Here is a 288,358-nt window from a genome sequence, read left to right on the forward strand (position 1 = left end):
ACCTTGTAATAGAGGCTCTCAAAAAGGCTTTGTTTTTTTACATCATTTCACACCATCTGACATAAGAGACATTCCTGGTGCTATTTTTAGTAAACTAATCTGTGTTTGGAGGCAGTTTTTCTCCTCAAATATTTCTGGGTGTTTGATAACCAACACAGTCCCCACAAGCCAATCATTTGTCATCCTTCACCAGAGAAGGTCATTTATGACCATTTTAGCACCTCCCAGTACTTACTGTCATGAAGAAGCGATGGTCCTTATTGAAGTTCGGCAAAGAAGTTGGCATTAAATTTCCAAGACAAATTATTCCAGGCTATTAGTTTCATAGTAGATCACAGGAAAGCTCCTGCTTGGATTTAGGAGCATGCTGATGTGCCAAGGTGGAGGATAAGCCTGTGGGAAACCAGTTTCTCCTGGATCCATGGCAGATAGAGCCATATATTCATCTGCTACAGTCTTTGTCAGACCACTAGGAATCATGCCTCAGAATAGTCTCTATTTTCTGTAAGTACTACAGATAACAAAAATGGGAATGTAGGAATTCAGCAGTACCTGGTTTACATCAGGGAAGCAGGGCATGGCTGGGTTGAGTCCATGTTTGTCCTCTCATCCAAAGTGTCACACTTTTAGAGGAGAAATTCTTGCTTCACATCACTCGCATTCTAAAGAGTGCTAGAAAAGTTCCCAAAAACATTGGCTGTGGCCTCTACAAAAATCTCTCCCTCAGGAGCAGAGTTCCTTCGTTAGGTCATTACATGGCACTAACTCCCAGGAATGTAAGGGTTTCTCTAAATGCCAAGCCTTGCAGTGACCAGAAGGAGCTCCTCTTGGGGGAGATTCAGTACTCCGCGAGTTCAGGAGGTTTCCAGTGTTATGGGTTAAATGTGTGAGAAGGGCAAAGGCTTCCTGGAGTACAGAAGCAGCTGGTCACCAGAGGCCAATGTGTCCCCAAGAGGACTCTGGTAGAGAGCCTATTCTCTTCCACAGAAATCAGAGCCTATCACAATCCTGACTCTGGAGGTTTGTGTGAAAGCAAACATGATCAGGCAACATAGTGGAGGAAAATGCACCGATGTAGTTGGAGAGCAAGGGCAGCTCGCTCGGGGTGAGATGTCTCTAGAGCTGGACAAATTTCACATTGCTACTGAGAGTCTTAGAGCTACTTTGAGACATATCTAGTCCTGGAAAGACATAATGTAGATGGAGGATCCAGAAGTATCTGTAACAGAAGTGTTTGACAGAAAAGGCACAGCTGCTGAGGCGGATACCAATGGGTGTGGATCCACCTCCTGCCCGGATGGACATTGCATACAGTGGGTAGCACATTCCTGCCCACTGCATCAGCACAGCTCTGCAGTCAGAGCTCTGGCATCTGATTTTAAAAAGCAATAATTTAAACCTCTCTAAAGCTCATACCATTGTACTCCAGCCTGTCATGGTAACTGGAAAAAACTCCTAAATTATAGCTCGGGCTTCCTCAAAGTGATGGCATAGCCCACCTTGATTTACAGCCCTGGAGTGAACCTGAAAGGTTTGATATTCTTGTAGTCCTTCAAACACTCACCATTAGAGCCTCCATCTCATTTATCCTCTGAGTTTGTCTAGCAACTGGAAGAAATACTTGGACTATTTCTGAGCATTATTTCATGTGGTGCTAGAGATATTGGTCCTGTAGCTATAATAAAATTACTTCTTCCCAAGCACTCTGTGTAAAACCCCTACGACACTTATTATTCCAAAAGTATTCCTAAGAGATGGCCATTTTACTTTTTATGCAGCATCCAAAAACACTGATCATTTTAAATCTCCACATTTAATTTTATACATATTTTTTTTCAGGATTTTAATAGGATTTCTCATCATCTGTAAAGCACCGTGAAATATAGCATTTCCCCCAGAATGGGGTGTGAAATTTGTCTACCTTATCATCAATTTCTGTAGAACTTGCTTCTTGGTTTAAGTGTTTGCCTCATTGAATGCTTCCTTCCCACACTCAACTGTATCAAATTGGCATGTTAGAAAGTACATGGTTCATCTTCTTTTTTCTTTTTCTACTGGTAGTTGTAGCCCCAGAAGTGATACATGGCATTTCATTGTACATGTAGATGTCTATGCTTAATTGCTGGAGCTTAAGGAAGACCATTATGCCTAATTCCATGCCTGAGTGGATTTATGGCACTTTAGGCACAGGCACACGGCTACAATACCGAGGAGTCTGGACACCCTGCTTATTGCTCAAGATCCCGAAGATATACAAACCCAGGGAAGAAATGGCCCCTGCTCAAGGATTTCACGAACAAAACAAAAAATAAAGCCAGTGACTGGCACAGAGTAGAAGTTCCTAAAAGAATAGTGTTGGTATTTGTGACCAGCAGCAACGTCAGAGCACCACTGACCTATAAATATTTTCCCCACCCAGAAGACCCCCAAATGCAAAATACTAAGTTATTGCTAGATTTGGGGCTTATTCTTCTTCTGAAACCTCTAGGGAAAAAAAAAAGTGTTCTGATGATTGCCCCAGACTATAATTTAGTCTTGTACCTGCAAGTTTCAGGTTTTGTTCAAGTACATAATGGTGCAGTGGAATGCTTCCCAGCAGTCCTTCAATACACGCTCCTTAATAACAGAGAGATCATTTATTGGAGAGAATGAGCAGATTCTTGCATAAGCCTCTTTTGTATGAGGAGTTTCAAGGATATGAAAGCAGCAATTATCCTCACCTTTGCTAATACAATTAAGAAATTCTGAAGTACTGAGAAAACTCTCGAGCAATTAGACTTTGAAAATCACCTAACTATGAATTGTCATTTGCCAGGGAGCTATAGTTAGATCAAATTAAATCGTAGATGAGGGGAATGATCTGAAAGCAATCAGAGGCATTAGGGTAGGATTTCCACTGCAGTTTGTTATGGAGCTGGATCTGAACCCTCTGTCTGCCATGACCATGAGTTATAGGCACTTGGGAGTTTTTAGGAGACTAATCAGGCATTTTTTCCTAACATAGGCAGAAAAATTACATTCTTTTTGTGATAAATGCAGAACTAATTCTACTCCTAGTCCAAAGCAAAAATATCTTACATAATAGGAAAAATGCTGCTTAACTTCAATCTCTCATGCTGACTCCAGCTTTGGTGAAAGAGGTAGGCTGGTCCTAACACGTGGATAAAAATTTGAAAAATTTGTCCTTGATATGAGGCAGAAGAAGCTCTTGCAAGATTATTGCAGGTTAAATATCATCATTAAGAAGCAAAGCAGTCCTTGGATAAGCACTGCATTGACTTTAAGACAAAGACACGGACTGCAGAAGAGCACAGGCAGGAGCATATGTCCAGAAAACACAATCCAGGAGAAAATAGTGGAAGATCAGGTCTGAAGAAGAGGAGACAATATAATAATCACTGCTGTTGACAGGAAGGAAATGATTTCTTCAAGATGCTCATGAATGGTGGAAGTATCGAGAGGTTTAAACATACGATAAGGAGATGGATGATGATGAGAGTGAGAAACACCAGGTGGCTACAGAGGGTGAGGAGCCATCATCACATCCATTCCTGGTAGATGCTTTATTGGACTCATTTTGCCTCTGCAGAGAGGGAGTGGGTGACCCAGAAAAGGCTGTGATTTCAGCATCCCGTTTCTTCTCAGTGGGCATTTTAGCTGTGGATGAGGCTGTTACAGCAGCATTCATGCCACCAAAGAGGAGAAATGTTAATATCAGCATCAAGCTCCAACTCTGACTAAGGTTTGCTTCAGCTTTATTCTTCTAAACTAGACTACGAGTCCCAAATTATTGCTTCTCCATGGTATTTAACCTTTTTGCTTCCAAAAAAGTAAAGGTAATGGAAAGGCATAGGAAAAACTAATGCCACATTTCAATTTGATGCGTCCATGAAGCTGATGCTTTCTGATACTATGTTAGTGCTTCTGAAAACAGGTTTAAGCAAGAGACACACTCCCTATTTGTCTGAACAGCTGGCTGACAATAGCTTCGTAAATAATTTTCTAAGCTGTGTCCATCAATATTATCTCTCAGAAGCAGGACATGCTGCTAAAACTGAAGAGCATTGCATGGGTTTAGACTCAGTCCCTGAATCCTGCAGTCCTTTTGTGACCCTTGTCCCTTTTGCTTTCCCATGAAGCGGGGCAGTATTTTTATCTCCCCACCTTTGAAAGTTTTTGGAAAAGGAAAAATGTACCTGACTTGTGTATCAACAGAAAGGAGGGCTCAGAGCTTGGAGTGCAGAATGGCTTTGCTCACCATGCAGGAAAGCCTGGGAGTCTGGTTTAGTCGTACGAATCTAAGGCTGGATGTAATGTGTGGGGCAGCGGCGTTCAGCAGGATGCACCGTGGGGGTTCACAGTGCCACGAACCCACATGTTCACCCACAACAATGGTGAACAAACCCTGTCTGTTAAATCAACCAGAAGATAAGAAACCCACTGAAATCCAGAGCTAAACTTCCAACAGCTCTTCAGCACCAGGTAACTAAAGATCTCTCACAACTGAGCCCTGAGACATGTACAAAGAGACAAGATTATATGGGATGTCAGGGCTTTCCTCACTTTTGTAAATCCTGAGGGGTTGTTGCCAAACACCAGATCAGCACCTGAATGAACTTCTCTTCCCATAGGAAGGATAAGCTGCCTCCATAACCAACACGAGGGCAACAACTTTTATATTTCCAACCTTGTTCACAGTCTTGATAACCTAAGAGCCACTCAATGCCTTTGGAAACATTTTAGTCCAAATATCTGCCTGGAGACAACCTTACACACCCATCAAGACATGAGACAAGCAGTTTATAAGCCAGATTGAAAGGAAAACACCAATTCTACTGACACTGCCCAAGAACTGGAAAAAATATAATCTTAAATTATCTTTAATTATTACTTATTACTAATTATTATACTTACTATAACTATATATATACACTTACATATAACTAATTTATATATAGATATATATATATATGAATACTTAATTATCTTTAATTATACTTGAAGTATCTTTAATTAACAATAAGACCCTCAGGTTACATGGCTTTAAGAGAACGTATAACATCAACTTTAAGTCTAGTTTTTAGAGATTAAGGTTCTGTTTCATTGTGGTGGGAAGTGCTCCCCTCAGAAATGTTTCTGCATCCCTGGTCTAGTTGAAGGTGTTTCTGCCATGGCTGGGGGGTTGGAACTAGATGGTCTTCAAGGTCCCCTTCCAACCCACCATCTGTGACAGCCAATTCGAATAATGGCAGGCCAGGAGAGCTGTGGCTGGAGGAATAAAACAAGAACCTCTTTCCTCCATGAACCCTGCTAGTTGCAGTCATCTTCTGTTACCTTTGTTAGGACCCTGTTAATACCCGACCAGTCAGAATCATAGAATAAAAGAATGATTTGGGTTGGAAGGGACATTAAAAATTATCTAGTTTCAAGCCCCTGCCTTAGGCAGGGACACCTTCCACTAGACCAGGTTGCTCAAAGCCTCATCCAACCTTCAGTGACTCCTGCAGCTGGCACTGGACAATCCTGCACTCAGCAGTCTGAGGAGCTCAACTCTTTCTCTTCTCAATAATAAGTTTGCCATCTCTTACTCCTCCTGTCTTACAGCCAAGCCCTTTCAGATGATAAACCACAGGGACAAACTCTCACCATGCTTCAATCACTTTGAAAGAGAATTTATACCCACTGTGTAAAACAAACAGTATTTCAAACTCATTTTGAAAGACAACTCAGTGAAAAACAGGATGAGTCCTGTGTTTCTGTTGGCTTTGTTATAATTGATTACATTTGCTATAGCGTGCAAGTAATTTCAGATTTCACCCGGGAGGTTAACAAACAAAAAGCTCACCTCGCAGGGTCACTTAGTGCAGTCCATCAAAGGACACCCTGTCCTGAGCTCCAGCTCTGCTGCTGGCAGAGCCCAGCCAGGGGATGCTCCTACCGGCTCAGGATAGCTGTCTGTCCACCTCCTCCAAGGTTTGCCTGCACTGACAACTTGATCCTTTGCTAATCTCAAGTTTCTTTTGAATGGAACCTCCCTTTTGTTCATGGAGAACTCATACTGGGGGATATCAATGGGGATATCACTCCATCCAGACCCCTCACACTGAGAGCAGCTGACGCTGTGCTCCTTTCCCAGCTTCCCTGGGGTCTCCATGGTAAAATCTTGTGAAGAACATTGCTTCATCATTAGTAAGAGAGACCCAAGAGGTCTGCATGTTTGTCCTGGATAATCTTCCTCATTATTAACAGCAGACTTAAGCAGGTATCGGTGATTCACGTGTAGTTAAAAGGGTAAACTGCTTAATTTACAACAAGGAATTTACCTGGGAGAGAAGGAAAATAATTTCATGCCTCTTTGTTTTTCTGTGATCCCATTACACCAATGGATGTAACATCCTTTATAACAGTCAAATGAAATAGGAACTGAGGATCAGAGAAGGGATTGCTTTGAACTCCTGTCCAGGGAAGGATGGAGGATCTGTCCCAAGCTTAGTTTCAGTGTTAAATATCTTCTTCCTTTCCCCAGAAATCTGATGATCTACAGATTATAGTCACTGCACCTGACAAGCCTGTAGTGCCCAAGCAAAATAAGGGCCTCTCAAGCACCTCCTCACTCCTGTATCACTGGAAGTGAGGGCTCCAGAAGCATCCAGGGGGTCCACCTCCACCGTGGGAGAGACGTGCGTGGGTGGGTGGGCAGGACCTGAGCAGCACCGAAGACAAGGGAAAGGCACTTCAGTAGCCTGAGGACTACCCACTTGCTAAAGCATGAAAGGCGCGCTGCAGAGTGGAGGTGTGAGAGCTTTTCACAGGAGAGGTTGTCAAGATCTTTTTATAGGCAGCAGTCAGCACAGAGAGGGTTTGGGCGGGCTTTTCCTCCCGCTCAGTTATACAAATAGTTCGCTAGTCAAGAGGAAGAGTCAGTTCCATGAGCAGCAAAATGACTGAAGCCTCCTCTGTTTTGAATTTGTCGGAAACTAATAAAAGGTGAATGTGCACCAGGAGCCAGTCCCTCCCTGTGGACCCTCTGTGGGGAGAGCTGCTTCACACAACTTGCCATAAGGCCTGGAGAAGCCACATGATGGGGCAGAAATCAGACAGAGAGTTCAGGTCTGCCGAAGGAATGACCAAGTGGTTTCATACGGGCACAAGACTTCTTTTTGTTTTCAGAATTCACAGAATCAGATGTTGCCCAAGCATGGTAGTTTAAGGGACGATCTCTCCTTGATGGTGGCTGACGTATTTTATATTAATACAACACCATTTGTCCAGTGATCAGCAGCACGCAAGTATCTATTTTAACAGATAAAAAATCCACAAGGGGTTTCACACTTCAGTTATCTTTGTAAGACGAACAATGCCACAACCTTAAAATACTTCACAAGCACTTCACCTGGCAAGCTTTTCTCACTGCCCCCAGATAGGCATCTCCTCAACAGTGTGCCAGGGTCAGCTAAGCCCTGTTTTGTTCCACAATGCCTTGTGCACTTATTCACCATTTTCTTGTTGCTCTCCTGTTTTTATTCATTTATTTCTGCTGCCCTCACAGTCTCAAGGGCAAGCCTGAGCACCTGTGGACCTCTGAGCACTGTTCTGAGGTGGCCCTTTGTGCGAGCAACAACACCGCAGACACTTCAATCTGCAGGTCTAAGGGAAAAAGAAAAATCATTAAAATATAGAATCACAACTGTCAACCATCCTCAAACCCATCCACACAGGCACTGGAGACGACTAAGAACAATCCAAGTGTCCTTCTCAATTTCAGTGAAAAGGTTTTAGTCTTCAGTGTGGGCACTGTTAAGACACAGTACCAGCAAAGCTAAACTGAGTGCAAAGCTAAACTCCACTAGGAATCACTGTTTCTTGATTTATCAGCAGCTGTATGCAGAGATTAAAAAGAGAAGCTGACACAGCTAACCTTTGACATGCTGCATCCCCAGTATGATTTTACCTAGGCCACTTTCTGGAGTGAGCAAAGAATCACTGAATGGTTTGGGTTGGAAGGGACATGAAAGACCATTGAGTTCCACCCTTCTGCCATAGGCAGGGACAACTTTCACCAGGTTGTTTAAAGCCCCATCCAACCTGGCCTTGAACAATTTCAGGGATGGGGCATCCACAACTTCTCAAACATCCTCACTGAAAACAAAGACAGAAGGGAGCAGCCATGGCCATTGCTCTTCCCATGCTTTGGTCAAGGCAGTGGGTCAGGCACCCTAACCCTCACCTCACCCTAATCCTAATCCTAAAATAGTTTCCCAACCAGGGTCTGATGCTGACTTACAGCTCCATTACTCAGTGTCACATCCAGGGGTGGGACAACCATGCTGGGAAAGTCCCACAGAACCCAACAATCATCGCAAAGAGTTTATCTACGACCTGGGACACAGACAAGAGCTCCTTGTCTTCTGCTCAGCATCATTTACTGTGAGCTCCCCCCAAGATACTACAAATTAAATTATACCGACGTTTTCCACTCCAGCAGAGGAAGATTTAGAGCAGCAAACCACCTGGATATATTTTGGAATATGTATTTTACTGCAGCACACAAAGAGAGGACAACCCTTCATTTCAAACCTGCCTGTGGAGCTATCTAGGCAGCTAAGGTTTTTGTTGAGGTTTTTCTGTGAAATTTCAGTAGAATGGAGAGATGTTGTCACAATACTGCAAAGGCCCTGTGAGTGCTCAGCATTCCCATCAGGCCCACAGGACAGGAACAACTGTGCCTCCTTTCTGGTGGGAGTCCAGCACTGAAGTCCAACACCAGAACAAAACTGAGGAATCTGATAGCCCCACTGGCAAGGTGCTGCACAAGCATCCAGATGAAAACACCAACCCCTGCCTATGATTTTTTGAGCTGTTTTTCAGACAAAACTAGTGACTTTTCTGCAAAATAAATTTATCACCCCTCACCTAGTACCTTCAGTCCTCTATTGTTGCCTGCAGACCATGTTTTACCTGATTGACCTACAAGCCAAGATCATTTAATCTGCCCTGGAAGCAAAAGCCTTGGCCAAGGCAGGCAATGAGCTGCTTCTGAGCAGAGGAGTTTGGAAAACCCAATGATGAAGATAAAACCTTGTAGCTGTTTCACTACCTGCAACTAATTTCAGAAGTTGCTCCCAAGTGAATAATAGGTCAGATATGAACTTGTCAGGTTTTTAACTCATTTATGGGGGGTACGTCTTCCTGATTATCTGTGAAGAACATGGGAAGGACTGATATTCCCTAAAAAAACCACAAACTAAAGTCAGTGAGAAAACCCTCACGGGCACATAGTGGCATGATGGCTCTGTAGGCAGGTGGCCTTGTTACAATCCCTGCTGGCATTCTTTTTTCTCATCAGTCTGAGTGCAACAGGCACCTCAATTTCCATAGGAAAGAGAGGAGTGGGCATCACAAACCACACAAAACCACAGCTGGTCTTGTTTTCCCTGCAGAGGTGCCTTGCCAGTATCACAGTTTCTCAGCTGGAGGTGACCTGGATTATGATGACCACAGCTCAATCAACTTTATTTTTTTCCCCAACAGTTTATTTTGGGTGAATTGCAGTTCTTGTGGTGGAGGAACACTGTCCCAGCTGTAGCAGGCAGACCTGTCCCTCCAGGATGGGGAATGGGACGTTGAAGTTTAAGGCAGGAGCTGCTACTCCTGAGCCCTGCCAACCTTTCAATCCAGGCTGCATAGGCAGGATCCCAAAGAGGACACGAATGTAATCCTGGGTTCTATCAACTAATACACCTAAGCCGTAGGAATTAACTATAATTTACAAGTCTTTAAATAAACCCACAAGAGAACAAGCCTTTCAAAAGCACCTGAGGCTGTTCTGAACAAAGTCTCATTGACTTTCAGCAGCACTTCTGCTGGTACGTGCTGCAGGAGTCTCTAAAAATCCTACCCTGAGATGCAATGCAGCACAGGTCAGACAGGAGCTGCCTTCTGCTCGTGATGGCCTAAAGCACAGCAGCCAAATGCTGCAGGACTTCATGCAAAGGCTTTCCTTGAATTCTGACACATCTCACAGCATGACCTCCATCTGGCAAGCTCTTCAAGGAAGCACTGGTGGGAACAAAGACTGAGCCTCGAAAAGAAACTCATCCACCAGCAAGTTCCAAAACGTGCTGATTTGGCATTAGTTCAGTATAAAAGTGATCATAATTCAACTAAGGGTCTCAAGAAGAACTGTGAGTGGGGCTGGCACTTTACAGAGGCTGCTCTTCAGCAGCTGGGCAGCAGTGAGGCACCAACTCAACCTGCTTTCAGACTTTGCTGCTGCCTTTCCACTAGAAATTTTGAATTTTGAGTCCCAGAGTGCAAGTCTGGAGTAATTTTGGTCCGATCGAAGTGGGAAGGAATGAGTACTACTGCACTTGTTTTGGATACAATGCAGCTCTGCATCTTCAAAGTGGATCCTCGGCCACAGTGATCCCCAGACGTAAACCAGAATATTTCCACTATCATACTTCTTGCAAAAACAAAAAAGAAATGTTCCTTGTGTACCTGATATCTGTAGATATCTGCAATGGGTTAAGCACAGGCTTCAACAGAGCACTTGGGAGATTCCACTGCTTTGCAGCAATGACATACTGAAAGAAAAATGGAAAAAGAGATTGCAGGACTCTCCTTTGTAGCCTTTTCACTCCCACCCCTGCTCTGCTGTTGCTAAAATCCTACTTTGGCTCTGGCTGGGGACAACGTTCCTCCCTGTCTATCAGCTCCACCCTCCCTGCCCTTCCAGCAAGAAGACCCTTGAGTGCTCCAGCTGGGCAGCCGGACAAGGGGCTTCCCAGCAGCAGGCACATGCAGCCATCGCTCTGCATCACAAGATGTCGTTGCTGTGCTGCTTTTGTCCCTCCTGCCTACTGCTTCCCTCACAGGGAAACGCACTGCCTTTCCCACCCAAACCCCAGCTCATGTGCTCCAGGCATTCCCTCGGGAGCACCCCACACCTCTACTGGCAGTTTGGGACAGGTTTCCCACAGTACCCGCTTGTCTCTTGCTAAAACACCAGCCTGAGGGAGAGGTACCCACACTTTGCTCCAGCCACTCATCCCAGTGTGTGAGCAGGTGTACATGGGGCCTCCCATGCCATGGCCACAGCGTGGACACGCAGGACTTGCAGCAGCACCTGAAGACACAAGCTGGGCTGTGTGAGGACTTTGTCCTGCCTGGACCTTGAGAGCAGGGCTGCCCCACAGAAAGACTCCTTGGATGTGACTGTTGAGATGCTGTTTTATATGGAAAGATGGGTTTAGGTATGAAAAAGTACCTCTCTCATTGCTGTAGCTGGAAGCCCATGCTCATGCAGCACCCACGGAGAGGGGAACATGAATGCTCTTCCCAACACCACACTGGGAATGGGGATTTTTAGAGCTGTGGCTAATTCTTTCCCTTTATCAGCCAGGAGGAAAAGCAGAAGAGGTGTCTGCAAAGGTCAGCAGCTGACCCGAGCCCACAGAAGAGAAAACAGGATTGCTACATGGGCTCCAGCCTGTACCTGCCACAAGACCTTTTGCATCCTACCTCTGGATAAAATGTCCAGTCTTTTTCCACACTGTAAATTTAAGACATGGAAGTTGTATTTGGCAATTCCTAGTTTACTGCAAGATCTTTGGAGATGTAGTGCTGTGGTGTAAATCAACACAGGTTCAGGCACCCTCAGTAACCAGACACAGTTTTCCTGCTTGTTTGGCAGTGACCATCCTTTCAAAATCCACTTGACTCTTGGAGCATTTTGCACACTCCAGAACAAAAACTGCCCTGCTAACACCACTGCAGATCTGACAATATTTGGGATATCTATTGCTCAGACTGATGTAATATCCATAACATTCAATGTTCAACTTCTTTGCAAGAAGCACCTGACCAATGGCATTATTTACTTTTAAAAGAACTTCTGCAGCAGGTACAGTAAAGCCCCAAAAGAATTTCCCCCCAAAATGGATTTTGTTACAGAAACCTCATTTCTTTGTGAGGTCAGGGAAGTTTTCCTGGTAATCCACAGCCCTTTGACTCCAGCCCAAGGAGCTTATGTTGGACCTGCACTAAATTTACACCAAGAACTTTAAAGAGTTTTTTAAAAACTAAATGCTACTCCTAGGATGGGATGTACAGAGCCTTCCCTGAAGGCTTCCATGGTGGACAAGCCCAAAGGGCCAATACAGGATTTGGTTTGTCTTTACATGCTACCTTGAAAAATAAATTCAGCTATATTGGAGTTAGGCTAGTCCTTTGACTATATCAACTATTGTTTAGTGAACTCCCTTACCAACTTTTAGTGGTGCCACAGACCACTTATTGGTAAATCTTGTTTACGCCTGGTGAACTAAAGAGTGAAACTTTAGCACATTCACTTCTGAAAACCCAGAAATCCTTTACACAGCAGGAGGAAGATCCGTACCTTCCTCATTCCTCTAAATCCCCACTCAAAGGAAATAAGCAGCAATTCATCATCCACTTTAACAACCCACCAGAATCCCAGAGGCACTTTACACCCTTGGTCCAAACCCTTGGGCAAACGGCACAAAATAAAACAGCTCGTAATCCCAGCCATGGCCCCGTGTGACAAGAAAGCCAGAGTCCCTCGCAGGTTCAGTGCTGCACTGCTGGCAGCAGAACCATCTCTGAAAGCTTTTTTGGAAAGAAATGAGATTCCCTCACTTGCTTTGCCAGAAGCAAGAGGTTTGAGGCATCGAACAGCAGAAGCACCTCTGCAAAGCCACCTGAGCCTGCCCAGTGACACTCAGAGGATCCCGTGGCTGTCCTCAAGGGGTTTTTTCATAAAAATCTCACATAGAAATATGAAATCACCCAGTGCATGTGTTACCACCTCCAGACCAGAGGAAAGCATGTAACAAATACTGCCAGTGCCTATTAAGGGGTTTCACTTTACTGGATCTGGCAAACACAAATAAGCATTTGAGAGTTGAACTAGCTCGCAGAGGTTTAGCCTTTGGATTACTTACTAATGAACTCCCCACAGTCCAGACATTTAATTTCATTAAATTGCCAAGATGGTTCCAGTTAAAGGCCTGGGTCAAGTGACACACTGCTGCTTTGCAGAGACCTCATCGGGAAAAAGCACATTCCTCTGTTTAAACAGATACCATTTTATAAATATCTGCATTGTGCAATTAACCTAAATTAACTGTTTTTCCCCAGTGTACCACTGGAAAACCCAGCAGGACTCACAAGCAAGGATCATGCTTTTGGCTTTTGGAATTTTCTGCTTCTGAGGCCAGAAGGTCCCCTCAGGGCCTGCTGACACAGCAGTACTCTCCCAGCCTCAGTTAACTGCTCACATTTTGCTCTCCCTTTCCCAGATTCTGAGAGACCTCAGCTCACAGATGTAGGCTATTATAACTGGGATTTCCACCCCGGTTCAAGGAGGGATGCTTCACCCTACAGCTGATTGCAGTCCCCTCCCCCTGCTTTCAACAAGATTCTTTGATATCTTCAGTCCATTAGTTCGGTCCTTGTTGAGAGGTCTCATGCTGGGGTGGAGAAGAAGGGAAGCCAGGCAGGCTCCAGGGAAACACTGCCTGTCCTGTCCTGCTCAAGTAGAGGGACAGCAGGATCGGCTCCTGCATCCCAAAACATCCAGTGGTTTACAGGCTAACCTGCAGCCCTCCAGCAGCAGAGGAAGGCCCCCAGTTCCACCCCACCCCTTCTGCCCACAGCTGGAGATGTGTGAGCTGAAACCCATCCCTGGAGCACCCAGCTCCCTCCCTGGGCTGCTGGAGCCTCTCTCGCTGATCTCACAGGTTTTGGACTCAGCCCACAATAATCTGCGAGATCAGAAATCCTTTGGCAAGTGAGCAGGGCCGTGAGCCGAGAACAACCGAGGGAGTGAAATTTAATTTCCAGAATGGATGGCTGTCAGTGCCTCGTCCCCCCGGCTGCATCCGTGTGGGACCGCAGAATGCTGCGCTCCAGGCGAGAGGCTGCCACAGCACCGGGAGGCCCCAGTCGGGCACACAGCCCCAAATCCACTTACTCTTAATAGTGCTGATTTGTCTCTTCTCACCTCCAGCTTTAGGACTTTTCCTTCAAAAGGATTAATTTCTTCCTGACCTACTTTGTCGACCACCATTTGGCGCCGCCATTCAGAGAGGTGAGGAGGTAACAATTTGGCACAGCCAGTTTGTCCCTCAAATTCCCCCTTGGCCAGCAGGGACCTTTGCACCACGCTGCCTAGAAGGTGCAAGCTCATCATGCTTGGATGCTATTTTCCACTGGCAGCTCTCACTGCAGCAGCCAGCATGACTCCTAGAGCCTGAATCCAGCAGGAATTGCCCTGATAAATGGAGCATGGTTGGATTGATGTTGCCATTCTCACTCTCATAGGGTTGAGACACTGTGGGGTATCACTACACATGGATAATACACAGCAGAGAAGCATTCATCCCCACACAGTAAGGAAACTGCTAAAAGACATGATTTAATAAAAGAAAAAGCACAGGTGTGCTTCCCCAAGAGATTATTTTCACGCTGGGACTTGTAGATCTCATATCAGTCCCACCAGAAAGTCAAAGAGAGCAAAGCCAACAACAGCCAGACCTAACTACTGATCCACTGAGTTAGACACCCGAGTTCTCTTGCTTCATTGGACTGGATTTTCATTCAGAACCAGGACATCACTCTCAGAGAGTTCTTTGCTAATCATTCTTAGTGCAGTTATTCCTGTGTAGATTGCCCTGAATTGTGGAAATGCTGAGAAAATAAGGGGTGGTCAAGAACAGATTACAGTGAGATCCAGAGTGTCTTTCTCAAAGATATGCCCTAGTTCAGCCACAAGTTATTTGGGTCTGTGCAGCCTTTATGCTCTGTGTTATGCAGGGAGTGAAAGGACCTGGGCACGGGGTTTCCTTCTGCCCTGACAAGGTAGAGTCTCTGTACCAGCACGAGGCTGCTGCCAGCAGTGGGAGAAGCCCTGTACATCCACTGTCAGGTGTCCCAGATGGAGATCTGTCCCTTTCAATTACAAATTTACTGAAAAAGGGGAAATAAAATTTAAAAAAGAAAAATCACAGCTGTTGGAGATACCCTCTGAAAGCGAAAAATCAGCATCTGGCTTTAAAAAACAAATAGAGGTGAGATAGAGAAGCTGCTGCTGTTGCATCCAGCTTCCAACCCCAGCTCCATTGTAGGGATACTCACTGCTGTGGAGAGTTGCCAGTGATTTCAGCAAAACGTCTTGAAAAGTATGGTTTTGGGCAAAGAGGACCAGACAAGTCCCAGCACAGGGAATAGCCTGGACTGATCATTCGTTCAATATTTATCGTAAAAGGGTGTTTGGGATGCAAGTATTTTTCAATCACACTGAGGTGTGTGTCTGCATTACCTTCTTATTTACACCTTTCAAATATTCATCAGAAAAGTGCAAGTATTTGATGTCTGAAGATGACCATTCTATATGCATGCCATGTTTGCATAAAAAAAATTATTGAAGCTCTTGTGTAAATCACATCAACACTCCATATAATAAGTTTCGGTCAGCAAAACTTGGAAGGAGAACAGTAGGAAAAGAAGTTTGGAGATTGCAGACAATAATTATTTGGGCAAGCAGAGACTTCCATACAGAGACATAGTAAGGATGTCTTTTAGTGCAGTTAGAGATTAATAGCCTGAGAAGGATATAATAAATGATCAATACACTGGAACTTGGCTACTTGGACCAAAGGAAAAAATACCTACTGTGCTTTTCTTCTCCTTCTTTCTCTCCATTTTCTCCCTTCAAACAAGGCAGCATTTTAAGGAGGTGCATCCTGCATTCTGTGCAGCATCCTGGGGTGCCTGTAGCCTAAGGATGAAGGAAAAAGCCTGTCTTTGCTATCCCAGATTAAAAGAGCTGTTTAACCAAGGACTAAAGAGATTTTCCTCTGACACATTCCTATACAGCAGGCAACTCTTGTCTGGAGCTACAAAAGGTCCCTCGTCTATGGTTCACAAATCTGGGGCTGGATTTACTTCATTAAAAATAGTTCATGGAATGTTAATGGCACTTAATTGTATTCATTGCACTAATTTTGCCAAGATTTTTTTTTTCTCCCTTGATTCCCAAAGATGGAACGAAGTGCTAATGTATTGCAGGCTGCCGAAACTTATAACCTGTGGTCATGATTTTAAACACATGTAGAGGTGCTAATTGCATTCAGTTTACACAGCTGTAGATGGGAAGATCATTTTTCACACCTTATCAGTGCTGGGGAGGCGATAACTGCATTTAGAAGACACCACTGCTGTTTAAAAGGTAATTTCTTGCACTTCATGGGAGCTTAACACATGCTCAGCAATGCAGCCAGCCAAAAATACCGCACCATTGGAGTTAATGAGGTGCTTGCACGTTTTTTAACAAATGGGAATTGTAAAAAAATTTCCCCTTTACTTTTTAATAAAGAGTAACAAATTCCTGCAGGTGCTATGTCGTTGGAGTTGGTGGCTGCCTACCTCAATGGAATTTCTGAGCATGGTGCCTGTTCTCTCTGCTGGATGGATGCCAACCCTGACTGTGTGAGCTGTGTGCCTGCGAACAGCAAAGTCCCCCCCCAGAGCAGAGCAGGCAGCAGAGTCCCTCTCTGGCTTCAGAGCCTGCGAGGGCAGAGACCCCGAGGCATCAGAAAGTACCTCAGGGCTTCATTGAAAGCAGAGATTCAGCAAAACTACTTTGCTTACCTTGTGTAGTTCTCTGGATAATCCCTGATGTCTGGGCTATCCAGGCAGCACATTTTGGCTAATGCTCTCCTGCAGCTCTCCTGCTTCCCTGCCACCACATCCATCAGGGTGCCAGGCAGCCAGCCTGGTGTTAAGACCAAGCAGAGCAGCCTGAGGAAGGGCAACGCGGTACCCTCTTGGCTTCACCTCAGCGTACCAAGAAAATGTGTGTGGCGTTCAGAATCACCTCTATGACAGTAGTCTACTATGGCCTACTGTATGGCAATAGCCCACTCCTTCTCATCTCTTCTTCTGCTGCTTTACTAGCTCTAGTCCACCTCCAGGAAGTGTTGCCTGAGAAAAAACTGAAGCCTTTTGCCATGTAGCCAAAGATAGTTTTGCAATCAGATGTCACAATTTTGTGCAATTTCAGTGTGTTTGACTACACTATAAATGGTTCTCTTTCCCTCCTCCTGTGCTTTGAGGACCCTTTGACTCTTCCCTAAATCTGCTTGTGATCTTTGACAGAAAGTCCCCTTTACAAGGTGCAACATGCTAAGGATGTTAGTCTGTCCCAGGTACTTTGGACATGCAGCATAAGTGAGACAGGGCTGGTCTGAGGTGAACATTCCTACTGAAAGGAGTTTCCCTTTTCTTTAAATAAAGAAATCTATGACAAACCATTTTTCTGGGAATAAAACTAGCTGGTAGGGGACCATTACAAGGCTCCTCTGGCAAAGACAAGCAACTAAATAGCTAAGTAACTTTAAGAGAAACTATTTCAAAGCAAAGAAAAAACCCTGCGTTTCTAATCCCCAATATAACCACTCTGGATGCTTGTCCTGAATGACATGCTGGTATGATGTTAACAAGAAGCAGAGACTTTTAACTAATAGAAGCATGAATATTCCTCCACATTACCTCCAAAATCCTTGAGCAAATAAAGCTAATCCAAAGACACAAAGGCAGATTTGCAAAGCAAATTTGCCCCGGTAATACCCACATGCCACTCCTGGGGAGATGTGGGCAATCACCCCAAGCAGATGAGGCCCTGAGACTCTGCAGCTCAACAGCATTGAACTGGGAGAACAATCACAGCCTCCAACCTCTGCCTTTTTTTTTTCCTTATATGTCTTTTAATTAATTATTAAAGTAAGACTTTCTCTCTCTGCAGATTTGATCAGCATGTGATCTCTCATTGCTTTCTATTTTCTTTCTTTTTTTCCCCCCATTTTTAAAAGCTCTTTTCTTTGCAGGAAGAATCACAGCTTTTTGTTAACATAATAATATGAACATCACTGATTGCCCATTAAATACGTGTTAAATGGCTGCCCAACAGGTTTTTATAGCTGCCCTACTGCAGCTACCCTAACTAGAGGGTTGAGCCCCAACTCACACTGACAGCAGTGGGAAATGAGATGACTTTCTTGCTCACAGTGGCAACTTCACGCCAGTTCCTTTCCCCAGCAAAGTTCCCATTTGTCCTGGGTCCTCCCAAAAGACATCTTTGTGAAGCGCTGGTCCATTTCTCCAGCCAACAGCAGTAAGTTTTCCTCCAAACAGCAAAATAAGAAAGAATCTAACAAAAAGCCCCTACTGTTCAAGCAGATTCCTTTTATCTTTCTCTATGATGAGTTCCCAGAAGAGCAGGAGTGGGTAGATGACCCCAGCAATTTTGGTGTTTAGCAGAAGCTCATCCCCATACACCTTTTTTGCTGTCCCAAGAGTCCCTGGACACCCTGGAACGTTGCAGCTTGCAGTAGCCAGAACATCTCTGCCATGCATCCCTCTTTGCTTTTCCATCTCCAGCATATTATTTGAATTGTATGTACTATACAGCAAACAGTACAAAGACACAGATATTTGAATGTGGCCATGTTTTGCTTTTGTGGTGCATGAAGCAGATAGAAGTGATTTGCTCTGTAGCATAAATTAACATGATCTTAAGGCAGCATTTGTTTGCATTCAATGAAACACCTTCTTAGGGAAATGCTTTTCATATTAAGCATGTTTTGGGTGGCAAAGCTTGACTAGCACTGCATTCATGACTCTCCAATTCAGATGCAGATGGAAAGATGCCATCATCCCAGGAACCAGCCGGGGAAACTCGTCGCTGAGCCTACCCACAGTGAGACACGTCTTGCGGCTGCTCATTTATCAGCACGGTAGGAGAGATCACACTTATGTGGAACCTGTGAGCAAGTGGCTTTGACGGCTGGAGGGGTTTCCTCATCTTCCAAAATGAAAGGTCTTTTTTGTTGGATAGCTTTCACCCCTGTCAGCCCAGAGCCAGGGAGGATCCCTCGCCTCCTCCCTTTGCTACGCTCATGTGTGACACTGCGTTGGTCACCCAAGTGCAAAGAGCTTCCCTTCCCTGCCTGAGGGCTCTCTGCAGGTCACTGCCTTCCCCTCTATTAACCTTGGGAGAAAAGGTGTCTTCTGTGCTGGAGTTTGGGAATTACAAATTTAACTCCCTCCTCTAACAGGACCTGGGCTCTGGTTTTGGGGCAGTTACACCATTTGAACTATGATTCTTTCCTCAGCTGTAAAATGAGATCTACTTCTTTCCTCTCTTATCTTTAACCACAGCCACATCTTTATATCTATTCCTTATCTATTTACAGTTCAAACCAGAAAGCAGGATTGTTTCTAAAGCACCTGCAGGCTGTCTGGACAGTCCAACCTCTTTAGGATAATTAACAAGGCCACTGCAGAGATGTCCATGTCGATGGCTTTACTCAGGGTCTGCCAGAATTTCCTTGGCACCAGTAGGAACTAATAATGTGGGGAGAGCTGAGGACTCTTCCTCCAGGGGAAGAAGCATAACCCAGCTGACTGCAAGATGAAAATTTACTACAATATGAAGGGATCACCATGGAAACCTCTTTATTTTATTTCAGCCAATCTTTCTGCGCTGTCACTAGCAATATCACCTTCTCACTAGCCACAAAGAAAAGGTTCCTAGAGAGGTTTGTAATCCTTGCTGGCTGGTCAAGCCATCTGCCAGGAAGACATGTTTTCTCCAGGAAAACTATTTTCTTGATGGTTCTTCTCCTCACCACATGTGACTCTACTGGTAAAGAATAAGGCACTGCTCTGGTCCTGCATTACTCCTCCTGTAAGGATGCTAGATTTTGAGAATAAGAACAGGTACAAGCAGGAAAGCCTGCTATGTCACTGCCACCATTTTTGGCTGTTCCCATACCTCCAGGCAAAGGAAACTGATGTTTTGCCACGTGTCTGCCCCTGAGCACCAGCCCTCGAGGAACTCCATCGATCAGCCACACCCTAGTGCTGAACCAATGACCTTTGTGCAAGCAGGGAAGCAGGATAAAAACAGCAGCTTCTCTATGGAAAACCTTAAATGAGACCATTTGAAGAAGTCCTACCAAATGAAGCTCCACTTGAGTCTTCTTTGCAGGAACCTAATACTTGAAAAACCCAAAATATTCCATTTTGGCTTCCAGCTGTGGTGATAAAGGTGAGGAAGGGTACTGCTGTCTCTTCGAACAAACTATATCTCCCTACAAATACTTCATAGAAAACAAGGTCTTTGCGTGGCAGACCTATCCTAGCCCTGTGGCTGAGACAAGCAGTAGTTTCAAACTCCACATGTCAAGAGTGAGAAGAGCTTCAGTTTTGGAAGATCACCGTGATCTGAACTGCGGAGGGAGCTAAATAAGTCAGGCTTTTCAGACATTTAGTGCATCACATCTGAGCTTCACCTATATCCCATACAAAGAAAATCTCCATTCATGTTTTCACTCCTGAGTAAAAAGACTCAAAGCCACCACCCTATTTATTCAGGTGTTTCTAAAATGATCAGTGGTTTGAGGAACGTTGGTGTTGTCCGTGGGATATGCGACAGCCTCACGTAGTTCGGCTTCCCCTCTGCAGGAGCTGTTGTGAAAGTTCACCTCCCTTCAAGTGGAGCACAAACTCTGCTGGCAAAACCTCTCATTCTGGAGAAGATATCGCCCATTCCCTCTTCATGCCTGGATGAGCACAAGCATCTATTTGCAAATGAACACCCTGCCAGAGCAACTCCCATCCCCAAAATCTGCCAGGTGGGCAGGTAATGACCGCCTGCCCCTCTCAGGGTGCCACCATTCACCCACAGTGAGCACCGTCCTGACGAGCTGTCTCCTGTGGCTCCAGCTGATTGCATTAGCCACGAGGAAGCGTGGGGGTCTTGGTGACCTGATTTGCCCCAGAAAACACAATTACCTCCAGCAAGGAGGGGTTTGTCAGCGAGCACAGCACTGGGCAGGGAGAAGGCTGTGATTAGTGAGCACCCCCATGCCTTCCACAGTAAAACTGCTTTGCCTCTAATTATGTCATGCCAAGAAATAGCCTCTGATATATACCAGGAAGCAGAATCCCAAAGAGAGTTTGATGGATGACAAAGCCCTCAGATCAGTTCAAAGAACAGCAGCTGCTAAAGAAGCATCACCTTGTCTTTGAGGCAAGAAAATATTATTTGCAAACTCTACATAACCTCCAGTAAATAAATGTCAGGGACTCTACAGCTGTGATATCACCCAGGGCAAAAGAAACTGAAGCCCAGAGCTGTTGCATGGAGTGGCACATGCAGCTTGCAAAGAGCACTAACAAGGAAATTAGAAACTTATGCCAATGCTTTGGAAAATCTGCACATTTTCAGTTAATTGTTTTGGTTTTCTTTCTACCCTGAATAAATAAATTACAATAGACACATTTAAATAAAATGAACCTGCAAGCCAGCTTCCTCTCTGAGCTTCGGGGTAGATGACCTCCTAAAGGACCAGCCTCACTAGCAATGCCTATGAAGAGGTAACTAAAGCAATCACACAAGGTGGGCCAGCTAGACCCTCACGCCTTGCAGAAAGGCATCATTTCAGAGCTACAAGAGGTGTTTCAGCTGGTATTTGCTATATAGCAATTTGATAGCCCAACTCTTTATGATAGATCAGTCATCATGGTTTGCAAGACAGGAATGTCCACCCACTGACTGAATAAATTTAGTCATCCTCATTCCCTATCAGCTCATATTCAGCTGAGTTACAAGGCACAACCCAGGACATTTCTAGGGCTTCTTCCTTAATGAGCTCATTTCTCAGTACAACCACTGAAGCAAAGTAGGAATTTTCTGCCTCTTGTCACCAGGAGAATATCCCAGGCCCATCCTGGCTGCCAGAGAGGAAGGATGGAGAGGAGAGATGAATGAGCAGAAAATGGTGGGATTCTCTGTAAAATGGCTCAGGTTTGCCTCTTGTATTCCATCCCTTCCATGCGGCAGTTTTAGGCTGCTCCATTTGTTGCCTTCTCTTTGCCTGTCTCGTTTCCCTCAAGTGTTAGTTCTTCAGAGCAAAGACCGTCTCCCACCATAACTTGGTACTCTCTGAGGCTTGAACAGTCTGTTCTCAGGCAAGGCCATTCAGTACTTCAGTAATATAAATAACAAGATCTCATGTCTATTTTTGATGTGATGTTTTTGTGAAGGAAGACGAAGAATCATTTTCCCCCATGAACTGTAGTTAAATTCTTTCGAGAAAACATTATAATATCACTCACAGCAAACATCTGGTGGAAGAGTTCCTGCCTTAAGAATTTGGCAGGCATAGGCTTGCTGTACGATCAGGTGAATGACCTCCCCCAAAATCAATTTTTTCCAATAAAATAAACCTTTTGGGGATAAAAAAACCTAACAAATCATTTTTTAACAAAGAAGCACAAACAAGCCTTTACAAATCTGACATTTTGCAGAAACTGCAAATTTCCCTTTTTGTTTTGTTTCAGAAATTTGTGGAATTTTGCATTTTGGCACCCATGTATAAGTTAGACTTTACTGCCATGTCATGTAGGAACCTTTACAGTGAAAAACGAATATTGAAAAACACGGACCAATGTAACCTTTCACGAGATTCTGACATAAATTTGGATCAATGTATCTTGGAAAACTTTAAAATAATATTTTGACTTCCCACTTTAATACGTGCTAAATAGTTTCCATATACATCAATCACTGTGCTACAGAGACTTCAGAAAGAGAAATCAGTAGAAAGAAATAGAACCATATTATTCATTTACTTACTACTGTGCTTACACCGTGGATTTATAGTGCTGTTACCATAAGCTTATTTTGCCATAGGTTTCTTTCTGCATTAGAGAGTGTATAAGTTCATTTGGAAACAACCTGAGGACAAACTCTGCAATAAAGCAATCCATAATAATAATAAAATATTCAAAAGCATGCTTTAAAATCAGAAAAGATTGCATATATGCATGAGGCCTTCACACTTCTTTTTCTTAAGATGGAAAAATGGTGGAAATGTTATTTGTTAAATGTTTTATTTTAAAAATATTTGCTAAATTATGCCATCACAGTTAAACTATCATTAGCAATCTGGATGCTATAAATATTAATAATTATCCTTCAATAAGTGAATTAGTAATTCAATAATTAATGGGAACCTGAATATGTATTAATATTTTCATCATTTTTGCCCATTTTTCCATCTGTCTCGATGTCTTGCACAAAGCTAGTGAAAAGCAGCTGAAGAAGAGCCTGAAGTGAATCATTTTGTGAGGGCAGGTGCAGAGCACACAGTCTCAAATCTACTCCTGGGTCCCAACACACCGAAGCATTCAACTGTGCTCTTGACTTTAAGAACAGCAGAGCTGCCCATGTGCTTTTGGAAGGACTCCTTCTGCTTTCTTAACAGGAAAAATTTGTCTGAAAAACCCTTTCTTTGAGTACAAGGGTCACAACCTTGTACAAGAGCTTGTTCAGAATTGTTGAGGGCAGCCACAATTTTAGTCCTGTCTTTGCTGTCTTCATCTGCCCATTCCAGGGCCACTCCTGAGACAATGCAGCTGAAAGCTCTCCGAAGGGCTCTTGGGTGAAGTGCTTGCTAAAGGGAGCTGTCACAGAAGGTGTTCCAATATTTGCCCACTTCTCCTTTTTCTGTCTCCTTGCACGTTCCAAACACCATAGCGAAGATCGAAGCCTGCAGATGGGTTGCTTTCCCCCAAAAAGCAACCCAACCGATTTGGTTTCCCGGCTCAACTTATCTCAGGTAGTTATGAGGGGAGATGTGAACTATGAGGGGGAAATTTGGCAGCCTTCTAGTGCTCTCAGAAAAGAAAAAAAAAATAGACAAGGAAGATCACCAAGCAGCAGGAAGAATGTAAGAAAAGTAAACTCATTCTCACCATTTTTCCATCGCCGCCCCTTCCCAGCCTCCAAACAGCTAAGCTTCATGAGGAGCAGGTGAAACAGTCCAACACCTGCCAAGTGCACCTAGACATTGTCTGGGAAACACTTGTAACATCTACTAATGGCAAAAAAAGGTACAAAGTTGTCCCCATTACAGGTTGCTGGTACCTCTCGGGAAACAGCCACCTCTCCCGCATTACCAGTAAACCCTCTCCTGTACTTGTGGCCATCTCATTTTCTCTCAGCTAATCTAACTAGACATGGGGGAACAGCGCTCAACTTGCATTTAAACATTGAAATGTGCAGGTTTAATAACAAGATGTTTCTGCTCTGTGCTTACGCGACCTGAGGTATCTCTTTTTCCTCCTGAAAACAGGAGGTAACCTGTTCAACACTGTATTTGGTCCTTGTAGACCTTGTTTCACCCGTATCTTTAAACCAACACAGTCACAGTACTATCATGAAGACTCCTGCCTTGAAGTTAGAGAGGTGCCTCACCTCTAAAGCATCACCCCTCAGGCATCTCCATATACCCAGGGGTATCCTAAATACCAGAATGGCCAAGTTACTGCTGAGACCTACCTTTGAAGGGCTTTGGAGGCACCTTGCACCGTGGTTCAACCTGTCTACAGCTCCCACATATTCTTGCAGTATGTCATGTCTTCTCTGGGAAGGGCCAAGAACACATTTCCTGCCAAAGTCAGTCTTTTTTCCACAGAGACATGTGGACCAGAGAAAGGTAGCCAGACACAGAGCACTGGGGAAAGATAGACAGAAAAAAAAAAAAAAAGAAGAGAAAAATTATCAATGTGCAACTAGGCAGGAGACACTCGAAGGATATTAAAACACTAGAGACGAGAGATGTCATCTCTTCATATTTAGCCACACAAAAGCTCTCTGCCTGGTGAACACTGATCAGTCACAGACCACTGCAGAGTGCTGTCTACAGCCAACAACAAGCAAGAAGCCTCCATAGGAGGAGAATCACAACATCCTATGACAAGGTAGAGTAAATCATCCTTACTAGATGTCTCTCCCTGTCTCTGCATTGCCCACAGGAGCTGGAGGACTGTGCTTAACAATTTTGTGTATCTGCCATTCCTAATGCAAGAGGAAGCCCATCCATCAGGGGTTTGGGTTAGATAAGAGTCCTCCAGTTCACATGTGAAGGCAATATTGAGTTATTTGTAACTATAATCTCCCTCCTTATCCAAGGTTGATGTGCCAGACAGACAATCCAGGAGATCTCCTTTTCTGGAAAGAGCTTACTGGCTCCTGCCACGGGTCAGCTGGAGTCACCAGAAGATGAGACAGACAACCAAATTTATTACCAGGTGCTTGCTTGGCACCAAGAGTGACTCATTTTTAAGTAGCATAAACCATTCCGCTTTCACCAGGCCAGGCTGAATCAACCCAACACAGATGTCAGCACAGCATTTCCCTCTGTGTCACCAGGTAAGATATTTCTCTTTGAAACTCATCCCAAGCATTTAATTGCAAGATGAAAACTTGAAACAAAGCTATGCCTTGCCCTACAAGAGACACACAGGTTAAAGGTGCTCCAGTATTGCCCCAAGCAGTGAGGAGAGTGCAGCCACGCTGGGTGCAGCGAACACGGCAGGGGAAGGAGTAGAACGACCTGCAATGATCAGAACTTGGTTTCTTGCAAATCAGTAGGAGGTGGCTACTAAGCTCAGTGTAGAGCAAAGTTTCTCCTGGTTTTAACCCTCTATTGCCAAAGACCATGTGAAGCCTGCACAGCTGAAGCTAGAGGACTGGAAATGCAAGAATTATGAGTCATCTGATAAATTCATTAAAGTGTACCCACCTCAGTCACAATTTAATGAACAGATTATGCATTGGTTGGACATATAAATGGTAGCTGTGGAGAAACAGTCCCATCTCTCTCCAGAATAAACAACATTTCACAGTTTTAATTGTGCCCTGATGTTATAATGATCACAACTAAACTAGGTAATCATTCATTAAACATGAGCTAATTCCATGTCCTGCTATAATTATTATAGTTTCCTGAAAATACAACGTGTAGTAAAGTACAATAAGTGCAAACTGAAATATTGCTTTTGGAAGTTTATTTATTACTACCTTCAGCTGTAAACATTTATAACTGAAATTTATTGGTCCGTGGTCTCTTCATATAAATATTTTATGATAAGCCTCAGGGATCTGCATCTTCTCGTTTAAATGTCTCAGTCCTGGTGTCTGCACCAGCAAAATAATCTCAGGAGAGAAAGTTTGCTGTCCTGTATTATTTGGACATCCTGCTGTTAACATAAGGCAGCATCATGAGTGCTACCTGTTACCTGTCCAAAGGTGCACACAGAGCTGAGGCAGCAGCACACTTCTTGCATTACTCTGGCTTATAAATTTGTTCGTGTAGCACATGTAGTGTTCCTACATGCAACAGGCCAGCACAGTGTCAATGCTTCTTTTATCGTAATAGTTCTGCTAAGATTCTTCTACTGAGCTGAAGAAAATGTCTGAGGCAACTGGAAAAAAGTCTGTGAACATCAGTGGGGAGGGAGGGTTCACTGAAAACTCCGTTCTTGTTTCTATTTCCATCCCAATACACAGCAAGAAGTGCCCAAAAGGCAAAGAAGGAAGAGTTGTTTAGAAAATGGGTAACAAGTTTAAGACCTGGTTTTATATGTCAGACCCTACCATCCCTACTGCCTGAGTGTCAGGGCTGGCCTGCTCTGTGCCATTCCCAGAGCTGATGGAGGTGTACAGATAGCAATAAAGAGATGCTTGTTCAATCCCAACCACTAAATTATAAAAAATCATTTAGGTTTCCATGGCATCCATCCAGAAAAGTTGAAGGAACTGAGAGTGAAGGAGCTGAACTGCTAACAAAAATAATGTGTGCTTTTCAATGATAAATTACAATTTCTACAGTGGAGAGACTGGAAGAAGGCCAGGTCCATATCAATCCTTTCAAAATGAACTGATGGTTCTCCCAGGACTCCCAGTCCCTCCTCGCACTACCAGGAAAAATAGCAGCAAAGATCCTTAGGGAAAGCAGTAGAGCCTCTCGATGAATATAATATGCAAAGGGTGAGCCAGCATGAGTTTGCCAGGGAAAAAAACAACACTCTGTCCTAAATAATAAGGATTTACTGAAAGGAGAAACAAAGTAATGGCTGAGGGATAGGCTGGAGATATCATATGGATCTCAAAGGAACTTTTTCTTGTGTGCCCCAGAAGACTATTAACCCTTGGAGCATGAAAGAGGAGTGTGCACTTCCAGCGCTCACTTTCAATTACCTGCACCAAGGGACTGCTGAGCCTGTTTGCCTCTGGATTCCCCATTTTCATAAATGGATAAACACTCACGCGGGTGCCTCTCTCCCCGGCGCCTCTTCTCATCTCTGCCCGCTCACAAAGCTTTCTATCTCATATTGTTTTCCCTGCAACCCAAATAAATCAGGAATAAAACTTGAGGAAAACCTGTCTGGAAGATTATCATCAACCCCCAACTTTGCAGGTAAATCCCCCACGCAACGAAATGGGACTAAATCCCTAAAACCACTGTGTTTGATTTCTGAGCAGTCCTTTATGACAGAATTTTTAACAACCCTGCAGTACTTGGTGCTACATCACTTACAGTATGTAAGGGGTATTGATCTCTTCAAGTTTATTCTTTTAAATGGTTCCCATCAAGTGCCGGGAAGTCAACCAGTTTGAGCTGTGTAGCTCATCTGCAAAACACAGGATGAGATGATTGAGTCTACTCAGAAAACGGGTGTTTATTTGTTTTCTTTCCCAGAGGGACCTCGAGTGTGTGTAATGCCGTTAACACACCATGTTTGCCCTTAAAAATAATTTTATAGCCATGCTGAGTATCTGCAAACATAAAATATGCTTTATAAGTAGTTGGCTAACTACCTGGGTGTGCTGTAAATGCAGTAGTAAATAAAATAGTAAGACACTAAATATCAGCTGTATTTCATAGTCAGGGGTACTTTTTCAGCCACAAAACAGTTCCCAGTGTTAAAACCCTTGATTTTTGCTTACATGCTATACTGTGACTAGAATTCCACCTAATCTCGTAAAGTCATGCTAAATACCTCTCACCTGGTAATCTGATTATCCTCCCACAAAGAGCGAACATGATTTATATTGAGCAGGTAGAAACAATTTCTGAGGCTGGAAATTTGCTTCCCAGGCTTCTACACGCAGTAATATTGTTAAAGCTGATGCTACTTGGTTTATGTCCAGCTATCACCAAACTTTTTCTGCATGGAGACAATTTTCCTGGTAAACTCACCTCACCTGGCTGGAGAAATCTGTGCTTTGTAATCAGTATAAAGGGCATCTGCAAGAAGAAGGGAAACTGGTGAAGTGTTAAGTGCAGCTGCTCAGATTAACCCTTCCTAAAAATTTCTGTCTGTGACACAGAGGCTGAAAACAGAGCCATGTCCTTCACTCCAAATCCACACCTCTGACATCTCTTGGCTTAAAACAAGTGCCCACAAGGAGTGGGAAGAAAAGAGGCAATACAGAAAAGAGAATGAAAGAGAAAATCACCTATGAGATAGTGTTCTTTTTTTTTTTTCAATTTTCTGTAAGTGTTTCAGTATTTTCCTTTTTATTACCAAGGATGGCATGGGAGGGATAGGATAGGATATTGGAAGAGAAAAGGCACACTTTTCAGGAGTGAAGGCTCTACTTCTGCCCAGCCTTGCAGTGCCCACGCTGTGGAGCAGGACACTCAAATGGACAAAACTCATTAGCAGTAGGTACCAGGAGGAGCCTTTCTGCCTCTCCACACCCACACCTACCCTGAGTACCTCTTCTTCAGCCATCACAGATACCTGGTAGTGACAGAACCCAGCCCTGCTCTGAAGGAATCCCAACCCAACTGAGCAAAACAACTCAAAATCCCAAAGCGACCTTAGCAATCCTTCTACAGACAATTTTCCTTTAAAATGTAGAATTGTTAAGGTTGAAAAGGACCTCTAAGATCATCAAGTCCAACTGTTAACCCAGCACTGTCCACTAAACCCACATCCCCAAGTGCCACATCCACACCACACATCTTCCAAATCCCTCCATGGATGGTGACTCCACCACTTCCCTGGGCAGCCTGTTACAATGCTCAGTAACCCTCTGGGCGAAGAAATATTTCCTAATATCCAATATAAACCTCCCCTGGTGCAACTTGGGGCCATTTCCTCTTGTCTTGTTGCTTGTTACTGAGGAGAAGAGACCAAACCCCATCTCACTACAATCTCCTTTCAGGGAGCTGTAGAGGGTTGTAGATCCCCCCTGAGCATCCTTTTCTCCTTGATGAACAATTGCAGCTGCTTCTCATTAGACTTGTCCTCCAGACCCCTCCCCATCTGTCAACTGGCTGTCAACTATTTCTGCATCTTCCAATATCAAATGCATTCTTGCCTTCCCAGCAATCCAGAATTTAGTTCATTTTACATTGCTGTACAGACAAAAACGTTGCTCAGATGAACATTTACTGGAAGCCCGGAGGGTGAGCTAGGGCAGGACAGCAGTAGATGACACCTGGCCATCAAAGCACTCGCTGAACATGACACAGGGACGGCTCACTCCATTAAAATATTCCAGCTCTGCTGTATGGATGAGCTCTGTGCTCTCGGGATGGGCACTCGCACGGTGCTGCTGAGCTGCCCTGCCATGGAGCTCTGCTGTTGCTAAACCTAATCCATAAATCAAGATGGGAGGATATAAACCAGGATGGAGACATGACTGCAGAGTGCCTGAGATTTGAGATCAATATTCATCTTACAAACCTCTCCAGAAAAGTTGCTTAATTAATTGTTGGAATTAAAGTCAAAATTGACCCCTCAATTTGCTCCTGTGGCCTTTAGATCAATTTTCTTTTCTTTACAAATCATCATTTTTGGACTGGAGAATGCAATAACACTTTTTTTTTATTTTATTTTTATTAAATATAAAAAACAAGTACCCACACTGAATATATTCTAAACAGGACTCACGGGGCATGAAGCCAGCGCCTCCCACTTCAAACTAAAAGAGGGGAAATATTTTCCCAATTAAGCCAATACAAAGACTTTACCCAGCTCAGCCTGCATCCCCACATGCACACACCACTCCCCTTTCCTCCCCACCAGAAGAAAGCTGGTCCCCAAGGCCCCATTTCTCAGTCCACTTATTAAGTTGTGTCACCAGCACAGCAGGGAGCTCCGAGTGCAAGGAGCAGAAATGCCTGTCCACCACCACATCCACAGTTGTCTTTATTTTTCCTTTCTTTACCAAATCTTCAATGGCAGCAGAACCACATCACAGGTTACCAAGTGGAAAGAGTCCCTTGTTTTATGCAGCTGTGTACCTGCCATACCTTCACACTTTCACAGAATTTATCCTCACACTGCGATCCGCAGGGTAAGGAAGAGAGAAAATAGGATTACAGAGATGAGAGGGTTTGCTCAATGTCACTGACCTCCCACTTTGTGCAGGCTACAATTTCCCAGGCTCTCAGTGCAAGCATCGTAATCCATCTGCTACCTTCTGCATATTGTCCTGGATTCCCTTACGTCCATTATTTTGCTTTCAAAGAATTGATAAAAATCCCAAATTAGATAAAGCTGGGTTGTTGTCCTTATAGCTGGCACACTGAGTGAACCTACCAGTATTTTACAGCTTAGTCCTTACTTAACATGTTTCCCTGGGAGTGCAGGCAGCTCCCACCAACCAGCTGGGAATGCTTTCTCATTGACAATGCTCTATCTTGCAGACCCAAGACTGGATTAAACCATGTTATTTCCTACCCACTGTACCCCAGCCATGGGAATTACCTGATGAGCCCGACTCAGAGTGACCAGGATGGGTCTGTAGAGTGGTCCTGACAGCAAAAGGATCCTCCATTGGATCACAGATTGATGGATCACACATTGATGGCAACATGAGACTTCATTCTTGACCTTCAGAACCACATGTAGGTGGATCGCAGGCTGTCTCCTCATCCACAGAGCCAACACACAGCCAAAAGCCCTCTAAAAGCTAGGATGAAAGGTATATGAGCTCGACACAAAGCATTTTTCTCTGCAGGAGTGTCACAGCAGAAAGATCATTGTAAATCAGTGTCTCTTGGATTTTAAAAATGTTATTCAGAATATGCTTACTTAGTTGCACTTTCTCGCTGTAGTTAAGAAAATTAGTAAATAGATGTATAACCCACGAGTCAAGTTTCCAAGGCTGCAGTGGACATACTAAGTGGGCTCTGAGGCCTCTTGAAATGTTGGCAGGTGGAACCAAGTCACCTCGTACCTGCCCAGGCACCACAAAGATGGGCAGTGAAACTGGGCAGATATTTTGTCTGCATTTTAATGGCACACTCCTGTGCAATTTTTTTAAATTGATAGCTCTGCACAGCATTCACAGATGAATACCATCTGGTGTGGTGATTTATTGCCCCTGAATTTCTCAAGTTACTTTTTTTCTTTTTTCCCTTTTCTCATCTTACCTTTTCCTTATATTTTCTCTCTACAAAAACATTTTCCATAGAAATGCAGTTGAGAGAGGCATTTCCCTAACATGCTATTTTATCATAAGATAAACAGCGGCCTGTCACTAGACAGACCAACAAACAACTGATGTATGGGGTCTATTTAATATCTCTGCAACTCCAGAGCCCTCCTGGTCATATATGCTGCTCTTTTCCAATATTGTAAGAGATGCTTATAATAGGTCATATAGAAAAATATGATATATATGATATAATGATATTTGCATTAAAGAAAATGCAAATTCGTGTTTTAATGCACATATACAAGGAGAAAGAAAATCGGTTATACACACATGGTCCCTCCTAACTGTTAAATGACTGTCCTGGAAGAACACAGTAAACTTATTTTGTAACTTTGTTCATTGTGGCTTTTACTGTAATTTTAGCGTAACCTTCCTAACTTTGCTTTACACTTGATTTCCAGCTCACATCTTGCAGTGCACATGATGTCCATTCCTACAGCTGCCAAGTTCTCTGTAATCCTTAATACATCCAGCTTTTTAGCACTGGCTTTGCTCTTGGACCAGGGCTGAGCAGTAGGAACACGGGCCGTGGGGGCCAAGATGCTGCCAAGCATCGGCGAGACCGGGAAGACAAGCCTGTATTTTGGAAAGGAAAAGGATCTTCCAGGTGAGGTAGTGAAGCTTGCAGTCCTCACAGAAAGGTACATCACAAAGGCTTTGGGAACTCAGGCATGTGGGGATCAAATGATTTCTTAATTTTTAAATTTTGAATTAAAATACCTTTTTTTTGTTTGTTTTTCCGCTCTGAAATCATACAAAGAGCAAACTCTGAACTATCTGTGGGGTTTTCTTAAACATCTCTTTAAGCATATATTTAAACCCCATTAGACATCCAAATCACTCGCTAGGAGGAAAAGTTTCCCTTGTTGTTTAAATAAGTTTGATTGAATGGAAACCAGACTGCAGATTGTCTGTCCTTTTACTCCTATGAAAGTATAATTAAAAGTCATGTTAAAGTTAGGAGATCAAGAGGGTTTGTGATAGATAACAAGCTAGAAGCTGTCAAAGCTGTCAGGCCATTAAGAAACGAAATAATTCACACCCCAGTAATTGCTTTTATGTGCATTTTCCTATAAAATCCAGGAGACATGAGTCATGGGGCCTTGTTTATCAGCCTCCAATACACTACACTGCGATCTTACTTTCAGGGAGTGTTTGACACAGGTATCACCCTCTGGAGATTTAAAGAAAGTGAATGCAGTGCTCGGTGTCACCACAGTGTCCCCATCCTCTCCCCGTCCCCCTCACATCCCTGAGGCTGGGGATGGCCACAGGCACTGCTGTGCCAGGCTCTCCATGGGCATCTCACTGCCAGCAACAGCAGAGTTGGTCCCAGTCACCTGTATCATAGTTTTTCTTCCTCCCTATCACCATTCTGTGATTTCTTTGGTCTTTTTAAGCTGAGATATGGCTGAGCTAAATAAATCACTTAACCAAAAATTTTGGAGCAGTAGCAGGCTTCCTCCAAGTGATGTTTGTGTCCAGGCTTCCTGACGGTAGCTCCTTGGAGCACGTGGAGGAGCCACAGCAATGTGTGCAGGGATGTCACTGCCATGAAGCCTTAGTGCCACACCTTCAGCTGAAGGAGGATTAAAGCCACCTGCAAAATTGTACTTCTTACCCAAAACAGGTATTTTGGGAAGACCTGGTGGGGGGTGGCAAGAGGGATATCTTTTATATCAGATAACTGGCAGCATTAATGACCTCCAGGTGCTGATTGTAGGTCAGTAAGCTGTGTAAGGTGCAGAGGGCTGGTATCAGAGGAGGGTAAGGGAATCACTGTATGGCCCCGATCACTCCTGCAGCATTCAGCCACTAGATGCCCCTGCAAGCCACACAGTCTGCCGGGCACTGCCGCTGCCGCAGGCAGGAGACACAAAGCTGAGGCAAAAGCCAGGGAAAAAACCAGCAAAAGCTGCTACCTCTGTAACCAGCCTTGTTATAACAAGGGACATGGGCTGGCCCAGAGAGGGACAGGTTACTCAGAGAGGTGGTGGATGCCTCATCCCTGAAAACATTCATGGTCAGGTTGGACGGGGCCCTGAGCAACCTGATCTAGTTGAAGACGGAGTTGGACTTAAAAGGTCCCTTCCAACCCAAACTATTCCAAGATTCTATGTGTGTGCAAAGGGACTTCAGAACCAACCCAAAACCTTAATGGCCCCTGTGCTGTTGAACAAGGGAAGGTACATCTCCTTTTCTAAAGCCTGTCAGCCTGACCTCAGTGCCTGGCAAGGTTATGGAGCAGATCATCCTAAGTGCAATCACACAACACCTACAGGATGGACAAGGGATCAGACCCAGCCAGCACGGGTTTAGGAGGGGCAGGTCCTGTCTGACCAACCTGATCTCCTTTTATGATCAGATGACCCGCCTGGTGGATGAGGGGAAGGCTGTGGATGTGTCTACCTGGACTTCAGCAAAGCCTTAGACACCATCTCCCACAGCACACTCCTGAAAAAGCTGGCAGCCCACGGCTTGGACAGGGGCATTCTGTGCTGGGTTAGGAACTGGCTGGGCCCAGAGAGTGGTGGGGAATGATTCTGCATCCAGCTGGTGTCTGGTCACCAGTGGTGTCCCCCAGGGATCAGTGTTGGGCCCAGTCCCGTTTAACATCTCTTTTGATGATCTGGATGAGGGAATCGAGTGTACCATTAGCAAATTTGCAGATGATGCCAAGCTAGGTAGGAGTGTTGATCTGCTGGAAGGCAGGAGGGCTCTTCAGAAGGACCTGGACAGGCTGGAGAGATGGTCTGATTCCAATGGGATGAGGTTCAACAAGGCCAAGTGCCGGGTCCTGCACTTTGGCCACAACAACCCCCTGCAGCACTACAGGCTGGGGACAGAGTGGCTGGAGAGCAGCCAGGCAGGAAGGGACCTGGGAGTGTGGATTGACAGGAAGCTGAACATGAGCCAGCAGTGTGCTCAGGTGGCCAAGAAGGCTGATGGCATCCTGGCCTGGATCAGGAACAGTGTGGCCAGCAGGACCAGGAAAGTGATTCTTCCCCTGTACTCAGCTCTGGTGAGGCCACACCTTGAGTGCTGTGTCCAGCTCTGGGCCCCTCAGTTCAGGAAGGATATTGAGGTCCTGGAGCAGGTCCAGAGAAGAGCAACCAGGCTGGGGAAGGGACTGGAGCACAAGTCCTATGAGGAGAGGCTGAGGGAGCTGGGGTTGTTCAGCCTGGAGAAGAGGAGGCTCAGGGGAGACCTCATCACTCTCTACAACTGCCTGACAGGAGGTTGTAGCCAGGTGGGGGTTGGTCTCTTCTCTCAGGCAACCTGCAGTAGGACAAGAGGGCACGGCCTTAAGCTTTAACTGGGAGAGGTTTAAGTTGGATACGAGGAAAAAATTTTTTACAGAAAGAGTAATCAGGCATTGGAATGGGCTGCCCAGGGAGGTGGTGGATTCACCATCCCTGGAGGTTTTTAAGATGAGACTGGATGTGGCATCAGTGCCATGGTCTGGTAACCACTGCGGTGTTGGATCAAGGGTTGGACTTGATGATCCCGGAGGTCTTTTCCAACCCAGTTGATTCTATGATTCCATGATTCCACTGGCCAGCTTGCACAATGAGGAAGAGCAACAGAGGGAGATGTAAAAAGCCAACAAATGCTGCAAAAGGCTCCAGCTATAATTTACTTACTGTAATGGACTATATAACATCAACTCATTTTCACAGATGCTCTTGATGCTGCCTGTCCAGGGAGTGGGATGTTATCACAGAGGCTGATTATTGCTTCCAGCTCAATGCTTCTCAGGTCCCCATTTATTTTACACACTGGCAGGGTAACAAAGCTTCTTGAGCTTTCACATTCACCTTTCCTTCATAAGGAATGACTGGTTGCATGGCTGCAGAGGGAAAAGAAAGAAAAAGTAAGCTTACAGCTGTATGCACAGGCATTCATGGTCCTAGGTGCTGTCATCTTTAGAAGTGAGGCACTGGAGTTTGGTGCATCTGTGGCAGTGACCAAGGTCAAATCAAAAGCAGGGACAGGACTCATTACTTGCCCAAATCCTGGTTTTGGGGCTTTGGGGTGGGGGTTTTATTAGTGGTGGTGTGTTCCTTTTCAATTCCTTTGAAGATCTCTGTTCTTTGCAGAGATTGCCCAAACCTCGTGTGTGCTGTGGGTGGGGTGAGCACAGGTTTCAATATGAATTTCAGCTCCAAACCTGGCTACACAGATTTGAGCCCTCAGAAAAATGGAGCTCTGGGGGCTGGACTTGCAGCCCGATCTGTACCAACATGCACCTCCCATAGATGGAGGGGCTGGGCAGGAAGCGCCTCGTGATTCACTTTGGCTCCTGCTGGTCTGTCCAAGACACTGCTGGCAGGATCATCTCTCACTGGTTGCTCAAGCTTTTCTCACAGTCCCATGCTTGGAGTTGCTCTGTCCAAACTTGGTGGCACCGTGTGTGCATTGTGCCCTTGTCCCTAGCACCTAGGCCTCCTCCTCTGCTTCCCTCTGGAACCTGTGGAAGCACAGCCAGGTCACCCCAACACAGGAGGGTGACAGGAGACATACCACAGGGACCCCATGGCCACACTATAACCCCTGTCCTGTCCCTGCCAGGACTTTCTCCTCAGCGTGGGCCCCTGCCACCCGCCCTGGCTCACTGCTTCTTCTGCAAAGCAGCCTCATAAATATTTGCCAAAAAAAGATCCTTGCTGATAAGAGAGCTGGAGGCTTCTCAGGGTGACCGCAGAGGGAGGATTAGGGCTGTCTGGGCAGGGATGGGCGCTACGGGAGGCTGTTTCCATGGGGAGCAGGAATCCAGCTCCGCTGGTGGCCGTCCTGCCTCACAGAGCCTGAGGGATCCTGCTCAAAGAGACACGTATTCACCTCTGTGATTCATCCCATCCCCGCTCCGAGGGTTTGGCCAGACCTGTAAGCAGACCCCGGGATGCCACCTCCAGACACAGTCCTTCACGCTAAGTCAGTGCTTTCAGGACAAGGATGACCTCTGCCCATGCTCTTGCCCAGCACGTTCCACTACATCCCCTGAAAGAAGATTGCCAGAGTGTGTTTGGAAGGGATATTTCCCTTCCTGCTGCCCTGCACCAAGGATGGACACAGAAAACACCTTTGGAAGAAGAAAACATAGCTATCATTCCTTCCCCCACCCTTTTTCCTTTGTTTTTTTATTTATTCTTTCTTTAATCCCACTCCCTGGCAGAACCTACCCTTTCCCATCTTCACGACCCGCCTTGTCCCCGGGCTGGCGTTGACGGCTACAGGGAACAATGTGGCTTTGAGGCTCCTGGTGTGTGCAGGGGAGGGGACGGGATGCCGAGCTCTGAGGCGGCTGTAATCCCCCTTTAATTGCTGGATAAACACAACCAGTGATTTCCATGGATTGGCATAGCTGAACGTGTTGTTTTCTGACTCCAAGAAGAACTTTGTAATTGAAAAAAGCCCATTTTTTTCTCAGATGGGACTAGCATACACCCAGTTCTCAGTATGTCAGCAGAGTTGCTATAATTCACAAAATCAGTTAATACCAGAAAATCACTACTGTGGAGACAGCTAAATTTAAAAAAAAAATAAATTAAAAAAGTTAAACTTAAAAAAAAAAAAGGTGCACAAAAAAAAAATTAAAGTACTATCTCTTCGGGGAAAACAAATATACCTCTGTAAAAAGTTTCAGCCACATCACACTGCTTTCCCTGCATTGATAAAAGAAAGCAGCAGAAGCTGGGGTGCATCAAGGAGCCCCCAGTTTTGATGACTGTACACGGGGCAAACTGTGAGCTCCAACCACCGCGCGACACTGGCCCGACGCTGTAAATCACTGCAGCACCCGAGTCAGTGGAGTTGCATTGATTCCAGCCAGCTACACATCTGACACAGCGATTCTGCAGATAAACTTTTCAGGTATCAAAATACTTCCCCAGCTTTCAGGACGCTGGACAAACGTTATGAAACTCAATACAACTTTTCTATGAAACACTTCGAAGGTTTCTGATACATTCCTCTGGGTTGTTAAAATCCCACATAAGCCAACTGCAGTGGAAACCTCTTTCTTTTTATAGGAATAGACTAGATGAAAATAGGAGGAAAAGGTATTTTCCTCCAGAAAGTGCTGATATGCAATTCTGGTTTTATCACAATTTTACACAGGAGAAAAATACTTTTCAGTGAAATGTCGTGACTCAAATATGTGTGACTGGGCTTCAGTTTTTGTCCCTGAGGGTTTTTATTTTTTCCAATTTTAATTTTGCAGCCTAAGTTTTTTCACCTAAATTCATAATACCTCAAAAGTTAACGACTTTCCTAGCTTAGCACACCCACTCTTTCTGTCTGGGAAAGCTGGGAGCACATCCCGGGAGCTGCAGGTTGCAACAAAATTTGGTCCAGAAAGGAGAATGGAAGCAGAAGGTAGAGAAAACCACAGTTCCCATGGGACAAACTAATGTTATTTTGCACAAAAATTCTTTGGTTTTCAGCCAGAGCAGCTTGGTTGTCAGTAGTGTGATATATAAATACCAAGATTTGGGGTGGAAAGTAGATGTGCACATGAAAAGGTAATTTTTAGTGGAAAACCCCCACAACTTTGCACCAAAGGAAAAGAGGAAGCTGCACCATAAATCTAACAAGCTGTATTTCAGTTGCTTTCAAAGTTACTAAGATTTTCTGACTGATTACTGTGAGGGTTGGTAGTGGTCCAGGCTATGTACCTGCTGTAGCAGCTCAAGGATTTTCTCCAAGAGAACTTCATCTTGGTTACAAAATTAAGGCATTATAGGAAATGGCATAGAAAAGCTGAGTAAAACTCTCATCAGGTTTGCACAGGTAAAAAAATCAAAGGATAAAGATTTGAAGCCCAGGGATACACATCCCTCACAATCCATTTCAAAACACAAAATGACCAAACACTGCTTCCCATAAAACTTAACCCAGTTTGAACAACTCCCCACGCAACTTTGTGCCCAGAATCTCTCTATGGTAGGACTAAAACTCTGGGTCTCCACCAGTGCTGTGGCAAGACCAGTACAAGCACACAAGGCAAGGTATAAGGCGTTCCCATTCCATTTGAGTTATTCCAGTTAAGTGCTCCAAAAGAAATTGAGGGCACACCTATTTTCATGAGTCACTATGAGGAAAAGCCATTGCATGTATGGTCTGTATGGTACTGGCGTGAGCTGATCCAAGGTTTGGCCCTCAGACTGGGCAGCAGCATTGGCCTCTGAACAATCAGGAAGGTGGATACAACGTACCAGAGATGGGATATTAGTTACCAAGAGGAAGTCTTACAGGATCTCTGATTGATAAGGATGCAGCAGGCATGTTATCAAAGGACAGATTTTGGCTACCTTGTAGAAAGTTCAAAAAAAAAATTGTCCTAGTTTTCCTGTTGTTGCACTGAAATTTCACTGAAACACTTATTCTGAAAGGCTTAAAGGCATTGCTGGTAAAACCCTGATGATTTCCTATTTGTGTTTATGCATTTCATATGCACACAAAATCTGTCAAAATCTCCAATACCTTTGGAGAAGCCGGTAATGACCTACTGGGGATTCACACCTTGGCCTTGCCATGCCTTGGGAGACAGCTCTGGGATCAGGCTTTGCCCTACAGGCTACAAACATACAGCTGCTGTACTGTAAAACTTACTGTGCTAAAGCTGAAAGCTTTGACTTACTGTCATCCCTGCCTTTCATGGAAAACTGTTAAAAGTGAGAAATATTAAATCATTATGCATCATTAAACAATAACCAAACCAAAACCATTAAGCCATCAAATTTGGAGGGGTAAAGGCCTCTCTCTGAAATACTTGGAGCACTGCACATGTAGGCACAGCCCTCGAGCACTGTGGGAAGTGCTGTGGGAAGAACAGCATCAATCCCCATCATGTGCTCCATGGAGCCAAGAGTGGGCAGAGGGAATCTGTGTAGGGAATAGCAGTGTACCTTTTCCTATCCTCCAGGAGATGGGCTGTCTTGAAACATGGGGCACGCGCTGCTCCCAAGGAACCAGACATGATGGGATCTGGACTGTCTGCATGTTCCACAGCCATTGAGGACTGTTCTGGTGGGCTTGCTCCCTTCCCTTTTCTCTGGAGATCAGGCTTTCAGGGATCAGCTGGAGGCTGCACTGATACAGGCTTCCTCTGTACATTTCCATTCGTAAACCACTAAGCTGGTAATTTCATAAGCCATAATTAGACACTTTCTGACACCTAATCCTCTCCTGTGTCTGTTTTAGTTTTGCCCATCAAACGTGCCGAGGTAGACAACAGCCCAACAATGCCCTCCTCATCCGCTGCTCGCCGGCCTCGGCAGAGACGGCTCTGGAGGCCGTGATGGCAGGTGTCTGAGCTCAGGCAAGGGACACACCAGAGCTCTGGGAAAAGAGATGAGCAATGGGTGTCACAAGCCCAGGGCTTGAGCCTTCCCTGTGCTCCCTGCACAGGCACATAGCCAGCCACCCTCAGCTTACTGCGGGGAGCCCAGTTTCCAGTCTAAGCAGGAACTGGAGAGGAGAACTCTGCTGTACAGTGCAAATTGCTGGCCATGAGTAAGAAGCAAATGCTGGGGAAAACCAAACAAAGTGAGCACTTCTGGTCTGCACTGCTCTCATGGCACAGGAATGCAGGAACTCTGGAAACTCCTCCTTTCCAGCAGGTTCCTTCTTTTTTTTCCTTTCCTTATTTTTTTTTCCAGCAAGCCCAGGCTTACAGTATGTGCTTTACTGAACTCCATCAGATTTTGTGGCATTTGCGTGTTGGAGACTTTGCTCCTCAGCATTCCCACAGCCTCATTAAGCCCATGGACGCCCCTCTGTGTGCTGTGCTCCCGGTCCATCCCAGCAACCAGGGCACATCCTTAACCACAGAGGCATTGCCCCAGACACTGACAGCACATGTCCCGGCCTTGGGATGGTTCAGGACTGTGCAAGGTAAATAAATCTGACAGTGTAATTGATGTGGGTTTTCTCCAAGCAAGTCGAGAGAGTTTTGTTTGTCTGGATTTGAGTGTCAGATCGCTGCAGGTCATTTCATCGCTGCATTATCAAATTCCTTGCTTTCAGGTGACAGAGTGCAACCAAATCAGGGCTAAGAGGATTAATGAAGATGTGTGGCACTGAGCCTGAACTAAGTTCAGGTGGGAGCAAACAAAAATTCATCATCTAAGGACCAGATATTCACAAAGGACTCACTCTTTCCAGAAGAGCAGCCAAAATGCAGTGTCAGATGCCACCAGCAGTCCATATGAATCGTCCCTGTGGTGAAGATGTGGAACAAGATGTTGGTTTGTATGTTCTTCCTTGATAAATCACAACCTCACAAGTCCAGGGAAAACATCAAGATTTCTTAACACAAGGCTTGGAGTCTGCCGTATGGAACATGTCTTTCTTGAAGACCCAAGTGGAAAGGATGGGTTTGTGAGTCCAGTCTCACCTGCAAACTATCACCTAACATGGAAAATTGACTTCTTTTAGCCTGTTCCTGTGAAAATGGAGGCAAATTCTCCAACATTTCAATGATTAATGCCTAATACTGACCACACGGAGCCTCGGTACCATGGTGATGTGTCTGTACAAAATACAGGATGGAAGAAAGATGCTAAATAAAGAGATGAAGGATTTAGTCCAAAGAGAAACGGAGTTACGGAAAACACTGAGTGAGGTCATTGAAGAAGCAGCAAAACTGTCAACTAATCTAAGCCAGTGGCAATGAGGGTACTCTTGCTGGCTGCTAGGCAGGCACCTCGACCCATGGATTAGATAGCCATATGTGGAACTAGGAAAAGAGGAAACATCTGGGATTTTAAGAGGGTAAGACCCTTGTTCCCATGAAGCACTACCTTTGCAAACAAGGAGGCAGATGGGCCAAAGGCACCTGGGATTGGCACTTGCATTTAGTGTGATCAGAAAGGCAGAGAGCTGTGGATGAGGAAGGAGATGTTAATTTACTCTGAGACTAGCTGGGACCCACCCACGAAGTATCAGGTTGGTTTTCTGAAGGGATTAAGGAGTCCTCACCCTTTTGGGAATTCTCTGCACTGTTTTTGTTGCTGTCATCCAACAAAGGTGTGGCGTTGGAGTGGTCACAGGAGAGGTGAGCAATGTGTTGAGTGCTCTGCTTCCCCCAGAATGGAGCAAGACATAGCAACCAGACCAGGTGAGTCAGAAGAAGGGTAAAATAATAGGAAAGACTGGGAATGTGCATCAGAGCTTCCCAATCAGAGATCAGTCCCTTATAGTCCTTTATACTGATAAGTGATGTTAATAACTTCTGAATTCTCTCTCTTCAATTTTGGTAGAATAAGCCACAGAAGAAAGGAAGTAAACTTTTCTTCCAAGAAACAGTTTTCCCTATGGACTTGGAATGGGTTGGACATTCCCACCCTTCCACAGGGCTTGGATCTGGTACAGCTCTTCCACAGCTGGGGAGGTCATGGCCACAGAAAACCCCTTTCTCCTCCAGCAGCAATGCCAAGGAGTACAAAGAATCATTCCTGAACACAAAACCAATAGAAAAGAGAAATTGGAATCACCTTCTATAGGCTCCTGCCGCCAGGGTTTGAAGAGGAGTTGTGAGTCCTGAGGTCTGTTCCCACCATCAGTTCTATGAGACCCTGGGGTAATTGAGGAAAAAAAGGAATAAAGCAGAAGTGGCATAAAAAGAATAATCCTTCCAATTTTGAAGTCTCTTGTTATTTTTGCAAGTCACCAAATAGGTATTTTCATGCAAATGAGGACACTGCCACACACTGGTGGGTAAGCACAGCATGGGCTGCCAGTTCTCTTGCATCCCCCCATCCCCTATTAGGAAGCAATGGGGGGCAACTCTTCCCCAGACCGTCCCAGTAGGCAGAGGGCTCTCCTTTGCCAAGTAGGTTGTGTCTTCTGGAGAACTGCTGGAAGGGACTGAGGGCTGAGCTGTACAGGTAGCCTATTTTAACTACTGATGGGTCAGAGAATTGGGTGTTGTGATTCTCAGGTGGTATCCTCTTTTTGACAACCTACAGGGAGTCTTTTTATGTGGCACTCACTGACAGAGGGCTCACCAGAAAACTGGGAACAAGTTGTTTAGAAGCACAAGATGACAACCCGGTTTCCACCGCCCTGCTGCTCCCATGGTAATCCTCCAGATAACACCACTTTGTAATTTCTAAAGATGCTCTTGTGTTGATGCCACCAAAAAGCCACACTGGAAGCCTCCACATGACAGGAGAAGAATGGTTTCGATATGAGAAAACTAATACATGCAGCAACTAGTGACTGGGCACACGCTCAGCTGTTAGCAGCTCTGCGGATGCCACTGGAAATGACTGTGGGATTTTTTAAGGACACATCAAATTGACTTGGATCTGTTAAAACCTAACGCCTTGATCTCCATCTGTGTTTCGAGTGTCCCTGCTGGAGGAGCAGAGGGAAGAACAAACACAAGCAGAGAACAGGATTTTCCTTGCCTCATCCCCACCAAGTATGTTTGTTTAAACAAGATGGGTGGAACCGAAGCCATGCATGGGTGAAACTAAAAGGAGTCAATCTCTGTGCCTGAATACTTCATACCAGCCCTTTTGCTCAAGTACATTTCCTTGCAATGCAAAAGCCAGTGGAGTCCTCACACCTCACCCAAGGCAACACCTTCTTCCCTCTGAAAAATTTTGCTTACCACCCAGGCCTTTAAATTTACCCTTTTTTCCCCTTGCTGCTGGTTTACTTCTCTTTGCCTCTGGTATTCCAGGGAGCAGGTTTACCTTCCTCACATCACACACCACCTTTAAAAACAGACGGGATGGGGTGGGGATCATACTCTGTGCCAGCACTCACAGGTAACACCCCAACCCCAGCCTGATTTCCTAGCCCTTCCTTAACGCTCTCTCCACAAAAGAGGACAAACAGGTCTGCAGCTCATCCCCTTCCAATCCATTATTCCACCACTTTCACAAATTCAGTCCAGTAAATGGGTTGGATGGGTAGAAACCTTTACATATCATTAGTGTACCTATTTTCAGCAGTAAAGTAATTCTACAGGAATTCAGCCATGTACAAAAAATCCTTTCCATCCCTTTGCTGTCCATGAGCAGATCTCTGGACCACATTAGGCACCTGCTTTGCTCAGTCTGGACTGAAGGCTGGAAAACACGCCCAGTGCCCTTGCAAAGAGCATCACAGACATGTTATTTACAATAACGGAGAATGTCTTCAGTGTTGCTGGATTGCAGCACTGTTAGACACAAGTTATTTAGGATCTTTGAGGTCACTAAACCCAAGCCATGCCCATCAGACTTCAGGTAAAGGAGCTGCTACACTAAACCAAGGCAGACACAGATGTACCTAGCCTGGAGCAATTCCCCCGGAATAGTTTGCTAGTAAATGGGTGACACATGGCCATCAGGAGTCTGATAGCACTGCTCCAACATGACTCAAAAACACTCCAGCACTTGCATGTGCCTCCACAGTATGTCCTACCCCACTTCTGAGGAGCCTTGCTCCCACCAACAGCACCATGCAGAGCTTCACAGTGATACACAGTGACATATCAGAAAAACCAGGACTAGCGTGGATGAAGAGTTTGGAAACATGTCCTTGGTGAGTAAACACTCTTTGCCTTAAAACAAAACCAAACCCAAAACAACAATAAAACAATTTATTCACACTCTTCAGAAGATGCTAATTAAAGTTTACTTTAAAATACTAGCAGACATGAGTGTGGGCTGTAACAGGAACATACTGTGAAGTGACAGGTCTGCAATAATCCCATCCCTCAGCCAAGTCTAATTCATTCTGATCACACACAGGTCCGAAATCCAGGGAGCTCTTGGAGCACAAGCATGTGCACTTGTGGGAGGTGCAAGAAGTGGCTCCGGAGCGCCGGAGGTGCGAGAACAAGAACAGGTGTGAGAGCAAGGGTTAATAAATGGGGGGTGCCAAAGAGCCCAGCTCTGCAGCAGGCACAAGCAAAGCTCTCCCTGCTTTACTACAGCAGTTTTGCAGAGCTATCCCTCACTTGCTGTCTCCTCCTTCCAAAGTTTCCTTTAGTCTAGAGCAAATTGGCCACAGAGAACTGGAAAAAGAGATGGAAAAGGCTGAATGTGGCTTGGTAAAGGAGGATGAGATGCCATGACTGCTTTGCCTCTAAGAAGATGGGCACAGACCATCATTGCACCAATCGGAATAAGTCCCTTAGCCTTTAAGAGCTGACAAACCACTTGCTTATCAGTGAATCCCAACACTGCCTTGAAACTTATGAACCAGGGAACAGAGTTTACTTGTCTCCTGCTTTATCAATGTCTTTACTCATGTCAAGTGATGATGCAGCCACCTGAGCAAGCCCATGTTTTCCAACAGCAGTGGAAGTCCTCCGTGCTCCATCAGTTATCTGAAGTGAGGTGTTAGGGGAAACATCAGGCACTGACAGAGCAGGAAAAAAACCTGTGAGGGCAACACTGAAATAAAAATTGGTTTGTTCTAATGATGCATGCTACAACCAACACCCTATTGCAACACCTCAGCACATAGGACCAGATAGGTAAAGGGTGTTGAGGAAAAGACTGATGGAGACAACTTCCATGTCCCCAAGTATGGCTCCACACCATGTGCTTCACTGCTCCTTTAAACTCATATGATGTCTTCCAGTTTAAGTAGGAAAAGCAACAGATTGGGATGCATACAATTTTCTTTTCAAGTTGCTACTTCCTAACATACCTAAATCTATTTCTAAAGGACTAAGGTATTGCATTAAATTTCAAGGTTCTTCAGTAAAAGAGGTCAAGAAGACGAATACTGCAGCTCCTTGAGCAGACAGGTGACCTTGCCCCAAGCACAGGCAGTGATGTCAGCACAGCCTCCAGCAACAGATTTCAGTGGACATGACCTGATGCTACTCTGTGCCTGACAGCTGACCCAGGTTGCACAGACAGTGTGCACCACAACTGCTGTCAGGTTTAAAGCTGGTCCTAATGGCATCTAGAGCTGCCTTCCCTCCTAAGGAAGGCACCTGGCTTTGCAATTCCCACACATGCCCCAAATGTGCACAGAGTGATGTGCCCTCCCCATCCCTGCACAGGGAAGGATCAGCATCAACACACCTGACATCAAGGTGTGTTTTAACCTGCCGAACACCGACGTCAGGGTAAAGTGCCACAGAGATCTCCTCCATTGGCACAGGACTGACCAAGCTTACTGAGGTCACAAGGATATACCTGAAAGGCTATCAATGGCAGGGCAAGAGGCAAACAGCTACATGGGGCCTCTATGGGGTAGAAGGATGGTAAAAACTCATTATGTGTTTGCCAGTTCTGAGTGAGGCTTGGGTATCACCTCATGAGCGCAGCACTGCCCCACTCTGTTCACTGTAAAGGCAATGTGCAGAATTAAGCTTGGTGTAATAGGAAATCATTTCACCCATTTCCTGCAGCCAGTGTTATTTATTTTTATTCCATCTTTCTTTCCCCTGGTCTGCACATGCCCTGGGAAGGCATTTCAGGTGTAGGATTTCACTGGGATCCCACCTGGACTTGCCGCAGCACTTTTCTCCCAGGCAGACTTTAATTAGAGGGAGCCAATAAACCATATGTCAGTTGGGTGATTTCACTTTTAATTACATTTTCCAAAAGGTATTAAATAGTTCCATTAAAGCACACATGAACCACCAGGCACTTGGTCATCAAGCCTGGTGTCACCTCACCTCTCACAAGAAGCTGCACTTAGTGCCACACTGAATTTGGGAGCCCAGGTTGCTCCTCACAGCCTTGTGCCCAGCTGATCCCATCAGGGCCTGGCTCACACCCCCCAGGTGGCTGTTGGCATGTGGCAATGATGTGGTGGGTGCTCCTGCTTTAACCCACTGGAAGCTTTACTGGGCACTGAAAAGGAGAAGTGGGAAACATATCCCTTTAAGTTATCATAGGATTTAAAGTTGAAATGATGAGTCTCTCAAATGCTTGGGAAAACCATACTCTTTATCCAGGCTTAGGGCTTACTCTCACTGGTTCCACCATCAGATTCCTTACTGCCTGTCATCCTCTCAACTGCTCTGGATGGTCACAACCATATAGGATGCCTTTAGGAAACTATCCTCACAGACACCGAGGGGAGAGCTCACCTCACCTCTCTTTCCTCATGCAGCCCAAAGGCTTTGATTTCTTTGCATGTGAACCTGAGGCCTCACCTCACACCCCCCTATCCATCCATGCTCTGGACACGGCAGTGACAGGTTACGTGGTACAGCACCAAACCAGCATGAGCTGGCTCACTTCCCAGCAACCCCCTGACCTGTCACTGAGTCCGTGTCCCTGTGATACATGGAGGTGCTCTCAGACACTTTACTGACAAAGTTTCATTCACGTGTTTCCTCGCCTGTGAAATCCCCAGTGCTCCCTGAGAGATGAATACATATAGATCCTAAAAACTAACCCGACAGATGGGAAGCAATATAATGAAGGCGCCTTACTTCTTACAGAACCTCCAGCTTTCTCCTTGGGCCTCTGAAGAGTTGGAAAACAAGGTCAGTATAAATACTTCTGCATCCCAAAGCTGTTTAATAAAAACATCCCTATGTTTACCAGACTGCTGCTTAGCCGTGTGCTCACTGACATCTCCCTAATTGGAGAGCAGGAACTTCAGGGTAGCTACTTCACTCTGATCAGAGTTTCTAGCCAGAAATCTGGGTCAGATCCAGTGTTGTATGCACTTTTTCCGTATTAAGAGTCTCCTCTTTGAGCTGATACGTTGCATTTGAAAATAAATATTAGTAAGCAACATCAAGTGTGAACTGCAAGCCTCCAGGGGATTCTCCTTAAAAGTGTGGCTAGATCTGCATTGAAGAAACACTCCTGCACATGCCTTGTGGTCTTTGGGTAACAGGGACTGTCACAAACAAAACCCAAAAGAGCCTAATTCATCTCTGCCATGAAATAGTGACACTCAGGGACAAACACTGTGGCCACTCAGTCCAGAGCACAGCCAGACCATACGGCCTGATTGTACTGATCTTGCAAAAAAGAAACAGCATTTGCACCATGATCCCTGAGCAATGTGAGTCAGACCTAAAAAGCTTGAGAAAAACTCAATCTTTAAGTTTAACAAACAGATGTAACGTCTAGAAACTGAACAAGAATGTCTGCATCCTATGAGCAGATAGCAGAGAGAGCTGCGATCAGCATCCATGGATGCTTCCCACTAAAATACCTTTAAATAGCTTCTATTCAGTATCCTAGAGAAAAAAACAGAGCTAAAATATCTTAATATAAGGGGATTTTGTTTTGATGGAAACATCTTAATTTCAGATATAGCAGGCGACAAGCTGTGTGTCAGATACCGCCCAGACAAAACCTGTCTTAGTTTAGAGTTGACAAAATGTGACTTTTAACCTCAGGAAAACTGAAATCTTCTCAGTTACTGCCAGTTTTCATCTTCAGGATCAATGGCCAGCACCTGAGAGGGTCCACGAAGGACCTGTGCTTGCACACCTGTAGCTAGGGGCTCAGAAGAAGATGCTGTGTTCACCTGGACTGTGTTTTTAAGGACATCGGTGGGTTAAAAAAGGGAAGAGAGAACTGGACAGTCTGTGTGTCTCTCCCAGCAGAAGTTTTTCTGATATAAAAAAATATATAATGACTGTGACTACGATGGCTTCCCCGGCTGCTTCCAGGCTGCCAGAGAGCAAGGGAGCTATTCCCAGCTTCGGGAGAGATGGCTTGCACATACCCAGGAGTTGTGCTTTCAGATCTACTCTGGAGCCCTGTGGCACTCACTGTGCACCAAGAACAGCATTTTTGTGACTCATTTATCATCTGTCTCCTCCTCCCTGCCAGCCAGCACAGTGGGGCATGCTCGGGAGACTACAGGTTTGCCAGACAGCTGAATTTGACCCATGCTTGTCTGGATGCCACAGGGGGCACGAGCTCACTCTCCCTCTGCCAATCTCGGTGCTACCCCAGGCTTCAGGTTCAGACTGGGACGAATCCACCACAGTGAAGGAGGGGAGGGAGAAAAGAGACTTACGTGTCAGACCTGAACCCTCTTGGAAAAGTGTAGAGGAAGGAAAAGCAAGGGGCTGGGAAGTAACAGAGCTGCATGCCTAGTGTGGGGCAGGTGAGTGGAGCACAAGGAATTTTGGAAGGAAAGGAGCATGGGACTGAGGGATTTTGCTGTGGAGAAGGGAAGAAAACATCTCCATCCACACACTAAACACTGGCTGTAAAGTTACAGAAATTACTGGCCTAGGCAGGATAGTCTTGAAAGGGGGTCATTATCCCAACTTACACATCTTGTCCCCCTCCCTTTTTGCCCAGAGACAGAGTTGTCAGCAGCTGATAAACAAACCCATTGCTCTTCTCCTTAAAAATGGAAACCAGCAACCCTTACACTCTGCACTGACTTTAAAAATTCACTCCAAAGCAGACACAAATCTTCCAATATCAGCAAAAGGTGTGGACCCCTGCTAGAGCTGGACACTACCCTGGGGCCATGGCAGCAGCACCCCGAGGACCCCCCAGCCTTAAACCCAGAGGGGACTTCTCTTCCAGCTCCTTTTTCCCCTCTGGCACATCTGTGTGTAACAGGGGAGACGTGTTCCTGAGCATGGACTCCTCGCTCTGCCCAAGCCCTCCTGAAACTTTTAATCATTTCCACCCTACTTTTAGGTTATCCAAGTAGCTTATAGCTACTTATAACTACATATAGCTTATAATTGCATAGCTTATGACTATAAGGACAGTTACTACATGCACCTTCAGGCACTTCTAGCAATGAGGAGGATTTCAAGGCAAGGCATGTTTCCCTAAGCAATATTATTGCACTTCAGCATGGAAATTTTGAGTCTTAGTGAAGAAACACATGAAGAAATGCCTTTGGGTACAGAAGTACTGAGTTACACACCTGCATAGATTTCTGAAAGACAGACATCACCACTCCAGGCTTTTAAAGGCTACAGCATTCAGATCAAGATCAAATTCCTCAAGTAGGGCAAAAAGCCCTCATCCTCTCCTTTAAAACCATAGACTGAATGCTCAAAGTTTCAAAATAAGCCTTCACATAAAGGTAGGGTCCTGAAAATACTTTCCTCAGCTGCAGCTGAGAAAGTATTTGAACTGCTCCAAATTGTGTCTTTCTTCAGCATCTCTACCCTCAAACAATGACCTGAAACTCCCTCCAATTTCATACTTATTAGTTACATGTGTGACTAGCTTCAAATATACAACATTGTTCAAAATCCATATTAGAAGAAAAAAACCCCTTGTGTACAACTCAGATTATGCGTGAAAACTCATAGCCAAAACCTCAGCAGGTTTAAACAGCCTGATGGAGAAACAAGGAAAAAAAGGAGACATTTTGACTAGGGGGTAAATATTTTTAGCCAACTTTTAACCATTTGTTTCCAGGTTTTGTTAAAAGACTGTGAAAGTGCCCAAATTTCTGAATTTTGTATTTTCCAGTAGCAATGTCATATTTTTCATTCTTGTTTTATACATTGTCTTATCTTTCTGGTCATCCAAATAGCTAAGTGTCCTTTACCTCTCTGGCAAGGCGTTCCTCCCAGAACAAGAGGAAAAGCTCCATAAAATTCCAGTTCCATTGGTACAGCATACACACAAACCTCACCATAAACAGTTGCATTTTCAGTGCCAGAAAATCCTCAAAGCTCAGGTTCTGGGTTTATTTCAGACCACAATCCTGTAGTCTAACAGTACACATTTTCTAGCACTCACCCAGTCCACACGTACCAATTTCCCCAGCACAGGTTTTTCCTGCCAAGGTGTGGTGAAGGCTTACCTGGCCTCTCACTGTCTTCTTCAGGGAGAAGGGAAGAAAAGAGTTGGTCTGGTAATTCCACTTGCTGCAGTAAGGAGCAGGAGACAAGACTTCTTCAATAACTTCAATAGCAGACCTTTTTCCTTGAAAATGCCTTCCTATCATCTCTGATGTGTTGCTGATATCTGCTGGCATAGTCTGAACCTTAGAGGCTGAACCTCTTTCCATCCCATGTGTCCTCCATGCTCAGTACCCAGCATTCCTTGTTGGAGATGCAAAGGATGGCAGAGGAGAGAGTTCACTTTCCAAGGCTCTCCATTATCCTACAAAGAAAGCACTGTTAATGCTTAGGAACAAAACCTGCTCTTGAAGGTACATTCTGTCCTCACTTCCACCCGAGAGGACTGAGTGAGCAGGGTTTGACAGAGCAAGAAGAAATTCAGGATCATCCGAGTTAGACAGGACTGTTGGCAGCTATTTTCTTCCTACTTTTGATGGCTCTCAACTATTGTCATACCTGGAACCCAGTCAAAAGCATGCTTATCTTGCTGTGCAAAGCTATTTCTTTCAGCTTCTATAATAAATCAGGGGCATTAGCAAACTCTTACACAGGTCGCAAAAAAGAACCATCCCATATTTAAAACGCACCAACTTCCAGCTGAGATCGATCGCATTTCTCTTTAACTTCCATTGCTTAATTTTAAGCCAGCTAAACTCTCCCCTATTCCAAGACTTCTCACGCCAAGCACTGAATTCCCCAATCACCTTCTGGCCTCAGCAGGATGGAGAGACCTCCATAAGCACCAGGCCCTCAGTGGAAACCACCTGAGAATCTGCTTTACAGGGAACTGGTCTCACCTGGGGTTCTTGATGCATGGCAGAGTTTTCACAGCAATGCCACAATGCTCCTCACCATAACACCAGAGAGAAATTTAGACAGGAGCAGTATGTAAAAGGCACAGGCAGCAAATCTTCCTGCCTGTTAATGGGGCCTCCATGAAGTGCTGTGCTTCACTTTTATATATATTTGAAACAATATTTCAAACAAACTTCCAGCCAAAACAGCTGTTTATACGTGTTTATATCTCCCTACAAGTCATACATTCTGGAGGTAAAATAGTTCGTCAGGTCTTCCATTCAAGACAGTTTGGAAATTTTGAGCAAAGCCTTTGAGGGAGGTATGAGATTAACTAGTTCTGCACAAATTGAAACAAGTCAGAGGGAAAAAAAACCCAACCAAAACAAACCAAAACAAACAAACAAAACCCCTAAAGTTTGTAATTTTTGCAACGGATGAAAACATTTCTTTGGTGATCTAACACCAGCAACGAACATGCAAGAAAATACCGAGGAATTCTGAAAAATGGTGATGGCTACACCTTTGACTGCTGCTACAAGAGGATGACGAACACTTCAGGATGATGGCAACCACCCTACATTATTGCTCAGACCGGGGTATTTTAAGTGAGTAGAGGAGTCTAATGCTTGAAATAAAATTAGACATGAATGGCTGGGGAGAGTTTTGACCTTTTTATGTCCGTTTTTCTGTGAAATTTGTAAACTTTACTGGAGGCCACTTCCTGCGTTCACAGAAAGCTACTTTTCTTTGTTAATACCCCAATAAGTCAGTAGAACGATGTCAGAGCCAGAGCTGCTAAAGAACCCGCTTTTAACTGTTTCCTTTCAGATAAATGTCATCATCTGCTCAAAGGCAGTTATCAGAAATCAGCTGAAATCTTTTGCCATCTCTTTGAGGGCTTTATCTCCCCCTGAGGAACAGTACGATGAACAGTCACGTAACCAACTGCTGACAGTAGGAGATGAGAACTTTGAATAGATTGACTGTGTCATTCCAAGTCCTAGCTCCATAGCACTAACTTTAATTGCCAGATAATTTCCACCTGCTCCTCTAAAATTTTGTATGAATATACAGGAGATTTCCGCTATGAAGTAGCTTTCAACACCATATGGGAGACTAAGTTATTCCCATTTCAAAGATGAGTTTGTGAGACCAAGAAAAACAGCTTGTTGACACTTGAAAATTGACTAGAAGAGCTTTTCTGGATGCTCTTAAGCTAGAATAAGAAAATGTATTAAGTCAAGTTAAAATAAAACAACTCTTATTCCAGAATGAGTGCTATTATAGTTTGCATTCAGTACATGAATCTTATGGATATGCTTCTAGATATATGTGAGTCCAAAGGCTCTCAGAGGCAGTGGCTACATCTTAATTTACTTTACTAGGTCAAGCTCTTGGAAAGGGGCTGAAGGGCTGCAGCTTTGAGACTTGCCAGAGGCTGGTCGCCGTAGCAGAAACCTGTGGAGTGGATGGAGGTGTTCCCTGTGCTGTGAACAGGTAGGAAGACCTGCACATCTCAAGACAAGATCCTTTCAAGCATCACAACAAGGGGCAGTTGCCCCAGCTCAACAAAAGGACTAGCAAACCTTCACTGAATGATGAGGATGGAGGTGTCTTATCTCACCTCCCTATAACTCTGCAGTCCAAGGATTTCATCACAGTTAAGATTCACTCCTCAGTGCAGCACTTCGATCTTTCAGATTAAGAATTTGAGCATTGAAGGATTTCTCCATCTAAAAAGAAGAAAAAAGAGAAGGAAAGAGCAAAAAGCTTTCATCCAGTATCTTATTGGTTAAAGTATATTTACTAAACACAAGACCTAATTTCAGCCTCTTCTCTGGAGATGCATCTTTTCTGCAGAGTGAAAAAGTGAAATTGTCACTTGAGACTACCTGACCGAGGAGGAAAGGTAACTTTTATTATGGAGCCATCATCCCTTGATGAGACTCAGAGTTACCTAATGACAGTAACTTGAACATAATCACTCCTCATCTAGACAAATGACAGTAATGTTTGCAGAAGGCTGAGAAGCCCAAAACTGTCAGACAAAATGAGTGAGACTCAGGTGCCCAAGTTCCTCGGACACTCTTGTACATCCCTGCCACAGCTTCTCAGAGAAACACTCTGAAGATGCTGTAATGTAAATACCCTATGGATGTTGTAAGCACTGCCTAGCTTTTCTAGTATGAACACTCTCCATGTTAACCAACTGCTTAACCATAAGCTTTGAGGACAATACTCTCCGGACCTCATTTTTGCTTTCTTTAACCACCCAGCAGAGTATTGATGGACTTGAGATATTCCCCTTTCTACAAGAGAAAAATGCAATGGATTTTATCCCAAGAGACTTAAAACCAGATGCTCCACATTTGGCAGAATCCCAAATCACACCCACCAAGACCTATTAGCTTTTCTTTAGCTGTGGGGGTTTGGGTTTTTTTTTGTTTTTTTTACCAGCATGACATGTGGGGTTTTCTGCACATGCCTGGACCAAAGCTTGGCCTCTTTGGCATAGTCATGGCAGCTTCCCTGCCACATCCACATCCTCTGTCCCCAGCCCAATCCTCAGCTCTTCTCCTCCCAAGGGATCTTGGAGAAAGCTCTCCCGTGCTTCAAAGTGATGCACAGCACCTCAAGCCCTCTCTCCACTGACACGGTATCCTGCTGCCAGCCCCTGTCCAGGCTCTTCTGTGTCATGTCCCCCAGCATCCCTTGGGAAGTCTCCAGCCTCAGCAGGGAGCATCACACTACATTTTACCTTCAAAGCCAGACCCCAGCCTTGGCCACACACACACACCTGCCATTAACTGCTGTCACAAGACAAGAATCTTACCAAGCCTGAACAAGATGACAAACAAAAAGAAGAGACGGAGGGGAGACCTCACTGTAGTTGCAACTTCCTCATGAGGGGAAGAGGAGGGGGCAGGCACTGATCTCTGTGGTGACCAGTGACAGGACCCAAGGCAATGGCCTGAAGTTGTGCCAGGGGAGGTTTTGGTTGGATATTAGGAAGAGGTTCCTCACCCAGAGGGTGGTTGGGCAGTGGTCACAGCATCAAGCCTGCCAGAGTTCAAGAAGCTTTATGGGGTATATGGTGTGACTCTTGGGGATGGTCCTGTGCAGGGCTAAGAGTTGGACTCGATGATCCTTGTGGGTCCCTTCCAACTTGGCATATCCTGTGATTCCGTGACCCCAGTAAAATGCTAACATTAGAAACAAGTGACTCTGACTGGAGCCTGGCCTGATAATCACATAACACATTGGCTCCCTTGCAGTGTCTGTTCTGCATTTCACCCACCCAGCACAGCTGACAAGGTGATTTCATAGCTGTCAGAGCTGGGATCCGATGCCTTCAATAAGGCACATCCCCTGGGCATTGTCTCTGCGGACACCTCCGATCGCAGCCGTTCTCATGCTTACTGACAGATATGGGCCAGCTCAGCAGACACCCCGCTTCACAGGTACAATTTTGGGGGGGCAGAAAACCTGTTCTGGGCACCTACATTTTGTTTCTCGCTGAGAATCAAACTTCAGAAGTGCTTCTCATCTTTTTCCCCAACTGAACCTTTTCTCTAAGTGCATGAGATGCAAACAAGTTGGGGAAATCCACATTGCCTCCAGTGCTATGCCAGATTTTCAGCCTTGGCTCATCTCTCCTTCCTGGAGAGAGCAGTGAGTTATCAGCACCCTGATCTCCCTCTGACCTGTCAGTCTGGTGATATTTTCTCATAGTTTAGCACTACACCACCGCTGACATATTTCACATGACACTCTCTACAGCCAGATGCCTCAGTTTCCCGTTTGCTGTCACACATAGATAATCCTCTAAATGCAAAAGAAGAAGATGGGGGAGAAATTAGCCAGCAAAGCCTGAAGAAAATGGAGTGGAGGATGCCTGGGAGGAGCAGCAGACAGCAGAGGGGACCATGGCTTGGAAAAACAGAGGAAACCCAGGCGGAGCAGGACTGCTGGGATGGCTCCATCACTATCCATTGTACAGCAGCAGCCCACCCAGCCATCAGTGCCTTTTTGAGCAGGGAGAGGCCGTTCCTAAAGCCATCCCGGCCCCCGGCACAAGCTCCCACAGCCAAGAGGAGCAGCAGGGGTGCCGCAGGTTAAGCGCCGCCCGCGCCTGCCAAATCAAGCTGGGGAAATTCATACAACAAGTGCCTTCCACTTTGCCTGGCTCCAGGCAGTGCTATTAGTCTCCGTGCTTAATGAGCATTAACCACCGGCACACAAACAAACACGCCAGGCGTTTCCATACGCCGGGAGTCTGATGGAGCAATAAACAGATGAGCTAAGCTGCTCTTTACATAAGGATACATTTCACGCACTGGCGCAGGAGGGAATGCGATTTTTCTGCCACAAAGCATATTCTGTGAGAAATTACAGGTGTGTTTCTCATGCTCAGAGAGAATAATAACAATTTTAGAGTTCCTGAATTAGGCCCATCATTCATCCATGGGGGGTAGGAGGGGGGAAATTAAAAAAAAGAAAAAAAAATCCTGCCTGACAAGCTGCCACCTGAAAACAGAGGCAGGTTCTTGACCTAAAACCAGCCCTTGTCAGAAAGGCATCTGAAGGAGGTAAAAGGAAGCTCTTTGTTTCTTGAAAGATGACTATTTTTTTAAAAGAGATAAATCACATGGAACCTTAAACCAGCTGTGTGATGGGTAGGGCAGCATTAAGTAAGGGGTTCCCATAGTACAGCCAGAAAATGATCATGTCTTTGCTGTCTACACACACAGTTTCTGTCCCTGTGCTTGCAGGAGGGTTAGAACATTATTTGGAAGCCTGAAACCGAAACATCTCAGGGTTGGATTCAAGTTTTACCTTTTCATCTCCAAACAGCAACACGTATCTGGAAACTCTGCATCACCAGAGTTTTCACCTCCCATTTTGCTTCTTCAGAGGCATCTCCAAAGGCAGGAAAAACCCTAGGTAGCAAGCTACAAGGAGAAATAAAAGCATGGAAGGAAGCAAAGCAACAGCCATTGATTAGACTTTTGTTCGGATTTTTTTTCTTCCTTCTGTGGTGAATCGGAAAAAACCAAAACTCATATATCAACATTTTTAAAAAGTCCAGCCCTTTAAAACTGCTGCATGTTCCTGTATCTGCAAAATAAAGCACCATTTCAAGCCAACCACAAACTTTCTGATACAATCTGCACAATTATTTTTCTACTTGTCTTGATGAGTGTTGACTAATTAGCAAAATAGCACCTGAAAGTACCTGTTCCTGTTATCCCAGTCTTTGTGCAGCCCAGCTCTAAGACAGATCTCTCCTGGGGTCCAGGGGGGTGATTCCCCCCTCTTGCCCTGCAGCAGCGACCTTTGCTGGGGCACGAGGGGGGGAACACAAAGCAGGGGAGCAGATACCCTTCAAGGTTCTGGGGTGATGAAGCACACAGTGGTAGGGCTTACTGTCTCTACCTGTGAAGGTGGCCTGAGCCAGGTCAGGGCCTCAGCCCCTTTGCAAGGTAAATCTCCCCTGCAGATGATCTGCATGAAGGCTTGAATAAATATTACTCTTATTTAATTTTTTTTTTAACGTGACAGTTAAACATATTGTCCCTTTGTGGTGTTCTCAGACTGCTTGATCTCCTACAGTCCATTTCAGCTCTATGTTTCTGTGCTTCTAACCTATGTTTGGAGCCAGATAAAAACTTGTATGGGGAGTGAAGGTGGTGGAGTGACTTTTTTCACCTTTTATTTTTTGGTCAATCAAGTTTGAGTGACCTTGTACATGTCAAAAAGTCCCCTAAGTTAACGTGGGTTCCTGGCTGGTGCCTGCATCTCTGTGCACGCAGCAGCACTTTCCAAATGCCAGAAATGAGGTGATGCCTCTCCTCTCTGGGCACAGAGAAGGTTTTCCCCCTCGTTCCTTGCTGTCCCCAGTGCCTTTCATGACACATACCTATGCCATCACCTCTCCCAATCCCCCAGCGAGATTGCATGCACGGGTGAATCAGCAAACCCCACCCAGTCTGCCTGAGCAGCTCTCAGCTATTAATCACCCCTGGCTGTTCCCTGAGCTGAAATTTGACTGCTTTCCTCCTCTCCTCAATTCTCTTTTTCGTGTCCTAAATTGGGGATAAAACTAAGACACACCAAAGTCCCCACTGCTGCTGTGCAATTCAGCAGGGCTGCAAAACCCCACCAGCAAACCCAGCATCTGGTGGCACGGGGAAGACCTGCTTGTAGCCTGCTCAGTGTCCTCATCAGAGAAGGAGATTCAGTCATATCCAGTCACATGCCCAGGGCCAGTCTGAGGCAGGGGATGTGAAGAGTTGTGCTCTCTCACTCCATCCTCTGAGGCTTGGCACATGTACCTTACTGGACGAGCTACAGCGACAGGACAGATGGACACTGGTGAACATTTATCCCCCTCCCCTTCTTCATCGGGTTTACCTGCAGGTAAAAGCAGAGTAATGATTCAGAGACACAAAAAACAAGCCTTCACAGTGGAGGGACACAACAGATTGTACTGAGTGACAGGAATAATCATTTATTTCTTTATATTTGAGGTCACTTAATCAACTTTTGCTCATCCCTTAGAGCCTGAGTCTCAATATTGCAAAACTTCTCAAGCTGTACAATGACAACAGAAGCTTCAAAATCCTTACAGTTTTTCACAAGAGCTTAAACAGGGTCTTTGTTTGTAGTCCTACTTGTCACTAGCAATTGGGTACCTGTTTGGTGCCAAAATAGGACGGTGAGACCCATTCCAGGCCTCAGAAAACAGGTGTCTGAGTTACACACGAGGTACAATCCAGAGAAGGTGATGTTGGAGAGATGAGGCACTGACTACTTCCAGGCCATGTCCAAAGTGCAGTGGGAGCTAGAGGAATAGAGGATGCTTTATTGGTATTGGGTCACTTCAGCCTCAGATGCCTTTCTACAACTATAAAAATAAAGATTTCCATTCCCCTGATAAAATAAGAAAAAAGTTTAAATTATTTCTGAGTTTAACCAAATCCCAGCATATTTCAGCCAAAGCCCTGAGCAGGCAGCCTGATGGGGAGGAGGAGGAGGAGGAGGGCCACGTCCTGTAACAGGAATCACTACACGTTCTCCACTTCCTCCACTCTTCTCTGCTCACCAGATCTTTATCAGGAGAGATCGCTCATGCTGTGCTGTTTCCTCTTCTTGTTACGATCTCCTGCACAACAGGGACTTCTCAGAATTTTAATGCTTAATAAATGTATTTGACCTTTTCATTAGTCCAGCTTTTGGTTGGCTTTCACGTTAGCTTCATCTTTTTTAGGTGGCACACAATGCAAAGTGAGCAGAAACATGCACCAACACCAGTTCTTGTTAGAAAACACCTTAAAACCAGATTAACGTACTCTGCAATTAGGTTTCAAAGAACTCGGGAGTCATTACAATATGGGTAACAATACCACCCTTTTCAAAACAGAAGTGGTTCCAGGTGTGCCAGAGATGACTAAGTTCTGAAGGAAAACAAGAGTAAGTTCTAATGTATTGGTAAAATTCACAAAATTAAATAAAATAGTATGATTTGGTGCTGCTGGAGACTGAGCTCCTTCTCTCACTGCTGCAGCAGCTCAGGGCAAACAGCAGCAATACAAATACTAATGGGTGTTGGGATTCAAACACCACCACTGCTCAAGTCACCCTTTTTGACATTTCCCAAGAAATCTGCACTAACAGTTTCTTTGCTTTTACATCTCTGCTGCCTTTTTTCATCCTGTGATATAATACCCTTATCCGGGATAATCTGAATTTATCTGACAGCAGTATTTCATGCATTGGTGTATCCAAATACTTTCTGAGAGCCTTCTGAAAATAGATGCTAAACTAGAACAAAGTGCAATCCATTTATTGATGCCATTTGTATTGATTCATACCAATTCAGGTGCTTATTTGGGAGTAAAGTGAATCAATTTCATTTGGAATTCTGCAGCTTTTTATATGATCTCATTCCACCAGTGGGGGATTTTCTGGCTTCCCTTCTTCCAGTTCTCCATAGAGATTAAACACTTGGTCCATTATTCCAGTGAGGACAGCAGAGACAGCTGTCAATCACCTGATCACTCACCAGATCAACCCAACTTGCCACCTGAAGAACCCCTCCTGAACCACACTCTGCCTCTTCTTGGCACCTTCCAGTGCTCACATTTTTCTGGAACTTCTCTGCAAGCATAATGCATCCTGGGAGCAGGGAGAGGTATTTTGGTACAAAGGTATTTGGCTTGAGGTCACACGTTAAATGAGCCCAACAAAGCCCTGGGCTCTGAGCGGTACCTGGGATGCTCCACACAACACCGTAGGAATTCTTCTGTGGATTTTCACGGTTGTGTTTCCTCAAATTCTGCATTAAAAATCGCCATTTAGCACGTCCCACTCTTCTGTGTGTGCATACAGACCCCCTACCTATACATACATTAAAAAATAGGTGTACATATACATTACATCAGGAAACAAAATAGTGAGGAGAGCTGAGAAAGAGAAACGTCCCCGTTCCTTCCCATCCTGAAATAAAGGGATTAAGATTCATTGCTGTTGCACTATTAAGCAGGTACAAAGGATGAGTTGGGTGCCTTTATCTTGTCATCACTGGTTTACAGCTACAAGGGCCTGTTATTCCCCTACGATGTTTCCTCTGGGGTGACAAAAATCTCTTTCAAAATGTTCCCAGCCGTGGTTTGAGGCTTCCTTGCTCAGGGCTGGTAGATAAGGCAGCTCCCCGTCACTACACGTGCTGCGGGCCGGGAGCGGAGCCCAGCCACTGGCGCCAACCGAAAAAAGGAGCTCTGCCCTGATCTTATCCGCCCGGCACGCGCAACACTCCGCCTTGCTCCACGCGGGCATCCTGTTTCCCAACGCCGCCGTTGTCTTTGCACGAGAAAAACATGTTTGCAGCCCTGAAGGTGGTCGAACACCACCATGGCTTGCTCAGAGAGGATGCAGCGACTCCATGCCTGGAGACATTCAGAACCCCGGGCAACCTGCTCTAGGCGGCCCTGCTCGAGGAGGGAGTTGGTCCAGGTGATCTTTTGAGGTCTCTGCCAACCTCAAATATTCCATGACTCAGAGAACTCCAGCCTGACTCAGAGCACAGCTATAAAAAGGAGGGAGAGTGACTTTTTACAAGTGAGAGGACAAGGCGGAATGGTTTTAAACAAAGAAAGATTTAGATTAGATGTTAGGAAGAAATTAATCCCTGTGAGGGTGGTGAGGCCCTGGCACAAGTTGCCCAGAGAAGCTGTGGCTGCCTCATCTCTTAAAGTGTTCAAGGCCAGGTTGGATGGGGTTTGGAGCAACCCGGAATAGTGGCAGGTGTCCCTGTCCATGGCAGGGGATTGGAATGAGATGATCTCTAAGGTCCCTTCCAACCCAAGCCACTCTATGATTCTACCAAAAGTGACTTTGGCAATGGCACAGAGAAGATGGTCACTCTTCAATACAACTATGATTTGCATGGTGTTACTACCAAATTTCCCCAGTCAAGCACCAAGAGCTGGGAGGGCTAGATCCCATCAAAATTCCAAAAGGAAAATTTTACTCCTTTCTTTTTTCTGCTCCCTTGCATAGACAAAACTGCACTACAGTATCTGGAGAAGTAATGCTCTGACCAAAGAGCATTATTCATACTGTTTAAATTAAATTTTGCATATGGGATATATTAATTCCATTGGTTCACAGCACAATTGTCAGGCTTTGTTTTTCCCTCTCTCCGTTCTCCCCAAATGAAGCATTAGGTGGTGCCTTGCAAGCAGAAGAATATGGGTATTGTCTGGGTGGAGTAAGTGATTAGCAATGAATTAATTTTGAAGTGACAGGGAATAGTGAGAACATGGGAGATGACAAGCAAAAGATCTGTGACACATGGCTGCAACTCAATATGCCAGCACAGTGAAATCGTAGCTCCGTGCTGGCTAAGTAACACAGGTTTCACTCTTCCTCTCCACCTATGAATGAATGCATGAAAAAAAAATAATAAAATCAGAGGTGACGTGGTGAAATTGTCCTTGGGAAGCAGTGGGTGACATTTCACAAGGTTAATGGAAGCAATGAAGGCAAATGCAAGAACACAAAAGGCTGTGTGCCATGTGAAAAGTTATTTGCTTGCTTATTTTGCCATTTCCCAGAAGGAGAACCCAGTGACAACCCTGAGGAGTTGATGTGCACATGGGTACACTCCTTTCTTCCTTTCCTTGGAGCTGAAACTATGAAGTCAACCGAGGGTCTGGTCACCTGCACCTTGGCAGCCCCCTAACCAGTCCCTTAAACTGCTCTTATATTAGTCCCACTTCCCAATTATGTCTGCAACTGCAATGTCCGTGGCTTCTTCTCCAGAACTCTATCCTGGAAAGTCAGAGTCCCCCCACTTAACAATCTTACTCTCAACTGCCAGAATTTTTATCCTTCCTTGTTTCACCAGATCATCCAGTGGCAATGAACGAACGGCATTGTTCTCACCGTTGGATTTCTTCGCACACAAATTCAGGGGGAAGAGCACTGCCTGAGCCATACTGTGTCACACTGCACAGAATGGAGGTAACCATAAAAATTAATATCCAGAAAGGAAGCCAGACTGAATTCTGCTTAACTACACACCTGGTGGCTCTCCAAAAAAACTATGTGAATTAATACTAGTCAGTTCCAGCTGATGAAAACATTTTTATAGATAATCATTCACTAGGAAATGGCTTAAAGTATCCACTTCATTCCAAATAAATTAACGAACAAGCTTGCCTTGGCTGTACCTGCTGCTGGGTTGAAACTGAAATGTGAGAGACAACACATTCACTGCCTTGACTACATATATTCAGTCCTTATCTATTTTTTGACACTCAAAAGGCAAGCACAAGTAGATTGCTATGCTCGCTAAAATATTGATTTCATAGAAAATACTTTGGATATGGAAAAGAGATAACACAGTTTTGTTTTGTTTTTTAAACAGGCAAAGAAAACAAGGTGAGAAGTGTCAAATGATATCATTAAAATCCTTTGTCAGGAGATTCTTAAAAATGCTTAAAACCCAATAACTTATATGATCCAAACCCACCTGAAATACCTTCTTAAAGGTTTGCCTGTAGATATTATCAACTGATTCAGAATACAGATTTCTCTCCTAATTAGTTGAAGAGTATTTCATATTAAAAGAAAGCAAATATTACTCATTAATCGAATCTCCCTGCCCCCACCCCAACTCTGCTGAAAGCACGAAGTTAAGTGGGTCAGGAGAAGGGTTACGAGGGATTCTGCAAGACCAGAGATAAGCCATCAGGCAGTTGGAGGGGAAAGCATTTTATCTAGAAGAACAGGCCTGACTTTCGTTCCATCGAGATAAGCACTCGAGCTTCTCAATGTGGGGAAACAGCCCAAAATAGCTGTTGTGGAATACTCCTGCCTAAATACCTCCCAAGACAGACTCACGGTGCCTTGTACTAAACCCTCTGTTTGGGGATAAGCCAAGTGGTGCAAAGGCTCTGAGAATAATGAATTAGAGGGTATCCTGTCAGGGCAGCAGTGGGAGGACTATTGTGCAGTAAAAATTGCCATTTGGCTTATTCTGCCATCTTCTTCCCCTAAAAAGAAACTTCAGGATGGGGATTCTGGCTGTGTGTAAGCTTGGTAGTGGAATGGGACAAATGATTAAAGACATAACTACATTCAGAGGCCATTTGTGGCTTATTCAGCTTAGCTCAGATGTGCACGGATCAGCCTGCAATAACAGCAAAGGGTCTCCAAGAAGTCTTGGCAATGCAGCAAGCAGTACATACCAGGAAATGAAGTGTGTGGGCAGTACTGCAGTGATCTGAACTTGGCAGGACAGGTGAGCCAGAGGTCACTGAAGTATCAGCGATTTCATGTGAAGCTGAATGAACTGGCTAGTGAGGCTATCTTCAAAACCTCTTCTTCCTTGAGAGCTTAGGATTTCCTTTATAACTGAGCCTATACCAAACACAAAAAGTCCTCTGTTACACAGAATTGACTCCTAAGAGCAGCTGAAGTGTGTTGTACAGGGTGCATCACACCGTCTCCAGCTTAAAAAATTCCTTTCCAGCAGATATGACCAATGTAAAACTGTTATCCTATTGATACCGTTACCACCTTGCCTCTCTCTGGAGAAAACAAACCATCCATGCTCACAAATTAAACGGATCACAGCCCACCTATGTCCCGATTTTCAGTAGAAACTACGAGTTGGACAACATCCAGCTGCGGTGTTTTGAGCAACGTAGATCTGGTTCAGACCCAGATAATTTAATATCTTATCGAAAGATCTAACAAAAAAACCCCAGAGAAGTGAACGGTAAAGTTTGCAGATGAGGCAGATGTGTGGGAGCATGATACAGATCAGGATGTCGGTTATCCCAAGCCACCCGGATCTGTTGGGCAGCTGGACTGGTTTGACCAACACGTGTTTCAGCACATCTCAGCTCCAGATCAGGCATCCAAGGCCCAGCGATGCTGGTCCCATTTATAGGAGGGGGGTTGCATTCAGGCAGCCGTGATTCAGCCAAGGCTCAGAGCTGGCCCAGGGTGATGGGCAGGGTAACTCACTGCACAGCACAGCTCGCTGCCCCACAAACACCAAACAGCCACTCAAGGGGACACAAGGAGACCTACCTCTGTATATACCCACATGTAAGGACAGAGGGAATAGTCTCTAGAAGCAGCACAATGTTAGAGGAACAGTTACTGTAATTCTGTCTCCAAGTCTGGTATCCAGGCTTGGACAAATAAAGGAGAGAAGCATTACAGAAAGATCTTTGGACTTTTGAAAATGAGAAGAAACTGTGTTTCTTTTTATAATTAGATGCTAAACTCATTAGTGTTAGCTAGGACTTGTTTTTGTTCAGTGCTAGAACACCACCTAGCTCTGAAGGTCTTCTAGGAACTAACATAATGCAAATAATCAATATCAACCTGTATTGATTTAAATCTTGCTGTGTTCTAATGTCTAGTGACAACTTCTTGTTTTCTTACTGGAAGAAAGGGGAGGAAAGTTGAAGGCAAATAAAGAGAACATTAATTTTTAAAAAGAACTCCCAGGAAAAAGCACTTTAAATGCCTCCTCACGGCCACACAGCAGCAGCACAGCACTCGGTATGTACTGCAGGCATCCCAACTATGCATTCACTGCTCGGGAAACGGAGCCGGTGCCCAAACACTACACATTTACGCCACTCAAGGAAAAGGAGAAGCTTTTCAAGCCACTACGAGGTGGGTTGTTTTCAGGTCAGCCTTTGAAACACCTCTTTGATAGATAACAATATACAGAGGTATCCAAGGACAACTGTATTCCATGCTCTTCACAGTACACTGGCCAGAACGGGCAAGTGTGGCCATCAGTTCTGAGCACGTGGCATGTGACGCCTAAACTTTAGTTTTCATGGAGGCCAATGACTGTAACTAGCCGAAACTTCAGGCACAAGGATGCTACAGGCCTGAAGCTAACCACAGAAAATAAAAATTAAAAAAAAAATAAATATGCAGTGACTGTGCTTCCAGATGTCCAGATTTATCCATAAAGGAGGTACAGACAGAACTGACAACTAGAAATCAAGCTGCACTAACAAAAGCAGATGCCATAACGATGGTTATGGTTATAATGGCTATCACCAGAACAGGTCCTTGGGAGAGAACAGGCACAGATGAGAGCATATCCCTAGGAGCACACACAACAGCCCAGAGAGCTCAGAGCAGCCCTCACATCTTAGTGACACTCAGCTCCTGCCAGGCTGCTCAGGATTCACAGACTTATACTGGTGAAGGATCTGGGCCCGTAGGTGATGTACCCCCTTATGCCTTGTACAGCAGCTCACCCTTCTTGAGGTAGGACCTTTTGGAAGAGGGTTTGGAGAGCAGGAGCATCTGCCAGGAGGATGCCAAAAGGCCTCTTCACAGCTCTGGGGAAAATACAGCTGTGTTTCAGGCACGTCGGCTACGGCTCGTGTGGAACTGAGAACAGCCTGACAACTTTACTGGAGTCCAACAGGAACTGCAGAGCTCTCTGTTGTAGCTCAGTTGTGTTTCTCCACCATCCTGAATCGCATTCAGAGGCAAATCTTTAAATTTGTTTTTTTGTAGTCGGTTCTCAAGAGACAGCCAGTGGCAGGTTATCATGGGAGATGGATTTGGAAAGAGAGGCTGGTCAGATTTTGCAACTAACTGATAACAACAAATCAACCACAGAAACAAATTCCTCAACTCATTTCAAAGAGGGGAGGGAAAAAAAAGCTTCAAGAAAAATCTCTTTTTTCCCATCCTGGAAATTTCTGGGAGTGCTTTGAATGCTTTATTTTAGCAAGGAATAAATGTCCCTGCTCCTGATAGATTGCAGCCTTCTCTGCCCTGAAGACAGATCAATACTACAGATCACAAATAAATAGTCAGAAGAATTGAAAACAGGATTTACAACTGAATAGCTACCACACCTACGTGAAAATAATAATTTACATTCCTCACCACACCCTATCAACTGCACACAGGCAGCCTGAAACAGGAAAAGTAACAAAAATAATGGGAAAGAGCAGCAAAGGGTGTCTTGACATTATTTGAACTGATATGAAAACAGGAGTTGAGGGCAGGGAAGTATTTCCTCTTGAAACCAAACAAAATAACCCAGAAACCTTCCAAGGGTTTAGAGTTTCAGGCTTTCTTATTGAGGAAAAAAATCCCCAAATCCTCCCAAATCTATGAAAAGCAGACACTTTCCATAGAGAATAGGTTCATTGAAAAGCAATTTTCTGTTAAAAATCAGTTTTGACAAGGTAGTTTCATCCAGGCACGGATGTTGGATACCACAGGAGCATTTGCCAGGAATAAAAATAGGCATTTAGCTCTGAAGGGCTGGGTTGCTGGGTTTAAAGATAACTTCTTGCCTAGGGTAGAGGTGCCTCTGTCCCAGGGATGGCCAGTGACAGATCAGAAGGGATAGAGGTTCACGATTTGTGTGGGAGTCTTGAATAATCTGTTCCTATTTTAATGTGAACATGGGTGGTAACATGGAATTACAGCATGTGGAGGCGGGCTGGTGTGCACGGATTAATGAAAAATAATGAGATAATATTGAGCATTTATATAGTCTCATTAAAAGGGCTCAGTTTCTCCACTGACAGAAATCCCTGGAAAATGTCGTACTCTGGGTCTCCATCTCTGTACCAGGAATTAACAGGAAACACAAAGGCTATTTCACAAGGATATTCCTTTGAAAAGAGCTTTCATTCCTTGTCTTAAATTTTAAGCAACTCTGTACTTACACAGTAATCCTTTCAACTCATATTTCTTTGAATCCAGAAGTCACTGTGTCTCCTGAGGTACTCTGCTGTGAAAAAAAAAACCAAACAACAAACACTTATAATTGCATGCTGGAAATTATGACATGTTTATATGATGCACCAAGAAGAGACAAAAATAAGCACTGAAGGGCAGAAGGGTAAAGCTGGGTTTATTGAGGGCTAACTACATTAGGATTGACTAAAAAGAAAAGAAAAAACAACTCAAGCATGTTCAAACTGCAATCCAAGCAAAATTTATTTTTAGTCTCTCGATTATTGCGAGTTTCATAATGGGATTTTGAGGCCCTGCCGTTGTCTCCCATTAGCACGGGCTCTGTTATATATTCTGCAGTGTCGTGGTGGGAAATGATTCATGGCAGGGCTAGGATTTGACATTCGAGCACAAAGATGGGGAAGAAAAATGTACTTTGATTCACCATGTTTCGAAACCAAAACTCACCCTCAGATGAAACTTAAGTTCTTGAAAGTACTGCATAAAAATAGAAGCTGTAGAAGCCAAAGCCAGGGACCAACATTTAACTTTTATTAACTGGGGAAATGATACTGGTATTGGTAAAGCAGCAGAAGGCCCTTGTCAGAATGCACCGCTCAAAATTCACCTGCGCTGTCCCTGCCTGTCTGTGACAAGGGGGATTGCAGCTCGAATGCCAAGGTGCTGGACTGGCAGGTCAGAAATATGGCACTCACCTGGCTACGAGATTGATCCAGTCAACCAACGTGAAGGGTGATGCTGCAGCTGAAAGACCCACTGTAATCACATCACTTGATCCAGTAATAAAGACAATGATGAAATATTTTGAAACCAGTTGCCTCCCATAGACCAAAGTAAGACTTGGCGATGACAGTGTTATGCAGACAATGGTCACTGGAGTAATTTTTAAGTGTCTGTTGCTATAAAGCAGGAAAAGGTTATTTTCCATTCAGTAGGATTTCCCCCCAAAAGCACTGCAGAGGAGGGATCAGACACGATTCCCTGTTGCCTAGATAAGAGTTGAATGGGTGAAGTCAACCTGCCCTTTGCTTGCAGCTACTGACAGGGTGATTTAGAGGAAAAGGCAATGGCACCCCATGGTGTGACTCTTACTGAGACACAAGCACAACATGCTGGCCCTGAATCACGGCCAGGAGATTTTCAAGACTCGCTTCCTTAATAACATGAGGCCATGCACAGAGTCTCACCCCTGCAAATGGCTCAACAGCCTTAAGGATTATCAAGTCATTCAGTTCCTGCCTATGAGCTCTCCCCTCAGCCTCTCAGACCTTATCTGAAGTCAATTGCAAGAGCGTCACCATCTCCAGTAAGTCTTGGGACAAGACCGTCAAGCCAGTCCTTTCTGTTCTGCAGTGGCACAGCATGATTTCTCACCCATGCACTAAAGATTTGGACTGTCCCATTAGCTGATCTTGAATCTGCTTGAAGCAAAACCAGTAATACAGCAATCCTGAGTGAAAGAAATCCAGGGAAATTCTGCTCCTTGAACAGAAGCATTCTTTGGAGACAACATACATAAAACATGACTTAAAGGAAGATTAACTTTTATTCAGATGATATCTTAAGGAGTTTCCATTCTCATGTGAATGATGAACACTTTTATTATGGGGAGAGGCTGGTTAATCTTTAACCAGGAATTTACAAGAGATTCTTAAAACAGACAACAAACAGTTTACGAAGCTTCATAAGATCTTTTTATTCTGAAGAGTTTGTACTGTGAATGCTACCAGATTGATAGCTGCATTATGAAAGAAAGAACAACTTAGGCGATGTGAAATGCCCAATAAATCCTGACTGGGAAGATCACCTCCGGCTACAACAGAGGGAACTCAGCCAAAAACCCATGCTGAGGAAAGGGTTCAAAGGAATTGTGTATGCAGTCCAAGTGTTTTCCAGAAAAAGTTGGACCTTGGGCTAGTAACTGAGTTCAAAGCCATGACAAAGTGAGTGGCAGGTGACTGATGCCACCATTTTACATAGTCATACGTCTCTAGCTGATGCTGGAGCTGATGAAAAGAATGTCTTTAGCTTCAATGAATATTAAAAGCAGATCTGTGCCCAATTCACCAGTCTCATAACCCATACTCAGAAAACCCCAACTCACTCTCTCTAGTTAATTAACACGATTTGTTATCAGGTAGAAATGTGATTCCTGGGAGGTGCTCAATCACCACATGTGTTTCCTGCTGCAAGAAAGAAAAGTGTATGCATATCCCAATGTCTCCAGAAAGCTTGAATGGAAAAACCCTTTCGTGTCAGAAGTTTATTTTTATTGGTAAAATATTAAATAATATACAGAATTAAAAACTGCACTTACACTTCTGAGAAGAAATAATTCTTGGACAAATTATATGCTTGTTCCTGAGATTCCCTACATTTATTCCAGTAGCTGTGCACTCAAGACAGTACAAACCTTTATAATATAATCCTTTTCACAAAGTATTACAAAGTTTCTGCAGCTTCTTTATTTATACACACATACAGACTCCCACTCTCACATGGCTGTACAACACTCACACAGGTACAGAGTACACACATACAGATGTGCAACCATATGTATGCATGTATACTAAGAAGAAAATAAAAATAACAACAAGTCCCATAGTTCAGTCTATAACGGCAAAACATTTTTAGCAGAGAGATACAGGTTTACATTAGGGTTGCTCACATGCACCACTGTCATAGGGATCGTTTCTGAACTCCTTTTATAAGAGCATGTTCCAATGAGCACATAAAGAAATGGGACGATTCCCAGCGTCTTCACTGCCTTTTGGAAAGAACTCTGATTTCATATTTTTAGTTGTTATTTTTTTTTAATTTAAAAGATTCCTCGATCTGAGCTCAGAACATCTATCACAGAACGAAAAAATCCTAACCTGGGAGAGAAGGGGTTATTTGCCAGATTACTCACCTGGCTTTCTTTAGGAAAACAGCACTAAAATGGGCAGTGTATAAGCCAGGGAAGATGCAAATGGATCAGACCCGCAGCCTGAACCCATGTTCCCTAAACGGTGCTGTCTTGCTCTGATCCCACTGCCCCAGTGTGGTCCCCGTTTGCAGGAGGACCCAAACCACCCCCGGGGGGGTTCCAGAATTTGGCCCAAGGACCGTGACCCCGTGGGCACCACAGCAGTCACCCACCCAATGCGTGTTTCTTCTTGACCTCAAACACAAGGGTCTGGGAGATAATTTTGGCAATCAATCAGAAGGGGATACAGTCTCTTCACCTTTGTTATTACTAAAAAGAAATCTCTTAAATACAAATTTAAAAGACAAAAGTGGCTACTGTGCATGCGCAGTAACTGCCTTTCAAAGAAATCTCAAGGGGATTTTATTATTTTTTTTATTACGTACCTAAATACATATTTACAGAACGGCGGCTTCGGTCTACTGGGGGGGGGAAGGCATTAAAAATACACTATATATAAATATGTATGATATGTAAAACGAGTCCCATCTAAACTTATATAAGACAAGGACAACTCTAAAGAAGCTTTTCTGGTCTCTCAGGTAGATAAAGGAACGAGTCCTGTAATTCTTACACAGGCAAATCTCTCCCATTACAGTAAATGGCAGTTTTGCCCTAGCTAAGAGATTAGGCCTAATCCAAAATCCATCACTGAAGTCAACAGAAGTCTCCACTGACTGGGTTTTGGATCAGACCAAAAGATCTTTTTATTTTTTCTTGTTTTTAATAAACATCAATATTAAGTGCTTTTCTTAAAAAGAAAGCTGCAATTAGAAAAGAAGAGGAAAGAAGAGGCAAGAACAAGTATGTCCTTAATTCTGGATGTGGATGTGTTTCAAAGCCAAATAAAAGCAGGAGGTAAGTTATGGGCTTTAGCCTAAATTTACAGTTCCTCATGTTTAGTCAGTCACGATATCAATTCACTCAAACCATATCTTTGAATGCATTTAAGACAGAGCATTTTGTTTCACTGGTTTGTGTGGACTGAGGAAGGAACACAGAAACCACTGTACACTAATAAGACGTCAGGGAAATTATTGCACTTGAACAGAAAATTTGCCCAAAAAGGTGGTTTTCTTGGTGATTTTTGTTTTTAAAACTAATATAAGCAAATCATCCATGTCTGCAATGAGCACGTTTAGAAAGCAGGATCCAAGAATGAAGCATAAGAAGCAAATTTGGGGTTGGTAACCCCCACCCTGGAATACAACAGTAGTAAAACTTTTTTTTAAAGCATTTTCTTCCAACAGGAAAAAAAAATTATGACCTTTTTTTTTTTTTACTTTACAATTTTAAATTTTTCTAAACATTTGCATTAAAAGTTTCCAGTTTCTCATAAAAAGATACACATTTTAGGAAAAAAAAAACAAACAGAAAATAAAACCAACTAAAAAGGAAGGCAAATATACAGTATTATAATTACATCACTGTGGAGTCATCTTGAAGGTACCCTAGGTCTTTAAAGTGTTACAAAGAGTATGTACCTTATTTTTTTTCTCAAATCAACTAGTTTTTTTTTTCTTTTTCCTGTTTTTAATAAAAAACTACACTTGAGTACAAAAATATGTAAACAGACTGTACAGCCAATGAACAAAAAACCCCCCCAAAAAACAACCCCCCCAAGCCCCTAGACAGCCCAAAGCTACAGGAGATAAGAGCAGGCCCAGACTTAAAGCTCCAAGAAGGAAAAGGGGGAAAGAGAAAAGCATGGAAAGCCAGAGGAGACTGCTACATGGCGGAGGAAGTGAATGTGTTCAAGCTCTGAGGACACTTGACAATTCGTCAAATAATTGATCACAGTTTCAGAATCCAAACGACTACAAAAATAACCAAAGAAGTCCTTCCCTTGTTACAGTGTGTTCAGGAACGAACATCCATTTCCAGTAAGCAACGTCAAATCCCAGTAAGTGCATAGTAGGGATTCAGTGACCTCTACCCCTGCAAGAAGCTTTTCGTGTTCGATGTCACTTGAGGTAAAATTAAATGGCCCGATTTACTGCAAACTGGCTCCGTTGTGCCCATAACAGATTCGTGCTCCCCACCATGCTTTGCAGGAGGCATCCATATTTTCTCCACAACTGGTAGTACAGACCAGAGACTGCCGGTACCCACGTACCGCCGAGTGCCAGGGATTAAGGCTGCTACACAAAAGTAAGGGAATGGGGAATGCACCTTCAATGCTGACAACAGAGACCTGCCCAGAGCTGCTGTGCTGCACCCACTGCCCTGATCTCATAAACCACGGTAATGGTTAAACACAGTTAACTGCAAGGCTCCTGTGCACTTCCAGATCTCACTGAGGGGATGGCAGGAGGCTGATCGTGCTCAAATGTTTTCCTGGGCTGCAGTGCAGTTGCCTAAATCAACAATGCCGGAGGAAGGAAGCATCAGGCCCAGCTTTGGGTCAGGCTGCTCCCTTTCTCCCACAGTGTCCACATGATACAAGCCCCTCTGAAGACACGATCTGATGAACTTCATTGTCATTCACTCTTGAAATACTTCACATAGTGCCAGTAAATACATCACAGTATTTTTATTTTTTTTTGCAACTGTAAATAATATTGGTTTTTACTACAGCTGTGTAGGTCTTTGTTAAAATGGTCATTTCTGTCCACTAATTAATTAGGTCCCAAGATTTGTATGAAAAGGAAAAGTTTTTACGGAAGGAGAGAGACAGCTGAGGATCCAAGTGAGCATAACGATAACCACCTTTCCAAAGGCTGGAAGTGAACAGGAACTGGAAATGTTTGCCTGCATGATCAACTGGGAAGCTAGGTGAACTAAACAGAGACCATTTTTATTGTTTTCCTGGCCTATTAAGCAAGCAGCATGGCAAAGCCTTAGCACACCCCTCCTTCTGACTATCCCCTGGTCAATTCAGACCCTTGGTAGAGAAGAACACAAACTGCCCCTTTAGGCGTGGTTGTAGGAGGTCAAATTAGAAACCAATGATGTTCTCCTTTGCTTATACCTCAGAACACATCAATGGGATACAAGGGAATCTATTTACTATGAAGCAAGTCCTGCCTCTTTTCTACCTAATTCCTCCCCTCCCCTTCACTGTGACTGCTGCGGGCCCAGACCCCCCAGAGCAGTGCCAAGGAGCTGGCACCGGGCTCAGGCTCTCACCAAAAGCATGCTGGCCCAGCCACCTTCCCCACGGCAGGCTCCACACCTCGGCTGTGCCAGCACACTCAGACTCTGCATCTATGCAGGGCGAATAATTAGACCTGAAACTAGGTCACCAACCTGCCAGGAAAGTACTGACACACCGCACTCGTCACCACAGCAATGAATGAATCCAGCTGACGAACCCCCTTAACAACTTCTACTGATGGGCTTCTCTCATCTCTACATCAATTATTGGGGTGGCAGCAGCCTGACAGGCAAACTTGCAAACCACTTCCACCAGACTCACCGCATTTCTTTTTCCGGGCTGAAGCAAGTAGCAGGTGCTTATAAGTCTGCTCCTGTTCCTAAGTGGGAACTTTAAAGGAGAGAAAAGTCCATTTCCAAGTGTGCTTCATTTAAAGCTCTGAGGGGAAGAAAGCAAGAGACGTTGCCCTGGTGCTCCATAGCGCACAGTGCAGCCAGGGGCTCCCACGGCAGGTCTTGGCATCACACTGGGGATGCTGTGCTGGCTGGGACCAGCTCCCAGACCAGCTCTGGCTGGATAGCTGGAATGCAGTTTGCTAGAGTAGTTTTCAGCCCTTCCCTCTCCTAAAAGCCAGCTGACTCCAGGGAATCTCACAGCAAAGTACCAACTCCTCTCTCCGGGTTAAGCTGCCGAGGAGGGTGCAGAGCAGGAGAAGGGATGTTTCCTTTGGGTTGGTTTTTGCCGTGCATTCTGAAAGGGTATGGGAGGATATCATGAACAACATCATGATCTCCCAAAATGCATTTGGAAAAGGCACATATACAATAAAGCATATATCTAACTATACAATACCATATATATATATTTATATATATATAAATATACTTTCTCAAGCTCTCCAGCTGCCCCAGACCATAGGCCATTCCTACCATCCATTTTCGTTTTTAAAAGCTTGTAAGCCAAGCTAAGACTTCTAGTGGCAAATTTCTAGTGGCAAAGCCAATTCCATCACTCTTTTCCTAAAATCCCACTCTGACTTTAGGTGATTCTGGTATCAGTGCAGCTTCCTTTCTCCCTCCTCATTCAATTAAAATCACAGCAAGAGTTAAAGAAAGGAATTTATCCAGCAAAGGAACTGTATTATTGTAGCTCCTGTCCTTGGCTGAAATAAGCACCTGTGCCTCAATTATCTCCAAAGTTTCTTTCTGGAAGAAGGAGTGTCTATTGTCTGGCTTCTTTCAAATCTGAGCAAGCTAGCTCAGGTCCTGGACAACAGCAACAATGTCCCATTAAAGGCCAGTTTTGAAGGGTTTGATTTAATCACTGACCTCCTGCCTGACAACACAAATTTAGGAATGCCCTTGTAAACAGAAAGAAATTTGGAAACTCTTACAATTGAGAATTTCTTCACCTTGTAGTAAACATACTTTAGGTCCACATGTCTATTTTGTGAGCTGGGTCCTCACATTGCAGAAACTCCCCCCATTAAAAACCAGGCCAATTAGCCAATTTAGATTCTTTCTCCCTAATACAGACTGATACAGGTTGATGCCTAGACACCTTCACATCACAGCATGGATGAAAGCACTTTTTAAGGAGATTAAAATTGTTTTAATCTCATAAATTACTGAGTGAAGAGCTGGCTTTACTGAAAAATGCTATATATTTTGATGTGCACTCCTAACCGATTGCAAAGAGAGGTGGCTGTAAAATTCATCAGCCATAACTGCAGATATATAGATAATGCCCTTTGCTCCAAGGATATGGATCACACGAGCAACAGAACAAGCAGTCACACTTCTATTTCAATTAATGGGCTTGTAATCCTCTAAACTGAGGCAGAACCTTGCCATTTTTGATGTAAGAGAAGCGAAAGGGTTTACTGGCAGGGATGTGCAAAGAAATGACCTTTTTTTAAAATTATTTTTAATGAAAATGAGGAATGCTCACAGGATGTCAAGTCTAGATTTGCAAATGCGTGTTTTTAACTGGAAACTTGATTCCAAGAATTTCAGAAGAGTCCGATAAAAACCAGTCAGGTTCGATTTCCAACACCAAATACTCAGAACAAATGGATGTGCAGGCCAAAGATTAGCTACTGAAATTCCGAGTACACTGTGAATGACTAACGAACTCGTCAAGAGTCAAGAGCTTTTCTTAGAAATCTGCAGTGAGCAAGCAAGAGAAAAACCCAAACAAATCTCTGCGACCCCATTTTGCACACTTCTGTGAAGGGACAAACTGTGTTACATAAAACTCTCCAATAATTTTCAGCAGGAATTAAATTCTTAAGTACATGTTAATCCAAAATTCTGTTCAAAATTTGAACTAGAATTCAATCTTTCTCCTTTCCCTAGCTCTAGGATGAAAATCTTTAATGAATATTCAGAAAAGGACACTGATAATAAAAATGAACGCAAAATTCTCCAAAAAACGTAGGTTTTGGAAGATAACTCCCCAGTGCCTCCCCAGTTCATTATGCCCATGACACCAGGACATACAGGTCTCACTTGCTACCCTTAGAACAAGAAGCTGGGCTTAGCTGAACCAGCGAGCCTCCCCCTCTGATCCCTTAAACATCGACAGAATATACCCTACAGGAGGTATCAATGAGTCATCAATGAACCAAAGTGCACACTGACGAACTGCAGATACAATTACAGCCAACTTCTTTGTGGATACACAAGAGATTCTCTGCCTTTCCTGTATTCCAGTGCTTTACCAAACAAAGGCAGAAATTTTTAACACTTTTTCCCTAGCGCTAACTATTCCAAGAAACCATAGCCCATGTTCTCTCACTGACCACAGAGGGGAAAATGGAGTGTTGCCCCCAGAGAATGAAAGGAATTGCTGGCAACCCTTTTCTCTGGCTTGGGTACGTGTCTTTCTGGAGGCCCAGACAAACCCAGCAACCTCGAGGGCCCAGCACCTTCCTCTTTTTGCCTTGTTCTTAAAAGACCTTTCCTGCCTCAGCAAATCACAACAACATTTTTCTTTCTTTTTGGAATTTCCAGGCAAATCCTGATGCAAAACACGGTCAGCCACCTCCTAAGCCAACCTTCCTAGCTGCAGAGAATCAGCCATACAGAATAAAAGCGATGCCCTCCAGCATTTCTCTGCTTTTCTCCTGCACAAACTCCTTTCACTACACGAGGCACAAGACAACGAGAATGCTCTGGAGGACAGCAGTGGCTCATTTGCCTGAGTTTCCTCTACATTAGGATGAAGAAAGAAGGAGGGGGAGGAACCCAACAACACTAAGAACAATGTTGGGAATAGATCTTTAAATCTGTCTCTCCAAAGCCTGTATATTCCCAGCCTTGATAGCTCTCACATTACACAAGATGACATTTCTCTCCATATTCTATTATAATTAATAGGCTACTGCAAGACTTTACCAGCTAATACTTAATAGCATTGCAGTGCTGGGAAGCAGTCATCAGGTAATCTGGCCATGATCTACTGTATCCTTTCTAAACACAGGTTCTAGCTGCCAAGAATGTCACCATAAAAAGATTTCAATCAATACCACTCAGCTCCTACTTTCAAATGCTCCAGGTCTAGGAAGAAAAGAAGAAAAAAACCTGGTACCCTCAAAACGAACAGCAAACTGGCATATGCATGGAGTGCACAGATTGAAGGGAGCAGATGGAAATTCATTATGGCCTGATCTTGCTCTCTCTTTTATACTTTAGTAACTTTATACTTTGGAAAAGGTCTCCCCAAGCGCATGGAGACCGTGTGCGCAGAGGGGGTTAAACCCATGCAGATCTTTCCATTCTCAAGCTGTGCTCTTGTTGCCAAACAACAACATTTCAATTGTGATTGGTACAAACAGTTGGGTTTCAATGGCAATCTGTCCTGTAGGTTTAAGCCCAGCTTTTACTGATGCAACTTGCTGGGTGGTTGCTGGCTTTGTTATTTACGGGGAGAGAAAGAAAGGAAACAAAACAGATCGGTGGAGTTTCTTTTCCTTCTCCAGTCTGTAGGTCAAGGACTTGCTCTGGAGTGTGTTTCTCCATTTGTTTTCCCCACAGTGAAATTAATATATTAGGAATAAAGATGAAATCTGCAAATCCAAATCAATGCACGGCACCTGCACCTCCACTTATCACTTTCTGAAGAAGTAGGGAAGGTCATATGCATCCTGTTGATGTGAAAGGCTTCTGTGCTCTCCAGAAGCAAAGGCTATCCAGCAAAACCTGCTGACACTTGCACCCCTAAATTAAAGCAGAACTGATGACTTAGAAACAAAAGGAAATCACTGGTTCAGCAAATTAGCAAATAAGATGTCAAAAGGAGAAAAACCGGTCAAGGCTCGGATCCTGATGTAGCTGAAGGAGTTGGGGCAGTTCCATTGAATTCAATGGAGCTAAGAGGATTAATGCTGGCCAAGGATCTGGCTCCCATCACTTTCCCAGCTGCAAGTCTTAGTTTAGGCTGTTTCCAAGAGGTTAACACTGTGATAATAGAATGAGAAAGTATTTACATAATTATATATCTATATATACCTATATTTAAAGAACATGTTTTTACTAGTACTTTTGTCATTTTAAAATCCATAATTTTAAACCAAAATTACTTCAGAAGAGCAGCAGAACCTCTTGAGTAAACTACAGACTCTCATCCACTCCTAGGCCACTTACTGTCCTAAAGTTTAAATGTTATTCCTAAATGCTCTCTCTTAAAAGTTAGGTTTCTTAGAAGCCAGTGAGACAACACATAGGCATGGAGTAACAGAATACAAACAATCCTAAAAAAGGTGCTTCATAAGTTAAGGAAAATAAAAATACAAAGCCTCAGACTCACCACAGAAGGCCCTCAGACTTATGAAACTAAACTGCTGTAATGTGGTACAGTGTTAAGACATACATTTCCTTTTTTTTTTTTTTATAATTTATTTACATTCTAGAGGGGCAATACACACTGAACCCAGGAAAACAGCTCTCCCTTGAAAGTAACTTTGATTCATGCTCCTAACTCCCTAACAGTTTTGCTTTAAAAATAATTGTTCATTCCGCAGAATAAAGTTCCCCCCCTCTTCTCCAGCCACCAAGACCCCGCACAGTAACTACACGTTAGAAAAACACTCTCCTCTGAAATGTTTCTACCTATTCCTCTGAAATTGTAAATGAGTGGCATCTTGTTGAGACTTGAAAGCACCTAGAAGGGTTGAGTGATACCTCAAAATAGGACATGGTGTACAACCGACTGAGACAGACACGGACTGCCTTCCAATTCCCACAGAAAGCGACACAGGTCACTCCCCAGAAAGTGACGGCAACAACAAACCCCTCTTTTATCCCTTCCCTTCCTTCTTTCTATTCTTAAGCTGGGCAGAGCAAATGAGGTTGGGTCCACAAAAAATAAGGTTAATAATAATAATTAAACAACAGCAACAACAACAACAGCAACAACAACAAAATAGGCGTTTCAATGTCCGAGGAAAAGTGGGATTGTAAGTGCAGTATTTCTTCATGTGCAGTTCTTCTACTTCATACGAGTCCCCTTTGGATGAGAAGGCCTAGCGGAATGTGTGCTCCCCTCGGACTATGTGCGACGAGAACTCATAGCGGTCCTGGCTCCGGTAGCCACAGATGTTGCACTCTAGAGGGTCCCGGTAGCCGTGGCAGCCCATGTGGATGGTGTACATGACATGGTCCAGGAAAAGGACCCGACAGTGCTCGCACTTGAAAGCCCTAATCTGCTCCCCTTCTCCGTTGATCACCTTGTAGATATCCTTTAAAGAGCCCTTAGAAGCTTTTGTGACATCCAAAGCCTTGGTGTCCTCCTTCATATAAGCCGGGCTTGGCTTTCTCTTGGGATTTAAGGCAGAGTTTCCTTGGTAGGACTGGCGGTCATCGTGGCTGCTCTCTGAGTCAGTAGAATCCAGGCAGCTATTGCTGGGGGAGCCCTCTCTATCCTGGGTTCGACTCTTTGGTCTGATGAGGGAGATCGGGCCATCCATGTTGTTGTCGTGACTGTCGGCTGTTTCCCTGCTGATGGGCCTTTCTATCCTGTTCGGATGATAGACCTGAGCGTAAGCTGAGCTGATGACCGGCGCCACCTCTGCAATTGTGCTTGGTGTGTGCTGCATCAGGGGGTGAAGTGCCTCAGCTCCAAGGTAGGTGATTGCATTGTTGATGGCTTGGTCCATCATGTGAGACTGCATCAGCTCAGCCTCCTTCTCATAGGTTAGGTTCATATCAAAGGGGATGTCTGGATAGCCAAATCTCATGAGCTTTTCACCTACGAGATAAGACAAATGCATGAGCAAAATCAATGTAATCCCTCCAATGTGTCACTTAAAAGGGGTAGAGAGGGACGGAAAACCCCTGACCTGGGGTGAAATTATTCCAGTCTAAACTTAACCTTCTACTTGTTTACTAACCTCCTACAAAGCTCCTGTCCTGGGATGGGTAAAACAGCAACCTTACCAACAGCTTTTTTTTTTTTTTATTCCAGGTGATGCATGCAGCTGCAGTGACTTCCAGAGCAATTCCAAACCTTTCACTGTGCCTGACTGTGCCCGTGCTTTAAGCTGGGAAATACAAGTTAACTGGTAGATAATGGGATTGAAATACTGAGGTCAATAAGGTCTGACAGTTGATGCCATTAGACATACTCTCCCCAAAATTCAAGGGAGCAGTACCACACACCTCCTACAGCCCAAGGTGCATCATACCTACCTTACAACAGGGCTGCCGAGTGAGAAACCAAAACAACAGGTACAGGGGGCTGTTATGGTGGTGCCTTTAGAGCCACAATATGTAAATCCTTTAGCCAGCGGAAAAAAATGTAAAATGACTGCACGTAGCCAAGAACGGAGCAAGTTACAGGAGCACTGGAGGCTCATCTTTGCAGTTCCCCCCCTCCAAATAAAAGATTCTATCCTTTCTGGACTGAGTAAAAAAACACACACACACAAACACAGATTTTCCTTCCCAGTGTCTCTTTAGGCAAGAAAACAAATAGAGAAACCACATGTATAGCTTTTGGTAAAAGGTAAAAGGACCCTTCATTGACACAGGCTACATAAATACATAATGATGCTGAAGCTGGCTGATTCTTCACTGTGTGAATCCAAATTCACATCCTTGTAACCTTTTTACATCAATGGCATTACAGATGTGTGAAACTAGAACCACATGCTGGTAAATTATGGCAGTCACAGGGCAGCATGTTACATGTCATAGCTCTCCTTGGAAGAAGCTCTCCACTACTTACATCAGGGCTCAGCACGACTGCTTTTCCAGTGATGGCTTTGGAGTGGTTGCACAAGGAAAGTTTCACATAATAACTTCTTTTTAAATAGAAAAGGTTATATGTATTTGATACAAGATGTACGTGCTCATGGGTGTTCACACATACAAATGTTAGCTGGTTGTTCACAGTTAACTTTAAAAGCTGATTTTATGAAGTCTGATAAATTTTGGTTGGTTTCTATTGTCTTTGTTACTTCCTTGCCTCGGTACATAAAACCAGACTTTTTTTCAATAGTGTAAGTTAATAAATTCAAGGAGTCACTACTTACAACTGGTCTGGCTATCCAAGAATTAAATTACTCAAGAATATTCTATCACCTTTTGCCAAAATTGCTTGGAACGCAATGTGTATAAAACACCATAAGAAACAGAACTGTAATCCAAAATCTCTTCCAAACTGCATTAGTACATTTCAACATAGCTATCACTCCACATTTCATTTTTGACTGTAATAATTCAGTCCACTCAGTGTGACTTATTCCAAAGTGATGCATACAGAACAGCCATGTAATCCTTAGAGATGATGCATCACTTCTGCTTGGGAACTTAGCCCTGATTAGCAAGGTAATTAAATATAAGTCTAAAGTGAAGCACATTAATATTCTTACTCTCTTCAGCAGTACTGTTCACATGCTTCCAAGTGGACCAACCGTTCCAATTGTGTACCTCACAACATTTCCCTGCTACAACGATGGACTAGGTAATCTAACGTGACCTGTGGATGATTCTTGCCATCACACCTCTTTTCATGTTTCTGGTGTGCTCTGGCAGTCTGTGATGGCTGTCCTGCTGCAGATGGGATGGGCAGCTCTGAAACGGGACATGGCTCCAGCCTCCCAGGAAACAGTGCAGCTCCTTCCCAAGTGGGGCCAAAGTGGGACTGGAGGGCAGCTCCAGGAGGCATTTGGTGTCTTTGTCCCAGTGGAAGAAAGCATAGAAAATAGAAATGGTGCCTGTCACCTGCTGTAGCCATTCCCGTGCTTGAATAAAGAAATGGATCTGGTGAGGGTCTGATTCAGCCAAGAAAGACACTGTCAGTTCTTTGTAGGCTGTAGAGATCAAGAAATATTACCTATCCTTTATGGACTACTTGGATAAACGATGCAAACCTTATTTTGATTCCTTTTATCATCCATGTTTAGTTACTCCAGCACAGACAGCAGAGAAAGCTGTAAATTGCCAGTGACCTGAATTATTTATTCCTTTAATTATGATCCAGTTCCAAAGATGTCAGAGCCTTAGAAATGGAGCATGACATAAAAAAGTAAAATAAATGATAACATTGGATGGAACCAAAAAATATGAGCTCAGAAGCTGGACAAACAGTCCAACAAACCACTACAGTGTGGTTTCCAAATTAAATTCCTCTTTAGCCAAATCTATACTTAAAAGTAACTAATCGGACTAATTATTCTGAATTTTCATGTAAAACTATGTTCAAATTCTATTTATTCTTGCCCTACATTAGTGAAGCAGAAGAAGAAACTGTCTCTCATGACAGTCTCTCATATGACATTCAAATAACCCACAAAGCAGGTATTTGAAGCCAGATCAAAGCACACAGACATAGCTGTCCTGTGATACCTGCAGTCCATCTCATCAAGTAGCTAAAGCCGCTGCAGCACTGGACACTTGGGAGAAAGCTGCAAGGAATCTTGGAGAAAGCCATTACAGAATTAACCCCTGGCTAAATTTCTCCGACTCCCATTAACTGGAAGCTGACTGTAATTCTGGTGTTGGTTGATCTTCATCTGTTCTGAGATGCCTGTGTATTTTTAATTTTTACTCTAACAACCATGGTCTTATCGTAAGCCACATAAATGTCTCATTTTGCATCCTGCCAGTTCTTAACCTCAGTGACACTCTGTGTCTGTAAGCATCACATTCAAACTGAAAATACATGAATCTGCTCCACACAATCAGCCTAAAGATGTCTGCTTTTAATTTAACTGGTGTCTGCCTCTCCCTCATTGAACGAGAGGCAAAAAGAAGTACTCAGACTCCTGCACTTCATAAGTTGTACTTTCTGCCTCCACTGTTTCAACAGATTTGGTAAGACTAGTACCTCAATAGCAGATACATAACCACATCTCTCACACAGAAATTAATTCTATTTGCTGTACGCTGTTTCCTTTCCTCCTCAAAATTCAGCCAGAGTAGAGACTGTGGTCCATAACCACGGTCCCTTGGAGATTGCTGATCAGAAAGAGCAGTAAAGCATTGATAGATGTAGCATGCAAAGATTTTAGCTTATGCTTACATGACCTTCTCATAAACACCATTAAGTTGTTTTGGACAAGTGCCATACTTGCAGCATGCACAGGAAAATTTCCTGCAAGCAAGAGAACCATTAACAAGTTCTTCCTGATGGAGTTGAACAATATTTCATTGGGGAGAAAAAAGGAAGAAAAGTGAGGTCATGGTGGGGAAAAAAAAAAAAGGCAGGAAAGTGAAGACTGCTGTTATTCAACTCAAACACTGTGATGCCATTAAAGATCAGAAAAGGCAGAAAAATATGATATAGTAAGTATGACAGAGGACACTTTTTCTCCTACAGCTAAATCTGGATAAAAAACTGAAACCTTGAATTCCTAGTCCCAGAAAAATGGAATACCAAAATTATCTGTTACACCTATAGACAAAACATGTTTATCTAACAAGATAGTATAACCTGCTGAAGAGAATAATAATGTGCATGTCTCAGGCAAGGATTTCCCATCAGTAAATTTACCTCTGAAGACAACAACAACAGATGGTCAATGGTGCATGAGTGGACAAGTAAAATAACTTTTCTGGTCTGAAAAAAACCCTACCATCTACAGCTTCCAAAAACTGATTCAATTTATACCATCCAAACACTGGCTTGCCTCAGTTGTGAGGTATCCTGGTCATGAGGAAGCTGCACTGCTTATAGGAGCAGGCCTGGGCATGCCAGGATTTTAGGGAGGGCAATAAGATCTCCAGCCCTCCCGGATCCAGTCTCTAGCCCTGCACAGATAATCTCTGTGAGGCACTGCACACAGCTCTGTTCCACGGACAAGCTGGGGGGAAAAAAGAGTGAGAGGTGTGAACTGCCCTTCTTCCTTTTGAGGCTGTAAGGTCTCCGAGGTCCAGAAACACCAGCTGAAGTGTCAGCGTGTTTAACTCATGCCTCTGGTGATCCCAGCCCAGAGGAACCCATGGAGCTTGCTGAGACACCACCAGGGAAACCTGCTGTGGTGGGGCCACGTTTACCAGCTCATAAAGGTATGTGGCTTGTCAGTAGAGTAGTGCTCCCATTTCCACCCTCTTCAACCCCAGCTGTTGTCAAAGCAGTAAATTAAATGAGAGTATAAATCCTGCAGCTCTTATCAGCTATACAGCACTTCATTTCAGACCCCTTTTAAAGACAACAGTCCAAGAATTAAGCTTTTCTCTCAGAAGAACTCACAACACAGGAAATACTGATGTCTCCCAGCATTCCTCATGTGGGTTGGATAATTCCTGACCTAACCTTAGCTCAGCACTGATATTTGGGAATGGCCAGCTGACCGAGAGCAGCCAGGTCAGTGTGTCAGCCCCGTAGGTGAGCTGCTGCATGCTGTTGGCCCCCTACTATTCCAAACCGTGTAGGTTAGTAACAACCACCGTCAGTGGTGATTTAACAAATCCATCTGAATCTGCATTTAGCTGAGGGGCAACAACTTCTCTAAATGGCTGTGTTAATTGCTTACATTCTCTGATCTTCTCTGTGAGTGCCTTCAGAATGAGGATGTGACACCCTGATGTTCTGTGTGACTGTCCTTCCAGGGAGTGAGCATGGAAAACGCCTATTACATGACTTTAGAGTCTGGCAGCATACACTTACCCCAAATAATTCTCTGTTCCAGCTTCCCTCCTAAGAAGTTTAGCACTGCTTCAGTAGCAGTAAAAAGAAGCTTTAAGTTACAGCTCAAACCAAGTAAAATTCTCCACACTGTCTCCTGTTACAAGCTGAGCAATTTTAATATGTCAAGATACAAAGCAAAATATGAATTCTGGGCCTATGATTCTAAATATGATAACCAAAAGCCATCCAGTGCTGTTTCATATTCATGCATTAGTAAGTTTATTGTGTGCAGAGTGCTGCACTTGGAGTAAGCACTTCTTCCAACACAAGGGATGCGATTTACTTCCTCATGCCAGTATTATCAGACCAGTTGTTGCCAACTCTTAGGAATTTAATACATCTTGAGATACTTGTTGTTTGTTTTTTCAACACATATAGAGACAGATAATTATATGACAGTCTTAGCTTGCTGGGTTTTTTTGTTGGAGCAAGGAGAGGGAAGATGACAAGTTTAAATCTCAAAAAGGGCCAGAGAAAAGTCATTAAAAAAACCAAATCAGCCTTAAGATAAAAGCTCAAGGTGTTCTACAGCATTTGCATGATATCAGGGGCCTAATTTTTGAATTTTCTGGGTTGGTAAAATTAATTCAATGATTTTCAGGATTTCTTGCTGTGATTTAACCCTCTCCATTGCTGTCTCACAACCAAGTTCCAAGAGCGCTACTACTTTTCCCCTTGTTCTTTTGCCTATTACAAATAACAAGTTGCCTACACCTACACACTAAAAATCATAAAAGGCATATTTCCAGCTTACCCACAAACTTCTGTGGGGTGGAGCTTTTACGCTTTCCCATGTTGCTTGTCAGCTTCTCTATAACAGCAGGTCTCTCAAAAGGCACCACAGAAATATTGTTGTCCATCACAGGCTCTTGTTCCTTACAATCTTCCATAGGAGGTACTACATAAAACCAAAAAATCACATCAGACAGGTCTGGTCCACACTTCACAAACAACACAAATCATTTGAGCTCTGCTGACTGCGCAACAAGTGCAACACAACATAAAGCAAGGTGCAAGAACACACTGGGCATCAAGACAGCAATCACCTGTAAGCAGAACCACATTTACAAAACACCTCTCCTTGGGATCATCTTATTTAGCAGAAGCCCAACTCTATTAATAAAGACTTGTTTTGTTATGGACACTCAAGATCCCCAGCAAGGAGGGGACACTTTTGAAAACTCACTCTGTAGATGACATTTTGTGTTATTCCCCCTTCCATATGGTCACCTGTCGCCAAGGTAAATGGTTAGTTATCATTCTTTGTGTATTCCATTAACTTCACACTTATCATACAGAATACTTACTCTTATTATTATTTTTTGCACTAATCTCAATGATTAAAGATCACACAAGGCATTGACAAGTTGTGTTTCCTGGGCCTGTATGTGTGTTCCCTAAGACAAGTCTTCTCAAATGAAGGATCAGTTTGCTAAAGCATGTTTCCTTTTTCTACACATGAGAATGTAAAATCAACACACACTATACTGGAATTACAGGATTAACATCACATGGAAAGTCCCTTCAGAATCAGATGTAGAAACTATCAATTTTTGATTAATATTTTATCCCCTCAAACACAGATCTAACAACCTGTGAATGGAGGTTTTCTGCATCTGTCTTACCACTTTTTTGGAATCTGCAGGGATCATTTCTGTGCTAACTACATCAAGGGAATGCTCACACATTGTCTTTGAGACAACAACAAGAAATCAATGACCCCTTCTGTCTTTACTCATTTTCCTCTTCCTCACTTGTTGGGTTAGGGAATAAGTTGTTGGAGCAAAAGTATAAGAATTGCACAGGCTTCTGACCAGGGTAGTGACTCATATAGGGTTTTATGTCACTGTAGTCAGAGCTATTCCCCAAGTGCCAACAAAGTACTCTGTTTTTGTTGAACATCCTCTTATAAACACCAAGAAGGGTCAGTGGTACCAGACTGAGGGTCAGGCCCAGAGAGTCATAGAATCATAGAATCAGCTGGGTTGGAAGGGACCTCCAAGATCATCAAGTCCAACCCTTGATTCACTACCACCGCAGTTACTAGACCATGGCACTGAGTGCCAAGACATTTGCCATATATATCAAGTGTGATTCCATGTATAGCTCTGCTGCTCTGCTGCTGTGAATGGGATACCTGGCCTAATTGTCCTGCATTCATCTTCAGAAAGTGGCAATTCAAACTTGACAAGTATCAGCCACTATTCCATGTGCTAATGGCTTGGCTGAGATGCAACAAAATTATTTGAGGTGAAGAATGTATGGCAGAGAAATAGAAACTGCGATGATATGTGACAGAATTCCTACAACTTGTAAACTGAGAGCACCCCATTGCACTCCCTGTATTAGATCAACCTTCCAATGAAATCATCGGTATTGCAGAGGCAGCAGAGAAGGACTCACACCCATGTGTTCTGCCAGCCCTCCTCCTGTCTCTCACCATAGCAGCCTTTTGTATGACAGACACCTTCTCCCAGAGACAGTGCCATAAATGAACACCACCAGCCTACTTCCCTCCCATGTAACCGTACTACCTCCAGGGTCCTGACATGGAACAATCACTCCCCTGTTCTTAAACACTCAGTTGTTTGCTAGCACATAATATATGAAAAATGGGGTGTTAAAAGCCTTGTCTCTGCCTTCTTTCTAGTAAGGAAGAGCAAATACCAGGCAATTACAAAACATAATATCTGCTCAGGTGAACTTCTCAATTCAGACATTTGTAATAAGAAAACATGGCAATTTATTCATTTAATTCCATTTGTGCCTCTGCTGCTATGGAAAGCTGAGTACTTTGAGGCTTGGAATCTACCATATGCTATAAAATGATTTACTCTGCTGCTTTTTTACTTGTACAGGATGCTCCCCCTGAGAAACACAATGGTTTCTCATTTACAAGGCAGTCCTGCTGGCATCACTGAAAGGGAGGAAAAACCCCATAAATATGAAATGAATCTAATGTTGCAACAAAATGGGATGTGGTGTTCAAGTGACCTAATTAATGCCCAATGCAGACTGGGAGGTTTGGAATACTTTAATAGCTAAGGGTAAAGTTTTAAGGTTAATTAAATACTGTGCTTGGTCAGGAGCTATCTGCACTACTCAAGTATTTACCAAGGAGATTTGGGAAGAAAGGGAAGATTATGTGTGCTGATTTTCACTGGGAACTGGATCTGACTGTCCTTTGGCTTACCCAGACTCAGTGTATGCATGCACACACACGCACGCTCCGTGTGAAACCCTGGATGTTCACTCACTGCCATAGGCCAGGTTCACCTGAGTGACACTTCCAAGATTTCCAGCCCTTGGAAAGGGACAGGACACAGGGGGCTGGTGGTGTGGTAGGGAGGTGCTCTAAATCCCTCCTAGGAACACGAGCTCAAAGCATGCTGTCCTTGCAGGAATGCACTTATCCACAAAACCACTCAAAACCTCCTGACTAGTTTCACTGCCACCTGAATAAGCCCCAAATGTAATGACATTTGTATGGTCTCATAACAATTAAGTAATAATTAAATAATTCTACTGCTGGGCATATGTGTGTAAAATTTCCTACACAGAATTTGAAACCTTTCTTCCATGAAAAATGAATAGTGCTAAAAAAGACATCTGCTCTTCTCTAAGTCAGGCAAAAATCCTGCTCGGACTCCTTTAAAAAGTAAAATCATCATGAGTAAAAGCATTTTCTTTTCCACCTTTCATGCTGCAGGCACTTTTTCCCACCTCAGAACTCAAGTCTCTAATCCAAGGCATGGCTCTTTTGCAACAGAATCAATGAATCACACCAATATTTGTGTTACGATGGGAATAAGTTAGCAGAATGTGTTTTGTTATGCAGATTTCCTGGGAGAAGGGAGAGAGGGAAATGGTCTAGTTTCTGAAACCATTTAAATGACAGGCAAAATTGGACCAAACAGGTGAGATGTCACATTTTAGAAACCCCAAGCTTTAGGCTAAAGAGCACATTGTCAATTCTAGATACATTAATTTTCACTTCAAATTTAGAAGGTGTACAAATAAAGGACAAAGAGCCCAGCTTGCATCACTTTTTTTTTCTTAAAGCAAAAAACAGAATTAAAAAGGGGAAAACCAAACCAATCAAACACAACCACCAGTTCTCACCAATCAGCTGCTCTTTGGTAGAAGCTCATGTGTACACATTTACTCAGCAGTAAATGTAATTCCTTTTCTGTTATAGCTCATCGTACGTCATAGTGGGAGCAACCAAAGAACAGCTGGCAGGTCATAACTAGCTTAGAGCAACTCATTTTACACTGAGAACTTACAGTCTCAGCTCAGGAAGACTTTTTTTAATCTACAAATCAAGCTTGTATTCCATGAAAAGCCCACACTTGAGTATGTTTTTGTTCAGGGATGCTCTTAATCAGCTATCAGGGTGTGCTCCTGGATTGCCCATGAAAACATTCACCATCCCTAACACTGTAAATATTCTCAATAGCAGTGAACATGAAATGTTTCTAAGCCCAAACTCTCAATTCACAAACCTCTACGGTCTTCAGAACAAAGTCTTTCTTTTGTTGATGATACTGGTCTTTCAATCACACTGCTCGAAGTGACTATCTTTGAGTTTTTCCTTCTTTATTTGTAAAAAAACACATGAACTATTAAAAAAGTTTATGTCATTCCAGTGAGGAAAGAATGGGGGGGGGGAAGTAAAAAAATTACCCAGTGTGTGTTTTGCTGATAAATACTTTTGTGTGCAAACGCCAGACACTGGGCTAAGTCTCAGCTGGTATAAATTAGTATTACTCCATCAACCTCAATTTCCTTTCTGAAGCTCACAATATTGCTATTTAAAAGAAGTGTGTGTGTGCAGAGAAATGACAGGAAATATTCCCATGGACCCTGGTGTGAAGTCTCCTGTGGGACCAGCATTTTAACGATGTTTTAAGCAAGCATGTAAGAGGGAAAGACACAAGGCCATTGTGTGTTTTATGTGGAGCTGGCCTTGGAGCCTCGCACAGCCCAGGGCTGGGTTTCTTTCTCTTTCTCCTGAAAAGAGCATCCTTCTCCATCCCACTGGAAGAATTTCCCTGGACTTTTTGCTCTGTGGAGGTGGAGAAGAACGCATAACTGGGTGTAAACCATCACTAGCCTTCAACATTTCTCCCTCTTCATTCCTGTAAAGGTCATGTTCTTGGCATTCAGAGACTGTCCCTTTTGTCACCCCAAATACGCCGCTAGCCAGGAGACCGCAGACTAATTTCTCCCTCCAGGGCCAGCACTGCTCGGCTGAAAATTGCCAACAACCAAGTCATGGGAGCTCTCTTGCAGCATCTGTCCTGCTGAGCAGGGAACAGGACCACAAGGAGGGGCAGCTCAGCAAGCAACTGGCACCCCACAAGAGGATGGAGTGAGACGCAGAGACTTGCACATTCCTACCCACACAACAAAAGTAGCCCTTCTGCCCCGCCTCTCGCTTCCCCTTGTGCCTTTAGTCAGGTGATTTAGCCATCTGCAAGACAGATAATTGAAATTAAAGGACTGATCAGGCCATGGTGAAAGCACCCATGTCTGTAACATGCCTCCAAACTGATCATCTTGAGCACAATGCTTGAAAAAAATCCAAACCAAGTATTTGGAAAGAGAGTCAGGAAAACTCAGCCCCAGTGGGATGCAAAATAAACCAGTGATCAAAATCTCCAAAGCATACTCTCAGTCATCCTCGAGAATATAATTTCAATGTGTGACATGGGAGAGAAGGAAATTAATACATTTTTTCAGGGTTATTCTAAGACCCAGTTTTAAGCTGAGTAATCATTTTTGTACTCTTCTCTGGTGTCTTTATAGTCCCAGGGGAAAGGACTTCGCTGCAGAGCTCTACAGGTTGGTGCTCATGACCCTCATGCTGAGCTTCATGGGTGGGAGCAATGCTGGGATGAGAGGTGAGATTTATTACTGGTCCCAGCTGAATGTGGAGCTCCCTGTCGCTGCCTGTCCTCACTGTGCCCTCGCTGAACAGCGAAATGAAGACAGCAGATCAAACATCCCCTTAAACATTCACCAGGGGAGGCACAGACATATTTGCCCAGAGGAGAAAGAGGCACTAGTTGAATTCAAAGTGCTGTTTTAAGCTAATTTTGTTGAGAAAAGTGAAGTGGTTGTGTGAACATTTCTATTTTAAGCCCAAGCAAAGTCAGTCAGGCTGTAAAGAAAAGAACTGTCCTGCATGGGGTTTGCACTGGTTTAACTTCAGTTGGTAGAAAAATCAATGCAAGGTCAACCACTGCAGCTTCTTTGGGGAGACAAGGTTAAAGACTTGCCCCTCTTGTCATGGCATTAGGCAGCTCAGAAAAAGCTCTGGATTTTCTCAGAAATCTATCAACAAGAGTAAACCTAATTTTAACAAATAACTGAATAATAAACCCAGACGTTGAGTGGAATTTGGGAAGCTCCTCCACAACATGGTCTTAAACCTCCTGGCTGTCATAGCTATATCAGCCTACTGTTATTCCCTAAGGAAAGGCTGCCTGAAGTCATAACCTCCCTGGTTAACTAGACAGGCACACCTTTGTAGCATGAAGAGTGTGTATTTTGTTGGGAGTGAACTCAGTGGTTCAATTCCTTCTAAGTGCTCCAACAGACCAAGCCCACAACAGGTACCTTCAAATAGTAAAGCCCTGAAATCAGCCTGTCCACTGGCCAGCATAAAGCCACCTCAGGCAGATAATCACTGACTTCAACATCTTTAAAGTCACCCATGACATTTTAAATGTTGATTTTAGTCTCCAGGGTGTCTGTGAAGAGAGCAATTACTTAATAGAGTCATATGAACATTTTGGCAATGACTACTAAATATATTTAAAATACCATTATAGGAATAAATTGTTCATGGAAAAGTACTATTTACAATATTTTGGAGATTTTTGTCGCCAAAATATAGCCTGTATTAGCAATGCTGAATAGATTTTATTTCAGCTTGGATTTTCAGGTTTTTAGAAATGATCTTTCAGAACTTCTACAGAATTACTTTCCAAATGAGGCCATATGACTCCACTCAACAATGAAAAGCAAAATGGAAAAAAAGTGGAAGTGTTCTTTTGCCTTTTCATTCACCCACAATCTAACTGGTTTGGGTATTCTTAGATATATGATAATTTTTAATCAAATGGAAAATGTACAATTTTAATATTTTCTGAATAGTATGAAATTTTAAACACTTCAAGTACCAAACATCTAAAGACAACTTTTAAAAGTTAAGAGACGATCAGTTTTAGAAGAGTTTATGAAACAATAATTTTGAATTAAATTGTAACCATTTTTGGACAGCTACCATTTAGCATTTAGTGCTACAGATTAAGCCTTCAACCCTGCAATCTGAGGCATTATGCTCATTATCCATACTAATAGCTCCAGAAATTTCTGAAAACAAATTCACAGAGTCTGACATTTCTTGCTTTCAACAATCTTTTTGGCAATCTTCAGTCCTTATGTATATTAACACATGCAGTGTTAGTTAACATATTAATACTAGCACATGTAAATGCATACAAACAGTTTTCGTTATAATTACTTCCAACAACTCCATCTAATTCCATTCTGCTCTAGTGATTTTTACATCTATGCCTCCCTTTTTTGGAGGGATAAGACAATATTACAGAAAGTAGAAATAATGACTTCTGAATACCTTCACCATCCTTATAATTATCACTCACTATCAGAAAGGAGTGGGAAGGGAATCACACATTTTACACATGGCTTCAGCCCCCAACATAAGAAGGATGTGCACCTGTCAGACTGAGTCATGAAGATGCACTGAGGGCTTGAGCACCTCTGATACAGAGACAGGCTGAGAGGGCTGGGGTTGCTCAGCCTGCAGAAGAGAAGGCCCCAGGAGGACTTCCAGTGTCTAAAGGGGCTGCAAGAGAGCTGGAGAGGGACTTGGGACAAGGGTAGGGAGAGACAAGACAAGAGGGAGTGGCTTCACACTGACAGAGAAGCAGGGTTAGATGGGATATGGGGAAGAAATTCTTCCCTGTGAGGGTGGGGAGGCCCTGGAACAGGTTGCTCAGAGAACCTGTGGCTGCCCCACCCCTGGAAGTGTTCAAGGCCAGGCTGGACGGGGCCTGGAGCAGCCTGGTCTAGTGGAAGGTGTCCCTGGCCATGGCAGGGGTTTGTAGCTATATGATCTCTAAGGTTTCTTTCATCCCAAACTATTCTATGCTTCTATGACATGACTTTCAGGGTAATTTTGCTCAGGTGACTTTGCTTCATTTTAGTCTCTGTATATTTTTACATACTAAAAAGCTAAATACTGACAACACAAAATCAGCAAAAATGGTGCTGTTAAACTGGACAGAGTGAGGATTTTAGCCTATCTTTTCTCCTTCTGCCTATCTGAATATAAACAATCTCTAAATTGGAAATGATAAAAAGACTAAAGGAAGGAAGAAAAACAAGACGGAAAAAAACCCACAAGAGATGCTCCAAGTCCAAGTGCCCTCAGCAGACGGTTTGCACCCACCATGGTGACTCATGACCTGCCCAGCAGCCTCCATACTGACATTCTGCAGATAGTTGTGGCAGCGTTCCTTGTGCTCCTCCAGCGAACTGCGCTGCTTGTAGCTCCGGCCACAGTAGTTGCACTTGTGAGGCTTCCCCACTGCGGAAAGAATGAGAGCATGGGGTCAAATCCACTGCAACCCGCTTCTGCAATCAGAAAAACTCTCACCTTTGCCACAAACAACTCTCTTGTGGTGGAAAGACACCTAAGAAAGGTTACTCGAGTCCCAGGCCTTTTTCCCAGCCCTGTTTTCCCACCGCACACACCTCCTCCCACCCGCCGGGTACTTTGCCCCCTCCGTTTGTCACACCGAGGCGCTGTATCAGCAGAAGGAAAAGGAGGCGGACTTGGTTGCAAAGCAAATAAACAGATGCTGAGAGGGGAAAAAATACCAGCCAGTTGAATCACACCCCAGCACTGCCTGCGTGTCACCAAGTCTCGTGGGAAAGAAACTTCTGACATATTTTGCCCATGGCATGAACAAAAACGAGCTGCCCCAGTGGCCTAATTCTTCTCCCAATCATGGGGAAACCCATTACATGGCCCAGAGGAGTTCTTTCACTGAGAAAACTTTGCCAAAACTACTAAGGGAAGGTTGGAAAATAAACAGAAAGTAACTTTGGTAACTGCACTGTTAGATGTCACAACTGAGCAACCACCAGTAATTCAGAGACCAGATAATATTGAGTATATATAATATAAATCTATATACATCTAAACTTATATACATAAAAATACAAAAGTCGTGTACAATTAAAATCAAGCCAGATGAATGCAAGACATAACTCCAGTTTTAAATATTTTTTTTGTTTTGCTCAGCAGCATTATGCACAAATGGCAAATGCTTCTTAATACATGCAAAACCTGGCACCAAATTCTCATAAATTATATCCTTTTCATAGCATGTCATTAAGAAACCACAAGAATGGCCTAACCCAAGGCCAGAAAGCTAGCCAGAAGGTATTTTGCCAAGCAGTGCTAATAAAGGCTTTTAATATAATTTAAACTTGTAGAACACGAACATTTATCCTTTAATAACTAAAGAGCTATTAAGTTAGTGCTACAAGTCTAGTAAAACACCATCGGCTGTGAATTTCAGAGCTGGCTGAGGGATGGGGAAGGTCAAACTTCTCCCAGAGTTTTGAAAATCTTCGGTAAGAATTTTAGTTTCTGGCCAAAGAAATTGAGAACATCCTCTGTTGGATAATATTCATGTTTCTATTGGGTTTGTCCCAATACTGAAAGCTTTTCACAGTCATTTACTTAATGAAATCTGAGCTGTACTAATTGCAGCCAAACTGCACCGTCACCCCTGGGAAGGGAAAATGCAGGGGAAGCTGTGGGGAGGACAGTTGCAGTCAAGAAGAAGCTGGGCAGAGGGCTCCTGGTGCTGGAGCCCCAAACATGGAAAACCCAGAGTCAGGGCAATTCTCTGGGCCCTCTGCAGGACCAGGACATGCCACATCACCCTATGATGGAAGATGAAAAAGCCGGAGCCTGAGGAACCAGAGCTGGTCCAACAGTTTCACATGGTTTTATCTCAGAAAAAAAGGGATTTGATGAAATGAACATGCTTGTAGAAAGCTTCAGTTTTTCCCAAGGAGTTTGTGTGTGCAATTCAGTGACACAATCAAGTTTTCCACTGGGGAAAAAAAAAAGCTGCTTTTAATAAGTACCAAAACTGTGGATTTCTTTATTTGGAGATAAGGCTTATCCTCAAAAAAGTGTGTCTGAGACTAAAGAGTCATTGTGGCCTTTATTTCACTTTGCTCACTTGCTTACACTGTTGCCATAACTGATGCTGGTAATGGAAATCTCAGTGGAGGCCCAGCGTGAGGCTCATTATCATTCCCAGAATAACTGCCCTTGATGTGAATGATCTGGATCAAGCCCCAGCTCTTAAACATAAACCAGCCAGCTCATTCTGGAGGCACCTTTAGGAAAACTCACTGGAGGCTCCCTAGGATGGAAAGACTTTTCTAATCACCATTACAACGTTTCATCATGCATCTAGATGGCATCAATGTCTGTCAGTCTGATGCCCTCATTAGAAGCTAATACAGTGTCTAATAAAAAAAAAAGTCCAGTGCAATGAAAGGGATTATGTTAACTGAGCTGAACCAGTTCGGCTACACCAGGTTATCAAGCAATTTAGATAAACCGTAAGACACAAAGGAAAGTGATGATTGCTTGCAGCTATTCAAGGCAGACATAATTAATTAAATTATTATCATTTAACACAGAAATATTCTGCCACAAGCTCACATTACAGAAAAATAATTGATTCAATAATCAAAAAAGAGGTTCTATTAGACCTCTTCAAATGGTTGCTCCCTGCATTGCAACCATTTCAGTAACTGTTCACATACAACGTGGCAGAGCTTTTCCAGTAATATCTAGGATGGTCATCTACCTAAATTCCATCAAATTTCAAGGTTAATAGAGACGATAAAAGCTAATGATAAAGGCATGATTTTTACAGGCAATATGGGATTGGAGGAACATAATTCCCCAAAGAAAGAAATAGTCCCAGCACACACGCTCCCTCCTCTGGGAGAAGATAAGAGAATAAACAACATGTGGCAAATGTTAGTCATGTTGCCTAATACACAACTGCGAAGAATGAAGTTTGTGAGCACGAGTTGAGTAGGATCGAGTACAACTCCCTTGGGTTCATTTCCAAATTCTGTCCCCCCTGGCTCTAGAGACGCAATCCCATCACAGCCCCACACGTGTAAAATCTGATTTACGCTATAAAATTACAGAGTGACTGTGACTTGGGTTGTGGAGCAATTGATCAGGTCAGACCACAGCGGAATCAGGTCTGATAGCAGGAGTTTGTGTCACCAGCAAATCTCACAGCCTGTTTGGTCAGAGGTGCAGTGAGTCGAGGCAGCAATTACAGTCTAGACTTTAGAAATCGTGTCATTGTGACAAATGTCAAGCCACTGAAACAGCTGCAAATATCCCCTTGTATTCTCAAAGTAGTCAACGACAATACATATATATATATATATTTGTGGAAATGAATGTTGCCAGTGGGTGTACACTTCTATGTATTTCATATTACCCGACAGAAAGCTGTAACAGTGTATTGGAGAATTCAATTCTGGTGACGATCTCAACCGCGTACTTTGTTCCACAGAACAGCCGACATGAAAACATGAGTGCCGAAAGAGATTTCAGCCTTGTCAAATACTTTAGGGTAGATCAATATTCAAAATTTCCCCCTGAAACATGTGGCTCACACCACTGGGCACGAGCAGTCTTTGTCTATAGGCCATTGACCTGAAGGTAGAGTCTAACAGTGCTACACCTACCAAACCCCCCTGCGAGCCCCCATTAAAAGCAGGTCTTTCCACTGTGGAGCCATTTCCACTGTGAAACCACTCAAAGTTTGGCTCAGTTTGGTTGACACCAAGCTGCCTTCTCCAAGATCCCCACTGAAGACCACGGTACACGGACACTGCATTGGGCATTGTACGCACCCACCGCTGCCAGTGGTAGCAGCACCCAAGCAAAGTCAGTACCTTTTCAGGACAAACAATCAGATAAAAAATTACCATAACCTATTCTCATAGACATGACACACCACACTCAACACAAACAAGCCCCAAATCTTTGAGAAATCTTCAGTCTGTTGTTAAACTGGGAAAGACCAGGGCACTGGGTAAAACCCAGCGGCCACACCTATGAAACAGCTAACTTAAAGAACATTTAAAAACCACTTTATATTTCTTACTGAAATGTCAGAATTTCCACACATTTAAGCTCAGATTTGTATAGATGACAACATGGCACAGAAAACCCACGGTGGAATCTCAGCCTCAAATGGAAAATATTATGACAGTCACAGTGAAAAAGACATTTAAATTTGAAGTACAATTTTTACCCTGAAACAGGTGAACCACTTGTCGAAATTCACAGTGAAATGGAGTTTGCTTGTGAAATTAAAATGCTCATGTGGAGGGAGGAGGGGAAGAGGAGGAGGACATAAAAGCAAGGTGTTTCTCAGTTAGGAATACTTTGAGTCCTGTGGGTGAACTTTGGTAGCTGAGAAGTCTGCAGCAACAATGAGATGGTGTAACTCTAAGGTCAATACTCAAGACAGAAAGCAGACTAGGGCCTAGACAAACTTCTCTGAAGTCATAAAAAAGGTCAGTAAAAGAGACCGTGAGGCACTCACACAGCATTTTGCTCTCAAAAGAAATGGGAGCGCAGAGCAGAATATAAAGTAAGTCAAAGGGAAACAACAAGGCATCCCAGGTAACACTTTGCCATAAGCGTATAAAGTGAGAAAGGTTTATGGAACAGGTTAAGAGCTACAACACATTTTGCTGAGCTAAAATCCTGCCTCCCTCAAGATAAATGACAAAACACGCACTGGTTTCAGCAGTCAGGATTAACTACTCCCACATTTCCCTATTTTGGGTAGCACATTCTCCTGAGGCAATGCAGAGCAGAACCCCTTCCCATCCCTTTGCCTGTGTCCCAAGCCCCGGCGACAGCTCAACCACTACCACCACCTGCTTATACAGGAACAGGCATCACTGCAGCTGTGTGACTTAGGCCAGCCCAATCTGAGGACCAGAGACTCTGCACTGGGCTTTGGATCAGACTTCCATTACTTTTGCACTATTGCCCCAGCCAGGCCATGGAAGCGAAGTCAGACAGGATTTCTGCACTACGTGGCCATCTGACACAGCTACTTTGGTCTGAGGGAGACCCTCTGATGGCAGTGCAGAGTGGGGCTTATTTCTGTAAAATCTGAGCTCTTACTCAGCCTCCAGCTCCCATAGCTGAAGCAAACACCAGTACTGGCTGACTGAAGCTTTCTGAAGTAGCATCGAAGTTACAATGTTCTTTTGGGCTGACACACCTATCGGTAAGGCTGTAGAATCCACTGTCACAATCATAACCCACATTCATTCACCAATCTTTTTCTTCCCTAAAACTGGAAGGTGCCTGCGTGAAGGGAACTGTTCTACAGTTGCACAGTGGCTACCACAAAGTAGCCCTTTGCCTTCAATAGGACTTATCAGAGTACCATCATCTTTAACACATAGGTAGAAAATACGATTAAGGTGCTGGGCTGGGACCAGGGAGCACAGGGTTCAACTCTTGGTTACACTACAAATTTGTGACTGCAGGCAAGTTACTCTGATTTCCTGGGCTTCAATTATTCATACGTATGATTAAGGTAATCATTCCTTTCTTTGCAGCATGTAAATGAACTCATGCACTTTGCCAGATGCACAGAGGCGAATTTGGTGGAGCTCACGCAAGTAGGGAGACACAGAAAAATAGGGCCTGTATCTCTACTGAGAAATTAAGGACTTAATAATACACTGGGATTTTATTAGATATAGGAGTGAACATTAAAGAGCAGGAGGAGATACTTAGGGTGTCACAGAGCAGAGGATCACACAGGAATAGTAAGAAAATCAAATCAAGAAAAAACCAACATGTGGCATGTGCAGCACAGTGTCCGTTCAGACCGGAAAACAGTCCACAGTCCACCCAGGGAGATGTCAAATGCCTCGAGTTTGGGGACATTTCACACCACACAGAACAAAAAGGAAAGCATGCAATGGTCACAGAAAGGGGGATACAACAGTTGCTGCAGTCCTTCCCACCTCCATTTCCCACGCCAAGGACACAGTAGTGAGAGCCAGGGAGGGTCCAGGTTTCAGCAGGAGGGCTGAGGATGTGGAGACACAACACACGGTCCCTGCGCTTCGCTACTGTAATTAAACAGTTGTACTTCAGCTTTTCTACAGCTGCCCAGCTCAGAGCCTCACACACAAAAATATTTACATGAATAATAGACCCCTGAACGAACTAATCACACAGAAAAATTAAAGCGAGACCTAAGCCCATGCTGGCTCTGAGCAGCACGTAGCTTTGCAAAGGGAACTGCCTCCCACTCTGATGCTGCATCATGCTGCTGTGCCTAACGACTGTAAATGTGTTAATTGAAATTCATGGGGGCTCTTTGATGCATTGATTTTTTTTTTGTGCCTGTGAGAATACACACACACTACAATCTGTATATACTGGAGTTCAGAAATAACATCCAGTCCCACAGCCAGCCCAAGATTGTCCAAGACAACATGCATGTAGAAGTCACAACATGGAAACATCTAAAATAAGACTCCAGGCTGCCAGTGCACACAAACACATGGATAGGAGACATGGGGTGTCAAGTATACTCACTTTTGAGTGCCCAACCTGTGGCATCCTAAAGCAGTTTGATTTTCAGAAAGAACAAAATCTCTAGTCATGTGAAAAAAATTTCACCTCAATCTTTTAATGTTGCAGTCCAAGCAGAGGCAGCAATACCCAGGGTATGCAGATACATTTCTGGATCTCATGGAGTGCTGATGTCTGCATTCTACAAGCACTTTTTAGATTAACATATTTTGGGCCAAGTCTTAGAGTTCATGAAGTCACGTGGTAACCAACAGGGTCACTAGATCATGCAGTAGTGGAAACCATACAACTAGATCTGTGCTTAAAAAGGTTTCTGGACATTCAAAAGGTTCAAAAACCAAAATGCAGCGTTACAATAGGAGAAGCTACATACAGGTCTTTAGGAAACTGGTACTTTCTTGACTTGGAGCTCAAAATAGAGTACTTGACTGACTTCGAGACCTCATGGGCCAATGCCTTAGTCAACATTATTATCAATTGCCTATTGATATATATATTGATACATATGTGGCTGTTCAACAGCCACAACATTTTGTGAGCTTCCCAGCAAATGAAAACCAGCTTGCCCTGACCTTTTGCATAGTGGCAGCCAATGATAAGTTATTTCTGTTGACAGCTACCATGTACTGTTCTAGCAGCCCTGTGCAGGTAGCAGTGAAACACCGCGAGATGGTCACGGTACCTCACCATGGAGTAAAACAGTGGCAAAACCTCACCCCTCCAACCCCTCTGTTTCCTAGACACACCTGCCTCTCCTATAAATACCTCCAGGACACAAAACAGCAGCTTGACACCTGCATTTACCTGCCAGTTGTTTACAGCACTGTAAAATAAGCAGCAAACAGTAAAGTACTGTACCAGTGTTCAGTTCTCCCTCGATCTTCTGTGGCAAGCAGTGCTAAACACCAGATTATATATAAACCCTGAGGACTTCACCCATGCTACAGCTTGGCTAGAACAGACCCACAAAAACACATGCATGTGGAGAACAAGTAAATGCACGAGTCAGGAGAAACTTCTCCTATCTATACCTTGTCTATGATTAAGCACAGGGCCAGAATCTACCATAAATCAGTGCTCATGTACAGTATCTAAGGGCTTGGGTCCCTATTTGTACCTTCAGAATGTTCTGCCTGAAGCCTGTTACAACTTTAATAGTTTATTACAACTTATCTTGTAGCTACTCGTGGCTCTGTTATATAATCTGATTCATCAGACTGTATTCATTTATTAACTGATCTGCAGGATTTTACAAATAAAACAATGTTTCAATCTGCCACGAGGGTTATAAATAAGTAGGTGGCATTTTTGTGCCAGAAGTTTAACAAAACAAACAAACAAACTCCTGTTTCATTGGCACAGTCACAGAATTACTGAAATCTTCCAAACTGTCCAGATACTTTTAAGGCTCCTGCCACAGTCTTGCAGCACACATTAAATAATTCAGAACAGAAAAGCAAGGACCTTACACCCCATTTTCTTCCTTTGCAGCACAGAAGACACAGTTTTCTTCGCAGGTTTGTATGTTCTATCTGTGTATGTTTGACAAATGAAGGAAAATATTCCTGTTGCTGTGAAACCATGCAAACAAATCACGCATCAAATCAAGGAAAACACAGATAGGGACATTATTGTTGCATTTAGTTCTGAAAAAGATGAAATTCACGGTTACTTGCTCCAATTCTACATCTCAAGAAACATATATTGCCCCACACAGAAGATCTCCTCATGTATTTTTCTTGGCTTACCTGCATTGCCTTTGATATAGGAGCTTTGAAGCCAAAAGGCACCCGACAGTCATTTTTTAGTTTATATTAATGGCAATGAAGCTTTCAGATTTCCCCCTCCCCACATACATATATTTGAAAATTTCAAGTGCAAATATTCTGCACTTACGCTTCAAGGTCACTGAACTGAGTGCCCTGTCCAAGTCCCATGCCAACACATCCCAGAATGCCAGGTACCCCAGCACCGGTGGGGTTCCCAGGAGTTCTACATCAACCCTGAAATGGTTAAATAGTATTAAAAGAAGACTGTTTAAATTGCACTCTGGCGCTGAGATAAACTAACACAAATCAGGAAGTCCACAAAATAACTGGTGTTTTATCACCTGCCTGGCTTCCAAATCACTTTAAAGCAGCCAGGTTTACCATCACTTACTTTTAAAGGGGGAGAGGCCCTCCAAGGAATACGAGAGGTGACTTTGGAAAGGAGCCTCCACCCTGCAATGTCTCCATGCTATCTGGATGTGGGAGGGAACCAGCTGAAGACAGAGGTTAAACCTTAACTCTACATACCAGCTCTGTACTTTCCACTCCACTTCAGACCTTTAACATTATATGAAGCTGACTTGATAAGCAGAGTGTTAATTACTTCACATGACAAACCTTCCCAAATGTGCCCTTGGCTTCTCTTCATTTTAACCCAGCAACAGAGCGAGCAGGAAAAATTAAAACAAGTTTAGGTTGGTCTGTTGTTCTCCTTTGCCCTGTCCACTCCCTGTCAGTGCCACAGCTCAGTGGGAATGTAAGGAGGTGACTGGAGATCCACACGTCATTCCAAGCCGATCTCCGAGAGCAGGTGGGGAGGAACAGCTCACAGGGTCAGTGCAGGGTGTGGGTAGCTCGGTGCAGATCAGGAATGCTGCTGGACAGACACTCCCTTCACGAGTGCTTATGTTTGTTTGGGGGTTTTTGTTTCCTCTTTGGGTAAAGCAAGTGTAGATGTTGGGCCAGATTCATGGGTACTGTCAACGGAAGCAATGCCCTGAAGCCAATCCACATCAGCTGCGTACAGTTTGTATCTATTCCAAGTGCAGCCCCTTTGCATATCCTGCAGAAGTCCTTGAACATTACAAAGCCAACAGGATCTATCCATTATTTGGAGCAGGCAGTGCCAAACACAGTGCTACCAGGAATTTTATACTAGATAAACAACGGGAAACAGAAAATATGCAACATTTAACTTTCACTACAGCACTCGATAGTTTTCTTCTGCATAAAACCACTGAACAAACCCTGAACTCTGGCTCATTTCTTTTTATCCCATGGCAATGAGTTCCACTGTTCCACCTATACCTTCCTGCACAAGAAAAAGCATTTCTTTTAGCACCTGACACCTTTCAGTTTTATGTCTCATATTAGCAGGTAGGAAGAACACGCTCCCTTCCTGAATGTTTTCCCTTTCCTTGTCACTGTCAGAAACAAAGTTTTGGAAACAGACTGTTAAGAGCGAGCTGTCAGGAAGACAACAGCAACTTAGTTAGAGTAATATTGACAGCTCTTCTTTTGCCTTCCACTGAAGTTGGGAGTTTTCACTTATTTTGATCAAGGTCAGTAGTGAAGGGAATCTTGCTTCCCAAAGCAGGTCAGGCTGTGAAACTAATGGGCTCCTTTGGGACATGAAAATTTTTATTCACACTTCCCTAACCGCCCAAGATTCAGTGTGGCCCATGCCTTCGTGCTACCCTCGTCAAGATCTGCTGTTCAAGCGTGTGGTTTTGTCATGTCTTGCACCAGCGTCAAATGAGGTCAATCAGGAAGAGAGCTGACTGCCTCCTTTCACCTCTGCAGCCTTCCCATCTCCCCCTGTTGCTCCCTGCCTCACAACACATATATTTACCACCAACGATGCAGAGGAACTCAAAATAAGGGTGGGACTTGTCTCAAGCAGATGGTGCTGAGCCAAGCTGTGCCGCATACTTTGGGAAACCTCAGATGCTAAAGTCTCCTCCAGGCTTCTCGGGCCAGCTCACTGTTCCCAAATGCTCTTCCCAGCACCCAGAGCATTTATGCCACCTTCCTCAAGGCATATTAAAAGGCTGCCACCAGGGATGGACAGATGCCTTATTTCCCCACCGCGCTCATCACCTACACTTTGTAGTCTTCCCTGCTCCAAGTTCAAAATTAACTACAGTATTTGGCAGGAGGAAGTCAGGACCATTTTGTATGAAAACAGTTCGTAGCACAACAAAAACTGACTATAAAGATACCTTTTAAAGGATGATGGGATCCTTTAACTCTGAGAGAGAATCTTGGGATACTGGACAATTTCTGTTCTAGCACCAAACTCTCCATCAAGTGTGTATGTCTTGATATTGAAGCTACATTAATTTTTTCTAGGTAATAAAATTCAGCAATTCCTGTTAGTCTCAATATCTTTCCTAGCTGTATTTTTTTGTAACACAAAAAATAAATAACAAACAGTTCCAGAGCACTTCTTATATCCAGGATTTTTTAGGTTTCCTCAGTGGAGAGAATTAGTAGGAAGGCAAGGAGGAAGGAAAGATTTGGGGTTTTAGAATGTTTCCTTTTTGGTGCAATTAGTTTTGCACTACAAGCCCTGGACAGACTCAAAAACTGTAATCGTGACTGAAAGGGAGGTAGACAAAATGAAAGGAAATTAAATATGGGTGTGAAATTAAACCAAAAGGAAGAAAAAGAAAAGAAGGGAAGAAAAAGCAACTTCTTGGGCAGAAAGTAAAGGCAGAAAAGCTGGAGAACAGAAAACAGCTCTCTAAGCATCCAGAAGTACTTTTAAAAGGTTTCCTGTAGGAGCAGGGAATTTAGGAAACTCTGAACAGACTTAACTGCATGCCTTGATGGAAAAAAAAAAAAATCATACTGAAGGCTCCACCAGGCTCTTCAAAATAGGTGATTTCACCAAGAAGTCTGAATCAAGAGCAAAAGGATGTAAATTTTCTCATTTCTCAATACCTGGGAGAAAAAAAATTATCTTTTTCATATTTTCTTACACCTATTTTTTTTCCTTCTGTGGAGGCTTTTGTAACTGAGTCAGCAGATGTGGATTTAGGACATCTGGGTTCATTCCCATCTGCGACACTGATGCCTTGAGCACCTTTGTGAAGCCCCTTCTTGTCGCTACTCTGGGTTCATCCCCTGCAAAAGGTGGCTGGGCCGTAAACCTTCCTCTCTTCTTGCCCTGGGCTTCAAGTCTGAGAAATGACTGTATCTCACCATGACCCTTTCCCTTCTCTTCTCCAATGGTGGGATCCTGTCCCAGCGACTGTACACCAGTGCTCCATGCTGATCAAGGCAGAAACCTCATGCACCTCAACCAGAATTCTGCTTGCAGCTTCCTGAAGCTGGCTCATCATTAGCCCCTGGGACAAACTCACTGCTCACGGAAGACCAGTGTAAGAACATAATGGATATATTTTTCACAATATAGCTAATGTGGACAATTTACTATGGCATGTTAAAGTCCAACAAAGCGCTTTTCCTGGTGGATGAACTATTCTTTGCAGCTGGGCAGATTCATTCCAACACAAGATGCCAAAAATCAAACCTTTGATGCTGCTTGAAGGAAATGTAGCTGGGGATATTGAGGTACACCAGATCCTACAGCGTTACCAACACTGGCATTTTCACCTCAAGGCAGACACGATACCGTGTTTTCCTCCAGCTCCCAGTTCTTGGAGTCAGTTGACCAAAGAGGAAAAGTTAGCTTGTATGTTTCGTCACCCACTCCCTTCCCACTCATGAAATAAGTATCATAAGGTAAATAAAAAGACTAATTTATCACCTTGGGCTCTCATTTGTTAGTATCTGTGATATTGGGGATCCAGACTCACGATGTTTTAATTCCCGGGCTGAGAAACTCATCAATAGCGTAAGCTCTGAGGAGTTGTGCCAATAGCCATGGAGTTTCTTCAGATTAGTCAAACTACAACTGATATCCAAACTTCAGACATAAAACCACTTTTGTGAACCACACATTTTCCTACGGGAAATTTTCCACTCTTACATTGTTTTAAAATTCAGTGGAGTTAAGGTGGCTTTCTCCCCTAAATGTTCCCTAACTTATGCCTTAAATCATTTCCCTGTTCCATTCTGGCATTTTATAGGAAGAACACTAACATTGTTTATGAAGCACAGAGTAGAGTAAATTGTCTCCTATAAAACATATCACTCTATTAGGAACATACAGTGGCACATTAACTATGCATTTAATTTTCATTTACAGTAGGGGCTCCATACCCAGTACACTGACTGTATCAGTTTTTGTTTTCATAACCTATTCCTGACACCTAACAAGAACTGGGAGTGCTGCTCCAGGATTTGGCAAGAAGGAACAGGTTGTGGATGAGCAGGTTTCTCTGACTCACCTACACGGATCAACAAGGAAAAATAAAAGGCAGAGGGTGGAGATTGCAAAGGGAAAAAAAAAAAGAGCGAGGGAGAGGAGTGACGTGTTCCTTTGGATGCAGTGTGTAATGGAGCTGGCAGGCTGCCTGCCCGTGGTGCCACAGAGTTCCAGACATGCCAGTCCAGCTGACTCAGCTCTTTGGAAGAAGGAAAGGGAAGGGAGAAATTTCTCAAGTGCTTCTGATACCCAAGGGATGGGGATTGCTGGGCTCTCCTCGAAGATCTTTGAACCCGTCTTTCCCACCAGGGACTTGAGTGGTGTCCCCAGAGAGGTATTAGAGAAAGATGCTCACACGATAACTCTGTACAGAACTGATTATGCTCGTATCAAATCCTGCCTTTGTGGTTGTTGGAAAATTCATCAGCACAGCTTTATCCCACAACCCAGAAATGTCAGGCCTTTCCTAGCCAAGGCTAACTGCTCTCAGACAAGACACTGTCTCCAAGGAGACGAGCAGAATGCAGGCACATGAAGGGTATCCAAGTGAGAGAGAGTCTACGGCCCATGTCACTCTTCTATATAAAAATTTCATCATCTGATTCTGAGTAGTGTATTTTTTGCATGTGATTTATTTTTTAGTGAGACCTTAAAGCCCTTAAATCACCCAGGCTCTCTACCTGTGAGGCCAGCTCTACCCCATGATACAGCACTGTGCCACGGGCAGCTCTGGGACAGGCCCAGTCCTGTTCAGCTGAGGGGACACCCTGTGCTGTCATCACATAGTTTGGGCTGGAGGGACCTTAAAGATCGTCTAGTTCCAATGTCCCAGAGGTCGCTCAAAGCCCCACCCAGCTTGGTCTTGACTTCCACTCCCAAGTTGAAAAGAGGCAGGAGGAAGAAAGTACCTATTTCTTGGCAAAAGGAACCAAAACACAGGCTAAAACCTAGGCTGCCAAAGCCCCTTATTCTCACTAAAATCAAGCAGAGTTCACAGCTTTTAAATATAAGAGCCACATGGAACTAGCCCCAAAACAAGAACTGGAATGAGCTTGTCTTAATTTTCCAGTCAGGATTCTCACCACAGGCCCTCGACCATCTCAGACCACGTGAGAATATTTATGCCTGTCTCGCTGGAGGAAAAGGAAAGGACACGTGCTTGGGGAGCACATTCCCTCATCTTTAACACAGAGCCGCTGGCTATCCAGGCAGGAGGAGTCTCAGAGCAGCCTCAGCATCCCAGGGAACACTGCTGGCTTACAGTGAAAATCCTACTCAGTTACTGTCCCACGCATCACTCGCAGCACTTCCCACTACTGCACCTTTAATACAAACAGCCCAAACGACCTTAGAGTACAGGCTTTTCAAACACAAGTGCACTGCAGCCTAGGGATAGCTGTGTGGCTGGGGAGAGTCCCAGCCAGGTGCTCTTTGTCAAAGTTTCAATAGTCGAGGCCTCACCAGCATTTCTCCAGTTCCAGGAATGAAGATAGAGATCTTGACTTGCTGTCGCAAGGCAGGGAGGGAACTTGGGGCACCCTGTCTGAAATCAACACAGCACAGTTATGCAAAACATGTGTGCAACTGGCATCTCTTGTGTAATCCTGGCTGCAATCAACCTCTCTAACCACTCCAGAAAGGAAGGAGGGGCAGAGGGTGGAGAGAGTTCACACTTAGATCAAATAAAAAATGGGAAAATATCCAGAGAGCTTTAGTCAGGTAAAAACACAGTTCCCTCTCATGGGAAACCTCCAGGACAAGTTTCCTTGAACTTCACACAGGGTTATAAATAGGAGGAGAGTCACACAGAGTTCAGTACAGGTTCACTGCAAAAAAATCTAGACATTCTCATTTTCCTTCTGAAATGATATCCATCAATATCTTAGCTGTAAGCCAATTCATAATTACAGGTTGCTGAGAGCTCAGGAGAATATATCAGTAGCAGCTTTCCACAATCCTGCCGTGGTGTGGGTTATGGGTTATTTTTGTCCCCCTTTAGTTTCTATTGGCTTCCTTTCCAGATGGCAAAAATACCTCTCTTACACCTTAAAACGCTCTCATATTACCAAAAATGTCGTGGTGGTTCTCCATTTCACACTGCCCTGAGATATGAAAGAAGGCCTCACACCACTGTTTGATTGCAAGTTCAAACATTCTCAAGTTGAAAGGTTACACAAACTCCTTCAAAAACTGTCAAAGGCCAGTTCCAAATCCTGGGTTCTCCTTTCCTCAGAGGCAATAAGCAGAAGCTTTTTGCCTTTGAAAATAATTTTCTCAGGGGGAAAAAAAGAAAACCAACACTTTTTCCCTCCTTATAGCTGCTGTGGTGTTTTGCTGCTCAGAGTACATGGAAGAAGTTATCTTGGTTTTGTTGAGATGTGGCTTTGTCAAGTCAAAACCATGTTTGCGTCTCAAGTGCACGAAAACGTTCTCTGTCACCTTTTGGATCTCAGTCTGCAAAAATCACCTTGGTGGGCTGACTGTGGAGCAGGAGGGCTCCTGATGGGTTGCATCGTGTCCCTCAAGCTTATTCTAATGCAATGAAACACTCAGCTTCCCAACGTGGTGTGGAGCCCAACCATCCAACACCTGCACCTTACAGTCGGGGTTTGTACATACATGTGCAACTCAAGCATAAAGACAGTGCATTTCTGAAACAATCCCTGACAGCAAGGAAAACAAAGCCTCTCTAGATTGAGCTGAAAGGAGCAAAGGACCACAGATCTTTAAATACCAGAGCTACTAGACCCTCACCTGCCAGCCTGTCGTCGTAATTCTGGTGCAGAAGGACAAGTGATGCACACAAAGATACCTTGGTGTTTAGGTCCCTCAATTTGCAAATTGGGTCTCATGGGGGTTTTTCCTGTTTCATTTTCCCATCACTGAAAAACGGATAATGAGGAGGCAACAACACATACCCACTTCACACAGGCTTGGGGCTGAATAGATAGGGTTTATAAAAGAAACGACGCAGAAATTGCAGGCTAAGTAGTAAGTCCTTTAGTATTATTAATAATCACCTTACTATTGTGTCTGAGATAATCACGCTGGTATCAGGGTATAATACCTCAGTGGTTATGGTAACAATACAAAGTTATTATTCCTTCCACTTTGTAATTATCTCATTTCACTACTGCACAAAGGCTAAGTAAAACTAAGGAGATCATGTACAATGCTGTGCAGCAGGGGCACCAGCAGCACTTAAAACTCCATGATGTACCTACATGACCTTCACTGCAGCAATATGTGTGCACCTTGCAAGGACTCGAGCGTGCTGCCCTGTCACCATCTCAACTAGGTGCAGAAGTGCTCTTTGTTTTACTGACAGGCAACTGAGGCAGAGATAAGGTTAAGGGTTCCACATCTATACTGGCCTCTGTTTCCAAAGTGTAAGATGACTTTGCAATTTAGGTCCCTCATAAATAAGTGAATAAGAGTAGCCAAAAATTCAAAATTAGTAATAAAAAAGAGACGAGAGGATTGGAAAATAAACACAGACTAGAACAGAATCAATGCCAGACCTATGACTACAGCCTGTCACAGTGTAAACTGAGCACAGGAATTACTCACAGTCACAGAAGCTAGTGTTAGGAAGAGCAATAATCTGCAACAAAAGAAAGGATAGCTAAGGTTAAATATCAGGATGAGAGTCACAGCTATAAAAAGCAGATGGGAAGTGGAATTGTCTCCCTAGGGAGGTGATAGAAACAGTGTCTCTGGATGTTTAAAAAACAGATTAGGCATGCTGTTTAGAAGGATTGCTGTTCCATTGCAGAAGTCTTACCACATTCATGCTTTTTTGATGCCAGCGAAATCCCACATATAGCCCTGTGGCAGAATAAAAACCCAGAGGAAAAAGAAAGTCACTGTCTCATTTGCTTCCAGAACAGGATGTTTGGCCTAAGAACTGGCATCACCCAGCATTGGAGGGGTGTCTGTCTGCTCTCCAAAGTGCAGCCCAGTAGGGCAGGCCCAGGTGCTTTGTTCTGGTTGTATGTGGCCTGAGGGACACATCTGGCTGATGATGCCAGGATGTGAATTGCTTATGTGGAGGAGAGACAGAAGACATGAAAAAAACTGATGCAAGCAGTTCCATCCCAAACACACACACTTTCATCTTGGCACAGGAATTCCATAAGGAAGAAAGGAACTGGTCAAAATTAACAAGGGATGATCTCGTGTGAATCCTACACCATGATGATGCTTGTCTAAAGAAGGACCTTGTTACCTCCATGTACTGCAGTGCTGTCTGACCTCTGGATGAGGGGAGAGAGAAAGGGGAAAAGGGCACCCTGTCCCCACTTTTTTGCACTGCAGAACTGAAATCTGCCCTGGGAAATCTCCCCCCTCATGGTGAAGCTGCAGTGGTGGAGTATTAGCACTGTTCTCCATTTCAGGGTGCAGGATCTGCTTTAAGAGAAAACTCTCCCTTGCCGAGGGTCCAGAGACTTAAACTGACACCAAACACCAATTCTGCCCCCCCTGTCTCATTAAGGAGAGGAAATTTGGATCAGGAAAAGAAGGAGACAATGCAACCTCCCTCCAGACCTGCTCTGTCATTCTCTCTGCTGAAGAACGGAGGACTTGTTGGTAGACATGGCAGAGACACAGCAAGGTCCACTGAGAGACAGCAGGAGGGACCAGATCTGTCCCACAGACACCAAGACAAATCTTACACCTACTAATCGTTGTGAAGTGATATTTAGGATGAGAATACTCCCATGGTGCTGGTGTCTCTCATCTCCAGGAGAATGAGTCTTTCCTTAACCTGCTCATTTATAGGCAGCCCCCAAGTACTAAAGGAACAGGCTACCTCCTGCTTACACTGAGGCACCACAAGAAACAGCAAGCTGCAAGATATCTGTTCCCCTTATCTCAATCACACATCCCAGAGAGAGGAGGGGTGGGAAAAGAAAAAAGCTGATACCCAATCCTAAGAGAGGGAGGTGTTCACCAGGTTGATACAGAGCCCATCTACCTTTGCTTACCAGGACCTCTTCTTCTGCTTCTCCCTTTTATCTGTCAGAAACAGATCTCCTGGGCAGAACAGTCAAAGCCTGATCCATAACCAATGCAGATAAGAGGGAATCTTTATGGAATTTCAAGACTTTCAAAAGTCCAAGAAGCAAAAAGAGAACACTTCCTGTCTTTGGGTAGAACAGTATTTTTCCACAAGTTCCTCCAAAAACAAAGCCCAAATGTACTTTTGCTGGAATGATCATGATCACACAGCATTTTTAAACAAAAAATTTCTTTGATTTAAGATTTCTCAGCGGTAATTATGCTCTGTAGAAAAGGCTTAGCATGACCAAGCTTCTACATTTAGATAATTCTGAGCCCATAAAAGATGATCTTTTCATATACTTGATACCAATATTTATCTCAGTAGTGCTCTGGTGGTGAAGAGGACCCCCCTAATTCAAGGATCAAGTTCAGATAGGGCTTAAGCAAAAGCATGGGATACAAGTTGTCTCTACAGAGCATTAAATTTTAAACAAGGATCCCCAGGGCATAAAGACCTGGCATAACAAACTCCTACCCTGGTAAACATTTGGAGCTTACCTTGTAAAAATTCACACACAAATAAATGGGAAGCAGAATACCAGAGATTTTAGACACTCTACAGCACAGAGTGAAGGCCTCTGGGTACTGGAAGCATTAATGAGAAAGCAGAGCTGCTGCAGTACTGTGCATATGCTAATAAGAGTTTGGAACCCAGAGAATGATAAGAAAAACCCAAAATGATTTTGTGATGAGGTTAATTCCACCGAGTTTAACTGTAACAGCGCAAGAAAACCTGAGAGGAAGAGCAGCTCTGCCTGATTAAATAGAACTCTAAGTATCAGATCAACAGAATAAATACCCGCCGGCTCATCGCAACCAAGGGAAGATGTTATTTGCTAACCCATTTGGGGAGATGGGATTGGTATGCAAAATATCCCCTCACCTGTTCATATACATGCTTGATTTTTCACAGATAGCATCCTATGTGTTCACTTTTCAAATTTTTTTCCCCATTCACAATCTATTTGAGTCAGTCCAGTTCAGAGTGCAACAAGAATTTCAGGTCCCAAGATCCTTCTAATTATGACATTCTTACAGAGTAGATACTGGGCCTTTTGAGAGTGGAGATGTTAGTAGTGGTAAAAGTCTCCTCAAGATAAAAGAAAAGCAGTTTAAAACATTGACTCCTCATTATTCTTAATAACCATCCTTGCCACTGTTTCATTAATTCTCACTGGTTTTTTACAGCCAGGCATTCACACACAGCATTGTGCATTCTGACACTTGTTCATCCAATTTTTCAGCCAGGTTGAGCCACTCACATGTGGGATGACTCTCCCAAACATGTATTGAGGCAGGCATGTCATCAGGGTTAGGAAACAGGTTCCTTCTAGCTCTGAGAACATCTGCACACACAGATATCACTCTCCCGTTCTGCCACACAACTGCAGGTGTGTGGGACACCTCGAATGGCTCATTGCCACCCAGGAAGGGCTGGGAGGAAATCCTTAGGGACAAGAAGAGATGAGAAAGATGGACTTGCAAATCAAGAAACATGGAAAGAGTTTCCATGAACAGGGCATTCTCCTTTCTAATTAGACATGCCTTTTATCTTGCACGCTGTACATAGTTTGCTAAGATTGTGCTTTTGGGAGTTTTTGCCTAAGCTTTTCTTTTCAAAACAAACACTTTCTGGTTTTCTTTTGCCAATAAAGTGGTACCACTAGCTCAGTGCTGTTGAAGAACTGGGCAGTAGCAAACAACGTGCAGCAGCAATGCAGGATGAAGGGGGGAGGAAAAAAGGGGGAGAAAAAAAGTATTTTCTAAGCAGGAAAGAAGTAGCTTGGAAGCAAATTTTAAAATGTATTGTGAGGAAAAGCTTCTGTGACAGGAAAAAATAATTATTTGACTACCCATTTTTTTAGAAAGAAATAAACAGTAAAACTGCTTTCATATATGAATAACACTTACATACTCCCACAATAATGAAACATGACTGAAGCTACCAAGGTAATAAAGAAAAATCAGGAAATTCCAGAATTAAGGTTCATGTGGCCATTTTGTGTGTACACATGACAAGACAGTCTTTTAATGACAAAACAATTTGCCCACAGGACCATCCTTGCTTAGTGCAATAGATGGATAGTTCTTGCTTAATCAAAACCTATTCTGTGGAGGTTTTTTCCCTTTAGCAAGTGACCCCATCCTTCATTTACCACTTACTGCCCAAGCCCTGCTCTGAAAACTAACGCACTCATATTTGCTCTGGGCTCTTCCAGATTGCTCATCACTGCAGCCTTGACTTTTTCAAGTACTGTCAAAGCCTTGTTTATGTTTACAACAGCATTATGGGGGAAGAGCTGACTTGGCTTTGCTTTAGACACAAGAGAAATCCATGTCAAAACATCACGGCTAATTTTATGTGCCCATTTGAGGATGCCTGGCTTTTTGGGGTAAAACAGCATCAGGCTGTGCTTCATATCTCTCAAAGTATGGAGGTCTGTGTGGGTGCTTTAACCACCAGATTGACCTGTCAGATCAACTGTCTCCCTTAAAACTTCTGGGGTATGCTCATTAATTGCCTACAGCAGAATTTGTCTCATCTAGTTTGTATCTGCCTTTGCCTTGTGTAATTCCAGCGAGGATGGAGAAGACGGGCACGTCTCAGGGTGAGACAGCAGGTACTCTGTGACTGCCATCAGCAGATTGGATTTGCCTGGATGTTTTCCTCTTTAAAAACAGCAAAAGCCAGGCAAGGCCAAGCCAATCCCCGCTGTTTTTTTCCAGTGCATCCTGTGGGAGGGGACTACCAACTTCTGCCCCAGCTCTCCACAGCCTGTCCTTACATTCCTGTCCTGGAAGCCTTCTCAGGCACCTCTCCTGTGTTATCTGTGTTGTGGAACTATGGAGTTAATTCTGAAAACAACATCTGAAAGTCCTGTAAGTACCTTGAGGTTCATGCCCACTCTTAGTGTAATTCTGTGCATGAATCTCTCCCCAGGCATTATCCTACTATGTCCTGAAGGCATCATTATACTCCTGAAATCAAAGCAGCTGCATGTGGGAGGAAAATACAGACACAAAGTTCATCAGAACTCCATATGTCTGTAAAAGGTAAATAATTGCAGGAGTAAATCACTGCAAGATAAGTCCTTAATTATTTAGGGTTAAACAGCAGCAGCATTACAGATGCAGAGCAATATTTTGTTAACCACTTGTCCTGGGAACACTTACTCAGTAAGATATTATTCTGCACGAGAAGGGGAGGCAAAATGTAGATTGTGATGCTTAGAAACATTTTCAAATAAATAGGAATTAATATTAAAAAGCATGAACAAAACATTCACCCAAAGCAACAACAACAACAAAAAGCTATCTTTTTTTTTTTAAAGTTAACGGGTAGTATCAGCTATTTGAGATATCTCAGGGATGCTGCTGCTAATTTCTGTTTGCAATTACATTTCCTTATTTTTTCACCTTTCCTGTTGTACTATATAAAAACTCTGCATTAAGAACAGGAAAAACTGACTAACTGGCAGTAGTGAGAGGGTGCCACTGACTTAAGTGCTGACACAAAATGTTCTAAAATCCAAAAATCAAACTAGCTGGGAGAAAAAAAGAGGATCTAACAAAATTCTTCAATTCCTTTCTTGCATAATTTGCCTTTCATAGTAGTTTAAGACCTTCTTGGGAAGGAGAAAAGAGTTTTGCTTTGGTGAGGTTTCTGTTTGGTTTTTTTGGGGGTTGTTTTATTTTTTTTATTAAGAGCACTCTCCTATTTAAAGAGGAAAAGGACATACATAGAACATAAAAAAAAGAAATTGGTCTTGCATTTATGATGATACTTGCCAGATTCTCAACTGGTGCAAAACAGAAGTACTTTCCTGCTTAGGGGATGTAATTCCAGTCTATATCAGCTGAGGATCTGATCTATAGAGCTCTCCTCTTACAAATATAAAAATATATTCAGACACCTCAGTTTAGACATTAGGACTGAGACTTGATTGAAGTCTCATATTTCAAAACAGTTTTTAACCTCTTCTTTCTATACTTTATCTGACATCTCCTTTTCTGATCAGAAGTAGCAGAAGATGTAAACATTGACAGAATCATAGAATTACTTGGGTTGGAAAAGACCTTGGATGCAGTTACTAGATCTGCTGTACCTTCCAGGCCTACTTACAGACCTTGATGTGCGCTTTATTAAAGCAGAGAGTGTTCGTAGTACAGTGTTATGAAACCGGTTTAAGTCTCTAGGGAACATCTACCCATCTTTTCCATGATCCAGGCTCACACAGGTGTGCATAAGTCAACTCAGCTTGTCTATATGGCAGGGACAGAAAGGCACCACGCTCATGTCCAGAGTGGCATTTCACTTTCATGTAGAATTTAGGTTTTAGGGCAATAATCCAAGTTTTAACTCTTCATCTGTGAGCTGTACTCTAAGAACTGCCTTGGAGAGCATTTTGGGAACACTTGTCTGTTCCTGGTGGCCTTCTGCTGAAAGCTGCTGTAGCTGAGTGCTTAGGGGGTGACACTTTCTCCACGGAAAACAAAGCATAAAATTACAAACTGAGCAGCGCTGAACACAGCTAAGTCAGCGAGCTAAGTCACTTAGGGAAGGAGCTCCAGCGGAACTCATGTGCTAAGCAGCTTAGGTGCCTTCGGAAAATCCCACACCTCTACATTTCATCCTCACGCAAAAAGTAGAGCCATCAGCCATGTGCTTTTCATACAGGAAGAACAACCTCTATTAATGGCACTGTGTAGGTAACAAAATTCATATTCATATGATGAAAAAAATCTTCAACTGCAATGTTTACGTTTTGTAACGTGGGATGCTTTTTGTCACAGTTCCATTTTAATTTTAATTGTGAACATTTTTATCGTGTTTTGGTTTTTATTAAATTTCAAGTTGAAACTACAGTTATGGTCAGATGTGTGAAAATTGCACCTCATACTTCCACAGACATTTTCCCTTCTGACTTCCAGATCAAATCCTCTCAGCTGACAACTCAAGCAATTCTCTTCCACACCTGCACTCCCTTGGATGCTCATGCTTTCTATGTAAGCACTTTCCATCAATACGGCCTCCTGCATACTCCCCAGTTTACCTGGAAGAGCTTACTAGCTTATCCTTTCCTATTCTTGGAAATGCCAAGGTAACTCTGTATCCTAAGTCCAACTTAATGCTCATAAAACAGAAACTTCTAATGAAGTGAGGTTGGCCCTGCAGGAGAAACACATAGGAAGAGTCAGGAAGCTCATGCAGGATTTCTGTCTGCAGCTGCACTTCAGCCACTGTGTTTCAGCAGTCACACGTTCGCTAACACCTCAGAGAAGTTCATCTCTAAAATGCTGTCACTTGTAACCAGTCCAATTATCTCTGCTCATTCAACAATGAAAAACACAGCCCCTTATAAATGGCCCGAACGCACAAGTTGAACATTCTAGGAGATAAAAAGCGCAGCAAGTTAAGATCTTACTCAGGAGTCCTACACAGATGAGTAAGTGGGCAGATTGCAGCCCCTTGGTGCACAGGGACTAAAACCACATCTGATCCTGATCATGGGAGCTCCAACGTGACTACCAGAGTGCAGTTATGTGGTGCGTATTTCTTTGCAACATATCAAGCAACTGTATCAAGTAGACTTGATAGAGACAAGATACTATCACTGAACAAGGCAAGAGAAATTGAATCTCTCTCGACCACCTTTGGCTCTAGGGTGGCTGCTGCGGCTGCCACGAATTAGGACTCTACAGCAAGAGGTAACTGAATCAAAAATGCAATTCAGAGGTTTTTGAAAGATGAACAAGTTTGACCTCTACCAGCATATGGCATTTATTAGATGAAGAAATGGGTATGAACTGCAAAGCAGGCTTCCAAGAGCCCAGGGTTATCCTTTCTGATCCTTGGAATTTCACAGCCACTTTGGGGCCTAGAGTGTCAAAACAATCTGCCAGCGGAGCCTGGATACACCCAAGGAGACATTCAGAGGGAAATGTGATAGCATCAGCAGAGGAGCTCAGTTACACAAAAGGAGAGGTGTGGCTGAACCACAACTTTTCTGATTCACATCAAGGCTTTCCCAAAGCGGAGAGCTGCACTATCTGAGGAGGATGGTACAGACCCAGAGCCACCAGGAACACACAGTTATTTTCACTACCTGCTTCACTGGGACGGTAGTGACAAAGGAAGGAAGAATTGGGAAGAGAAGCCAAGGTGGGCTCACCAGAGTGCGTCCTGAGGTGTCCTGTGAGGGCGTCCCTCCGCCGGCAGGCGTAGCTGCAGAAGGGACATTTGAACGGTTTCTCCCCAGAGTGCAACTTGATGTGCCTCAGCAGGTTCCCCTTCTGGGTAAAAGAAGCTCCACATTGGTTACAGTGGAAGGGGCGTTCACCTGGAAGGGAAGGGGAAGGGAGAGAGCTGTCAAGACACATCAGAGGATGCACAGAGGCCATTATCCTGCTCTTTGTAGTAGTGCCTTCTTACATGGGTACAGTCCCCACTGCCACCATCACATGGCACTTGCTACAGTCAGAGGCCATTTCTTTTGCACAATGGGCAAAGCCTCAATAGGGATTTGAGAATCTTTACTTGAGGTGATCAGTGCAGCCTGATTTTCTTGAAAGTTCCTCACCTCAGAGGTTCCATCCTTTATAAAAGATGAGGTCTGCTGACAATTTAGATCCATAATTGTGATTTTGTCGTATTTATCTCTATGGGTTTGCACTTATTTTCAGTATAGGTCCAATCCACGTGAGTATTTGGAACTGATCGTAACAATTGGACCTTAGTGAAGGTGTTAAGGTCTTTGCTTCAAAACAAAGCTCTTGCTTGCATTATACCCTCATTGAAAGTCCTTTCTAAAGGCTGTTTTGCACTGCTAGAGTGGCATGAAGGGAATTGATACAAGTGAGGATCAGGCCCACAAGCTTTGGGCAGAAGCAAACATTGAGAAAAATCTTTCACCATTAAACTGTGAAACAAGCAAGTTTGCACTCTACATAAAACAAATTAAAAAGACTCAGTTGATGAAAAAATAACAGAAACTCTAGACCTTGCCCTCTCCCTTCACCCCATGTGTTTACACATGCGCACACACACACATCCAAAGCTTATTTTTATGTAAAACCTTCCTGTTTGCTCTAGACAGTGGGGATTGGGCTGATAAAAACCACTTTTTTTTTTTTGGTAATTATCTTTTAGAGGAAAACCCCTGACAAACTCACACAGGTTTTGTGAAATATTATTAAAACTGTACTCTATGTCAACATTTGTTGAGGACACTCAGGCGGTTCCAGCATTCTTGGGCAGCTCTAATCATCTGTTTATGTCCTGTTGAGCAAATCCATTGAATACAAGCATATACTTGTGCTGCCACTTGTCCAAGTGCTTTACTGCAGCTGGGCTTTAGAACACAGAATCACTGAATGGTTTGGGTTGGAAAAGATCTCAAAGATCATTTCGTTCCAACCCCCTGCCATGGGCAGGAACACCTTCCTCTAGACCAGGTTGCTCTGAGCCCCGTCCAAGCTGCTCTAGGACACTTCCAGGGATGGGGCAGCTGTAGCTTCTCTGAGCAACCTGTGCCAGGGGCTCACCACCATCACAGGGAAGGATTGTTTCCTCATATCTCATTTAAATCTATTCTCTTTCAATTAAAGCAGGTTTACACCAAGTAGGGCCCCATTTCAACAAGGTCTTGAACATCAGATTTCAGATATAAGCAACCTTGTCCACTTTTTCAGTGCATCACCTATTACAGAGCCTTGGTTGAATCCCAGTGGGACTTCTGAGGTTGAATTCGATGGCCTGAAGCACAGATCTTGTGAAAAACAAGCACATTCTGTGATCTTTCTCATCTCTTCAAAGCCTTTCTCTATTGCTTTAAAATGATTACTCCCTTGCTGGACAAAATGCTTTTATCAAAGTAGTTCTTGTGTCTAATGTGAAGACCAAAATATGCCTGGAGATTCAAATGGAAAGAGAGGAAGGAAAAGAGCTCTTACAGATGTCCACAAGCAATTCTTGCCTCAGTGGTTTAAATCACTGCCAGGAGGGCAGCAGAAGGTAGGTGTGACATGTATGTGCCATACCTCTGCAACTTGACTTCACATGTGGGAGCTGGAAATCACATCTGAGACTACTGAAAAAGCACTCAAGAAGATACCAAGGTTCCTACAATCTCATCAAGAACATTACAGAGTAATGTTAAAAAAAAATCACGGTATAAAGCTCTTCTTCCAATACACTGAACACAAACTCATTAGAATTGATAAAGAGTTTGTGGTTTCCCTTTCAAACTCCCACACTATACTTAAAGGATCTGATTAGCCATTATCTCCTTTGATATCACTTCAGAATGTCCATAACAGAGATATGTAAAGAGACTGCAGTAGAAAAATACATGGGTTTTTTCTTCTTTTCTGTTTTGCTTTCGCTGTCTGAGAAAATAGGCAAAGCTCTTTCCTTTGACACGTTTCTGAGTATTCTGGAATGATAGCTTTAGTTTCAGGATGACAACATGAAAGAAGGTAGCACGTTTCTTATCAAGTCTGAAGTCTTTTACTCCCGCTGTATGTAAAACTGTGCAGTTACTGTGTTTTACCCGCTATATCACCCACTTATCCCTGACATTTTGGAGGCCCCACATGAGCATGTATTACTCCTCAATAAACTGGCTGCTCAAGAGATGCTGAAAGCATCTGGAATTCAATAGTCACTGCAACACAGTTCAGTGGCCAAGATGACATGAAAACACTCACCACAAAATCACCCATAGTCTGCTCCTCTCTCACAAGAGACTCCAACAGCACATTTTACCTTAAGTAACCTTTGTATCTATTTAAAGCCAGCATGAATTCATTTTTCCTACTGGCTTCATTCCGGGTAAATAGCTGCTTTGATCTGTTTGTTACACTTTTGTCCAATCATTCGATTCCAGCTCCTTGTTTAAGCTGTAGGCTTGTGGGATGCAATTTTGGTCACACCTTCGTGCTATTGATTAGCAGCTTTTACATTTAGCACAGCTAATCTGAGAGGCCATTATCCAATAGAAGAGTGCACAAAGAGAAGCAAAGACTGAATAGCAAGAAGATTTTGTTGGTTTTCCAAGAACTGTGCTGTCTGATGCCCACTCCAGACACTAGCAAACAAGCCTTCTTTATCACTTCAATGCCTTGAGAAGACTGTCTTCCAATTATTTCTCCTGCTGCCTTTTCCTGGTAACTTTGTAAGCTGTTCTCCAGTATTATTACTTCCTAGTTACAAAATAACAACCCTGATGTCCTTACTCACCTCCCTTACTCTTCTGTGAAAACTAAAGGGTTTTATAAGCTAAAATCAGTCATACTTCAAATTAAACATCCACTCACAAAAAGTCTCTAAGCACATTTTTTCTCTATGTGACAGTCCCTGACTGCGTTTAAAATGCTTTCCTGTCTTTGGGGGTGATGGTAACAGAGACATACCAGAAAACATAGACCTATTAAAGGTGGCACACACAACTACAAGAGGGTAAGGACAATTATAAGCACAGTGTATTTCCCACCATTTATTGCTATGTATTTACTGCTTGACTCTATGTACTTACACAGATTTATTAAAATAAGAACTCCACCGAAAGGTGACTAAGCGAGTTTTTTGCTTTGCAGCACTAGAAACTATGTGACTGCAACATAACTGCAAAATATTTTTAGTCTACTTTAAGTATTAAACATTTCTCTATTATTGAGCTAAACCAGGGCAGAAAAGCCTCCAACCTTAGTGATTAAAAAAAAAAAAGAAAGAAAAAGAGAGAGGGGGGCAGGAAAAAAAGACTTTCAGGGTGGCGAGAGGGGGAGGAACAGTTAACCAAACAAAAAAGATGTTTCTTTTCAACTGCAGATTTAGAATCTAAAGCCGGACAAAACCAGGAATGCCTTAAAAGCCTTGCTCTCCAACACAAGGAATTTAATTATCTAAAGTTACTCCAGGAATGGGCTAGGCAAGGTAAACCAGAGCTGCCAAGTATTACCTTTCCTAAAGGCTTTGCAAGAGGGGTTTGTGCCAGGGAATATTTACATTAATAAATGAATACATCCATGGGGTTTTATAATTTTACAGTTAAACAAAATATTAATTAAAAGGTATGATTTCAAATATTTACCTCTAAATTAAGTAAAATACTGCTGAAACCTCACAGTTCATTGTCTCCTCCAGGAAAAATAATAATGAATAATATTAATGAAATATTACTACTCTTGAGCTACACCAGTATCTAAAGTACGCAAGTTAACTTGCTGTTGTGTAAACAAATTGTGAGATGAAAGGTGAATTGGACCCATGAAGTCAGGGCAAGCAAGACATGGGCCTTTCATAGTATCTTAAATACATGGCATCTGGTGGGAGACTCCACAGCACAAGCTACGAGGGCTGTCTGGCTGATAAGACCTGAAACCAGGCAAATGAACTGTTAAATTCCTGCTAATTGATTTCACATATGTCAAATGTTATTTCAAAAAGCAAACCAACTCCTTTTTCTGCTTAATTGGAAGCTTCCCTGCACAATAACTCCTTTCCCGCCTCGGTGCGGAAGTGCTGCGCAGAAGTTTCGGTATGAGTTACCCTTCTTCGAATCTCAGACCAGTGCAAAACACTGATATTTTCGGTGCAAAGCAGCAATATTTTCTGTACCAAAACAGAAATTTGACTGAGGACACAGAGCCCACAGACCTGGCAAACCAAGGAGACTTAGATTTTCATAATCCTTGACTGGTAACTTTTGTCCCTTTGAAATTAAATGGAGAGACTCACAAATTACTGCACCAGTTCTCATTATCATCAAGGCCTAGTTATTCCTAAAGCAGCAGTCCTTCTACATAAAAAACAGGTCCAGTGGGACTTCAGTATCTGTCCTGGCTAAATGTATATCTGAGATCTCAGTCTTTTTTGTGTGGCACATACTTTTGATATGCAAAGTATAGCTTAGGCACTTCTCAAACAGGATTTTTTCTTTCCAGTCTCTTAACGTAAAACTACTGTGCCGGTACTGCCATCAGAATGTATTTGCTCTTACTAATAATATTGATTTTCACCTTTCTCTAGCATGCTTTTTGTTAATATTTCAGTTAAAACGAAACATTTCTCCTGATCCGTCAGATGCTGCAACTGCTCTGACTCTGCTCTGTCCCAGGAGCACAAATGAAATATCAGCTGTGCTCCCAACACACTGACAGCAGCGAGTTCCAACCTGCCTTTACCCAAGTGAGACACAGAGCAGCACTTTGCTCCATTCCTGTCCTGTATTTTTTATTCCAGGGACCATAGCTAGCCTGCATACCCACTTACTGTTCTATCTGATTCACTTAACAGGCTGGCACATCACTTGAAATTAGCGATTTTAGTAGGGTTTTTTGTTGGGAAAAACCTACTGCCAGATAGGGCAATTTATTATAAAAAAGTAGTGACAAATCTCTCATGAAAAATTCCTGGGAAATCCTGGGTGATTTCCAAGTGTCCTCTGCGCAAATTTATGACCGCATTCTTACGGCAGAAAAATCTTTTAAGTGAACTGGCAAAAATAGCTGAAGAGTTTAGTTACTGAGTACTGCAAGCAAAAAGGGTGTTCTGCAGAGAGCGATTTCAAAAATCTCGGCTCCCTTTCCTTATGCTTAAGTAGAAAATGAGGCTTTTCAAAAGGTTAGATTTCAAAACCTAAGTAGAAATTATGACTTTCAGAAATTCAGCCCTATGATTTTTGATTCAGTGCCAAATCGATTCACATTGCAAGAGACAGGAAGCCTGCACGAGGTGACAAATTAGAAATTAAACCAAATATAACCTTTCTGTGAACAAAATAAGAGAGGCAGACCAATGGAGTTCACTGCAATGTGTTAATATGGCCATTTGTTTAAATTTGTTCCTGATTAGCTGCTTTAGGCATACAAGTCTTTACTACGGAACAGCACAGCTGGGTTTTTCCTCATTTATTAATTGTGTCCCACAAACTTGAACTCTGCATGAAAAAACAAATTGCATTCAGACTTCCAGGGTTGCATATGTTCAGTTATAACACTACGGACGCTACGGCAGAACTTGAAGATTTCCCTCATGGGCACATAATGTAACTCATTTAACTGACTGAGGCACTGAAGTGTATGTTGAGTCCGAGCAAAGATTTCAGACCCTCCTTCCGTTAACACCCCCCAAAAAAGCCTAAAAATAACCTACCAGCAGCCCAAGGTGAGGGTGGGACAAGGCTGACGTCCCCGCTGGCTCTGTGCTGTGCCTGGGACCCAGGGACCCGGCTTTACTCTGCATCCACAGAGAGGAAACGTTTCACCTCTGGCTGTTTATAAAACAATGAGGATGAGAAGTTGTCTATGTCTCATCCCTGGAAATGTTCAAGGCGAGGCTGGATGGGGCTTGGAGGAACTTGGTCTAGTGGAAGGTGTCCCTGCCCATGGCAGGGGGTTGGAACGAGATGAGCTTAATGTCCTTCCAACCCAACCCATTCTGTGATTCTGTGATCCCAGCCCTCCCTTAAAAATAAAAAGTATTTCAAAATCCAGCAGTGGATTAGATAAAGGACTGGGTACTACAGTGGAGAAAAAGAAGTATAAAGAAAGATCAAAATTCACAGCACAGGGGAGAACACTGTGTGGACCTTGCAGATCACAGAGGCAGCAGCACAGTTGTACCAGCAAATGGTTTCTGCTTTACCAAAAATGAGGAGCAAGGAAATTTTAATTCTGGCCCACTAGCAGACAGCATAAAGAGGTGAGAAATCACTAAAGTTCCTTTCTGTTACCTCAGAAAATCTGGATTATTGACCTTATCTTCTTCTGCCTTTCCATCTACATCCCCAAGCAAAAACCCTGGAATATCCAGTGGCAACATTATGTAACCAGCCACCTCCTGTAACATAAAACTCTGCTAAAGATGCTGTCCAAGTTGGGGAATGTGCTGTGGAATATGAAATTTGGACCAAAAGAACATAGCATGGGAAAGGAGGAAAATAAATCAAACCTGACACATGCTATTAGTCTGACACAAGGACATGGCACATGAGGCAGGGGGTTACCCTGCTCACTAACACAGGGAGTGCATAACGCTTAGTTCCCACACTGAGCATTTTGTTATTTTCTGTCAGCAATGACAAACAAATAGAAAGGTGTTCTCCTGATGCCCATGAGGATTATAAAAACTCTTCACCTCTATTATCAGTTTTTCAGAGAAATATTATGTTTGGCAGAATCAGATGAGCAGTGCCATGGGCTTCGTGACAGAAGTGCCGTGGACCAGAGCATCGCTTGCACCATGTGCACGAGGCAGGATAAATGGGAAATTCCCAGCTGGGTCTATATCACAGGAAGGGGCAACAGCACATGACAATCAGAGACGGGACACTGAGCTCTTCTACTCCGGCCTCATCCATGGCACAGATTATTTTCCCCACCCCTATGTCTGTTTGACTGAACCACCATAATGTGGCAGGGAAGACAACTGCTCTTCAAGAACAGATGAGCATTGGCTAGAGGGAAGTGTGCCCTTTTATGTGCACAGTGCAGCCAGAGCCATATGGCACAGCTTCTTGCCAAGCCTGGATCCCTGGTGCAAGGAAAGCCACACTCATCCCAGCACACACACAAATTACAGCCTCCGCTATGGGACCACAAGATTTTGGGTGATTTACATAGAATGCTGACAGGTTTTCGGGGAAGGGAAAAGGACTTCAGTTTTTGCCAATGCAAACAACTGGCCAGACCATGCTTTGATTGTGTGCAAGTAAAGAGGAGAGTAAGGCAGGATTCGGCTCCCAAAACATACTTAACTTGGCTTTGAGAGGTAAGGATGCACATGCCAGCTGCATTAGCTGATGAAGAATGTCATCCGTTTCCACTCACTGGGGACAACCTCCCTTCCCTCCACCGTTCTCCCTAGGGCTGCAAAACCAGCCTTCCCACAGGTCAGGGCTCATTCCAGAGCCAGGGCCAGCCCAGCTGCTGAGGAAGTGGCAATATATTTTAAAATACTGCACTTTAAAAGATATATACCAGTGTGTTAAAAATACTCCTTAAAATCAAGGATGTGGAAATCCAAGAAAACTTCCCCTTCTGTTGTGGACAGTGAAGCAGCAGCACGCATCAAAAAACAAACAAAGTGGAGGGAAAAAAAATCCCCTACAAAATTTGCCAACTGGTTTACTGAGAGCAGAGCACCGAGCTGCACATTAAAAGAAATGCCATTTCTATATGCTTGAAATCATCTGTATAGAACAGTACATCCCAGCTCCTCTGCTCTGATGGGAAAAGAGTCAGAGCTCTACGAGGAACCAGCAGTAGCCCCAAGGAAAAAGCTACCAGTTATGCAATTCCTGCCCATGCACCCCCGTACGGCCGTCTTGCCCTCACGCAGATGAGATTTTGTTCCATTCACTTGGAATTTACATGTGTTCTTTACCATGAAAAAGGCAGCTTGTCACTAGCTATTCAGTATCTCAAAAAATGCAGACCATTTAACTAGGTACCTAAATCTAAATTTGGCAGGGCTAGTTTAGCTGCTGGAGTTCAAATATGTGGACTCTGATGCACCTACAATACATATGCTTGGATATGTGCAAGCACCAGTGAAAACTTTTCAGGAGGTTGAAAGCTGGGGACTCAGTCTGTTACATTCTCACTTCCCTCTCCATTTCCTAGCAGTAGCATGTCAAATTGTTAATCAAGGTTTTGGTTCTCCAGCTAATGCTTTTCCTCTCTCGTAACTCCTCTGAAATCAGGACTGCATCATAAATGATATTGCCATGCTTGGCATTATACACTTATGTTAAGTTATTATCAATACAACTTATATATACAGGGCATTAACTGTGTAATATATATTTATTAATTCTCCGTACAGAAATTCTATTGATTTCTTGCCCATCAAGAGCACCCTTGACTGCAATCTACCAGGTTTACAAAGGAATTACTCAGTCTTTCTTTCTCTACCTTAACCCCTCACTTTTTATATCTTCGCAGATGTCTCAGTCAGTGTGAGTCTCTGACCCATTAAATAATAGTAGACAAAGATAAAAAGCAAAGCATCTTTCACTTTGTCCAAAGAATATGAAGAACAAACACCCACTGAGGCTCCACCACAAAAAACCGTGCTTAAACTTAATAAGATTTAAGTGTGGATCTTAAGTTAAGCTTATATTGAAGCAGTTCAGGTGACTTACATGTGCTTAAATCTCATAAAAGTTAAGAACAAGCTTAAGTGCTTTTTTGAATCCAAGGCACTACCAGAGAGCATCATCTGCTGGCACCACCTGTACTTCTGCTGGAAGTGACTGTCATTCCCACCTGAGGTCACTCCTCAGCAGAGGGGAGAGACTACCAGCCTCTTGGGCATCCCATTTTATCATATTAGCCATAACTCCCCAAAAATTCCCTGAAGCTCAAGGCTTCATCTTTCAAGCCATAAAGACCACTCAATCACCACATTGCAAAGGTTCCGTCCACCTCTTGAACTCAAACCCTCAAGCCTGGTCAGCTGTTTTGGTCTCCAAACAGTAGTAATACTAATGCTAATAAAAATACAAAGAGTAAGCTTTGAAAGCTGCCCCCAGAATGGTATCTGGCTGGTGTGGGGGAGCCCAGGAGGGCTTCAGGTGAGGTTTCCCTGATGGAGCTGTCACACAGTGAACAGCAAGCCCACCCTGGCAACAGGACGGGTGAGTAATGAGTGCCCCCCATGGGCTTTGCTAATCCCAGGCCCAGCCACTTGCAAAGGAGGTGGGAGATCCCCAGGAAGCCGTTGGCCTTGCCCACCTGTGAGCACCTCCAAAGGAAGGCCACCTAAGACTCACCTTAAAGGTTCAAAAGTCTTGCACATGCACACACACACGCACACATACACACCCCTTCCACGCCAGAGAATGACTCTCACCATCTTGTCCCCAGTCAAGAACAGTAAGAAAAGCAATTTCCAGACTTTAGTGCTGCTTTTAAGAACAAAAGGCTGGAAATCAAAGTCAAGGAAGCACCATGCTCGCCAGAAACAGAGCATCACCAGAATTTGGGGAGCAGGAAGAGAACAAAACCAATGAAGCCCATTCCCCCCCTCCCCAGCCTCCTGGAACCCCAAGAATGAAAAGGGAAGAGAGAAGAGTTGTCAGGCAACATCAACATCAGACGCCACAGGCAGTCATCAGGTTTTCTTTCAGCTGCTTACCAGTGTGGCTCCTTTTATGTACCATTAGCACATTGGGCCCAATGCAAACCATGCCACAGACGTCACATTTCAGTTTACCATTCGGAAGCCGGATTCCTCCCTCGCTTGATAGCTCCTGGATCTTTCTGTTATCCACCATCTCGCTATTGTCGATGAAGGGCTCTTCCAGGCTGCTTCCTTCATCGTGAGCTCTGATCTCATCTTCATGACTCAGGGGCTTCCTGTCATATTCGTCATCACTTTGCATTTCTAGCTTTACTGAATTTGCTGAAATTAAAAAAAAAAAAAATAATTAAAATCATGTTAAAATTAAAAACAGTTTCTAAGTTTCCAATCACTAATATCGTACCAAACTTTTTTATTGTTATCAATATTAAATGAAAGCCTTGAAGCTCAAACCGACATGAGAACCTTGTGGTGGTGACAGCATCACAAGTTACAGCTGCTTATTTATTCAAGTCCTTATTTTTGTTAAAAAATTCTTCATTTCTATCCCTATTTTACAGCTTAGAAACTCAGGCATGGCGTGATTCAGAGACCTACCAAAAGTTGCAGAGATGCAGCAGGCTTAAGAACTGACCTCCTGCTTCTCAGCTTGAAACACAGGAGTTCCCTTCCTCTCAAGGAAGCAAAGCCACAGGAGCAAAGGACATAACCACAGCTGCTCCCTCCAGGTCACTCCTGCCCAGTGCCCCAAGAGGAAGGTTCCCAAAGGCACAACGTGAGGAAACAAGGCAGGACTGTTCAAAATGCAGGGACCCAGTGAAGTTCTGGGCTGTGCCAGTAATCTCCAAATCACCCTGCCTGCACGGACAGGTTCCCTGACAGAGGGGAGACCAGGCTCTGGATGAGCCTCCAGTGCTTTTTGCTCCCACCTTCTGATTCACGTCAATGGGACACTGCCAAGGCAAACAGGGCTGCAGCGAGACCTACACTGCTGGATTATTTATATTTGCAAGTGAAATGCGCGCAGCTGAAGATCTTTCACATCTGCCTGGTAAGACTGACGGGCTCACTGCTGATTTCTGTGATCCTCAGGTGACAGGATAAACCTCCTCTAACCACCAAGAGCTTGCGGGATCAGCAAGTCTTTAAAGGAAATGAACACACCAGGCTTTTTCACAGAGGGGTGTCAGTGCAGGAGTGTTTTAATCACCAGACACCCCCATTTTGATGCCTCAATGGTTGGTCGAACCTGCCAAAAGGTCCATCTCAGAGTCACAGCCTCCATCCACAGTGTCAGCCAGAAGGCAAGCCCACGTGTTTGCTTCCCTAAGCCTTGATCCTGCTGAGGGGTTTAACAAGGAGGTGATTCAGTCTTCATATCTAAGCAGTCTTTGACCTCTGTACTAAGGCCATTAGCACGAGTGCCAGTGACAGCAGTGGACCTGGAGCACAAATGAGTGCCCTGGGCCTGGCTGGTGCCTCCAAACCCTGTCCAGGTGTGCTCCAGAGCAGCTGTCAGGGGGTTCCTGTCCAGGAACTCAATGTCAGAGTTATGATAAATGTGTCTAATCACTGGGAGGCATCACAGTTTCAAACAGCCAGCCTGGAAATGTCAGAAGAAAAAACCCTACTACTTAGACTTCCTCCTTCATCCTCTCTCTTCCCCTTCCCAGAAAACACAAGGTTCAGAGACTGATGTTGATGTTGCAACTCTAAATCACTGCTGTTACTCCCGGGCAAAGCATAATGAACAGGGCAAAGGCACCAGAGACCAAGCAACGGTAAGATGCTGCTTTTTAATCATAAAAAATTGTTGAAACATCCTCCACTATTCATCAAGGCACTAATGGGAGCTAAGGAATGAAAGTACTATTACGGCAAAGCCCATCCAGTGCAAGGACACTGCTGGATCACATCACAGCAGACTTGTGTCAGCACAGGCACCCCCATCCAAACAGCCTGCACAATGAAATATTTGAGTGCACCATTTATAGGAGGTAATTAATATTTTTGTCACCACAAGATGCATTTATTGATTTAAAAAACGGAAAAAGCAGCCCAGACTGAGAGCACAACCATGACCTGGCCCCATTTGGTGGCCAGGGGCAGAAACAGGTCAAGAGGAGCCTGTTTCCATGGGGAGCATGAGGGGGCCTGTCCCACCATGGCAGCTGGAGAAGCGATGGGAAGCCATCCCATGCTGGTGCCGAGCCCAAGGTATGGTGGCTGGCACAGCCAACAGCCTCTTGACCAGGAGGATCTACCTTTGGTGGAAGGGCTGAGCAGAAGGGAGAAAGAGCAGAGGGGAAGGAGCTCTGGCAGCCCCGTGGGCTGGCAGGGAGAAAGCCGAGGTCTTAGACCCCACCTCCCCACGGAAAGCACGTGCTGGTGATTTATGGAAAGCCCACTTTGAGAGCTGAGGAATGGCAGTTCCCTCCAATAATAGCAGCCTTTTGGGGTATTCAGCAAGTCTGAGAATGAAGCCCGAATAAATGGTTTGCTGGCTTCAGGAGCAGGACTTAATACACTCGGCCACACAAGTAGCTACGGCAGAGCCAGAAATAGTGCCCTGTGCTCCTAACCCAAAACCCCGGGTCACTGCCACAAGCTTGCACACTCTCCTGGCACAGGAATGCACAAAATAACCAAAACCCACATACCAGTTCTGTATATTTATATGTACTCACGGGAGAGAAAGAAAGTCATGGATCTTATGTGTCTTCTTACATATATGGATTTCTGTCTCTATTTCTCTGACTTGGAATAATTAACACCTGACTGCAGTTAGTGCTGAGCACCACGACTTCCCATTTGCAGCTGTGGACCTCTGCCTGCTCAGCACACATGAGAACAAGGCTGCAAGAGCCTTCAAACGGGAAGACCACTTACTTTATCTTGCCCTAGCACTGAATGACGGCTTTCAAGCAACAGGATGAACAGCACAACCAAACTGTGTGAGCTGTTTGCCGAAGCACAGCCTCCCAAACACACAGCAACTCCTGCAAACGGAGCTCACAAAGCCCAAGCAATTCATGCTGCATCCTTCACAACATCCCAGCTGTTCTACGGGGCTGTTTGCTCTTCCTACTTCCCTCACCTCCAGGCACACACGGAGCACTGCCACTGCCATTTTCAGAAACCCTCTGGCAGCTGGGGAAAGGTTTCCTTCGGCTGGGAGTAGTCGCAGGTCCCCAAGGAGGGAGCACTGGTGCAGCAGGGATCTCCTCAGCTCCTTGCAAGGGCTTTGCTAATCAGGTCATCTCCACTGCCTTACATCACACTGGTGTGTGTATTAGCCTGTGTGGTAGCTTGAATACAAACAGGCATTTAAACTGCATATAGTTTGTTTTCTCTTTTCTCAGCCAGCCTTTGAAACTGCACTCATTTAGTAGTGGCACTGTCTTTGTTTTCACCTACAGCACTCAGGGAGCACAATGAACTCTGCTGTGAAGAAAAAAGAAATATTCAGGGGATGTTGATGGCTACCCTTCCTTATACACAAGCCTCCACATAAAATTTCACCCTGTGTTCCCTTGCCTTTCTAGTTCACATGCTTGCTAAAAGTGGTAGGCTTTCTCATTCCTGTGCAAAGCATAAATAAGTAAATGGATTTTTTTAAAGTTTTTGGCACATCTCCTAAATAAAAAAAAAAATGACAGAGAAAGAGACAGCAGGGATAAACTGTAATCCAGCTCACTACAAAATAAGGAACTTGAAGTCAAACCATTTCCCTCCAGTTAATACAAGTTTCTTCCACTTTTTCCCAGTTAATGGCACATATTCACCAGTCCACACAGCGGTATTTCTTTCTTTTTCCTTTTTCTTTTTTTTTTTTCAGAGTACCAACCAGCTGATCCTGAATCACACCTTATCCTGAGTGGCCAAATTGAATACAATTATTCTTAATGCCTCATAAGTGCTAATTAAACTGCAACTCCCTGTTAAACAGCTTTTGGGCAAGTTTTCAGTACCAAAATATTTCCTTCACCCACAAATTAGTGTGGCTACAAACCAGAAGCTGGAAGATCCACCTAAGAAAAGTATTCCTAGTGTTTCATCCTCTGTCATGGAAATTTCCTTCCCTCAAAAGCGAGACCTGGGGGAAAAGAACCCTTTGGTCTTACTGAGAGATTTGATCCCCAGGTGGGGTGTAAATTAAAGCACCGGTCATCTTTTTCTTAAGCAAGCAAACAGAGTGCAATTCCCACTACAGAACAAAATTCCTTCTGTCCAACACACCAGGGAGCAGGCAGCAGGACTGTGCCCCTCTGTCTCCTCCACTGTCTGCTGTCCTAGGTCATTGCTTATTTTATCTGTGGCCTTGGAAAACCAAGCTGGCCACTGCCACCAAGGGTTTGTGGTCTCGAGCTAGGGGTTAGCCTTTCCTGGCAGCAGCCATGCACCGCCAGCCCCTTCCTGCTGCCCCCGGAGCAGCACATCAAGCCTGACCCCTCAAGCCCTCCCACGCCTCCTCCCCCATTCCCTCTTTTCTCACCAGCAGGAAACAAAGCTTTGGCCCAGCTTCAGATACTCATCCTTGAGGAGGTAGAATTCAAATCTGCCGCCCCCAAGGAGCCTTGGATGACTCTGTGGGCGAACACAGCGAAGGACATTTGCAGTGACTGCGGACACAACATGTTCTCTAACCAAACCTGTCTGATAGAGGCTGGCAGGTGGTGCACAAGCAATCCCAGGGTCTGCTGCAGGCTCCCTGCCCAGGGCACAATGCAATGCAATGTTCAAAGCCTGGATGGATGATGTGTCTGTCTTTACACCAGGATGCAAAGAAACTAAGAAATTCTTACTTCCCCCTGGAAAATGAGACCGAGCTCTAACTACAGCAGCACAATGACAGGCAGCTACAGCACAGCCTTCTGCATATTGTCTTGTCAGTGGTCAGTGACACTGTCTATTTTAATCATGCACTTCTCCTAGGCAGTGGATTAATGAACATTGCTAATTGGCAGCTAGAGACAAATAAAAAATGACCCAGCTTCTCACAGGTTTTGAACCCAGGTACCCAGTTCTTACACAGGGCAAACCTCAGAGGTGGAGCGTTCCTATACTATTAAACTCCTTGTTTCTATACTATTGAAAGCACTCAGCAGTGTTGACTGTAATACAGTTAATTTTAAGAGCTGGAATGGCAAACTGATGAGTGTTTTTTAAAATGAAAATTTAAGGAGAGGGGGGAGAACCCTCCTGTCTGCATGGATTTTTAAAGTTCAAGGTAAGGAATGCCAAAAGCTGGAAACAATGAGCCCTGGCTCTTGTTCAGTCCAAGAGCACTCTGGTAGCAAAAAGGGTCCTTAAAGAGGGTGTTTACATCACTCCAAAAGTGTAGAGAGACTTCAACACGTGTTCAAACATACTTTCCTCCTGGGATAATACAAAATGGTCTTAGCTGAAAGAAAACTTCATCTCTGAGTTTCTTGTTGCTGGCAGAATTTGGGTCTTATTTAACAAGGCTTTTCACGTTCTTTTCAGCCTAATTTTGAGCTATTAAATGTGTAAACAAGACAGCACCAAGGAACCTTCCCTTTTTAAAAAGGCACACACACAAGGGTTGAGAATGCCAGGCGAGCGGCGGCAGAACCAGGCACAGAATCAGCTCTGTCGTCACCTCATAGCCACAAAGTAGTTAGTGAACAAGTTGACACTAAAAAGCAAATTAGCTTTAGCAAATTCTGTTTAGTTCCTGAGAAAGGAGCAGGCCTCCCCTTCTCCTTGAGCTGCACTGGTGTGAAGCAGGTACTGCTCCAAGGCTGCACAGGTGTGGTGCCGAGGAAAAAGGAGAGTCAGGCCCACTCAGGGCACCAGCAGGGTTGGTAACAGTGACCCTCAGGAGAAGAGAAGATGTCTCTTCAATGACACCTGTGGGCAACGCTGCCGTACCAACACTGAAATGGGAGATGTTTCAGTTGAGGGTTAGATAGGTGTATTTCAAGGGAGCCAGTTTTGCTTTCACAGTAGATTGAGGCTTTCTGGAGGCTCAGACAGAAATGAAGCTGTATCTAGATGGAACAAATGAGGGTGAACGTCACCTGCAAAGAGAGGGGAATTACCCAACTCCTTTCTCAAGTCAAGTGCCAAAAGCCTAAGCAGGGCCTCTTCCATTACTCATGGACATCCCCGATGCTGGGTGTCAAATTTGTTCATTGCAAGCTGCCAAAGATTTAGGGCAAATCTTAGATGGTGACATCGCCTTGTCACAGTGACCTCTGCAGGGTTCTGTCCATTCATACAGTTAAATCAAACCAAATATTTCTCAACTAATAAAAAGGAGAAGGGAATGATTCAGAAGCTTTGTGTCGAGTCCTTTTCTGCATGCCACAAATGGGATTCTTCAAGCCCACATGGAGGTGGTTAATGCGCCAGAAATTCAGTGAGAACTGATCAGCTTATTTAGGGATCCTTAGAAATTTTTAGTTTTCACATTGAAGAATCTCAGTTTAAGCTTGTTACCTCTGAAGTCAATTTAAACTCTCACTAAATGCAACAGAAGACTTATTTCATATCTTCTGGAGGTGGTGTGTGCAGTAAGTGTAGACTAACGGGTCTGTTACACCCAAGTTTAGTTTAAATTGGGATGTGGTTGCATAGCTAAGCCAAGCTTCAGTCAGGTTTTAGCTGACACAAACTGTGGTTGCCATCCTCCCTCGATCCCCACCCCTTCCATCTTTTGTACCGGCACCAGTGCTCATGAAACTGGTGCTACACCAATCCAGTTAAAAACTGATCCTCCTGAGAAAAATCCACTATTTTCAGCTGAAGCAGGCCCCCGGCCAGGGATACTGTGCCATCACAACAACCAGCTTTGGCTGATGTGGAGCAGCACCCTGGATGTGACTGCATGCTTTCAGTAGCAATGGTTCTAAAATACCAGGCGGCTTCTCCCAGCCCAGCTGACTGGGGCCAGACACAAGGAATGAAGACTGCAGCAGTGAAACCTGTGGAACAACTTTTATGCTCAAATGGCCATAAAAGCTTATACAAATATGAAGCTGAAAAGACCACAGCTACAGCTGGAAGAGCTCTGATTTAAGCAGACAGCATCCCAGAAAGAGCAGCATTAAGACCTGAGATCTCTTTTCTATCACAGGAGCAAATTCTGTGGTTTCAATGATTTTTAAGTGACATTCAGTGAGAGCCCTGCTGAAGTCCACAGGCTGGGACACCTTGTAAGGAGTACCTTGGTGTGAGGATGGCAGTATCCAGCCCAGAGTTTGCCCCAGATGCCCAGCCTTTAGGCATGACCGTTTGCTCACCATAGGTCACCCATGCTGCATAGCTCCATCTGGCTGGAGTACGAACTCCTAATTGAATATATATGATTGCTCAGTGTCGCAAGATTCCTCTCCAGAAAGACCTCAGGCCAAATTTCACCCACAAATGCATCTACGCAACTTGTACTTACACAAGCGAGAGTCATGTATTCATATCCCAGGGTAGGAAAAGTACTCCTGGTGACCCAGCCTCCCCCTCCCTTTCTGCCTGCACTTACAAAGCAATTATGGTGCAACAAATATTGTGCTTAACTTAATACGAGGTTTCTGCCAATGCCCTACAGATGCAAGGAGGAGCTTCCCTTTCCCATCCTCCCTATCCGTTTGCAGTGCCAGAACCTGATCCCTATGAAAGATGAATGAATACAGTGGTACTCTGCTCCTAGATGCTGCCCTCTCCATGGATGCTCCAGCTAAGTCAGTTATTAGGCTTGGTTGGACTCAGGGATTTTTTCCCTAAGGTCAAATTAGGATCAACTGTTGGGTATATCTTTATTTATTCTGCTTCCTCTTTTTCGCTGTTTTGATGGGGTGAGAGGGAGTAGGATTTTGCTTTTTCCTCTCTTTTTTTTCTGTTGCATGAAACATGCTTTCCTGGACAAATGTTATCTCACAAACTCTCTGCCTTTACACAACACCTGCCCAGCTCTTGTGCTCCCCTGCTCTGTCCTGTAGCCACTAGGACTTTCTGCCTTTGTTTTAATGACTTTAGGCTTGTTTCAGGGGGGTAGGTGATGCTGGGGGGGCTGTGGTGCTCAGTAGGTGTTCTCCAGGGCCCCTTTTCATTTTGTAAACTCTCATTTCACAGTCAGTGTGCAGCGCAGGAGGCAGGTTCGGTGCTGTGGGGGGTCTCACACAGCCCTTTCCATTGCCAACCTAAAGCAAGTCTCTTATTGTCTGCAACATTAAATACTGTCAGCCTCCTCTCCTAGCACAGCTCTGTTATACTTCAGAAGAGTTACTTCTGATGCACACTGAAAAGCACAGAGAGGAGGAAAAATAAAAGCAGGCTCATTCCTGTAGTGAAACACTGTCTCTCAAAACATTAAACCATGAACACCTTTCTATTTGCTAAGACCAGTTCAGATTCTAATAAGAGAGCAGAACAAACACTCACTGAGCAACGACACAACCTTCACCCCAAGTGGATTTGATAAAAGGGTGCTGAGAGCTCTATATGGTACCAAAACTAGAAGTTTGTAATGGAAAGTGCTGACAAACTACAGCTATATATGGATCTTCCCTTATAAACAAAAATAAAGTGATTTATAACATCCATTTGAAGAGACCAAAACCTCATTGCTCACTCACTGTCATCTCTGCTTCTTAAAAAGTGCAGGACTTCCTAAAATGCTTTCCAGCATACGCAAAGAGTAGTAATTGTAATAGTAATGACTATTTCATTTATAAGGAACTTACATTAGGGATCTGCATTTATATTTGGAAATACACCTGAAAAAATTGTTTGAAGCCAAGGGAATCACTTCTCTGGGTCTGGACCAGGTACTTTGCTTCATTTTCTGGCATTTTTACCACTAGAGACATTATTTTAAATCAGTGAAAGGCTTTCATTACCAAGTTACACATCATCATTCACAGCTTTCAGGAAAAGTTTTATTTATTTCTCATTATATAAACTCTAAATCATCTTAATGCAACCTGACCTAGCCACGTCCTCCTCTAAAAGAGGCACCTCCCCAACTCATCAACCCATGGAAAATTATAGGATAAGCACCTGCCACGAAAATATTTTCAGTCTTTGTCACTACATTGTAAAAAGGAGATTAACAACAAAACCTGTTTCATTTACTTGTTTGAGCCAAAGCCTTGCCTGCACCCTCAGAGGCAGGTGGCTGATACAAAGCAAAGTGCAGATCCCCAGGTATGGGACCATTTGCAGCCCTGGATCACTGCAAATGTCTGAGCACAGGGACTTCTCCCTGTGCCCTTCACAGTCCTTGCTGTGTTGGACTCCTGTGTGACTAAGAGAAATAAAAGGGAAGGCAGCATTGCCTAACCACACTGTGACTACGTAGTGTTGAAGGAAAACTCCTAAAAGCCAATGTCTCTTAAATGCTGAGTTCTGTCAGCAGAGTGTTGCTTTGAGACAAGTATCTTCAGTTGAGATGGCTAAAACAGTGCACTTCCCCGAATTACTGGGGATTTTTTAATTGATTTCAGATGTCCAACAGGGATTAGGATTTGGGGATCTGGAGTGACCCACTCACAGTTCAGAGACCCCAGCAGTTCTGAACTCAGCCCATTAAGGCAGGACTAAGGGCACAAAAATTTGCCCACATCTCCACATGCACATGAAAGGGCTACTCCAAGAGCCAGACGCTGACAGTACACTGTGAGCATGGCAGAATCCGGTTTAGTCCCTTAACTTTTCCAGTTGTAAAGGACAGAACAGTTTATAATCATTTTCCATTTTCAGAAGTCACTTCAAGAATCTAAATCTGTTTAAGCCCAAATTTTAATATACTAAAAATGGGGGGAGGGTATCTCTGGTGCCTCCTTCCCACAACTTAAAACACACCAGCTATTAAAGCAGCAAGACATTTAAATGACTATTCATTCTGATTTTTTTTTAAAGCAGTGCTAGGCTTTCACCTGTATCATTATTATGTAGGCAGTGACAGATGGCAATGGAAAAATATAAAATAACTCTTAGAGTATTAACTTTTTTCAGTACCGTATGTGTCAGATTCTTTAGCATAAATAAATGGCATTACACAGTCTCATTAAATCTATACATCTGTGTAGTAACTTGCAATTTATGGATATTTTCTGACACAATGTTCAAACCAACAGGTTTAGCTCACATGTTTCTTTTCTCACCATGCCATCTCCAAGTCACCAGAAAAGCAAACAAAAGCAACACTCTACACTAAATATTCCTGAAGAATTCTATGAGAAGATTTGCTATTCATCATCTACACATATTTAAGGGAATGAGAAGGGAAGAGGGTGGTGGGATCATGGAAGAAAGGGACTGGAGGGAGTTGGCAAGTAAAACACATAATTAGGTACTTAAAAATTTACATCTCTAATGAGTAAGGAATGTCTCCTCCAGTTAGATTAACACAATAACAACAGGGACACAAACACACACATTTTTTTCTATCACCCACTGAAACACAAAAAGCACCCACCACATTTTCACCAGAGTACCCAGGAGCACTGAGCAGATCCCCCCATCGACTGCTCCACCCCCACAGGCTGGGGACTGCAGGACTGAACCCCGAGCTGATACAGCTCAGGCTGCTGAGGAGTTCACATCAGCCCCCAACAAGCTGAAAGCTGTTGCAAGTGGCTTTGAGCATTATTCCAGAGGAGTCAGGAAGTTAGAGATGTAACAGATACATACACTGGAGCATCTGATACTTCCTCAGGAGAGACATGCAGCCTTTTCCCAAACACGCCCCATAAACTCAGCTACTCTGTGGAAACCAAGTGTCCAAGTACCACACAGAGCCGTGCACACGGGCTCTGATGCACGGCAGAACTAGTTCTGGCTTCTGCAGCCCAGGTGACAGGGGAGAGGGGGGACACTGCACCCCCTGGGACACAGGGCCATGAGGGGATAGCAGGAGAGGCCTGGCTTGTACACACCAACCTACTTCTGGGAGCATTCCCAGGCCCACCTTTATTCATCCTTGAGCAGGAACTGGGCAGCTGTGGGGACCTCACAGTTGCTATAGTCTGTCCAAGCTAAAAAGTCTCTTTTTAGTCAACAAGTTGTCTTAGGGAGCCCTCCCTTTGACACAAGGGCCTGCTGGAACAGGATGCAGCACCTCTTGCTGTTACCAAACATTCATTAAAGATGTCAACAACAGATAAAATCCATAAACACGGCCGCAGTCCCAGAACAAGAGGAGCACATCAGTCCTGACAACTGTGTTTCAGTAGGTACCTTTTTCAACTCCTGTGACAGTGCCTTTGGAGATGTTCTCCCAAGAGCTCCAATGGCTCCGGAGAGCTGCTCATTGAGTGTATCAAGAAACACCCCTGCCTGAACGTCGAGTCACACCTTTGACAAACCCAAACCCAGGTGTGTGACACATTCCCATTGGAAAGATGAAATTTGTCATTAGCAACAACTCCTGCACGTCACCCTTTTGTCTGCTTGGGTAAAGGATCTGTTGGAGCTATTTACAGACTGGCTCTTTTCCTCTAGGAGGAGCTGGTATTTCTGCCTAAAATTAAGATGGCTTGACACTTCCTACGATGAGGCCCTGTTTTTCACTTGCTTTTCACTTTGCCAAAAACAAGTTAGGCTGAAATGTATACGCAATATTTAATTTTTTTTTTTTTTGCATGAAACTGCAAATCAAAACAGTTGAACTGACTCCAACAAAGAGGTCAGAGAAACCATCACCACTGGTTCTTAGTGTTCAGGTCAGGTGATCCATGACCAGACAAAACAACAAGGCCTGCTTTCCTATGGATTTGCACCCATTAACTCTTCCTTCTTTCCTTGAAGGAATTCCAGTTGGGGTACCTGCTGCCAAACAGAATGAGTAACATCCAAGTTCTAATCGCCTTTCCCCTTCCTAATGAAGGTCATCAATCCCAAGAGAATCTGTGACCATACAATTTCATCTCATGGGTACACTTCTATTGCATCAGTTCAAGAAAAGTGAGACCCAGAGACATGAAACATCACTGACATACCTTACTTTGGTTTTGAGGGTGGGTCATGTGCATTTAAAAATCATTACTCCCTGCAACGAAAAGAAAGAAAAAAAAAAGAAAGAAAAGGGGAAAGGAATTGACATCCTAAGGGGCTCACTAAAGCTCTTTAAAGTGCATAATTCCATCACCATACTGTACACAGCACACGATCTCTGAGGGGTAATTATCCATGCATTGGAAGCCAGTGTGAATATACACACAGTCAGTCAATATGATGTTGTGCTTGCTGCTGCTACTGCTTCTCTTCCTTTTTTTTTTTTTTTAATCAATTTTAATTGTTGTGGATCTATTTCTGCTAATAAAAGAGAGTGAACTGATTCTGGTCGGATAGATTTCTGGATACGGAAAATGAGTGAGCAAAACATGTGAGAGTACTTACTGTATTACCAGAAATATTTATAAATGGCTCTTCCCTCCCTCAGCTGGCAGAATATCAAAGCAGTGAGGAAGCAGCACGGATGGCTTCTGAAGGGATGGAGAAAGCCAAGGTCCACCCCTACATCATCAACCTGGGAAAGCAATGCCACAGAGCTCCGGCAGAAGCCCAGACTGGAACTGCTCTAACAGCAACACGTCCCCTCTTTCAAAGGGCAAACACTACTCTGAGAGCAAACTGTATTAGAAGGGAACACAAATGAGTCGCTACGGGGAATATATAATGTATCTACTGGGTTGTAACAACATATGTACTGGATACCCAAGGTTTTTGTAACTTAAATGTGATTCCCAGGACTGTCAGTCATTCCAGCTGAGGACAATCATATTCTCTGAAGGCTTGATGCCTCCATATACCAAGACCAGCCTAGACTCTTCTGGCTTGACAGTACTGAAACCTTCCCTGTGAAACACAGCACTACCCCAATGCATTCGTTACCTGCACTTATATCAGCAACAGGAAAACATGGAGACAAGCACATGTACAGGGGACACATAGAAAATCATCCCTACTCTTGCATGAGAACTTGGCTGAGAAAGGAAGAACGCTGCCACACGAGCTCCTGCAAGCAGGGTTTCTGCAGAGGTACAGCTACACACACAGCTGTACTGGGACAGAGATTGCTCACAGGGACATGTGCTTCTGCCTGTGTCACACCTGCACACAGACCAACCTTCTGGAAATGGATTAACCAAATACCCACACTGAACTCAGTCTAACATCATGACTTGTTTCCACGTATCCCACTCGTGCAAATGCAAAGCCCCGCAGGTGAGCTGTGGCTGCAGAATGACCTGGGGGCAGGATTCCCCCCCTGGGCTGCTGCACTCCCGGCTATCCCTGTTTGCAGCCGAGTGCCGGCGGGGCCGCGGGAGTGTCCCCTGCCTGCTCTCCAGTCCCATCGGTGCAGAACTACAATAAGGTGCACCAATTCCCAAGTTAGCCTGTGCATGTGAAAACGCCTGGGGGTCCTGATTCAGTGCAATACTTAAGCAATCACTGATCTTTAACGTTAAAGTCAACAGGACCTCGGTACATACATAGGTAATTACATGAATTCATCACTGGGCTGAGCAAGCATGTTCCAGCTCACAAAAGCAAGGAAAGGACAACGTGCAGGAAGAACGAAAAGCCTTCAGGAAAGGATTAGTAGTGTCACAAGTTAAACATCTCCTCCCTGATGACATACAGGATCGGGTCAACTGTGCAGACAAGCGAGAACGCCGTAGCATGAAGTCAGAAACAGTAAAAGCCTGCTCTAACTACTGCCTGTAGTAGCTCTGCAGGTAACAAATGCAGAATACTAATGTCCAATAAGCAATAGTTTAATAGCTGTACTCTATAGAAGAAGCACATCATTGCTATTCCAGATCTCCTACTTGGCTGTTTTAACTTACCTAGCAGATTTAAGTGTAAGGAATAACAATAAACCTGCCTGTAATCAGCCTGTGAAACCCTGCAACTCCTGCTTTACAGTTCTAAAAACTATGACCTAGGAGGGCTATAACCTAATAGTGATATGCTGTCATTAACTGTCTACACTGAATTACAGAAATAATGTGGAAGGACCTGAGCAGCAACTCCACCCCACTATTTTAAAAATAGATTGTTATCTATTTGGTGACAATACGAACACATTTCAGTTATATAGTACTGAGCAACCTAACACTAGTTATGACCAATCTTGGGCTTTTAGAAAAAAAAGGCATTATTAAAAAAAATCATCTTAATCCACAGTAAATATACAAGTTTCTCAGATGATTATGTCTTCTCATAAGTACAGGAGATATCAAGAATTTACAGTAGGTCATTTGAGTCCCCTCACTTACAGCAGGCAGAAAGCAGTTCAGCACCTGCTGAAATAATTGCCGAGCAAGGAAAAGATAAAGATATAAAGCAAATTTATTGGCTGTCTGGCAGACTTTACATTCAATTTTCCCTTGTCACACTCTTATCAAGTGTATGTACCTGTACAATTCTAGTAGTGAAGGTTACGGTCAGAACCATGTTAGATTCAACTACCCCCCTGCCCAAGTGGATCTGAGGGGTTCGGGAAGGCGCTGTGGGTACTCTCAGGGAGGACATATAATTTTATATATCACATGCCACGCTTCATTTACCTACTCTCATGTGCTCAGTGACTTCCTTTAATGTTCTGGAACATTCACAACCACCATTATCTGTGCATATATGCTAAAGAGTCTTTGCAGACAGTGACTTGTTCATGCAGCAATGCCTCGTTTTCTACTCCGTTGCCAAGTTTCTGGCCTGGGGCTTTGGGATCATTTGCTTCCTTAAAGATACCATCAACATGGGATTCTCACTAAAGGGCAAGAATAAAGCACCTACTATGGAGGCAGAGCCTGAGATGCTTAAAGCTTGGGGATTTATTTTAGGCAGCTGCACCCCGCACACATGGAGGTGGAATATTCCAGTCTCCAACTTTCAGTTTGGTGGGAGACATAAGGAAAACAGAGTTTCTGCAGTCACTACCGAAGACAAAAAGAAATAATCATATGGGTCAAACCAACAGAAATGTTCCTTTTGCTATGAAAATCATTGGAGTTGACTTGACACATTTATTTGAGTAAAAAGAAAATAAAACATTTCTAAGCTGTATAACCCTCCCCTTTAAGTGCTGGTCCTTTTGAGCTGAAATACATAATTTTAAAACAAACATGGAAATGTTTTCTGCTTTCAAACATCAAAAGCCATTACAGTGTCACTGAAGTGTTTTCTGCCCCAACATTTTCATCTAACTTGACTCAAATTTCACTCTGGTCCTGCTTACAAGCTGCCTTTTTCAACAAATTTATTACTTGTCATTTCCACCTAGTGGTTTCCACAGCAAGCTCGTTCCCAGTAAACCAGTCTCAAGCCAGTCTTCTGAATCAGGAACTAAGGAAGCATTGAACTCATTTAAATCATCAATTTCTGAAACAGGCACTGTTTAAAACTAAAGGCACAATTTTTTAAAAATTGAAAAAATTAAAAAAGCAAACATTTGAGACCTCTATATGTGCTTAACTGTATGATGGCAGTTACATAATATTTTGCAGAGCGATACAGCTAAACCTCCTATCCCTTTCTTCAGCACAGACGGTTCATTCAGGATCCCTCCCTGTGTTCCTGGTTACACAGCCACAACAGGGACAAAGGAACTCTGCAGTCATTACACCTCCATGGGTCCTGGAGCTGTATCTCTGCTGCGTCTGGAATTGATCCACCTGAAAATTAACCTGAGGTGGGAAGGGTGGCTGCTGATGGAATTACAAGGGTGGGAATAAACAGAGAGGGGTAATAGTGGCTGTATGTGTCTGTGTGAGCAGTGCTGTCCCCAAGCGCCAGGCACAGGCTCCGCAAGGCCCCAGCTTTCCTCTCCCACATGCTCTTTCTGCCCACCAGGTACAAGTCTGGGTTCAGCTCTAGCTCTGCTCCCAAACATGGGTGAGACCAGGGAAGTCAGCTTGACTTGTGCCTTGCTGAATTTATAAATCCCTTCACTTCTCTGGGCCCTAAACTTCCACTCAAGATCAGTTAAGGCACTTTCATAAATCTCACTTGGCATCTAGTTGCATCCTTAGGTGCCTAAACACATGTTTAAACAGGAATCTAAATCTCTTTGCAACTCAGTTCATCTACAAAATAGAGGGTGTAATTCTTTACCTTATGGGGGTTCAGTGACAATAAATTGATTAATATTGGAGATTAATGTTCATGTGCTGAAGTCAATGGAAGCAGAAACAAATCCTAATTCAGTGTGACATAGACTGCTTACAGGAGTCCTGGCATTTGTAAAGCCAGTGCCTTCTCTATCAGGGACAAGATACATCTGCTTGCAAAGAAACTTGCACAATTTTCACTCCATATATTTTGGCTCAGGCTAGAAGCAGCAGTCTGCCTCTTTTATGAGCCCTTCAGAAAAAATATTTCCGTACAGCCTTTGAATTACCTACTGTTGGGTTCAATGAATTTGATGCAGAAAAACTTGGAACATAAATTCAAGCGACAACTGAAGTATAACACGGGCTGCAAGGAAGAGAGAGGCAGGGAGGTCTCAGTGTAAGTTCGCACAAAAGAGAAATTGTTCAAGCGAGTGGGAAGAAATTTCTAACGCTAATGTCTTATAACATGACCCCATGTCAGTTGAGATGTCTTTCACAAAGACCACGTCACGTGCTGTTGATTCCATGATTCACTATTTCCCATGCTAAAAGTATGGCTGGATACTATACTAAGAAAGAGAAATTATTTTGTGTCACTACACTAATTTTTTCTTTTATTGCAAACAGAATATGTTAATTAAAAAACACGGAATCTGGATGTGAATGTAAAGCAAAATAGGTAATTAATAGTAATTTGGAAAGTAAAAGTAACAACATCTGCTAAAACAGAATGTACTTCAAGAGACAGGGAACAAAATCTTATATAATATTGAATACATTTTACCCTCTCCCTCTATAAACACACCCCAGGACTAGTGCTGGCTTTAAAGAGGGGTTGCATTAAAGGGAGAACATCTAGGCTGACGTTGTGAAAGTCATGAAGACGAAGCAGACCCTGATTCACGTGGAATGAAGAACCTCTACCTGCCTTTGGAGTCTGCCAGATGCTTGGAGCACTTACTCAGGTTGACTGAGTCCAAGCTCTCCGTGGCACCGCTACAGCCTCTGCCTTCTAAGCTGGCAAGGGTGTTGATCACGCATCTGTTTTCATCACAAATTCCATCTGGATTTCAGAATTCCCAATTTAGATCTCATCAAAACTCGCGCACATCTGCGGAGAGCTTTGATTTCTAGACACCAAAGGCTTCCAGTGGGAAAAAAGCTGCTCTGAATAGTTTCCCACCCACTCTCGCAGCAAGACTGATAACAGTGCATTTGTGCCAGTGCTTCTGGATAGAAGAGGTGCACACACACACACGTATATAAATGTGCTTCTGCTGGTGAAGCAATGCTCCCTTCCTTGCTTGGGTTTGGATGTCCTTGATTGAAAAACATCCCAGCAGCCTGAACTCCTCAGAACACTGGCCGCTCTGAGCCCAGCAGCACAGGTTTTAATGATGAAATGTCTATGCTGATGGCTTTTGTTTCTGTTGGATCTTTAACTGTGGGCTGGAGAATTTAGGTGCAGGAAAGAACAGGGATGTCAGCTGGATATCAAACAACACCGGCGACTGGTCAGTGATCAAGCAAACAGCAGGACTAAATGGAACAGATTTGACTCAGAGGTTATCAATTTTTCAAAATACTTCACGTGACCATTCCTTAAACAGATTAGACGACACATTCCCAGCAAAACACAAACCAGAAAATGGGACTGTTATCCTCCTATTTGTCCTCTTTTTGTAAAAAAGGGAGGGCAAACTTTCAAAACTTTCAACCTTCTTAAAAAGACAGCGAGCTTTCTGCATTCCTGACCTTTCCCTTGCAGAGGGAACGCTGATTTCTTGCTGAGCTACAGCTCTGATCATCCTTGCCAAAGCTAAGATGTACACGAGCTGGCTTACCCTTGTTTCCACTGGCTGCGGGAGCACTCCAGAGAGGCTGTGTGCCCTACTGCCTTCAGCACCCAGCCAAGCAACGTGATACTTTTCAGAACCTTATATAGCACTTTGAGAGCTGTATAGAGGAGCTCCAAACAGAATGACATAGAGGGCAGTGGCGCAGGCAAGTTGAGAAATGTCTTCTACTTTTGCTCTCAAGCGGATCAAATGGTCAGTTCCAAAGTGGGCCACGATCAACTCCCTAAATTTTTGGAGGCAGAAGTTAGCTGAAAGACTAGAATAACACAGAGTAGGAGGGGAAAGTGGATGTGCTCGCCCACAGACAAAAAAAGAAGGTTTATTCAAGCATTGCAGTATGACAATCATGCAATGCAAACGCCCCAGTGAAGTGAAAATGTGCAGTCAGTACTGGAGACCCGAGGTTTCAGCATTCCCAAGGCAGGGCAGACAACTGCAGCATTCGGGAGTGGCCTTTGGCCGTGTCATTTCTCCCAGTGAGCCCAACAGGAAACACTTATGCTGAACAACTACTTCTAAATAACCAAGTTACTGCTTGAATATCAAAGCTTGTGCCTACAGATCCTAAACAATGCCAGGGTCCCTTCCTGCAAGGTACTGTTTTACCCAGCGTGAGGAAAAGCTGAGACAGCAGAAAGTCAGGAGGTCTGTACCTGCAGTGCCCACTCATCTCTCCTGTTATGTACTGTACTGCCTAAAACGTGTCACAGTCATAGCCACGACTTCTGGATGAACAAAAAAGAGATCAGAGTTTCATTTTACAATCATTGCAGCGTAGATCTGGGGTGCTCCCTATCAATATCAGCAGAGACAGACTGCATCTCCAGGCCCAAGGAGAAGAGAATTTGGCCCAAGATGTTAAAGGGTTATTTTAAGGAATGCTTTTCTCTCTCTCTCTCACTCTCCATTTGTTTGTTTTGGAATTGATACCAGGAAAAAAAAAATGTAACTAGGAAACAGAATACATAACCGCCTGAGGTGATGTACAAGAAGTTTCTTCGCATTCTCTGACTTTTTCCTGGTTAAAACCAGTTTGCCTGGGGATGGGCCAGCTCAGTTTCGGCTTCTCCTGCTTTCCCAGCATTCCACAGAATAGCATGACCTTCATTAACTCAACACAGCAACTGGATCCAGCTAACAAAATCCAACACATGTAGGCACTTGTCCCCCTCGTCCTCAAGGGTTGAGAAACAAGGATACAGTTGTTCCAAAACTGGCCTTGCCATTTCCAATCCTTATCCTCACACAACAGATGCTATCAGGACTGCTCGCTGCCGGTCAAAGGCTGCAGCAGCTTCTCTGCACCCTTTCTGCTCGCTGGGTTAACACCCAGTTGCTTTCTTAAGGAACTATGGATATTGTGATGGAGCTTCACAAAAAAAACAGTTTAAAAGAAATGACAAATAATTAGTAGCCAGGGCTCTATACTCGTGTTGGTGGGTGTTGGTGCATTTGTTCCTGAGAATATGGACTAGTCCCAATTTCAAAAAACCCCCAAACCCAACAAATGAAGCAACAACAGAAAACCTCAGAATTGTAGCAATCTGGACGTGGTTTGATGGGTTAGGGGGTGTGGGGGAAGGAAAGATCTAGTCAGCCTGCACAAATACATATCTGGAGATGCAACAGAGATAGTGGGAAACGCACTGAAAATAACAGACTGGCCCCTTTTTTCGTTATTTATTCAAACTTTTCATGTTTTCGGTGGAAATTCCACTTTAAAAAAATCCAGTAGCTATGGGCAGCAGAGAACAGGACACTATTATGAGCTAAAATAAAGCAAGCTGTCTATCATTCACACGCAGGACCAGCACTCACAAGCCCAGACTTGGCAGTGGCAGGTCTTACATATGGCTACATCCCACTACCTTCAGTCTTTCCGTATTGACAGGTTAGCGATCAAGAGAAGCTTCAGATCTAGTAACTCCAATATTTGACTCTGTACCTCATTGAGGACAGACAACTGCAGTACACAGAGGCACTGCATCATTTTATTCACTATGCTGTTTGTCAGGCTGGGCTATCACTTGTGACAACCTCACAAACACTAAATTGGATGTTAATCCACAAAGGTTCCTTCAGTGAAACCAGCCCTCTGCAAAGCAGCTGTGCTGTTTAGCTACAGATCCAGAGGCACACACTGAAGGCTCAAAGCCTAAAGCCACTGTGAAACAATTGAGCTGTAGATGAGTATCTGCTTTAACAGAGACAGAACCAAAGGCAGTGGGGTGTGACACTGGTCTGGTCACTTCCTCGAGGAGATGAAAACTGGCACCCATCCTACTCAGGGAGGTGTTCTTCCATGTAAGAACAAGGAAGACCCTTGACGTATTTGTGACCATGATGTAAGTCTACATCCTTTCCAGACTGCAACCCTTTTCCCCATTCCTTAAAAATCTCAGAAAACTCCATAAATTCCAAAGACTGGGTAACCAGAATGGAGATGGGCAGTGGGAGACGAGGAGGAATAAGCCCGAGTGAAGTGTTGCGTAAGCAGTGTTAGTGTTTCAGTGGGGTTGGTTAGTTTAGTTTGTCATACTGGCAAACTAAGCAGAGGAAAGTGAAAGTGTGTCATATTTATAAAGGTCCATAAACACTTCTCAGCACTTTGCTCCCCAGAAAGGATTCCAGGTATCACAGTAATACCAGAAGGAATAATGCATTATCAAGTTTGTATGCACAGCAGCTCCTGTATCATTTGAGCAAATGGAGAAGTCTGTCATTTTTATCCCCAGTTTAGTCTCGGACACGATCATCTGGTGGTGTGTGTATTTAACCAAACTCCTCACTCTAGAGCACGTGAGCTCCACTAGCAGACAGCACTCTGGATGCTGCTACAAAGATCATTACTGTTATGGGCATATAGTATATCAAAACAACCACTGCAATTAAAGTAACCAACGTGAGAGGTGTCCTCGCCATCCTCAAATTCCAGACTGGTTTTGTGCATGCATTCCCGCCTGTCTTGGTCCTTTTCTCCATGGTGAGTTTAACCATCACCTCACCATTTACTGCTGTGAGGGCAAATTTACGCCACCTAGTTTTACACATCTAACAGCTGTTTATCCAAGTCCCTGCTAGCACTGTCTAGGTTCCCTGTGAAGTCAATCCAAATAAATAAGCATCTCCAGAGGGCAAATAATTTCAACCCACCTGTTCTGTGAGATGATGTTTTCTGGAGGAGCCTACAGAACAAGATGAAACAACTAGTTTGGACTAGATCTCTCTCCTCTGCAAGGCTCATGTTCCTCAAAATGAACTCCACGTGGATAGTGCTATTCAGTGCAGAACTTCATACATCCTTACACAGAAGCTGGAAAATCTTCTACCAGCCATTTCAGCTGAAACCATTTATTACTAAAAGAACAGTCCAAAATCATCCTCAGAACAAGTCATGCTCACTAGACATCATGCAAAGCTGGACCACATTTGCTATTCCTTTCCAGTTTCGGAAGGGATGCTCAGACTATCACCACCTCCTGTCTATTTTCTTCCATGTTTTGTCCCCTCAAAAATCCTAAAATTTTATGGTTTGTCCATGCCTTTATTTCCATGTTTTACACGTGGCGTTCAAGTCAAGTTCTTACAATATTATAGGCCCTGTTTGGATTTGATAAAGTTTTAGTCAGAGTATTTTATGTCACTGGGATTTCTTCTACCAAATTCCCTTTTACAGATTAATTTATGGCAGAAAAAAATACTGTACTTATCTTAATTACTCTATTGATTCTTGGAAAAAGAAATACAGACTCAAACTGGGAAGAAGGAAAGATAACATGAACTTGTCTTCCACATACGGTCAAAATCCTTCCATTGATGATGGTTTTAATAATGCCCAAGATTTACTGTTCTGCTCTTCAGTGATAAAAAACAGACCCCTTTCTTTCCCCTATTCCCATGTGAGAAACAGCAGGAAGGAAAAAGACATGGAGAGACACACTAACCTATGGAAGCTTTCATATTCTACAACTTTACACTGAGGTTACAGGCATTCACACAAAGCACTGCATGGCGAGACAGAACCTACTGTTAAGTCCCCGTGAAATGACGAATGGAAAATGAAGGGAGTGGGACGGTTTGAGAAGTCCAGGGAACAGCAGGATTCGGACACATTAAGATCAGAAGAGATTGTTACTATCTCCTGATCTGACCTCTCTACCCACAGAGCTTTTCCTCTCAATGCCTGCACAGAAGCCACAGCTTGTTGGCTGTTCCCTTTCCCTAAAGCACTGACGCTCTCTCCGCAAGGGCCAGGGAGTTTAAGGGTTTCTGATCCACTTCTTTCACTCCCTTGTAAACAACAGGCACATTAAGTACAACAGCTCTTCTGGGGACAGTCCTGAACCCTGACAGTGTGACCAATGCAATTAACTCAGGACTCACTACAGGCATGTCGTGATCTGCCCTGAAAATACCACGACACACAGCTGCACTGGCCCATCCATCAGGCAAAATCTGCCTTCCCGTCAAGCTTCCAGCCAGGACACTGAGCAAGGCCCAGTTTAATCCCAGGTTATGAGCATGCACAAAAGCACACTGCTGGAAAAGAGCGGATTAACAGAAGCTGGAGTTCCTCCTCACTCCACAAGTATTGCTAGGGCAGAAGTCCTGCAGGCTGACTCACACAGTTCCCCACCCTCCCTGAACGGAGCAATCTTGGTGAAGAGACCTATAAACTGAGACAGAAAAGAAACCCTATGGGTTTGCTGAGAGGGGAAAAACAAAATAAATAAAAAGACAGAAAAAAGATCCCAAAGAAATATGTTTGGATATTTTCTAGGACCTTTTTTTTTTAAGTAATAGAGAAAAATCACTTTTTTAGATTTAAAAGATACTTACTAAGTAATTTTTAGAAAAGCTAGTTAGAGAGCTGTACTGGCCATGTTCTAAACCAGATCAGCAAACCTGAAAATTAGAAAAATAAAAAGATCCTCTTGCAGAAAATGCTGTCTTTTGGTTTTTAAACTCTGGTTTTTCACAACTCCAGGCTTTCTTCCAATTTTTGAAGTCCAGCCTGGTCCCACATAATTCAACCAAAAGAAGAGGCCGTGCACAGCTGTGGTAGCAAGGATGTGAGAACATGCAGGCAAGGGATGAGAGTCCTGTCCTCTCCCTGTTGCCAGGAATGGAACAACAGCATGGCAATACCACACCAGCCTGGGTCCTGATCTGAGGGATGGAAAAAATCATCACTTCTTCCTACAGTGAAACTGCAAAGGATCAACAGGTTTTCTGTGCTATTTTAGGGAATAAAAAAATAAAAAAAAGACTATTTGGTTTTTATTAAGAACGGCTGTGCTCAGGTTAGAGGTTATTCTAATAGGCATTATCACCAGCGGTTTGAGTTCTTTGGTTGCTGCCTGAGCAGAGTTGGAAAACAGATTTGTACTCCCTGCAATAAATTATTGACTGCTATGGTTCTCAGGAAGGCCAAGGTGTGGTCCTTGCTGGCAGGTGAGAGGACATTTGCTTGCCAGCCTTTCCCCCAACTGGGGGAAAGGTGCTCATAAAATAAAACTGCAGAAAGAAAGCCAAAAGCAAGAGCCAGGATTCCCCCAAGTGACTTTTTGGTGTTCAGTGGACATGCACATTTTGACCACATTGAACCACCAAAGATATATCAGAGCACAAACATGCCCCACACAGAAAACTGGGGTCATGTGGGCCTGTATTGAAATGCACAGACAGCCAACCTTTGCTACATCTTGTTCTTCAGAGCCACCAGAAAACTCGAACTTACCATGCAGACCAAGCCCAGCGAGGCAGGAAGGCCCCTGGGATGTGCACCAGGCCACTGCTAACAGCCACTAAAGGATATTCATGTCCCGCATTCAGGTGGGATTTAATTAACTACCCACTCAATACCCACCCTGGAGGCAGGCAGGGAAAGATCCTCACCCCTTCCTTGCCGAGGGAAGTCAAATAAAACAGAAGGGTGAAGTGGCTCGCTTAAGTCTGTCCCACGAGCCAGAACTAGATTTCACCACCTCCCCCCTCCCAACTCAGCTCTCATTCCTACAGACTACACCACCTCTCAGGTCTGCTCCAGGTGGGCAGATAACTCACATGTACTTCATACCACAGAGGAGGAAAAGTCACAGACAAAAGTGACTCAAGGATTCAAAGATTTGGTGCGATTTATAACCAGTACCATGGGAATGGTGGAGGTTGATAATATTTGAAAGCAAGCAAGTAAAAGCATAAAATCGGTACTGAAGCTGAGGTGCTGTGCTAAGCATGACAACCTGACTGCAATCAGCAACTCCTTTCACACTTCTCCAGTGCCCCCAGAAGCCTTCAGATACAAGGCAATTCAGATTTCATTCATGAATCCCTGGTACTATACCAGTTCACATCTCAGCACCCTTTTTCCTCGTTTTTCCTCCTTGAAAAAGCCCAACTTTATCAATGGTATCATTCCTTAGGGCACTGCCAGTACAAAACCCCAAGGGATGTAAAATTAAATGCCTGGTGTCCTTAAATCTTGTAAAGTGTATTTTCTAGGTGTTTTGGTTGCTGAAAGCTTCAACGACATCAGACTGTTCAGAGTTATCCTTTGTGGGTGTTTTCATCATTCTGACCTCCTATTCTAAAACACAACTGCTAATTCCTCCTAGTTAGACATAGGAAATTTTAGTAAACCTGACAGCTCTACCTCATGTCGTTATAAAGTAATGTCCCTTGCTAACTGCTGATTGTAAAAAGTTGGACTTGAAAATAAATTGTAGGCTCTGCAAACAGAAAGATACCATGCCTAGACTTAAAGCAGTTCATACAAAAATTCCCAGGTGAAGCGCTCTATGGGCAGAGGCTCTGAAAAAAAGCACACTCAACTTAAGAGCCCTGAAGTTACAGGCTAATTTCAGTATTTGGTGAATCTTAAAATAAAGTCTCCATGTAAGCCTTTTTAAGACTGTGGCCCTCATTTGTTTCTAACTGAAGAAATGAAAACTATCATTACATAGCTCTGGAAAAGGCTTATTCCCAAATAGATCCTATTTACGGGCCAAATTCTACCCTCTCATGTTTACACGCAACTCCCATAAAAAAAAAATTAAATACCATCCCCTGAAGATCACGGGATCGTGCCCACAGGTTCCCAAGCAAGCTCAGCTTGGCCAGAGCAACTCTGCAGCAGTTCCCAGTTCCTCTGAGCAGCATCTGTTGCTCTCCTGCCCTCCTGGGCACCGGGACACGGCTGCACTGCCCGTGAGCTGCCCTGGGCGGGGAGGGTCGATACCCAAAACCTGTGGTGTCAGGGTGCAGGGCTGGCCCTCCCCACCTCTACACAGCAGCTAATTCAGAGCCAGCCCAGAAGCTGCATTCCCACCTCTGACTACACTGTAGGTGCACTGAGGGGAGCACAATAACCCCAATTTCTTTCGAAAAACTAGCGCTTAAAGTCTAATTTCAAAGACAAACTTTTTCCCCTACCACAGGCCTGACAAATTTACAGTTACAGAAGCGTGAGTTTCCATGGATATAAGAAAGGTGCTGCACTTCAGCTCATTTAAGAGTTGAGGCTTTCAAGATCACTGGCATTTTCCCTGTCTCCTGGAAAGCACCACCTCAGCTATACCTTGGTGGGCCAACACAGGTGAAACCAAAAGGGCACGTCAAATTTTTAAATCAAAATCAGCACCTCTCAGGACGACGGAGCGCAGCATTTCTCGATGAAAATAATTTTCAGTTTCTTTTGATAAAAACACTACTTTTTGTTTGTTTGTTTTAATGCTCCCTGTGAGTAAATCTGCCTGGCAGCCCCCTCCCTCCTTCCCTCCCTCCCCACGATGTTGCTGAATTTTGATTGCGTGGGGAAGCTGGGATGGCTGTTAACCTCTGTATCGTCGGGTCAGCATCACAACAACATGCTCCTCCAGCAATCCTACACCTCCTGTCAGAGCATTCCTCTACCTCCGCTTGTTTTTCCAAGTTTAATTAAAATCTGCTGCATTTTTTTCCCGTCTGCTCTGAGGGGTTGAGCAGCTCAGCCTTGTTTCTGCTTCTGGAAAGCAGCAGGAGCAGAGGGGTTAACGCTCTGTATTCAGAACAAAAACCACAGCGCTGAGGCAGATCTGCACTCATCCAATCCATTCCCTGACAAAACTTGTTGCTAGTCCTGTCTGCACCATCCTAGATCTCCCAGGTTTCACTGGCCTCTAGCCAAAAGTGTCGTTTTACTCTCATAATGAAGGGGGCCAGAAGGATTTATCTTTCCCAACCTCTCCCTACATTATGTCCATCCCTGCAGAGCAATCTTCTTGTTTTTCCACATTTTCTTGCAGTCTGAAACCCTCCCAAGGGCATATCCCCAAGGATCTGCTGAGATGGAAGGCTTCTCAGCTTACAGCTTCTGCCTACAGTGCTGTATTTAGCCCATTAAAAATCCCAATAAGGTTACACATAAAAGCTCCTTCAAAGTTTTGGCCCTGACACTTTACTCCTCACCTTCTAAATCAAGTTATGCCCTATTTGAAAATCTTCAGAAATTGTTCGGAGGAGTGAATGACCTATTCTGAGGCTTTAAAATTAGATCAAAAGTATAAAGTTGCTTCCTCCCAAGCCACTGTATTACTAAACAAGGAAACGGTCACACAATAAAATTTCCACAAGAAGAATGGAGCCTGTAAACTGAAGCTGTCACAGGTGAAGTAGGAAAAAGGAAAAAAGGAAAAAGTGAAGACTGATGCTACAGTATTTATTAAGACCCTAAGAGCTAATTCAACAATATACATAACACAGTTCCCATCTCTCAACTTGCATCAGGAACTGCCCCCCCCAAAACAACCACCCCTCCAAAACACCAAATCCCCAGGGTCAAACATTTTCCCCAGGCAATAAGTGCAGGCTGAGAGACTCGGGTTAAGGGGGAGATGCCAATGTTGCCCTCACCTGCTCGAGCAGTCTGCTACTCTGCAGAGGTCAGGGGATTATAGGCTAGTAATTATAAAGTCTGCCCACTGGGTCCCTCCTTTCCCCTTCCAGTCTCTTTTCTCCCTCCAACACATGACCAAGTTAGTCCCAATATTCCCACTGACTCATGAAAGCACTCACAGTGCACGGAAAGCACACCTGAAAAGCAACCAAAAAAATCCAGCTCTGTGCAACGACACGATAGGTTTCTCTGAAAAGATTTATTTTCCTGGGCCTGGAAGAACAATCCAAGAGCAAATTGCTCCTGGCCCATGAAGAAAACTCACCAATAAAAGATCTGCAGCTGGAACTTAACAAATAATCCCGCTGATGAGGCACAAATACCTGTTCTTTTAAGGTGGCTGTTATGATTCCCCCAGCTCAGTCACTATCACAGTTGGAGTAGAAATCTCCCTTAATTTTAGGTAAAGTGAGCAAATGCAAGTCTGAAAGCAGGGGGAAGGATCCTGAAGCCAGAAAGCACGATTTTTACACGCTAACTGCCGATAAAACCACACTTAAGGAAAGAATGAACTTCAGTAGCACATCCATTGTTCCCCATTGACATGGTCTACTGAAGGAAATCTCAACTAGATCAAGCCTGCCTTGAGTTTTACTTTGTGTTTTGATTCCAGCTTTGATAAGGTCACACCTTAGAAGAGCCATACACAGTGTAACAGATGGGAATAAAGCTTTCAGCTACTCCCAGACTCCGCTAATAGCATTTCCAAGAGAAGAAAAATCAAATTTTTTTATATCTATATAAATAGGTACGGGTTTTCAAGTTACTTTGGCTCCCACCTCATCCCACCAACCCACACAGGGATGATTCTGCTGCAGTGGAGGCTGTGACAGCTGAGAGTGCTGGGGCAAATACCCACTCAGGCAGGAGGAGCACCTGCAACTGCCTCCCCAAGGACCACAACCCTGCCGAGCCAGTCCTCAGGAAAGTGGCTCCAACCATGAGCTCCGAAAACCACCCAGGTCCCCAAACCCAACCTGCTTCCGACAGTGTCAAAGACCAGGTTATGCTCAGGCATTCCTTCCTGAATAAACCAGCCATCCTCCACTCCTAGCACCAATCTCACACTCTGAATTCACCTCTCTGAAGACTCAGACCCTTCCTTCAGCCCCCTTCCTGCTGCCAGCTTGGGATCCAATCCTTCTTGGCTGTCACTGCTAAGGCAGCAAAGGTGTCAACTACAGGGTATACTACAGAATTTTAAAAAATAAAATATAAAGAAAACATAAAATAGTGAGGTAATGGTGACCTAATTTCCCAGACTGGCTGTCTGCTAACCACAACTTTAAGGTTTCAGAGACTTTGGCTCACTATCAGCTTGCTCTAAAAATGCCTTCTCTGCAAACCAGAAATAAGCATATTATGTTGTTTTCAGATAATGCCATACAAAAAAAAAAAAAGGCCACAAAATTGCATCCCCATAAATAACAAGCCAACAAACCTTTTTATTCATATTGAACTTCTTTTAAAAGAAATAGGAGCTTAACTGTAATCCATCACAAGAATGATGCTGTCACACAAATGACCCCATACCAAAATTTCTACAACACACTTAATTTTCAGTGAATTATTTTAGAAAGGCCTTTAGTTTAGTATTGCTTTACATCAGGCCAAGAGATGAGAGGCAACAGTATTAGCCATAATGCTGAAAATGAACTGTGGTGAGAAAGTTTTGGAAACTGCATGCCACAAGAATGGAACGCTTGGAAAATGTGGAAAGCAATGTGCTTAAGGCTGAGGAGGCTGGACCGAGGCACAAGAGGTCATGCTTAGCAAAGCCTCTGGAATTCTCAGGGATTGTACAGCAGTGACATGAAGGAATTTCGGGGGATGTTGTATACTCAGAGCGCTGAAAAGCATTTCACAAGATTCTGCACCAGACAGCAACAGCTAAGGTGAAGAGTTCTGGAAGAAGATCTAAGTAGGGGCCTATACATTAAACAGAGATAAGGGTGGGAGCCAAAGAGTACCAAAAGTGAAAATATTTTAGGTTGGAATAAAATCAAATGATCATTCCAGAGGTCAGTTTAAACCTCTTTTAAAAAATACATAGGTACTTATTTATTTATACAGGCTCTTCTTGCCTGTGTGTTTGACAAAAGTATAGTAAGTCCAAAATGTGGTTGTGGTTCACTCTCCCCTTCCATGTTTCAGTGTATTACATTTGCACATCATTTTACAGTTGCTAAAGAGCAAAGTAATGACACTAAATTGAAAGAAGACTAGATCAGTGAAGGAACAGAGCCATCATACTTCAAGTGATGTTTGATAGATGTGAGCCTGAAATAGCTTCATCAGTACACAGCATGTGTGCCTAAACTGCTCATACTTGGGGGTAAGTAAGCACGAGCACTCAAAACCACAACTCAGCACATCAGACAAGGGGAAAAAAACAACACATGAGGCTGCACTTACACGGGTCACAAAGACGTTTGCTCTGGAAACTAAAACAGTTACAGAAAAGCTGTGGAGGAGAGTGGGACAAAAGTCTAGCCAAGGTCAAGATGGAGCTTATGGGAACGGAGCCACTGTTTCCTCCTCCACAGCTAAAGTCAGTGAGGCTCCTCCATTCTGAACTAGGGATCATGGCAGAAGCGTGGCTGAGAAATGCCAGTACCATACACGGGACCGGTGAAGAGCAAAGTACATGGTCATCCTTCTAGAAAGCTTCACTGAACAATGGTCTCAGGTGCATACTGAAGGCTGACACCAGCCAAATGGGCTTCAGAGTGTCTTCAGACCCCTGGGGAATAGGGAGAGGATTACTCAAGAGTAAACAAGCACACAAATGTTCGTAGAACCATTGGGTTGGAAGGGAACTTTAAGGTCATCTCATTCCAACCCCCTGCCATGGGCAGGGACACTTTCCACTAGACCAGGTTGATCCAAGCCCCATCCAACCTGGCCTGGAACACTTCCAGGGATGGGACAGCCACAGGTTCTCTGGGCAACCTGTGCCAGGGCCTCACCACCCTCACAGGGAGGAATTTCTTCCTAATATATAATCTCACCCTGCCCACTTTCAGTTGAAGCCATTCCCCCTTATCCTGTTACTCCAGGCCCTTGTAAACAGTCCCTCTCATCTTTCCTGTAGGCCCCCTGCAAGCCCTGGAAGGCCACAATTAGATCACCCTGAAACCTTCTCTTTTCCATGCTGAACAATCTCAGTGCTCCCAGCCTTTCCCCCTACGAGAGGTGCTCCATCCCTCTGATCATCTTGGTGGCCTTCTCTGGCCTCACTCCAACAGCTCCACGTCCTTCCAGTGCTGGTTCCCCAGAGCTGGAGGCAGCTCTGCAAGGGGGGTCTCACCTGAGCAGGGCAGAGGGGCAGAATCCCCTCCTCCCCTGCTGCCAACGCTGCTTTTAGAGCGCTACCAAAATCAGATCCGAGACATTTGCTAAATACCCATATTGATTAACTTGTATAAATCCCAGTTCACTTTCTCAAGGACATATTATTACAATCCCAGAAACAGTCCAATGAAAAGCAATCAGGGAAATGCCAAATACCAAATCCCAAACACTGCAAGAACTGCTGTAGGAGGCAGGTTGATTCCCAGCAGAAGAGATAATTTTGAGGAGACCTTTTTGAAATTTTTTATCAGTATGGGAGGGACAGACATCGTTCACACGCCAACTGTTTCACAGTGGTAAAAGGTCCAGCAACGAAGCAGCAGTGTAAAAAGAAGAACAGAAGTACACAGATCTGTTTCAATGCCTGGTTAACTCAGGCAAATGTAACTTGGAGAAGAAAACTGAAGTTTCTAACTGAGCTTAGAGCAGACTTACTAAATAGCAGTTCTGGATGAACCCACCTAAGCTCCTGGATCTACTGGTTTGTGCTGGACCAGTCTCTGCTAAAAAGCCAGCCAAGAGCAAAATATTCAGCTGCAGGAGCTCAAAAAGAATAAAAGACAGTGAGTATAGGCCATCTGATACTTTTTTCAGGAAAGAAAAGTGAAAACCAAAATTATTCCAGACTTTCCCTAAAGTGCCCTCAATTTTCCTAGTTTCAACACCATCAAGCAGATGAAAATATCAACTTTGTTCATTTGCATTGAGCTAAGAACCTCAAATGCTGCAGATCACAGACAGGGTTTTAGAAAAAAAGGAAATTTACCATTCTTATCACACAGCATGCCCTACATCCAGCTCAATATTAGGAAAGCCTCTGGCCTCTCAAAAGACCCCATACCTAAACAGCAATTGTAAGCTCCTCTAACATGTCACAGACATTTGCCAAGTGATTACTCAGCAGAACTACCAAGAGAACAGAGGAAGACACTTCTCTACTTCCTGGCTTTTAAATGCATCTTTTTCAACTCAACTGTTTTACTTTTCTCCAGCTTTATTGCAGGGCACAGAAAAATCCTGTACCCATCAGATCTTCCTAATATTGCCCCTGGAATGTGTAAAAGATGCTGCAATTACTCTGAGGTGCGTTGGCACATATGGATCCCAGGTGCCATTTTTCAGCTTGCCTCCAGGAAACAAATTCCTTGATTAAAAAAAAAAAAAAAAAAAAGAGATAATGTATCACTCTTCCATTTCAAGGAAACAGGTAAAAAGTCAGCAATAGTTTTCAACCAAACTGTGCTTTTCCTTCCTCTTGCCAAGCAGCCCTTGCAGTGACAGTAACCCAGTAGTGGGAAGAGGTGTAGACACGGAAACAAATTTGTGAGAAACAATCCGCATTTGTCACATTGTCCATGAGATAATGAATTATCACATTCCAGAACAAATCTCAGGGTGAGCATGTACTAATCTGTGGCGAATCTTACCCCCTTCAAAAACACACCAAACCACCAAATTATATTCAATGCATATACATGAACAAGTTCTTATTGTTCAGGTTTGACAGACAAGACATCTTGAGGAGAGTGGTTAGAATGGCCTTTCTCCTGAATAGCACTATAGATATGTGCCCCTACAGAAATGTCTCTCCAAGAAAAGCCAAGCTTTTCTAGGAGATGATGTACCAAAAGAGGTAGTCTACTACTTGTAGTAGTTTCTTCCGGTATGTACGTTAGATATTATCAAAGCTGAGAGTATTGGCAAATTCCTACTCTTAGCATTTTAAGAAATCAGTAAATCAGTAAATGTGCATCCAGAAAACTTTTGACACCTGAAGCTAGGTTTTCAAAGCAGTTCATGGAAGGTACATGCATAAATCATATTATTTGTTAACAGGATTAGCGAACAGTGCTTTGAAAATATATCCCAGACTATTTTCTCATTAACATGCACATTTACAGATTTCAAAGACATTATAAGTTATTCTTTGTAAGCAAACACTGGCCTAGTAAGTATTGTCCAAAAATTCCAGTTACCCAACTCCAATTAATCCCTTGCCTCATTTTCTACCTGGACAACATACCTTGTCTGTCTGACAGAAGTGACATTACACCATCCTATGTCACAGTGGAGGAGAGGTAGATGGTAAAACTGAATTTTGATCACTGGAGTGAATTTATAATTTCGACCATATTACAGAAGAACAGCATTTGTTGTCTTCTTACAATAAATACACGGGAAAGGAAACAAAACCATGTTTTGTTACGGAGCTTTATATTAAATAAAAATGACTGCACATTTAAAAAAAACCAAACAACAAAACCAATAATAAGTAAACTAGAACATCAGATTCTCTCAATCAGAAGCCCTTATTAGATCTGTGCTTATGGCATTTTACACCAAATGAAAATTTGGCACCAGTTGAGGATTTTCATTCCGTCAAACACCTTCCATAAAAATCAAAGCCAATTTGCCAGAATATTTATCCAAAACTTGCAGTAGGTTTTATAAAGAAGTGGTATGTGGTTCAGACAAAATTGTCAGTCACAAGAATTTCAGCTAGCAAAAGGACAGTTAAATCTCCAGTGGTCCAGACACAGGTCTGAGCTTTGATTTCTGCTGCTACTCATTCATCTAAAATGCAAATGTCCGAAGACTTTCGGTTTTGCCTTGCCTTGCAGCACAGCAAATAAAAAAAGAAACAGGCTCTTAGTCCTCACTAACTACAACCTCCCCCAACTCTAATATGGAACATCTCATCCAACTAAAGGGAGTTCAGAACCATGGCTCCACGCATTCCAGGCCTTCCTGGAAGCAACTGCTTCCTTGCCATAGTATAGGTCTTGCCAAGGAAAACCTTGGTTTTCCTACTAGAGCTCATGACAATCAACAGGGCAGCAAACTCATGCTAGAACTGCACAAAGTCACGAAAAGAACATGGAAGAGATGTTTCTGCTGCTGCACAACCACACTGTGGCTCCCGAAAAGTGAGAGTTTGTGTATGTGCACAGCCATTGGAGACCTTGGCTTGGACTTCAGAGCAGAGAGGGACTGCCACCAGCCTTGCAGTGAGGATTTGAGAAGATGAGGAAGGTGTTGCTTAAGACTCAGACAGGCACACAATTGGTGACCCCTATGCAGTGAAAAGACACCTCGTTGCCCTACGTGACTCTGAGCCCTGTGCCGTCAGGCCATCGTGCCATATGATCCCATTCAGAAATGTGTCAGACTCCTGCCCACATTCTGGCAGAAGCAAAAGGGTAACTTTGCTTCACTCCTTGTCTGATGCTCCTCGTGACAATTTCGTAAGTTTAAATAGCCTTGTCAGGTATTTACCCCTTCCTGTACTTCTCAGTGGGCCCAATCCCACAGCCTTTCAAAAGGTTTAATTTACCAGGTGGACTAGACATGGCAGAATACACCTTTATTTCTTGACAGAGAGATTCGCAAGACAGTTTGAAAAGGGAGTTCACGAAACAGAAGATGTCTGGTTGCAGGAGCACAGACCTCTGTGCAGGCTAAGCTGCCCTGGTTCTCAGCCTGGTAAAACAGCGTCAGCATTTCCCTTCTCCGCTGGAAACAATTTACCTGCAAGATCACATCATGGCACATGCCTTTTTCAAAACTTTATCATGTTGGTGCCCGAGAGACATCTTGTGTGATCTAAACCCAGCTTTTTCCTCCTCTGTCATTTTTAGGCATGGAGGTTACAACAGAAATTCTCGTTAGCCCCCGTGCGTCCAGCCTTGCACCGCACACCATTACGTGTCACCTCATTTTCGTTGCTCCAGCCCAAGTGTGTCAACTCTTCCAGTACGATTTTCTGATTCTTTATCATGTTGATATTGCCTTTTCATTTGACTCAGAAGAGTCATCAGTGCCTGCTCATGTTTAATGGCAATTCCTTAACAAATATTTGAAACGAACCCATTTTGAGACCGAGGGAGCTTTGCCAGCTTCCTGCAGCCTGATAATTCCCATGTATTGTAGCCTGCCACGAGCTTCCATTCAGACATTTTCTCAGGCACTTGATAATACCTGTATCAATTTCTGCCTTCTTAGTTTAACTAACAACTTGCTCAGTAAATCACACCAGCTGCTGTTCCAAAATGCAGATAGATTAGGTATACTCTATTACTTGTTTCCATGATAAATATATTTTATTAAAGAGAAAGACATAGTGAATCAATTAATAATCAAGTGATTTAATCATCTTTTAAAGCTCAGGCTTAATAAAGCAACCAGGAAACTTCAGCTGAAATACTGTAGCTTATCTTATCTTATATTTGGACTTCTAAGCTATTTTCTAAGCAAAAACTATTAGCCACAGAGACCAGTGATTCTGCAAATAAATGGAAGCTTTATAGTAGATTAGGCACTTTTTATTACCTCAGGGGATATACTGTACACTTACTTAAAAAGCTTAACATTCATTTATTCACACATTTGTTTTACATGCTAATATATTTAAGACAATTAACGACTTCATTTCCTAAATGATTTTTAAATTCATTATTTATGTCAACTTTATCCTGAATGCAAATTGGAATTGGCCTCAACCTCTCAAACCAGCTTTTATTCACCAGCTTGCAGACGAGAACAAACCTTTCTGCTTCTCCACCTACTAGCCGTCTTATCCCCCTTGACTGAACTCTAAATAAACTGAAGAAAAAATCCCTGTAACAAGAGGAAAAAAGCAACAACTACCGTAATAAAGCACTTTCAGCAACAAGCTCTGCTTTTAGGTGCCGATTTTCTGACATTCCCAATTTTAGCAGCTAGACACACTTTAACATTTCAGCAGCAAATATTTAAGCAGCACTTTTGCTGTTATTTAAGTGATTTTTCTGTTACAGTTGATTTATGTTTTAAAACAGACCCTCTCAGTTTCGAATTTGAGCGGGTTTTAAAAAGTTATTGAACTGAACCTGAAAATCCAATTGACATTTTAAAACTTCCTTTTTAAACTAATGGATATTTATGAACTCTGGCTCAGCTCGCTCAGCCTGCCTTTGGACAACTTTGGTTGCACAGCTTCATGAAGGCATCTTAAGACATTTCCCCCCCTCATCCTCTCTCTTTTCTTTCCTCAATTCTCTATACTATTGAGGTCACACTAATCCAGCTATAGTTGCTCACATGACTTTTGTCCTGAGAGATGCCAGTGGCTACTGTGCCATCCCTGTGAGTGGTATTTATTAAATTATGCCTCTGTAGACATTGATTTACTTAAAAAAAAAAAACAAAACAGGCTTGTGCAAAATAAGTGTTAGCTAAGAGGAAGTACACAGAGTTTAATAGACAGGGATGGGCATGTTTTGCTAACTAGCTAATCAGACTCAGAAAAGCATAAACCCATTTAAAACTTCCTGGTGAAACCTGGGGCTGTCACAACCAGCCAGTCACCGGAGTAGAGAGGAGTCACTCTCCATGCTGTCCTCGTCCCTTCACTTGCTGCTCCGTGCTCTCTCTGGGTTCCTGCTTTGAGCAGGGCAGTATTTAAGGCAGCATGAGCTGCTCTCGGTTGGCCAGGTCAAACAGCTTCACAGGGACACGCAACGTCTACAGGCGCTATAGGATAATCCTGGAGTCCTGCCCAGCATTCCTGCTCTTGCTTTCATAATCACACATAAATTAGCTGGCACTAATGAAACGTTCATAACTGTGTGTGGAATACTGTTGCGTGGCTAATGCCTATCTTCAGGTGCATAATTAATTGCTCTGAGAGGCATTTTGAGGCAGGGGGAATAAAAGCTCAGCATAAATGCTGATCCAACAGTCTGTAAAGCCAGTGGACTAAAACAGAGAGGCCTCCAAGATCAGTAGCTTCCAGCTAAAGGCTCCCACTGTTGTTATGCAGAGGACTAATTAGGATATTATTTGTTACCATTTGGAGGAGCAGCTTCTCAGTTTGGTTAGAGGTGAACACTAATCAGCTGCTGAAATCTAAACTGATTATGTCTGAAGTGTCGACAGATGCAGAACTCCCTGAGTGAAGAACGAACATGTGTCAGCTTTTTGAGACAAGCTAAGGGAATACGTGTTTAACAGAAAAAAAAAGTGCACATTATTTAATACTGTGCAACAGTCATGCACAAATAGAATGAATCATATGGAGAACAGTGGGATAGAACGTACCAGTCTAACACATAAAAATAATTATGTCAAATGTCCTTTTTCTTCTCAACATAACCAAACTCTTTTCCCACTGATGTTATTTTCTTAATAGAGTTGTCGGGGGTAAAAGAGGGCTAGAAAAAGGCAAACCCTCCCAGACTGTCAGCAAAGCCTCCTGGTTCACTGCTCTCTAGAATGTACATTAACACTGTTGTTTAAACAGGCATTATAAACAGGTTCTCCATTCCTCAAACACTAAGCTCAAATCCTTCTCCTGATCCCAAAATCATCTGTGCACATTTTCACACGGTAACCTACCGCCACCCAATATATCTGCACACAACAAAACAGTAATCTTTCCCCTAAGGAATTTAGAAGGGAATTTCATATGGGTAATACTCCCATCCTCGTTCCAAGGCAGTTTAAAAGTAGTAGAAAGGTCCTCGTTTTAACCAGGACAAATATATGGGCAGCCAGGGAGGACTTCCTAACTTGGCAGGCCCTAAAAATTTTTTAGATTTTGCCAGAGGGGCACTCCATCCTGTTTTCAAAATGTCATGGGACTGGGAGGGAATAAAACTCAACCCATTTTCTTTGATCTTCTCCCCAGAGCAGCAGGGTCTCATTCAATGTACTTAGTGGAGTCTGGACCGAACAGTTCAACATCCAGCAGGAATAAACATCGACACTGCCCTGAACGTGAGTTATGCAAATGCATTAGTATTTAAAGGACTGGGGCTTCAAAGACAAGATTTGAGAAGTGAAGAGAACAGAGGGGAACAGCATCAAAAGTGGCACGTTTCAGCATAATCACCTGCTCACACAATTACCAGACACAAGACAAAGCAGGCACAGTCCATACTCTCACTGCATTAAGCGAGGCAACACTTACCAACAACTTGTTATTCCGACAAGTTGTTACAATTTGCACACTCGGCCCTGGCTGCGCTGTGCTGCACCACACGGCTAAAAATGTGCAACGGTTCAAACTGCTCTTTCATAAGGTATCTGATGAATTATAACCACACTGCAAAAGCATCTAAACTACATAAGGTGCTGAGCATAAATATGGAAAGAGACAGTCCATATCCCAAAAAGCTTTAATCCTCCTGAAAATTAAAATCCAAACAAACGTGTGGGTTTGAAATGTCATTGTTCAGCACCAGCCAATGAGATATTCCAGTCTGAGTTTCTGAACCATCTGGTAAAGCATCACAACAGCTTTAAGCATCCAAGGATCTGTCAGGGGCTTTAGTTTAGAAATACTAATAATCCCATCATGTGCAGCTCCTGCTGAATGGAAGATATACCTACTCAATGATTTACTCCCTGCTCCTTTACCCAACCGAGCTAGGGAGAATCAGCTTGGACAAAATCTGTTAACATTTCTCCCTTTGAATGCAGCATTACTCAAATTATTTGAGAACTATTACCCAGAATCACACTCCTTCAGCTTACAAGTCACAGTGAGGACCTTCGGTGGGCCAAAAGGAAAGAACAATTTCCAGGAAAAGCATTCAGAAAGAGAAAGCATTTTGCTTTGAACTACTTAGTTCTATTGATTTTATGCTAGGGATTTCTTTCTTTCTTACACTTTACTGTGACTTTTAGAGGTGACATTTGGGTGGAGGGACAAAGAAAAAAAAAAACAACAAAACAGGGAGGGAGCTTCATTAAACACATTTAACACTTCTATACAACCCACAGAGCAAGAAACACTGGTCTGGTGTAGTGAACTCATAGCTGGAAGACAGGTGTTTCAGCGTGTTTGCGGCTCGGTCGCTGCCTCACTGCAGCAACCAAGTCATTTAGATCAGCTCTTCAAGTGTCCCACTGCATGTATCCCTGACCCATTTTGAAATGGCCAAGCAATCCTTGCCATCTCTAAAAGTCAGGCTTACAGTATCCCAAGGGAGGCATTTCAAAGACAGGTGGCTCTTGCTTAAAGAGAGAATAAGCTCTTCTTCCACCTCCAGCCTCTGAAAGTTCAGAGAATGCTGCTTGTTCATCATTAAAGGAGGCTTTGAAGGCTTTGGACTAAACACCCTCTCAGAACCTCATCCCTAGCTTGCTAGCACTAATCAAGGGGGTTTGGAGTTCTTTTTCCCTTTTAATTCCAACGGACATCCACAAGCGTGAAGTTGAACCAGCAGATTAGGACTGTTGGCCCCAACATGTGGCTTGTGGTCAACGTGTTGCACTTGGGGGACTTGGATAATGAACAGATAAAGCAACAGAAACAGAAAAATGAGGTGACACAGAGACCTGAATACAATACGTTTGCAGCATTGTCACTGCCCACAGGCAATGGTATGGGGTCTACAAATTAGAAAGAAAAAATTTAAAATAAGCACTTTTTAGAAGAAACCAGCCTTTGAAAGTAGCCTCACAGTCTAGCTTCACTAGAAAGGCACTCTAAGCCCAATATGCAGAATCTTCAGGGAAGTTGTTTCAAAATGCTGTGTACACAGCCAATTAACTCTAACTTATTGATTGAGATGGTATCTCTTAATCGTTCAATTTGTTAAATATTTCTCTTTGAAGAATTTTCTTTCCAAAGAGCCACTTACACCAATGTCTGTAACTTGCCACTCAAGCTATCGGTGGACACGTAAGAGTTATATATATGGTGATGAGCTTTTAGTAGTTCGAAAAACAGCAGCAACAACAATAAGAAAAAAAAATGCCTTGTCTTTGAAAACCGCACTGGAAAATAACCACTTACAGGTAACTCTAAATAGAGACTTGTGAAGTAAAGACAAAAGCAACCGAGAGCTAATAAAGCCCTATCTGTTAAACTCAGCATCCTGTGAGCTGATATTGGGCTTTTAGCACTCACTGTTCTGCAAACCACTGGAAAAAAAAAGGGTAATGGGTAAAACTCAAAAAAGATGTGATAAAGTCTTCCTATTTCGCTGAAAAGCCACATGTCATTTGCATGAACTCTTGAGCAAATCATTGCAGAAAAATCATCTGTCAATCAGCTGCTGCTTCTATATATCACAAGTTGACCAGGGAGAGGGAGAAGGGGGAAAAATTATTTTCAGAATTAACATTTGTGGTGATGTATAAAAGCCATTGATGAGCATGTAGGCCAAAGAAGTGATGCAAGTTACAAGGTATTGAATTAACAGGAGTCAAAAGCCACAAAGCATCAGCCCTTGCTAAACTCACGTGCTGCCAACATCTGAGCAAGAGGGACAGTTTTAGGTAAATGAAGAACTCTTCTTTATTGATGGGAAAGCACCCAGTATGGGGTGTGTGGCCTTAAAGAAGGAGAAGCAAATTCACTAGACAAAAAGTCAATGCTGAATGAAAAACTACTGAACACAACTGACAAGCTCTTTCTTTTCCTCATATCTGGGCCTTTTCCTATTAGCATCCAACTTTGCACTTTTTAGTGTGAACCAGGGAAAGTCAAGCTGCCCTGCAGTCAAACCTTGTGGGAAAGCTCTCCCCACACAGAATCACAGGGAGGGAATTTACCACGGCAGCAGCCTTGAATTTTTCTAAAGAAACTACACAAAGGAGGACCAGTGTTTGGCTTCTCAGTGTCCAGTTATGCTCATCACCAGCTCCTCCACACTCCCTGCCTGTGAACACTGAAATACATGGATAATTCTGCCCATGTGGGTATTCCCCTGGCCTGCTTTGATAAGTCAAGGTATCCACGTGCCAAACCACAACCAAAATTCACACTTTACACTTGTTAGACCTCTGGATATACCCTGAGACTCTCAATTCTTAAGAGGAGAATTGCAATGAACACTCTTTCTCTCCCTGTCAAAGCTGAAGAGGCTGGTGACCTCACTTCACCAGGTGACAATGCTCTCAGAAGAAGAAAAGGCAGGTCTGAGTTACCACAGCCACACCAAGGCAAGCATGCTTTTTATTGGGGCAGATGAGAAAGAAGGACAACAACTATCATGGATCTAAGACACAACTCTGTCATTAAAGAATGCCTCATTTTTCAACCAACAGCAGGTTAAAAATAATAGTAATTTAAACTGAAATGGAAACAGGAGATATTTTTCATTAGGACTGATTTTTCAACCAATTCTAACAAAAACAAAATAGAGGAAGAACTAACATAAAAGACATGAAAGTGTAATAGTAAAAGTATTCCACGTTTTGTGCCTCTTGCTACAGTAATAGCACCTCCCTGCCCAATCCACAATTTTCCTGGCAAGATCAAAATCGGACTGACCCAGCACTTCACTCCATATAATTTAGCTTTCCATGAAGAAACATAAATAATACTCTCACTCTCCCTCATGCAGCTACTATTTATCAGCTACAAACATCTTTACTCTGAGATAAAGTAGGTTTCCAGCTCTCTAGATGAGGGGATAACTTATAGCAGCATTTCAAAACCGTGTTTGCCCAGCTGGGGAGATTTCAGAGCAAAAAAAGGAAGTCCTGCAGGATGTGCTGGTGTCTGATAGTCAAACCTCTGAACTGTTACATGAAGAACCAAGTCTGAAGGAGGAGGAGTGAGGAAAAGGAAATGTACACATAGCACGACTTCACACTTCTACCACACTTTGTCTCCACAGCTCTCTACAGAGGAACAAGGCTTGAATCTTCATCATCCCCAGCTACCAGGGATGAAACCCTGGCAGAGGAGAGTGGGAATTTCCCCGAGATAAAAAAGGGTAAAAGCAAAGTTCGCACTAAAAAGTTTCACTGACTCTCAGGATCACACTAATATTACCACTCTTGTTTTTCCCATCAGAAAAGTCCTACCACGTAATTGCTTCTCCAACACAGTAAAGAACATTGAACTTGGATTTCAGGGAAGCAGGAGGAGGGGGGACAGCAGAGAAGGGGAAACAGGCAGAGTTTCAAGTCTTTGGTGTGTATTTATAATGTTGTAGAGAAACTGCATTTCAGGATGGAATGATTATTGATTTCTTAATGGATTACTGCTGCACAAATTTACACTCCCCCCCAAAAACATCAATCTTAGGATAATAATTATAAACCTATCACAGTGTATAGAGCATTCTGACTGAGTAGAAACTTATCGCTATCTGCCGGGAAATGGCCAGTTTTCTAATTTCTCCCACTCCAACCACATTACAGCACGGAAAGGAGCTGCTGAAAAATACGTGCTATTATAAAACAAAGTTTGTAATAGCCACAGGACATACCTCCAGTCAACTTGCATTAAACAGACTCTTTTAAACTACTGCCCTTAAGACAATGCTTGAGCCATTAGTGAACAAGTTAATTAGTTATTAGAATCCTTTTATGTTATTTTTATCATAGTAATGAAGCACCCAGCATTGAGTGAGACTCCTTAATGGGCAACACACATTCACAAACCCACACACCCTCACTTTTTCTGCTCATCAGCCTACAGTCAAATGTTGCTGTAGCTAAGTAATTTTTTAGCAAAGGCATCCATAGAAGAGCTTTGCTACAAGCAGCATCATCTTGCAAAAATGACTGAAATATCGCCAAGACTCCCCTTGACTTCAGGAAGTGTCAGACCAAATCACTGGAGATGGAGCACTACAGAAACTTACAAAATCATTCTAAACCAGAAAACCTCAATACCCCAAAGTTTGTGTAAGGTGCAGGAATGTCTCTGTAGTGGTTCCCCCTCATACCACCACTCATCTTCCCTCTGCAGGAGGCAACCTCCCTTTTTCACTGGGTCAGAGGCAGCAGAAAAGCCAACTGGCTGCCTTCTAGACTGCACAGTCAGTGCCAGGCATTAGCACAGCACAGTGTACCTTTGCCTCCGCAGAAACACCAGCTCCAGGAGCTCCCAGCCCTGCTCAGACACCACCCTCTCACTGTGTGAGACTGAGCAGTAAACTGGATCAGTGAATCGATCCAAGCTAAAAATACCCCATTTTGTTGTTTGGTTTTATTTTATCAGAAAAACTGCTGGCGTTGCTGCAGGGAACAAGGCACGCTGAACCCTGCTTTGAATGCTTGCCTTAGGGACAGTCAGCTCTGCTAGAAGGGCGTCTGGGGCACCTGCCAGGTACAACATCTTTGAATAGTCCTAACTGATGACAGCCCACACGTTCAGTGCCACTAAAACACGCGCAGGTTACAGCCCAGCACACAACAGATTTTCAAGCTGCTGCAGCACTGTTTGACTGCAGTTTGCTCCGGAGCAGAGCTGCAGTTACACCCTGCTCAACACCAATCCCACTGCTCCCAGTGCTAAGCCTCACTGGAAGCAGTGGGGAAAGGAACAGCTTGTACAAGCCAAGGGCTAGAATTTAAACGGAAAGCTCAGGTACAGCTTGATTGTAATCTGGCTATTCCCTTCCATGTCTAAAACAAGTTCACACAAATGCAGCCAGTTGATGCTCTCCCAGACTATGCTTGTCACTACCTATGATAGGGGTCTGCTCCAAAAGTGTGTGGAATTACAAAGTGTATCTCCCACAAAGTGCAGGGAGCTTTGAATAGGTCCTAAATTACTCCAGAGGAAGCTCTCCAGCTACAGAGCACAGGATCAGCACCTTAACTCTCATTTCTCTAGGAGGCTCCAGTTCAATTAGTGCAGCAACTTCTTCCCTTTCTCATAACCTATAATTCCTCCTCTATCCCAGGAACCAGTCATAGCTGCTGTAGGACTGCAACAGAACCTCCAAAAAACCTCTACTCAAAAGGTGGTTAACAAAAAAAGACAACAGCCAAAGAAAGCAGCATTCTCCAAGGTACACAGGCCACAGAATATAAAAGCAAAGGGCCCAAAATGCAACACTTTCCATCAGCTTCAATTAGCATAAAGTGGGGTTTGGGAAAACAAGGGCCTCTTCAGAGCTGCTATAGGGCAGAGATGAAATCCCAGAATTAAAAACAAAATCCCCACATGCACATTAATATTCAGAGGCAATTACCTTTCAGCTTAAAGTCAGCCAACATGTATCTTACTACTGCAGCTCTTAAAGAAATCTTGTTTACAACTGGAAATGGATTACATTATCTCAGCTCCACCTATCCACATAATGCAGAGCAAACTGTCAAACATAAAATTACAAAATGGTTATTGTAAGGTATCCCCTTCAGCATAAGAATTAATTTGACCTATTTTATTACTAAATTATTACTCCCACACAAATTTTCTATCATAGATATCTATCAGCAGTGACATTTATATTCCAGTGAGGCACTCTCAGATGCCTATTTTCTTCTTCTCCATCTCAAAGGTGTATTGAGCAGATTTGATGTAAACAGCCTCCTGCCAAGCTAGTTAAAATCTTTAAACTTTATACACACAATTAGATTGTGACAATAACCATTTGCTTAAAAACAGAGAGAGAGAGAGAGAAAGAGCGAGAGATCTACGCAGAGTTTCAGATTCTAAAACAAAGCATTTCACAAGTTAAAGAAATGATTAATCTAAATTTAAGGAGGACCTACAGATATTTTTACTATGGCTCTGGCAGGTTGCTCTGATTGTCACCAAGAGACATGATTTGACACAATGGCCCTGATTAAGAATGTGCTTAAGTCCTATTAAAGCCAATGGAAGTTAATCACCTGTTTAAGAGCTTTGCTAAATCAGGACCAGAACAGGAGACATTTCCAAAAAATCTGGGCCTAAATTGAACACACACTAATTAGCTGCACACACCAATTACATGACTGTGGATGAAACACAGTTGTTTAGCATTTACAACAGCACACTTTGTGTGGAATCATTTAGAAATAAGGTCTAATTATCATTCCATAACAGGTCCCACAATGCATTATAACCCACATATACTGTGTTAATTTACTTGAAGGAACAGCTTAAAAAGGAGAAAGAAAAAGAAAAAAGCAGAAATTCTTCCAGTAATATTTGTCCAAATTCCCAAGTGGATCAAGATCTGACCCTTTTGGAACTTCACTGTGATCACAGGGAGAATGTCTGAGCACTCCAGCTCAGCTCTGTTTTCTTACTGCTACATTTTGCTTACAGCAAATATTCACTTCTGCATTTCAAAATGTAGCATTTGTACTCCATGCTGCCTAATGACTTAAGCCCTGCACCTAGGAAACAAACAAATTGGCACTGATTTGCATATCCAGGATAACAGATATCTGCAAATTATTCCTAACAAATATTTGTGGATACAAACCAGAAGTTGTTTTAAGTTTAATTGGGAATGATCTCAAACGTTTGAACTACCTGACATTAGCCAGAACTGACAAGTCTCACTTTCATGTCCCTTAGCCCCATATTTACTGGTGTTTCTTAGCAGCAAGATTTTCAGGTAAGTGACTACAAAAGTCTCCACTTTCATTAAATTAAGAAAAAAAGGCATTCCCAACCCCAGGGATTGCTGAAAAGCCACGCTTCAGTGCAAAACACAGCTCGGGAATGAGAAGATACATCGAGAATTACATTTATTAAACAAACACACATTAAAAAAATCTCATGGCATGTAAGGCAATCTTGCGATTTAAAACTTGACTCATGATTGTGAAAGTTTGGAGTTGGCATGCCAACTTGGTGAGCCATCTGCTCACCAACAATTTATAAACGAGACTGCTGCCAAAGCCACCTGATTACTCAGTTCTAATATTAGTGATGTAACTAAAACATGCTCAAAGGGTTTTTCTCCCCATGGACCAGGAAGCACAAGGAAAAAAAAAAAAAAACTTTACAGAGGAAAAGTTAAAAATAAAATAGGTAAAATGTATTTATGTTCAATATTCCCTTCTAATCTGATAAATAGGAACATTCAAGATTAAGTCAAGGCTTCAGTTGTGTAATTCCCTCTAAACCAAGTTACAAGGAAAAAAAATAAATAAATCAGTAGAGTGATTAAAAATGATGGGACGAGGTGAATCATAAATCACAGAATGGTGTGGGTTGGAAGGGATCTTAAAGATCATCTCATTCCAACCCGGCCGATGGGCAGGGACACCTTCCACTATCCCATGTTGCTCTGAGCCCCACCCAACCCTTGAACACTTCCAGGGATGGAGCAGGCACAATTCCTCTGGGCAACCTGTGCCAGGGCCTCATCACCCTCACAGGGAAGAATTTCTTCCTAATATCTCATCTAACCCTGCCTTCTTTCATTTTGAAGCCATTTCCCCTTGTCCTGTCACTACATGCTCTTGTAAATAGTTTCTCTCTATCTTTCTTGAAGGCTCCCTTCAGGTACTGGAAGGCCATAATTAGGTCATCTCCAAAGCCTCCTCTTTTCCAGGCTAAACAATCCCAATTCTCTCAGCCTTTCCTCACAGGAGAGGTGCTCCATCCTTTTGATGAACTTGGTGGCCCTCCTCAATCACATACTGTGTACAGTGAACCACAGATTCTGTGCCCGGGGCCCATTTCTTTGCTAATGATTCAAATGGTAGTTGGCTAAAATAAAACATACTATGCTCACCTCATAATAGCATTTAATACATTTTGAAAACAGATTAAAAAAATAATCAAGAAATTGTGCATACAGCCTAGCAGGTACAACTGCTGATTTTACTTGTGATACCAATATTACCATTACAACCAGGCAATTTGGGATAAAAACATTATCCTACTTGAACAGTTCCTTTCTTATTAAAATTCTACATTACAAATAGCAGCGAAAAAATGCTGAAAGCTCCTCTACAGTAAATAATCCTTGGGGCAAAAGATACTGTAATGAAACTGCATGGAAAATTACTCACTCAATCATTTTTAAAACGTTGAGTCACAATTCAGTTTTGTTGGCCTGAAACTCCAGATCTATCTCCATGGCAAGTCAGTAGCAAATCCCAAAGCACAGCCACTATTCCCAGAGCTCAGCCATGAGGATGAGCTGCTGCAGGAATAAACCCAGGAGTGTGCAATGTCCTACATCAGCACTTCCACACAGCACCTTCTGCCCTTTGAGGTAAAAAGACCTCAGTTTAACCACTGACTTCAATGTGAGAAGAATCAGGACATTTCTGAGTTCTCCATAGGGGACACTACTAAGGCTCCAAACAAGGCAGTCCTGGTGGCATTAATTAACAGGACAATGACAGTGACTAGCACCCTGCTTCATTTCAGAACACCTTGCTCTGTCACTGCCAAAAGCAGTAGCTTCTTTGAAATTAAATGCATCATCATTACACAATTACCATTCTAATTAGCCTCCTCAACAACAGATCGGCTTTATTTACAATTAATTTTGGTTAATGAGTTAGTTGTAGTTTTATCTGACAGATAATGGGAGAGAATTAATAATTGCTTAATCCACACAAAATTTTGCTGTTCACATAGCACACAAAATTTTGACAAATGCTTCTGAATCCCAGCCAATAACCACCAGCACATTTTCACCATTTGAAAGCAGCCAAAGCTCAGCAAATGTTACCATATTACATTATAGTAGGTTAAACTGTTTATATATATATAATTAGAATTATTATTATAAACTACGGTCATAATTATAGATTGAAATTTCATTGCTAACTTGTAAGGATGTTTTCCTCATTCCAAAACACCTGGCCAGAGCAAGGAATTGAGGTCATCCCTTCGATGGTCTACCAAGATCTACTGCATGTACAGTTGCACAAGAAAATGATACAGAGACCCAAACTCGAGGAAAGACTGCCTTGTGCACATTGGGCATGCTATCCATCTCATACCCCTCCAATGAAACCCAGACCGGCTTTGAAGCCAGTTTAAGGTCACAGTCTTAGATTTGCTTTATTAGGCATCGGTTTTAAACGGTTTTAAGCCATCATCTTCCGTTGCCACATCACCACCTTCTCTCAAAAACCCTTCCTGAATGCAGGGGTGGTTTTGTCTCCACCCAGACCTGAACACTGACCTCCCAACAGGAGACACGTCAGCGATTCCCCAAAGGGACTCTCTCATCCCACTCGTTTCCTAAGGGCGTCCAGATGCCTCAGCAAAGGCGAGGAGGACATGACAAGCTGGGGCACTGAGCGACATTCCCATGTTGGAGAAAACACAGTGGACGACAGTGAGCAGCCTCAGCACAGCAGAACCAACACCACAGGGCCATTCCCTGCTTCCAGCACAGCACCTGCTGGGGTGCTGTCCACCAGATACAACAGCAAACCTAAGGATCTCCCCATACACACAGTCATGAAGGAACCTTGGATAATTATCATTCACATTTCTACAGTGAAAACACTACTTTAACTATTTTACTAAGGCTCTGTTGTTCTAGGCTGTCAAAAAGAATGGCCAGGGCTACAGTGCACACATGGCTGCAGTTGGGACACAGATAAAACATCCTCACACAAAGATGAGGAAGAGTGTTACAGAGCAGCACTATAGATTGTTTCCTGGAATGCACTGCAGTTTGCTTTGGTTTTCAGTATATATGTGATATATATTTACTAGAGCAAAAATCTTACTACTATCGATTTTGCCGTTAATATTTAATGGTTACCAGTCAGAAGCTAAATTTAAGTAACAATAGCACTAATGACATTGAATAAATGAAGCACTTTAAAAGTGAGAGAAAAAAGCAAATAGTTCTTTACAGCATTTTAGCGCAAAAGCAGTAAGACAGCAACCTGAAACCATGTTACATGCTGATGGCCTGAGTCATGTCTGGTCTCACAGGCAGACCAGCGAGGTGATTTTGCACAAACATCTAACAAAAAAGTAGGTTCTGCAAGTGGCAGACTTAGTGGAGACTGGCTTCCAACAACTTTTTCCCATGTATTTGACATTTGCAAAGGCTGGCGCTTAATAGTTTTTCCTTCAGCTGAGGCACAGTTCACATACCTCTCCTCCTTCTGGCTTCCTAATTTCAGGAGAATTGCATGATTCTAATATTTTTCAAGCCTGTACTTCTCTGTCGTCTGTGACCGAAACACTCTCCGAGTGCCTTCCATTTATGTTATTACATCACACATGTACAGGCTTGTAGGAAACCAGGGCTGAACACATTCTCCTTTTTTTTTCTTCAGCTACCAACATTCTCTACTTGATATTAGGTAATTTGGGGGTAGTTGATAGGTCATAGCATTTATACTCTGAGAACACTTCGGGATCCACATGTAAGTACACAGGATTTTGGTTAAATAAATTGTGAAATTCAGAGAACACAAATTTAAAAGAAGGCCAAGAATAAACTCACAGAGCTCTCATGGTCTGCTAACGTCATATGCTACTTGACCCTTAAATACACAACTAGAACACCGTTCTGAACTCGAGAGCTACCTATACTCTGATAATTTGAAGTCACATACACAAATTATGAAGCTCGCTGCCTCCCACTCATAGGAATTGAATTCCTACTAACACTGATTTCCCTACTTTTTCTCCACCTCTTCAGCCTATAATTTTATTCACTCATTTGTATTTCTTCAACTGGTATCCTTTGTGAAGCGTCTTAAAATTGAAAAAGCATGATATAGCAAGGAGACATTGTGACATTACCCTCTAGAAAAATAGCTTATCCAAAGAATAATTCCCAACAGTGATGGAGAGAAAGGTCTGTGTATTTAAGCTAGAGGAAAAATTTCAAACAGGGGGTTTCAAGTAAAGCTGATACCCCAGATTGTTGCACACAGCTGCACAGAGATGTATTAAACTCACCCAGGAACCACCTGTGCCAGTAACAAGGTCAAAACAACTGGTAAGGTTGACCCAATTTTGGGAGATTAAACTGTAAAACTATTACTCACAACTATGTCTAGGACATGCCTAAATCTGAAAGGTGATGAGGATTAAGGCACTGAGTGAATTTAAGGCCCAGTGGTGTATTCTGATATATTTCTGCACTCAGGCAGACTCTGCAGAGGTGCAGTGAGAGAGGCCCCTCACCACGACAGCGCACACGCAACACAAAGCCTGTCCCTAGGAACGGACAATTAAAAGCACGATACGAAACCGCTAATTAATAAGATTTATTCTCCTTCAGGGGCTGTTATGTGGACAAGGCAAACCCTGCAGGATATCAATTTCTCAAGAAATAAGATTAAAAACCAAATGCCGTTTTCTTCTTCTGCCCGAGCCATCTCCCTGTATCACAGACCTGGCTGCCAACCAGAACAAGGTCTTCAGTCTACTGCAATGCTTTCCTGGAAACTTTTAAACCATCCACAACTTAAAGAGAACAGCCACTCGTCTTCAAATGAATAGACCTCATACCTCTTCTGTGTAAATAGACTTGCTGTTTTCATACAGAAAGAAGCAACTTCTTTCATTTTCAAAAGAAGGGAATTCACACCATCCTGTTTGCTGCTCCTTAGACTAAAGTGGGTGTTTTATTCATGCTGCTGAAGTTTAAAAGACGCACAGATACAGTTACCAAAAATTCTCTCAGTTTGTGTTTTATGGCTAGATCATCTTGAAAAGGCAACAATAAAATGTCTGAAAGCTGAGCTGAGGTCTAAGAAAGACTAAGTGTGAATACTCACACAACTGCACACACACATTCCCAAATCAAACAGTAATTATGACAAAAATTAGCATGGACTTGAGCATATCACAGGCTTCTCCAGCCAGCTTTCTGTGCCACTCACCAACATAACTTTCATGGACTGAGGGAACACATGCCCCCTGAGAAAAACCAGGACATCATCACTTCCTTCTGATGGAATTAGGGGATTTTGGAGGCAGAGGGGGATGCAAGGGAAACACCGTTAAAAAGGAGCCAAGAATACTCCAGCCTACTGTTGAAGGTCACAGCACTGACATCTTCAGACTATCACTTATTTTGTTCAAGTGCAGAAACAGAGGGGATAAACAAGAAAATACCCCCTCATGGGGATGTCAAGCTTTGTCACGTATGCGGTTTAACCGCCAGCGGAGCATCTCTGCTGTGAGCCCTGCCCAGATCTTCCATTACCTGGAGAGGAAACACAGACCATCTTAACCCCTCACATAAGCAGAAGCTTCATGAGAAGCAGACAAGAGAGGCAGACAAGGTGAACGGATTTTCGGTACTTCAGCATGTCCTACCTTCTTCAAAAAATGCTTCAGACTTCCAATCCCCAGGACAAAGGGCCTGGAAACAGCAGCACCAAGATGTGGCTGGGTCTTCCATCCCCACTGCATTAAGTTTCAGGGTGGACAGTAGCTGAGTCCCACAAAGGCCTTCTCCAAGCCAGAAACAGGGAAAGGACTTGAATACCCCCACTAACTTTCCCCTCCTCTCTCCTACTGCAGCGACTACACCTGTGCCCAGAACAGCATCACAGGTGGTACCAATACCACGGCAGAAAAAGGGGGTGGAGAAAACCAGTCTGTGCAGCTTCTCTGGGTAACATGAAACCATGGTGGGGAGAGCAGAGACAGGTCTGGAGTGAATCAGATTCCTTAGCTCATGCCTTCTGTAAAACCCACAGTCTTCTAAGAAGAGGGGCTCCTACCTGTGTAGGAGATGATGCACTTAAACTCTGCTGTCTTTTTTATTCAATACCAGCTGGCAGGTGCAGATATTCACATCCTCCACACATGGGCTGGGAGCGTGCTTTGGCCCTAGGCTGACCTCCTCCCACCCCTGAGAGGACACAGGGTTCTGACCACCAACCTCAGCTTCACCAAAGGGAAGTGACCTCTCTGCACAGGACAAACACAGAGCTAAAGGAGGTGATAAAATGCACACAGAGCCCATCACCTCTGTGGTGCTATGCCTTGGTCACACAGCATTACAAGAATAAACCCCAAAACTGGAAAGCAAAAATAAGAGGTAGGGAGAAAGCAAAAGTCAGTTAAAAAAAGAAAAACAACAAACAAAGAAGATATTCTAGTTCACAGAAGTTGACATGACCTATCAGCACAGAAATGAGGGGGATCAATCATCCCTGTGCTTTTCCAGGAACAGTGTCTGCTGTTTTACGGTACTCTCCACTGTAACACCTGTAACAGCACTTGCAGGTGACCCTGCCAGCCAGGGCTCTGCTCAGAGCAGGAGCTTCTGCCAGCATCTCTCCGCCTGGGAGGGATTACAGTCCTTCAAAGCCACAGGCAGACACGGCAGTGCCAGCTGAAGCCAGTAATGTAGACCTGGCTCCAGATCAAGGGCACATTTTGCCGGGCAATGTGAATAGGGGTTTGTCCACACACAGACCTGGTAACCCTCAGCCATATGGGAAGAGTTAAAATCCTGTGGTTGCTTTCATGTAATCACACCAGAACAGGGTGCTTTAGGACCACTGCAGTTACTCCTGTGCGGGACAGGAAATAAGCTGCACTGGTATTAAGGTACTTGTGAATGCATCTCACTGTGCGGCTGCAAAAATTAACTGTAAAATAACCCCTAAGCAAAGTAGATATTGCAAAAAAATTTCCTACTTTTGACAAAGGCTAACATGTACCATCCAAGCCTCCGTTCTAAGTGATCTCTGGCCTCTGTGACTCAGAAACAAAATGGGGGGGGGGGAAATAGGCACAGAAACACGAAGGGACTCCCCTACAATGACAAGACTTGGGAGATGGACTGGGCCTCTGGTCACCCACTCCAGAGCAATACCTGTCATGGTCACCACTTCTCAGTGATAGTCACAGCTCTGCTTCCCTCCATTGGGATGCAGCAGTCAGCTGCCCGGACTCCAAACAAGCATCCACTGCTTCAGGTAAGGGACAACATGCACAGTCTCCTCACCTGGGCTGGCAACAGGTCTGGTTACTACAGCGGCTCAGCCTTCTCTTAAATTTTCTACAGACCTGCCTCAAGGTGGATCCCACAAGGAATTTCATTCACTGGGATTACTGAAAAAAAAGCAGGAAAGGGAGCTATGCCTTTTCCTCCCAGCTAGAATATCATCATTTCAAGGTGTCCTTTCGGCACTGCATATAGGGTGAGTGCTGCTCACCCTCAGTACTGCACAAAGGTGGCACAGGCAGCTGCATCTCTGCCTGTAAAACTTAGTCCTGCAAACCTGCAAACTGCCACTTAGCTGGAGGACTAGACAGAGCCTGTGGCCCACAGGAACTGGAGACAAGCCATGATTTCCCAGGAGAAAATACGTATTGATTTCAACAGGACCTTCCCCCAGATCCAGGGATGGGAAAGAGGGAGAACTTTCCAATGGGTATCTTGTTGTCCAGCTGCTATCAAAGTGTCATATTTCATGGAAGATGAGGATTGCTCTTTTCATTGGCATGTCTGAAAAGGAACTGAAATTCCAGAAGCAAACACTGAAAACTTGCTGACTACTGAGCTAGCAAGAACACTGAGTGTTGTAACAGGGTGTGTACCAGGGAAAGTTAACTGAACCTGACAGTCCAAGAGAATAACAGAAGCTCCCAAAGAAAGGTGTGTACTGCAACAAAGCCCTGGCAGATGACCTCTCATGAGACTTCCATCAGAATGAATAAAAACCTATTTAATGAGATTAACTGATCATTTCACTCCACCCTCATTATAACACTCACTGAGAGGGAGGAATGTTTTTGCAGCCGAGTATCTGACTCCATAGGGAATGCTAGGACTGTGACAGAAGATAAATACCTAGGGGAGCCCTTCACCAATGCAGTGTGAGCTACATAGACAGTAGTTACTCAAACATCTACTAGTTTCAGTGACTACTTGGTGTTCATTTATACACAGTTTGTATCAGAGGAACTAGTTCATGATTTCAACCACACCAGTGTGAAAAATCAGAGGTACAACAATTCACAGTACATCCCAGGAGTGTTTCATTTCCAGGTAACCCATTTTTCTGTTTGGCTTTCTTTTTTTTTCCCCCTCAAGAAACAGTGTAACACTACTCTGCAGAGCTTTGGTGTGGACAAAAACCTCTGTTTCTGTTTAAAGCCCAGTGATCACCTTTTCATTTTCATCCTTAAACTTCAAGAAAGCTAAATCCATTGGCTAAAACTTTGATGACTTATTGCCCTGGAAATTCTCAGGGAGTCTAAGATAAAAGACTGAAGCACAGACAGTGCTCGTGAGTGACAAAGGACCTCACTACTTACAGTTCCCTGCCAGACTTTATTGAGCTCATCCCTCATGTCTGAGCTCATCTTGGCAAAGTCCATCTTCACTGTCCTTCAACCTGCAAAACCACAGGTATGTCTGTATCGGGCATCATCATGCAATTCCACAGCTGAGCTCCCCAAACAAACTGTCAAGGTTGCAAAGTCAGACACAGAAGACCAAAGGACATCTCAAGTGACTGTCAAAAGTCCACCTCCCTGCACTGAGGCAGGATCAAAGATACCCAGACCAATAGATGCTGCCTACCCTACCCCTTAACACTGCTGAGGAGAGGAGATTCCTCAGCATCTTGAGGTAATCTGGTCTGAATTTTTAGCACCATATGCCATGTTTCACACTTTCCAAGATATTTGGAGGAACTGGAGACCTAAATCCCTGGTTCAGAGCACAGAAGTTTTGGAGACAGAATTCTTCGTGCCCCAGTGCACGTGTCAGGGGAGTGACTGCCTCAAAGCACTAATTCAGTCCCCCTCTGCAGCCCAGTCCAACCAGCTTCAACCACCCTCCCTAAAGAAAAGCCTCCTGCAGAGCTTCAGCCTTCATCACCTCATCCTACTAAATAAAACACAACACATACTGAGCCAAAAAGAATCCCAGTGTAAGGTCCAGCCTCATGTGCCTGGGCAGGGGAATCTGCTGATGGTAAGGCTTGTTTGCCATGGAGGCATGGAACAATGTCTAATTTTACACAGTTTCATTCCAAAAGGCAGGCTCCACAGTTACGTTTCTTCATCCCTACAGATGTGCTGATACAGCTATGGTACACATAACTTTCTCCTAGGGGCAACATAACTGTGACAAAACAGGGGTTGTATAACAATTCAGAGTTGAAAAATGAAAGTAATCAAGAAAGATTTGGGGCTTTGACGTTACAAAAAAGCAGTGCAACTGATAGTCCACCCTGATCACTGGGAATATAGTATTGGTCACATTATAATAAAACCTTGCCCAAGTTCACTTTAAATATCACTGCTGAAATCATTTACACTTAATACTGTTGTCCCAATTAGCCATCTTGTCAGACAGAGTGATTGTTACCCACCACAAAGAAAATGCAGTCCCCTCATTATTTTCTGCAACAGAGTCACCCGACATGGCTCATTTTCTTAATAAATTAATTCTCATAACTTAGTAACACTTCAAGCTACTATAAACACCTCTTGAAAGTGTACCACAATTTTAATCAGTTTGAAACATCAGATGTTGGGTTTGATATTTATGATTGTTCTGACTGTTTCATTTAAGGGCTCCTTTTGTCTGTGAAAGGAAAGATAAGAAAGTTAACTGGGACACCCACTGTCAAGTCTCTAATTTAAGGGGAAATTGCCTCTGCCACTGACTGTCAGATGCTAATAGCTGCTGTTACTATTTTCCATATGATACCAGGCAAGTGATCTTAGAGAAGTATCCTTCATCCTATACAAAGAATTGATTGAGTCAACTAATTGAATGACTGTGCCCCTGCAGTCTCTAAAGCAGACATTCCTCTAAGTCCATTTTAACCTACAGGGAAAAAAAATATCTCTAATAACTGCAGTAAGAACTCAGTGTGGTATTATGAGGAGGTGACTGGGAATTATTTCTTTTTAAAGCCTCTTTTATAAGGATTCCCCATTAGCCTTTAATTAGCATGCCGGCTCCCATTCGGAGGTTTCTGATCACTTATAGCCCAGTTTAACACTCACTGAAGGCAACAAGACTGACTCCCTTGAACTCGGTGGGGTCTGCAGGAGGGCTTGGGGCCGTGCAGAGAACCCTCTAGTACCAACACAAAGTTAATTGAGCAGGCCTTTGACGCCCAGCTCTGGGTGTCAGCCTTTGGAAGAGTTTTCCTGCAGAAGATCAGAAGAAAACCTGGACTTCCAGATTTGGGGCTATGTAAATATATCATCTACACTCAGCAGGTATAACACTAATTTGTCTTTCGCTGTAGAGAGAAGTGAGATGATCTATCAACCTATTAGATTTGACTATTTACATGTATTTGAAATCTTTGCTTACATAAAACTACAATAGAGTGTTTCAGAACAGAGCATCTGCCAACACACATGCAGTGTTCTGCGAAAGGCAGGTATATGTAAGATCATCAGTTAGCTATGACAGGCGATTTAGCGTGATTCATCTTTCAGGATCACCTCATTCACAAGGAAAATTGAGTGTCAGCCCCATCCATAACCCACAAATATAATCTAGATACTTGAAAATGATAATAGGTTAAAAGATGCAGTAGCCAAAACATTTAACCCAAAACCTTTTTGAATCAAACCTGAAAACACCAGTAGCCCAGACAGAAGCAGTAACACAGATTGCCAGGGGCTAATGAACTAAAAAACTCTTTACCCAGCACATAATTTTGCTGTTGCTGGGAGAGCACTACTCAGTCATTTCGGTGCTGATCCAAGAAATTTCCTTCTCATGGTGTTTCTCCTTTTGAGTCAGACACAAATTCAGACTAAATTAAGAGCTGTGGTTCAAAACAATTTAATGGAATGCAAGAACAAAGACGAAAACTTAGATCTCTACCTTGTAGGTGCACATCCAGAGCACACAGCCAAATAGGGCCATCCATTTCTGGGGATGACGAGCAACCAAACCAGGAGTGAAATGTTTGGAATTTGGGGTCTGATCCCCATACCACCTCCTCCATTAGGAAGCCCTACCCAGCCAGCATGATATGCTCTGGGCTTCACTATAACAGCAGCCAACATCGCTGAGTCTGCAGTGACCCACTGGACATCAAACCATACAGAAATATAACACTGCTACTTCTTCCACTTAAAACAATGGATCAATCCACTTGGAGCTACCCAATTCATAAAAAATATTTCAAACAGCTATTCCTCCTTACCTGCCCATCCCCACCACTCCTTTAAAAAAAAAAGAGGTCACGGGTCCCTGGGCTACCAAACCTTTAAAAGGATTTCCCATGCCCCGCAAAACAGGTGGAAAGCTCTAAAGCACAGCCTGGAGATTTAGCCTACACATGCCAGATTCAAGATTTGGCCAAAAACCTTAAATGAACCAACATAACAGCTGCCACAAAAGCCGACAACCTCTGATCAATACCTTCCATGTTTAAGGCAGCACAAACCGCCTCTCTGAAAAACATTCTTAAGCCTGCAAAGAGCAAATAAATTACAACAAATTTAAGAAGCTTGAGTTTTGCTTGGCTTGGGAAAGTCAGGCAGAGCCCTTAATTTTTCAACAGCAGCACATGCTTAACACAGAGCAGCAGCGATGAAAGCATTTGAGACACCTGTGAGAGACCAAAAAACACCTCTAAAAAAACAAGACAATCACCAAGGCTGCAGATACAGGCGTGTTGCAAGAACTAACAAAGCTTAAAAAACATTGAAAATGTTAACACAATGAACAGGAAAATATTGAATGTGTTACAGAATTTTTGCATTGCTTCATCCCAGATCTTTTTATTCCCCAATTTGACTCCGATTTTTGGTCTAGATTATAAAGAAGATTTAAAACACGGAGATTTTTTCCCTTCCAATGAAGCCTTCCCATTAATAAAAAGGAAACAAAGAAAATGAAGAAAGTGAGTAGTAAAACTTTTACAACATAATAAAGTATATCAGACTCCCAGTGCAGTACAACTGGAATTGTCTAAAGATGCTGAATTATGGGCGGTTGTCATATAAAGTTCAGTCCACAGTATTACCAATCATATTCTCCAGCAACATGTATATAATTGGGAGATCTTCATAATAACCCTCATTTTTAAAGGCTCATAAAACTGTGTTTTACTCATAATTTGCAGGAGGAAAGAATTCTTAAGGAAAGTAACATCTTTTTCTCAATCAGAAAGACTTTGAAGTCAATATACTGTGTATTTTCAAGCAAGCAACCCTAAAAGCTCTGGTTTTGGTTTTATTTTTTTTTCGTACAGTTTTTGGTGGGGAATTATACAAATACCCTGTTTAAAAAGACAGATATGTATCTATAGCACACACAAACCAGAAAGAAAATTAAGTATGTTGGAAGCAAAGCATATTACATGGTTTCTTGAATACAAGTAGAGAGGTTACATTAAGGTAAATATCTTGATGTAACACTGTAGCCACCAGTAAAACAACCTACAGCACTCACACACAGAAAAGAGAGAGCGTTGCTTTTATGAAATGCGTGTAAACTATATTTATCCACCTCCAATAGACAGCATGAGAATAATTACAGAAATATTATCAGCACTTGACACTCTCAGTAGACTCCCAAAACTCTACATTTTCTCAGTTTCTCCCCGACATTCTAAACCAAAATCCTTTCAGTTTGTTAGAGTCAACGACCAAGTGCCATAAACTCCCAATTATCTCAGCCACTTTTGGACTTGCAAAGGCAAAGTTGAAGTATGAATAGGATGCTGAAGCTACTGTATGGAACAGTAAAATACAACCTATCATCAAACCCAGATATTTTAACTTTATACTTTTGCCAGAGTGAAGCTTTTTTGTAAATAAAATGTGTTTGTTTTCAAATACAGCTACTTCAAGCTGTTTCGGGAAGCACAGTAAGTAATAATAACAACACCAACTTCCATTTGGATTTCAAAACCTGAGGAAACAAAACCAGCATATGTCAAACCTAGTGTTTTCCTACCTGGAACAGGTAAGGACCAGCTCTCAAATGCCACCTTAGGATAGTTCAGACTAGTAATCCCGTTCATGTTTAGATGAGACACCAAAGAAAGAAAAAAACCAACAAAACAAAACCCAACAGAATTCCCTTGTCCTCCTCTGTTATTAGCAATGCCTACAGCAGTGGTTAAGACCCGGTAAGCAAGCTGGGGACCCGGAGGACCAGACCAACCCAACCCTCTGCTAGAGAGAAACAGGCTTAAGAGGAGACTTACTGCTTGCCATGTGACAGGGGGAGGCATGCTGGCCATTGGGAGTGCTGGAGGTGAGGTCAATGGCCATGCCACAGTGCTCCCTCTCAGGAGAATAGTCATTGTCACCTGTGGGCACAAAACAAGTGCCCCGTGAGTTTCCATCCCCTTCTTCAGCAGAGTTGCACAAAGATCAAGAACCACAACCTGCTCGCTCCCTTCGCCCCTGCTCTTCCCTCCCTTTACTGGTGGGGTCTTCCCAGAGCTTGTAAAATCTGGACTCCCACTGGACACAAACAAATGTTCGACCACCAGTCACCAGTCTTTTACACACACACCTGTGACAAACTTTGCCCCAGCTGCTCGGTTTCAAGCGAGTTGGGATTACTTTTCCATTAGCAGACACCGACAATCCAGGCTGGGCAGGGGAAGACTGGAACAGTACTTCACCATAGAGACCTTCCCCCCAAAGCTCAGGGTTAACTGACAGTCAAACAAAGCACTTACAGAAACCCCCACAAAGAAAACAAGAGAAATGCATAGGGAAAGGCATAAAAAGGTTTTGGCTGCAATTTGAATTTCTGAAGACAAACTCTCTCTCATTTGCTACGTTCATTTACCCTCAGCAAACATTCAAACCTAGAGATACTCACCCATGCACCCATCCCCATGCACTTCTCAGTCATACAGAGAGTTTATATTTAAATGCTATTAATTCAGTATCAATGCAAAGACCATACATAAGGAACCTAAAGTTTCAGGTGACTGCATTATAGAAAGGATAGTGAGAAAAGAAAAGTAATTCAGAACAATCAAATGAAATGACTACTTACATGTTATATATCCATCAGCAGCCTCTGCTTCCATAGTCAAAGTGCAGTGCTGCAAGGCAGAAAAGTACACCCTCAGAGACTCCTGTCAGTATCAACCATTAAATGATTAAACTTACTTAAAGCCCTAAGTAGTTGCCCATTTTACTGCTGTTGCAACCACTGCCTAGAGAAACACACAAGTGCACTGCATGTGCTCGTTTGCAAATCACTGAACTCTTCCTGTAAATTATGTGAGTAAAGAAATGCAGCTGCCTCTTGGGCAGGTGGCACTGGGATCATCCTGATCTGACCATCCCCCTCTCTCTGTGCCCCACTCACATTTTTGCCCGATTTGAGAGTTTTTTCTCTGACTTTCCGCTTGTTTTGTTCAAGCTGGGATGGTAACGCTTTATCCGCTCTTGCAGCCAGAACAGACTTTGAGGAGATGGATACCTTTAACAATTGCTCTTTTCACACACACTACAAGAGACTCCATCCTGATCTAAACAAAATAAACCCTCCCGTGTCTGTTCCCCTTCAACAGAGCTGTTCCAGCTCTTTGTCTCACACCTCTGTGCACACACACACCTGTACACACACCTGTTCATTCCAACCCTATTTATCTACCACAGCACGGGGCCAAACATCACACTTAAAACTCTCAGATCATACATTTTGTGGTGTGAAGCAATCTTAAAGTTTCTGGAAGCACTTTGCTGACACAGAACAAGCTATTACTTTCCCGAAACCCAAGTAACTGTATAGAATGACACCCCCTAGCTATCATTTGATATATATTGTGTGGGGGGGGAAATAAGAGAGGGATCAATAATCATAACTATGTTCTTTTAAGTGGAAAAGTTAAGAATCTGACATGACCAGAGGAGAATTTTATTTCCTCTCTCCCTCCACGGCCTCTTTTTTGCCTTTAGTTTCAAAACTCTCACTGCACCAGGCAGCTAAATTATTCACAATGAGCCATTTCTGTATTGATCGCCAAGTATATTTAGCCCTGGCTCCTGGAATTTCTCCATTACTTACTGGAAAACAGGCAGCTTCACTTCTTGTCTCCAAAACCACTTCCCTCCCCCTCCCTCAACCCTCTTTCCTTCCCCCCTGCTCCCCGCCTTTCCCCAATAAATAAATACTTTTCTCTGTGCTCTTCTTTGGTATAAAGCAGATCAAATTCCCAAGGCATTCAGCACATAACACTTAAATTTCAACCTGCCCAGCTGCTACCAAACTCTCTTCAATTACTGATTTTCATGACTCTTAAAAAGAAATCTCAAAAACCCCCAGAAGTTTTCAGAACAGGTAAGCCACTTCCTCAAGCCCTTCAAAATTACCTTATCTTCCCCCTAGTCCAGGTAGGCAGGCACACACTGAGAAAAAGAAAGAAACATCAGAAGCAACAGGGAAAGATCATCCCAGCCAATGAAGTGGAAGGAAAGAAAGGGGAGGAAGGGAGGAGGAAGAGAAAGGAAGACAAAAAGAAACACAGAAACATCCATAACCAAAGTTAAAACACGGCCTGATTTTAATTTTTTTTATTTCTTCAAGGGGGAGAGGAGAAGGAAAAGGAGGGGGGAAAGAAAAAGTTTGGTCACCATTTTTAGGCTGGTGATGGCAAATCCCAGCTGCTAAACCTCTCTCTCCACAACGAATGGAGGGAGAGTGTTTCGCTCGAGCTGAAGACACAGAAAGATGGAGAAAGTTTAGGAAAAATATTTTTTTATAGGCGGGAGGAGCGGGGGGAGAGAGAGAGACGGGGAGGGAGAGAGGGATAGGGGAGAGAAACCCGCCCCCGCCACTTACAGGTGGGGCATGCGGAGCCGGGGAGCCGGGAAGCCCCGGGATGAGCCGGCGGGGAAACTCGCTCAGGAATGGAACATACTTTTGAAGGAAGATGAAGAACAAAAAAAAAAAAAAAAAGAGAGAGAGGGAGGGAGAGGGAGGGAGGGAGGTCAGCCGCTGCTACAGCAATGCGATTAACCAGCGCGGAGAGAGGGAGAGAGAGGGGGAGAAAGAGAGAGAGAGGAAAACTTGATCCACCGGTTCCTTACGGATCGGCACGGGATCGGGGGGAGCGGAGGGGCTGCAGGGCGGGATGGGGTGAGGGGACGCGGGGCGGGATGGGGCGAGGGGGGCCCGGCGGGCGCACTCACACCCCGCGCACCAGAGCCGGGCCAACTTCCCCGCTCCGGCCCTGGGCGACGCCGGGCTCCGCGACTCATCTCTGCCGCTCCCCACCCCTGCCACAACCTGTCAAAGTCATGGAAGTCCTGCCTCGCTTGTCATTCCATTCCCTTTCCCCCTTCCCCCCGCCGCAGGCCGCAGCCCCCCGGGGGCGCGCAGGTGGCGGCGGGTGCTGAGGGAAATGGCAGCGGGGCCGGGCTGGGTAACGGACCGGGGAGACCCGCCAAGGCTCCGGCCCCAGGCTCGTCTGGTCTTTGTGGGTTTTTTTTCTAAATTATTTTTTATTTTTTGGGCTACCAGCAACAAGTCATCGGCGCCCGCGGGGATGCTGCACAGCCGCGCTCGGCTCGGGGACCCTCCGCACACACAGACCCGCACGGACGGACCGAGCCCCGCGTACCCCCGGCACCGGACGGAGCTGTCCCTCCTCCCGCCGGGGAAAGGGGGACTGGGGAGGGAGAGGAGGGGAGGAAGGGAAAAAAACAAAACAAAACAAAAAAACAGAAAAAGAAAGAAATAATAAAAAGCCAGGCGCAGATTTACCTCAGCCGCGCAGGCAGTGAGTCAGTTCCATCCCCCTTTTGTTTGTGTGTTTATTAGTGTCGGCTCCCTCTGCCCAGTGGAGGTGTGTTTGTGCACGGCAGTTGGCTGTGGGGGGACTAAGGCGGCGGAGGAGCCGTAGCTAAGGGTAATCCTGTTTTTACTTCCTCCATCTTCAGAGAGCAGAGGGTTAGCCTGGGACAGCTGGTCAAACCCCGAGAAACCGATCCGGCGGCGGCGGCGGCGGCCGCGCTCCCTCCCTGCCTCCCTCCCTCACACACACACAGACACACACACACGCTCATTCACTGCCTCCCTCACACACACACACGCTCATTCACTCCCTCCTTCACACACACACGCGCACTCCCTCCCTCCTACAGACACGCGCACACACACCCTCCCTCACACACTCCGTCTCACACACACACACGCGCTCTTTCCCTCACACTCAGTCTCCCCCTCACACCTCCTCCCTCACACGCACACACACGCACACAGATTTACACACTCCCTCGCACGCTCACTCTCTCCCTCACACACACACGGACACAGATTCACACCCTTCCTCACGCTCGGTCCCTCACACCCCCGCGGTCCCACGCGCGGCCGCCCCACACACATTCCCGATCCCACCCCGGGGCTCCCGCAGCCCCGCGGGGCCGGCGCGGCGCGGCGGGGGGCGGGTGCCCGCAGCCGGCGAGAGGCCGCTCAGCGCGCTCGGCAATCGATTACAGGACAAGTGCGGCCGCCGCCGCCGCCGCCACAGAGCGCGCCCCGCGCCTCACGCGGGCGGGCGGGCACGCGCGCCCTCAGGGCACGGCCGCGGCCCCGCGGGGCGGCCCCTCAGCGGGCACCCCTCACACAGCCCGGGCACCGCGCTCCGCGCCCGCCGGGCGGGGGAAGGTGCCGGCGGAGTTATGATTCAGCACTTCTATTTATAACCGGCCGGGGGGCGGCCGGCGGGGAGGGGCGCGCCACTGCCGGGCTTGTTACTTAATTAAACGTTCACGGTAAATATGAGCAGAGTTTGTGGTCCGTTTACGTTGAGAGACAACCCCGTTACCATCAAGATTCTACGTGCCATTCCCCCCCTCTCCCGAGAAGTCGATGTGGTGGGGAAAGGGGAAAAAAAATCACCATTACTGTCCTGAGGGAAACCCTGGCGCTGCCCCACAGCCCAGGCTGAAGGAACAGCCCCGAGTGTTCCCCACGGTGAAGGGACATCCCCCACAGTGAGGGGACACCCCATAAATCAGGGATTACTCCCACAGTGAAGGGATATCCCCCACAGTGAGGGAACAACTCCCCCACAGTGAGGGGACACCCCATAAGTGAGGGAACATCCCCACAGTGAAGAGGCATCCCCTTAAGCGAGGAATTACCCCCACAGACCCACTCAGAGGCCTGACCCAAACCCACCACAGCTGGCTGAGGGTGAATGTCTGATGTGCTTCCTCACAGTTTTCCCTGCTTTCCACAGGTCCTGGATCAGATGCAATAGCATTGTCCTGGTTTCTTCTCTTTGAGCTGCTAGGTGCTGATGACCGTGGTAATGCCATCATGAGACACCAGAATTTACTGTCCATTAAGGAGCTGAGGTTATGTATGTCATGCACGATATACACAGGTATTATTAAATTTAAATTTGCAAAGTTAAGCACGCAAACACTAGGAAGCATCATAATTCAGGCTGCCCATACAACCTTGAGCCTTTTCACCCAACAGAGCAACCCATGGGAATAATGGAGACTTATCCATGATTTTCATTGGTACTAAGGGGAGTAACACGTGCACTTTACCACTGAGTTTCAGACATGCACTGAAGTACCTCCATCATTACATACCCACGTTCTTTGTGTATTAAAGGCTCTGGGTGCCTGGAAATTTGAAATTTTGCTTTCAAGGAAAATCTTAACTGCAAAATCTTGAAGCAAAAGCCTTAACTCTTGGTCTAACTACACACAAGTGCAATACTGTTTTTAGAGACAACAAGGCAAACCCCAGGTTTTCTTAGCACTGTCGCTTCACATCAAATGAGCCACCCAATCCTGAGAGTGAGACAAACTCCACTTTGGAGGAAGACACTAAATTATTCACTCAGCCCAAGACACGAAAGTTAATCAACAGCTCGCTCTCTCCCCAGCGCTACAAATTTTAGCCAATTAGTCATTACACCACACCTGTGAAGTGGGTTAATTTAACTCTTCTCATTTTCCATAGGAAGGAGGCAGAAAGGTTAGGGGACCGGCCCAAGGCCAAAGAGCTGAGCCTAGAAAGCACACTTCTTGTTTCCCACGCCTACGTTTCAACAACTAGACTTGGCTTGCCTACACCAGCAAATAGACTGGCATAGCTGGAGCTGGGTAATTATACCATAACAGTTTATGCCGAATAACTCTCCCTGTGGACACTCTCCTCCAGATGGGAAGTGACTTCTCAAAAGCTGTCCAAATGAATTCCCTCAACAGCAGACACTTTGAGTTTTGCCTTCCCCCCCCTTCATTTTGGGGGGTCAAAATTCCTGAGATGTGGGTCTCGGCAGCATTTTGAAGCCTTTGATCACTTTTACAGGCCATTAAAAAGCAGGGACAAATGCAAAACATGTCATTGAAATGCTACAAGTCTTGTTGTCAAGATTTTTATGGTGCTTTTCATCAAAATGTTGAAAACTGAAAGCTTCCAGCTGGCTCTCCTTACAGGTAATAATTTAATAGCTAACAGCTTTTCTCCCAAAGCTGTTAGAACCTGCTTGAGCCATGGAAGCTGATGGGAAAAGCCAGACCCATCCTCTACAGTAAATATTTCTGATTTTTTTAATCCTGCTGCTCCATCAGCTTTTGAAACCAAACAAAGCTGTGAAAACAAGAAGGAGTGACCTAAGGAAAAGTAAGGGGCAGGGAATAAGGTGACAGGGCTTGCCTTCGAGAACCAGCTTGTTAACTCCAAGGGCTGCAGAGATGAGCGCGTCCTGGCTACAGCAGCACGGGGTGAATCACTGGTTTCAGTGTAGAAGGCTTGGTGGATGCAGCAAGAGCTCCATAGTGATTTACATCAACATACTCCGCAGAGCAGCTGCAATGATCTTGAGGATCAAGTGATGGCTTGGGGATCAAGAGACCAGGACTCAAATCCAAACACAGCCAGAGGTCTTCTGCGTAATTTCAGCCAAGTCATTATTTCCTGTTTCAGTCCTCCTTTTCTAAAATGGAGAAATTATTGCAATGAGAGGTTGTTTTTTCTGTCAAGCAGTGTCCCAGGAGTGATTCTCAGCTTTGTCAGGGAGTTCTGTCATATTACAGAGGTCACTCTGGCACACCTCTGAAAGAGCCATTTCTGGAGCTCCTGTGAGCTCTGCCTGCCTTGGGCCAGCTGTCCCAGGGATCACAGGCTGTGCCAACAGCCACCTACTGGAGACCCATAATGTCCTCTCAGGCATCTGCTCAGTCTCCATGGGCCTCAATTCCCCTCCTGTGTGCTGGAGAGTTTAATTCCTCATCATTTGACAGCAAAGTGCTTTGGTAGGTTTGATGAGCTCAGCCTGTTCTCAGCCAAATATTTAAACACTTCACCCCTATATGCGCATGTGCGTGCACATGCATGTGTGTGAGAATTACTATTCAAAAGAACCACCGCACTTTTTATGTAAATTCTGGTTTAAATTTTCTATTTCTCCTCTTTTTATATGCCTGTATAAGGTCAAGGTGTTCTGTGAGTTCATGCTCAAAAGCTCCTATTAGGTGCTCACATAAATAGTATCTCACCACAGCATAAGCTGCAGACTTATTTATACTTAGCAAATTAAAAAAGATGCATCTGACACACTGTTGCCTCGGCCAGCAGCGAACACAGCAGAGCAGCAGACCCCTGCATCGCTTTCTGGCTGTTAGACTGAACCCTCTCTTCTCTAGCCACAGAAGGGGCACTTTGAAGACAAACTGGATCCAGTCCCAATATACTTTGAAGAGGACAAACACAGACCTTTCTTTACTTAACTGTGCGTTGGGCAACCTAAAAACCATATAAGCACTAATCTATCCGTTATTCCATCTCCTCCTCTCTACTACAGTGAAGCACTGTTTTATGCTTATATGCATCAATAAAGAGACCTATAAAGAAAATAATGAACATCCTTGAATACCTTCAGAGCGTACTCTATTAATTTTAAAAGGGACACAACATACTGTACCCCGTGTATCTCACCAAAATAAAAGCCTATAGATTAATTCCTATTAAAACAGTTGGTATTTTCAGGACATGCAGATGTAATTTATGGAGAGGCATAATACTCATAATAGCTCAAAGGCCACAGAAACTGTAGATCTGTGTCTGTTACTGTAGTTGTACAGGCATTCATTGTACAGAGAGCAGTTGAAAAGGCAGAGTATGTAATCTGAATACTAAATTTGTGAATAGTTTCTCACTTGGGCTGGTTAGGCTTTTCAAGACCAGCGGGTGCTTTGTGGGGGGACTTTGTAAAACATTCTGCTAATGTATCACATGGTTGCTGTATTTTCTTCTCTTATCTTTATCGTCAGAGCTTTATTCATGAAGACACAATATTTGATTTTTAAAGGGCACCAGCTCCTGCTCTGCGCTCTCCACCTGAATTCAGTATGCCCCATATAAGACTATTTTCACAACAAGTACTTCTTCCTTTTTCTATAAAGTGGACAACTTTAGGTCTATATAACCTAGAAGTATACAAGAAACAAAGATCCTTTCCGTCACCCCCACATATTCCAATTGCTACATTCAAGTTACTTGGAAAGTAGTAATATATTTTCTTTTTTATCATTCACAATAAAAGTGTACAGGTTTTCTCTTTTATTATGGAGATATAAATGTATATGGATATTTCATTTACGAGGAAGGGAAATTCTAAAGTGTCCTAACAAAATTTAATTATGACACAAGCTACTAACAGAGCAGCCTTGAGCCTGGGATCATTTTTATTCTTTGCTTGTACAGCACCTAGCACAATGAGGATTTATGCATGACCTAGCTTCCCACTTAGTACTTCAACAAAAATAAGAATTAACTCTTGCTTTGCTTGTGTCTGAAAACCACAGTACCAACAGAATTTCATACATCCCATACAGCACAGAGAATAACACAGAATTATGAAGCTCATGAAGCAGCCAATACAGAAATGTGCTGGACCTGTTTAAATTACTGGAGCTGCTCGAGGCATTTAGGCAGATGGACAGTTGTTAACTTGAGCTGAAATTTGGCAAAATTACAGGTGTCAATTATGTTGAGTATTGCAGAGTCCCAGGAAGCATTCAGTGACAAACGACCAGGCTCACAGCTTTGCAGCAGCTGAAACTTTGGTGGGAATGGAGTTCTTCCATTTCTCTATGACAGGGCTAACATGAAGATAGAATCTCAAAACGCCAAAAATTGCAGTTTGGGTTTGAAGGGGCCTCTACAACACAGAAAACAAAATAGGCTGCAAACATCACGGGAGCAGGTCTTGTAAGGCTTCTTGACCTGCTGGGTTCTACCTGCTGTGCTACGGCTGCATTCACAGCCCTCACACTGGGTGAGATACAGACTAGATATGGCCACCCTGGGCATACATTTCTGAACCTGAAAGCTTTCCACTACAGATCTTTAAAGCTTGGCAAAGAAATGAGGACATTTCCTCACTGAATCCAGCCTACCTGCAAGCACACAGCATGAGCCACAGGCTTCCTGGGGCCCAGGAGCCACAGGGATTCCCCAGCCAGCCTGGCAGGAGCCTCAGCAGCCAGGGTCTATCCCACAGCTGCCAGGCCAGAGATGACTGCCAGGTCCAACCAAGAACCCTGATCTGCAGGTGATGAGGCAGGTCAGAGGTGAAGCCAAGAAGTCAGTCTGCAGGTCAGGATCAGCAAGGTTCATGGCTAGGCAGGGGCACAAGCTGGCAGGAGACCAGCACTCCCCAAACAAAGCCCAAAGCGGGGGCTGAGCTTAAATGGGCTCCTGGCCCATGGCAGGGTCATGGGGGGAGGCCCCAGCTGAGTCATTAAGGTCTTTAGTGCCTTCAGTGTCCTCACAGGTCCAACCCAGCTTCAACTCTGAACACCTATGGAACAACAAGGAAAGCTGACCTTACCATAAAGGTAGATAGTCTCACTGACTGTGCACATTCTTGCTCTGCAGAAGCTGTCACAAAATCACAGAATCATTTAGGTTGGAAGAGACCTCTAAGATCATCGAGTCTAACCATTAACCCAGCACTGCCAAACCCACCACTAACCCACGTCCCCAAGTGCCACATCTACAGTAGTCAGGCATTCCCCTTCTCCTGTGCTGAAGAGCAGTGCTGTGCATGAGGGGAGTAACTGGCATGTTTTAAGCTCCCGTCTCACCTTACCTTGCAGGAGCTTGCAGATCTCCCTGCAAATTAAACAGGTTGTTTTCCCTGAATCTACTTGGGTGGTTGCAGGGCCTTTCTTCAAAACACCTGAAGGATGTCCTGTTTATTCATTTCACTCCTCACTCACCACATTTCCAAAAACAACACCACCCCTGTTCAGTGTGCATAGCTACAGAAAAAGCAGCATGGATCTACTGGAATGTACTTTACCCTCCTTAGTCCTTGTCCCTCTTCCTTTCCTGCTTTTGCAGCATTAAGCCGGTGCTTGTAGGGAGCCAGGAAGTGGGTGGGTTGAAAATTGGTTGCTGTGGATGTCAGGGAGTAAACAGGTAAAGCACCTTTCAGGCTGACAGCAGCTCCTGCAGGTGTGTGGCTCTGCAACATCACTCGATCCAGAGGGGATAGGCACGGCAGTCCCAGGCCAGGAATTAGTCAGTCCCGTCCGTGCTGTTCAGCTCAAATGCAAGGACTCAGAGGGAACAGTTCAGTGCGAAGTATCACATCTGCAGTGAGTGCTGGGGGTTAAAAACTCATCCAAACCAGGCTTTTGACCCTTGCAGAAAAGGTATGTCATCGGTCTCATGGGTAATGAAGTCAGAACATAAAACAGTCTGAGAAAACAAAAACGCCCAGCCCTCCACAGCCAGAAGCGGCCCCGCTCAGCCAAAGGCTGACAATGTCATCTCAGAGGGGAAGGACAGCCTGGGGTCTAAGCCCAAGTCTGGACTGTGGGTGACTGGCTTTCAATGCCTTGCTTTGGAGGAGGATATTCATTTCCCCCTCCATTTACAAGGAGTATCCTGCTATAGGCACCTTGCTTAGCCTTCTATTCCTTGTCTGCATCTGGAGTCCATGGAAAAGGCTAAAGTGTCCAGATTGCAACTGCAAGCACCAAAATTAGATTTCTGCTTGTAGTCACTCTCCAGAGGAGCATTTCTTTCTCCGGTGACTACAGAGGGAGGCTGGAGATACCAGCTGGCTACATCAGCTCCTTGCAGTGTGTGAATATCCCTGTTCATACTTCCGTTCTCCACCTAGAAAATAAAGCTGATCATATTTCTTCTCCTCTGTCAACTGTGTTGAGGATCAGCAACACCTCAGGGAGAGGGGCAGGGACCTGTGATGGAAGCCGTGCAAGTGGGCGAGAGAGACATTTAAAAAAAGGGGTTTAAATGCCTCCTTTGTGCCTTTAAGCAAAGTGTCATCATGGAAGTATCCTGGGGCTTCATTGTGAAAAGACTCCTCAAATTAACTGGCCACATAATCAGTTTTAAAGCAGAGCCAGGTTAACTTTGATTAACCGCAAATAACAATTTAGATCATAAAAATAAATCATTAGCATCTTTTTATGCTCCCCTTAGTGTTGCACGAAACAACGTTTGACCACAGCCTTTTAAAGCTACATGTTAATTTTTATTGTAAAGCATTGCTGTGTCTCGCTCCAGCAGCAGAGCTGGTCGAGTGCTCCACAGCATATTTTTTAGGAGAGTGATTCCTTTAGTGGTAGAAGATCTCTTCATTTTCCAAAGTTTTATTTATTATTCTTATTTTACTGCAGAAAAGGAATAACATTTCTCTACATCCAGACATTACCCAGACATAACTTTGCAAGCAAAGAAAACATAACTTCATTCTTGTGGTTTGAAAATGCCTCCTTTTTCCTGTTTATTTGTTTGTTTTTAAGAGGGAGGCATTTCTACTTTTTAGTTCTCCTTTGGGGGTTTAAATCAATGAAGACATCATTTGGTCTCTATATTAAAGAGATAATCTTTTGCTTCTGGCTACATACACGGTCATTTTCTTCTGAGATCTGGAAGAAGAAATGTTACTTTCTGTTTATTAGCAACATAAGAGATTCTTCTAAATAAGATTTTGGGTGGTAGAATGATGGCTAAAGAAGATGTCATTTTATCACGTATCTTTTCTTCACTGCACAGGCCTGAGCTTATGCCACTAACATCAATAGGTCTCCCCTACTGAACTCAGCTGAAAAGACCCCATCTAGAATCTCTGAAAGTAAAAAATAAAAGATTCAAAATTTACAGCATTATGAATGAGGACACAAATAGAAAAACTTTTTCAGATATTGTCATCATCTCTGTCTTAAAAATAATTCTCCTCATTGCTTTTACTGGTTTATTGTTCTCCTCAGAACAAAACTTCCTCATGCCAAACCCTCCCAGAGCTGATTATGAAGCCCTATGGATGCCCCAGGTCTCAGCTTACTCCTTGCATTAGAAAGGCAAATGCTATTTCTAGTGTCTTGCTTCATGTTTGGCTTTGTTGGGCTGAGTTTTAATTCAACAAGTGTAAAATTTTACACTCAGCTCTGAAGTTCGGTTAAAAATATCTGTTAAAAACAATCCTTAAAATCAAAAGATGTTTTCCATGGAAGTTGTATCCAAAGTAGCTACAGGTCCTTGATCTTTAAGTGATTTCTGCACTATACTGAGCTGATTTAATTGGCTGATAACAAAATCACAACCTTCCAGTGAGGTTGTCCTAGGTGGCTGATGCAAGACTTTTGCACATTCACAGATGACCCTTTGAAATAAAGCATTTGTCTGGCTTGCCCTTTCATAAGACAAAAGATTTCTGTTGAAAACCTTCATTTAGTTGTCATTGCCCTAAAATCAGAAACAATGAAAGATGAAAAACTAAGACAACAACTTCTCTAAGAATTACTGTCCGTGACTGCTCTTCAAGTACTCAGAGCTATGAAAAAACCAGCATGCCAAGTGGTGGGGCTTGTACTTCTCCATGGGAACGTTTTTGTCCACTGCCTCCTTTAAGAGGTGGTTTCTTACTTTAGATAAGGGAAGCTCCATCAGCTGCTTCATAGAGCAAAACTGACACCCACTGGCCACCCCTAGTACTTGAAACATTTTGAGCTGCAAGCAGTCCTGGCTTCGGGGCAGGGCAGGACAAAGGAGAGGTGGAGCAACCTTCCAGCTCATCTCAGCTCTTCTGCCTTACAGCTTTGTCAGTGGTAGCCCTAAACCACCACTGACATGTGACGTAACACTCGGACTCCCTTTCGCTCCTTAGGGAATCTGTCGCATAAACTCCTTTTACGTGACAAATGTCAGGACTCCAATCTCTTTCTGTATGAAGATGGACCAGCTTTACTGACCATTTTCCCCCTGAAATTCCAGAAGCCATTGCATTTGAACAGTCTCAGACTCGCTGTGCCCACAGTCCACCCCGTGTCCGTCCATCAGCTATTTGCCAGTGGCCATCTGTGTGCTGGTGGCCACTCGGCCAGACTGGCTCAATTCTGCTCCAGCAGAGGTCTGTCTCTTCTGCATCCCAAATTTCTCTGGGATATCCTCTCTCCTCTTCACACTGTCACCTCCAGTCACTGGAGTGTTATTATCAAGCCTCCCAAAGATAATCTTTCCTACCAAGTGCTGTCACCTGTGTGTTGTGTGGAGACGTGTCCCATCCCACCTCCCTGTCACAGCACAGGCCAGAATTACGCTGGCATTTATACACCTATTTTTCATTTGCATTCCATACTCATGTCTGATTTGCTATCCATTTAGGCACTTCCAGTGGGATTGCCTTGCAAGGAGCTCCTTCCTATCAAACATCTTTGTTTTAGATTATATTTGTCTTCTCATGGAGAACTTCAATTTTGCCTGAGATTCAATCTAATTCTCTTATTTCCTCCTTGTGTCATATATCATCATGTGCTGCTCTCTGATATTATGCCTTGCTCCCATCTGGGCTTTGAAACTCTTCTCCACTCTCTTATATGTTACTGATTTCATATAGTACATTATATCCTGTATGGAACAAGTCACTTTGCTGAAGGATACGTTATTATATTTTATGTAACCAGCACATCATTTATGCCTGCGTGTTTAGTTTGCACTTTAGCTTTTTTAAGCATCCCAGTAGAACATTATTCAAAATTTAAAGCATGGTATCTCTGAAGCACTGTCCTGTTTCTTATCACAGCTTCCAGGCAGCATAGAGTAACTTATATCATTAAACAGGGAAGAGTTTTTTAACACCGAGCAGCTTCATCCATGCACACTCTTCCTGCCTGTGCCTGAGTTGGATCAACCTCAAGGCAAAAAGGAAATCGGGGTAAACTGTGCTCTCCCTTTCTGAACACTGATCCATTCAGATAATCTCACAAGGGTTTTCAAGCTACACTAGTACTTTAAATATTTTTTTTTGATCCCTCACAGAAGTGAATACTCTGATTTCATTTTACAGTTCTTCTTTTAGCTTTTAACTTCTCCACGTGAGCAAAACACCTCCATGCATTGCTTTAAAGGAACTTGATGAAGTTACAAGGTTATTTGATGATGTTTAATAGTGGGTTAATTAAAAAGTAGAAGGCAACATGTGACAGCAGCCTCTCTAAGAGGAACAGAGGCCACAGTGTTGCTCTGTATCTCCCTAGGGCTATATATATCCACTTCAGCCTCAACAAATTCCTCTTGCCTGGGGACCCTTAGGGGACACAAGCACAAATCCCCCGACATGCCATCAGGGGGCACTGGCCAAAGATTTTAGGGACACTCATTGCCGCAGCATCAATATCAGAAGGGAGGAAGATCCCACCCCCAACTTCTCAAGTCCTGGGTCTGAAGCATTAGGCTGTCCCTGAGGGACACACAAAACAAATCTACTTGTCCCATGCCTGTATGGTGTATCTGTGAGCATGCAGAGGTGCCCTGCCTGCCCAAGCATTTGGGAGCAGTGGGGAAGGAGTGGGAGGGACAGTCCCATCCAAACACAGGCATATGGGAAGGGTCACTGGCTTCAGCAGAGTTGTTCCAGAAAGTACCAATCTGCCCCTCACAGTACAAGTATTCTTTATTGCATCTCACTTTGGTTTCTAGTCTTGCCTGAATTACAGTTTCTCCCGAACTACAACGTGCATCCTTACAGGCAGAGGATGAGGTGGTCACTTGGAGAGCAAGGAGCCCATTCATCCCCAGATGTCACCATTTTCCAGAGGTGGTGGCCACTGGTGGGACAGAAGGGACACCCTGCAGCCTCACTGGGGGGAACTGGGCTCCCTGAGCTCCATCTGGAGAGAGGTCACACTCAACACTGAGCTGCAGCAGCAGTTACATCTGCCCCGCTTTCCCTCTGCATCAATAACACTATTAAAATAATACTAAGGTGCCGTATACCTGGCTGAGGGCTACACATCATTGATTGATTTTCCTTGCTGAAAGCTTAGCCATGATTTCAGGCATGCAAAAATCCATTATATCAGAATGATTTGTCTGTAAATTGCTTTGTATGTTAAAAAGGGAGGGGAAAAAAAAGATTTTCAATAAAGAGTCTTGGGATTTTCAGGCTATGCCTTAGGTAATCGTGGGGTTGTGGGAATATATGTAAGTTCCCACTCTGACTAATGCCCACACAAATGATACGCTTTCTCTGCCGACTCCTGTTTGAATATTTTTTTCCTTATTCAGACTAGACTTGTCTCTATATAGTGGGATTCCTGGGGGAGTGAATTGTTTATATAGACAAACCTCGTGCTGTTTAACTTTCAGATTTCACTGCAATTCTCAAAAAGTGCCCCCATCACCCTCCTGAGTATTTGCTTATTCAAGGTCCGCAAAGAGGGATAATTTGCTCCAGCTCTCAGCATGGGGACACAAGAAGATGCTGTTTTGTTTGCAGAGGCACAGGACCTGATTTGGTCGTGTAATCCGTGGATATGTTTGCACACTGAGTCCCTGTGCTCTCTCATGCTACCAGGTCATCCTTCTGAAAGCCCAGCCCTGTTTGGATGTGAGTCATAGCAGGGTGTCTCTGCTTTGCAAATTCCCAAGTCCATATGAAGCATATGGTGTTGACATACAGTCCTGATCTTATTAACATTTGACTCTTGGAAACCAGAGATCACATCCATTCCACTGCAGCCCACTGAGGCCTCTTCACTGTGCCATAAACGGGGAGGTTCATATCTTACTCCCTGTATTTCTGTCACATTAATCCCAAGTGATAAATCCGCAGCAACGGAAACGGTCGCCTTTCCCACATAGCAACAGATGGCTGGAGGACACTCCTGCAATGCACAGGGGAGCCCTCTGCAAACCCCCACTGACACAGCTGGAGGTTTGGATGCTGAGAAGCCCATCAGAGAGAGACCATTCAAAGTGCCCTGTGCCCGTAATTCACTGGGATCACACAGGGATGGGAAGGTGCTGCTGGTAAAGACAACGCTGCAGCCCACGGTTCCTGGTGTATTTATATGTGCTCACCTCTTGGATGAGCATAAAAAGAGAAGAACTTACAGACACTTCTGAAGCCCTGCAAAAGGTCAAGACTGTTAGCCCTGCTGACTTCCCTTATCTTTACTGCAATAGCTCAAAATCTACACAGAGATCCAGACATCCAGTGCTATCCAGGTAGTTTCTATAAACGATGTGAATTCAGGGAGGAAATCCCAAAGAGCCAGTTTTAACAGTGTTTTCAAAGCAGCCTTGCTTATAGACTCACAAACAGAATTACCATGATTTTACCAGCTATGTTTCTGTTGAGACAACGGCTTGGTTTTTACTTTGATAACTAAGTGCTGCAGATGTTGTTGGGTTTTTTTCCTGCTCTTTCAGGCTTCCTTTCAGCTGCGTAAAATACTTTTCCCTTTTAATTTAAGACTTTTTCCTTTTAATTTTCACGTTTAGGTCTCAATTCAACAGAGCACTTAAACCAATATCTTCATCTGAATTTAGCCCTTTCTTTTTCTTCAAGAAGTTGAATTAGATGAGCTCCATAAGTGTTTCTTCCAGTTTAAATTACCCTTCCCACACATATTAATAGTAACAGTGCTTAATATTTTCTATAAGTCTCCCATGACCATCACAGAACAGAAAGGCTTAAAGTTGTTATAATCCACATATACAAGAAGCAAGGACAGAGAAGAAAGAGCAAGGTAAAGTGCAGAAAAGAGTTGGTTTCCAGTGCTCTAATAATTTCTTGCAGCATCATGGATATGAGGGAGAGGTTTCAAGGGAAACTGTGCACTCATCCCAATTTTTTGCCCTTCATGCATATTTAAAATCCATAGCCAATTTCCACTCTTGCAATTACTCTTCTGTTTTGGGTGGTTTAATATTATTTTTAAAGGTTATTTGAAAAATAAATACAGAGATCAAAAGGTTTCTTGGAGCTGCAGCCTGGGGTCTACCTTTTCATAAATGATGGAAGCCCAAAACTGAGGAGCAGCAAGGGAGTGGCTGGGCTATTTATTGCTTTCCTCTGGGCTGCCATTTATCTTACAACCACTACAGTTTACTTTCAGAAACATGTCTGATTGGAACACTTGCACAGGCATATTTTGAAGGCTGGCTCTGACAATTTATGCACTCATTCTTCCAGATCCTACGCTGTTTTTAAAGCTTCCCATTTCACAATGATGTTCTCCATTTTCACTAAAAAATAGGAGATAAAAAAAAAGCCCACCTTTGAGACACCCAAAGGGAAACCTCTGTGGATGGAGAATAAAATTTCAGTCACATCACTCTCTGTATCACGTTAGTCCTTTTGGATCACAACCTACTCCACTAAGATAAAAAAAATAGGGAAAAGCTAGGATTTAGTACAAACTGCTATAAATTTGTCATGATCATCAGATCAGAATAGGAGAAACAGAAAAAGACCAACCAGCTATGCAAATTTACTGTACCTGAAGACATCCTTTACAATATACCTACACAAATAGAAAAATGTGCAATTTGGTGGAACCTTTTCCATCAGAATCCTGAACTGTTGGGTGTTTTTCCTCCATTTTCATTTCTGCCAATCAAACTTGAAAAATGTCCACCCTGAACTTAAGTTTGCTACTGTTGGCAATATATTTCATGATTTGGGGTCTTCAGTATTCTCAAGAAAAAAACCCAATGAACAAACCCAGCGTGGTGAATGGAAATTAGTTAACTGGGGGGGGGATTATATTCATATTTTCTGTTTAAAAATTATTAAACATTTCCAGTTAATGTCAATCTTTATTCCTGCTATTAATCCATACCTGCAGGCATGGCAACAGACTAAAGAGAGGACAGAAACAAGAAGTCCCCAGCAAAAGCTCTGTGAAATGAGAAGACATGGAGAATAACTAAAGAATATTATTTTTTGCCTTATTCTGACAAGTTTCCAATATTCAGTGATTTCTTGCCACCCTTTTTAACAAATGAAACCAAGACCACAGTCACAAATACCAGGGTGTCCCAGATAATTTTTTCTCTGCATATTTTACCCCACACGCACAAACTAAGGTTCACATTGCCAAGCGTGAGCAGTTCCCAACAAACAGCCCTGGTACACAAGGAACTGGAATATGTCTGGCTAATTCCATGTTTGCCAGTAGGAAAAAGCAAATCACCCACCCCTTCCTCTGCCTATTTGTTTTAGGGTGCTGTAAGCCAATTTTGGCCCAGCAAAGGCTACGTTATCACGTCTCGATAACAGGCCAGGTTATCACAGTTTGTCTAATATCAGCTACTTCTCAGCAAGTGTTGTATAACATTTACACACAGCCATCTACATACATATGTAAATGGGTATGACAGATATTTTTAGGTGTGTTTTCTTGAAGGAGCACGAGGAGATGATGAACCATGGCACTGCAGAGGTTGCCTGTGCAGTCACACCCATTCGCAGGGGACCTGTTCGAACCCTCCCAGAGCAAAACACGCTTTGCATCTTTCCACGAACTCAGCTCCCAGATCCACCTGCCTATGGCATCCATCCTTCCCAACCTCTTCACCATCCTCACAACCCCCACGCAAGAGAGAAGCAGGATCACAAGCTCCTCTCTCAAACCCAGAATGTGGGAGGGCACGGGCTGCCTGCCCCTCTTCTCCAGCCTGGAAACTTTCCCCGGCGAAAGGTTAAAGAGCCAGAAGGTGAGGGGTAATTTACAAAACAACCCCCAGAACTTTCCACTACCCTTGAACTTTGTGTTCTCTGTGGTAAAAGGCAGACGAGTTTGATGTTTATTATCAGTTTTTCCCGTTGCCACTGCACAGAGCTGCTGTAACTGCCGCGGCACAGCCATGTACAGCTGCTCTCTGGGGGTGTCAGTCAGGCAGAATTTGGGCTGTTCATGGGGTCACAGGAATTAACATCCCCTTCGCCTCAAGTACCCAGTAAAACAGTACAATAAAAGTTGCCACAGAACATCCAGAAAGGGTTTAAATGGAAGGGGGAAAAAAAAAGAAAAAAAAAGAAATCATAAAGATCAGGGCAGCATTTCAGCACCTCACTTCAGGTGTGGTAAAGTTTATACCCAGGGGAAAATCCCACTGATGAGAATGAAGCAAGAGGTGCCTGGGCAGCACACTGGCCCAGAGATGAGGATGGAGAAGCATTGTTCACTGAGGTTATGGACAAGAGACACCTGAGCTATTTGGGCTCCCTTTGTTCTCCATTTGTCCACTCTAAATCCTGTTTCTCTCTCTTGTTTTTATTCATACAGCATTCGATTTCATTAAATGTTTATGACCCTATTACAGGATACAGTTTTAGATTACTGTAATAAAAGGGAGTTGATAAAACTTCATTATCTGTGGTGGCAGAGGAAGAATAAAATCTTACACCTTCAAGTTTGTCCATAACATTGGTTGTAATAACTTTTTTAAGAGCCAAAGTGCACACACACAAAAACCCCTGACAAACCGAATTCACTGTTACTGGATTCAGTCTTGGACCATCACCATTGGAAAGTGGTACATCAAGCATATCAGGGAAACTTTACTAAAGCCACAATTTCTTTGTCACTGCAATTATTATTTTGGGGCAACACCTTTTTGCTCCCTGTGTTACCAGGGTGGGAAGTGTATGGTGGTTAAAGTACAGGAATATCAACTCAGCAAGGACAAATTTATACCTGAGTTGGGGTGTGGAGCTCAGAAATTCCTGTGGTCTTTTCCTTTAAAAGATAAATTGGTGGTACTTTAATCATTTATCAGAAGGAAGAGAGCATTTGTTTCAAAGGCACAGAACGAGGACTTTAAAATTAAACTCTGCTCGTCTTCAGGCTTCTGAGGGAATGCAGGAATAACTAGGATTTTAAGATGTGCAGAGATGTTTTAGTTCCTTTATGTTCTGCAAGTAAAAAAAAACCTAAATCTATTTTCCTCCCTCTTGCCAGGTGTGCAAGAAGGGACATTTTGATAAAACCTAGTCCCCAGATTATAGTTTTATATAAAATATATTAAAAAAATACACCGATGCAAAAATGCTGTACTAACAGCTTCTGAAAAATACACTCCTCTTCCCCTCCTACCACATTTTAAGAGTCTCATTTTGTTCAGACAATGGATTTGGCTGGGCCATGCTTAATCACCTACTGTTGGACCAAAAGACAAGCTACCCCTGAGACGTCCTGCACATCCCCATTGGGTGGGCAAGGCCATGGGGGTAGGGGTCCCAGATGCACAGCCCAAAATTTATACAGGATTTGGGCTCCAAGACCCCTGAGGGAGACTTTCAGTGCTGCAGCATCAAAGGGGCACAGCTGAGGGCAGGCAGGGAGGAGGAGGGAATTGAGCTCTCAGGGTTTGGGGAAGGTTTCTGCAGGGCAACCTGTTGTGCCATGTCCTGCAGAATGTTTGCCCAAGATCAATCTGGAAGAGACACAGTATGAAAAACAGCTCTCTGAAAGCAGAGGGCTGGGTGAGCCACCAGCTACCCCAGAGCTCAGGGACAGACAGCCTGACTGCAAAGGGCTGAACAGAAACAGGAGGTATTGGATGCCCCAGCTCCACCAACCCCCCTTCACCTTCTCTGAGCCTCTATATTTCTTGTGCTTCTTTCATTTCTCCCCAGAAAAGTTTTCTCTGCAAGGAAGAGCTACCTCTACTGGAGCCAACTGCTCTGGCCAGCTGTGGGCTCCAGATGTGCTGGTGCAGAGCAGGCCCCCACCTGGGCACCTCCCCTCTCCCCACCTGCTCCCAGCCATGAAAACCGAGGGTGCTGCTTGTTCTGACAGTGGTTAACCCTCTGTCAAACACGACCTAAACAGTGCCAGAGGCACCCAGGGGAGTGGGAGCTGGTAGAGAGAGGAAAAGGGAGCTGCCGTGGGGTTGGGGTGTCCCCTGGCCCCCAGCACGGTGTGCAGGCATCTTCCTGTGGGCACAAGGAGGAAGCAAACCCACCAGAGAGAGGGGCAGGTGTGCAGGGGGAAGGGTGAGGAGGTGACACGGGGCAGGATGAGGCACTGGAAGGGAAAGGCTGCATTGAAGGAACTGTTTTTGTACCCAAGACTTGCAGAAGGAGCATAGAGCCACTTCCTTAGTCATGGCACCACGGCCTGTGTTGCAGGCATTGTGGGAGCCTCGGCCTCGCCAACTCTGCAGCTTCCCAGGGGGATCAGGGATCTCTGCCCAACAGAGCTGTCCCAGATTTCATGCTGGGTTGATTGCATTAGGAATAGCAGTGCTTTGTAGCACCAGGGCTGAGAGCTGGTTCTCCCTTCACCCACCTGAAAATCCGTCTTCAGTTTGTGGCCCTGGTCCTTGCTACCCTTCCAGTCTGGGGTCTTGGCCCACATGCAGGTTCCACACCTGGCCTTCCAGCTAGAAGCAAGAGCTAGAAAAAGCTCTCCTTTAAAACCCTCTTCATATAAGTAGAAATGCTTGGTATTTGGGAAAATCAGGAACTACCCAGCTGGCCCAGTTTTGTTTCAGAAGTTAAAAGGGAAGCTTGGAACATTCCTGATCTTGACAAGCCCAATAACCAATTTCCTGTACTAAAAAAAAAACCATTTCACACACAGGTCATGAATGTTCAAAGTTTAGACACAGGATCAGGTGTGTGCTAGAGCCAACAGCCCCATCCTGTAAAACCAGAGCAGGTCCAGGCTTCGGCTCTCCCAACCGGCACACGTGCAGGTGTCCCAGGGGGCACCTGGTGCTAGAAATACATCAAAGCAGCAAACAGACTTTTGTTCCTACCCCTGAAAAAGATCAGGAGGTGAAAAGAGGAGGTTGAGGGGAGAAGGGAGATGCTTGAATGGTCTTTGAGAAAAATCTGTTTTCTGAAAGGAGAAACAACCATCTTGTGGTTCTTCTTGATGGCTGCACGCAACCATCTCGTGCCCTGTGAGAAACCAACCCTGGGTACACTTCATACCTCAAAATAAAATTTCAGTTCAATGTCTTGGATGGAAACTGCTCGACATGAAAGAGGCAGTTTCACGTAGATGTCATTAGGATTCAGGGTCTCTGCCCACATGCAAGAGAGTGGAAAGCTGCTTTTAAGACGTTGGAGCAGCCCCGTTTGATACATCAGCTTGTGGGACAGACCGTGCCTCCCAGGGTTGAACTAAGGTTTTAACTTAGCGTGACTTGAGCCCTGGGGGTGGCTCAGTGAGTATCTGCCAAGGCTCCTCAAAGGTAAAAGTGAAGCTGGCGCCTATTAGTCAGAAACCACCACAAAGCTGCGGAGCCAGAGGATGCCGAAGCCCTGGGTGTGCTATTTAACACCTGCCAGCTTGCAGTGCAACTGTATCCTATGAGGCTGTTTCCACTTGCATTTGTGGTGAGCAAAACCAAACCCCAAACCTTCAGCAATTAACACTTTTACTATAAGGTTTCTGCTGCAAAGGACTGTCCTCGCACGTCCGAATCCCAGTGAGGGAAGATGAAGGCTTGAACAGGTTGAATGCTTGAACTGTATTTTTTTTTTTTTTGAGGCTTTGCTTTCAGGAAAGCCAGATGTGGCTCAGTGATGGGGAGAAAGGAATCAGGGAGATGAAAAGATGGCATAAGAAAAGGAGACTGCTGAGAGCGCATGGCCTGTGCCGAGTAAAAATCTTTCTGGATACTCAAATTCCTTTGAAAATCGAAAGCCATGGGGATAAAGCAGCAAAGTGCCTTCTTTTTAGCTTCTTTTAAAATACCTTCCAGCCTGTGATCATTGAAAAAGGGGTTAAGGAGAGGGATTAATCCACACTCCCCTAAAGCAGCCTCCTGCCTGAAGCCCTGTCTGCTCCATCCTGTTTTGGCTCCTGTAGCCTGGCTCATACACAGGGAAAAAACCATAACCTGAGCTCTGTCCTTCAGCCTGCCCTTGCTGCGGCAGGACTGCCTGGAAATGCACTCACAGTTCCAAGGATGCCATTTCACTGGGCTCTTCTGAGGATTTTGCTGCCCTGAGGATGGCATGGGGCTGCTCCCAGAGCAGAGGGCAGAGCCAGGAGCAAGCTGCTTGGGAAGGGGGAAAAGCACCTTACAGGCCTTGGCTTGCTGCTCTGGCTCCTTCCAGGCCAGGGAGGGGAAGGAAATGGGTAACAACTTCTTGGAGAGAGGGTTGTCTCCTCTGCACCCTTACCCAGGGAACAGAGGACACATAAAAGAGCTGCTTCTGCACACACAGATCCCTTCAGGCCCCTCTCCTTGTCCCCCACCCCAGCAATATGGACTATATAAAGTCCTTAAAAGGCTTTGGAAACAGAAATATTTTTAAACCAAGCATCCCATGGGTATTCCTTTTTAACAAGAGAAACTAGAGGAATCAGGCACTTGGGAGCAAAAGTAAATATTTATATATGAGCTGCATTTATTAACTTCTCTTTCATGGTTGACCTCCTTTATTTTTTTTTTCTCTTTTAAGGGGTTAAATAGCTTAAAAGCAAACCCACTTTGGATCAGTGTTTGAGGCTGCTCTAGACCAGGAGTCCCCAGTAATCTTGCTGTTTTAACTGTAAACACATCCCATTGCAGACCTGTTCCCCACCAAACACCTCGAACTTCCTGAGTGGGAAGCCCTGTTTTGCCTTGTGGTTAAACCAGCAGAATGAAAAGAGGGGAAAGAGGTGACCCTACCCAGCTGTGTCAACCTTGGAGCTGCCAGGCCATCCAGGAATGGTATGGCCTTCCTTGATCATTAGCAGGGGGCAGAGGTGGGAAGGGAGAGGATGAGTTACAACACAGGGGCTGGGGAAGGGGGATGGAGAAAAAAATACCTGTGCACAGCACTCCTGGCAGGGGAGTCTGTCCTGCCCTCCTCTCCAAAAACATGAGGGCTTGGGCGAGATACCTACGTGCTGGGAAAGAGATGGAACACATTCGTTAAGCAAAAAAAACAAAAAAGAGCTCACGTTCAAGTAGGGTTTTCAAGGACTGGTGTGATGCAAGTGATGTGAGGGTCTAACTTGAGCCTCCCGTTCAGTTCTGTGCTGCCTAAATTAAACTGATGCCTCCTCGTGGCTGCTGTTGGACATTCTGGGGCCACAGGCCAATGGCTGCATGGTTGGTATCTATACATTATCAGTATATGTATATTTACACATATATCTCTCAGTAAGGTATATTTACATATCTCAGTAATATATATTTACAGATATAGATTTATCAGTAATATATATTTACATAAGGCCTTCCTGCTGGAATGAACCATTGGGAGTAAGAAACCAAAACACTGTATCAAAGCAGTGATGAACAAAGCTCATCTAGTTCCAACCCCCTGTCAAGGACAAGGACACCTTCCACTAGAGCAGGTGGCTCAAAGCCCCGTCCAACCTGGCCCTGAACACTTCCCCATTTCCCATGGGGTTTCCCCAGTGCCACAGGGGGTGGGTGACTCCAGTGCCGTACTGGGAATGCTTTTCCAGAAGGTCTCCCTGCTCTGCTTTCGCCGTCTTGGCAGCGAGTGGGTGCCGTACTTGGACTTGACAGATGTGGACAAGAAATAAGCCCTGTAATATTCTTGCACAACTAACATTGTAAGTTAGACTGCATTCCTGTCTTTCAGTTGTCAGGAGAGTGTGGAAAGAAGATATTTATCGCATTAGCCCTGCATGATCAAGGAGAAGCCTGGCTGTTAAGGATGCTTTATTAATGAATGCTAGAGGACATCTACCCCTCCTAATGTACAAGTGGCTCGTTACTGAAAAATGCAGGGAGATAAACAGCCAAGTCCTCTGTCTTCTGTGGCTGTTCAGTAGGTGTGTTACACTTGACATGGGTTATTTATGAGTCTCGGATAGTGCCCAAGGCTAAACCTACCATTGCCATTAAAAAATAAAGGCATATGTAACAAACAGCAGTGTTCTGCTGCTGTTTTAATAACACCAATGTCTTTCACATGACTTAAAAAGCGCAATCCAAAGTGTATCAAAGTCGAGGATAATTTTTCTATTGACTTCAAAGGGTTTGGGATGAACCTTAATAACGCAGCTGGTACCTCACCCCCCTCTCTCCCACCCTCCTCCCCGCCGTGTCTGCTCTGGCTGGAGGTGTATCGATACCTTAGGCAAAACCAGTGCTGTGTGTGTGACTGCTGCTGCTGCTGCTGCTGCCCTGCTCCATGCACACCACGCTGAACCACTGCTGGAGCGCTCCCCAAAGCACCCCAGCCTTCCTGCAAGGCACTAGTGCCCCATGGGCATGATGCCTGGGGGAGCAGAGAGCCAGGGCAACCTTCTTCCCTGACTGACTCACTCACTCCTAGCAGCACATCACCGGCATGGGAAGCTTAGAGCGGGTCAGTTCTCCCACCTTTCCCAATCCCAGGCATTGGAAATGTATCTCTCTCCAAAATGTGAGCACAGAATTATAGAACGGCCTGGGTTGGAAGGGACCTTAAAGGTCATCTCATTGCATCCCCTGCCATGGGCAGGGACACCTTCCACTAGACCAGGTTGCTCCAAGCCCCATCCAACCTGCCCTCGGACACTTCCAGGGATGGGGCAGCCACAGCTTCTCTGGGCAACCTGTGCCAGGGCCTCACCACCCTCACAGGGAAGAATTTCTTCCTAATATGTAATCTATACCTCTTTGAAGCAATTCCCCTTTGTCCTGTCACTCCAGGCCCTTGTAAATCATCTCACTCCATCTTTCTTGCAAGCTTCCTTCAGGCACTGGAAGGCCACAATTAGGTCACCCTGAAGCTTTTCTCTTCCAGGCTGAACAATCCCAATTCTCTCAGCCTTTCCTCATAGGAGAGGTGCTCCATCCCTCTGATCATCTTGGTGCCCTTCTCTGGCCTCACTCCAACAGCTCCATGTCCTTCCTGTTCTGGGGCCCCCAGAGCTGGAGGCAGCTCTGCAGGGGGGTCTCACCTGAGCGAGGCAGAGGGGCAGAATCCCCCCCTCCCCTGCTGCCCACGCTGTGGGATGAGCCCGGGACACGGTTGGTTTCTGGGCTGTGAGCACACATGGCTGGCTCATGTCCAGCTCTCATCCACCAGCCCCCACAAGTCCTTCTCAGCAGGGCTGCTCTTGATCTGCCATCATGAAGGGCAACTCTTCCCCAGGGCTTCGCCCACCTGCTTTTCTTCCTCTCCCCCAAATCCTCACACACCTAATTAGTTCAACATACAAAATAGCAAGGGAGAAAACCCAAAATAACTCATTGGTAAATCACACTTTGTGTTAAACAGGAAGACATATTTACATCCATGGCATTCCCTATGGCTCATTCAATCCTGCTAACAACCAAACAAAGGGTAAACCTGCCATTGGAAGGGATATAATAACCTTTTAGCTATGCTATGGCAACAAAGGGGAGCAGAGCAGGAAGGGTAGGTAAGTGATATATGGTTTCCATACCTCACTATCATGTTGCTCACTCCCTCTTGTGCCACAGGCCTGGATTTTTACCAGCCAACCCTAATTTCCACAGTAAACCACAGCACAGAGGCCCTGTAACTGCAGGGCTCTGCAAGCTGGATAGTTAAGGCTTCTAATTAAAACCGAAGGAGCTGATGGCTCCAAGTGTCTGCCCAACTGTGCTGGGAATGCTGCACTGAGGAGCCAGGCACACGATCAGCATCACTGGAGACTGCAGAACTCGTAATGGCAGGGACACACGTGAACACATGGCTGGAGCGGAGCCTTTTAAAACACAAAGTTAATTAAACTCCAGACCCCACGAGCTGTTCGTGTTTTAACCTCCTCAGGGCACTGATGTGCTCAGGGTTGTCCCCAAACCGGAGGGGCTGAGGTGTCAGTGGCAAAATGCCCTGGTCACAGTGAGGGCAGGAGAGCATGTCGAAGCACAGAGGACACCTGACGGCAGTGGCTTCGTCACAAAACTGCTTCAAAATGAAACAACTGAAAGAGCTTCCCTGTCCCTCCCCACACATGCTCACTGCTCGCTGCCAACACATTGCGAGTGCTCTGGAAAATGCTGCTCACTTGCTCTGTGGTTGCTCATGACAGTTTGAATTGGATGAGAAGAGAGAATTAGAACAGTTTTCTGAAGAACATGACCAGCCTTTATCCAATGCTACCTGTTTGGTTTCTTTTTAATTTTTCTTACTTTTTCTTCCAGAGCACCAGTACCATTCCAAGGGCCGAGTCCTCAAGGCACTGTAAGCACCAGCCCATTTTCAAGGAGGCAGGGGCCTGCTCCTCAGCTCCCTTTTTGTCGCACACGTGACAACAAAACAAATTTATCTGAGTTCTACCAGCTCCAGACCCTGTGGGCACATCACCCCCTCATGAACACCTTTATGTAGGAAGGATAATTTTGCCCTCAAGCAAAATGAGCATGGCAGCACCATGCTGGATTTATCCCACTGCACTGGGTTTATCCCAGTGTGTCAGGCACCAGCCCAAGGATGGGTTAAAACAAGCCTTCCCCCCTTAGAACAGGAGAGAGCCTTGCTCCTGAGAACGAAACTCCTGTGGCACACACAGACAGACACTCATTTTAATGACTACACTTTGTTGTAATGTTACCAGATATTTTAAAGAGTGTATCACTCTAGCAGAAGCCGCTGCCATCTGTGCTTCCCCAATTAGGAATGCAAGCAAATATGTATTTTACAGTAACATCAATAAAATGTAATGCGCAAGTGATGTATCTTTGGTTTTGTTTTTTTTAAAAGACACAAATTAGGGAACCAGTCAGTCTTGAAACTGCAGAATTCCCTTGCAGGAAGAATGGGGTTTTGTAACCAAAAGAACAATCCAAGCTGGGCCTCCATCGCATGGATTCTAGTTTACAAAGCAGGATAAATGGGCTTTAATATCTTCTTTTTTAAATGTATCATCACTATGAGAAGATGGCCTACACTGCTATTTAAAAAGAAACCCTGCTTGCCAGGCTATTCATTAGTGAGCATCCCACCAGATACGTCTGAAACCTGCCTCCTGTCAGAAGACAGGTGCTGAGTGTTTTCCAAAATCTCCACTCTTTTTTTCCCCACTGTGGACTCAGATCAGTCACCCACAAGCTCAGTGATTCAGGGAGGAAAACACTTTTATTTCCCCATTTCTTGCAACAAGGGCATCTGGATGCCCTGCAAATATTTTTGGTTCCTTCCAGAACGTCCCTTCCCTGACATTGCCCTCCCCATTACCCCACAGCCCCAGCTCCCTGGGGACAGAAAGAGAACCTTTCAGAGGAAAACACCAGGGCAGAGAAAACAGCTTTGCAAAGGAGCAGAGAGGGCGGAGATGGCCGGGGGAGGGCTGCAGAGCCCGGCTCCTGGGGGGGGATGCCGGGTACCACAGGGGGACGCCGAGTACCAGCGGCTCCCTCACTGGCGATGCTTATCGGGCTGCAGAGCTGCACGGTGAGGGCTCTCCGCAGCCTGGGGAGGTGTTTGAAGTCGGAGGGAGCCGTTAGAAACCTCCAGCCTCCAAAACAGCGCTTTGCACTGCGGTCACTTGCCTCTGTCTGCCTTTCTTCTTTTTCTTTCTTTTTTTTTTTTCCATCCAACTGTGTCTTAAACAGTTTCTCTAGAGCACGCAGCTCCCAAGAGGGGAGGGGGGATCAACCCAAACAAAGTAAAAAAGCAACATATTGTCCGCGGCTGCCAGCAAGGCATCCCCTCCCTATCTCGTGCTTAATGCGATAATGAATCTTCCCGTAGGAGCTTTTGTGGTTTAAGGCTTACTGAATAATAATGTAACACAGAATACACACAAAGCCACATTTCTCTCTCTCCTCCTTTTTTTTCTTCAAAATACAAGTCTGATCAAAAGCCAGGCTGCAATTAAAACATAGCATAGTTTGGCTTTGGTTTTTAGGTTTGTTTTTTTCAATGCCACTAGAAGGTATTTCACCGGCAAACGAAAGCTAAGACAGTGTAAATATTTTCTCCATAAGGGTAATTATAAAGGTTATACTTTATAACCCATTGTCCTTTAGCACTTAGCTCTTTTAAACATATTTTAAATTACGTTACTATGCAAATAGTTAAAAATTGTATGTCACACGGTGTTTTACCCACTTCACAACAAAGGGAGGTGAGTGCAGGACCTGCCTTGCTCTAAGTTTCCCATTCTGGCATTCCCTGACCCCGTGTGTAATTGTGTTGCACTCACGTGTGTCTCCTCCACCAGCTTAACCGTGAATAAATCTTGTCTGACAAAGACCTCAGAGCATCCCTGCACGATGCTGTGGAGACCAGAAATCATGGCAGGGAAAGTCATCCAGCTGCTGCTGTCTTTGTCCACGTTTTTCAGCAACTTAATGGCAGTGAGAAGAATAGAATAAAATCTTTCTATGACCTCTGCTCCTCCCTATGCCAGCTTTAAGAAAACATTTGTGGGACTAGAGCATCAATTCTGTTTCCAGTCTCTTGTTGTGTAAATCTGAGTATAAAACATTGTGCTCCTTGTTGATGAGCAGGGATGCCTTCATTCCGTCCAGTGAAGAGGCACATTCTCAAGAGGAGCTTCTCTATTTCCAGCAGCTGGAAAACTTTCAAACATGAAAGGAAAATAGGTCACCAAACCTTCACTCTCCACAGACCTTCCCATACACTAATAGTTATGGTCTTTCTCATGGGAGACAGATGCAGCATCTCAGTTGAAGGCCTGATAGAAGCCACTCACATGCACAATTAAAATTAATTATGTAGCTGTAGAGATGTCCCTGAGCCTTGCTAATAAAGACATTATTCACTTTGACTGTCATCTTCATTGCTGCCTTAACCACAGCAAGATTGGAACACACATGTGTTTCACTCCAGCTAATTACTCTGGGCACACACTAATCCACGTGCTACACAATTAATGACTCAGAGCTCAGTGAGGGTCACAGGGGCTCCACCACAGCCCTTTGGCCCTTGATTTTCCTGTGCCCATTTGGGAGCCCTTTCCAAGCAGAGGCAGGCTGGAGCTTTTTGGTGCTCTGGCAGCCATGGGCAGGTGACATGTGGCTGGTGGTGAGGTCAGGCAAGGAAACATGCCTGCTTTTCCCTCCTCAGCCATCTCTGATCCCAGCCAAAGATGAAATACCAGGCAAGAGGGAGCTTGGATCTGGCCAAGTGCAGCTGCTCTTATCTTCTTGGGTAGGAGAAGAAAGCCTTGGCACCAGAGAGCAGCTGGAATTAAATCTTCTTAAGTGCCTCCAGAAAAACTTTTCCATGGGAGACAGCCCAGAAGAGCTGCAGTTCTAGAGAAATGCCTTTGCCATCACCTGCCCAGGCTGCCTCAGCTCCTGCCCTCCAGAAATGACCTTGCTTAGCCAGGACAGTTTCATATATGTGGAAAACAACATTTGCACAGTTTCCTTTGGCTGTTTCTGTTGTGTGCAGCCCACCAGACCTCCCTGGGGAGAACTGCCTCCTCTCTGGGCTTGCTGGCTGGACAGGGCAAGCAAGAGGTGTCAGCTGCAGTAAGGGAGGGCGAGGAGATTCATTAAGGGAAAACTGCTAAACGGCACAGGGACACAGTCATGGGAATAGATCCACTGCCCTTGGAAGCTGAGATGTCTTTGTTATTAGTGTTTACTAAGACTGCAGAAACTTCTCCTGAATGGTCTAAGCAGCATCTGCAAGTCTCAGGACAGATCCAGGCATCTTCAGGAGAGTCTTCTGGCCAAGCTTGAAGCAATTCCCAAGACTCTTATACCTCACCAGCACCCAGACACTTCCCTACAGGGCCAAGAACCAATATAAGAGTTTACGACTCCTTCAGGAATTTATCTTACATGCTGATGAAATCTGAATTGAAATTGAGTCCCATCGCAAAGACAATCAGGACATTACAATATCCATGGTGGAAACGTGTGGATCCCATTGAGAAGACGCTTGTTCTGCTGCATTATGTTTATTTTGAATTTAGAGGCTTGTGCTTAGCAACAGGTTACCAGTGTCCATCTGTAGCTTGTTTTTTGTTTTCATCCGTGCTGCACATTTGTGTGACAAGACGTGGGCATGTTCAGCGTGGAACAAACCTGCTTGTTTTTCACCTCCAGTCTACCCACAGGGAAGGCTTGGCACATCCCAAGCTGGTAGCGCTTTCCCTGAAGGCACCTGGAGAAGCTCAGCCCCCCCATCCACGGCCCCAAGCACGCAGGGTCAAGCAGGAACAAGCTCTGCCCCACGCAGCCCCATCTGGCCAGGAGTAGAAAATTCCCTAATTCCTGATGCTCTAGCAGAGTTGGGATGGCTTTTTCCAAATATTTCAGCTGTAAGAGACATTAGCCCACTACACTTCTAACCTCACCAATGGAGCAAAGCTTTTGCACTGTTAAATAACAGCTGGATCCATTGACTCCAGTACCCTCCCTGCAGGCCTGAAGCTGGGCATGTATTAATTATCTTGGTCAGTTAATTAAGCATATGAATCTTTTTTTTTTCCCCTGCTGAGGCCCTTCCTAGCAGGTAGGAGAAACATTTAAATATGATAATGGCCCATCCCCGAGTGCCCCCTCCCATTCAAACTTCAGGCTGGCACGAGCTGCCCACAGGAGAGAGATGGGGAGACCAGGCTGTCTCACAAGTAGATTTAAGGATTATCACAGCCCTCTGAACAAACTCAGAAGTACACACACATATGCGTAACCAACGAGTACGTCTGAGTGACAAAAGAGCCTCCTTCAGTTAAAAGAAAGAAAAAAAATAGTCGATGGTGAGTTTTAAAGCAACTTCTTTAAGGGAGGAAGGGAAGAGCTGGATGTTATGCATTTGCAATGACAAATGAGGAGGGAGCTCTGCTTGGTCTCAAAAATAAAGAGGTAAAAGAATGCCACTGAAAGCAAGCTGGTGTATGCACAATACATCTTGCAGAAGGCTGGATTTTAGTTTTCCTTTTCCTGCTCTCTCCTCTGCAGAGAGGGGCTCCTCATTAGGGCCCAAGGGGAGAAGCTCCAGGAGGGATATCACATGTGAAGCCAGGGCTGCTGCATCCCTGGGGCAGGGCAGAGGCTCCACCATCACTTGCTAAAAGCCGTGCCCGAGTTGCCCTTCTGAATGTGCCAAGCACCGCGCGAGGCGTGTGCTGCAGTCAGATGGCAACGTAGGAGAGCCAGAAGTTGTGCCAAGGCTCTGGCTGGGGTGGGAAACTAAAGAAAAAAGGCAAGAAAATAAAATAATCACCCACGCAGAGCAGCCTTTCCTTGCAGGCTTGCCGGCAACAGAAAGCTTGTTGGTGTGCCCTGAAACAGCACCTGAGCATCCTGAAAGCGGCAGAGAGGAGCCAAGCAGGCGGCTGCTTTGCCAGCTGCTGGCCTCGCTTCCATGGGTTTTCCTTCTGAAACATGCACTTTTCAGGAAAACCTTAAAAGCAGCGGTCTCGATCCCTGAGCACAGAAGCTGACACCTCTGAGGTCCTTCCCTTACTAAATTTCAATTCTCACAATAATTCAGCTATGGTAGAACAAAAAACCCTCAATGGCAGCAATTTGTAGGCGAGATGCTGGCAAAGCCCTTTCAGGCAGCACACCTGGAGGAGCTGGGCCTGTGCTCCCTGGGAAGGTGTGCGGGAGGGGAGCAGGGGAAGCAGCCGGCAGAAAGGGAGCGTTTGGCAGGATAAGCCCAAATGTTGGAGCCGGCCTTCCCCACCTGCACAAACACTACAGCTTTGGGATTTCCAGGGGGTATCAGAGAATCACAAAAGGGTTTGGCTAGGAAGGGACCTTAAAGACCACATTGTTCCAACGCCCTGCCACGGGCAGGGACATCTCCCACCAGACCAGGTTGCTCCAAGCCCCTTCCAAAACACTTCCAGGGATGGGGCAGCTGCAGCTTCTCTGGGCTACCTAAGTCCCCTGGGAAATAGGGAAGTGAGCAAGAATAGATGAGAAGAGAAACTGTGAATTATTTTTATAGGATGTTCCTCCCCTTCAATGGGCCATATGAGAGTGGACAGCTCACTCCTGCTGCAGGAGCTGCATGCAAGCTCTGCTAGGACAACAACCAGCAAGGCCCACGTCCTGCCTTAGCTCTGCCCTGAGCTGTCACATAACCTGGAGCAATTCCCTTCCTCCCCATGTAACCTTGTCAAGCAGAAAGAGCCTCAAAGTAGATACTTTTTCTGTGTGAACAGCACCTGGGAGAACAGGGTCAGGGCAATATAATCTTAGATATGGTACTTTCCATAATAATAGTAGTACCTGGCTGTCACCCACTCTGTGTTCCAACACAAGCTCTGACAGTTTGGCCAGAAATGCAATATATTCGTTGGCATCCTGTTAGCTCCTACCTTTATCAGAGAGCTGCTCCCTTTGATCTACAAAGGGAGATCATTGACATTTCAGAGGCTGCAAGTCAACTCCTCAAAAGGGCAATCACCCCAGCATAGGGCTGGAGAAGGTTTATGATCTTATTAACACAAGTGAGGTTTTCCTACCAGGACTAGGACCAGGCTGAGATTGGGCCCAGCAAGTGTTCTGCTGAGAAAGCTGAGCACATGGGGCAAGTTCACCAAATCATAATCATGATGTTATCTCTTTAGAAGCAATAGAGGGAAGTAAAAAAGCCAAACTACCACAAACAAGGAATATTACTGTCCTTATTTGCACAGTGTTCACTCCTAGAGGACCAAATTAGGACTCAGGCCACCTTGTAAGGGACAGACCCCACGTGCTGTGGGCAGCAGCCACCAGCTACACCCAGGGCCAAGCTTGTAACACCATCCCAGGCACAGAGAACCAGATGGAAAACAGACCTCCAAATTCCCCAAAGGATAAGTGCAACAGGACTCACCAAGCAGCTTCACAACCACATATAGCCAAGAGCTCAGACCTCTCCCTCCTTCACTGAGGGCACTCTGAAGTGGGTTGCAGGGGGCTCTTAAACCAAAACCACTCCTCTCTTAACAAGCCCCGGTCCTCAGGTTGTAGCTGATGGTAATTGAAAGCTGTGAATGCAACTGCCTTCAGCTGCAGCCAAATCCCAAAGCCACTCCAACACCAGACATTTTGTCAGTACCCCAAGTGATTTCAGAGCTTTTTCACAGGCAAATGTGTAGCTCTTATGGTTATGGAAAACCCTGGTTCAGCAACACAGCAGGCTCCAAAAACCCAGAGGGAAAACAAACAACAGCTCAATAAAAAAATCCCAGTTTGGGGTGCTTTTCTTTAAAACCACTGCCTTAGTTTCTGCAGGATTTGTCTCATAATTTTTGAATACATGGCAAAAGCAAAATACCGGGGGTTGTGGAATCAAAATGAGGGTAAGACATTAGCAGCATCCCTCAACTGCTCCCCTAATCCTGCATCCCCTGTTGTCCCCCCCAAATCTTTTAAGCTACAGCTGTGCTGCAAGGGTGCAGTTATCACTCCTCCATAAGAACAGGGATAGCCAGCAGGGCACAGACAGCCTTGCTATTCATGCCCTGTAATCACTAGAGGACTCTTATGCATCTGTGATGGTTTTTGGGTCTTACTAATGAGGAGAGGGACAACAGTAAGCTGGGTGGTGGTGGGATTGTTTTGTTTTGTCACCAGCTCATTCAATGTATGATCATTGATTGAATTTGGGACTTCAGCCTCTGTCTTGGGACAGCATCTTGTTTCCTGGATGTCTCACTGAAGTTAGAAATCTCCTTCCTCATGAATAAAAGCTCATGGTAGCAGGGAGGTAGAATAAAAGTGGAAGCTGAGCACCTTCAGCTGGAAACAGCAGGAATGAGAGCCCTAAACACTGTAACACTGGCAAGAGAGGTAGGAGTTGTGATGGGCTGTCATGTCTTCTTGTTTTTAATCTCTTACTGCTTGCTCAGTTATAATTTGGCTCTGTTTGTTAATTCTTTAACATCTGGGCTGGATTGCTTTGCTGTTCTTCATAGGGGATGGGACAAAACCTGCTCCTTATTTTCCTTCTGTGCAAAGTCTGACACAGGCTGTAGCCTGAACTGCTCAGCAAACAGCAGCCCTGCTGACACGATGTTTTGAGTACAAGCAGGCAGGATTCCATGCTGTGGTACTGATTTAGAAGGAACAGCCATCACTCATTTCCTCTCCTAATTTTTGTACAAGGAGTACCAAGTGCTTTGAGATTTGGGAAGCAGCACTCAGGAGGTGCAGTCTCAGTTCATGGCCTTGCTGTGACAAGGGAAAGCCTGAATTAATACCTAAAGGATGGGTTTGTGGGGGTTTTTTGCCTAAGGATGGTAGACTGAACTCTGAGTTAAGAGTTTCAAACATTATTAACCTTTATTCACAAATGGCATGAGCTTAGAGAGACTTGCTGCAGGCATTGAGTTTCCATTCCTGCACTCTCAGAGCTTTTCCTGCTAAATTTACAGTACAAGGAGAGATGGACTTTTAAAAAGCTTTCAGCATCCCCAAAAATCCACATTCAAATGTAATGAGTTGGCTATTTGAAGCAGTCAGACACCCCAACAATAGTGCTTGTAATGTCTGCCATTCTGCTCACAGGAGAAAGCCATGCAAGGATGCACCTCACTGACATCTCTGCTGTCCTGGGCATCTTTTTCAGTCCTAGCAAATAAAAATAAAACTCAAAGGCTGTGCTTTAGAAACACCATGCTCAGGCTGTGGGCAGACAGCAGAGGTTGTGTGCCAGCAGGGTCCCTTCATGCTGATGAGCTGCAGCGGTGGCACCCCCAGGGTCCTTCACCAGCTACTGGGGTACATGTAAAATAACCAGGGATTTTATTAAATTTCCTGTGAAGTGCAGGATTGCTGAGCTCTGAAAGCTTAGGGTGCTGTGCCCAGCCAAGCCCAGCTCACTTGCTGAAATGGGTTTTGTTCAGTCCTGCTCATGAACACAGGGGAGTGAACACCAGCTCAGGACAATCCTCCTGCTCATCCAGCACCACCTGACATCTGTGTCCTGGCATCTTTCAACTCCAATTCACCCACTAGAGTATCCAGCAGTTTGATTACTACCACAGTTTATTATTTGAAAAACCTGGCCAAGCTGAAGAGATGTGAACAGGTCTCCTGGTTTGCACTGATACAACAGCTTAGAAAGAAAATAATCCTGTCCCTCCTTTCACCCAACCTGTTCCACTTGTCAGGACACTCACCCATCTTGTCCCCTGCCCAACCTCCTATTCTTCAGTCACACTTCAAAGGCAGCTCTTTCTGAGCCCACTGCCAACATTATACACTCTTTGAAGTACCTGGGCCTCATCTTCATCACCGCTGAGGTGGTTACAAATGGGGCCGAGGAGAGAAAACCCCTTCGTTGCTAATTCTGCCTCCAGAGGTGCTGCCCTCTCCTCATTTTCCTGCCACACCTTGTTAAATGCCTGCAGGAAATTGCCTGCTTCCCTAGGGCTCAGCTCTCCAGTGCCTCACACAAAAGCAGAACGAGGATTACAAAGTGTTATTAGTCCAACCTGGCTGTGTTTTCCACCTCCCTGCTCCGGTACAGGGGCCTAGAGGTGGTGGAGGGACACAGACTCCAGGTCCAGCTCTCTCTTTACATAGTTTCAATCAACAAGAGGCAGCAATCTGCTAAGAAGGTAACCCTGGTTGAGGTGCAGAACAAAACCCCACTGAAACAGGCACTAAGGCTCCTTACTGACCTGCAGCATTGGTCCTGTGGCAATGCTGAATGACAGAGCCATGTTTTATAGGCAGTAACTCTGCAAACATAGCTCCCTTTGCCCACAGAAATAGCACATCATCCCTCATCCCCCAGCACGATATCCAGTGGCTGGTGTAATTAAAACTAAGCCAGACTCAACTAATTTGACACTCAAGCAGTTCAGATTTAAAATACTCTCTTGAAGAAACTGCACTTTGCTGTTAAGAAGCAGCACATATGTTTATGTATGGATAATGAGCCTTGCTGGCAAGGACAATTAAATCTCCTGTAAGCATCTGTGGTCATTCTCCACCTGCATTTCAGAGGGAGGCTCTCTGTAAAATATTTGCCATTCTCTAAGGTTATTGTACCATCCCTTGTCCTTGGCTCTGGTGGCTGCTACGGTGATTCTGTAGAATACTATTCCTTGCCATTTTCCTGATGTGCCTTCCCATCTCAAAGGAGGCTGGCATTCATCTCCTCCAGTTAAGTGTATTTTGTTTTTATCCTCCTTTTACATCATATTTCTGCCTTAGAACTAGTCTTGCATTTAGCTGTAAAATAAGCACAACCTAAAAGACTGGATTGCCAAGCACAATGACAATATATCTGGTAGCAATTCTTTTCAGCCTGGTTTTTCCAGCCCTACCACGTGTTCCAGCTGCCAGTGAAATAGCTCATGGGGTTTTGTTGGTGTGAAAATCCAGCAAGAGCTCGATGGGAGCTTTTTCCATGCCAAGTGGGTCAGGATGTGGCCAGCCCTGCTCAGGGACAAGAGGTCCAAATCAGATCAAGTGACATCACCCATCTTCACTGCCAAAAATTACCACACTTCTGGGTATTTATGAGCTTTGTCAGTGCCCTAGATGGGAAGCTCTTTTCCCTACCCCTGGAAAAGAGTGCTATTGCACTTGTTTCCAGCAGCCAGCTCACAAGCTGCCCAGTGGACTTGGGACAGGCAAGGGCAGGAGTTCCCCTGTACCTGCAGCCCTGCATCCACATGCAGCATTCACAGCCAAGAAATGCAGCTCTGCAGCAAAATTCCCAGGGGAATGCAGCAGCTTTGTTGCATTTGGCCCAGTAGGATACAGCAGTTGCTTTTGATTATTTGTCTTTAAACAAAACTTTCCCTGCAGCTAAATGGAGCCAGAGCAGTGTTACTGTGTCCCGGGCTTTGCTCATTTCTGACACCTTTCCTCACCCAGGAAGTTTACTGGGCTCTTTGCCTTTCCAATAATTCCCACATGCTCTAACCCTAGGGATGCCACAGGACTATAAACAAAGAGCTCATGTTGCAAAGATGATGCACAAATCAGAAGTTTTATACTGGGTTGTGTTATCGTGACAGGAGCCAGCCCTACCTTTGAAGAGCTGGTGATGCCCAGTTACCAACCCATACCCACACCTCACCTAATCATATAAAAAACACCTCAACACAGCATCAGCAAAGGGAGCCCTGTGCATGTCAGCTTTGCTGCTTATTAAAATCTATATATCTGCACATGCTTTTGGGGCAAAGAATAATCTACCATGGTCCTAAGGAGTCCTTTTCTGAAAGAGTCTCTTCTCCACTTATAGCAGTGCACTTATGGTGGTAAATACAGGATTTCTTTTTTTTCCCCCAAGAAGAACACTTGGGAACAATTATGTAGCTCTGGACCCACCCATCTACTTACACTCATCTCCACCCTTTTTCCCCCTCTGTCATATTTTTGTCATCTCTGACATGTGTTGAAGTCTCAACAGAATAATAGTCCTGGATGAGAGGCTTGGGAACAGCAGGCAGAGCAAGTCATTAAAGGACCAACTCTGCAGCATTGCACAATGAGGATTTGCACTCATGGAGCAGGGCTGTTTGGGACATCAATACCAAGCAGTTCAGTTGTCCTTTTTTTGTTTGTTTTTAAAAGATTCTACTATTTTTCACATTCTCAAAGTTGACACTACCCTAGGCTCAGGTGAAAGCAAAAGGCAGCACTAAAAAATCATTAAAAATGATAGAAGGTTCTAGGTCAAGTTGTCTCTTGCAGATAAAGCCACTATCATCTCCCATTAGTGACTGGGACCAAGAGCCAAGGGTTTTCATCACACACCAAGTAAGAAGTACTTTATAAATCACAATAACTCTTGACACGCAATAACAGCCAGTCTTATTAATATAAACTGCAGGGATTTTTTTTAAAGTCTGCTGGCAATAAAACCACCCCTTCCATAAAATGTTGGCATTCACACATGCCCTGCAGCTTCTCACAGCACCTTTAAGCACTAAAGATGTTCATTACCTCATACACTGAAAAAGAGAGAGTGGGATTATATCATTGCTTCAAAATACTTTCCCCCAACTCTCCTTAAGCTGGAAGGTGTCAGTTGTGGGCACCCCCAAAGCCCAGAGGGGTACCTGAGGTAGAACAGCCAGCCCTGGCCTCAGCTCAGCTGATGCACTGCTGGTTTTAGTGCCCTGACACACAGATAGGGCTGAATGCTCTGAGCCAGGGCACAAGAACAGTGCACTCATTTCTTCCTTCTTTCCTTTAGAGACAGAGAGGTTTTATGTTGTTATCCTGTTGGAAAGCACTGCAGCTCCCTCAGAACAGCTTTTCCACATAGGCCATAGTCTCCTCGAACTTAAGGGTTGCAAGTGGGACCTCCTGTGCTGTAGGGAAAGGGCTGGAGCTTCCTGAAAAGTGTCCAGACCCCTTCGGTCCCCAGAGTGCTTCTTCAGTGCCAAGCTCAGGTCCCCATTGCTGAATGGTGTCAGGGGGTCTATCAGAGTCCTGTCCCCCACCTCATTGGCTCATGCAGCTCTTCTTACTCCTCCTGCTTCCCACCTACGTGGGAGCTCTTTCTGTGCTCAGTACACACAGTACAAAGTTCCCCTCCCTACTGAGGGTCTGCCAGTGTTTACTCAATAAAAACAAGCACCAACAGAGAAGACATCGCACTCCTGTGCAGGAGGAACGAGTGAGCTCCTGCAAGGAGACAATCAGAACTAACCACAAAGAGACAGCTGGGAGAGTGGCAGCCCCATGACCTCCCTCGTCTTGCTGCATCCATCCAACAAACAAACAGCTCTTTATGGTACATGTGTACAGCAAACATGTTGCAAGAGGCAGATGGTGTAGCAATATAAACACTAGGAGAGAAAACAGCTTAGCTAGATACCACTTTTCTATCTTGCTTTTTTTGAGGATCCCCCGTTTCTGATTCAAGGGAACACAACATTGCTGAAGCAGGGAGAAAAAACGCTGCTCCTCTGGATTAACCGACACCAGAGGAAGCAGGAAAGAGATTTGAGCCCAAATTGAGCAACAGCATACCACAGTCCCACCATTACCAACCTATCTAAGGAGTTTCCCTTGCATTCTTTCACCCGATAATTTCTGACCAGCCCAGCTACTCCCATCCTCCTAAGAGACTCACCAGAACCATCACCCCTGCTTAAATACACCTTGTATTATAGTTAAAATGTTCATCAGGTGTTGCATTTACAGAGTTTCATGCCAATACACCACAGCTGAGCCTCCTGCACACCAGCTCAGAATATAGATAAGGATGCAGAGGAAAGACAAGCCTTAAGCTTCTTTTATTTTCAAAAGACTTCTGATGAGATATGTCAGAAATAGCAGGATCTTTTCCGAAGTCTGTCTTACTTTGCAAGAATAGCTGCTTGTTGTGCACAGTGTGTCGAGGAGATGCTAGCAGGAATGGTTGTAACACCACTTTATAAGTACATTAATTGCTTATAATTAGGACTGCTCCACTAAGGGCACCCTTTTAATATATAAGTAGAAATAACTCATCTTGCAATAAACTTTTACAACTTTCTGACGTGCAGCTGAAAGCCACTTTGCCTGCTTTGCTGTGCATGGAAGTGGCGGGTGCTGCTTATTCTCCCTCAGGGATGCACAGCCATACACAATTTCCCTGCTTCTATTAATTGCCAGTGCCTCTCAATTCTGAGTTTGGTTTGCAGCTTCGTGGTTTATTCCTCCCCCCCTTGGTGGTTCCTGTAAGGTACAACACAAGGGGCACCTGGATGTCACTTAAGTGATTAGAGACGCCGTGTTCAAGCACCGCAGCAGAGGCACAAACACCATTACAAGCTTCATTTTTAATCCGTGGGGCTTTTTCTGGCAGTTCATTCTTTCTTGCTGCAGGAAATAAAACATGTTTTCTATCTACGCCACGATGAAAAAAAAGCAAGATTTTTAGTACTAATGGGATGAAAGGAATAGTGTAAAATTTAATAGAGAAAATAAATCCAGAAAGGGGAGGGAATTAAGGCATAAAAGTCCTGTGGGTGTCCTAAAGAAATCAAATGTTTACCTGCACTGATAATACGTACTTTGAAGGCGCCTTAGCCCAGTAACAAAACTGAGAGCAGGGCAATACACCCTTTTATAAATATTTGGACTTCAGCTCATTCATTCTCTGGGGTTGTAACATCGTGGCACGGGTTCTGTTTCCTCAGATTATTGATATGTGTGCTTGTCCTCAGCCGGGCTCGGGATTTCATGGAGCTGCACCTGCGGGCAGGTGGTGCAGGCGGTTCGGGGCTGCCGACAGTAGATGTCAGCATTGCCATGTGCCTCCCCGCTGCTCCGGGGAGGAATTAGTGAAACGCTCGCATAGAGGAAGTATTAAACTAATAGGCAAGAGCATTTATTTTAGCCATTTTGCATGTTTCTAGGCTTTTAAAAAAATATTCATGTTACCTAATGTCTTAGGATGGATAAAGAAGACTGTTAAGTTTTTTTCCATCAGTTAAATGCTCTGCTGGATACGCTTTGAAGGTTTGTCTGTAATAATTTTTCACATCATATGACTGTGAGAAAGAGCATATAAGAAGTTACTAATTCTTTGTTTGACCACTCAGGAGCTGAGAAGGGAGAGTGGCCTCTCTTCTCCCTGCTCCCCATCAGCGAGGGTCGTACCTCTGGCACTGTGCATCCCTTCTACCAGCCTGGGGTGCCTTTCTGATCAACTCCCGTGCCTTGCAGGAGGCTGATCACCTGATCACGCCTGGTCTTAAATCTCTGGATATGAGAGGACAAAACACCCTCCAGGTCTGTGTCCCCAGCTTGGTTCCCTGAGGGGCTCCGGGTGCCCTCCGCAGGGACAGGGACAGGGACGGGTACAGAGCTCTCTCCTCCTGCCTGGTGTGGATTATTCTTTGCTTTGCATTAGGGTGGCAGCATTGGCCGTGCTATGGGGACTTGCAGCAGCCCCGGCTGTGCTCACAGGAGCTCTGCATCCTGGGGGAGCTACAGGTGCTGAGCTCCTGGGGCTGGGCAGGCAGGGAACCTCTCAGGGACAGCTCTGCTTGGGGACACCTGAAATTAGAATTACCCTCTGACATCTCTGGACTATCTGATGGCATGAAGTGGCCCCAGGCAGCTCCCGTGTGGCCAGCTGGTATTCACCGAGCTGAATCTGAGCGTGGTATTTGCCACGGCGAGGACACATGTGAGCAACCAGCCGCCTTCTCCCCGCTGCCCCCGCCTGCTTCCAGTGTTTTGGAAAGGGAATAGAGGGAGTTTAGGGACAGACAGCTCCTGCTGGGCTGTGGGGCAGTGATGCTAATGCATTTGAGTGAGAGCAAAGGAAACCAGTCATCTGCCTATGCTGCGTCCCTCCAACCCTTCCTGTGCTTCCCCAGCCATGGAAGGAGAAAAAGGGGATGTCTGGCAGGAGAAGAGGAGCCAGGGAAATGGAGGAGAACCGGAGACAGGATGCAGTGGTGCATTTATTTATGTGGGAGGTTTTAAGATGATGATGGAGTGTAACTGCCAGTAAAGGTGAGAAGGGATCATTCATCTTGGAAGATTTCTCCCATCCCAACTACTGACAGAGCCCCTCTCACAGCAAGCAAGTTTTCAGGAAAGCATCCCTCTGCTTGTGGGATTCCAGGCTTTTGGATATCTAAAACTAATGCTTTTTTGGAGAGACCAAAGTCTTACAGTCTTGCTCCATGAGAGCTCTTGGGATCCTAAAATGGCATTGAACTATTTTGCCAGAGTCACACACTGCCATAACTTATAGTTTCATTTTATTTTGTGCAGCACCATTTATGAGCAGTGCTGTCTCCTCTCTCTTGCCCTACAGTGCTTCACTGGTGAGAAATACCACTTGAAGATTGTCATCATCACCTTAAAAATGTACTTGCCACAGTTTATTAAGTAGCTGACAATTTTTGGGGGGACTGCAGACTCACAGAAACCACAACCCTTTGAACATGTGAGTCCTCAGATGGTGCGTGCAGGGTGAAAACCACAGAAGATCAGAGTTTTCCATTATAATTACACACGGTTGGCCACTGATCACAGCAGCCCTTGGTTTCTGTGGTAATTACACCGGCCTTGAGAACCACGTACTGACATCCCAGTGTCTTCCTGATACTCAGTAAATGCTTCTGATCAATGCTGATGTGAATGAATTAAAGTTAATAATATTGCCTCCTATTAGGGCAATGGTTGCTGGGCTCTAATTCAATCCTGCCAGCTGAGAGCCAGCCTGGGCAGCTGCTTTCACTTTGGATGTGAAAAGAGACATGATTTAAGGCCCTGGTAAGCAGACTGAAATGTTTTTTTCTCCTGGAAAGGAGGGAGAAGAGGTAGGTAGAGGTTGTACGTTGGAGAAATACATGTTTTTAATGAATATTTTAGGCCTTTTTGCTAACAGGATAAATAGAAAATAAGGGATTTTAAGATTAAAAGCTTTACTTGTTTTTGTGTTTCTGCAACAGAAGTAAAATAAATTCTTATATTATTTTGTTTCTGTGTTATATAATGGCTTATGTTAGGTAGGTAGCTCTATAATGAAAAATATACCTGTATAGTACAGGAAATCAGCCCCAAACTGCTTTAAAACTCCTCTATGTGCATTTATATTACTCTTGAAGCTTGAGTTCGCCATTGTCTTGAACTTTGTTCATCTCATTTCAAAGCAGATGCAAAATCTAATTTGTCTTTGCTCTAGATGGTTGAAGTTAAAAGCAAAGGTACAGTGAAAATAACAGTACCAGACAGCTGGCAGTGGCTCTTATTCCTCGCTAGTACCTTCTTCCTGGTTAGGTCCCCTTGCAAACTGACAAAAGAGATATCTGTGCAAATCATTTTCTAGCCTGCATGTGTGTTTAATTAGTCTCCAGTCTGCATGAGGAACTGCAAGGAGAGAGATAATTATGCAGGCTTCGTGCTGTTTTGAGCTCTTGCGCTTTGGATTTTCTTCTCCAGCGTTCAATTAAAAGTTAAGCACTTTTTGAGGCTATCCAAGTAGACAGCTATTGATTCCTCATTCTGTAGCAGAAACCCTTCCTATAGTTTGTCAATTTGTGAAGTTGCTGCTTGGGAGAGAAACTGGGTAGCACAACATCCTTGGGGAAATACCACAATGAATTCCAGGTGCGAACTACAGGATGGCCTCACACTGAAGGGCCAAATATCTGAAAACTTAAAACTGCCTCTTAATTTAAAAGTTTTCAAACGTTAAAAAAAAAAATTACTTTTCCTTGCTGAATAAGAGGGCATTCTGTGATGCCTGGAGAAGTTTTGAAAAGATCTGACTATGTGAGCCAGTGCACTGAAAGCTGAGGTAAGGAAAAGGGATTTTTAGGTCTGTCTAAGCTCAGATAATGAGCACAGACAGAGCATCCTCCTTGTCAGAGGAGGAGGATCTGTGGGCTGTTCAAGAAAGGTATTTGCCTATATAGACAAGGTGTTAGTAAAACTGTTTTGTACAGTTGAACAGAAATCACCCTGAGAGCTCCCAGGGATGGATGAGAAACCAGAGTAAAAGTCATTCTTGGACTGTGTGGTTCTGTCTGGCATGGATCCTGGCTCTGTCCAGGAAAACTCTGGATGAGTTTTTTGGTAGGGGATAAAGTGCTGCAGGGAGAAGTGGGTGCTGTGTGCCTTAATGCACAATTTGTCTCCCATGCGTGTCTTCTCTATGGCACTGCTTATGTGCTTTGGAGGGAAGAGACATTTTGTAAGAGGTTCACTGTCTCTCTGTCAGTTCTGGACAACATGCATGTATCCTCAGAGCCAGAGTTCATCACTGCCACAGGACACAAGTTAATGTGACAACACCTGAGAAGACAGGAAGGGAAGATACTGCAAATTTTGATTTCTTGATATTAACAGGTTGCCTCAATAACTCTTGGTCTGTGGAAATTTACTCCACTTTATCAGCAGGAAAAAATGTTCATGGGGACCTAATCCAAAGACCATTGACACCCATGGGATCTCTTCCTTGATTTTAAGAGATCTTGAATTTTCCCTCTAATAAAGGATCAGACAGTACGCTATTAGAGGAATTGACACGGTTGGGGTATAAATTCCCTGAGCAGAAGTAAGGACCTTTATGTGGTAATGGCTAAGGAGAAAAGAGGATGGGTCAGACAAAGATTATAAATACTCCCATTAAAGGGCCCTTACTATCACTGACATAATTACAGAAAAGCAGGGAACTTTTATGGTCAAAGCCGACAGTCCTCACAACAGGCTTTCAGCACTGAAAATGGCACATGGCTTAATGGTGACAAAGTCAAACGGTCCCTTCTGTAAGTGTTCAGATGTGGAGAACTTCTGTTCTACCAGGTTTTCATATCTGATTCACTGCACATCTTTGCAGCAGCTGGGTATGAGCTTTGGAGTTGAAAGCAGTTGAACGTGGTCCAAGTTTTGCTTAGTCCTTCCTTGTGGACAGCTTTAAGGAGGACACAGAAAGCAGTGACTACGGCCAGGGAAGCAGGGAGGCTGCTCTGGAAAGTCCTGTGTCTCTCACCCTCCTGTCCTGCGTAAAAGCTGCTTATATCATCAACATTTTAGAGCTACAATAGCATAGCTCACTCAGTCCTAATTAGCTGTGACCAGTGGGAACATCAAGCTGACACAGTACAGTGAAGGAAATATCACTGAATCTGTGCCTGGGAGGAAGGCTGTTGTACAAATACTGGAGTCGAAGATGTGTCTCTCTTTAATTAGCAGATTTATGGTCTGGTGGGTGCATGATGAATTGAGACAGTGTGGTTAACTGTGGTGAACAAAGCTGTATCCTAACAACCAGTGGCTCTATAAAATTATATTGGCAATGAAATGTCACCATGCTTGGTAATTCCAGAGTGGACTAAAACTGCCAAACTGAGATCTAGATCTACATACACGTGCAAGAATAAATGTTCAGGCATGGAGGCTTTGACTGGCTTTGTAAAGTCAATCTGCAAAGCCTGAACCCAGAGCTGGTTTCCAGCTTTTAGTGCCAGTTCCCACTGAATTTTCAGAATGAAGTTTTTGGTCTGTGTGTATCGGTACTGTTGTCATACCCAGATAGGGGGACCGGTTTCATCAGTGTTTTCTCAATGTTGAGAATAATTGCTGCTTGTTAATATTAATTTATGCTAATGGGAGTGTTAATCAAAAGCTAATTAAGGACTGTGTTCTGTGTAACGATGAAACAGGCAAAGTGTTTAATGGTCACAATACTTTTCATGTATGGACTGCACTCTTCACTTGAGGTTATTGGGGAATCGCTCAAGTTGACTAGAGGGCACTCACCTTCCTTTCAGAGGTGAATGAGAGCAGTGACAGGGTTGTAGCCTGAGATGCCTGAAAGTCTTGTTCAGTTCAGGCACCATTGTTCTGTGAGTCCAATTTCATACAGGGAGTCTCGTGGTGAACTCTGGAAATTGAAACAAGCGAGATATCAAGTCTGAAAATGGCCAGTTAAACAGCTTAGAGTTATACAGAAAACCAATTCTCTGTTGTACCTCTTGCCATAAAGCCAAAATCTATAGGTCTATTTAATCTACTACATAATTTAGAGTGGAAAGTTTAGAGCTTATTCCTGCATTCCTCCTGTGTCTAAAATTGCTGTTCTTCAGACAGAGTTTGGGAGGAATTATAATATTGTTGGACTGGCTGATGTAGTTAGGAAAAAATGGACTGGTGTTTGGTCCTACCTGACCTCCTTCAGATATAGGAGGATTTGGGCTGGATATTACAATTACAGTGTACTCACTGGCCACTCTCAGCATGAAAAAACACACTGGAGGGGGGGAGGTTACATTGTAACACTTTCTTCCGAATTGCTATTTGGCACAAATTATCTTTATCCTGTGTAATCTAATTACCAAAATTTCAGGTGTTTCATTTGCACAAAGTAAGGTAACCCATGGGGTATACAAATGGGGTATTATACAAATGAAGAAATAGGTTCTCTTCACAATCTTAATAGTTTTATAATTGAGATTCATGCACAAATGAGGAGAAAACAGACTTAGCCATGGGTTTATGAAGTATGGCAAATCTCATTTAAAAAAGGAGGGATGAAGAAAACATTGCTGACAACAACTTTACCTTCATCAGCTTTAGATCTGCTGGGCCATATCGTAGTGTAGCTGTTGCTATTTTTATAAGCTTTATGCAAACCAGTGTTCCCTGAGGCTGGTGACAAGAAAATAACAAGCAGCTTCGAAAAACCCAGCCATTTTACTTGTGATGATGAGAGCCTGTGAATGATGAACTCTATGGGTTCAGTTGATTAGATTCAGTCCAGCTCCATCTTAAGCTGACAGGAAAACCTCATGTGATTTCACTGAGGGTTGGGCCAACAGGTTGCTGTTTGCCTTTAGCAGTCAGTACAATCCTGGGGGGGATGTCTGCATGCACAGTGTACACACTGATTTTCAAATCGTTAATTCTGTAGTCAAAATGTCTCGCTAGGTTCAGCAGGTGCTTGTTAGAGACGGAGCCTGGGGTTGGGAAAATGGACCATGAAGGTGATTATTTCTCCCTGAATTATTCATTGAAGAACCTTCTGCTTGTAAACGAGATAAATTTATTTGACACGTGACCTGACCACATGTCAGTCTGAGTAATTGCTGGCTCACTGTGAAATCACCTGGCATGGGCCAAGGAGGGTGAAGGCTTGGCAAGATGCTCTGCCTTGCCAAGTGGAGTGCAAAAGAAAGACTGTCCAGGCTCAGAAGTGCTCTAGCTGATGGTTCACCAGGGGTCTGACATCAGGTGAAGTCTCCCAGGACAGCTGAAGGCAGACATGCACTTTGCACTGTGCCGTATGTGCAATGCTCCTTTCTGAACAGAGAGAGATGGAGAGAGGGAGGAGGAGTTTGGGTCTGGACACGTATGTACTCCTGAAACAATTCTGCCTCAGAACCCAACTTTGTGTGTAAAGATGCTTTTTTCCACAAGGTTGTATTTTTTTTAAAGCAAGCAATCTTGCCTTCTGCAAGAGTGGGAATTACAACTGGAGTCACTTGTCACGTGTTCAAAACTAACTAGATGTGGAAGTGCACCCTGCTGAGCTGGTCACTTTTGAACCATCACTTTTCAACAGAACCATCTCAAGAGTGGTCAACCTCACACTGCCCTTGCAAGGGTTTGCATGAGCAGGGTAGCAAGGCAAGGGAGAGGTAGGCAAAGTATTTGTTTAAAAGTCTGGTTAATTTAAACAGATAAATTATGTATTCCTTAAATAGCCATATCATCTTAACATCCAGTGGGATAAACTGCCATTAAAAGTAAGGCTACGTTTCTCTATTCTTTCCCAGTGGAGAGAATTCAGCAGCCTTCAGACTGCCTTGTAAATGCCCGTTCTGGACAGCTCTCAGCCTCGGTAGGATGGTGTAGTAATCAACATACGGAGCCAGAAACTGCCTTCTCTGGTCATAACAGCACTGGAAACAGTTGTATCTGGAATGGCATCCTGCTTGAGGGCTTGGCTATCTCATCCCTGGCCTCAGGGAGTGACTGGAGATGGGTAGAGGCCCAGATGCAGCAAGTGTCTCATCGACACAGGCAGTGCAGTTGCCTTTTACAGAAAGGGAACAAAAGTGGCAGAGCTCATTTTAAGGATTCAAAGTCAACAAAAGCCTTTTGGGTTCAGGTTCCTGGGTCCCCATAGGCCTCTCTAGATTCTCCTTTCATCTTAGAGATTTGGCTCTAAATTACTGGGAACATATCTGCAGTATAATGTGACGTGAATTCAAGTAAGAATGTACAGTAAGTTAAGCTTCCAGTGTGAGAGCTGGTCCATCTTAAACCACTTTGAGCATCTTAAAGTCAACACAGGGTGCCCGAGACCTAAGTCTAGTTTGAGAAGCTGAATTACCAATATTTGCTCACTCTATTCTATACCAAAATGAGCAAATGGCTTGATAGCAAAAGTTATGGCTCTGCTATAAACAATATGAAGGTAAAAGGAAAGAACTTAAACATAGCATTTCCAGATTTCAATTTTGTGGCACTTCGATATTTAAACAAAATATTACAAAAACCACAAAGCAGAGCTTTGACATTTAGGTATAGGGTGTCAATATTGTACTATTGCTTTCATCAGAAGTATGTGGAAATGAAAGCCAGGAAGTGCTTCATTCACATCACAAATGGCAATCAGTATTGGATGTAAAGACTTTTTTTTTTTTAGTAATCTTTTATCCAAAATGTTGGATTTTTACAGAATTGGTGCCTGAAGTTCTATATTTTTGTTAATAATAACAAAGCAAAGAGATAGACATCGTGCAGTTCCCATTCTATATTAATCTACAGAAACTAGTGTATACTGCCACCCTTAGCTGAGTTAAGGAAGATTAGAGATGGATGATTTGAATTCAAATTATTCATATTTTTGCATTCTCCATGTGGAAAAATGACACTGCACTAACAACAAACAAAATAATAGAGGAAGTTAAAATTCCATGCTTGGTCTCTAAAAACTCTGGTAGCAAATGTTGCTTTTGGCCACAAATCCCCTGATAGTCTTTGCCCACTTTGCATCAAATTCTGTGACCTCTCAGAACTTTTATATTTGGTATAATTTCCTGTTTTTCTTAGAACAAGAATACACAGTTTATTCTAGGCTTATCTCTGAAAATATGTGTTGAATAAATAGCCAAGGGTTGTCAAACTTGGTAAAACACGAAATGGTTGGTCAGAATAGGGAAGACTAAAGCAAAAAGGAAGGAATGAGTCCAAGTAAGGAAAGCAGCAAAGAGTAAGCATGTTCTGGGGCAACAACAGGGAAAAAATACAGATAAAGAGGACTGGGTGTAAGGAGAAAACTTGATTTTGTTGCAGCATGTTTTGAATAATTTATGGGTTTACTACATGTGTTCCTGTAAGTAAATTTTTAATCTGATTTTGACAGAGAAAATTTTGTTATGTGTGGTCTTAATGTGTGCACATACATACATGCTCTGAAAAAATCAAGCAGGAAACCAGCTAAAATTACTCAGGCATGTGCTAATTATTAGTGTGAGACTCAGACTTCCAGTGGGAAGATGCATCACCCTGGGTAACAAGTAGCGAAGTACCTGGAACCATTGTAAAATAAGCAAAAGGAATAATTTATGCTTGTTTTTGTGTTGCTTGTCCTTTAGCTTATGCATTTTCGGACATGGTGGCATCTCGATTCTTGCCTCTATCACTAAGCACAGATTAGGGCAGTACAGCACTTTTCCTCAGGTCCTTTGTGTTAAGGATGCCTTTTCTTTTTACAGCTGTCACATAAAGTTAGGGAGGGTTTTTTTTAGCTTGTAGTAGGAGTGTATAAGCTGCTTTGAGGTCCAAGTGGCATAAATTTGAAAAGCATATTCACTAAACTTAATTTCAAAGGGGAGAAGAACATATTAACTGAAAAGTCTCTAATTACCAGGAACAGATGATCATCAGTCTCTATAAGCTGCATAAATAACTTTGTGTTCATAAAACTGGGGTTTATAGAGAACACTGGTCACTTTACACTTGTAAAACAAAGAGTTACTATATGACACCTCTTTTAGCACAATTTATTTTATCTGTGATGCAGAAATGCCCTCAAATTCAGTACAGGGAGAGCCAACATGTACTATCTGTCCAGTGCTCCTGGTAGTTTTCAAGGGCAACAACAGCCAAAGATGTGGAGGCTGCAGTTCCTGGAAACAGCAAGGTCAGTGTGGATAAAATAACTCCTGTATTATACAGTGCAGTGTACAGACTGGACTATATACATTACTGTAGCAGTGTCTGCAGTGGGAAACCTGCACTTCAGAGCTGTGCCCTGTGCTGTGTGATCCCGTTGTACTGATGTCTCGCTGCATTATTGACAAAATGCTTGACCATTCACTCCCAATTTTCTCTCTAAGCGCAGTCAAAACTCCTCGTACTTCTGCTTGCGTTCGTGTCCTTGGGTTTTGAGCACATCATCGTCTCTTTCTTTCTTTCTTGTGAAAAAGCTGTGAGAAATTGAAGCCAGAGTGAATTTTAGAAATTCATCAAAGAAAACAATCTATTGCATTAGACAATTAAATAGTGTAACAAGTATTCTAGCTAATGCTTGTTATGCTTCAATGAAATGCACAGAAGAATGACCATCAGCAAAAGTGCTGATGCATTGGGGAACAGACATTTTTGCTTTCATCTAATCTCAACTCAAACCCCTTTTTATAAGACCTAATATATACTACATCTAATCTATAGAAATACCTGGAAATGTAGCAGAGGTTTATTTATTGAATGTTCTTCTTAGAGAGTAGAGACAAAATACATTTAATAACTTCAGCTTAACTCTGCCAAACCTCTGGCATTTTAGTGTTACTTTTCCTACATTTAAAAAAACCCACAAAACAGGCAACAAAACTAAACCCCCTCTTTTTTTATTTCATCCAGATTATCTTTTTTTTTTCGGTTTAAATTATTTGAGAATCATATGAGCACCAGCACAGGAGCAAGGAAAAAGGCAGGAGTGCACAGAAGGAGGTAGAGTAGAAAACTGATTGATTTAAGCTGTCATGGGATCATATTTATTGAAAATCCTACTCCATTTTTTTAAGAACCCCATTCTGTTACATTTAAAGCTCAGCAAGGCTACTATGGCCCCTAAGCTTTGCAAATGTGACCTTTATAAAGATGACGGCTTGGCATTACAGGTATTATTATAATGCTTCATACTGGAGTTAAACTGCATTTGGCAATCCTGATGTTTTTAGATGAACTTTATGTTTAAGTACCACCTCTTTGAGACTGTGTTTGTACTAACAAATTCCTTAAATTTCCTTCTTTTATCAAAAGTACTTTTGGCATACATTATTACAGCTAGAATAAAACAAAAAAAAGGAAAAAAAAAGTACTGCATCTCTTTAACTTTGGAAAAGTAACTGTATTTCCACAGCATAGCAAAAATGCTGATGCTTCTCAACAGACATTTTCTTGGCTACAATGTTTATGTCCTTTGGGAACCTGCATGGGTGTCCCCTCCTTTCCCTTAGAAACTTTTATGGGAACTTTGTAAAATAAACACATGCAAAACATAAGTATACTTAACTTCCCACTCCCTGTTCCCCACCTGCAATACTCTGTGTGTGTAATGCCACCGGTTAACGAAATTTTCCTTGTAAGCTATTTTCATTTCCAAGTCTGTTACAAGTATCCTTGATGTGATTCTTAGGATAACTGTTAGCCAAATCCTGCATGTTACTCCGTTGTTGTACAAGCAGCTGCCAGATGGTAATACAGAGAAAATACATTTAACGTCAGTCACCTCATTGGAAGCCAGATGGCACAGCAGAAGTTGGAAGAAGATGTTTGCCAACTCATTCTGGCTTCCAGCTGTGGTCCCGTGCTCCACCATGACCGTGTGGACAATGGTCTCTTGACTGTAATGGTAATAGTGCTGTTATAGTGCTCCTGGCCACGCTTTGTGCTCGTTCAGAAAGCTGAATGGGTGACATTGCCTTGTCCTTTCTCCCCAAAAGCCGTGCTGAAGAACAATCAGGACTGGGTGTGCGAGAGTCAGTGGGGCAGATAATTCTTTGCTGGCTGCTTGTCTGTTGTGATGAAGTGCATATACTGGACTTTTTGGATGTGTTCCTGCAGAGGAGGGAAAGTCACTGAAAGTAGCTCACATGGGTGTCCTGGGTTTTTAACTCAGCTTGTTAGAATTGTAGTCAGTTTGTTTGCTGAATTCAGCAGGAGAAGATATTTTGCTCTGAATTCAAGGATAGCCTTTCAGTCTTTCAGGTGGTGGTATAAAGGAAAGAGTACGTGGCCCTTAGGGCTTGGGAGCACAGGCAACACTTCTGGAGCCTTCTAGTTTATCCAGTTTTCATGAATGATCTTTCTCAAACAGTCTGACTCGTCTGGCTGATCTATCTGGCTGACAGATCTGGCTAAAGCACCTGGCTCAGCCTTTTCTCTGGGAGAAAAGTAAACAGCCTGTCTAATGAAATGCTCAAGCTACAGCAGATGCTGCTTCAGTGTCTTTCTCAGGAGAAGTTATGGGATACAGTAACAGCACTAGTTGCTGCCATTTGGGAGATGATAATCATTTATAACCCAGACTGTTACGAGGCTATAAAGCAGGGTGAATGGGGCGCTCGGAATTCAGCTTAGCAATAACCAAATACAACGTATTTATGGCAGGCGGCTCTGAACAAGGTAGAGAGAAACTAGTTGGCTTGTTATGCCTCTTGAAGGAAAATGATTGTACGATGAGGTCATTTATATAGTCACAATGGGATGACATAAATAGTTTAGAAGTTGCCAACCAAACACTGTTTTGAAACAAAGCTTTAAATCTTCGGGAAATAACACTCTGTGACCAATGACTCTTATTTAAAAGTAAACAAATAAACTCTATGGGTCCTTTAGGATACTGGCAAACCTCCACATATGGCAGAATTGGTAATCTCACTTCAATCTTTTTCATAAAGTACCACTGCACTGACCATGTCTGACTGTTTTGCAAATGGAAGCCATAGGATGTCCTGAAATAGCTGGTGTCTGAATGTGGAACATAACTGTTATAAAGAACTCTGTGACTGCTGAAATCCTCCTGGAATTATACTTGAAAATCAGTCAAATAGTTATTTGTAAAAAAACCTGCTCTTTGCTTTTAGTTGTAGTTTATTTTGAGTTCATTTTCAATATAGCTGGATATCATAGAATCACAGATAGGTTTAGGTTTGAAGGGAGCTTAAAGATCATTTTGTTTCAGCCCTGTCATGGATAGGGGCACCTTCCACTATCCCAGGTTATTCCAAACATCGTCCAACCTTGCCTTTAGCACTGCAAGGAATGGGGCAGCCACAGCTTCTCTGGGCAACTTGTGCCAGGGCCTCCCCACCCTCATAGTAAAGAATTTCTTCCTAATATCTAATCTAAATCTACTCTCTTGGTTCTACCTCTGCGTAGCATTTCTTACCAAACCTATTATCCGTGCACTTTAATCAAGCTCTTTTAACTATTCCTTCAATAAGCCAAGAAGACTGAGGTCCTTTTGTCTTTCATTATTAATTATTTTCTAATCTTAATCTTCCCTCAAGCACATCTCTGAGCCCTCTTTAAGCTTTCATCAGTGTTCTTCAATTGTGGATACCACACATTTCCATGTTTTAGTGAGATAGAGAAGTCCTGTGAAAAATTTGTAGGGAAAAGTTAGGCCAGCAGAGACAGAGAACTCAGAGAAGGGAGAGAAGGATACTGCTTAGCATTTTGTTTGCTGTCAGCCTTTACACAAAGAATGGAAAAAACCCGTTGCTGAGAGAAGTGAGTGGTATTAACTTATAATAATCAGCTGTGCTTGCCCGTATGATACAATTAAAGTTACACTTTGTGATTTGTGGTGGAATTGGGAACTTCCCTAAGAGAATAACACCTTCATTTGTAGCCATCCCAACTGCATTATCAGCTTTTAAATCTGCAGTTTGGAAGTACCGAGTCATGGATGTTGTACTTCATGATGCTACTTCTGCTTATTTTTTTTTTATATGCTCTGCTGGAGTTCAGGACTATTCTGTTGGGTTGGATATGATGGAAGAGTGTTGCTCTAGTCACATCACTTTATTCTGAAGAGTATAAAAAAAACAAACCACCAACCATCAAGACCAAGAAAGGTCTGTCAGCATTTGCCCTCCATGTCTTGAAACCAGATGAGTTTAAGTCCTGACATGTATCAAACTCAACATAGTGTTTGAGAGAATTTATCAGGGAATACAAAAGTTCTGCTCACCTTCGTACTGTTGTGACAATCTTGTGCCCAAACACTGTTCTTTTATTACAATTTGGAGAGTTTGACAGTGCCAAAGTACTCGTCATTTCTCAAGAACAGGTCTACCATGGGAGAGGAATGACAATCCTGTGTGACCATCTCTGGAAAGTGCTTAAATAATAGTTCCACAGGCAGCAGGCCCTCTTGCAGGATTGCATCTTCTCTTTCTGGCTAATGACTGAACTGAATTATACAACCCAGTTTCACCCACTGCCATTTTCTCTGATCTTCAGTTCGTATTTCAATTCTTAGATTTTTTTTTTCAACCTTGCAAGCAAAATTGGTGCCTCTCCTGTCAGCCCAACTATTAGCATTTTTTATTACTTTTCCCCCCTCATATATTTTGGGCACTTATTTTCTGTTACATTGCATGAATTCAAGCACTGATTCTGAGTTCCTATTGCATGTAAAGCCCCTTAACTCAACTCGTTGAAAATTTAGGACTGGGACCTCTAAGCTTATTTTAAAATAAGAAAAACGAACAGAAATTTTCTTTGTCGAATCCTGCAACTTTATTTCAAACTCCAGAGAGCCATAACGTGTGTTCTCCACAAATACAAGCCGCTTTCCCCAACTTTTGCCTGGGAAAATTCTTGCTCTTAAACTTGAATACAGAATTATAGAATAGTTTGAAGGGAGTTAATTTAACCACTCAGTCCTACAAGACTGAGCTCAGGTTTAACACCTGTTCCAGCTACACAGATGCTCTCCCTAAAGAAGCATTTAGTCCCTTCTCAGGAGTTTGAAGCCGTTTCCTCCACATTTCCTGTTGTTTTCCTTCGTTTTAGGAAGGGCAGTGAGTGTTTACCAGAGGGGTCACAGGTGCCGGCCCCGAGGGAACGCCCTGGAAACCTCCAGAGACTCCCCGCCCTCACACCGCGCCCCTCGCGGCGCCGCTCCCAAACTCGCGGGGAGCCTCGCCTCGAGCTAAAACAGCTGATTTAACTTAAGCTTAATTGAATTGCACTAAATTAAATTAAACCGGGGGTCTGTTCCCGCCGCGGCGTGAGCGCCTCTCCTCGCGAGAGGTCGCCCCCGGCAACGCCGCGGCCATGGCGGAGGCGGCCGGCTCTGAGGCGGCGTTCTGCCTGCAGAGTATCCTTCTTCCTCCCCAGCCTCTCCCCCTTCCTCCTCACCCTCCTTCTCCTCGGCTGGGGGTGCCGGTTCCCCTCCTCAGGGGCTCCGTCTCCTCAGCGCTCCACCCGCCTCAGGCGGGGCGGCCCCGGCGGCTGCTGGGGGGATGTCGGGCGGGGCGAGGGGGAGTGTAAGAGTAAGGGTCGGGGGGAACCCAAAAATCCCACCGCCTTGTTGGTTCTTTTTGCGGGTTTTTGTCCCTCGGAACTGAAAATGGGCTGTATGTGTCCAGAGGAAGGCAGGGGAGCTGGGGAAGGGGTTGGAGCATTGGGAGCGGCTGAGGGAGCTGGGGGAGATCAGGGGGGACCTTCTCAGTCTCTCCAACTCCCCGACGGGAGGGAGGAGCCGGGGGAGGGCCGGGATCTGTCCCAGGGAACAAGGGGCTGGAGGAGAGGAAACGGGCTGAAGTTGCGCCGGGGAGGTTTAGTTCGGATATTAGGAAAAATGTCGTCATTGCAGTGGTTGTCAAGCCCTGGTACGGGCTGCCATCCCTGGAGGTGTTAAAAAACCCGTGTGGAAGTGGCACATGAGGACATGGTTTAAGGGTGTGGTGGTAGGTCAGCAGTTGGACTGGATGGTTTTAGGGGACTTTTCCAACCTTAACGATTCAGTGAATATGTGGGGTTTGGGGTTTTGACCCTGCAGAGGCAGTGGGGTCCTGCTCACTGTAACCCGGTGTTTGCTTTCCTGGCTGAAGCTCAGGTCCCTGAGTGCCCTTTGGGAAAGCCGGGAATTGCATCCTCCAGTGCTGATGGGGCAGCCAGAGCAAGGGTTAAATTCCTGACGTGAAAGGCTCTTACCCCCTCTTCTGTGTTAGCTGTTGATCAGTAAATGTGAAATACCTATGGAGGAGCGAAAGATTTGTTATTGAGACTGTCCCAATGTGCTCCTGGAAAAGGTGCTCTTTAATTCCCAAATATTACCACAAAGTAAATGCCTGAATATTCATGAAGTTTGTACTGAGTATGACCAAGTTATAAGGGCTGTGATACAGTAACTAGATGCAACTTTGTTTGCTGTAGCTTTTAGAGCAAAAAACCCCTGATTCTTATCACATTTGAGTTGTAGGAAATTATCTTGGGAGTTTATGGCTTTCAAATGTGCATTTTTTTGGTCAGATGACCCAAATCCTAGTTTTGTGAGATGAACTTTATCTGTTCACTTTTCTAGCTGCGAGCTGCAAATCAAGAAGCTTTTTCAAGCTTTGTTTTAGAGGCTAAAGAATCATGTTACACCCTGCTGTACATTGTTTTTTCTTGCCTTGGTAAAATTAAGTTGTAAGCCAATATAAAGATAACTTAAAGAAGTGGAGGAATGTCCTTTTCCAGCTTGTGCCTCAGTTTCTACTTTAGTGAAACAGCACAGCTGTTTTCACTGTGGTGTGCTTAAAAATGCACTGCCTCAGAACATGTGCTTAAAAGTAAGATTTTATATTCTTTGTTGGGAAATACAGTAGTTTTTAAAAGTAATTGCTCTGTTTTATTGTGCACCTAACTATAATATTTGAAAAAAAAGGTAAAAAAGCCCAGGATTTTTAAAGTAATATTTTAGTCTATGCACGGTGTTTGCAATGACATATTAGTTTAGACCATAGTGGATCACAAGGACAGTCAGGTCAGTAGAAAATTCAGGAAAAAACCCACAGAATTTGAAAGTTTTTTACTTATCAGGGGATTATGACCTTCAGCTGTTCACCTTGGAGAGAGATAGAATTGAACTGATAGTTTCCTGATGCTGTGATCATGGGGTCTTCAATGCAGATGATAATTTGACATATATTTTGTATCTTTACGTATATATTGTAGTGGGAGAACTGCAGAGTGTGACAGCTACGGCAAGAGGCCATTTTTTTTTTTTTAGGAGAATAATTCAGATTTAAGCAACTTGGTGCAAAGCTGGAAAATCATGTTTTTTTTCCCCTCTATGTGTGAAGTACTGAATTGCCAGCTTTTCTTTGGAAGTTAATTCCTGGTTTATTTACATGAGTCACTTGTAGGCTAACTGATTTCCTAGGGAAACTGTCAACAAACAGCATCTTGCTAAAAACATTTCATTGTGCTTTCATGGGCTGTGAGGCTAGTGGATGAAAAGATGTTTATTTGGGTTTCATTTCAGACTATTCATAGTGGTTTTTTGTGAAAAGTTTAAAGCATTTGAAGGAACCGTAGATAATTTCCAAATGAATTTTTACATTTTGAAAGGTCCTTGCAGATGTGTTGTGATTATTAAGGCATTTGTATCACCTCTGGTAAATGGTTCGTTAGAGTTTGGTCTCAAATGTTCGTGTTTGAACTTGTACATCCAAATTTGCTAAAAAGGTTGTTCTCTGAGAGCATGAAGTTAGTTATGCTGGGAAGCATAAAGCCTGTGGCAGTCCCAGTGCTGCAAGACCCCTCTCAAAACTGATGGTTGGGTGAGAGCATAATTTAGCTGCTGTTTTAACTTGGAACAGTGCTTGGCTTTGGACTTTGGGAGATCTGATGGGTCAAATTTTAATGACTTTCAAACCTGCTGTAAGAACTTAAGCCTAAATTCTGTCTCTTTGCACACAGCTTTCACTGGAGCTGGGCTTGTTCACCTCAAGGCTGAAAGAAGCCTTGAAAGTTGAAAGTCTTGTGTTGAACAAGGGTGAAGGTGGTGAGAACAGCTTTATAGATGGTTGGTTTATGATGGTTTTTCCTAAGTTGGAACTCATCACATGCATCAGCTGTTTCAGACTTAGCAAAACCTGCAGACATTACCATAACAGATGATTCTAAAGATGATTATCAGTGTGAAGAGGTAACTTATAAATGCATAATGTTCTGACATGTTTGGTATTTGTGTATCTTTGTTTTATTTTACTTCATCAGTCACGTAAACATCCTAGGAGAAATGACATGAATCTCCTTTCATAAAGTGTGGTGATGGTAGGCATGCACTCATTTTACAAGGGAAGATTTAGTCTTGGTTGATTTGTTATGTAATACTTTTATTTGAACATTAAATATTTTTTTTTTAAGATGCAGGTATTTCTATTTAGATGCTTCAGATAATTTATAATGAATATTTCAGTAATATATATTCTATTTAAATATAGCAAAGTGGTATTTTAACAAGAAGGGGATTATTTTCAGTGGTTGTACTGGGAGTGGGAACAGTTGTACTGTGAAAGAAAGATGTATAAAATATGTTAATACCAAAGTTTACATAATTTCATTTAGGTTTCTGCAGATGATGAATTTAGTCTTCAGGAGGAGGATGAGGATCTGTCCAAGGCTTTACAGGCTGTTCAAGAGCAGGCTGAAGATGCTCAAATTTTAGTAAGAACTTCCTAAACCTTTTTAGAGTCTGTAATTCAGTTTGCATTAGTGGCTTTAAATGTACACATCATAATTTATATGAATTTTTATATGTTTGTGTAAGAAAGATTGTTTCTTATTTGCTTCTAAGTTTCTAGGAGTAAACATATGCCATGGTGGAAAAGACAAGTTTCCTGGGTTTTATTTCTGTTCATTTTATGTTCCATAAACATCCTGATATTGCAAATATATAGATGGATTATTTAAAATATATTAATCTTTTTACAGTGCATCAGCATTTTAGGGTTTGTTCTTTATCTGAGTAGATTGAATGACAATGTGATCCCTGGTGCAGGAAGGAAACTGCATATGCTTAAGACCCACAAAAGGTGCTACTGGAATACTTTGCTAAAAGGGCTTATTCATATATTAAAAACAAAGAATGGATTGTTACACTTAAATCAAAATATTAATTATCTGTCATTACACACCGTTATTTTTTGACATTCCTTACATTTACAGTTTGATTTCAAAGCACTCATGTCACAGTTTAGAGCTACACAATGGGATTTATATATTGCATTTTTCAAAATACGATTTACCTGGATTTACTAGATTATAACAATCTAATGGAAAAGTGCTTTTCCCTGCTGTGTTTCTAATATCACCACTGTCTTGTAGCCTCATCAGAAAGGTACAGTCATAGTCTTTGTTTTGCAAAAGTAAAGGATTAATAGAGGAAAGATCAAAGGAAGTGAATGATTCTTAATATCAAAATGGAGGGGAAAACGTGCATTTTCTTCTGCACTAGTGCCTATCAACAGATCAGTTTTGTATTTGAGATCAAAGTTGGAATGGAAACTGGCAATACCAGAGTTTTATGTGTATTGAAACTGAATGTGCCTGAAAATGAATGGAAATATGGCAGAAGTGTTTGAGACTGAACATGCTTGATGTTAAGGAAGTAGGGGAAACTTGTGTTCTTTAGGGATAACTGAGGTTATGATTGTTTTACTGTGTGAGTTAAAATAGAAAGTGGGGAAAAAAAAGAAAGAATATTTTTAACCTATTGATCTTTTGACAGTGATATGTTTAAAGTAGTCTTTTACCTCTTCATTGGTTTGTTGCACCCGGAGTGGGAGGAAACGGTGTGTTCTGTGTATCCCATGTAATCAAACTGGAGAAACTGTTCACCTTTCCTCAAAACCTCGGAAGAACGTGTGTGCTCAGACCCAAATTCCCTTTGATTTTGAGTTTATGCTAATAGATGTTTGCATTCTTACTGCTTGACTTGTTATTTGGAGGCCTCATTTTTTCCATCATCTTGAAACTGAAATAATATTTTCAGCCTTTGGAGAGAAAGACGTGAATAGAAAAATGTTCTAATACACTTGCTAGTTCCTTGACAGCTTTCATAACGATTTACTGTATATTTTGTGGGGCTCAGTGACTGGGTTGTTTGATATTAATTCACTGGAAAAACCAAATGCTGCAGCAAATGCTTTCGGTGACCTGAGTTAGAAGCACTGTCTTCTGTGAATGAATATTGAATCAACATCCAAACTCTGAGCTAAGAAGCACAGCAGGAGGCTGTCTTCTTCACAGCATAAATAAACATGGTACGTTTTTTCAGTTACAAGCTTGTAATTTTGGCTAAAATAGGTGAAATTGTTTAACAAGCATATCCTGGAATAGCTGCTCTGATAGTTTTAAGTGATTGTGTATGTTTGCTGTTCATAATAATTTATATGTGTAATCCCATATTAAAGATTGCATTTCAATGCTAGATGCAAATCTTTGGTGAAGAAATTTATATAGAGAAGGCACAGATCAAGTGACCATCCAATATATTTTCCAACTGCAGATACTAAAAATATCCACAGTTTCTAAACTGAGTCAGTGCAGTTTCTTTTATGCTCCATAAAAAGGTCAAGTATAACAGGGAAAACCTGAGAAAAATGCTTATTTTCAAAGTTCCTTCTAAAGTAATCAGCACTACTTACTAAATGAAGAAGAGCAAACAAAGCAAATGAGAGATGGTGCTGTTCGCCTTCAGCAAGAATAAAACTGGTGTCTAGGCATTAGAGCTGCTTTTCCTCAGGGGATATTGAAGCATGTTTTCTTTGCTTCTGGGTCTCTGCATGGGTGTGGGGAAACTACTGGTGTCTAAGGACTTTGGTGAGGCTCCCTTAGCAGTTGGTTCATGTTTTTGTTTGGATCCCAACAGGGAAATGAGGGTGATGGAGCTCTAATCTCCAAATATCATTTACCTTTAGTCTGGTGGTAAAATGGCAGCTGACTCAAAATACAGCTGTGCTGGACACCACATGCATTGGAAAGCAGTGATTCTGCCTGTTCTAGTCACCACTTGTCCTTCTTGAGCACAACTCATTAGGTTTTTTTCTGTTTTTGAGATGATTTAAGGTAATATATGTTATTTTTAAACACAAGTAAAAAGTATTTTGCATATGGATTCGATGATCCTTGTGGGTCTCTTCCAACTCAGAATATTCTGTAACTCCTGACCTGACCTATATGAAAGAAAATATTTGGCTGATAGGGACCCTAGGAAAAGGATCCAGAATTTCTGTAAAGCCACACACAGAGAAGAAAGCTGGTTGGAAAACTGTCTTCAGTAGTTACAGCTGTTAGACATCTATTCCAGAGCCTTAATGTCTTAAATGATAATCTGAAGTAACATTGACATTCATGTGTGTTTGATTTTTAACTTGTTTGAAGGTGTTAAGATCCTTGAATTCTTTTGAAATTTAGTTAGCTTTTCAAGGATATCTTATCTTGTTTTCCAGAGAAATGATTAATTTATTTGACATTCACATTTCTTCAGTGGTCAGAAATTCTTATGAGTATTGTGAAAGTTTCTAAGGTTAAGCTCTTAGCAATTAATTTATTTTACTGGCCATAGTTAGAGTCCTTATGCCCAAAATGTTTTCAATATTTTAATTAAAACAAAGACATATTTAACAAATACTTAACAAAGCAAATATTTAGTTTATTTTGACTTCATGGTCAGAATCTTTAACAGGGTGGTTTTGTCCATAGAGCTGCTATAGGATGTCTATTTGCACTATATTCATTGATTGTATTTTCCTCATTTACAAATAGCTAAATATGTACAAAAAAATGACTGTTATTCCATTCTATTGGTAGTCATCCATGGTTACAATTGAAATGAAGCAAGTGGTTGGCCCAGTATCACTCTCAAAGTCTGCAGAAGAGCCAGGAGTTAAGTTCTGGTTTCCAGAGGCCCTGTTCCAATAACTGTGCCTGTTACACTGAATTCATTTTCCCTTATATTGTTCCCCACTCGAGCTTTGGTTCCTGGGATGATTCTCAGTGCTGGTACCTTAGCTAATAAATTCTCTTCTGCATGGATGGAATGAATTCCTATCATATTTCCATTTATTAATGGAATCAAGCTGTGTCACTTCTTCTGAAGACCAGCTTTATAGATAGGTTTGGAAAACTACAAGCAACATTTGCCTCACTTGAAACAAAGAAAGGAAAAAAGCAAGCCAAGGGATGTAGCTGCATGTCTGCCCATGAACTCTCTGGTTCTTCTATCACCACAATTAGAAAATAGACCTGTCTGATGTACTGGAGTTCCAGTAATGAAAATATGCTAAATATTACATTGCACTTGGCACATTGTATCAGTCATAATGCAGTGTTAATGGCCTCAGTTGTACATGCACAGTCCTTCCTGTTTATGTGAGGTAGGCTGCTTGGGTTGAAGGCAACGTTTTCTGTGTTACACAAAATGCTTTGAGATCTTTGCAGTGTTTTTATTTTATCAAGAGAAATACCTTTATCTCCAGGTAATTTATGCAGTCCTGGTGATAGAGCTCCCACTAAGGGCATGAATAAGCCATAAATGAATGGTCTTATCAGAAATCCCTGGCCTACAGATCCTTTTTTAAATGCGTGGAGGAAATGATTTGCAGTCTCACCCTTTAGCATGTCTTGATAAATCTCTCACTGGAACTTTTTTCAGTTTTGTGGCATTTTTTATAGTCTCTCACTGAGAGGCACGTGCAGTGCAGTAGCTTGTCCCAGTAACTGCATTGCTGAGTAGATCCAGTGTGGTTTTGTGCCCATGTGGAGATCCCAAATGCAGAGACCCTCATATTGAGGTATGTCAAGTCACTGCAATCCATTTGATTTCAGAATGATGGCCACCTCCTTGGCTGTTGGGCCGTGGCAGTCTCTCTCATCTAGTTATCTCTAAACACATTTTGTGGGGAGTAATGTCAGACTGGGTTCCATTTTTCCTTTTTTCAATACCTCCTTGGGTCTTGCATTCTCTGGGAGAGCTGCATATCAAGCTGTGTGCTGAGTGGGCTGAATGGGGTTGGGTGAAGGGAGATTTGCATTGCCACAGAAAGCTGTGGAAGGGACAGGTTTTTTTCTCTCTGTATTAGGATTGCTCTGTTTTGTTTTGATTCTGCTTTTGGCAACTGTGCCTGACCCATGAGCTGACCTTGTCTGCAGGGCTGTCTGTCTTGATGGTGCTGGAGGAGCTGCATGTGAAGCCTTGGAGCACCATCTGCGTTCTGCTAACACTTGTAGCAGTGTTGTCTGGCAGCTTCTTCAGTGTTCATAGGGATGTTGAGAGAAGAGAGTTGATCTTTGAGACTTATTGCTAAGAAATCTAGTGGTGGAGATGCAGTTTTTCCTGTCTCTCCATTGCTTGCATCATTACAGAAAGAGTATAAGCCATTTTACTGTCACTGTGGACTTCTACATTTTCTGTTAGATGAGTTTTTTTTCATCCATAGTTGTGGAGGTTACTGAAGGGTGCAGGAGTATAAGAACTAACATTTTGTCTCTGGTAAGTGACAGATCATCCATCAGTTATGATACTTTCAAGTCTCTACCACGTTGTGTCAGGTTCAGAATACTTGCTTCAATAAGGTGGATTTTGAGTTTTCTTTCTAACCTTTCACAAACCTTGACATTAGAAGGATCAATGATTACACATCTGATCCATAAAGACAAGGGAAACATTTAGCTGTACTCCAGTAGATCTGTAACTTTAGTTGACTTCAGAAATAGAAATTATGATCATGACGTTTCTCTTGTAAGTTTAATAACAGTTATCAAAATTTAATTTCAGACTTCAGAATCAGTTCTGACTTTGGAGAAATCAGTGTGTGAAGTACCTGAAGCAATGGATGATTTCTTCTGCAATTTCCTGGTCAGACTGGGAATGTCCAGAACCCTTGACTGCTTCCAAACTGAATGGTAAAATAATTTAAGTGACCATGCTACTTTGGGAATTAGATGCTCAGGATTCAAATGTTTTCAGTATTTCAGGCTATATTTTCAGAAAACTCTCCTGAGTACAAGTCCATCTTAAATGTGTAGTGTTTTTACAAGTAAATATATTCATAGTGAGAATGAGGATGCAAACTCCTGTTTTAAGGACAGACTTTGAGGAAAGCTGACTCCAGGGAGCTCCTAAACAGGTACCTTTGAAGGAATGTATGCATTTCACCAAAATCCAGATATTTAGAAGCCTGAAGTTGTCACCTGAGGCCTTTTGTGAACAGGGAAGAGAAGTATTCCTTTTCAGGGTACAACTCATCTGAGTTCCTTCTGAGCCATCTCCTTTAAGACAAAACAAAGTCAATTCTATTTTTTCTAGTATGTTATGCTCTCCACTGTCTACCAACAAAAACTAAAAGCAGACACAGTGCACAAATTACCAGGGGATCAAAGGAGTCCAGTGCAAAAGGACTGGTATTTCACTTCAGCACTGCCGAGAAATCGTGGTTTGTTATTTTTCTTGCTTTCCAGAACATGAGTGTCTGCTTAAGGATGAGTAGTTTGTTGTATGCTGGAGTATTTGCATCTTAGTTGAGTGAGTTTGTGCATTTATCACAGCTCCCTTCTATTTTAAGTAGCATAATCAAAATATTTGATACTTGGTCATTTTTGGTACATCAGTCAATATAATAGGGTTGGTTTAGTTTTCTTTTTAATTCATACACTAATCAGGAGAGTAAACTCTTGAGCTGTTGCTGTCTTCTTTTTCCAAGCTTTTATGGATTTCAGAAATTTTGTCATACTTTGTGCAAAGCTTAAACATGCAGGTTTGTTTAAGTACACAACTCTTCACTCCCTTCATATATGGATTCCCACAGGATGTATATTGTTAATATTGATTAAAAATGATGTGCAAGGAATGCTGCAAAGCTTGAGAGGGGAGCTGAATTTTTTAGGAGCAAAAGATGACACTTGCCAAAGTTCTGTTAAAATACTCTGAGTTACAAGGTTGCTTTGAATCTGCAGGTTACCTTGGACAAATTCTGAAATGTGGAAATACCTCTCTTTGAATTACTTTGTAGTCAGTCTTTAAACATGAGTTCAGATATTTTTTTTTTTAATAAGGTCTTTTGAAACTGTATAATTTGAAAATTAGCAAAAGTTAGAAACATCTTATTTTTTCCTACAAAACCCCTGAAGCTTTTAAATTTTCTTAGAAATATTCTGTGATGGGGGAATCATTGCTGTCATTTGCAAGGCTCTGGTCTTACTTGTGTTGAGCTCACCAGTCAGGCATTGCCTTTGGAATTAATGATGATCAGCTTTTTGATAGCATAACAATGGACTTCAGTGATTCCTTGGAGAAAGGAACACTATAGTTCTGTATTCTTTTTCAACAAAAGAGCTTACATGAATAGCATTAAGTTTAAAGTTTAACAGTTTTTATGCTAAAAGATAATTAATACTAGACAGATATAAATAGTGACCTTTTTATGAAGCTACGACTTTCTTCGAAGCACTTAGTCTGAATTTATATCAATGGCAAAATTCAAATTGCTTTTTAACAGAGTAAGTGCAGGTCTTAGCAGGCCCTATCTTGTAAATCCTTAGCTATACATATATTTTTTCTCTATAAGTAATATTTTTAATTTCAGTAGTTTTACAAATGAGCTCAGCATGTCAGTGTCTAATCTTGCTGTATTGAGACTTTCTGCATTAATACCTTATTTCAAAATGTTTCATGTTGGTTTGAAATAGATAATTTACAATATTAATGAAAGTGAGAGCAGATTAGTGTACTTGGGTTCCTCATTATGTATTGGGATGACAGTCTTGCTCTCATGCTGTGGTGATCAAGTACTAATGGAATTTAAAATGAGAAATTAATTAATGTAGAGAAAATTTATCAAAAGGCTTGCTTTGAAATTATTGTCTGTCTGAGATCTAAAGGTCACTTAAATTGGACTAAATTATCTGTGTTTATTTCAGAGTTTGGGAAAACATTCTGTTATTCTATCCAGCTGTATAAAATGTGATTTGATAATGTTTCATTTTAAACCAAACCCACTTTTTTCTATGAAGTAATGAATACTTTTATCACACTTCTGGTGATTGGGTTTTTTAAACTTATGTAAGTTGTTTTGCACATAAACTTTTTTCTTCCAGTTATACTTTAATGAACTTTAAACTTAAATTAATTTTTAAATATCTAATTTTCCATTAAATAAATGCTTTATTTTCACTGTGCTCATATCTTAGCCTTCTGTTGAAACTGTAGTTTTGTCATCTCTTTGGATTGTAATTTTCAGTGAGAAGTTCTTGTAAAACCTAAAAGTTGAGATTTTAATCCCTGAGAGCATCTCTAGGTGAGCTGTCCCTTGGTAAGGGGATATTCTGAGTTAGGTATCAGTTAGTTTATCCCAGGGTCTCTCTGCTACACGATTCCTTTGAATTCAAGTTTCTGGGAGTTATAATGTAATGTTTATAGTAATAACATATTTTTAGTCAGTCTGCACTGGGCTGTGATCACAAAATCATAGGTAACCATCTGTTCTTTAGTTCCCAGATTATTTGTTAATTCTAAATAGCAATTCAAGAATAATAACTCAGCAGTTCTGAAAAGCTGAGTAAAATACCTGTGTGTGCAGAGAACTAATTTAATTTCCACGTGTAATGGGAAGAAGTGAGAACAAGAGCTCTTTGGCAGCTGGCTCGGTATGTAGGAGGTCTGTAAGTTTTACAGGACTAGGTTGATTAAAGATAATGAGATTTTCACAGTGCAGTTTGTTGTGTGGTTTTCCATTTCTGCTACATGCACAAAGCATTCATTTTTAGGAGTGTTCTTAGACAAGGGCGTAGTGAGTTTATTGCTATTAATTGTGTTTCATGGAAATTGTCTTTCAGGGTTCTTAGCTCTGCTGGAGTCAAAGTTCATCAATTATCCGTGTTTGAGTCTTCAGGCAGAAATTTGATGGTTTTCATAAAGTGTAGTTAAGGCATTCAGTGACAAGCTAAGGAGCACGTAGAGTTGTTATTTTCTGCCATCAGAGGTGCCCTTATTTGCAGTATTTCTGGTAGGAATTGTACCTGTGCATCAGTCAATGTTTATTTGAAAAAAACAAACAACTAAGCTTCTTTCTTGGTATTAAAGTCTGTTCCTACTGTAATTTACTTAAGAAAATGAAGTGATGATAGAATGAATTTTGCTTTGGATGTGTTCAGTTTAATTTTTCAAAAACCTTTCATCTAGTGGTGGTGAATGTGACAGCTTAATTCATAGGGATGAGCATTCCTAGAACTATCCATAGAATGCAGATAAGTAGATGACTGTAGGAAGTCATTTGGACAGAATTACTAACGTTATGCTTGAGTTTTTTGTGGGATGTTAAGTAAATGTTGCTTGTCAAGTAAGAATCCCTTGTTCTATAAATGCTTTTGGTTTGTGCCACATGATTATGATCAAGGAATGCTGTGCTTACTGGCCTCGGGTTTCAGATCAGCTGCTATTGCCCAGGTGTGGGAGATAGCACTTAATATACTTTGTATTTCTGTCTACTGCTGTTCTTTTCATACTCCCTTATCACTTGGAAACCAAATAAAGCACAGATTGAATGTATTTTTCACCTGAGAAGGCAAATAATGTTCATATTGATCCTTCTAGTAAGTTCTCACCAGGAGCATCTTCCCTGCTGGGGTTATAGTTTTTGTCTGATTTAAGTTAGTTATAACTCCATTCAACCTGTGATGAACTGATGGCATGGCTGAGGTCTCACTCTGTCTGTCCTGTGTCCTTAGCTTTTGCTGACAAACTGCCCCAAGATGGATGGTCCTATAATATGATACTCAGTGAGTGGATTTTCTTGCTGGGGCCGTAGAGATTCCTGTGTTGCTCCCCAGCATTACAGGCTGCTTCAGATTCTCTTTTACTTCTCAAAATCCAAGTCAGTCTGTACAAGTATTTAACTAAAGCAGCCTTCAGGCTTCTACGTCACGGAATCGTGTTTTCTCAGGGGCTGGTAAAATAGGTAAATATTGGTAAATATAATTAAACAAGGAGATGGAAAATAAGTAAACAGGAAGGAATGAAGAAATCTCCCTAGATGAGCTCTGTTTTCCAAGCTCAAGATAATGAGGATCACGGATTCTGAGCTATCTGCAGCTTATTTGAGTACTAAAAAAAATAATCTTGCATATATTTAAACATATAAGATAAAAAGGACAAATGTTATTTGAAAAAGAACATTTGTTTCTGTCTTTTGTTTAAGCTACTTAAAAGAAAGGAAAGGAAAAACTGTTTAATTTTAAGTACTGTATTATATGTCATGACTATTATGAACAATACACATTTTAGAATGAAAAGCAGTAAAATAGAACAATGTGGTGGGATAATACTGTTGTGAATTGTTAATGATCATAGAAGGTAAATGCCTTGAGGTGATAAATATCCTTGTGATTCTACTGTAGGTAAATGGTAGCATGAGAAGGCAGACATCAATAAAGTGAGAAAATGGAAATGTGGAATAAAATCCCTGTTTCTCTTCTCCTAGGTATGAACTCATAGAGAGGGGTGTGCTCACGCTCAAAGATGCTGGGTTGGTTCCAACTGTGTACACCCACAACCAGCAACTGCAGGCTGAGAATATGAGTTTGAAGAAAGATTTGGAAAACTACAAACTTGCTGCCAAGTATGTTATTTGGTTATATTGAAACTTTTCTGTATGGTAGTAAACAGCTAGATAAAGTAAACTCAAGTACTTAGTAAAAAATAGTAGGTGCCTCTTTGTTATGCTGGCTGCAATTATTTTTACTTCTGGGTGACATTTATAATTGAAGTTCAAGTTTCTCTGAGTTCTGTTAGAAATGTAAATCTTTATTTCTTTTGTTTGTATTTACTGGGTCAAAAATAAATTTTAATATCCAGTAATCACAATAAATTGCTGTGGAGAATTGTGAGAGTCTAATAGGTAGAAGTAAAAAATAAATATGTATTTTGTATTACAGTACTATAAATTACAGCTACCACAAACCTTCAGCATAGGAGAAAAATCACTATACACTTTTTTAATTGCAGAAAATCTGTCACTCTGGCCCTAGTGGTAATGGGGTATCAATGTGAATTACCATCTTTCATTATGCTTGTGGGTACATTGTAATAGTTGATTTTATAAGTCAACTGTACTTCAGTCATAAAGAGTTAAAGTATTTAGCCTATGGGATGGAGAGATGTGATAATGAACTCCATGTCACTTGGCCTTTTCTGGAGAATGGTTCATCTGCACGTGAATGTACCCTCAGACCTAATGATGCACTCGATTCACTTTTGCCGGTTTTAAAATACAGAACTGTAAAAAAATAACTCTTATCTTTTTGGTTTTCCTCAAGATTGCTCAAGCTTCTAATTCTCATCTAGATTGTTCCTTTATATGAAAATAACTATTCAGTTCTTAAATAATCATTGCTGCTGATAACGATAATTAAATTATTTTCTGATTATAATGATTTATTACATTTTAAATGAATAAATTAATTGGCCATAGTCAAGTAGTTAAGTAAACAGCAGCAGATATTGTGTAGTTACACTGGGAGACAGACGATATAGAAAACGTTTATTACTTTTATCTGCAGTTTATTTGGACGATGGATATTTAAGGATTGTGTCTCATATGAGTGGGGGAGAGTAAGAAGCAGTAATGCATGGTGAAAGAAGGACATACAAAATGTGACCCTCCTGAAATTTATTACTGTCAGGAGTAATTTCAACAAGTTTTATTGTCTTTTTTTCCCCCTTTTTTTTTGCTTTCTTCTTCCCCCTCCCCACCCCCTGCCCCCTGTATGAAGCAGAACATGCTGTAACAAGATAATCTGAGTGGATTATGACTTGATAAGAGTTTTTCTGGGTTTGTTGCATTCCTACACGACTGTTTAAGAACATACAGCTCAAAAACATTTCACTGTGGTCTGAATGAGCTGTTTTTCTCCCGTAAGAATATCTCTGTACTCCATGGGATGCCAGGAAGCCTTTCTAGCAGATGTCTAGCTAAAAGGCTGGAAGATGACATGATAAGGTGCAGCAGGAAGAAAGCAGGAGAGGGAAAAGACATGGCCCATGTGTTGGGTTCCTGCAGCCTGTCTGTTAAATAAAAGTCCCAACACTCGGCTTCAGTCCATGAAATGAAATTGTGCCCTGTTTTTTCACATTCCAGTGTTTGATGAAAACTGAAGTAGCAATGCTCTGGTTGCAAACAAATGGGTCATGGCCCTGGCTTGTTATTCCAGAGAGGACACTGAGATACAGGGCAGTTCTGCATGACACAAATTAGAAGTTTCCTTCATTGGCATTTGCTGTTACACAGTGCACTTAATCTGCATGTACCTTGTTCAAAGAGTACTAAAACCAGTGCTCCTTTCTCCTCAGAGGAAGAGCTTTATTTTCACAGATTGTCAGCTAAAACTAGAATGGGGTAAATGTGGGTGTGAAACTTGGTTTGTACTTACGGTCACTGCATCACTTTTCACCCTTTTTATTTCAAATAACTTACCAAGTTCTCACTGATACTAATTTTAAAAGTTCAGCACTTGTGACATTCATTTCACTTCAATTGTTTTGAATCATATATGAATTAAACCAGTAGTGTTGCACTGTTGTTGAAATGTGTGAAATGGAGCATTTTTGCTGTACATAAACCCAGCTCATAATACTCTATACTAAATCCATTTAGTGTAGTGACTGTTAACAGCATTTTTTTCCTTGTTCATATATTCAGTAACTTGAGTCAGTACCTTTGCTGTGGTAAAGATAATATTTCAAGCAGGAGCCAAAATTACCTGGAGGACGTTTTGAGTTTCCCTCTTTGACAGAGAATTACACAGAAAACAGAATGCTTAAGAGCACTAAGGAATTGCTGATTTGACTGGGTAGAAACCAGGGATTTGTGAGCAAAGAAAGTCTCATATTTTCCTCTGTGGATTAGTCAGAAAACATTGATTGAGAGCTACAGTGCTGTGAAGCTTTTAATTACATTTGATATTTCTGAGCTTGGTACTCTTGACAACCATCTTGCAGAAAAGAGATGTTATTTGGGACTTAGGCAGTATGGGGGCCCAGGATAAATGACTGTAAACCAATTACCTCCTGCTTTAATGTTGTTTGGTAATTGATGGAAGAGATTTAGTGTCTAGAAGCTAACTGTAATTGTATTTTAGGTATTTTAATACAGTATTTACATGATTGCATGCAAGCAGGTGGGCAGATAGAGTAGATTGCAGGCTGGTTACATTTCACTGTGGTATTTCATTATTTAAAGAGAGAATTAGCTTCACTTCCTGTATACAGTATGTATTTTTTATAGCTTGTCCGATGCCTGAAGGCATCTTGGGATGTCTCTGCATACATTAAAAGAAATAAATATCAGCATAATTCTTTTACTCCATAGCTACCTCTAGTTATTACCTTAAGGTTTGGATAAACTGCACATTTTTATTTAAATTATTTCTAAAAGTGACCATTGTTTGGTGAAAGGAAGCAAAACTAGTTTTACTTTGGTTTGCTGTGTGACACTAGTTTCAAGTACCTTAGGTGTGTTCCCTTTCTTTTATCCTGAAGGCTACAGTTGAGCCCTGGTTGATTGGTAAGAGGTGTTATCTGCTGCAGTATTTCCCCAGTGGAAGCATAGGTATTCTTTCCAATATGCCAGAAAAATCTAAAAATTACTCTGAAAATGCTTAACTCTTATAATAAACTAGTTAATTCTAATTCATTGTCTTCAGTGATGTCTGGTTCTTTAATATTCTAGTAATATTTTTTGACAATAAATTCCAACTTCATAGCAATAGTAATCTGCCTATTTGATGATTTAAAATAGTTTGAATAGCACGTATTTTTGTTTTCCTGTGGCCAGACCCTGTGTATTGCCTGTTTATTTAGATGTGTAGTTAGACAAATGTTGTATCATGTTAATTGTGTTAATCACAGGGACTGTGTGATATTTGTAAGCTCTTTAAATGTTTAGGGACTTATTAGGTAGATGGAATGAAAATTGTGTACAGCTTTTGCCTGAGGAGCTCACAACATCAGATAGGAAGCATAAACATTCACAGGTACCTTTCTGTCCTGATTTTTGGGAGTACACTCACAAATAAATACCCAGCTTATAGCCAAAGTAATGGTCAAAACATAAAGCAGTCCTGGAAGTCATATTTATTATTAGAGTTAGTGCCAACACCAGCAATAAAATCCTCAGCTGATCTCCTATTTCTGTGCCAAAATCTAACTATTCCTGCACATATTTCTCCACTTATACAATGGAAAAAACAAAGTGCACACTTTTTGTGTTGAGCACCATATTTAAATGCATCTGTTTCATTTTGTGGTGCATTCAGCATGTTTGCTACCAAGTGTCATGTAACCTAGATAGAGTAAAAGCAGGGGGGTTTGTTTTCTAAAACTATCTTTATTTCAATTAAAATTGTAGGGCTACAACTTGCAGCATCTTCAGAGCAGGGCATGGAACTTACCTTTGAAAACCTGCTTGGATTTATTGGGCCCTGTCCTCTTCTGCTATTTTTATGGAAGTACTTGCTGGAGAGAAGTTTAGATGGAGAGAGCTGCAGGCTTTGACATATATCTTAACTAAAAGAAATGGATATTGTAGTTGCTATGGCTGGTGCAGCATCTTTTACTCATGGAACAAGCCACCTGTGAGCTCTGATGGGGCAGGTTTTGTATTCAAGGTCTTTATGGCAAGTCAGGTTTGAGCACGGCATCGTGATGGAGCTGTTTCACAGAACTGTCCTGAGACCACTGATTCATTTACCTCTCAAATGTTTTGCTGCTCGTAGAAGCTTGAGCAGAATCATTAATTTGTGCCTTGTGTCCCATACCAATATCCTGAGTTCCTCTGTTTCACAATTCCTGGTGTTTGTGCCGGTGCACACACAATGTGATGTGTGTGCCCACGGCTCCTTTGAGCTTCTGTGCTTCACTGTGCTCTTCAGGTCTCTGCTACAAGCAGCAATTCTCTTGTAAATGTACACATATAAAGATGGTAGTTTGTATAGGTAATAAATATAGCAAATGCATATACAGCAAATATAAATTACTTGTACAATTAAATATAATGCACTGGCAGTTATGGACGTTCTCCCTGGACCTGTGATTTTGGCATACTCCCATCATAGTGGTTTTGCTAATTCTTCAACTCCTGTTGCAGAGGAAGTGAGCTTTTATTTTTGCAAGAAGCAAATATCTAATTTCTGTGCAAAGTGATTTCAAGCTTCCTTTGCAATTAAACAATTCATCTACTAATCTTTCCTGCCAAACCCATATCAGTGAAGGCAAGGAGAAAATGTACTGTATATATAGAGAGTGTTTTCTTTTATGTTTATGGAGTGGAGCATCTCAGGGTGTCCCATGGCTGTGTGTAGAATGTGCTTAGAGAATAACAGGTTATCAGTGTGTTTACAATTAATTTTGAAATGGATTCCTTTTGCTTCCCTCTGTCCCATCCAGAGAACACTTGGGTACAGGTTACAAACATGATTGAAGAGAGCCTAAAACTTTTCTAGCCCAACTTTTTCCAGAAGACTCTCCAAATGTATTTGCAAGGCTGCAATACAGTTACCCTTCTGTATGTGTCCTTTCAGCATGTGCCAATGTTGGGCTCCAGATGTGATGTAGACATTAAGAAATCAGTATTTTCAGTATATTATCAGTATTATGAATACACTTTCATGCAGGATTTTAAACAAGAGTATTGTTTTCTTATTGCCTGTAACTTGAATATGTACATCCATGAAACTCCTTGTGTTTAAAGTTGACCTCAATTCTGAGATTTATAATGCCAGAATCCTAATGGATTCTGTCTAAAGGATCTGAGGAAAGGGGAAGAGCTCCCATGGCTTTGTGCCTCAGCTGGCAGCGAGAAGACCTCAAAAGTACATGTTCTCCACCACAGAGTATATTAGCAAAAACTTCCAACTTGGATACAGTAGGCATGTGCACATCTGACAAATAATTCTATATCTATTCAACATAGCTTGATGTAATTAATAGGACTTCTCTTGCATTTTCTGTTTTTACACACAGTAAAACAAAAGAGGCTCTCCTGAAAATGCAGAAAGAACGAGACTTCCATCGGATGCACCATAGGCGAGTGGTCCAGGAGAAGAACAGACTGATTTGTGATATGAAAAGGTAAAAAATAATCTTAATTGCTACACATATAGTATTAAAGATAATGTCTTGAATTATTGCCTGGCAGTGAGATAACACTGTGGAATTTGAAGTGCATTTAGTTAATGTCCTGGTAAATAGCAGTTTCATCCGACTGTTCTGCCACATTGCTCAAAGAATTTAGAATTATTTTTTGGTGTATCTTCTATGTTGTGATGTGGCATTAACAAATACATAGTATTTCTAGTAGTTGGAAATATAAATGAGATTTTCTTTTACCGAGATCTTTTGCCATGAATATGTAATTATATTTTTTTTGGAACCTTTGCCCATTTTAAGGGTAACTGGTATCACACAGAGTTCAGAACCTTTGTATTCATGATTCCCATAATTGGCATTTTCTGTTATCTTGAACTTCCAGTATGAAACTTGCTATGTTGCTTTGGTTGCAAAGAAATCCAAACCAGTCCATTGGTACTGAGTTATAGTAATTTCATTTTCAAAAATAAGCTGAGTTTAGAATCTCTTCTTTGCACATGTTTATACCAGCACTTGTTTTAAAATAACACTGGGGAGTGGGTTACATCTTCAACTCCAATTAATTCACAGAGTTTTGTTGGTACTGTTGTCAATCAGTGCATGTGATGTCAGCTGTGTGTTCTGCATGTTCAGCCTTGAAATGCCAACATGTTAATGCAAGAGAGCACTGATTTGTCCCCTCTAAATCAGCTTCTTGCAGAATGCAGTGGTTTTGGAGCTGTGTTATGTGTTTCTCTTGAGAGATTCTATATCTGAGTCTTCTGGTCTGAGGAATTAAAGTAGTTAAGTATTCTCAGTGTAATATGCAGTGAAGAAAGAAATACTGATCATAGTCTGTTTTGTCTAGATGAGGATCTTATTTGGTAATCAGATAACAGCTGTAATTCTCTTTCTTCCAAAGAAATACCATCCATCTGCAAGAAAACAAATTAGCAGACATTATTGTGCAGTGTGTGTATGAAGGATTAAGAATAGGTCAAAATTAGATGGGTTGTTTTAAGATACAACCAAACAAGCTGTGAACCCTCTTATCGATCTGAGGTTTTTTGCTGTTTTTTTTTCCTCTGTGGTCTTGCAGTTGGGTGGTTACATACTCAATAGCTTTGCTGTCTCCTGTGTGTCAACCTTTTGGAACCTCTGCTCTTTCATTTGGGGAGGGGAGAAGTTATGCAGACACAAATCTCTGATTTCACTCATCTGTGAGAAATAATGTTTTCCTCCTCTTGTCCCCAGGCTGAAGGCACATTATGCATCCTATGAGCCAGTGCTGAAGCAGCTGTCTGAGAAATATGAGACTATGCTGAAGCAGAAGATGTTAACTAGTTTGGAGAGAGACAAAGCAGTGGGGCAGGTAAAACTCTGCTGAACACCACTCACAGGGCTGTAAGGAATGCTTTTGCTTTTTACTGGGTAAATAGACAGGATATTTCTGATAAAACAACCCACTTATGCAGTAGTTTGAAGCAGAATATTTTGTGGTTTCACGGTATTTGGTGAAATGTTAACATTGAATGTATGTGAAACTTTGGTGCCACGCAGGAATTGTTCTCAGTCTGTGCTTGCTCAGTGCTGCTCTCCCCGAGTCAGCCACGTGCAGACCCTGTTACACTTTCTGTGTGGAAGCTTAAGGAAGGGTGTGATAGTTACACAGATTCACATGCTTCCATCTATACCTTTGGAAATAGCTTGTTTAAACTTTATTACTGTTTATCATTTTATTTTTTCCAAAATATATCCCAGAATGACCTACTGGTTTAGGAAAAAAATACATTAAGAGATCAGAGACAGTTTTTCTGTCTGGAGTGGAATAATAGAGTAGTATTTTTATTCCTATAATCTTATCTGATATATGGGTTGGTATTTGAGATATTCTGCCCCTTAGGCAGGAAGTAGTATAAGCACAGATAGGATAGATGAAAAACAGAAAATTATCTTGCATGTGTTTAACTAATATGTTGTTTGTACAAGAAAAGAAGGGGGGGAATAAAACCAAACATACCCTAAGCAAATGCACTTCAGCAGTAGCATATGTGGGTAATGTAAAAGGAATTTACCATGCTTGGACTTGCTTCTGATAGTCTTCATCTCTCATTTCCTCCTTTCCTCTGCCTCCAATTTTTCTCAGGTCACCCGAGGGCTTACTTTTAAAACACTGAGAATTATATGTTTGAAATTTCAATAAATAAAAGCAAATGCCCTATAGAAAATGAAAGTTTACTGTCCATATGGAGTTATGCTGAATCAGGAGTACAAAACATTGAAAGTTCCAATGCTATGAAACTTCAGGGACATATGTAAGACTTTTACAGACATGAACTTGTGCTTGTTCCAGAGCAGTGACTGGTTGTAACACGTAACACCATGTTTTGTGACATTTTGTTATGACAAAGCTGTAGGTCATAGTGTGCCATTAAATTAGAGATCGATGCAGTGACAGCAGTGGCTAAAAGTTGCTGGTGTAGTCAGAGCCCTGGTATTCTGTATGACTGCTTTGTTTTAGTAGAGCTGTAAAAGTGAGAGATTCTGGGTGGTTGGATTTTGTAGCATTGTTTTCCTGGGTCCTTCCAAAATCTTGAATTAGGAGTAATTTTCATAACTTAGAGACAATAATCAAAAGTGAAAAATGATAGATGAAATTTATTAAGTACAAATGCATAAATGGTGTGTGCTGTGAATAGATTCCTCAAAAGCAATGTTTTCACACTCCCTTCTCTTGTTCTTTCTCTTTTTAAAATTAGGTTACAGGTTTGCAGGCTGTGTTAGAAAATTTAGACTCCGGAGGTGTTAAGCAGATTTCTGAGGCAAAAGGTAAAATATTCCCATCACCAGGCTCAGACTGGTCATGGGTTTTGTGTTGTTGTGATGCATTTCAAAATCTGGTGTAACAGTAAATCAAAAATACTTGCATTGTAAACGTTTTATCAGCTGGCCGGGTGTCGGAGCAGCAGCTTTGTCATTTGAATGTTTTATTCTGAAATGTCTTCACTAAGGAGAGTGAGACTGCTGAAGGCATTATGGAGTTTGTAACTTGGAAAGGACTTTGCCCTAGGAAGCTGTTTTGTGTCTGGTTTTGTTATTGCATCCACTAATATCCCCCTTTTTGGGGAGTGTATGTTGTTTCTTATCTCTCTCTTAAGATGGTGCATATGGGCGTCTGGAAGCATTTTGAAAATGCTGGTGTTATGAAATCCAGCCTCTTATTTTAGCATGTCTCATTTTTACAGAAGGTTGCTAAGGTGATATAATACCTTCTGGAATAATATCTTTATCTGTATGTTACTGCACTACTTCCCTGTGTAAATATTACATTACTTTTTCTAACTCCATCAGAGGAACCTGAACACCTCTGTTTTCCTAAGTAAATGAAGGCCATGCTATCACATTCTTTGAGAGCATCACTCCCACCAGTAATTTGGAACCTATTTTCCCATTGCAGCTACATTTGCTAGTAAGATAAGTCTCAAAAAACATCTGGTTTCTTAAATTCTCCTGAAAATAAATGCGATTATGAAAAGGGTAAATGGTGAGCTCCATGCTCTGACAACAAAGTATGTATTTACCTGCTGTAGTCAGGAGCAGGACTCCCATCAGAGATTGCTGTTTATTTGAAATAAGAGAACCCTACAAATATTATACAATTTCTAGGTGAAGCATTTGTTCCAATTGGGCCAATTTTAATATCTGTTTGTTTCGTGGTTTGTTTCATTAGTTCCCATGTTCATGAAGTTAACTTCTTTTTGTGTAAAATTCCTCTAGAAAAGACAAAGCTGAGAAAAAGAATAGTAACCACATAAACATGTTTGGTTTCTTTTTGTGTTTTTCTGTTTGTGGTTGAGTGAAGAGGCTTAACAAGCATTTCCCTGACTATTAAAATAGACTCTGGCTTGAGGATATATAGTGTGGGTTCTTTCCCATGCTCGTGTCTTACAGTGTGGATGCCCCATCTGTCTCCTTTTCGTACTAAACATACTTTTATTTGTTGTTTGAGTGATTCTAAAAACTACTCTCTGGCTGTTCACTCTTGTTTATTCTCTGAAAATCTTAAGAGCACTTTATAACACCAAAAAGTGACAAGCAGGGGAGCCACTTGATAAAATAATTACATGAAAAGCCCCTTGTCACTCAGTCTCCAACATAAATTAAGCTCATCAGCCACCCGCACGCTTGTACAAATCTTAATTTGCTTCATATCTTGGGTATCATAAATTAATCAGTATTTCAGTTCATTTCTTTTCAGTGTTTTGTCCTCTAATAGTACATAATTTTTATTGCACTCTGTAGGTCATACTCATGTCTCAGTGGGTGATATTGTCTCTTATCCAAATACTTTCTGCTGCCTCTTGAAAGATGATCATGTTCTGTTGCCTCTTGTTTTTTTTTATTCCTCAGACAGTATAAATGCAGCCTGGAGAAACAAGCAGTGCCTGGATACTGGAGAAATGTTGGCTTACTTTCCTCTAAATTTGTTAGTTTGGAAAGAACTGGTGCTGTTGCAGTTGCAGATCTGTGCTGTAAGCAGACCTACAGCTGCATTTTTTCATTGCTGTCTCTTCTGGGCTGACTCTTGTGCCCTGGTGTGTTCTAGTTAGGAGACAGTGCCTGCTCAGAGTGCCAAGTGATCCTTGGCCAAGGTGAGGTGCCTTTGCTGGCCAGGAGTCTGCTTTCACTGCAGAGCAGAGCCTGCAGGAGAGAGGGTGGCTGTGCCCAGCAGCAGGGATCGCCCTTCACTGCTCCTGATGCTGCTCTGTCCCACAGCCTGCTGTGCCTGCAGAACACCTGGAGTGCTGTCTTTGGCTCAAGGGCACTGAGAGTGGCTTTTTGTTGGTTTTAGGTTTGCTGAATTGGGAGGTTCTGCACATCCAGTCCAAGAAAGCTGGAGAAAGACTTTTAACAAGAGCGTGTGTAACAGGACAAGGGAGAATGGCTTCAAACTGAGAGAGAGTAGGTTTAAATTAGCTGTTAGGAAGAAATTCTTTACTGTGAGGGTGGTGAGGCACTGGAACGGGTTGCCCAGAGAAGCTGTGGCTGCCCCATCCCTGGAGTGTTCGAGGGCAGGTTGGATGGGGCTTTGAGAAACCTGGGCTAGTGGAAGGTGTCCCTGCCCATGGCAGGGGATTGCAGCGGGATGGGCTTTAAGGTCCCTTCCAGTGCAAACCGTTCTGTGACCGTGGGTTTGGTTTTTTGCTTGGAGTTGCTTTTTTTGAGTGAGTCACATGGTGCACAATAAAGAACAAAGGAAAGCTTCTTGATATTCACCGTGAGTTTGCACTGTAAATTCATGTCTGGCAGCTAGGTGGAAAAAAATTAACAGTATTTAATGTTAAATTTAGGTCAACTATTCTGGACTTTATTACTCAGGCATTTGATGTAGGAGCTTTCAGCCTGATGCATTTCAAGCAAATGAAGAGGATAGGAGAGAATCCACAATACAGAGCATGTAATTTATTTACTAGGAGTTTTTTGCTGTCTCATTGTCAGGCTGCTGTTTGGTTTTGTACACAAAACCTTCAAGAGAAAAACTTGTAATAATTTTTAAGAAACCTAAAGAAACCTGAGTTTTATTTCCTAATTCTTGCCTTGCTTGTTTCAAGTTGATGTGAAGAACATGTAGTGGTTGGAGAGGAACTAGTTAACAGTTCAGGTGAGGACTTTGTCCTCTCATGGACTGGTTCTCTCTCTCCTATGATCACTCAGAAATCAGCTGTGAAAGAAAAGTTGTATTTTGAGTTCAGATTACTTCTTAAAAAGTAATTTTGGATTTTTTTTTAGGAAGATTTGCGTTAAAAACTATTTTTGTTTTAAATCTGATCCTTCCTGATATGGTAGCAAGCTCATACATAGAGGAATCTAATTACCGAAGAGAGAGCTGATATTTTATTTAGGTTATTGGTGTATATTAACAGAGCTCTCACACTGTTACTTACGGATCAAAACACAGTGTTAAGTGGTGCTCTGAGAAAAGACCACCTTTTCCTGCAGGAATTAAGCAGCGTTGATTCTGGGTTTCTGATAAACCTAAGTGAATGCTGCTGTAACAGCTGGTTCTATAAACATGTTATAAAACTGCTACTTGCTCAGTACTCTTCTTGTATTTCCTAAAAACAACAGCTCCTTATTTATTACCCAATTATATTCAAAAGTTGAACTCGATGAGTTTCTTTACTCATGGTTGAATTAACTCATTGCTGAGGCTGTTAACTGTGCTTTTCCTTTCTTTTATCTGATGCAATTGCAGTTAGAAGGTCATGCTAAAAGAAATTTAAAATGCACCAGTTGAAGTGCTTGGGCCTGTTTGTCCCCATTCCCTGTACAACACCACCAGAATAGAAAGTGTGTAAATGTAAGCTGTTGGCTTCTTAGTGCAACAGATCTTAGGAACTTGTTCCTTTTTTTTGTTTTGGTGATAGTTATTGAGTTTTAAAGCTCTTCAGCTGTCATAACTCTTGGTTTACGTGTATTTCAAAAGCACCAACAAACCAAATACTCCATGAGCAACATGTTAGTAGATAGCAGTTACTAAGTGAGTAGAAAGTGTTTGATATATAAACCAATTTTGCTGTGTACCATTCCTTAGAGAAAGTAATTATTCAGGGTATCTGTGACAGTAGCTGTAGCTTTTAAAGCAGTGAGAATACAGATGTTTTGTTAATCCAGACACAGTTCTTTCCATTAATTCTAGCTTTACTCAGGTTGGGCATACAAGGAGGTTTTGTGTTTGCTTGATCTGCTGTTTTTGTCTCGAGAGTGGAGGGAGTGGGATTTTTTTCCACCTTTTAAGTCAGCAAGTTTGCATTAATAAAACCATTTCACAAGAGCAAGCATTTGGAATTGGGTAGTGTGAAGTACATTTGTTTTAATCTGGATTTTAGTTGTATAATGTGTTTTTTCAAGCAGAGATTTTTTATTTCCCGAGAGCTGGAGGGATGTAAGTGCCCAAACACTGTTGGAATTCAGTGCTACATTTTTTTTCTTATAGATCCATGTACATCTAACAGAGCATTGCAACAAGATACAGGGATCACAAAGGACTGTATTGGACATGTGTGAGCTGCCAGTACAAGGACTGTCAGAGAACAGTGTCCTTTCTGCCAGCTCATGGCAGATGCATTGTATTGTATTCTACATGGGCTGTACTCCTGCTCCTATTCCTTTCAACCTCTTTGATTTACAGCTGTGTTACCTGTGTGGGATTTCTTTGAGTTACCAATTCATCAGTAATTCCTTGTTGGAAAGGTGGGTTGGGAGACAGTGCAGGGAAGCGAAAGGAAACGTGGGCTGTAAATCAGAATAATGCATTGGTGATGGATATTGGATAGGATGTGCAGTGAGCTGATATTCCTCCTGGTTCTGTGGGACGTGAAAGAATGCTCCCATTTCACTGTGACTCTCTCTGTACTGCAAGATTGCTGCATTTTTGGGGCAAAGCCTTGGGTACCCTTTGAGTAAGCTAAATCAGATCAACCCAAAATAATTTGTGGAGCAGAGCTACATGTGGTCTTGGAATACTTTATATGGATGGGACACTAACCTTAATATCTCTTTATTTAAAATGGTATTTCTTTGATAATTTCACATGTCTACCTAATATTAAGTAAAGAGATCTTCCAAAAGAGTAAGTCAAAAGCATTCTGATGATATTTTTGTTGGTTTTATTTTGTAGTCCACGATTGTACAAGGAAGAAAGACTTTGAAGGTCCCACCCAGAAAGCTCTTCGGGAAGCCAGGCAGCAGAAAATCATTGTTGCTGCAAGTTCTTCATCTGATCCAGTCAAAGATGCAGAGAAGAAGATGGACAAGAGAGACCTGAAGGTACATAATGTTCTTTCCAGTTGCTCAGTGTCTAATCCACTTTAAACTGGTACTGAGCTGTGGTGAAAGATACCTGTCCAATGTGTTTAAAAGAAGCCATACTTAGTAGAAGTAAATAGGAAAGGTAGGTAACAAGTTGATTTTCATTATGAGTTCTTATTGCAATTAATATTTCAGGGAATTGTAGGAACTCTGATTAGTTGAGGCTAGCAAGATACTTTTTGAGAATCTGATGTAATCACCCTGCAGAGGAAGAGCATTGGCTACAAATGCTTCTTGCTCTGTTATGTTTCCTTTGTAACTTGAGAAATCCTGATCTGTTCTGTAGTACTTGCAAACTTTTCAGGCATTTCAGACTGTCTGTTCCAGGTGGGTCTAAAAGGTACATCATCTGGGAGACTAAGGGCAGAAAATCAGTGATTTCTTAATGGTCAGAGCTTCTAAACTTGAGTATACCAGAGCTATGTTACTGTTTCGGTTTGGAAGTTGTGCAAAATCAGAATTAGTTAACAACTGAATATTTTTCATTGTGGAAAGGAGTTGTTTGCTTTACTTATTTTATTCCAATGGGTTTATTTATTGAGGTTGCATTTTTTGACAATATAACAGTGGGGTTTATTTTTCCAGATCAGGGTAAACATTTGAATACCTAAAATTTCATAAGCCCTTGAACCTGTTTCATTGGCATATTCCTGTTTGAGAAGTACAGTTAGAGTTTAAACTGTGGGTTTTGGGAAGGAAAAAATCTTGACTTGATGCTGATATAGTTGGAATCAGCTTCAATCTTTGCTTGTCTTCACCAGAGTATGATCATGGTAATTTATTTTTGTTTCTATTTGGTTTGCAAGAGCATTTCTTCTATTGGCAGTGCACCTCTCCACTGACAAACATACAATTGTATTTGTTTTTCTCCATTTCCTTTCTCCTGAACCTCGAAATTATCTATCCATCTATCTATTTGTCCACCTATTTGTCTATCTGCTGTTGCTTTCTGAACCACTTCTCACCACATATAGGAAATAATTCCCTGTACTGTCTCCCCACCTGTTGGTATCTGAGTATTACTGAGGCACCTGCCAGCCAGTCCATCTCCACTTTCCCTGGTTTTCATTCAGTGGTTAAAAACTTCCATCTTAAACACTCTCTTCATTTTGACTTGTGAACAGATAAAATTTCCTAACCCAAGAAATAATAATTTTTTCATTCCTGTTTCTACTGAAGTCATCAGGATTTTTATAGTAAATTTCAGTGGAGTTGTGCTTCACCCCCAGAATATAAACTCTACCCAGGCAGTGAGCCTGCCTGACTGTTTCTTGTTCTTTGAAATTCATGAACACTGCTAGTTGACTGGTTCTGGCAACCATCTGTGTTGCTGCAGATCTTATGTTTCCCAAATGAGTCTTACCAGAGGCCCTGATGTCTTTATTTAATCAATGGATTAGAAAAATGGAGTAGTTCCAGAAATAAGACATCAGAAAATACAGACATGTTTGAATGTACTAGATTTTCCCATGGCTAAGTGATAATCTAAAACTTGAGGTGTGAGATTAGCATCTCTTCCAGCAATGGAACAATAGTTCTTTTTCACTTCACATTTCCTGGATCTATTATTTCTAAAAATTTTCTTTTCCTAGTAAAGGATACTGCCTTGGACAGTGCCATGAATTATTGCTTAGGCTGTTAGAATAAATGGCAGAGAGGGAATGATGAGTTTGTAGAGTGCAAGAGGTGAGATAAAATTGTGTTTAAACCAAAAGATACTCACAGAACTCTGTCCTTTAGTGTGCATTTATTGAACTATGGTTCTAATACAACTTATTTTATTAAAATAGTGCATTCTTATTCAACAGTTTAGTTGTCTGAGTATTTGTTCCTGTCAAAAGGATGAGGTATAAATGACTTCCTTAGATCAATTGCTGTGGTATTTGGAATCAGACTTGTGTGGAGTCCCATCTGCTTTGACCTATATCAAAAGATCTTTTAAATTCTGCTGTGTCTTATGTGACTTACAATGATTCAGCGTGGGAATGTCTTCATTGAAGAGTGTGCCATTAATAAGTCTTGTTTTTCTTTACAGTGATGAAAATAACACTTTAAATTTTTTATTGAGGAGGGTAAAATTGATTTATACGTATTAAGATTGATTCATTTAAGTTCTCTTTATAACTACATAGGAAGTGAGAGAGCATAAATTGGTCAGTTCTTGGAATTCAGGTGAGGAATATACAGCAGAAATAAATGCCATTAAAAAGTCTTATATTTACACAGTTCATTTATGACAAAATGGAGAAAACAGAAGATATGGGAGATCTAGGTAAAATTCACTGTTTAGTATTGTTTAGCTCTTTTCATTAAATGTAGGTGAACATTTAGAGTTCAGAGTGAACCCTTAATCCAATTTTCAAATGTAGGCATTTTGATTATATCATATTCAGTAAAAAGCCATTATATTGTCATGGGATTGTATCCTTGAGACAAAATTATAAATGTTTGCATTAACTGTACTGTTACATAGGAGTGAACTATGGTGATGGAAATGATTTAACATCTCTTTTTGTCTTGTAGCTAAACAGTGATCTAACAAATGCCTGTGCTTGAAAGTAGATGCAAATATGACTCATAGCTGAGCAAGAACATTTGCTTCAAGGACAGATATATATTGTGTTTTTGTAATATCCTGTAAAAGCTGACACATAATTTAAAACATAGGGTCCCTTTTGATGTGAAGTTTATCAGTGAAACAGTGAAAAAGCAACTGGATTTTTTTCTGAGGGAATGTATTATCATGATTTTACAATCTTTGTGACAAGACTCAATTAAATTGTACAGTAACAGGCAATTAGGCTAAACTATTTACATATCTGGTTCTTAATAAGCCAGTATCAATAGCATAAATATTCTTAGATTAAGAATGTGTATAGAATACTGCTTTAAACATTTAAATTAATTAAAATGCACTCGCAGGTCATTAAAATTGTAGAGAACTTTTTATAATGGGAATTTCATTATGCTCTGGAAATATACTTTCCCTATTTTTATATTTTCATTCTCTCAGGTTCCTCTCAGAGTACATTCTAAATTTGATTGTTTTTATTAATTATTAGCAGGACAATTGCAGGTTCTTTATATTCACTAAATTATATTTCTACATATAATATATTACAACCTGGTTTAATTTTCTGCAGTTTTTCTTGTGTAAAATTTTCTCTAAAGGTGCACTGGACATTTCTGGAGTTAATTCATTGTCTATTTCTGTGGAACAGATTTTGAAATTAGGGCCACTGTGTGTATTAAAAATACAGAAGTAAAATCAAGTGATCATTCCAAATAGAGCTTTTGTAATTAATAAGATTTTTGGATTGAAATATCACATGGACACATATATTAAACCCAAGCTTCTCCTCAGTTCTGTGGAAGAAAGTATACAAAATTTACAAGAACTGCTGTTTCTGTGCTCTCAAGCAGAAGGGAAGCTGAACCCAAATGATTGCTTAATCAGATTATTGAATTGAATTATTTGAATATAAATTAGCACAGGCGTACTGGGGACAGAATTGGAAAGATGAGATCCCAAAATAGTTAGGAAGGGTTTTAAACGAAATAATCATTTTGTGTTTGTAATAAGGTGGCTAAGAAAGCACTGGGTTGATATTCAGAGAAGATGACTGACAGATGGTACTGAGAATGCTTATTCCTCCAGTCCTTCCCTGGTATGATAAAACTCCAGACACGTAGCTCAGAAAATTAATACCAGTTATGCAGATATAAGACTGCAGTCTAAAGAAGGGAAAAGCATAAAGTAAAAGCTAAGAAATAAAAGAGATAAAAAGTAAAAGCTAAGAAATGATAGACTAGACAGGATAACTTAAATTCCGAAGGAAGCTGGCAGTGAATAACTGAAATTGTACTGAACATCTGCAAAAAAACAGGAGAAGAAGTAACTGTGAAAATGGATTTGCAGGGAAGAAGTATTTCAATCCACTCTAAATTGCATCCATAGAAGGATAGGAGGTCTGGATAGCAGAGAAGCAGTAAATGTAGTACCTTTATCTTATTCTTAAGATATAAGAGCTCTTCTGTTTTTAGAAAGGCTTTGGGTACTGTCTCACAGATAGTTCCTGTGAGAAACTGTAGAAATTTGACCTGACAGAAATTTTTCTAAATTAAGGAAAAATAGCTTAGAAGTTTGCAGATGTATTGAATAGGCATTTTGCTGGGCTATATTGTCATTAATGACCTGGAAAATGGAACAGAAAATAAGCTGATAAAACTTACAGACCAAGTGACCTGGGTTTGGTGGGGTTGGAATAGCAAGTGAAGCTGAGGATAGGAGTAAAATTCCAAAACTGTCCTATTGGAGAATTGATCTGAAGAAATAACATGCAATGTAAGAAAAGGTACAAAACTCTGCCTTTAAAAAATGATCCAGTGCACAAATACAGATCAAGAAGATAAGAAAGTGTTGATCAAATGGCTTTTAATTAGAGTAGCCTCTAGGGTATGTTGTGTAAAACAAGCTTAACATGACTTGAAAATGCCATAATATTGCTGAATAGCTGAAAGCTATATTGCAGTGTAAACCAGGAATATTGCATGGAGGCTGTGGAATATTCCTCTTGCTTTGTTCAGATGGCACGTGGCTTTGGCTGCAGGTTTGTGTTCAGTGTAATCACAGCTCCTCTGGAGACAAGGGGAGCATCTACACTAGAGCAGTAACAATGATTAGAAATCCATGAAAGTGTTCAAAGGAAAGGTGAAAAGTGAAATTGTGTATCCACAGAAAAGAACCCTAAGGGGAGACAGGATGCATCCTTAAAATAGAATTGTTTAAAAAAAAAAAGAAAAAGACCAAAAAATATACCAAATAACAAAACAACCTGTTAGCACAAGAAGTAATAAGGTAGAAACTCAATAAGAATGGTTCAGATGACAGATTAAACGATTTATGGTGGTAAATACAGTGAAGCACTGGACTAGATTGCCTGGGGGCTTTGTGTTACTGGAACAGGACACACAGATTTTTCTGAGGAATAGCGTAGGTCCAGTGTCCCCTTGGGAAAGGGGATGTACTGGCTGACCAGCAGAGGCTTTGTTTAGCTGCCTAGCTGTCATATTCCCCCAAAACTGTCCTGAAGGGACTCAGCTTTCAGCCTTGCCTTGAAACAGCAGGCCAATTTTGACTTTCTATTGAAGAACAGCAATATCAAAGAAATTATTTCTAATTCCCATTAGACTTGAGGGCTGGGGGAAGGGTCAAGACTCGCATTAGTGCCTGTAGACAGGGAAGCAGAAGATGTGCCAGCCAGCAAGGGTCGATTTGGGAAGTACTGAGCGTGCCTGTGGCTCTGGAACAGGGATGGCAACGTGTGGCTTCATGTCCAGTGGGATTGGCCTCAGGTGCACAGAATATATATCCTCAGAATATGATGCCTCTTTCCTTCTACATAAGGAATTAATGTTCTGTGACTCAAATGTTAAGAATATGATCCAAGATTAACTGGATGTAATCTAAAATGTGTTCTTTAGTTGGCTTTGATCGAATTTAATTTAAAAGAGTTACATATTTTGTAATTAAGCAGTTCTGGCTTGAAAATGGTAAAAAGAAAAAATTCCTTTTTACATGAAATCCGTGCTCTTGTTTTAATTTGTCTATGATATTCTGTAATGTAATAGATAATGTGATGATAGCTTTAGTTTCAGGCTTTCCCAGATGTGTTCAAAGGTGACAGACCTACAGGGAGAAAATAAGAAAATGCTTAAGAATTTTAACTACAAATAAAGCTGTATAGGTAATACTCATATAGCTGCAAGACCAAATTGTAGACAACTTATATATAATTTTTCATCCATCTTTGCAGCTTTGTTAAATCAAGACACCCAATGCAGGAATTTCTAGAAATAGATTGATACTTGGAGCCACTGGTACTTGATAAAATTACTTCACAGAGCATCCAGAGGGTTTCTTTGTGCTGAAGAACAAGGCTTATTTTGAGCCATTGCACACTGCCAAGAAATAAGGTAATAACAGGCCCCCAAGACTGAAAACCAGTACAGAAAGATGTTGGGAAGTAGGATGCATTTGATCCTAATTTTAACTGTACGTATGCTTTGCATATTTATATATTTCTTTCTGTCCCTGAGTGTAAATAATGACAGATTTTAGAATAATAGTCTGTCTTCAGTGAGACACTTGCTATAATCACTTGCAGAAACTACTGATAATAAAATTACTGATTTTTAGGTGCAAATGGTTTGATTTCCTGGAAGAGGGACCTACTGAAATAATATTTAATTTGAAAAAAACTACCTTTGAGTGTTGCTGAGATGATGTAAAAGATAGGAAAACAATTCCATAAATGTGAAGAGTTTAAAATGTTTGTTTTCCTTTACTTTTCTCAATAGCTGTTGCTGTCTTCCTCAGAACAGACAGCCCTGTTCAAGGGGGAGAGTTGGGAATTGTGTTGTTGCTTAGGGGTTTCCTTTACCCCACAGGCGTTCCTGCAATGCTTTCCATCATTCCCTTTGGGATTTATGATAGGATTTGGCTGTGCAAGAGTTAAGAGGGAACCTGCCAAGAGCACAGGAGGCTCCATGCAGAGCACCCGCAGCAGGAGGTGGGTTGGTGCTTGGACAGCTCTTGGTAATGTCAGCAGTGTTTGGCATTTGAGACCAGAATTGAGTAATTTCATTAACTTGGGACTAATGCTTTGGTTTCCCTTCAATTAAAGTGTCAAGACCTTAAAGTGTCTCTTGGAAACCATTTGGGAATTTTGTGGGGCCAAGGAGAGGAGTGGTTTCGTTGTGCTTGTTTCTTCTCTAGCAGGTGTTTGGTACTTACAGCCACTGATGGGGATTCTACTGGTACAGGATCTCTAACTGGGCCATTCCAATGATCTTTTGAATGTGAAACTTCTGCCAAGATCTCTATTACTTTAAAGGAAAGAGTCACTAATTAGAATGCACTGCCCAAGATATGAGCGGAGTTGGGTACCTTGGTTACGACATTATTGATGCAAACTTCATTTCACTTGAGAAAAGTCAATGGTTTTTAGGAAGGGATTTTTCTTGTGTGAGAGGAAAAATATCTAAGTTCCACGGAAATCTGTTTCAATTATAATTTTTCTATTTTTTTTTAAGGTCTGTTTTATAATAAAAATTTAACAGTGCAAGAGATGGGAAGAGTTACGTAGTAATTTGGGAACCTTATATATACATAGTTTTAGTTTTCAGTACAACAAAACAATGATCTGCTTGGGTATTTTGGGGTATTGATAAAATACCTGTAAAATTATCCTATATGAGTCCTAATTGTAATTGATATACATTTTTTTATTTCATTTTTTATTTCATTAAAAAAAATTTATATCTGATGGCAAGTCAAAATGTACAGAATGGTGAATGTCTTTGAACTGGGAAATAATCACCACCATTTTGAAAGAAATATTCTTCCAGAAGAAATATTTGCAGCCTAAAATTCACAGTTAACTTAGATGGATGTTCAGGGCAATGTGTGAACTTCTGCTCGATGTACTTACACCAAAAAAGTAGATTAAACAAGGCTAAAGTTAATACTAATTGTTTGTTTTGGTTTTTTCCATTTTAATGTAGTTCAGCTTAAGTAATTCATGGATGAAACTAGATCCCTTTCAAATTACTGAATTGTGATTGAAATATGAAATAAGCACTCAGACCCCTGAAATCTGGAAGGAAAGGCTCAGGTGCTCACTGTGGTATTTATATTTTAAATTAACTATTCTGTACTAAGTTGTGGATTTTGGTGTTTCAATCTTTTTTCCCCCAATATTTAAACAAAGCCTTTGCATATGTAAACATCACTTTAAGGAAAATGAAATTCAACATTAGCATTTAGTTTTCATGGTAACAAATCTCTCACATACCCTAAGTGCTCTGGCAGGAACACGCATTGCTCGTCACCGTTCAGGATTGTTTGTCTTGTATATTCAAACAGCACTTCTGGGAGCAGAAAGTAGAGGCTTAATTGTTTCTGTTTGAATGCAGTGAAATGAAATAAAATACTCAGTCTTTATTCCACACAGTTTATGAATTAATAATTGGACAGTTTCCTCCAGAAAATGTAATACTGTTTCATTGGAGTGTCACATGCTATGAAGACAATGTTAATGGGTCACAGACCTTTTCCTAATTGGATTTCCAGTTTGAATCTAGGCCTGACAGGGTTGATCATGATTAAAACTAGTTGTTGCATAATCATGGCTTAATTGGTCTTACCTGCTCTTACACACAGTAACCCAAGTGAAACCTCTGCCAGCAGGGAGTCTGAGGTGGGACAGATGTGTGCTGGAAACCAGCCTGTAGTGATGGATCTACAAGGTGGGGTTTGTGCCAGGGGAACAGAAATAATTTCAGCATCATATTTAGACAATGAAGGTAAATCAAATCTGCTGCCACTAAATGCAACCCCTTTGTAAAGCACAACTGCTAAACAGTTTTATGGACACATCGGGAATCTTTTCATATTGCAAATTCATGTTTATTTAAGTGCAAGCTAATGTCTTAATGTGGCCATGATCTGAGATTGGTTTTGGGGACAAAAAGCACAATATATTATTTGTACTGTAGTGGTTTTCCTTTCAGTCATTCTCTCTTCCCTAGCAGCTCCCCTTCTCTTCCCTTCTTCTGCTGTTTTTGTAAATACTCTAAATAATTTCAACTAAGGTGCTGAATTACAAAGTTTGAAAACACAAGTTTGAAAGCCTAGTTGTAGAATTCTGTTACTCAACACACAGGCCAAATAATGTTGAAGTAATGTCAGATTACCAGATACTCAGTGGACAGTTTCAGTTTGCACATCTTTGTATACTTTGCAACATATTTCTGTATTTATGTTTACAAGTTTTTATCCTCTTTTGTGTATATAGCTCAGGTAACGTGCTGTACGTTTTAAATGATCCAAAGCAGATCAGCCAGTCAGACATCTGAAACTGCTTCTGTTTTTGCAGGAATGCTTCACTCGTGGTAGAAAGCAAACCTCCCCAGTGTTTGTGTAGCACCTGTAAAGAAATTGTTCTCTCGAAGCAGTACAGCAAAAACTGAGATTTACTGTGATGTAAATCTATCAAGAGTTGATTTCCACAAATAGCTTGAAAAATAAAGGAACAGATAAACAAAAAGACTGCAAGATCACTGTACGCTAACAAAAAATTTAGTCATGTTCCAGTGGTACTTGTTAGTGTGAAAATGTTGCCCTATGTTTCCACACTTCTGGTATACAATAACTATAATTAAAAAAAAATTCTGTTTAAATTACTTATGTAGATAATTTAGGAACAATGCATATAGCTGTGATGTCTCTCTGCCTTTTATATGTGTATTTTTCATGGGCACAGCTTAAGAAAACAGCCTGAAAAGGATGTTAGTGATAGTAAAGAAATTCACAGGCCTCCTTCACACTTCATGCAAAAATTGTTCTTGAATCCAGCAGATAAAATAATCAGAGAGAGCAGCACATACCCATGTTAAGGTAATAGGGAGAATACCCCAGTGATGTGTTTCAGAGCAGATCACAGGGTTGGTGAACATCAACATATTGCCCTTGGTTTTGTGTCAGTAATAAAAATAGTGATGAGGATGGAGATGAAATAAGATGTATTTTTACTTCAAAAATTTTTATTGGGGGGAGGGAATCCTCATTTTGAGTGTATTGTACTTGGATTATTTTATATACGGCCAGTTGCTGAGTGATTGGTTTTGTTCAAACATAATATTAATTGGAAAGAGATGTACTCATGAGTTCCAGGATAGGCTTTGGCAGCTGTTTCTTCTGCTGCTGTTCTGTTGTTGACTAAACTTTCCTTGTACTGATCTTGTTCCTCCAGGTTCTCCTCTGTTTTCAAACTAATAGTTCATGACCAATTTTTGCCTGTCACCACAGCTTTGAAGGAGCAGGGAGGGGAGGGGCTTGCTTTGATCTCAAAAATCCACCCAGGCTAAAATAATTTTGGAAGTAACAATGAAGAGGAGCTGAAAGGGCTTTGTTGGCACAATTGTTTGTTTATAGAGTTTTGTTTTCTTTTAATGTAAGACAGCCTATTATGTACTAATTAAGTGGTTTATATTTACACAGTTTATAAAAAGAATGAGGGGTAGGCTGACAATATTTGGAGCACATTTAAGGATAATTGGATAGGTCCTGTGTTGTATTTGATAACTCCTGTATTGGTTCTAAAAGCACAAACAAACAAGCTAATACATTCATATATTCTTAACCTTGGCACTAAGTTAACTGATTTTTTGGTCTGGGAGTCATAGCAAGGAGCTCTTTCCAATCTGTGTAGTTTATTTCCATTTTTGTCAGGATACACACCGAGTAAGCTTCTAGCCACCATCTGGTGATGTGTGTGAGTAGACAGCCTCAGTGGCAGTGAAAGAGGCTGGATGTGCCAAAGCTGGGGCTGGGAGCTTAGTCAGAACATGCCAACACCTGTGCAGGGGACTGTTCTCATCAGCTGTGTCAGCGACTCCACAATGCTTGAGATTGGCTCCATTTTATACCTTTTGGAGTGGTCCTTCTCTGTTTCTTTGGAATAAGTTTGTTTTCTTAAATAATTTATGAATGTCAGGGTAGCTTTTAAATTGGAGATTTGGAGCTATAAATGTTGTTCCTAATAATACAAATCCTGTTTTTATTACTTTTAAAGGTCTTCTAACTAATTGAATTAATTCATCATGAATTTCCTGTCAGAAGTATGTTACTGTAATAAAGGTAATGGGAGGAAACAAGAAAAGAGTAACCTTTTTGTCTCTCTTTGCAGCCAGATGTATCTGAGTGTCACTTTAGTATGTCATTGGATTGTTCCACTCAATAAATTAATGGCACAGCTGAGATTTGATTTTATTAGCACTCTTTTTGGTGAGTCTGCATGAACTCTAATTTGGCCATTATTTTTAGCTACACAAGTATATGCCTGGATTTTACAAATGAGAGGTTGATCTACTTGTAGTCTGTATTGTCTTACTGTACTGTAGCTGCACACCCAACCCTTGAAAGCCATATACCAAAAGGTTTTTAAGCCTTTCAGTTTTTCTTCTCAAAATAGCAGTGACTAGGATTTAAAGCTCTACAAAGGTGTCTGGGTTCCCTGCCATGGAAGGTAGTAGAAGTAGATCGTGGAATCTTGGAATGGTGTGAGTTGGAAGGGACCTTAGATGCCTAATGCTTTTGAGAATTTAAATCTTATATACTGAGATTGGGCTGATGTTATTGTCTAAGCATGCTGAAGTTAAATAGGCAGCTTCTGTAGCAAGTCAGCTGTCATTATGTAATGTTGTACTGCAAAGGTTCATTGTCTGGTAATTAATATCTTAATAATCAGTGAAACAGTTCTAATGCTTTGTTGCCAGTGACAGGGTTCCAATTTTCTGCCTGTTTTCTTTCTCCCTTCTCCTTTCATTCTTTGCATTTTTCTGGTGGTGCTTGTTATCTGCTGGTTGGATCAGGTGCCCAGGATGGCCCTGGGTTCAAACAGGATGGCCCTGGGTTCAAAGCCCCACTCTACAGTACCAGGGAAGCTGGATCTGCATTGGGGTGTGAGGGGACACAGGATCTGCTCGCTCTGTGTGTTACATGAAATCTTTTCCTGCTCACTCAAAAGCAGTTGACAGTTTCTGGGGGAAATTTCAAGTTTGTGGTAAATGTTAGAGAATCCTCACAGCCTTTCTGTGTCTGAATCCTGATGAAATTGTATGGGACCGTGTAAGCTGATTGAATCATGGTGAGAATTTGTCTGCTTGTACAGAGGACTTTTACCTCTACATTTCTTCTGCAATTACCCCTAAACTTTACATGTTTAAGGGTTTCTCTGCTCCTGTTTAGGTAACACAGTAAAGCATGACGTTTGGGGTTTTTTGGTTTGAGAAAGTTGTAATTCCACTGTTATGATAAAGATTTACTGCTGTATGAATCATTGCCTTCTACCTTTTTGTTGAAGTGTACAGACAAGCTACAATGCAGACATATAGTACATATCAGTGCAAAAAATGTTGGTTATATATTTAGGACCTTCCATTCAGGGTTTTTTCTGTAGAAATTTGAACTGCTGCTCTCAGCTGTTACTTTGAACTTCTGCTCTTTGTGGTTGTTTCTTTGCCCCACCCCTCTGAGGAATATACAGGTAATTCTGTGCTTTTCCATCCCCATGTCCTTTGTGCAGTATTAAACTTAAATGTTTTAATCCTTAAATTATAAAAAACACCCAAACCTGAAATTTTAAAGTGATGCTCTTTTGAGTATCTATGATGATGGCAATACATCTTCTGCTCTGTTCTTTATAGTCCCTTCAGATTTTGAATTAGAAAAGGAAGTTTTTGGAGAGACTGTACCCATCAGTTTGGTAGAAGGCTCCAAAAATGTGACTAAGCAATATTAAGGTCACAGACACACAGATAGCATGAGTGTATTAGCAATAATATCTTGGAAGAAAAAATCCAACACAACTTAATTTAAATATAGAAATACGGAGTTAGGATCCTGCTTCTCAAACGTGATTAAGTAACCTCTATTAATTATGCTCTTGCAACATATTTTTTCCTTTTTTTTTCCCTAATTTTATTTCTGACTCAAAAAGTGAGGCCTCAAAAACCTTGAATTTCACTATAGTGCAGAAACGTGTCCAAATTCCAGCATGAGATGTGGCACCAGTGAAAGGACATGGTGTTTTAGACTTGCCAGTCTTTCTGGATGATGCATTAATAATTGAATACAGAATAATTGTTTGTGTAAGATGTTTCTTCATTTTAAAATGTGCCTTCTTTCACATGTTTTTGTTCTGAACAAATAAGATAGTTTTAAGAAGCTAATGGTTGGAAGATAATCCTGAGAGAACAGTTGGAGATGCTGTAATCTCTTTTGAAATTCATCACCTGTATTTATTTAACGTTTTTTCTGCTCCAGAAAAAGGATAAGTGTGCATTTAATTGTGGGAATGACAGAAATTGAGAGGAACGATGTCTGATATGTTTTAGTGGGCATTACTTTGTTTTCTGTTTTCCTCCATATACACAAAAGAAGGATCTCTAATATCTAAGAAACAGGCAGTGTGATTCCAGTAAATTTCTGAGTCTGATCTGGAGACAGAGTATTACTAAATTTTTCATCAGTGAGGGTCTGGAAGTTGGAGAGCTGGTTAGAATTTCCTTCAGGGCAATTACAAAGGGAGTCCAGAGATACAGTTTATAGCTTAAACATTACAGGCATTGTATCGGGTGTGCAGCAATAACTGTGATCACATAGAAGAGTTCTTTAAAAACATATTAAATGCTTTTAGTAACTGCAGTTCCTTTGAGTAAAAAAACGTGTTGGTGGTTCTCCAGTTTAACCGTGAAAGCTCTTGCCAAATACTGCCTTCAGTGCCTGCAGAGGGAAGGGAGAAGTACAACAACAACAACAAAAGGAATAATTTAAGGTGTTGATGTGACTACTGAGGGTGGAAATGAAAGATAAAAGAATGAACTGACAGGTGAAGAAGACAAGGCAGCTCTCTGAGTAAGATGATTTGGTCTTTGGGCACTTGGAAATAAAAGGGTGATTTGCAACATAATGCAGGAATTGATTGAGGCACAGAGGAGAGCAGGGGATTGTGGACCTTGTGTTTTAGACCAAGTGGCTGTAACAAGTCCATGGTTGCTTGAATACCAACAAGTGGAAGTTTGCAATCCTGCATTCTGGATCACAAATGAGGAACTGAAGCAGACCTGTCAGCAGGAATAGAATTCATACCCAAATCCAAAAGGCACTTCACAGAAATGTTATTTTACTGAAACTATTCCTGTGCTTACATTGTTGGTTTTACTCTAAGAACACTTTGGAATACGTGGCAGTGGGAGTTGGACTTGAAATGGGAAAGGTGGAAGTGCAGGTTTATCTCTTTCTGCATAACAAAATAATTATGTTCCACAGAATTTTCCCCATGTCATGTAGGTACCTAGGAATGCATGGAAGCTACAAAGGAAGTGAGTGGAAATTTAATAAGAACATGTCAGATGACTGTGAACTACAAGTAAAGAAAGACTGAGACAATGGTACAGATTATAAATGATAAATAAGGGAAGAGAAGACTTTTATGATATAGAATTCTGGAGGACAAAAGTAGAGCAAAAAAGCTACATTTAAATCTGTGTGTGGAAAGGTGTAGCTACAATTTGTGTGTTGAGAAATCAAGAGAGAATGAGAGAGGACTTCTGATACAGGTAGAACATCGGCCAAATTGGCCTATTCCTGTCCACTTGGGTTTGCTTTGAAGAGGAATGTGTTAAGGTGGCTTGTTATCCTCAAGCTTTTACTGAAATCATAGAGAAAGTTGCCAAGAATATGGGGTAAAAGATAAGGACATTTACTAAAACAAATAATTTCGTTCTACAAGGGGGAATGAAATTCAGATTTGTAGTTAATTACATTTCTTTATGCTATTGTAGTGGACAAAGAAGAGTCACACCTGCACTGTATATTCAAAGGGCAGTTGGGCATAGTTGTATGGCGGGGGAATCAGGGCTCAAGGAGGGTTTGAACCTCTGGAGATACTCAGGAATTGGGAAAGTTACAAGGAAAAAAGAGGAGTAGATGGAGGAAACAAAGGCAATAGTTTAAGATATAAGAATAATTAAATAGAGATATGCCCCAGTTGCACCAGGATTTTTAAACTAATTTTCTATGCTGCAAGGTCCTGTGTGCTCTACTGCAGAATTCCTGGGAGTGTTCCCTTCTCAGCCTGCTCTTTGTCACTGGTGTCTTACTCTTCTTACATCCAGATTGTGGTTTTAGTTTTCCTAAAATAATTCTTAACCTGAGTTTCCCTCTGGTAACGTCCTGTGAATGAGAACAGGCTGGTGCAGCCTGTGATCAGATAAATTGTATATTTTTCTGGGCAGGTGGTATTGAGTTGTGTCTCTCCCTGTTGCAGAGTTCTGGTGGTGTCTCTTCAAGCATTAGGTTCCAAACTGCAGTCACTGAATCCAGTGGGGTTTTACCCACTTGTGTCTCATAACTGGCTGTACCATTATTCTGAGTTCACAGAGAAATATCAATTTATTGCAGCCTTAACAATGAATAAAGCCCCTGTTCTTCATACCCATCCTGTGCTGTAGCTACTGCTGATTGACATTTGCCATCTCCAGCAAAAGCTTTGGAGCTGTTATGGCAGTGCCCAAGTGCCCCAGTATAGAATGAGATTGCAAGTTGTCTTCAGTCTTTCTGTCGATGAGCAGCTGGGGAGAATTGGTTTGGGATGTTCCCTCTGATTTTGCCAGAGAGGATGGAACAAAAAACTGGGGCGTGTGAACAGTTATTCTACAGTTTGTAGAGAGACCAAAAAAGACAAATAGCATCTGGTTCCATCTCAAAATTGAGTGGGGTTTGAGTGACTAATGGTAATAAAAAGCAATACAAACTGTTACTTAGATTCTTACTAAGGATATGTGATTTTGAATACAGAAAAAGAACAGATCCATTGGGTAAACAATTGGTGTTTTTCAGAGGAAAATTCATTTTAGGTCCCCATGCCATCTGTCCTAACCCACATGAACAAATTACCTTTCTATTGAGAGTGCATGGACTAGGCTTCAAGAATTGAATAAAATCTTGCAGTTCTCCTATCCCACATGAAAGCTCAGTGTTTCAATTTTTTAACTCGGGAGTCAGGTGGTGATAAACTAATTCTATTTTTTTCATCTCCTTCTGTTGTAAGAAATTGTCTCAGGGAGATTGTGCCAGCAATCTGTGGGTATTTTCAAAACTATATTTAAGATGTAAAAAGTGACTCAAGGAATGGAGGAATAGTGTGATAGAGAGAACTAAAAATTGTATATGATTAATACTAATATTAATGCAAATTATCCTGTTGGTGGAAGATACAATTGTGGAATTGTGCAAAATCAACATGAATAATGTTACTAATATGGTTGAATCTGACATGCAGCCTTAAATGGAGAATTATCAAGTATTTCCAGAGATTTTTTAATTTTTTTTTTTTAGTAAGCTATTTAGCATTCTTATATATGACTTGGGAGGAAAAAAAGCACCTCAAATTTGATTAGAGTTTTGATTCAGAGCTACTGATCAAGTTATCAAATGACACACTGGAGAGGTCTTATTGCATGAAGAGACCAGGAGGGGAAGTCTGGATCACTTAGTAAACTAAATAGAAATAAAAGTATACTTTACTGCAGTGGCTTTTAAAGTTCACTGAATCATAGAATAGTTTGTATTTGAAGGGACCTTTAAAGGCCATGTAGTGCAACTGCCCTGCAATGAGCAGGGTCATCTTCAACCACATCGAGTTTAATTAGGAGGTTCTTCATCACTGACTATGACAAAGGAAACCAAATACATATTTAATAGCACTGTTTACTTAGCAGACAATTGTAGAATAGAATTTAGCAGATGAAAATTGAATCTAAGAACATTCTGGGTCAGACAGAGTGTCGATTTTGAACAGGGAATGTAGTTGGGCGTTTCACAAATGTACTCCTGGCAGTTACAGCCAATTCTTCAGTCTTGAAAAAAATGGCAATTTCTAAATAATGGGGTTATTTTTAAGCTATGAATAGCTCAAGTAGAAATTTAATTCAAGTAAGTGCAAGGGCTTGGGTTTTATGTGGTCCAAAATCAATGACAGACAGGTCTGGCTTCTTAATCTGTCTTGCTGAATCTAGAACAGGCTGACTGCCTCACACCTTCAGGCAGTTTTTAGCAGTTTTGGTTTCACTGCTGGCACGTTTGAGAAGTCAGTCTGGCAGTACCTCACTTTCATATTCTGCACTATCCACTTCCTGCAGAGCTGAAAATATTTATGGTGGTTAACTGGGATAGATAATCAGCTTTAGCACGGCTTGATATAGTGCTTACTGCTTGCAACTATAGTAATCAATTAATTAGCTCTTTATTATAAAAAATCCATTTCTCTCCAGTATTGACAAGTGGAGTGCTTTGTACCTGCTTGTCAGAGTACTCTTACAGCTTTGTTTTCATTATTTCTCATTATGTGGAGCTTGATAATAATGGTTGCTTGCTGTCCTGAAATGGAGTCAGTATGATTAAGTGCAAACAGGGGTAACATGGACAGCATCTGTAACGGGTAATTGGAAATAAATCAATAACTAATGGGCCCTGAATGTGTTTACCAGTTCATTGTAGTGATCTATGGACCTTTGTAAACCCTGTGTGCCTTATAACAGTTATTGAGATGATTACAGTGTGTACTTTAGTCATGTGAAAAATCAGTGTGTGCTGGCTACTGGGAACATAAACACAGTTTGATGTTCCTGTAAATGCCTTAGAAGCAGAATATTAATTTGAGGAAAAATGAAACTTTTTTGTTAATAATTTCAACCTCTAGTGTTGGTATTTGGGTATTACTTATGGTAGGAGACTCTTTGGGAATAGATACATTTCTCTCTTATTAGAAGCAGAAGATGAGACTGTGTCAAACAAAATTATCAAAAAAATAAGACTTTTCCCACACTTTTATCTTTTACAGTACATGTTTTAGAAATAAAATCAAAATTACTTCAGATGAGCTGTACTCTGGAACATGTGTAGGTGCATGTATAATCTTGTATTTCTTGTACTGATGTTTTGTGGAAGAGAATATCACCCACGACATGTAATAATACTTAAAATATGGGAAATACTTGTTCTTTTAATGCTAAGTTCCCCAAGAGTGGACAGCAAGTGAGCTGTTCCTGGCTCTAACCCTGGAGTCTTGAAATCAGATCAAACACTGCAATGGGAAGAATCTTACATGAGGCATGGATGTTATATAGAGTGTGATTTAATAAAAATGATACCACAGTATCTATCATATCTATATCATAGTATCTATGATACTGTACCATAATCACTATCTCTGATCTGGGAGGCTTTTTCTACATTTAGATCTGAACATGTCATGTTTGATAACTAATTTCTTGATTCATATGGCTGTTCCAAGAAAGCAAACACACAAACTTATTTGCAGAAGGCATCTAAATTATTTAGTTGATTCTACTGCAGGATACTTCTGTAGTAGAGAAAAATCATATTAGTCGCTATGAACAATTTTTAAAATATATATAAAAAAAGACAATACTGCAACATACTTTGAAGGATGTCAGAAAACTGAAGTAACTTGATGTCTGTCATTTAATCAGCATTGCCTCTTTAACATGACGAATTGTGGGGCATATGCAGCGTGTGCTGCTGTTACTTACAATATTGCTGAAGTTTAATAGCACCGTAATCAAAATTTAAAACTGCAAAATAAAATTATAATTGGAAGAAGTTTCTGTATTTTATTGCACTGTTGTTTATTTTAACGTTGGTCATAAATTATAATAGTTTTTCAAGCCATAAGCCTTTTAAAGGAAGGGATAGGGAATATCTTTGGGAATAGCACGTGGTTATTTGTGACTTACAAAACTGCCATGAAAACCCAGGCAATTGATTGTGTGCCTCGAATCATCATAATTTATTGCAGTGTTTTCACTGATGTTATTTTTCTTCTCCTTGGCAAATGAGCAAGCTGAGTTTTGTAACAGTTTGCATTTGTTTATACAAGATTAAGTTATATATGTAGTTATGCTGTACATCTGTGTTGTATGAACATATTGCTTTGTGACTTGTAAAAGGTTGATGATCTGTATGAGTTAATATTATTTTGAAAAACCAACAGGAGTGTGTTCTCTTATGATTTGGTGATAGGATTATCACAAGAACCAGGGCAACACATTGGCAATCACTACTAGTTAAATAGTACTGAATTTATTCTTTCACATGTGATGATTTTATGTTCATAACTCCTGTTAATGGCAATCAGAAACAGAAATTTAAAATCCAGGCGTATCAGTATAGACTTTGTATCTTGGAGTTGTAATAATTTTAAATTAAGAAATTCAGTTCAATTACACATATTAAGTTCAATTCCCTCCATGAGGGAGTAGTAAATTAAAAGTTGGATGAACATTATATGACTTTATTGAGATGGTAATATGAACTTAGCACTCAGACTTATTAGGACATTCATGTACTGGAATAATTTCACTGTGACTCCTCATTCACCTTATTAACTCTACAGAGACTGCTGGGCATGCAATATGCTGTAACAGACAAGATTAGTCAAAAGAAGGGGTTAAAAATCTATTTGATGTGCTGGTAGAAGTGTTGGAAGAAGCTGTATGGGGTATTTCAGTACAACACAGACATCCTCTCTAAGGTCCTTAGTGAATAGATTGTTTTTCAGGACTGTTCCTTCTCTGGAGAAATTCCGTTAATCTTTATAAAGTTTAAGGATTTGTCTTCATTCAGTGTGGCTGCAGAGCATCTGAAATCTCCTCCTTGTTCCGTGGTCAGTCTGGAGCAAGGCTCGAGGAACCATTCTGTGTTGCTCAGCTCTGGGTCACAGAATCCCAGAATGGTTTGGCTTGGAAGGGACCTTAAAACTCTTCCAGTTCTCACCCCCTGTCATGGGCAGGGACACCTTCCACTAGACCAGGTTGCTAACAGCTTGAACATTTTCAAGCTTGTCCTACAACTCCAAGCTCTCAGTCCTCTGAGTGACTGTGCAATCACTGGGCAGTTGCCTCTAGTGCACCAGTTATGTTCCAGTCCCCACATTTGAAACAGCATCAGCCACAGCCATATTCCTTTAAACTGAGAAATGTCATTTACATAGGCATTTGTGAAGAAGTTTGAAAGTTTTAGAAGAAGCTAAAATATTGCAGTAGTTTTATTCCTGGAGGGTTGGGCAATATGTTTGGCGTAGAGTAAGTTTGTTCATTTTTTACCGTTACTCTCTGAAATAGTGGTGATAAAGTTAAACAAGCTATAGTGCTGAAAATTGGAAGAGAGATATTGCATTTCAATGATGGAGCTTTTTATAATTGTTAGCTTCTTCTGGTTTTTTCAAACCTCTCCAATTATTAATCATATAAAAATATGGGTTTAATAGCCACAATAAAAGAAACAAAACTAGTGAAGTGCAACAGCTTTAAGTTTATCCTTTTGATAGTAGAAAATAATTTCTGTGAATCTCTCAATGAGAGCTGCAGTCAAAAAGTGATTGAGTGTCTGTGGTACAGTTAGACATTCATAGTAGAGCTTTCCAGTTTCTTTATTGCATAGGCAATGGCTATAGGAAGACTAGATTTGGCAGAGCCTTAAAACTGAGATTGTCAGGAGCAATTTCAAGGGGAAATTTAGTGTTAACACCAGTTCACAAACTGTCTGAAGAGCTGCACTAGCCCTGAACTTGAAGACACAACAGTTTTACTATTGCTTTTTTTTAATTAATCTGACTTTTATTACCTATTACATATTATCTTCATGGGTTTTTTTATTCAAAAAAGGAAAAATTGTCAGGGTTATAAAGTGAATAAGCAGGATTTATGTGGCCACAACCTTTGTAGCTGAATTTTATGTATTTTATTAGCAAGCCAAGCAAGATGTAGCACGCACTAAAAGTTTTACTACATTCTCCTGCTATTGCTTTCAACTTCCTTTCCTTGCATTTCAGATGTTTAGAAAATAATTGTGGTCATGATTAACATAGTAAAATTGTGTGTAAATGTGTTGTATTACAGTTACTGTGGACACTGGAACATTTTGAAATGAAGTTGTTTCAGTATTAATCATACAGTAGTGTCTATTGACCATTTGGCTGGTGCATTGCACTGAGTATCTTCATTTCGTTTGTACTCTTCTAGAAAAGGATACTCCCTCAATTGCAGAAAATATTGAAAAAAGATAAAATCATGCACAGCTACTATATTTTATGTCAATTTTCTGTCACTCTTACAGCAAAGCATTTAATATTAATTTAATAGTTTCCTGCTTAGTGTTTGGTGTCTTCTGAAGCCACCTCCTTCCAGTGCACCAAGCCCAAGTTACTCAGAGAACAGGGTTTTCATAATGGGAAAGAAGAACAGACTTGAATCTTTCTTAACTTACTTTGAAACTGGGTTTTGAAAATCCTATAATTTGCTTTTAAATGTTTTCACATTTACTTTATTTTTGATAGTCTGACGACAGACAAAGATTCATTCAGTGTGAACGATTATAACCAAGATTATTTTCATTCTTACTTATATATTTGTATTTTAAGAATGTCTTGTTTATTTTTACCCTTTGAATGTATGGGTTCTTAGTTATCTCTGAGTTGCTTTGAAAGCTGTGAAAGTTTGGACAAAATCTGAATGTAAATCTCAAGTCCTGTTGTGAAAACTATATGTTTAATAAGGAGCTTTTGAGTAGATCTACTGATTTCCATGGGAATACTTTGATATTTAAGAAATAAAATGTGGAATTTTCAATATATTTAAATGTGTTTAAAAAGAAAATACACAAAACATATCCTCCATAATACAAACCTATCAGATTTTCCAGGAAAAATAAGCAAACAGTTATTAAAATTCTCTTTAACTTTGTGTAAAAACAACATTTCAATGGTATGTCTGTAGCTAGCAGTGATTAGTGCAGTACTTTTTCTAAGTACAGAAGAGCAGAGATAATACTGAGTCTTGGGTGAGAATTGAGGATAGAGTATTTTCTTGAAAATATTTAGTGATACAATTAGGCTTGTATGAGTGTTGGACATAGACAGTAGCTATGCCTTAAGAAGAATTTAGTCTTCATTGCTTTCTTCTCGTTTCTGAACAGAATATCTAGTATTTGCTTTTTAAATGGAATGTGTGGATACACCAGTGCCTGTGGCTGACTGGGCACCTTGTGCATGTCTTAACTGCAGTCTTAGAATGACCTTCACCATTTTCAAATGGGAGCTACTGATGATAGTCATTGGCAAAAAAAAGATTGCTCCTTCTCCTCCCTCACACAGTTGCATAGTGAAGCTACTTCTGTTTGCCTTCAATTTTTAACATCTGAGCGAGGAGAAACGTAGACTTTCATGTAATAATGATATAGACAAGGCCAAGCTGTGATTTAGACGAACTGATTTGGATGTTTTCTGTTTTCTATTAAACTCCACTGCATTTTTCTCAGCTGTGAGATGATTTAGATCAGTTCCACTTATCTATTCATTGCCTTCTGTATGTTTTGACAAATGAGTCTCTTGCATCTTCCCCAAGGAAAAAGAAAGGTGTAGACTTGCTCTGAAGAGCCCTGCTATCAGAAGAGAAAAGGCAGTCTTACTGTAAAAATTGAAGGTGGGACAGAAAAGAGAGATTTCCAAGAGCTTTAAGGGTAAATTGCCTTAATTGCATAACAGTTTCCATCAAGACAAGATTTTTTTCATTAGGAAAAATTAAGGAATGGTTTGAGACTCAGAGGATATGAGTTGAGTTTAGCAGCTGTGCCAGAGAATTTCAACTTGATCAGGGGTAGATCACTAAATCCTCATATGGTTCAGGCTCTTAAATAAAAAGGAAAAACCCCATATACACACACCACAAATAAACAACCTAAAAAGGGAAGATATTTATCTTCCTTCTGGTTTGGTTTTTGTTTTCAGACCTGTGAAGTGTTGGGGCATGAAATGTCTTTGAGTTCATGCAATCCTGACTTTTGTAGTTTACTGCCTTTTATTTTAGAGAGCTCTGGAAACACTGTGTGTAAATAGCCTAAGAGTCAT

The 288,358-nt window shown here is 42.8% G+C and overlaps 2 protein-coding genes and 3 long non-coding RNA genes across 18 annotated transcripts in view; 1 reads left to right on the forward strand and 4 right to left on the reverse strand.

Moving 5' to 3' along the window:
* Positions 1 to 7,539: 7,539 nt before the first annotated feature.
* LOC113965048 lies at positions 7,540 to 15,927 on the reverse strand. The gene is made up of 3 exons (XR_003533419.1): positions 15,697 to 15,927; positions 10,501 to 10,586; positions 7,540 to 7,639 (listed from the first exon to the last, which is right to left on the reverse strand). It is a non-coding gene; the product is annotated as an uncharacterized LOC113965048 (long non-coding RNA).
* An 8,512-nt stretch (positions 15,928 to 24,439) lies between these two features.
* On the reverse strand, positions 24,440 to 28,190 carry LOC113965074. Its single transcript, XR_003533426.1, has 3 exons — positions 28,140 to 28,190; positions 27,137 to 27,279; positions 24,440 to 24,556 (listed from the first exon to the last, which is right to left on the reverse strand). It is a non-coding gene; the product is annotated as an uncharacterized LOC113965074 (long non-coding RNA).
* Positions 28,191 to 67,907: 39,717 nt separating this feature from the next.
* On the reverse strand, positions 67,908 to 187,282 carry IKZF2 (IKAROS family zinc finger 2). 7 transcript variants are annotated; one of them, XM_027678012.1, is made up of 9 exons: positions 186,971 to 187,282; positions 185,578 to 185,613; positions 184,253 to 184,301; positions 183,444 to 183,548; positions 125,482 to 125,748; positions 115,514 to 115,681; positions 91,872 to 92,057; positions 84,189 to 84,332; positions 67,908 to 78,550 (listed from the first exon to the last, which is right to left on the reverse strand). In XM_027678012.1, the coding sequence occupies exons 3-9, from the start codon at positions 184,284 to 184,286 to the stop codon at positions 77,826 to 77,828; spliced, it is 1,629 nt and encodes a 542-aa protein (XP_027533813.1). In that variant the 5' UTR covers positions 184,287 to 184,301; positions 185,578 to 185,613; positions 186,971 to 187,282; the 3' UTR covers positions 67,908 to 77,825. The 7 variants fall into 7 exon arrangements, with proteins under 7 accessions (XP_027533813.1, XP_027533814.1, XP_027533817.1 ...); XM_027678013.1 differs by lacking the exon at positions 186,971 to 187,282 and adding an exon at positions 186,047 to 186,124; XM_027678016.1 differs by lacking the exon at positions 185,578 to 185,613 and having other exon boundaries at positions 91,920 to 92,057; positions 125,560 to 125,748.
* Positions 187,283 to 233,791: 46,509 nt separating this feature from the next.
* On the reverse strand, positions 233,792 to 239,559 carry LOC113965131. Its single transcript, XR_003533455.1, has 2 exons — positions 239,180 to 239,559; positions 233,792 to 234,231 (listed from the first exon to the last, which is right to left on the reverse strand). It is a non-coding gene; the product is annotated as an uncharacterized LOC113965131 (long non-coding RNA).
* LOC113965119 (von Willebrand factor C domain-containing protein 2-like) overlaps positions 238,914 to 288,358 on the forward strand; it is a 426,515-nt gene continuing 377,070 nt past the window's right edge. For 2 of the 8 annotated variants that reach the window (XM_027678037.1, XM_027678035.1), the window contains exons 1-9: positions 238,915 to 239,138; positions 241,912 to 241,958; positions 242,381 to 242,479; positions 247,593 to 247,720; positions 252,292 to 252,429; positions 257,829 to 257,936; positions 259,188 to 259,305; positions 260,693 to 260,762; positions 265,615 to 265,763. In XM_027678037.1, coding sequence (XP_027533838.1) covers positions 239,096 to 239,138; positions 241,912 to 241,958; positions 242,381 to 242,479; positions 247,593 to 247,720; positions 252,292 to 252,429; positions 257,829 to 257,936; positions 259,188 to 259,305; positions 260,693 to 260,762; positions 265,615 to 265,763 — 900 coding nt within the window. In that variant the 5' untranslated portion in view covers positions 238,915 to 239,095. Of the gene's footprint in view, positions 239,139 to 241,911; positions 241,959 to 242,380; positions 242,480 to 247,592; positions 247,721 to 252,291; positions 252,430 to 257,828; positions 257,937 to 258,644; positions 258,738 to 259,187; positions 259,306 to 260,692; positions 260,763 to 265,614; positions 265,764 to 273,371; positions 273,482 to 274,029; positions 276,588 to 288,358 lie in introns of those variants that run through there. The other 6 variants (XR_003533446.1, XR_003533445.1, XM_027678039.1 and 3 more) reach the window with 6 other exon arrangements.

Source organism: Neopelma chrysocephalum, unplaced genomic scaffold (genome assembly GCF_003984885.1).
Source record: "Neopelma chrysocephalum unplaced genomic scaffold, ASM398488v2 Primary Assembly neopelma1_44, whole genome shotgun sequence".
NCBI lineage: Eukaryota > Metazoa > Chordata > Aves > Passeriformes > Pipridae > Neopelma > Neopelma chrysocephalum.

What these genes read in the sequence shown, in the direction of transcription:
- IKZF2 (XM_027678011.1), bottom strand. Translation starts at nt 184,286, where the DNA reads ATGGAAGCAGAGGCTGCTGATGGATATATAACAT. An exon ending in CCCCTGTCACATGGCAAGCA is followed by an intron (nt 125,749 to 183,443) that starts GTAAGTCTCCTC and finishes TTTTAATTTCAG; the next exon opens with CAAATTCAGTAAAGCTAGAA. An exon ending in TTGGACTTGGAGCATCTCTT is followed by an intron (nt 84,333 to 91,871) that starts GTGGGTTTTTTT and finishes GGTTTTATGTAG; the next exon opens with TACCTCCTATGGAAGATTGT.